Source organism: Cervus canadensis, chromosome 2 (assembly GCF_019320065.1).
Source record: "Cervus canadensis isolate Bull #8, Minnesota chromosome 2, ASM1932006v1, whole genome shotgun sequence".
Taxonomy (NCBI): Eukaryota; Metazoa; Chordata; class Mammalia; order Artiodactyla; family Cervidae; genus Cervus; species Cervus canadensis.
In genome coordinates, this window is record NC_057387.1 from 48,384,429 (window position 1) to 48,672,786 (window position 288,358).

Below are 288,358 nucleotides of genomic sequence, written 5' to 3' on the forward strand. Positions count from 1 at the left end.
AGGACATGGCTCTACTTCCTATTTTTTGAACTTCCTAATCTTTTTTTTTTTTTATATAACGAGAGTGTTTTTTTTTTTTTAATTTTTTTGAAATGCTTATTACAGTGGAACCCTTTCTGGAAATTCTGGTATTCAATTAGATAATAACCAGGGCTATCTAATTTCTAGGTTCTTTTTTGGGTGCTGATTACTATCATTTTGTCACTTCTAAATATCTAATGAAAGTAATTTATATTGCCTTTGTTGTTATTATTTTTTGCCCGTTTTTCTGGGATTTGACTAGGATTAGTAGCTGGTTTCTGTTCCTCACTTAGTACTTTCCTTCTAAGAATGTCTTCGTTGATATTGGATAACTGCCCGACTGGATATCACATATTTGTGCCCATGTTCTGTCCACTGCCGGACTCTGCATAAACCCAGCGTGTCGAGACGACTGTTGCAATCACAAGTGCCATTTACACGTTGTTTTTTCAGAGTGACCCGGTCGCCTCTTGAGGAAGCTCCGGCGGCCGCTGGAAGCTTGCGCGTCTGCATCGCGTGGCCCCAGCCTGGGACCCCTGTGTAGGGGTCCCGCAATGCCAGGCCCGCAGTCTTAAGGCTGGGGTCGCTTCGGGCCGGCAGCGGGAACGTTTGGTGCAGCTCTTACACGCAAGGGGCGGTTCTAGAGACTGGGGAAGTCAGCATTTGTGCATCCTATGGCTGGAGCTTTGAAAGAGAGGCGGAGGAACAAGCGAGAGCTCCCCGCCCCCGTCCCCCACTGTCCAATCCCTTCGGCTTCTCCTATTCTCGGCCTGCCGGCCCGACCCCTAACCTGCTCGAACCCATTCTGCGGTAGAGACGGCCGGGTCTCTTTAAGGCCCTTCCTGCGCCTGCGCCTTGAGCCTTCCTGACGCGGCCGGGCCGGACCCGGGAGGAGCCGGCGGCGGGCACGCTAGGGGTCGGGTGGTAGTTGAAACCGCGGCGGCTCGGCAAAAGTAGGGTCAGGGTCTGAGGCGGCCCGGAGCTCCTGAGTGAGCGCGGCGCTCGAGAGGAGGCACAGAGGGCGGCCCGCGAAGCCGGGAGCGAGGCCGAGGCGCTGAGACGCGGCGGCTCGGCTGCCGGCTGGATGGGAAGTTAATGTTTACGACGGAGTCCACCCAACGTTTCCAAGGTGAGGGGCGCCGCGCCAGGCCGGGAGGGCCGGGAGGCCGGGCGGGCCGCGAGCCCGAGTTCCGCGGGACGCACAGCCGGGCCGAGGAGCGGCGAGTGGGGGCCGCCACTAAACTTGGCGGCGCGAGCGGGGCGGGCGCCTCCGGCCCCACTGGGGCCTAAGTTCCCTGTGGCCACCGGGACCCTCCCCAGCGCGGTTGCTGCGGAAGAAACTCGCCAGCGGGACTCCCAGTAGTTTCCCAGGGAGGTGAAGGGGCGAGGCTGTTTCGGGGGCGCTTCCTCGTATATCCTGTGGGGCATATTGACTCTTCACCTCCGCGCTCGAGGCCAGGAGTCTGTTCCCACTGGATGACCAGATGGGGCGAGACTGTCCGCGCCTCTTGCGAAGTTGGCGTCTTTACTTGGCCTCGGGGATTCTGCGTAAGGCCATGTCTCCAGGCAGGTGATGGGCGAGCCAGGTGTGGTAAATGACGCCCAAGGATGCAGTTGGGAGCGGTTGTAGCCATCACTGAAATCACCTTATGACTAGAGGGGCAAGCCTCAAATTAACCACAGAATTTCCGGTAGGTTGGATTGTGGTGTTAGTGTTTGATTTAGAGTTGCTGTGATTTCTTTGTGTTTTTCTTTCTCTCTTTTGGGCATCATAGATCAACTCAGTTGGCATCCTTTCACCGAAGAGTTAGCCAAAACTTTTGGAATGGTTCCTTCACTTTACTCCTATCTGTTGTTGTTAGAAGTGGTTTCAAAAATCAGCATTTTCTTTCAGAGATATCTTTTCTGTGGGTTTCAGTGTAGAATAACAGAATCCTTCCATTGGTGAAAGAAATCTGGTGCTTCATGAAAATCCTGAAGTTATCTGTTCGTAGTTTTTACCTTTGTTCTGGACTGAAATGTATTAGTAGCTTTTTTGTTTTGTTTTTCAAAAATGTTATTAATAAACTTTCTGCAGTTTACCAGAAGCTCCTATTCTAAAATGCTAGCCTTAAGGTCTCTGAGAAATTTGTGTCAAATCTTAGAAAACTTATTGTAGTATAACGTATTTTTAAAAAGTGCCAGTCTTGAGTATGCAGGTAAAGACTTTTTACTAAGTGTACTATTACAGATCAAGAAATGGAACATTGCAGGATTGGGGTTTATATCCAGGAGTGGAACTGTTGATTTATGAGGTATGTGAATAATAAAATGTTAGCATTAGAATAATAAAATGTCAGCATTAGATCCAGTTGAACATTTTCCCAAAGTAGCTTTTACCAGTTAGCAGGGAATGATATTCCGTTTACCTCATGTCCTTGTTAATGCTTCTCAGTGTTAAAATTTTTTGCTGTTTTAGTGGAAGTGCAGTAATATATATATGTATGGGGTTGCACAGAGTCGGACACGACGGAAGCGACTTAGCAGCAGCAGCAGCTTTATTTTACATTTTTCTGATGATTGTGGTTAAGTACCTTTTGTTGGCCATTTATATGTTGTCTTTTGTGAAGTGCTTGTTAAATCTTATTATTTTTTTAATTGCTTTGTAATTCTTTATTCAGAATATGAGTTCTGTTTGTGTATGTGTATGTGTATACACATCTATCTCCCATGAGTCCTTTCTGGACTTAATCATTTTCCACTTTATATCTTGTCTTTTCAATCTTGATGGCCTGTTTTTTTTAATGAATGGAAATTGCTAATTTTAATAAAATATACTTAGTCCTTGTCTTTATGATTACTGTTTTTTGTAACCTATTGAAGAAGTCCTTGCTTCGCCTGAGAATGTGGAGATGATTTCTCAAGTTACCAAGTGTGTGTGCTCAGTTGTTTTAGTCGTGTCCGACTCCGAGACCCTGTGGACCTTAGCCCATCTGGTTCCTCGGTCCATGGGATTTTCCAGGCAAGAATACTGGAGTGGGTTGCCTTGCCTTCTCCACCCATGTTATCGTACAGAAGTTTTATTTTTACTTTTTACATTTAAGTTGTACAATTTACAGTAAGTTGTAGGTGGATTGTAGGGGTCAAGATTCATTTTTTACCATATGGGTGTATATTTGACCCAGCACCATTCACTGAATATATATCATCCCTGCCCCTCTGCACTGTGTGACTCATAAGTCAGGTGAACGTAGAAGTGTGAATCTGTTTCTGGACACTATTCTGTTTCACTGGTATATTTGTTACCCTTGCACCAGTATCACTGTATTAATTGATGTAACTTTATAATAAGCCTTGATATGGGTCGTTCCTATTTTGTTCTTTAAGATGGTCTGGGCAGTTCTTGGCTCTTAACGTTTCCATATAAATTTCAGAATCTTGTCCTTTCATACAGATTTTGGAGATTGGAATTGAATCTGTTTATCAATTTGGAGAGAATTCAGTTCTTAACAAAACTGAGCTTTCCAGTTTATGAACGTGGTATGTTCTTCCATTTCTTTATGTCTTTTAAAATTTCTCTAATGTTTTGTAGTTTTCTGTATTAAAGTCTTGCGTACCATTTGTTATTTATTGGTAGGTATTTGATATTTTTAATGTTATTGTAAATGATGTTTTTTGTTTTTTTTTTTTGTAAATGATATTTTAAAGCATTTGTGGCCAGTATACAGAAATACAGCTGATTTTGGGAGTGGGGGGAGTGGCTCGGAAATTATTTTAAAACTAATCCCAGACATCAGTTCATTAACAAATCCTAAATGTTTAATCTCCCTTCGATACCTACCCAGTCCAGATTACACCTTGTGTGTTCTAATTTTCCAAGGTTTTCTAATCTTTTTCTATTTGCATGTTATCTCCCGGGTCTGAGACAAATTAAAGATTTGTAGAGTGTTTAATATAAAGTGTGACTGTGTTAGGCTCTGGGGATACAAAGCTGATTAAGATGCTGCCCCTGCTTTTAAGGAGTTTAGAGTCTAGGAGGAGTTGTAGAAATTCAAGAAAAGACCTTTATCTTGCTATGATGAAAATTGGTTTGGCTGCATGCAAAAGGGACATTTAAATCAAACTGTGGGGGAGGTAATATGCCTGGCTCCCAGTGTTCTGAGAGCTGGGCAAAGGAAGTGGGCTGTGGGTGGGGGCTGCTATTCACTATACATACTTCTGCTTTATTCCTTGGCTTTCAGCCTTGAGCCTCTCTCCACTCTTCTTGAGTCTGGAGTCTTTCCAAGTCTGTGTTTCCAGAGACTAAATTTATGAGAGGATGTGAATGGGGGAGAAGGGAAACTGCAGGTCCACATACAGACTGTGTGTGTGCGCTCAGTTGTGCCCAACTCTTTGCGATCCCATGAATCGCCAGGCCTCTCTGTCCATGGGGTTCTTCAGACAAGAATACTGGAGTGGGTAGCCATTCCCTTCTCCAGGGAATCTTCCTGACTCAGGGATGGAACCTGGGTCTCCTGCATTGAAGGCAAGTTTCTGAGCCACCAGGAAAGCCTTTCAGTTCAGTTCAGTTCAGTCCAGTCCAGTCGCTCAGTTGTGTCCAACTCTTTGCGACCCCATGAATCGCAGCACGCCAGGCCTCCCTGTCCGTCACCAACTCCCGGAGTCTACCTAAACCCATGTCCATTGAGTCGGTGATGCCATCCAGCCATCTCATCCTCTGTCATCCCCTTCTCCTCCTGCCCCCAGTCCCTCCCATCATCAGGGTCTTTTCCAGTGAGTCAACTCTTCGCATGAGGTGGCCAAAGTATTGGAGTTTCAGCTTCAGCATCTGTCCTTTCAATGAATATTCAGGACTGATCTCCTTTAGGATGGACTGGTTGGATCTCCTTGCAGTCCAAGGGACTCTCAAGAGTCTTCTCCAACACCGCAGTTCAAAAGCATCAGTTTTTCAGTGCTCAGCTTTCTTCACAGTCCAACTCTCACATCCATACGTGACCACTGGAGAAACCATAGCCTTGACTAGACAGACTAGCTGACTTTAAACCACTAACCTGATTTTTTAGTCCTTTACTTCTTCCCTACTGACTGTGTACTTGGAGACTCTCAAGGGCTGAGCCTTTCTGGGGCTCTGAGTAGGCCTATCAGTGTGTCGATGTTATTCCCTTCTGCAGGCCTGGAGGTTTGACTTCTTGTCCTCTGCTTCCTGTCCTCTACCTGTTACTTGTTTTTTTTTTCATCTCTTTTCTTGTTTCATAGATGGCATATCTCTTGATCTGCCTGAGAATGTTAAAGATAGTTTCTTTAAGCTGTTCTTTTCCTTACATAGCTTATTTCCTCCAAGTTCCTTTTTTTCCTGTTTGGTATAGTCTCAGCAGCAGAGACCCTCCTCAGAGGTCTGGTAATCCTTGGTTGTTTGCTTATGATTGAGAGACCAAATACATTAGCAAATTTAGGTGTGATTGCCCACAGTGAAATATATAGAGTAAGTGTATTGTTTGATAGTTTTGCTATGTATACACCTGTGTAATTAACACACAGTACAGAGCATAGTGAAAAACCCAGACAATTCCTTCATATCCCTTTCTTCTATCTTCCCCATTCCCTGCCCAGAGGCAACCCCTGTTCTGATTTCTCTCTGCATAGATTAGCACCAGTATTTTCTAAAGTTGCCCGGGTGATTCCAATGTATGGTCAGGATTGAGGCCATTGGTTTGAGTGGGCTGTTTGAGCCTCTCTCCAGTGTCTGTCTTTCCTTTTGGCCTGATTCGATTTCCCAGAGAGTATGGAAGTTTTCTGCTTGGAGGCCAGAGGTCTAGTTGCCAGTGGTCTGGGAACTCAGGAAAAGAGAGTTGGGTAATGAGCCATAAAAGCATGTAATGTGAAGGGACACATAATTGGCTTCCATCTTTCACAATGTATGGTTTACCCTTTTTAGAGACTGAATCTCTAATCTGCTGCCTTATTGAGGTCAGATCACTCAGTGGCTTGGAAGAGGAATGCGGGTCTAGGTTTATAATTATTCAAACAGTTTTCACTGGATCTTTCCTTCTTCAGTCTCTCCCTTCGCTCTGGCAGTTCCGGAACGCTTTGAGGATTCTGTACTGTAAACTGGGTTTGTTCTTGGTGGTCAGCACTGCTGTCTTTGCAAACACTACTTGTCTTTGACCAAATCAGTTACCACTCATCCATCTCTCCACCTTTCAAGGTTTTGTTGCTGTTGTTTGTTCCATTCTCTTGATCCTTATGGTTAGTGTCCTAAAAACAACAGCAAAATTTTCTTTATCCTTGTTTTATTAGAGTTTTGTTGTTGTTGTTTAGTCACAGTACTGTCTAACTCTTCTGCAATCCCATGAGCTGTAGCCGCCAGGCTCCTCTGTTCATAGCATTTCCCAAATAAGAGTACTGGAGTGGGTTTGCCATTTCCTCCTCCAAGGGATCTTCCCAAGCCAGGGATCGAACCCATGTCTCCTGCATTGGCAGACAGATTCTTTATCACTGAGCCACCAAGGAAGCCCTATTATGATTCTGGGAGAGAGAAGAATTAGATGTGTGTGATCAATCTGCCGTCTTAACCTGGAAGTCCCTCATCTTTCATCATACAAAAATGTGTTGCCATCTGTCCATCACTGTTGTCTCCTCCCTGTGGGGTTATAGCTTTTAAAGTCTCTTTAGTGTTATCTACATAGAATGGTAGGAGGGAGAGCATCTAAATACTGGATCAAACTGTCATTTGTCTAGAAATCCCTAAATTCATTTGAGAAGTATCCTTTGTCCCAGAGTCTTATAGTCTCAGGATTGGAAGTGATTTTAAAGATAAGACAGCTTAGTGAGCTATTTGATACTTTCTGTAGTGGGGAACTCACTTAGAAGAGAAGAAGGACTGGAGAAATGGAGTGGGCTGTGGATCTCTGTACTGGGTCTGTAAATCCATATGTGCATTAAACATTTAATAGTGAATGAACAAATAATAGATCTTGCATATTTGTAACATATAAAAGTTATTAAAAAGTCATGGTGGTTTTGTTATTTTAATCAATAATTCTTAAATCTAGCTATGGTCATGGTGGGTAATACTTAGAATTTTTTGTTTTTTGCTTTTGACTGAGTTCTCTGAATATTTATCACAGCAGGTCACAGCAGTAGCAGGGGTGAGGGAGAGACAGGAGACTCCTTTACCCTTTAGGTAGGTCTTGGAGGTCTGCCAGCCTATGGGGGGTTTCCTTCAGGCCTGCCTTCTGCCAGATGTGCCTCGGGTCTCTCTTGAACTTGTCTGCTTCACTTCCAGGCTGATTTTCCACCGCAGGAATCAGGTCCTCTTGACCAACTTACAGTGCTTGAGATGATGCTGGCAGATCTTGAGCACATCTTTGCAGTGCATCTCAGACCTCCTTACCCCCTCCTGCCCAACCCCTTCCCCAACCTGGCTGGGTGGACACTCAGAGTTGGGGTGAGACACAGTCCCTGAGGCCCCCGCATCCAGTCTGGGCAGGAGGTAGCAAACGGTCAGCCAGTTCTCCAGGGGCTGATGCATATCTTCCTGGGGACCAGCATCTCCTCGAACTCCAGGTGAACCTGCCGGCCAGGAAGGGAGGCAACCCCATGTGGGCCTGTTGGTTGCATGCTGTAGTGAGGCTGGCAGTCTTGCCTGCCCAGCACCCCTGAGACAGGCCAGGGCCCACTGCAGCCTGCCCTGGGGTACACCCCTGAGCAGCTGGGAGTCAGGTGCCCCAGAACATGGTCTGTGTGTGGCGGCAGCCTCAGGTGCTCAGCAGAGCCTTCCTAAGCCTCAGCTTCACCCTGAGGCACCCACAGTGCGCTGCAGGTGGTGTGGGTGCCTTGGCTGTTGCTGGAACCCACAGGCTGTGGCCTCACGCTGACCCTCCCCAGATGTGGCCAGGAGACTAACCATTCCACCACCCAGAATTTTTTGTTTGGAAACACAGGATTCTGTACCAGAAAAAATTGACAATTTGCTAAAGTTGTTGAAATCTTGATAGTTAACTTAAACTGGTAAATTAGAGCTACCCATTAAAACCTCTCTGTTACTCCTTTAATAACTTTGTTATGCTTTGCACTCTTTTTTTCTTTAAAACTCTAAGTAGGTTTCCAAATGCTTTTTGAAATAAAAGTTTTTATCACAGAGTTCATGATATGAAAATATTATTCCCAGTATAACTTGATTTCTGTTAGGCTAAATTTATAAAACTTTATTTATTTACCTTTCAGTTGTTTCCATGTTTCTGGGTTTCAGTGTCTTTTGTTGTTGTTGTTGCTCTTGTCCATTCGCTCAGTTGTATCTGACTCTTTGCAACCCCATGGACTGTAGCACACCAGACTTCCCTGTCCTTCACTATCTCCTGGAGTTTGCTCAGACTCATATCCATTGAGTCCATGATGACATCCAACCAATCTCACCCTCTGTCGCCCCCTTCTCCTCCTGCCCTCACTCTTTCTCAGCATCAAGGTCTTTTCCAATGAATCAGCTGTTATCTTCAGGTGGCCAGAGTATTGGAGCTTCAGCATTAGTCCTTCCAGTGAATTTCCAGGGTTGATTTCCTTTAGGATTGACTGGTTTGAGCTCTTTGCTGTCCGAGGGACTCTCAAGTGTCTGTCTCTAGAGTACTGTCTCTGTGCTTCATGAGAGGGTTCCCTGCCTGTGCTTTTGTAGTTGATTAAGTGGCCAAAGACAATGTGTCTTTAGTGCTTGTTTATTGTATTTTGTACTAATCCAACCCTCATAGTTGTACTTTGAAAAATGTTCCCTAAAGCTGGTTAAACTGGCTATTAATCTGGATCTTCATTGTAGGTTTTGCTATGCAATGTCTTACGAATTTATGATTAGGGCTCTATCTTTAAGGAACTGCTGGCTCCTGTGTTCTTGAAAGGAACCTTGATAGAGATAGGAACAGAATGGTTTTCTTATGGATCATTGCCCTTTTTGTTTTTCACAAGAAAGTGTTAAGCACTGATAGGGAAGTGACCATGGGCATTTTGTCTTACCTTTGAGTTGGTGCTCAAATAATTAGTTGCTGTATTCAGCTTGGTACAGATCTTTTGCCGTGTTAAAAATGAATCTAGGGACTTCCCTGGTGGTCTAGTGGTTAAGAATCCATCTTCCAGTGCAGGAGGCATGGATTTTATGCCTGGTTGGGGAACTAAGATCCCACAGGCCACGGGGCAACTAAGCCTAGGCACCGCTTTTACTGACCCCGAGTATCACAAGTAGAGAGCCTTTGTGCTGCAACGAAAGACCCGATGTAGCCAAAAATAAATAAATATTTTTAAAAAGGAATGGAGCATTCTCATAAATTATGCTAGTAAGTTTGTTAGAACAGTGTTAACAGATATTCGATAAAACTTTCACTTTAATGAACAATTGTGTAATGTGATATTTGAATGAAATACATGAGAGAAAGAAAAATTTAATATATTCAGGTATACTAGAAATCATGATAGTTTAGAAGACTGAGCCAGAATTTGATGGTGAGAAGACAGAAGTAAATTGAGAATGAATCCTAGCTCATGAAAAGTATAGCCTTTAAATATTTAATTGAAGTGCATGTAAGAGAGCAGCACAATGCTAAAGACTCAACTGGGCTGCCTTTTTGAAAATGTGGAGAAGCTTCTTTGCCACTGCCAGATGAACAAGGTTATAAATGTTGTCAAGCATGGTATATTTACATTTAACACACAAGATCAGAAAAATGAGTCAGCAGATGATCTAAAAATTTAATGGAGTTGTAAACATTGTCAGTAAGTCATTAAGAATCAGCAAAGATAACATATATATATAGCATCCCGAATGTGTCAAGTATAAGGATGGGTGCTGGGGTAATTGTGATCAATTCTACATAGACAGAATCTTTGCTTTCACAGAATTTATAAACCAGAGGAACACACAGTGGCTACAGTCTCGTTTCTTTACTCTTTTTGTGTTTGGCCACAGTGCTCAGCTTGTGGGATCTTAGTTCCCCACCCAGTGATCGAACCTGGGCATATGGCACTGAGAGTGCCAAGTCCTAACCCCTGGACCGCCAGGTAATTTCTGGTGTAGTCTTGTTTCTGAGTGAGGTGATAAATAAAGAAGGGGGGTAATTTAGTGATTGGTTTGTTTTAAGTCTTGAGGCTTTTTAAAAAATGGAGTGTAATTGATTTTCAGTGCTGTGTTTCAGGTGTTCAGCAAAGTGATTCAGTTATACATGTATCCTTTTTCAGATTCTTTTTCTTTATAGGTTATTATAAGATATTAAATATAGGCCTCTATGCTATGCAGTAGGTCTTTATTGCTTATATAGTAGTATGTATCTGTTAATCCCAATCTCCTATTTATCCCTCCTTTCCCCCACCTTTTTGCTTTGGTAACCATAAATTTGTTTTCTATGTCTGTGAGTCTATTTCTGTTTTTTAAATAAGATCATTTGTATCTTTTTTTTTGATTCCACATATAAGTTATATCATGTGATATTTGTTTTTCTCTGTCTGATTTACTTCACTTGGTATGATAATCTCCGTAGGTCTATCTGTATTGCTGCAAATGGCATTATTTTATTCTTTTTTTATGTGGCTGAATAATATTACAGTGTGCATGTATATACACATCTTTATCCATTCATTTTTTGATGGACATTTAGGTTGTTTCCATGTCTTGGTTATTTTCAATAGCGCTGCTCTAAATATTGGAGTGCATGTATCTTTTCAAATTAGAATTTTTGTCTTGTCTGAATATATGCTCAGGAGTGGGATTGCTGGATCAGATGGTAACTCTACTTTAGTTTTTTTAAGGAACATCCATACTGTTTCCATAGTGGCTGCACCAATTTACATTCCCACCAGCAGTACAGGAGGGTTCTCTTTTTTCCACACCCTCTCCAGTATTTGTTATTTGTAGACTTTGGTGATGGCCATTCTTCCAGATGTGGCTATTCTGACAGCTGTGACGCTTTTGTATGGAAAAATGCTGAGTTGAGTAAAAGTTTTAAATCTTAACATGTGCTTTAGAAATTTTTGAGGTGAAATTTATGTGTCGTGAAATGCTCAGAACTTAACTGTGGAAGCTGGATGAGTTTTTTTAAATTGGTGTGTGATTGTCTCACAGTGTCGTGTTTCTGCTGTCCAGCAGTGTGAATCAGGTGTAAGTACACATATATCCCTCCCTCTTGGGCCCTCCTGCCATCTCAGCCTCCTACGTCATCACGGACTGTGGAGCTGAGCTCCCGGTGTTACATGCAGCAGCTTCACACTGGTTGTCTGTTTTATACATGGTGGTGTGTATATGTCAGTGTCCCTCTCTCAATTTGTCTTACTTACTCTCTCCTTCCCCTGCTGTGTCCACAAGTCCATTCTCTACGTGTGCGTCTCTGTTCTTGCCTTGCTGTAGATAGGTTTATCAGTATCATTTTTTCTAGTGAATGAGTTTCAATAAATATGTACTCTTGTGTGACTCTGCCTTCCCAATAATCCCACGTAGTTCCTTTAATCAGTTCTTGTTCTGATAGCTTTTACGACCAGTTTAGTTTTTCTAGGTCTTGAACTTCTAATAGAAAAGTAGAATAAGTGTGTATTCTTTTCAGGCTGGCTTCTTTAGTTCAACGTAATATCTTTGAAATTCATCCATTGTTGCTCTTATTAGTAGTTCTCCCCCCCCCCCCCCATTGTTCATTGGGGTATATCTGCTGTCTTCCTTTTTTTAAAAAATTTATTTTTTTAAATTGAAGGATAGTTGCTTCAATAGTTCTTTATAATTGATGTGTAGTAAAACATTATACGGGCTTCCCTGGTAGCTCTGCTGGTAAAGAATCCGCCTGAAATGCAGGAGACCCCAGTTCAGTTTCTGGGTCAGGAAGATCCCCTGGAGGAGGGCATGGCATTCCACTCCAGTATTCTTGCTAGGAGAATCCCAATGGACAGAGGTTGGGACAGAACTTGGTGGGCTACAGTCAGTGGGGTCGCAAAGAGTCAGACACGACTGAGCGACTAAGGACAGCACAGCACAATACCTTATATATCACATTTTGTTTATTCATTCTCCCTTTAGGCTATTATGAATATAACTGTTATGAACACATAACTGCTAGTCTTCTTATAGACATGCATTTTCATTTCTCTTGTATAAATAACTAATGGTGGACTTACTGGCTCATAGGGCAGCTGTATGTTTAACTTTAGAAGACATTGCCGAACGATTTTCCCAAGGGAATAGATCATTTTACATTGCAACCAGCAGCCTATGAAAGATCTACTTGAGTGACACATCAGAACTGAGTTTCAGAAAGCCTTTTCTGGCACAGTGGAGTATGAGACTTGAGGTAGGGAGCATGCACAGTGAAGCGACACGGCTGGAAATTTGTGTATTCCTGTTCTAAGGAATTGATAGGGCGGGAGAGAATCTTACGGACTCTAGAGCCTATGGTGTGTGGGGTGAACATAAAGCAGGGGTCAGGTGATCCCCACGTATCTGCCAACGTGTTAGTCGTTCAGTGGTGTCCGACCCTTTGGGACCCCATGGACTGTAGCCCGCCAGGCTCCTCTGTGCATGAAATTCTCCAGATAAGAATACTGGAGTGGGTAGCCATTCTCTTTTCTAGGGGATCTTCCCAACCCAGGTCTCCTGCATTGCAGGCAGATTCTTTACCATTTAAGCCACCAGGGAAGCGTGTATCTGCCATAGGCTGTTGGATATTGGTGCACCAGTCATTAATAAAATGGAGGAGTACATTTTAGAGGGAAGAGGGAGAAATCTGTTTGTAAGTAGTAATTGGGGTAAAAGGAAGTCGATGAGATAGTTGTGTATAGAGAGGAGAAAGCCCAGGATGGAATTGGAATTTTGGGGACCACTGACATGTAAGAAAGAAGCTGATGAAGAGAAGTCTGGAAAGGAGCAGGAGGAATTCAGTAACCACTACAGAAGGGACACGGGAAGTGAATTTAACAAACTGGAAAAAAAAAAACAAAAAACTGGAAGAGTTGAACTTTGAAGAAGGAGGGAGAGGCTTGAATGTTGTTAATGTGAGTAAAAAGTAATAATAGCCTTTTTGGAGATTAACTTAAAAATTCCTTAAAACTTAAAATATAATGTTTTTTGACCAAATAGTTGCACTTTATGGAATAACTTCTAGAGAAACAGACAAATATGTGAAGATGTGTTTAGAGATATTCTAAACCTCTACTGCTAAGTTACTTCAGTCGTGTCCGACTCTCTGCAACCCCATGGATGGAAGCCCACCAGGCTCCCCCATCCCTGGGATTCTCCAGGCAAGAACACTGGAGTGGGTTGCCATTTCCTTCTCCAATGCATGAAAGTGAAAAGTGAAAGGGAAGTCACTCAGTCGTGTCCGACTCTTAGCGACCCCATGGACTGCAGCCTACCAGGCTCCGCTGTCCGTGGGATTTTCCAGGCAAGAGTACTGGAGTAGGGTGCCGTTGCCTTCTCCTCTAAACCTCTAGGCACCTGGTAAAGTATATAGTAATGAAAAACTGAAAACAACCCAAGAATCCATTAATAAAGGATTGGCTAAATAAAATATGGTATATTCATATGATAAAATGCTATGCAGCTGATGGAATATGTTATACACACATACCATATTCCATCAGCTACATAGCATTTTATAGTATATGTACACATACACACACACGGTATTAGTTTTCTATTGCTGCTGAAACAAATTAGTACCAACTTGGTGGCTTAAAACAGAAATGTACAGTTATGGAGGCCAGAAGTCTCAAATGTGTTACTGGGCTAAAGTCAAGGTATTGACTGCTGGTTCCTGGGGTAGAATCCATTTCCTTGCCTTCTCCAACTGTTAGAGTTGCATTCTTTGTATTCCTTGCATTGCATTCCTTGACTTCTTCCTGCATCTTCAGTCAGCTGCATTGCATCTTCAGGTGGGCCCAACTCTGACAATTCAGGATAATCTCTTCATCACAAAACCTTTCCCTTAATTACCTCTGCAATTTAAGATAACATGCCCAGGTTTTATGATGAGCTCTTTTGTTCTTGTTTAGTTGCTAAATTGTGCCTTGACACTTTTGCAACCCCGTGAACTGTAGCTTGCCAGGCTCCTCGGTCCATGAAATTTTCCAGGCAAGAATACTAGAGTGGGTTGACATTTCCTTTTTCAGGGGATCTTCCTGACTTAGGGATTGAACCTGCATCTCTTGCACTGGCAGGTGAATTCTTTACCACTGAGCCTCCAGGCAAGAATACTGGAGTGGGTTGCCATGCCCTTCTGCTGGGGATCTTCCTGACTAAGGGATCGAATCCAGATCTCCTGTATTGCAGGTGGATTCTTTACCATCTGAGCCACCAGGGAAACCCTGAGTTCTTTAGGAGGCCATTAATTATGCTGTCACATAATACTAACACAGAAAATCAGGCACATTATATAAAAATTCTCAAAAATATATAGTATGATTTTTTTTTTTTTTTTGACTGGGCTGAGCAGCATATGGGATCTTAGTTCCCAGACCAGGGATTGAACCCATGCTCCCTACAGTAACAGTTTGGAGTCTTAACCACTGGTCCACCAGGAAAGTCCTCAGGTATGAACTAATTTTTGTTAACTTGATACACATACCCATATAGTAGCATATGTATAGCAATCTTAATGAATATATACTGTACTGTTAACAGTGACTTTTTGAGAGTGGGATTTCAGAGTATTCAAACTTTTCCATTTTTTTCTATGATAATTTCAATTCTTAATGAACATGTATTTACTGATCAGAAAAATAAAAAACAAAAGGAAAGTATTGTGTGGGTCATATGTTACAGAGAGGTCTGCAAGTAAGATGAATATTGTAGATCATGTACTGAATTTAGCACAAAGAGGCTGTTGGTGAGTGACTTTAATCAGTGTGGTTTTAGTAAAATGGTATGGTGGAAACCACACTGCAGTGAAAAAGTGGGAGATGAGGTAGGGAAGAATGAAAGTTAAACATGTGTCCAGTTGCTTAGCTGTGGGGAGGTATTTCAGGGACAGGGGTATTTCAGTTCAGTTTAGTTCAGTGGCTCAGTCATGTCCGACTCTTTGCGACCACATGAACTGCAGCATGCCAGGCCTCCCTGTCCACCAACTCCCGGAGTCCACCCAAGCCCATGTCCATTGAGTTGGTGATGCCATCCAACCGTCTCATCCTCTGTCGTCCCCATCTCCTCCTGCCCTCAATCGTTCCCAGCATCAGGGTCTTTTCCAGTGAGTCAGCTCTTCGCGTGAGGTGGCCAAAGTATTGGAGTTTCAGCTTCAACATCAGTCCTTCCAATGAACACTCAGGACTGATATCCTTTAGGATGGACTGGTTGGATCTCCTTGCAGTCCAAGGAACTCTCAAGAGTCTACTCCAACACCACAGTTCAAAAGCATCAATTTTTCTGTGCTCAGCTTTCTTCACAGTCCAACTCTCACATCCATACATGGCCACTGGAAAAATCATAGCCTTGACTTGACTAGATGGACCTTTGTTGGCAAAGTAATGTCTCTGCTTATTTAATATGCTGTCTATAGAGGGGTGTAAGATCCAGTGAGAGTTCTCAATATGGCAGAGCAGCCTGTGTAAAAGTTGAGAGCAGAAACTGGGAAGAAGAGACAGACTGCCTCTTGAGTTCCAGGACAGAGAACAGGAGGCCTGTCTTCTGACTTTAGATAGAAACCCTACTTACTGGTGGCTTGTGAGACTAGAGAGGTATGGATATGGGTAGTAGTTAAGTTTATAACATTTTTGTTTTCTTTAACATTATCAAATTAAAAAAAAAAATCTCTTGTAGTCCTAAATGTTCCTCTGGCATTTTGTTAAAATCTACAGTTATTGTGTACCTGGGTTAATTTACTCAAGAGTACTCGCTAATGTACTCTTACTTTGTTGGTTTGTCCCAGAACTTCTGATTGTTTCTGTAGCCTCATAGTATATATGAGGTTCAGGGAATGAGACCTTAGTTTTCTAGGGCAGTGTTTTGGGGATTCCCCCTACTCCCTCACCCCTTATTATTGAAACTAATCATACATAAAAATCTGCTCCTATGAGTTGATCAGTTTTCTTTTGGCTCTACAATGTCTGAACAGAAAGGCATTGGAGATACCATTCACTCCAACCTTTTTTTTTTTTTAAAGTTCTGACAAGGAAATAACGTTTAAAAACACTTTAACTTGTGAAGGCCCTGTGGTTTTTGGTTGCTTGCATGCGCAGAAGGCCCTATGCACTTTGTCAATAGAATGTGGTGCTTTTACCTTGCTGAAATGCTGAGGACCTTTCAAAAAATCATTTCATTGGTCCTATATTTCTGACAGGATTTCTTGAGTTTTCATGTATTCTTCTATCCAATTTCAATTAACATACATTTTCCACTTCTTATTTTAATCAGTTTTTTAAAACCAGTATCAATGTAATTAAATTAATTTAAATGTCAATTTAAAATAGCTTTTAGGCCTTGCCATGATCTGTGCATTATTTGCCTGTTTTGGAGAATTATGTTAAAGACTCTTATTAACATTTTAGGATTTTTCAAAACAGTGGCAATTCATTTTTATTTCACCCTTGGTATGGAGTGATAGTGCTTAACATGCTTACCCCAACCCCACACACTTCTTGATATACTGTGTACATTAAATAAAAGATTCATGTAAGATGTGATATATTTTAAGAGGTGCTTGTTCTGAATTTGTGCTTTTTTTGTGCTGGACTGAGGCATAAGAAAACAAGTATTTTAGCACTGTTGCTGCTGCCAAGAAAAAATTGTTTGTGTGGATATGCTTTTTTTTTTTTTTTTGGATATGCTTTTTTTAAAAACAATTTTGTGTTTGTAACAATGGAACGTTGAGGTTGGGGACAGGCTTATTAGCTCTTTACTCATGAACTTGAACATCTTGGTTATAGAAATTTTAGGTTCAGCTCACAATGGCCAAATTTTAGTTACCTAGTATTCTTATCAGTGTATTTTACATAGCATTCTCTTCCAGTTTTAATGCAAAAGTATTGATGGAGACATTATATCAGTAGTTTGGTAATACAGTAAAATATTTCACATAATAGCAATTGCCTTTTCTTTGTAGGAAAGCAGCAGTAGTTTTTATTGAAGCAAGTAAAGTTCTGTTTCGGGAAGAATTTCATTATGATATGAATTGATGGCCAGAGAGGAACAAAGTGGCATAATGTAGAGAGTGTGTGTGAGTCGCTCAGTCATGTCTGACTCTTTGCAACTCCATGGTCTGTCCATGGAATTCTCCAGGCAAGAATATTGGAGTGGTTTGCCATTCCCTTCTCTAGGGCCGCTTCCCAACCCAGGGATTGAACCTGGGTCTTCTGCATTGCAGGCAGATTATTTACCATCTGAGTAGAAAGAGCAAGCATTTTACTTTGTCATTTTCCTTCTCCTTTTAACCTCTCTGGGTCTGTTTCTTTATCAGAAGAATGTGTTTTCATATTATCATGCAGTGTAGTTCATGAGGAATGGAAATACTAAATGTAAAGTATCTGGAACAGTGCTTGGCCTGTGTTTTGTGCTCAGTATAAATAGCCGTTATGATTTTGTGATTATCAGTTTCTTAAAGGAAGTTTAAGAGAATGCAGAAAGCATGAATGGAATTGACTGTAAAATATAAGGAAGACCCTTCTGATAGCAGGATTGGTTTGAGTTTTGTGTTCAGTTTTCAATTACCAGAATGTCTCAAGTGGATTGCCAGAACTACCTGTGAGATAGTTTTCTTCTGTCAGTCTGAGGAATTATGCTGTGTACCTTATGAAGTTGTTTGATGCATTGTATATATTTAAAAATACTGATTATCTTATTCTTTGGATGGTTTGGCCTGTAACAGGCAAGATTCTAGGTTTATATACTTTTAAAAATAGATTGTGTCTGCTGAAGTGTATAGCATTAAATAAGTCATTTTTAAGCATGAACAAAATTTTATTCCAATCCATAGCTCATGGTAATTTTTGTTTTATGATCAAGGTGATTTAAAAGGTCACTATTTTTTCTTTAAAAACCTAGCAATGACTATCCTGAATGTATGAAAACTCTTTTGATACTAGGTAGTAGGTGAACTGTCCAGTGAAAAGATTTCATTAAATTTTTGAATAAAATTGAACTTGAATAGCTCTTAGGTTTCAAAGACTTAAACAAATGCTAATTCCTTAAGATAACTAGGTGCTATATCGAGTACAGTTTTGTATGTTTAAAACATTTAAAATGCTAAAACTTAGGACCTTATTCACATGTAATGCTTTAATTAGATAGTCTCTAAATATCAGCAGTACTCAGGTGTTTTGAATGGTTGGAAAAGTGTGTGAACTTTGTATGTAGTTTAAGGTATTTCTGAGCTGTGGCAGTCCATAGAGATAAAGGCATTTGGTTAGCTAGAGAACAGTGCGTGTAGTTCTGTAAAGCTGAGTATAGACACAGATTTGCAGTTATTAAACCACAAGCTTATACTTTTGGAGCATCCAACAAAACTGACATTTTCTGTTTTAGAAGATTTTTTTTTTTCCCATTTATTAGTTGGAGGCTAATTACTTTACAATATTGTAGTGGTTTTTGTCATACATTGACATGAATCAGCCATGGATTTACATGTATTCCCCATCCCGATCCCCCCTCCCACCTCCCTCTCCACCCGATTCCTCTGGGTCTTCCCAGTGCACCAGGCCCGAGCACTTGTCTCATGCATCCAGCCTGGGCTGGTGATCTGTTTTACCCTAGATAATATACATGTTTCGATAATATACATGTTTCAAAACATCCCACCCTCGCCTTCTCCCATAGAGTCCAAAATTCTGTTCTGTTTAGAAGATTTTTAGAAAACTTATTATGTATAAACAAGTTAGATTCGTTGCAGTTGAATGTTTGTGTTATCCTTGGTAGATTTTCTTTTCTCTCTCTCACAGGCATGTAATTGTGATGTGGTTGCTGATGCTTGCTTTTCCCTGTTCATTTTCTTTTCTTTCTTTCCTTCTTTAGAAATTATTGCTGTAGCTTACAAAGTGGGATGATTTTCTTCTGTGCAAAATGTTAAAGTCAGGAGAATGTCAAACATTTCTGCAGTTATGCAGATCTGTTTACACTTACTATAAAAATTATAAAAGAGGTTTTTGTTGATATTCTTGAGACTTTTTTAACACTAGTATTATACATTGATACAAAAGATAAAATACAGTCAATAATACACTATTGTCAAAGGAGGTAGGAGTTTTCTTGTGATACGTTGACAGTTCATTTTCAAATATAATTTCCATCTCAATATTTTAGTTAATTGAATCTCTTAAGTAGGTAATCAGATTGGTTTGGGGCAGGTCCTATCTGTCTGTCAAAATCCTTAGAGTCATGACATGTTCTCATATGCTGTGTTTTTACTTTTGTGCTCTTCTGTTAGTTTAGCTCACCTTCCTTTCCATGATTTACACTCGTGAGGACATTTTGGTTTTAGGGCTGAATGTTTAGTATCCTGGCTCCATCACTTATTAGCTAATGGCTTCTTGGGCCAGTTGTTTAACCTCTTATCAGTCAGTTCAGTTCAGTCGCTCAGTCATGTCCAACTCTGCGACACCATGGACTGCTGCACGCCAGGCCTCCCTGTCCATCACCAGCTCCTGGAGTTTACTCAGACTCACGTCCATTGAGTTGGTGATGCCATCCAACCATCTCATCCTCTGTCGTCCCCTTCTCCTCTTGCCTTCAATCTTTCCCAGCATCAGGGTCTTTTCCAATGAGTCAGTTCTTCGCATCAGGTGGCCAAAGTATTGGAGTTTCAGCTTTAACATCAGTCCTTCCAATGACTATTCAGGACTGATTTCCTTTAGGATGGACTGGTTGGATCTCCTTGCAGTCCAAGGGACTCTCCAGAATCTTCTCCAACACTGCAGTTCAAAAGCATCAATTCTTTGGTGTGCAGCTTTCTTTATGGTCCAACTCTCACATCCATACATGACTACTGGAAAAACCATAGACTTGACTAGATGGACCTTTGTTGAAAAAGGTATGTCTCTGCTTTTTAATATGCTGTCTAAGTTGATCATAACTTTCCTTCCAGGGAGCAAGCATCTTTTAATTTCATGGCTGCAGTCACCATCTGCAGTGATTTTGGAGCCCCCAAAAATAAAGTTTAACTTTTGTAAACTTCAGTAAAATCTGTACCTGGATTATCATGAGGGTTAAATAAGGTAATGAATGTAAGTCTTGTCATAGTGCCTGGTATGTAGTAAAATATACAGCAGTGATAAGATATCACTGTGTGCAAATTTTCCTTTTCTTTTTTTCAAATTATAGTTGATTTACAATGTGATGTTAGTTGCAAGTTTTCTTTTCTGAAACTTTGCCCTGGAGGTAGGAAGGATCAGAGAGAGATATGAATATATGCTGTATGCATATAGAAAATAAATTAACTCAGAGAAATTTGTCATAAAGACATCTAAAGGAAGAAGACTTGTCAGCAGTGTTACCCTTTTTTGTATTTTTTTCCCCTTTCAGTGTAACTCCTCTTTGCTGTTTTTTCTTTTCTTTTTTTTTTTTGCTGTTTTTTCTATTCCTATTGAAGTCAGTTTTTGTATCTTTCTCTTCTTTCATCTGACAACTGTTAAATAAGTGAAAGATAATTTGAAATTCTTCTTTGAAGATATTTATAGATTGTGTTTTAAGATCTCTATTCCATATTTATTCATAATACTCAAAACATGCAAAACATTGCTGTTTATAATAATGTTGTTTATTCCCACATTTACAGAGCTGGAATAATACTTCCTTCAGTTCAGTTCAGTCGCTCAGTTGTGTCCAACTCTTTGCGACCCCATGAATCTTAGCATGCCAGGCCTCCCTGTCCATCTCCAACCCCCGGAGTTTATTCAAACTCATGTCCATTGAGTCGGTGATGCCATCCAGCTATCTCATCCTCTGTCGTCCCCTTCTCCTCCTGCCCTCAATCCCTCCCAGCATCAGGGTCTTTTCCAATGAGTCAGCTCTTCGCATCAGGTGGCCTAAGTATTGGAGTTTCAGCTTCAGCATCAGTCCTTCTAATGAACACCCAGGACTGATTTCCTTTAGGATGGAGTGGTTGGATCTCCTTGCAGTCCAAGGGACTCTCAAGTCTTCTCCAACACCACAGTTCAAAAGCATCAATTTTTTGGCACTCAGCTTTCTTCACCGTCCAACTCGCACATCCCATACATGACCACTGGAAAAACCATAGCCTTGACTAGATGGAGCTTTGTTGGCAAAGTAATGTCTCTGCTTTTAAATATGCTGTCTAGGTTGGTCATAACTTTCCTTACAAGGAGTAAGCATCTTTTAATTTCATGACTGCAGTCACCATCTGCAGTGATTTTGGAGCCCCCCCCCCCCAAAAATAAAGTCTGACACTGTTTCCACTGTCTCCCCATCTATTTCCCATGAAGTGATGGGACCAGATGCCATGATCTTAGTTTTCTGAATGTTGAGCTTTAAGCCAACTTTTTCACTCTCCTCTTTCACTTTCAACAAGAGGCTTTTTAGTTCCTCTTCACTTTCTGCCATAAGGGTGGTGTCTTCTGCATATCTGAGGTTATTGATATTTCTCCCCGCAACCTTGATTCCAGCTTGTGCTTCCTCCAGCCCAGTGTTTCTCATGATGTACTCTGCATATAAGTTAAATAAGCAGCCAATATACAGCCTTGACATACTCCTTTCCCTATTTGGAACCAGTCTGTTATTCCATGTCCAGTTCTAACTGTTGCTTCCTGACCTGCATACAGGTTTCTTAAGAGACAGGTCAGGTGGTCTGGTATTCCCATCTCTTTCAGAATTTCCACAGTTTATTGTGATCCACACAGTCAAAGGCTTTGGCATACTCAATGAAGCAGAAATAGATGTTTTTCTGGAACTCTCTTGCTTTTTTGATGATCCCGAGGATGTTGGCAATTTGATCTCTGGTTCCTCTGCCTTTTCTAAAACCAGCTTGAACATCTGGAAGTTCACTGTTCAGGTACTGCTGAAGCCTGGCTTGGAGAATTTTGAGCATTACTTTACTAGCGTGTGAGATGAGTGCAATCATGCAGTAGTTTGAACATTCTTTGACATTGCCTTTCTTTGAGATTGGAATGAAAACTGACCTTTTCCAGTCCTGTGGCCACTGCTGAGTTTTCCAAATTTGCTGGCATATTGAGTGCAGCACTTTCACAGCATCATCTTTCAGGATTTGAAATAGCTCAACTGGAATTCCGTCACCTCCACTAGCTTTGTTTGTAGTGATACTTCCTAAGGCCCACTGACTTCACATTCCAGGATGTCTGGCTCTGGGTGAGGGATCACACCATCATGATTATCTGGGTGCTGAAGATCTTTTTTGTACAGTTCTTCTGTGTATTCTTGCCACCTCTTCTTAATGTCTTCTTCTTCTGTTAGGTCCCTACCATGTCTGTCCTTTATTGAGCCCATCTTTGCATGAAATGTTCCCTTGGTATCTCTAATTTTCTTGCAGAGATCTCTAGTCTTTCCCATTCTGTTATTTTCCTCTATTTCTTTGCATTGATCACTGAGGAAGGCTTTCTTATCTCTCCTTGCTATTCTTTGGAACTCTGCATTCAAATGGGAATATCTTTCCTTTTTTTCCTTTGCTTTTCGCTTCTCTTCTTTTCACAGCTATTTGTAAGGCCTCCTCAGACAAGCATTTTGCCTTTTTGCATTTCTTTTCCATGGGGATGGTCTTGATCCCTGTCTCCTGTACAGTGTCACCGGACCTGCTTAAAAACTGAAGATAGATATTATATTTGTGCCAGCCTAAATCCTATTGGAATAATATTGAGTATAAATATATATATTTTTTGCTTTCTACATGTTTTTCAGTTGTATATCAAGTTCTTTTATGGGTTCAGAATTTCTAGTACCTTGAAGAATAAGTAACGATGTGTACAGATCACAAATTAATTATTTTTTATATTTACATTGGCATAGACCATTTTGAAATTTGAGCATGTATTTTAGGTGTATTTCTAAGTTTGATACATTGGTGTTTATTTTGGAAGCAAAGATGAAAAGACCTCTCTAGACCCATTTGGCATTACACACAGGCAAATACCCACTTAAATAGTATGATGCTATAAGTTGGTGAACTCTGAGTTTGTAATCTTGTTAAGCAGAGCTGTTTAAATACTGGTCCTAGAGGTACGATTGCCTGTCATTCATGTTCTGGCCAATTTCTCCACAAGTTCATATCAAACTTGCTGTGAAACTTGAGATGCTTCTAATAGTCTATTTCAGACTAAGAGTATAAATACTTTTAAAAATGTGATGTAGTTGGAAGAGCTCAGATATCTAGAGAATTCGTCATCTATTTTTTTAACCAATTTTTGTTGTTGAGTTTCTGGTATATACCAGGCACTGTGCTAGGCATTACAGAGGGCAAGTAATACTTTGGTCAGAACAAAAAGGAGATGCCTTTTCAATAGTGGTCCTAACCTGCAATCCTGACCTCAGTAATGATTTCTTAATATGTTATTTTAGTATTGTTGCTTCCTCCCTTTTGTTTCCTTCTTGCAAATATATTTTTCAGATTAGAATGTATATAGTCTGTCATGATGGAGGATTCTAAAAAATGATTTCCCCTCAATAATGCAAATAATACATATTTGTTTAGGAAAGTTTGGAAAAATTAGAAGTATAAATAATTTTAAAACCATAAAGTTAAAAAAAAAAACAAAAACATAAAGTTGGGGCTTCCCTAGTGGTCCAGTGGTTAAGACTCTGCACTTCCACTGCAGAGGGGACAGGTTCTATCCCTGGTCAGGGAACCAAGATCCTGCATGCTATGTGGTGCAGCTGAAAAAAAAATCCATAAAGTTAATGTCTTATATTCTGTTCAATTCTGTTGTGGTAATTGCTGTTGGCAGCTTCTGTTGCTGTTTTTCTTTAGCCAGAGCAGACTATTAAAGGTCTATTTGGCATTTGTATGCCACGCTCATAGCAACATTATTCACAATACACAAACTGGGCAACAACCCAAATGTCCATCAACAGAAGAAGGGATAAACATTAGATGAGTAGAGTTCGTTCTGTCTTTCCTTCCTCCATCCCTCCCTTCTCTCTCCTCCTACCTCCCCCCAACCTTTCCTCCCTCCATACCTTTTCTTTCTCCCTCCAGTTTTTCATAGCCTGAGTTTCTATTCTAGCACCATGAAAAATGAGAGAAGTATATATAATGGAATATTGTTCAGTCATAAAAGGAAATGAAGTTCTGATATGTACTACAGTGTGGATGAACCTTGAAAACTTTATGCTGAATGAAATAAGCCAAGACACAAAAGGACAAATATTATATGTATTGTTTGCTGTTGTTTAGTCACTAAGTCGTGTCCTACTCTTTGTGATCTTATGGACTGTAGCCCACCAGGCTCCTCTGTCCATGGGATTTTCCAGGCAAGAACACTGGAGTGCGTTGCCATTTCCTCCTCCAGATTGTATATATTAATATGATTCTATTTATATATCTAGAATAGTTAAATTCACAAAGTCAGAAAGTAGATTAGAAGTTACCTGAGGCTATGGAGAAAGAGGAATGGATGCATAGTTTCTGTTTGGTACAGAAAGTGTTTTGGAAATAGTGGTGATAGTTGTACATCATTGTGAATATAATTAATTCCAATGAATTGCACACTTAAAAATTGTTACAGTGGTGGGTTTTTATGTCCTGTATATTTTACCCCAGTTATGAAACAGTCTGTTTGGAACCTGTGAGAGCCTTGTGGCTAGTTTGCAGTTTTACTTCTTAGTAAGGCTAAGGTCTCACTCATTCATGCTTCCTCATGGTTCCCTTGTTCATGCTCCATCGTTTTTGAAAAAAAAAAAAAAAAGACTGAGTGGTGATTTTTATGGGTAATTTTTCTTCATGATTTTTTTTTTTTTTGTGAATATAGATCACATAATGAAAATATTCATAAATGAGACTTATTTTAAAAACAAATCAGAAAATATTTATCTTCTTTGGCTTATTATATAGTATTCTTTCTTTTAACCTTTATTTCTTCTTTATGATCTTTCACTTTTTTTGAATGTATGTATCATTCTGTAATTTTATAGTTTTTAGTATAACTAAATTGGAGATAATTGGGAAAAGAAAGGATTCTTCACATCCCAACAATTCACTACTATATCATTGAGTTTCTTGGTTTTAATTTTAATATGTTTTCTTCTATTCTCTTCTTTGCTTATGTCTTTGTCCTTATGAAAATTTTTATACAATTTGAGTTCCTTTTTCACTTTTTGCTACATTAGCATTCTGCATGTGGTCTGCCTTGTCTTCGTAACCATCTTTTTGTCCCCTAACCATTTTTTAAAATAAAGTTACAACTTCCAGTTTCTGCAGTCAAATGCTCTACCCCTGAGCTATACCCCCCTAACTTCCGGTTTCTGGTTCAGCATAGAAGTTGCCACTTCCCCTTAACAACAGGTAAAAACTAAACAAACTGAAAAATTAATGATTCTTATATTTGCAAGAAGTGAGGCCACAAGACAGAGCACTGCCCCCTAAGTTGGAGAAACACAGAGGTAGATACGGAGAATTACAACTTACTGGAGAGAAACCTGTGAGTTTGAAACCTCTGTGGGAACTGGTGGTAGGGAAGGGAAGCCTGAACTAAAACTGATGAATTGCTGCAGGCTCAGTGTGAACAGGTCTGAGAGAGAAAAACTCCAAGGGGACCCAGTCTTTGGTGCCCCAACACTTTTGTGAATTTTGCCTCCAGGAGCTTGGCCAGGTTTTCATAGTGAGTATGAGAGAAAAGTCCCCTCTTGCTTCCAACTGGAGGAAAGGAAAAGGAAATGTTTAAAAATACAGTGGAATACTCTCTTCTTAACAACATCTGCCCTCAGGAGGAAGTGTTGAACCAGAGCCTCATCTCCTGGAGTTTGATCAGGGCCTATCTGACCTGGGGGAAATAAACAGCTCTGGTCTTGTCTGGCCATTTTGTCTCACGTAAGGGGAATGAAATGATGGGAGAGGAAGATGACTGGGTGGCACATGTAAAGTTCAAAGTTCAGAGGTGCAGGCTCACTGAAAGACTAAGATCTAGTCATAGGACTATAAAATGCTTCCCGTCCCTCCACACTGTACTACCACATTATTAATAAAGGCCTGTTTACAGTAGTTCCTTTTACCCAGTACATCATATCTATAAAGCAATTATAATACACACTGAAGACGAAAAACAATTTGAAGAGATAGTGCAAGCATTAGAACCAGACTTAGATATGGTAAGGATGTTGGAATTATCAGACAAAAGAAGACTTTAAAGCCATTGTGATCAAGATGCTAAGCCCTCTAATGGATAAAGTAAATAGCTGACACAACAGATGGGCAATATTAGGAGAGGGTGGAAATTATAAGAAAGAAACCAAAAGCCCAGGACCGGACGGTTTCACAGCTGAATTCTACCAAAAAATTTAGAGAAGAGCTAACCCCTGTCCTACTCAAACTCTTCCAGAAAATTGCAGAAGAAGGTAAACTTCCAAACTCATTCTATGAGGCCACCATTGCCCTAATACCAAAACCAGACAGAGATGCCACAAAAAAAGAAAACTGCAGGCCAGTATCACTGATGAACATAAAGATAGAGATAAAGATTTAAAAGATAAAGATTGTTAGATTAAAAAAAAACAAGATTCAACTATATTGTCTATAGGAAATCCCTTTTAAATATAAAGACACAGACGGGATTAAGAGGTACAGACTACTATGTATAAGCTACAGGGATAGATAGTACAGGGAATGAATATAGCCAATATTTTATAATAACCAAAAGTGGAATATAACCTTTAAAAATTGTGAATCACTGTTATACACCTGAAACTTATATAAAATTGTAAGTCAACTATACCTCAAAAAAAAAAAAAACCCGAAAAACAAACCATATAGATTAAAAGTAAATGAATGGAGAAACATATAAAAGATACACAATTGCTAACATTAATTAAGACAGAACAGCTGTATTAATTTCAGACAGCAGACTTCAGACCAAGGAAAGTTTTCAGGGACAAGCAAAGAAGGGGATATATAATAAGGGGATCAGTTCATCAAGAAGACATAACAGTTCTTGATATGTATACACCTAAACCAGGGCACCAAACTGAGGCGAAAACTGAAGAATTGCAAGGAGAAATAATGAATCCATTTTCACAGCTGGAGACTTTAATACCCCTCTAAGAAATGGACACATTCAGCAGACAGTGAGGACACAATTGAGTTCAATAGCACCATCAGTCAACTAAATATGACAAATGTCTGTTAATACAGACTGCTTCATCCAACAACAGCAGAAAGTACAGACTACTAAAGCTCACGTGGGACATTCATCAAGACGGATGACATTCTACCAATTTCTTGAGAGACACGATCTGCCCCAGCTCACACAAGAATAGACAGGTTTTTTAATTAGAAAGTAATAAAATTTTTTTGGCCACACCATGCAGCATGTGGGATCTTAGCTTAGTTCCCTGACCAAAGATCGAACCCCTCCCCCTTGTAGTGGAAGAATGGAGTCTTAATCAATGATCTGCCAGGGAAGTCCCAAGAATTGACAATTTCTATTAAAGTAATTGAATCAATTTTAATAACCTTCCAGAACAGGAAGCACTAGACCCCTGTGGATTCACTGGTGAATTCTACTGAACAGTTAAGGATAAAATTATACCAATTCTCTACAGTCTCTTTAAGAAGATAGAAGCAGGGGGGTACTTCCTAACTCCATTCTGTGAGGCCAGCATTACCCTAATACCAAAACTGGACAAAGACATTAAAATATAGCATGCAGACCCAAATATCTCATGAACATAGATGCAAAAATTCTCAACAAAATGTTAGCAAATTGAATCCAACAATGTATAAAAAGAAAAACATATTGTGATGAAATGGGATTCATCTCAGTTATGAAGGACGGGTTTAAGTTTTGAAAATCAGTTAATATAATCCACCACATCAACAGGCTAAAGTAGAAAAATTATATCAATAGATGCAGAAAAGCATTTGACAAAATTCATCACCCACTTATGATGGCCAACTCTCAGCAAACTCTCTTTGAACTTTATCGATAAAGAATGTATACAAAATTATACAGCTGATGTACTTAATAGTGAGAAACCTATAGCTTTCCCACTAAGATCAGGAACAAAGCAAGGATGTTCCCTATCCTACTGCATTTCAACACCATACTGGAAGTTCTAGTTAATGCAGTAAGATTCTTTTTTTTAAAAAAGGGAAGTTAAAGGTATACAGACTGGGAACAACAACAATGAAAACTGTTCACAGATGATATGCTATAGAAACTCTGAAAGGTTTCAACTACAGAAACTTCATGGAACTAATAAGCGATTATAGGAGGGTTACAGGAAAAAAAAAATCAATCGATTTACTATATATCAGCAATGAACAAGTGGAATTTGAATTGAAAAACACAGTGCCATTTACAGTAACACCTTGAAAAATGATTTCAGTTCAGTTCAGTCACTCAGTTGTGTCTGACTCTTTGCGACCCCATGAATCTCAGCACGCCAGGCCTCCCTGTCCATCTCCAACTCCCGGAGTTTATTCAGACTCATGTCCATTGAGTCGGTGATGCCATCCAGCCATCTCATCCTCTGTCGTCCCCTTCTCCTCCTGCCCCCAATCCCTCCCAGCATCAGGGTCTTTTCCAATGAGTCAGCTCTTCGCATGAGGTGGCCAAAGTATTGGAGTTTCAGCTTCAGCATCAGTCCTTCCAATGAACACCCAGGACTGATCTCCTTTAGGATGGACTGGTTGGATCTCCTTGCAGTCCAAGGGACTCTCAAGAGTCTTCTCCAACACCATAGTTCAAAATGAATTACTTAGATATAAATCTAACAGTATGTGCAGGGTCTATTTGAGGAAAACTATAAAACTCTGAATGAAAAAAGCTACTAAATAAACAGGTATTCATAGATTGGAACACTCAGTTTGTAAGAAGGTCAGTTCTTCCCAATTTAAATCTGTAGATTCAATGCAATCCCTGTTAAACCCCCAGAAAATTATCTTGTTGATTTTGGCAGACTGACTCTGAAGTTTATAAGGAGAAGCAAAAGATCCGGAATAGCCAACATTGTTGAAGGTGAAGAAGAAAGCTAGAATTCTGACACAATTCAACTTCAAGATATACTATAAAGCTACAGTAATCAAGACAGGGTGGTGGAGAGGAAGGGATAAATTGGGAGATTGGGATTGGCATGTACACACTATTATGTATAAATAGATAACTGATAAGTACCTACTATATAGCACAGGGAACTCTACTCAGTACTCTGTAATGACCTATATGGGTAAAGAATCTAAAGAGTGGATATATGTATAACTGACTCACTTTTCTGTACAGCAGAAGCTAACATACATTGTAAATCAACTATACTTTAATAAAAATTAAAATTTTTTCTAAAGGGAGGAGAAAGGAATGAGGTGATGGTGACAGACAGATGGACAAACTCCAAATCTGATTGGGGGGGGAAAAAAAGGCAGTATGGTGGATAAATAACAAGGTCCTATTGTATAGCATGGGGAACGATACTCAATATCCTGTGATAAACAATAATGGGAAAAGAATATGAAAAATTATATATATATGTATATATAATTGAATCTCTTTGCTGTACACTAGAAATTAACACTGTAAATCAACTGTACTTCCATTAAAAAGTATAGTATTGATGAAAGAATATACCGAACAATGGAGTGAAATAGCCTAGAAGTAGTCACACATAAATATAGTCAATTGATTTTTGACAAAGGGACAAAGGCAATGCAATGGAGAGAAGATGTGTGTGGGTTAGTCACTCAATCGTGTACGACTCTTACTCTTTGCAACCCCACGAACTGTAGCCCATCAGGCTCTTCTATCCATGGGATTCTCCAGGCAAGAATACTGGAGTGGATTGCCATTCCCTTCTCCAGAGGATCTTCCTGACCCAGGGATCAATCCCACATCTCCTGCATTGCAGGCAGATTCTTCACCATCTGAGCTACAGGGAAGATCTCAGAGAGAAGATAGTCATTTCAACGAAAGATAACTGGAGTAACTAGGTATCTACATTTAAAAAAAAAAAAAAAGATTCTAGGTACAGACTGTACATCCTTCACAAAAATTAATTCAAAATGGATCACAAACCTAAATGTGAAAGGCAAAACTGTAAAATCCCTAGAGGATAACATAGTAGAAAATCTAGGTGACCTTGGGTTTGGCAATGACTTTTTAGACACAACACCAAAGGCACAATCCATGAAAAAAAGAATTCATGCCTGTGTGTAAGACACTGTAATGAGGATGAAAAGGCAAGCCAAAAAATGAGAGAGAGTATTTTCTAAAGACATATCTGATAGTGAAACCACACTCCTATTCACATAGGGTTTGAACTCAGCCAAAACTAAGGTTGAAGCCATGGGCTAGGACTTGAACCCACTGTCTTTTAATTTAAATCCGATACTGAAGCTCAGTAAGGTTTTTTTTTCTCTGATAAGGAAAATTTGGCCTGAGGCAAAGCAATTGGTAAAAAGTGAGTTTATTAGCATAGGACACTTTTGTAGGCAAGAGAGCACAGCCCTGAGAACAAAGAGGGCTACATTTTTATAGTCAAAGAAAAAGTAGGGAGGGGATAAGACCACCTTCTTCCTCATTCTTGGATAGATGTCAATCAAGGCTTTCATCATTAGTTCCTCTTTTGACCCTTTATGATCTGAGACCGTCATGGTGCTATTTAAATCACATGTATATTAGCATAAGGGTAGTAACATATATTAAAATATGATAATTCATCTCAGCTTTCATTATAAGGTACCCTTTCACTTACATTCCCGTCTTGGCTATATGCAGAGATGCTGCTTTTCAAGGACCATTAGCTCCCTGACTTCAGATAACATGAATCAGACCCCATGTCTGTTATCTTGTGTTTTAGTTATCACAATTTATAGCTTGAGTGTGCCTGGTCTTCCTTCAAGGTGTAGATTGTTGCTGGGTTCCTGGATTCTTTCCTTGAATGGTCACTGACTTACATCAGTCTCCCAAAACTCTCTTAAAATTCTGTCTCTGTCTTTAATCCCCTAGTGGAATTTTTAAACTAACCTTTTAATTATCCTACTTTATCTGGTATCCCTACTGATATCCTATCAGTAATGGACTTTATCTGATATCCCGATCAGTAATGGACTGTTAGCCAAAAATAGAGAATTCTTAAAACTCAACAGTAAGTTGGTGGGAATGCAAACTAGTACAGCCGCTATGGAAAACAGTGTGGAGATTTCTTAAAAAACTGGAAATAGAACTGCCATATGACCCAGCAATCCCACTTCTGGGCATACACACTGAGGAAACCAGATCTGAAAGAGACACGTGCACCCCAATGTTCATCGCAGCACTGTTTATAATAGCCAGGACATGGAAGCAACCTAGATGCCCATCAGCAGATGAATGGATAAGGAAGCTGTGGTACATATACACCATGGAATATTACTCAGCCATTAAAAAGAATTCATTTGAACCAGTCCTAATGAGATGGATGAAGCTGGAGCCCATTATACAGAGTGAAGTAAGCCAGAAAGATAAAGAACATTACAGCATACTAACACATATATATGGAATTTAGAAAGGTGATAACGATAACCCTATATGCAAAACAGAAAAAGAGACACAGAAATACAGAACAGACTTTTGAACTTTGTGGGAGAATGTGAGGGTGGGATATTTCAAAAGAACAGCATGTATACTATCTATGGTGAAAACAGATCACCAGCCCAGGTGGGGATGCATGAGACAAGTGCTCGGGCCTGGTGCACTGGGAAGACCCAGAGGAATCGGGTGGAGAGGGAGGTGGGAGGGGGGATGGGGATTGGGAATACATGTAAATCCATGGCTGATTCATATCAATATATGACAAAACCCACTGGAAAAAAAAAATAATAATAAAAAAAAAAAAACTCAACAGTAAGAGCTCAACACAATTAAAAAATGGACCAAAGACCTTATCAGACACCTCACCAAAGATATACAGAAGGCAAAAAGCATATGAAAAGAAAAAAACAAACAGGAAGATGGTCCACAACATATGTCATCCAGGAAATGCAAATTAAGATAACTGTAAAATACTACCATATTCTTATTGGAATAGCCACAATCTAGAACACTGACAACAACAAATGCTGACAAGGATATGGAGCAACAGGAGCTATCATTCATTACTTGTTGCAATGCAAAATGGTACAGTCACTTTGGAATAGTTTGTCCAGTTTTTACAAAAGTGAACACACTTTTACCACACAGTCCAGAAGTTATACTTCTTGGTGTTTACTGAAAGGATTTGAAAAATTACATCAATACAAAAACCTGCTTATAGATGTTTATAGCATCTTTACTTATAATTGCTAAAACTTGGAAACAACCAAGATATCCTTCAGCAGGTGAATGGGTAAGAAAACTGTGTTACATCCAGACAGTGGAATATTATTTAGCACCAAAAAGAAATGCTCTATCAAGCCCTGCCAAGACATCCAGGAAACTTAAATGCTTGTTACTAAGTAAAAGAAGCCAGTCTGAAAAGGCTGTACATGGTAAGAGTCCAACTCTGTGATATCCTGGAAAAGGCAAAACCATGGAGACAATAAATGGGTAAGTTGTTGCCAGGCATTGGGAGGAAAGATGAGATGAAGAGGCAGAGCACAGAGGATTTTTTGGGCAGTGCAGCCACTATGTATAATGCAATTGGACTTCCTTATTCTTGGATTTCTCATTCATGTATTCAACCAACTACAGATAAAAATATTTTAAGAAATTACAGGGACTTCTTTGGCGCTCCAGTGGTTAAGAATCTGGGTGCCAGTGCAGGGGTCATGGGTTTGATCCCTGGTCCAAGAAGATTCTACATGCCGTGGAGCAACTTAAACCCATGTGCCACAACTACTGAGCCCACATGCTCTAGAGCCCATGCTCCACAAGAGAAGCCACCGCAACGAGAAGCCCACGCACCACAATGAAAACCCAGTGCAGCCAAAAACAGATATTTTTTAAAAATTTCAGAAAGTTCCAAAAAGCACAACTCGAATTTGCCACACTTCAGCAACTAGTATTATAAGTAATCTAAAGATGGTAATGTATAGGAGGATATGCGCAGGTCATATCCAAATACTACGCCATTTTATATAAGGGACTTGAACATCCACAGATTTTAGTGTCCACAGGGGTTCCTGGAATCAATCCCCTGTGGATACTGAAGGGTGACTGCACTGTAATGATGAATACATACCTTTACGCATTTGTCTAAACCCACAGAATGTACTGTAATTTAAATAATGGAATGACAGAATGGGAATAATGAAGTGGGAGGAATACAAATCAGCTAGGATCTTTTGTCAGTGTGACCAAAGCCATTCAATAATACCTTTGAACCCTTTACTTCTCCCCAAAGATGCAGAATTATTTGTTTATTTCTGTATATAGTTCTTCAGCTTTTGTTATATTCTGTGTTAATTGTTTCTATGTTTGTCTGCTCACACTCCCATCAGTGGTGCTACTTGAGGACAGGGCAAGACAGGGACCAAATATATTCTTCTTCCCACTCAATGCTGTGCTTAACAGTAAATATCTGTAGAGTGAAATTATAGGGTTTTTGTGGAAGTAAATAAGTTAGAAGAAATATTAAATTCCTGAAACTGAGATAGGCAGGTTTTTGAGTCATTGTTAACTTGTGTAGACCACCCTGTTTCTTCTGAAGAGTGGTAACAGTAAGCTTCTGAACTACTAATGCCGCTTTGGCTGTAGGAGTTTGGCACTGATTTTGAAGTCTTGGCATTTGGCTTCTATTTTGTTATTGTTCTCTGGGGCTTGGTTTAGGAGAAAATGTCTTCTGTAAAAGATTTTAATTGCAAACTCCTTCTGGGCATATTAACTGAAGGTAAATGTTTTTTCTTTTCATTTTTCAAAATATGAAAGTGTAATAAAAGACCTAAAGGCCTTTCAGTTGAGGATTTTGCTGATGGTGTCCTCAGGAGGCAGTGCTTAGCTTCAGCTACAACCTAATGGATTATTTTTATTTATAGATTTTGGAGAGAGAGTGTATTACTGCAGAGAGTAATATACCTAATTTTAGAATATCCAGGTTTGAGTCTCACTTTTAGTTTTAAGTGTGAGCCTCTCAGAACCTGTTTTCTCATTTGGAAAAGATTTCATGTTCATGAACTGTAGCACTCCTTGCCAAATAACAAAATGCCAGTTTCTCTGGTTTCAGTAAATGGCGCCATCAGTTGCTCAAGTCAGAATAGATTGTACTCTTGATTTGTCTTTTGCCCTCATTATCTACATCTGTTTCATCAGAAAGTCATTTTGTTTCCACCTCCACAGTATTATTTTGGAGGTAAATATTACATCTATTTTCTTAGTCTCTGCTGCCCCATAATAGCTTAAATCTTGTTTCTTACCCAGATTTCTGTAACAGTTTCCCACCGAGTCTCCCTACTTCGTCTCTTACTCCCCTATAATTTGTTTATAAAGGAGGGTACTTTTTTTTTTATAAAATAGAAAAGACCATATTATTCTTCTCCACATGGTTAAAATCTTAAATGACTCTCATATTCCAAATAGTTTCCAAATTCCTTTCTTATAAGATTCTTACTGACTGAGCCCTGGTTGACTTTTTTAGTTTCATCTTTCTGCACATCCCCTTAAGCTACTATGCTTTAGCCGAAATGCTCTCCTCTTAGTTCTAACCTCTGCTGTTCAGTATGGAGGCCACTAGCCACGTATAACTGTTGAGCACTTGAACTGTGACTAGTCTGAATTGAAATGTGCTCTAAGTATAAAATGAGCTTCCTGGGTGGCTCAGTAATAATCTGCCTGCCAATGCAGAAGATGCAGGATACATGGGCTTGATCCCTGGGTCAGGAAGATCCTCTGGAGTGGGAAATGGCAACCTGCTCCAGTGTTCTTGCCTGGAAAATTCCATGGACAGAGGAACCTGGTGGACTATAGTTCATGGGGTCTCAAAGAGTCAGACACGACTGAGCACACATTCACATACATACGTATAAAATACACACTGGATTTCAGACTTAGTATTAAGGACAGAATGTAAAATATTTCATTAAATGTTCATTTTCTGTTGAAATAATGTTTTTGGTATATTTGGGTTAAATAAAAGAATTTCATTTGCTTTTACTTTTTAAAGTTTAGCTACTAAAAATTTTAAAATAACTATTGTGGCTTGCATTGGGGGCTCATCTTATATTTCTTTTGGGCAGCTCTTTTCTAACACATTGTTTGTTAATTCCTCAGGGCTTTTGTACGTGTTGTTACTTTCTTTGCCTAGCTCTGTATAGCTGGCTTCTTCTTGCTCATTTGGAAGATCTTAACTTGAATAATGCCTCCTCAGAAAGGCAGTCCTTAACTGCCCTAACAAATTGAGTTCTTGTTTGTTGTCCTCATGCCATTTAACCTTCCATGCCTTTGTTCACAATTTGTCTGATTGAACTAGTTCCTTGAATGTAAAGAACACGTCTCTTTTCGTTATGACTACACATTCATGTATATTTACCACCCAGTAAAGTGGTTTTTAGATTAGGTTCTAAATGTGACTTGTCAAATAATACTTGTCAATGTAGTAATACTGGACTTCTTCTCAGATCTGTTGTAAGAATTAAATATATTAAGATATTTTGTAAAGGCCAGTAGCAATGTTATTTATATGTAGAGAAGCTGGAGAAATTGGTCATGTGTCTCCTGAGAAATTAAAAATCAGTTAGATGAAGCAGTCTGAATTTAGCCTGCAATTTGGTGTGTCCTTCAACCAACCTTTGCCTCTGATAGTTTGACACAACAGTACATATATTATGTGACCTAGAACTTCTGAGGATTGTCATGTTTTAAAAATGGTTTTTTGAAAGGTTTTTTACCTCTGTTTCTTTTCTCCAGTAGTTATTTTTATAGCTTGTATTTTCTTTGTAAGGGTAGTTAGGGTATTCATTTAAAATAGTATCAGATCTCAGAATAGGTGATGAAATACTTGTAGGTGTATTGTTTTGGCTATGTCTTTTCCTTGGCCATTCCTTAAATATGCTGAAATTATGAGAATAAAACTTAGTATTCTAGTCAGTATTCAGGTATCACTCATGCTAAGTTAAGATGACATTCTTTAAGAAATTATTTCCATAGGAAGAATTCTTGTCAAAAAGAAAATTTAATTGGATTTTTTATTCAGTGACTTCACAGATACATATTTGTATTTTAGAAAATAAAGGTTAACTCAGAGTTTGTGACATACTGATTATAAACCCATCAATAGCAGCAGAGATCTGGAGAACAATGATAATTCTTACTTTGTAAACTATTAAAGATTGGGAGAGGAAACAAGCAAGGGTCCAGATACAATTAGTTTAAGCCTCTGTAAAAGCTTAGGGGCTTCCCAGGTAGCTCAGTTGTAAAGAATCTGCCTGCCAATGCAGGAGACGTGGGTTCGATTGCTGGGTCGGGAAGATCCCCTGGAGGAGGACATGGCTGTGCACTCCAGTATTCTTGCCTACGGGTTGCAGTCTATGGGGTAGCAAAGAGTCCAACACGAGTGGGTGACAGCACACACGCACAGACACAAAAACTTAGGAGGTAGGTGGGGAGAACATTATGAGGCTTTTGTTAATTAATATGCAGCAGCAGAGGCAGTCGAGGTAGCACTGATACAGCAGTAGTGGCAAAAGTTTGAATGCCTACAATGCCACGTGGCCTTCTGAGTGTCAGAAAAACATAATTTTCATGAAAATCATAGGGTATATGTTATCAACCTACTTTTTTTTTTCAGTTGGGGGTTAGAGGCATCAAGTGATGAAACAAATTGCCCAGGGTCACACAGCAACATCTGGGTACAGAGTTTGTACTTGATCCAGCACAGAGTAAAAAGAGAAGTGGCCAAAGATGGATTTGTGGGGGACATCTGGTAAAGCATAGAAAGGATGTAGCAAGAAGGAAACCTGAGAAGCAGAAGGAAAAACCAAGGGTGTGTTGTCATAAAGGCTCCGGGAAGAGAGAGAAGAAAGAGGATTAGTATGAAAATAGCTGCATTTATTGAGTGCTCTACATATGCCAAATGCTTTGATTACATTTTATCTTTTATTTTTGACCCTGTTTTATAGATAAGAACCTGAGGCTTCTTATATCAGTAGTAAGGAGAGGAGCTGGTGTTGCACCCAGGTCTTTTTTCTTTTTTAACATTTTCTTTTGTACTGGGGTATAGCCAATTAACAATGTTGTGATAGTTTCACATGAACAGTGAAGGAGACTCAGCCATACATATGCTATGTATTCATTCTCCCGAAACTTTCCTCGTCTCCAGGCTGCCACATAACATTGAGCAGAGTTCCCCGTGCCATACAGTGTTTCCTTGTTGATATCCATTTTAAATCTAGCTGTGTTTACATGTTCACCCCAAACTTCCAAACCATCCCATCCCCCCAGCAACAGTAAGTTCGTTCTCTAAGTCTGTGAGTCTGTTTCTATTTTGTAAGTAATGAACCTCGGTCTCTAATTTCAAAGAACAAGTGCTCAATCTCTAAGCTGTCCTGCTTCCTAACAATATGAGGGTTTGTGGAAAATAGTGATCAAATTGGGAGGAACAGTAAACATAGGAATCCAGCTCAAGAAGTATAGTAGCTGAATAATAAGACTTTGAAAAAAAAAAAATACCATCAAAGAAACAAATCAGGAAAACTTCCCAGGACTGAAGGACATGAATTTCTAAGTTAAAAGAGCCCATCAGAGTGCTGAGCACAATGGAGGAAAAAAACATTTGTGTCAAAGCATTTCATTGCAAACTTTTACAATTTAAGAAACCAAAGAAGAGTTGGAGAACTTCCCAGAGGTGAAGGGAAAATGGGCTAATTAATAAAATTAGAGTGGTTTCAGATTTTTCAATAAGAATAAGTGAAGTGAAGTCACTCAGTCGTGTCTGACTCTTTGTGACCCCATGGACTGTAGCCTACCGGGCTCCTCCATCCATGGGATTTTCCAGGCAAGAGTACTGGAGTGGGTTGCCATTTCCTTCTCCAATAAGAATAGTGAAAGGTAAAAGACAACTGAGGGCTATATCTACAAAATCTCAGGAAAAATTATTTCTAATCTAGTTTGTAATGCAGCCAAATTTTGAAGTGTGAGAATAGAATAAAGATATTTTCATGTATGCAGTGTCTCAAATTTACCTCTCATTCAGCCCTTCTCAGGAGGCTTTTGAAGGTGTTAACCCACCAGAATGAGAGAGTGTACCAACAAATAGAAACACACAGGATTTAGGAAATAAATTACCCAAGCCTAGTGAGGAATGGATAACAGTGAAGTGAAGTCCCTGGAGGACAGTTGTATACTAGGTGTAGAGAGCAATCAGTCCAGAATGGAGCAGGTCAGTTTTCAGAATGGACATGGTCAAAAATTGGTAACTCATGTGATAAATATGTTGTGGAGATTTATAAAATTGGATGAACTGGGAAATAATTGGGCATGAATTAATAATGCATACGTATTAAATAAAATGAAGATGTTTATTAAGGGTATGTAAAAAGTTCCTCTTCATGAACCACACCCTTGTGGTGAAGCGGCTTGCATAACTCGGTGAAGCTGAGCCATGCTGTTTAGGGCCTCCCAGGATGGATGGGTCGCACTGAAGAGTTCTGAAGGGTCTTAGTAAAGAGTTTTCTGGGTCCATTGAAGGAGGAAGTGGCAACGCATTCCAGTATTCTTGGCATGAGAACCCCATGGACAATATGAAAAGGCAAAAAGATACGACACCGGAAGATGGGCCCCTAGGTTGGAAGATATCCAATGTGCTACTGGGTAAGAGCAGAGGACTGTTACTAATAGCTCCAGAAATAATGGAGCTGCTGAGCCAAAGCGGAAACAACGCGTAGTTGTGGATGTGTCTGGTGGTGAAAATAAAGTCCAATGCTGTAAAGAACAATATTGCATAGGAACCTGAGATGTTAGGTCCGTATATCAAAGTAAATTAGACATGGTCAAACAGGAGATGGAAAGATTGAGCATTAACATCTTATGAATCAGTGAACTAAAGTAGATGGGAATGGGTGAATTTAACTCAGATGACCATTGTATCTACTACTGTGGGCAAGAATCCTTTAGAAGAAATGGAGTAGCCATCATAGCCAACAGAAGAGTATGAATGCAGTACTTGGGTGCAACCTCAAAAACGACAGAATGATCTCAGTTCATTTCCAAGGCGAACCATTCAACATCACAGTAATCCAAGTCTATGCCCCAACCACTGATGCCAGAGAAGCTGAAGTTGACTGGTTCTGTGAAGACTTAAAACACCTTTTAGAACTAATACCAAAAAAAGATACCCTTCTCATCATAGGGGATTGGAGTGCAAAAGTAAGAAGTCAGGTGATACCTGGAATAACTGGCAAGTTTGGCCTTGAAGTACAATAGGAAGCAGGGCAAAGACTAACAGAGAACATGCTGATCATAACAAACACCCTTTTCCAACAACCCAAGAGATGACTGTATACATGGACATCACCAGATGGTCAGTACCAAAATCAGATTGATTATGTTTGCAGCCAGAGGTGGAGAAGCTCTATACAGTCAGCAAAAACAAGACCTGGAGCTGACTGGCTCAGATCATGAGCTCCCTATTGCAAAATTTGGGCTTAAATGGAAGAAAGTAGAGAAAACCACTTGACCGTTCAGATATGACCTAAATCAAATTTCTTATGATTATACGGTAGAAGTGGCAAATAGATTTAAGGGATTAGATTTGGTAGACAGAATGCCTGAAGAACTATGGATGGAGGTTCATAACATTGTATAGCAAGCAGTGACCAAAACCACCCCAAAGGGGGAAAAAAAATGCAAAAAGGCAAAGTGGTTGTCTGAGGAGTCCTTACCAATAGCTGAGAAAAGGAGAGAAGGGAAAGGCAAAGGAGAAAGGGAGAGATATTCCCAATTAAATGTAGAGTTCCAGAGAATAGCAAGGAGAGATAAGAAAGCCTTCTTCAATGAGCAACGCAAAGAATTAAAGGAAGACAATAGAATGGGAAAGACTGGAGATCTCTTCAAGAAGATCAGAGATACCAAGGGAACTTTTCATGCAAAGATGGGCACAATAAAGGACAAAAATGGTATGGACCTAACAGAAGCAGAAGGTATTCAGGAGAGGTGGCAAGAATACACAGAAGAACTATACAAAAAAGATCTTCATCATCGCTTCTCGGCCTTTTGGCTAAGATCAAGTGTAGTATCTGTTCTTATCAGTTTAATATCTGATACGTCCTCTATCCGAGGACAATATATTAAATGGATTTTTGGAGCTGGGAGTTGGAATAGGAGCTTGCTCCGTCCACTCCACGCATCGACCTGGTATTGCAGTACTTCCAGGAACGGTGCACCAAAAAGAAAAAAAGAAAAAAAAAAAAAAAGAAAAGATCTTCATGACCCAGATAATATGATGATGTCATCACTCACCTCGAGGTAGGTATTCTGGAATGCGAAGTCAAGTGGGCCTTGGGAAGCATCACTATGAACAAAGCTAGTGGAGGTGATGAAATTCCAATTGAGCTATTTCAAATCCTAAAAGATGATGCTGTGAAAGTACTGCACTCAATATGCCAGCAAAATTGGAAAACTCAGCAATGGCCACAGGCTGGAAAAGGTCAGTTTTCATTCCAATCTCAAAGAAAGGCAATGCCAAAGAGTGCTCAAACTACCACACAGTTGCACTCATGTCACATGTTAGCGAAATAATGCTCAAAGTTCTCCAAGCCAGGCTTCAATAGTACGTGAACCATGAACTTCCAGATGTTCAAGCTGGTTTTAGAAAAGGCAGAGGAACCAGAGATCAAGTTGCCAACATCCGTTGGATCATCAAAAAAGCAAGAGAGTTCCAGAAAACATCTATTTCTGCTTCAATGAGTATGCCAAAACCTTTGACTGTGTGAATCACAACAGACTGTGGAAAGTTCTTCAAGAGATTGGAATACCAGACCACCTGACCTGCCTCCTGAGAAATATGTATGCAGGTCAAGAAGCAATAGTTAGAACGGAACGTGGAACAACAGACTCGTTCCAAATAGGGAAAGGAGTATGTCAAAGCTGTATGTTGTCACACTGCTTATTTAACTTATATGCAGAGTGCATCATGAGAAATGCTGGGCTAGATGAAGCACAAGCTGGAATCAAGATTGGTGGGAGAAATATCAATAACCTCAGATATGCAGATAATACCACCCTTATGGCAGAAAGTGAAGAACTAAAGAGCCTCTTGATGAAAGTGAAAGAGGAGAGTGAAAAAGTTGGCTTAAAACTCAACATTCAGAAAACTAAGATCATGGCATCCGGTCCCATCACTTCATGGCAAACAGATGAGGAAACAATGGAAACATGAGAGACTTTATTTTTTGAGGCTCCAAAATCATTGCAGATGGTGACTGCTGCCAGGAAATGAAAAGATACTTGCTCCTTGGAAGAAAAGTTATGATCAACCTAGACAGCATATTAAAAAGCAGAGACATTACTTTGCCATCAAAGGTCCATCTAGTCAAAGCTATGGTTTTTCCAGTAGTCATGCATGGATGTGACAGTTGTATTATAAAGAAAGCTGAGCACCAAAGAATTGATGCCTTTGAACTGTGGTGTTGGAAAAGACTCTGAAAGTCCCCTGGACTCCAAGGAGATCCAGCCAGTCCATCCTAAAGGAAATCAGTCCTGAATATTCATTGGAAGGACTGATGCAGAACCTGCAACTCTAGTACTTTGGCCACCTGATGTGAAGAACTGACTCCTTTGAAAAGACCCTAATGCTGGGAAAGATTGAAGGTGGGAGGAGAAGGGGATGACAAAGGATGAGATGGTTGGATGGTATCACTGACTCAGTGGACATGAGTTTGAGTAAGCTCTGGGAGTTGGTGATGGACATGGAATCCTGGCATGCTGCAGCCCATGGGGTTGCAAAGAGTTGTACACAACTGAACTAAACTGAACTGAATGACAGATTTTACTTTTTTGGGCTCCAAAATCACTGTGGACAGTGACTGCAGCCATGATATTAAAAGACTCTTGCTTCTTGGAAGGAAAGCTGTGTCAAACCTAGGCAGTGTATTAAAAACCAGAGATATCACTTTGCTGACAAAGATCGATATACTCAAATCTATGGCTTTTCAGTAGTCATGTATGGATGTGAGAATTGGATCATGGATCATAAAGAGGACTGAGTGCTGAAGAATTGATGCTTTTAAACTGTGGTATTGAAGACTCTTGAGAGTCCCTTGGGCAGCAAGGAAGGAGTTTAAACCAGTCAGTCCTAAATGAGATCAACCCTGAGTATTCATTGGAAGAACTGATGCTGAAGTGAAGCTCCAATACTTCGGCCACCTGATGTGAAGAGCTGATTCATTGGAAAAGACTCTGTTGCTGGGCAAGATGGAAGGCCAAAGAAGGGGGCTTTGGTTAAATGGTTTGACAGCATCACTGACTCAATGGACATAAATTTGAGCACACTTCCGGCGATAGTGGAAGACAGAGGACCTGAATAACAGCAACAACAATGTAAAATGTTGGGGGAAGGGAGTGAAAGTAAACACAGCCAGTTATAGAACCGCTGTGACTTAAGTTACATAGCCGTGTTAATGTATGTACTGAATCTTGATTGACCAAAAGTATGTTTTAATTAGATAGGAGTGGTGAAGTGTAAGAGATGTGTGCATGTTATGGTAGGCAAGGCATGGATGGTGCGGGTGATGGGGAAGAGAACTAAATTGTCCTGTTTCATAGTGAGAGGTCAGTAGATAAATTATTTAAAACTTTCTTTTTGGTCATAGGCCTCATATAGCTGATAAACATATTGTGAGTAAGGGGAAGTAACAGTGATGAATCAGACATTAGCTGAAGGAAAGCCTGGTTTTCTTATTCGTGTGTCTGCGTATTATGTGAACCTTCGAAAGCTATTTGCAAAATTTTGTTTATATGTTCCTGAAGTTTTCAAAGTGGCCTTAAAAAATGTCCAGACTTCTGTCTTATAGGAGAGGTGTAAGGGGTGGTATGATTATAGTGATGGTGGTTTTCAGCGTGCTTTACCTCTTGAGATTGTTTTGGTGTTGATTCTTTTTATTTATTTATTTATTTTTTTAAAAGTTTTTGGCTCCATGGCATGTAGGATTTTAGATTCCTGACCAGGGATTGAACCCTGCCCCCTGCATTGTAAGTACAGAGTCTTAACTACTGGACTGCCAGGCAAGTCCCCTGGTGTTGATTCTTGATTCGTATTTTTCTTCATGTGTTATTTAATCATTTTATATGAAAAATGACATTGGGAAACTAACTACCATTTTGTTTTTGGTCCTTTATCAAGATAAATCTCCAGAGGATTGCGTTGTATCTTTGTGCTGCTTTATGAGTTAATATCTTCAGTTCTTCTAGTTCACTGATTTCCTCTTTATGGGTGGTTATAACCTGTTTAACTGTCTCTCTCCCCCATCCTTCTCATTCCTGGTTTTTTCCTTGCTCATTTAAGATACTCTCTTTTATTGCTTTCAGCATTTTAGACGTACTTAATTTATAGTCTATATTTGGTAACTCTAGTAGTCAAAGTGCTTCTTGATCTAATTCTGTGTTTATTTAATTTGTCATTATTATTAATATTATTATTTTTGGCCACTGCGAGATCTCAGTTCCCTGTCAGGGATCTTTTCCCCAGTTGAAGTGTGAAGTCTTAACTACTGGACTGCTAGAGAAGTCTTCAGTTGTTCTTTGAGCTTTGTTTCCTGTGTGCATTGTAAATTGTGAGCTTTTTTCCATCTGTGTCTACTTTGGTGGTTTGATTGAGCATTTTTAATTAAAGAGATTTTAAGAGCGGTTATGTGAACATGAGTTAGTATGGACATTTGGAAATTTGAGGTTGTGGGGCCCAGTTTTAGCAGGATGTATATTGCATATGACAAGATGGGATCTGCATTTTAATGATCATTTGAGTACTTAGCAAACTGCTTTATTTTTTAATGCTTTCGTGTGCTCTAAATAGGGAGGGAGTTTCCCCCTAGCTGTCTTGATGTCAGCATGATTTGGCTAAGTGAATACTTATTGTATTTACTGGTTATTACTCTCCCATTTATTTTATATGTAACTTACTCTTTATTGCACAGACATTTGTTGAATATCTGCTTTATGGTAGACACAGTCTTTGGTACTAGGGATATAGAGATATTCAAGATACAGTTTCTTCTTTTGTGGAAGTCAAGTAGCAGATGAAACTGAGAAAAACCTTGTTGAGAACTTACGATTACTCAGCCTTCATAAAAGTTAAAAATGATAGGATGTGTTGGCAAATAGAAGGGATACCTTGCTCTGAAGTAAAAGAAAAAGATGTTTTGAGTTGAGTAGCGAAATAAATGAGGAATTTAATTATTTGATCACTTCTGCTTCATTAAGGTAAGGCTGTTTGATTGAGAATGTCTAAAACACCAGATGGTGAGGAAAGTTGTGGAAAGACATGAAAATAGGTTTGTTTTTTTAATATTTATTTGGCTGCACCAGGTCTTAGTTGTGGCATATGAGATCTAGTTCTCTGAGCAGGGATAGAACCTGGGCCCCCTGCATTGGGAGCACAGAGTCTTAGCCACTGGACCACTCGGGAAGTCTTTTTTTTTTTTTTTTGAAGATAGGAGATTTGATTAGAGGTGAGGAGAGTTGTCAAGCATTGTCTGCATCATAAACTGGTCTTGGTTATTTTATGGAGAAATTTGTTCTAACCTAAATTTTATGTTGTTGTTTTATATACAATATAATGCTAATTTTATTTAAAATACATAAAGTATGGAAGAAAATATATCCAATATTAATAAGTACTGACCTGGAAATTTTTTTTTTTTTTGGTGGCTGTGCTGCAAGGCTTGTGGATTCTTAACTCCTGAACCAGGGATTGAATCTGGGCCCTTGGCAGTGAGGCACTGAGTTCTAACTGCTGGACCACCTGGAATTCCCTGACCTGAACTTGAAAATTTTTAAATTTTATTCTGTTTGTTTGAGTATACTGGATCTTCATTGCTACACACTGGCTTTCTTTAGTTGTGGTGAGGGGAGGATACTCTCTAGTTGTGATGCATAGGTTTCTCATTGTAGTGGCTTCTCTTGTTGAGGATCACGGGGTCCAGAAGGTGCGAGCTTAGTAGTTGTGGCACACAGACTTAGTTACTCTATGACATGTGGAATCTTCTCGGACCAGGGATTGAACCTGTGTCCCCTGCATTGGAAAGTGGATTCTTAACCACTGGATCATCAAGGAAGTCCTGACCTGAATTTTTAAAATAACTTCTTTTTCAGACATAATTCACATCCTATACAATTCACCCATTTAAAATATATAATTTAATGGTTTTTAGTATATTCACAGGCATGTGCAACCATCATCATAGACAATTTTAGAACATTTTCACCACTGCAGAAAGAAACCTAGTGCCCTTTAGCCATCATGTCCTGTCCCTACATCCTCACCAGTCCTACATAATCATTAATCAGCTTTTTGTCTAAGGCAATGGTGACCCACTCTAGTATTTCTTGCCTGGAAAATCCCATGGACGGAGGAGCCTGGTGGGCTGCAGTCCATGGGGTTGTAAAGAGTCAGACATGACTGAATGACTTAACTTTCACTTTTCACTTTCATGCATTGGAGAAGGAAATGGCAACCCACTCCAGTGTTCTTGCCTGGAGAATCCCAGGGACGGGGGAGCAAGGTGGGCTGCTGTCTATGGGGTCGCACAGAGTTGGACACAACTGAAGAGACTTAGCAGCAGCAGCAGCAATGCCTATTCTAGACATCTCTTGTAAGTGGAATCATTATATGTGTTATTTTGTGGTGGGTTTCTTTTACTTAGAATAGTGTTTTCAAGATTAATTTATGTTGTAGACTATAGCTTTCATTCTGTTTTTAGCTGTGACCTATTTTTTTAAATGTAAATTTAATTAAAACTGCTTATACCATTGAACTAAGCTTTTTTGGATATTTTTACTGAAAGATTTCTTTCCATAAAATAGAGTAGGTTTCTATTTTAGTCACTTATCTTAGTTAAAATATGAATATTTACAACTATATCTTCAACTTAATTATATCCTGTATTATTCAAAAAAACAAGATTCCTATTTCAAGAGAATAGCCTACTTGTTAAACAAAAGGCTTCCTTGAATATCTTACTTCTTGGCATTGCTTTAACATATGATCAAAATGCTATTTTAATAGCAGTGAAAAAATAATACCATGATTTAAAAGCATTTGACTCTGAGCTGCAAGTCAAGTGATACATTTTCTAGCTTAATTAAATGCTGTTCTTTTAGGCCTTTGGAGCATTAATGTTATTTTCTGGTTCTGCTATTTACTTGGATTTTCCTAGTATACTAATTTGTTTTTTCTCAATTACATGTGTCCTCCATCCTCTCAAAAGCAAAAACAAGTGCCGTATGATGTCTCTACTAATGCAGTGTCCTGGGTTTATTTTAAGTTTTGTTAAATATTTTAATTTTATTTTGTGATTTATAGCTGTGTCTCAAACCACCATAAAACTTAGTGACTTAAAATAATCATCTTAGTATATCTGTAGATTCTTTGAATCAGAAATTTGGACAGAGCTTTATGAGGAGAGCTTGTCTCTCCTTCATAATGCTTTTGAAGCTGAGAAATGGAGACCTTTCATCTAAGGCCTTGAGTTATTTGACGGTATATCTACACTCATGTCTGGTGGTTGATGATGGGACCTCAGAGAGGCTGTTAGCCAGAATACATACCTCCACTTGGCCTTTCCAGGTCTCTGTGTGGGCTAGTTTAGGCTTCTTAACAGCATGGCGCCTGGGTTCCGAGAGTGAGCCTCAGTAACGATGTTCAGTGTACACTACTGTTGAGGTAGTCAGACAGGTCTGCTCAGGTTAAAGAGCACAAGACAGAGACTCTCCCACTCGGTGGGAAGACACGAGGGGAGCAGTGTGGCCATCTATGGATTGAGTTGTGCCTCTCCCTCCCCCGCCTCCACCCCAGTGGATATGTTGAAGCCATAAGCCCATTAACTCAGAATGCAGTCTTATTTGGAAATAGGTTTGTTGCATATATAATTAGGGGAGAATGCCTTAGAATATTGGAGGCTAAGATTGAAGTGCTTGAAGTGCTGCAACTACGAGCCAGGAAATGACAGGAATTGTTGCCAAACCACCAGAAGCTAGGAAGGGACATGGAAGGGTTCTCCCTGTAGATTTTAGAGGGAGAATAACCTTGCTGATGCCTAGATTTTGAATTTTTAGCCTTTAGAACAATGAGACAACAAATTACTGTTGCTCTAAGCCACCCGGTTTGTGGTACTTTGTTAAGGAAGCTCTAGAAAACTAATACAGGACATCTTTAAAAAATACAATCTGCTACAGTGTTGTAAGATAGCTTTTTTCTCTCCATTTGTATTTGGCAGTGGTTTTGCCCATCTACACATTTAGGTTATTATATCCAATGGAAACTTAACAGGAGGGGCTATTTTAATAGTCATCAGCCTAGTTTATCTGTTAACATTTTTTGGTGAATGAGTACAAAACATAAAAGATAGTCAGTGTATATCGCTGCAAAAAGAAGTTGGAATGGGACTTAGATTCATTGAAATGTAATGTTAATAAAAATTTATTAAGGGAATATTAATTTTGAGTGCCTACTAGTCACATAGTTTTGTTTCTTTTTTGTTTTTGAAGTGTAGTTGATTTACTATATATATATATTGTTTTACATGTACAGCATAGTGATTCAATATTTTTGCAGATTATACTCCATTATAGGTTATTACAAGATAATAGGTATAGTTACCTGTACTATACAGTATATTCTTGTTGCTTATCTATTTTATATGTAGTATTGATAGTTTGTATATTGAATGTTAATCTGGTACCCTTAATTTGTCCTCCTTTCTCCCTTTTGGTGACTACAAATTTGTTTTCTATATCTGTGAGTCTGTTTCTGTTTTGCAAATATATTCATTTGTATTATTTTTTAGATTCCACATATAAAGGATAAATATAGCATTTGTCCTTCTCTGACTGATTTCATTAAGCATAATATTCTGTATGTCCATCCACGTTGCTGCAAAAGGCAGTATTTCATTTGTTTTTAATCCTGAGTGATAGTCCATTTCCCACACCCCTTTCTGCCCCACACCCACACACATCTTCTTAATCCAGTCATCTGTTGATGGGCACTTGGGTTGCTTCCATCTGTTGTAAATGATGCTGCTGTGAACCCTGGATTGATGTATCTTTTTGAATTATGCAGTTTTGTTTTTTCAAGATACTGAGTTGGCAAAAAAATTGAGTCAGGTTTTTCCATAACATCTTATAGAAAAACCCAAATGAACTTTTTGGCCAACTCAGTATATACCCAGGAGTGGAATTGCTGGATCATATGGTAGTTCAACATTCAACAACTCAAACATTCAAAAAAATAAGACCTTGGTATCCAGTCCCATCGCTTCATGGCAAATAGATAGGGAAATAGTGGAAACAGTGACAAACTGTTTTCTTGGGCTCCAAAATCACTGCACATGTTGACTGCAGCCATGAAATTAAAAGACAGTTGCTCCTTGGAAGAAAAGCTATGACTAACCTAGACAGCATATTAAAAAGCAGAGACATTACTTTGCCAACAAAGTAATGCAGAGACATTACTATGCCAGCATAATCAAAGCTGTGGTTTTTCCAGTAGTCACGTATGGATGTGAGAGTTGGACCATAAAGAAAGCTGAGTGCTGAAGAATTGCTGCTTTTGAACTGTGGTGTTGGAGAAGACTCTTGAGAGTCCCTTGGACTGGAAGGAGATCAAACCAGTCAATCCTAAAAGAAATCAGTCCTGAATATTCATTGGAAGGACTGATGCTGAAGCTGAAGCTCCAATACTTTGACCACCTGATGTGACTCATTAGAGTCAACTCACAAGAGCCGACTCATTAGAAAAGACCCTGATGCTGGGAAAGATTGAAGGCGGGAGGAGAAGGAGATGACAGAGGATGAGATGGTTGGATGGCATCAACTCACTCAATGGACATGAGTTTGAGCAAGTCCGTGAGTTGGTGATGGACAGGGAATCCTGGAATGCTGCAGTCCCTGGGATTGCAAAGAGTCAGACGTGACTGAGCAACTGAACTGAACTGAACTGACTTGTATCACTGATCCTGTTCATTATGCCTATTGTCGTGCTGTTCACACTATTTGCACTGTTTGCTGAACCCAGGATAGGCAAGGCTTGAGCTAAGAGGCTGAAAGGAGACTGTAGGAACTGCAGACACATTTATTCTCTTCTAGCTACCACGGCAGCCATAATACAGCTCCTCTCCTGGCTGATGCAGTAGCTGTAGCAGCAGCCACAATATAACCATAGCGTAGCCCTGTCATAGCCATAACATAATCTCATATAACATAACCATGATGCCGCTCCAGTGTAACATCAGTGCAGCAGCAGCAGCCACGGCTTTCATGGTGAAGCTCACACAGATGTACTGCACAAAGTAGCTCGTGACCAAATGAGTACCTCGTGATGCACATGCGCAGTCTACAAATGATTTCAGCTGTTACATGGTCTGTTCACAAAACGTGGGGTGAGAAAGCCTGAACATGCCATCTTGGCCAATTTGCTGTCTCCCCACATTCCCACCTCTTCAGGATCTTTCACCTTACATTCTATGTGCAGTGCATCTTTAGCGATATTCCCTTGGCGTGTAGCACTGACCCTTGGATTTACGTCTTGCAACAGCAGTGGCTACAACAGCAGTTACATCCCCAGCACATAGCAAAACCCAATGCCAGGTATCACCTGGAACTTATGTTCCAGTCCTTGCCCTCATGGGGCTAGAAGAGCCACCCTCCATGTGTGGAGTGCCTTTATCTTCCATGGCCAAGTCCGGTCCACCATCTGTCCTTGTGAGATTGCAGGAGAGCTTCCACAGGGGAAGCTCCACCCCTGCCAGGTTTATTATTAACGACTCACAAAACCCCCTACAGACACCGGGGCCCACCCCTCAAGGTTGAGGCATTCCCAGGCCACCCTACATGATTCCAAATGCTCTCACACTCTTCTAAATCTTCAAGAGAATCAGTGGGTAGTAGCACATCATACGACACAGCCTTTTACAGCACAGTGTTCTAAATCTAGAACACAGCCTAAGTCTCTACAGCCTAAATCTGTATGATTTGGCCGCATCACCGTCAGTGTATGCATTAGAACCAGGAAACTACTCTGGCTTGCCATAAACAAGGCTGCATTCAGCACCAGTGTCAACCAGGGCCATTACTCTCTGCACATTAGCTAGTGACCAGTGACTTGCAAGTTCTACATGGGGCTGCCTGTCCTTGCTTGGGTTCTTCAGGAGGACACCTTGGTCTGAGCCATATTTAGAGCCGGAAAAGGGTAGCATCTAAAGGAATGTCCTAGGGTGCCGTATAATCTTTTAGCTGAGCTGCCCATTTCTTGCTGTGGGTTCTTCCCACATGTGGTAAACTGCTGCTCTGGTCTCAGCTACCTCCATAGCTCTGGGAGCAGAGCTTTGGGCTGTTTATCAGTTTTTTCTGTCAACTCCTGCTGCCAGCACATCAACCCACACTTGCATTCTCTTCACCAGAACGGGCCTTTACCAGCTCAGACCCCCTTCAGGGTATTTATATGTCTAATCCACTTTGGCCTGCTGCCACCCCTCAATTTTCTCCCAAACTAGCCACCATCAGGGTCATCTCATAGATGGGGTGCCCCACATAGGGTGCTAGGATAGCAGTCAGGGGTTCAAAAAAGGTAGATGGGGCATTGTTCAAAATGGCTTCTCGAATGCTGCCAGTAAAACGCTCGTCATTTGGGCCTCGGGTATTTGGGTTGAATATTGACTGCTTCATGCCCAGTTCTCTCACTTACTTGGGTCAACGTGGCATAGGTATGCCATTTACTCACAGTATGTGGGAGCTCTCCTGCATTTGACCACACAGTGTAGATGATGGTGTTAATCCGTTCCATGAGGGTGTGCATTTGTTTAGGCGCCCCTTGCATTAATTGCCTAGCATTCTGCTAGGCAGAATGAAACCTTTGTTTCAATGAGGGGGTGAGTGGTTATAGAGGCCCGCCATTCTATTTCGTCCCCAGAACTCAGGATACCACCCACCCCTGTGTCTCAGAGTTGCAGGAGCCAAGTTGCCATGGTTTCCCTTGCTTTTGCTGAAACTGCGTACCCAGGTCTACCAACTCCGCCTGAGTCTGTGGCTGATAACGTTGTGAACAGTCACGTTGGGGCGGTTGAAGATGCCCCCCTGAGCCACAGGCTGCTCGTGCTTCAGTTTCTGCTCTACAGCAGGCCTCGCTGCCAAGTGAGGAGCTGCAGTCTCACAGCCTTCATCATCATTGTCCTCAGTCTCACGTTCATCATCACCGTCACTTAACCGCCTCGTATTGGGGATGTAACTGCTGTTGTAGCCACTGCTGTTGCAAGACGTAAATCCAAGGGTCAGTGCTACACGCCAAGGGAATATCGCTAAAGATGCACTGCACATAGAATGTAAGGTGAAAGATCCTGAAGAGGTGGGAATGTGGGGAGACAGCAAATTGGCCAAGATGGCATGTTCAGGCTTTCTCACCCCACGTTTTGTGAACAGACCATGTAACAGCTGAAATCATTTGTAGACTGCGCATGTGCATCACGAGGTACTCATTTGGTCACGAGCTACTTTGTGCAGTACATCTGTGTGAGCTTCACCATGAAAGCCATGGCTGCTGCTGCTGCACTGATGTTACACTGGAGCGGCATCATGGTTATGTTATATGAGATTATGTTATGGCTATGACAGGGCTACGCTATGGTTATATTGTGGCTGCTGCTACAGCTACTGCATCAGCCAGGAGAGCCTGAACATGGCATCTTGGCCAATTTGCTCTCTCCCCACACTACTTTCCAAGTGGTTGTACCAATTTACATTCTGACCAACAGTGTACTAGGGTTTCCTTTTCTCTACAACCTCTCTAGCGTTTATTATTTGTGGACTTTTTAAAAAAATTAACTCAATTATATAAACAATATTAAAAAATTTTTTTTGGCCATGCTCCATGGGGAATCTTAACTGTTGGACTGCCAGGGAAGTCCCTGCTTGTAGAGTTTTTGATGATATGTCTCATTGAGGTTTTGATTACATTTCCCTAGTCATTAATGATGCTGATCATCTTATCATGTGCTTGTTAGCCATCTGTATGACTTCTTTGGAGAAATGTCTAATCAGATTTTTGGCCCATTTTTTGACTGGGTTCGATTTGTTTTTGGTGACCAGGCATGGAGTTGTATGAGTTACTTGTGTATTTTGGATATTAACCTGTTCTTGGTTGCAACAGTTGCAAATATTTTCTCCCATTTCATAGGTTGGCTTTTTTATTTTCTCAGTGACTTTTGTTTAATTTTGCTTTTATTTCTCTTGCCTTAGGAGACTGCCCCAAGAAAATATTGCTATGATTTATGTCAGAAAGTGTTCTGCATTTGTTTCTTCTAGAAATTTTATGGTTTGAAGTCTTCTATTTAAGTCTTTAAAGCATTTTGTGTTTATTTTTGTGTATGGTGTGAAGGAATGTTCTAAACTCATTGTTTGGCACATAGCTGTCCAGTTTTCCCAGGACCGCTGTTGAAGAGACTGTCTTTTCTCGGTTGTGTATACTTTGTCATGAATTAATTGATCATAGGTGTATGGGTTCATTTCTGGGCGCTCTCTTCTGTTCCATTGATCTTTGTGTCTGTTTTTCTGTCAGCACCACTTTGTTTTGATTACTGTGCATATAGCTGTGTTCTTGCTCATTAAGACAATTCATGAAAAGAGTAGTCTCGTTGACCTATTACATTCTTTTTGGTGACAATATGAAAATATATGAAATAATATTTTTATTTCTTAAGGAACCTTTAACGTCTAAATGGTTAATAATCTAACAATATAAAGATAATATGACACAGGTACCACAGGGTTGGGGGTTAAATTATGCGATACCAAGTATCTGAGTGTAAGCACTAAGCGTTTAGTAAATATTAACTGTTATTACTTGACTAATAAATGCTAAAGTATTCAATTCAGTTGTCTCTCAGTATCTGCTGGGGATTAATTCCAGGACCGTGTGAATACCAAAATTCGAGTATCAGTGACACAGTATTTGCATATAACCTACACATATCTCTGAATACTTTAAATCATATCTAGGTAACTTATAATACCTAATAAAATGTAAAGGGTGTGTACATATAGTTATCAATGAATGCAAATTCAGTTTTTTGCTTTTTGTAATTTTTTGGAATTTTTTTTTTTCCCGTCTGTATTTTCTATCCTTGGTTGGTTGAATTGGTGGAAGTGGGACCAGCATTTACAGAGGACTGATCCTAAGGATGAAAATACCATAGAAATGGAGAGAAAAGTAAGAACACAGTTACAAACACCTTAAAGAATGAATACTGTTTGGAAATAGCATTTCTCAAAATGTTTGCCTATAATGGTGGAAAAAGGGATTTATGGGCAGTTAAGATTGGAAAGTACATTCCTTTACCTTCTATCTTGACAGTAATATAGTAATATATTTCCTACCTGTACAGTAATACAGTTCAGTCTCTGAGAAGTTGAATAATAAAAAAAATTGTCACCTAATCTATAGGACTGCTTTAAGCAATACGGTTCACCACATAGCTTGGAAAATCTCTTCCTAAATAAAGCATCTAGAAATGCAAAAATCTTTTTAAATGCAAAATTGTATTTCCAAGAAGGTAAGGGAAGTACCCCAGACGAAAAACAGTCAGAAACTGGAAACCAGATGGCCTTCAAACCCACCTATATATTGTATAAATTATTTGCTTTTTTGAATAATAAAAAGCTGGAGTAGCTATGTTAATTTCAGACAAAGCAGACTTGAGAAGGAAAGTTTCCAGACATTGTGTATTGATAAAGAAGTCAAATCTCCAAAAAGGCGTAGTTCATGAGGCAAAACCTGATAGAATGTCAAGGAGAAATAGACACATTCACCATTATGGTTGGAGTCTTCAGCACCTGTTTTTCAGTAATTTAGATACAGCAGGTAGAAAGTCAGTAAGGATACAGGTGAACAATACCATCAGTCAACTATATTTAATGATGTTTATCTGATAACCACCGAGTATATGTTCTTTTCTGGCCTCCATGTATCAGTCATCAGGATGCACTATATTCTGGGTCATATGGTTCAGCACACCTGAACATGTGCTGTCAGACCACAATGGAATTAAGTTAGAAATAATAGAAAGATAGCTGGAAAATGAAAATATTTAGAGATTAAAAAACACACTTCTAAATAACACATGGATCCAAAAAAATGTCCAAAGAAAATTTTTAAATATTTTGAACTAAAGCAAAATGAAAAGTAGCAGAAGCAGTATTAGAGGTTAGTTTAGAGCATTTGAATGTATTTTGAAACAGAAGAGAGATGCAAAATGAGTATTCTAATCTTCCAGCTTAGAGAACCAGAGAAAAAAAGGGATATAAACCTTAAGCAAGTGGAAGAAAAGAAATTAAAGTTAGAGCATGAGTAAGTAATGTCTTCCTGAAAACAGGAAGACAGAGAAAAATCAACAAAACTGTTAATAAAAGTTGGTTCTTTGAAAAGATTGATAAACTTCTAGCCAGGCTAACAAAGACCAAAAGAGAGAAAGACACAAATTACTAATAAAAGGAATGAAAGTTGTAAATTTCTTCTTTTTGTTTAATTGTGATAAACTGCTGACCCTTGAACAAGATGGTAGTTAAGGACACTGACCCTCATTCAGTTGAAAATCCATGTATGACTACCGTTCTACCTCTGTATTCATGGTTCTGCATCCTTGGATTTAGACAACCACAGATCTTGCAGTACTGGGTAGTACATACTTGCTGCAAAAGACATGCGTTTAAGTGGACCCACTCCCTGGTGGCTCAGATGGTAAAGTATCTGCCTGCATGTAGGAGACTGGAGTTTAATCCCTGAGTCGGGAAGATTCCCTAGAGAAGGAAATGGCAACCCACTCCAGTATTCTTGCCTGGAGAATTTCATGGACAGAAGAACTTGGTGGGCCAGAGTCCTTGGGTTGCAGAATCGGACACGACTGAGCAAGTAACGCATAGACACACACAGTACAAACCCGCATTGTTCAGGGGCCAGCTGTACATAACAAAAGTTTACCATTTTAAGCATTTTTAAAGTGTACAGCTCAGTGGCTTTAAGTACATTCACTTTGTTATGCAACCATCATCTCTACCCACCTCTAGAGAACCCATTAAACTTCCCATTCCCCACTTCCCTGGCAGCCACCATTCTGCATTCCCCCTCTATGAATCTGACTGCTCTTAGGTACCTCTATAAGTGGAATCATAGAATATTTGTCATTTCATGACTTGCTTATTTCACTTGGTGGCTCAGACGGTAAAGTGTCTGCCCACAGTGCGGGAAACCCGGGTTCAATTCCTGGGTCAGGAGGATCCCCTAGAGAAGGAAATGGCAACCCACTCCACTATTCTTGCCTGGAAAATCCCATAGATGGAGGATCCTGGTAGGCTGCAGTCCATGGGGTTGCAAAGAGTCGGACACGACTGAGTGATACAACTATTTCACTTGAAATAATATCTTCAGGGTTCATTCATGTAGCATATGTCAGAATTTTTTTTAAGGCTGAATAATAATTCATTGCCATTTAAAAAATCCATTCCTCCATTAATGATCATTTGAGTTGCTTCTGCCATTTGAATATTGTGAATAATGCTGCTATGAACTTGGGTGTATAAAAATCTCATTTAGTTCCTGCTTTGAATCCTTTTGGGTACATTCCCAGAAGTGAAATTGCTGTATTATATAATAATTCCATGTTCACTTTTTTGAGGAATCATCATACTCGTTTCTGGGCATCCCAGGTGACTCTGTGGTAAAGAACCCGCCTGCTGATACAGGAGACACAGCAGATGCAAGTTTGATCTCTGAGTTGGGAAGATACCCTGGAGGAGAACATGGCAACCCACTCTAGTATTCTTGCCTGGAGAATTCCATGGACAGAAGAGCCTGGTGGGCTACAGTCCATGGGGTCTCAAAGAGTCAGACATGACTTAGCAACTGAGCAAACAACCAGAGTATTTTCACTGCCATGAAAGTCCTCTGTTCTCTGCCTGTTTGTCCCTTCCCTTGCCCAACTCCTGATCTTTTTATTGTCTCCACAGTTTTGTCTTTTCCAGAATGTTATATAGTTGGAATTAAACATTATGTAAAACTTTTCGGATAGACTAAGCCCTTTTAAAATTGAGATATAATTCACATACCATAGAATTCTCTCCTTTAAAGTGTTCAGTGGCATCTAGTGTATTCACAAGTCGTGTAACTGTCAGTGCAATCCAATCCCAGAGCATTTTCATCACTCTGGGAAGAACTGTACCCATTAGTAGTCATTTTCCGTACCCCCTCCTCCAATCTCTCCACGTCACTAAACTACTTTCTCTCTCTTGGTTTGCTTCCTTTATGTAAGTGGAATCATACGCTGTGTGGCCTTTTGTGCCTGATTACTAAACCTTTTTAGTGATGGCTTTAATCTTTTCAAAGTATGTTCATGTTTAAAAATAAATGCATAACACCTCTGTGAGGTAGACAGGAACTTTGTGACATAATTGCATTGTCAGATTTATTGTGTCTTCATGACACAGTTTAACATAAGATGAGGGAAAGAGGTTTGGAGGTGGCAGGGTAGAGATTTGGAAAAGTAGAGTTAAAGAAAAAGTAGGACATGATGATATATGAGAAATAACTCAGTCCTGTGGGATTTCTACAACCATGAGTATTAAGCTTTATTAAAGTGGAACTGCAATTAATACTCCAATTAGACTTAAGAATTTAAAATGCTAAAGATGGGTTGTTGAGCCTTCAGTAGTTATAGACTGAATTTCATTTCATCAAGGTTGAAAGGATATCAGGATTGTGTTCTTGGTTATTCCAAACTCTTTAAATGGAAGCCTGTTGCTACAGTATGTAGAAGGGGTATGATAAAGTTATTTTTAAAAATAAATTAAAGCAAATAATACATGTCTTTTGCCTTTGCTACAGTTAGCTGGAGTAGAGAACTTTTATATAAGGGAAGTGTAAATCTTTCTTTCTTTAAAAATTATTTCCATATGTATTTTAAAATTGAAGTATAGTTGACTTACAGTATTTCAGGTGTATATAAAAGTGATCCAGTTATATATATATTCTTTTTTAGATTCTTTTCCATAATAGGTTATTATAAGATATTGAATATAGTTCACTGTGGTGCTATACAGTAGGTCCTTGTTGTAAGTATTAATTCTTAAAAGTTGTTAATTATATTTGAAATTAATAGTAAAGGATAACATTTTCCTGTAAATTTTACATGTTAGGTTTTCTGTTTTACAATATAGTGTGCTTTGAGAATGCAAGTTAGTGCTGTCCTCACAGTTGAATTTGTATTTGTAGCTGTAGGAGAGATCAACAGGGTAACAAACCACAGGAGGCTGTCTCGCTGACTGCCGTGGCTCTTACGTTTCCTGGTACAGAGGAGGTTCTGGCTAAATTACTTGGTTCCTATATGATCTTTTACCCTAATAAACTGTGTTGCAAGTCTATTCACTGGTGAGGACTGTTTGTTTGCCTGGAAGCCTAAAGATCTGCTCCATACTTCTTTTCCTTGATTCCCCTACTTCATCATGCTTGTCTTTCTTGGGGGTTTTTGCCTCAACAATAAGAACTCCCTCATCCCATTCCAAGGGAAGTAAGTTCTCAAATAGAAAAGTTATTGGAAATGAACATTAGAGGTAGGTCATGTATCTGTTGATGAGGTGAGAAGGCAAGACTTGGGCAACCTATGAGGAGAGAGTAGTATCTGCTAAGATAGTCTGGGTGGCCTTTTTATTTGTATATATATATATATATTGATTTTTTTTTTTTTTGTATTTTCAAAATTGTAATTAGGTATTACCAAATAAAGTAATATACAACTCTTAATTTAGAGTGCAAAATGTTTTCTCCAAAAGGCAAAGAGCAGAAGACATATGTTGATGTTTTAATTTGTATGTGTATAAATTGCTATATGAAACCAAGGTTAGCTGAGAACGTCTACATAGAAAATAGTTTGTAGTGTTTTGATCATTTACCTTTTGTGTAAAATTTCAGATTTGTATGCACATCTGCTTAAGACACTGGCGTGATTTATGAAACATATATCAGTTATATAGTTATATGCAGTTATATAGTTTGTTGAATCTTGCAGATGGAAAGGATTTAGGATTTGAAAGGATTTTCTGGTCCTGCTTGCCCACCTAAAGCAGAAATTCATCTTCAGTCATCTGTTGACTTTTGACTCTTATAACTGATTCTTAGTTGTAGCCCTTGGCAGAGAATGTCTACTCTTTCTAAGCATCCTATTCTATTTCTGTCTAGTTCTGTTTGCAAATTGTACCCTGAAACTCTCTTACTCTATTAACTCAAAACATTTGCCATAATTTTGTTCTTCTAGAACTAAATCCTCTTCTAAGAAAACACTCATAATAGTTTGAAGGTTTATTATGAATCTCATTTAATCTTATTTATGCTAAGCCTAGTTTTTATTGAATTGTTGGTCATGCTATAGGATTTCCCTATCCTGATCACCTAATGGACATGTTTTGGTTCCTTGGCTTTCAACTGTTTTTGACTACAACCCAAATGAAGAATGTATTTCATATTCCAACTCAACCTATCCACATGTACATACATGAAGTATGTAGTTTTAATACATCTATGTAACTGAGGCAGAAATTTTGTGACAATGTATCTTTACACTGACATTTTTTGCTCCTTTTCATTTTTAAAAAATGCTGGTGTTACCTATAAAATTTATTTTATCACTTCCTGATGGATTTCAGCCTGTAGTTTGGAAATCACTGTTTTAATTTGTGCATGCTACAGAACTGAAATATGGAGTTTCCAAAAGCCGTATGTTAGAACAGTCATTGCTAAAGCAGGTGTTACCTTTATTAACTCAAAGAAAATATTCTGATTGCTGGTTTTTAAATAAAACTAATGAGGATTATCAAATTCTTGGTAATGCATAAAGTAAAACTGAAATATGTGTAACTTTTATTTTTATACTTAGGTGGCGACAGACAAGGTTGCAGAAAAGTTGAGTTCTACTCTCTCATGGGTGAAGAACACAGTGTCCCATACAGTCAGCCAGATGGCCAGTCAGGTGGCAAGTCCATCTGCTTCCTTACACACTACATCCTCGTCTACCACACTGTCAACGCCGGCCCTTTCACCATCTTCACCGTCACAGTTGAGTCCAGACGACTTAGAACTCCTGGCTAAACTGGAGGAACAAAATAGGTAAGTGAGGTTGCTTGGGTTGTCTTTCTTTAATTGTCGCACGCAGTTGACCATTCATATATGTATGCATGCCATAATCAAAATTTTAAATGTTTTTCCGTATTAAGAGTGTGTAGGGGAGTTCCCTGATAGCGCAGGGTTAGGATTCTGGGGTTTTACTGCCATGGCCTTGGTTCATTCCCTGATCAGGAAACTGAAATCCTGCAAGCCATGTCGAGGGGCCAAAAAAAGTTTAGTTTTTTTAAAATCAGAGTTAATTAACAGAAATTTTCAAGAATTTTTTTTGGAGGAGTTGGTCTTAAAACTAAAATTGGACTAAAATTTTCTTCAGACTTGGATAGCTGTAGACTTGTTTACTTAACATAGCAAATTGTCTAAATTCTTCCTGAATGGTTCTTTAGGGCATCAGCTACAAAAAGAGTTACTGAAAGAGAATCCTTTTATGTTCAGTCAAAATAAGGATAATTGCAGAGATAATTTCTAACAACTCTTATGATATGTAATTGACATAATAAAGTACACATACTTAAGGTATACAATTTGATAAGTTTAGACATAAGTATATACCTGTGAAATTATCACCAAAATCAGGAAAATGAACATATCTGTTATCTGCCTTTGTATCTCCAGATAGCCACTGCTCTGCTTTTGGTCATTGTAGGTTGGTTTGCATTTTCTATAGTTTTATAGAAATCAAATCATACAGTATATACTCTTTTTTAATGGCTTATTTCATTATTCTCAAAATGAATTGTTTTGAGATTCATGTGTGTTGTAATACATATGAATAATTCATTTCTTTTTATTGCTTAGTAGTAATCCACTCCAGTACTCTTGCCTGGAAAATCCCACGGACAGAGGAGCCTGGTAGGCTGCGGTCCATGGGGTCGCTAAGAGTCGGACACGACTGAGCGACTTCACTTTGACTTTTCACTTTCATACATTGGAGGAGGAAATGGCAACCCACTCCAGTGTTCTTGCCTGGTGAATCCCAGGGATGGGGGAGCCTGGTGGGCTGCCGTCTATGGGGTTGCACAGAGTCAGACAAAATTGAAGCGCCTTAGCAGCAGCAGCAGCATTCCATTGTATGGATATATCATAACTTACCTACTCACCTGTTGTGAAATGCTATAAACTTTTGTGTACAAGCCTTTGTATCAGTTTATGCTTTCATTTCTCCTGGGTAAATACCTAGGAATGGAATGGCTGGTTTATATGGCAGAAGTATATTTAATTGTCAAACTGTTTTCCAAAGGACCTATAGTTTTTCACATTCTCATCATCAGTGTATGAACATTGCTGCTCTTCTGCAGCCTTACCAACATTTGGTATAGTCAGTCTTTTTAATTTTAGCTGTTCTTATGGGTATTGTATCTTGTGGTTTTAATTGCATTTCCCTTTTGGTGTTGAGCACATTTTTTATGTGCTAATTTGCCATTGGTAAATCGTCTTTGATTAAATGTCTGTTCCAAATTTTGCCCATTAAAAAATTAGATTATTTGCTTTCTTACTGTGTTTTAAGAGTTTTTTACATAGTTTGGGTACAAGTCCTTTTTCCATAGATATGCTTTTCAAATGTTTCTGTATTTGTTGAAAAGACTGTCCTTTTTCCTCTTAATTACTTTTGCACTTCTGTCAAAAATCAGTTGTCTGTGTATGTATGTTTCTTGGCTCTTTTTCTGTTCCATTAATTAATTTTTCTACTTTAATGCTACTATGACACTATTGAATATTATAGCTTTATAAGAAGTCTTGAAATCAGATAGTGTTAACTGTCTTTGTTCTTTGACTGTTTTTGCTCCTTATCATGCCTTTGTGAATTTTATGTCAATTAATTTGTACAAAAACACTTGCTGAGATTTTGATTAGAATAGTGTTGAATTCCTACAAATGGTGGCTTCCACCCATGAACACATTTTATTTTTCTTTTACTTATTACTTGTGCATGGTATTGTTTTTGTAAATTTAATTTCTGATTGTTCATTGTCAGCATGTAGAAATACAGTCATTTTTCTTTTATCATTCATGTATTCTGTTGCCTTGGTAAATTCACTTGTTCTGGTAGATTTTTTTTTGTTTGTTTTGTTTTTTAGATTCCATTAGATTTTCTATATAGATAAGCATGTGGTCCATGAATAAAAGCACATTTGCATCTTTACAATATGGATGCCCTTTATAGCTTTTTCTTGCCTTATTGTAACTGGCTAGTACTTCCAGAACAAATTTGAATATATATAATGAACAAATAGCCTTGTCATTAACGGGAAAGTTTAAAATTAAAATTATTTTAATTAAAAATTAAAAGACGCTTGCTCCTTGGCAGAAAAGCTATGACCAACCTAGACAGCATATTAAAAAGCAGAGATATTACTTTGCCGACAAAGATCCGTCTAGTCAAAGGTATGGTTTTTCCATTAGTCATGTGTGGATGTGAGAGTTGGACTATAAAGAAAGCTGAGCACCAAAGAATTGATGCTTTTGAACTGTGATGTTAGAAGACTCTTGAGAGTCCCTTGGACAGCAAGGAGATCCAACCTATCTATCCTAAAGGAAATCAGTCTTGAATATTCATCGGAAGGGCTGATGCTGAAGCCGAAGCTCCAGTACTTTGGCCACCTGATGCAAAGAACTGACTCATTTGAAAAGACCCTGATGCTGGGCAAGATTGAGGGCAGGAAGAGAAGGGAATGACAGAGGATGAGATATTTGGATGGCATCACCGACTCAATGGATATGAACTTGAGCAAGCTCCAGGAGTTGGTGATGGACAGGGAAGCCTGGCACACTGCAGTCCATGGGGTTGCAGAGAATCGGACATGACTGAGTGACTGAACTGAACTGAACTGAAGGGGGAAGCATTAAGAATGCGTAAATTGTAGGTTTCTATAGATGACTTTTTATCAGATTGAAGAAGTTCCTGTTTCTCATTTGTTAAGAGTTTATAAGAAATAGATGTTGCATTATGTCAGATAGTTTCCCTGAATCTATCGAAATGATCAGTTGTTTCCTTCTTTTAATTTGACAGATTACTTTTTTTTTAAAAGTTAAACCCCACTTAGTCATTATCCATTGTCATTGTAGGATATTGTTGGATTTGATGAGCTAAAATTTTTTTTGGAATTTTTGCATCTGTGTTCAGGAGGAAGTTCACAGTCTGTAGTTGTTATCTAGTGTCTTTGGGTTTTGTTTGTAATGTCTTATGTCCTTGTAATATTTTTGTGATCTTTCTTCTTTTCTCATTTAAGTGTTTAATGTTATGCGTTTCTCCTGAAGCTCTGCTTTTGCAGGATCCCTTTAAGTTTTATAGTTCTGAGTATAGTCTGTTTTGATACATGTTTTATGTGCACTTGGAAAGACTGTATATTCAGCTGTTATTTGGTAGCATATTCTATAAATGTTAATTGGTTCAAATTGATTGATGGTGTTGTTCAAGTCTACTGTATCTTTTCTGGTTTTCTGTTTACTTGTTGTATCAGATATTGAGAGAAGGGTATTGAAACCTCCAACTATAATTGTGATTTATTTCTCTTTAAATTTTATCAGTCTTTGTTTCATATAATATGAAGTTATATTGTATATATAAACATTTAGAATTGGTCCATCCTGTTGTCAAAATGCCTTCATTATTCCTAGTAATAACTTTGTTTGCTTTAGAAATCTACTTTATCTCATATAGTCATTGTAACTTTTGAATAGTGTTAGTTTATATACTTTTCTGTTTTTTACTTTTATTCTGTTTTTATCTGTACAGTTTGGCAGTTAGACAATATATAGTGGCTCTTGCTTTTTAAAATAGCCTGACAGTCTTTACCTTTTAATTATGGTAGTTAGATCACTTTTAAAACAACTGTGACATAATTTTATTTCTTGCTTACATTTATGTTCATCTCAAACTTTAGGCTGAGTACATTTTTATTGCATACTTCTTAATTTCTGGACTAGTGACCAGCCTCTTTGCAGGATAAACCAGACTCATGCCAAATGGGAAATGGATATAGAGGAAATATGTCTTAAAACATCTACTAGGGAGTTATATACATAACTTCAACTTACATTTTATTGGCCAAAGAAAATAATATACTCACTTCTTATGGAGTGAAATTGAGATTAGAATCTTCTTGCAGGGCTGGGTCTAAGAAAATTGATGCTTATTGTTGTATCAGAACCCTTTGCCAATATTTTTATTGTATTGCTCTTGTGCCTTTAATTATTCACTTACCATAAAAATCCACCCTTTTAAAATATACAGTTTAGTAGTTTTTAGTATACTCACAGAGTTGTGTAAACATTAGCATTATCCAATTTCAGAATGTTTTTATGATTCCCAAAAGAAACCTTGTATCCATTAGTCTCCCCTTTTCACCCTCCTTCCTGGTAACCACTAATCTACTGTCTCCATGGATTTGCTTATTCTGGCCATTTCATTGCTAGTCTTTTGTGACTAGCTTCTTTTACTGAACACAGTGTTTTCCAGATTTTGAGTAAAAAATCATTTACATTTAATGTAATTATTGATATGTTTATGTTTGTCATCTTATTTTTACTGTTCTTTATCTTAGTATTTCTGCCTTTTGACTGAAATATTGTTTATGATTCTGTTTTATCTTTTGTTAATTTATTATTTATAACTGTTATTTTGCTGGTTGCTTTAGGATTCATAGTGTATATCCTTAACTAACTTACATACTATACCTTCAAGAGATCTCATGCCACTTCACATGTAGTATAAAAACTGAAAAAAAAAAAAAACCCAAAAAACTGAGAATAGTACATTTCCGTTTCTCTTCTCTGATCCTTTGTGCTAGTTTTGTCATGCATTTTGCTTTTGTATATTTTTTTTTTGTTAAAAATTATTTATTTTTAAATTTTTGACTGTGCTGGGTCTTCATTGTTGCATGCAAGCTTTCTCTAGTTGTGGCAAGTGGAGGGTACTCTCTTATAGTGGGTGGGCTTCTCATTGCAGTGGTTTCTCTTGTTTTGGTGAAGGAAATGATAACCCACTCCAGTATTCTTGCCTGGAGAATTCCGTGGACAGAGAAGCCTGGCAGGCTATATATAGTCCAAGGGGTTGCAAAGAGTTGGACGTGACTGAGCAGCTATCACTCACACTCACTCACTCTTGTTTTGGAGCACAGGCTCTAGGCCATGCGTGTTTAATGATTGGAGTGTGCAGGCCATAGTGTGTGGGCTCAGTAGTTGTGAGGCACAGGCTTAGTTGCCCTGAAGCATGTGGTGTCTCCCTAGACAAGGATTTGAACTGGTGTCCCCTCTGTGGCAGGGCAGATTCTTTACCACTGGACCACCAGGGAAAGCCACTTTTGTGTATGTTTTAAACCCCATGCTACATTGTTATTTTTGCTTCAGCAGTCACTTACCTTTTAAATGAGATTGATAAGGAAAAAATAAGGAAATAAGGAAAAAATTTATATTTTTCTATATAAATTTATGTTTGCCTATATAGCTTCCTTTTCTGGTGTTTTTCGGTTCTTTCATTTTAGCTCCAGATTTCAAACTGATAGAATTTTCCTTCTGCATGGAGGACTTCCTTGAATGTTTCATGTAGTATGGGCTGCTCCTATATGTCTGAGTCTTCATTTTGCCTTTGATTTTTAAAAATATTTTCTCTGAGTAAAAGACTCTAGGTTGACAGGGTTTTTTATTATTTTTGTAATAATGTGTCATTGACTTCACTTTTGCATTGTTTACATCAGGAAATAGGATGCAATCCTTATCTTTGTTTCTGTATGTATAATGTGTCTTTTTTCCTTTCTGTCTCCTTTTAAGATTTTTTCTTTATTCCTGGTTTTAAGTAGTTTGATTCTAAAGTGCCTAATTGTAGTTTTCTTCCTATTTCATACTTGTGAGTTTTATTGAATTTCTTGTAGACTTACAATTTTCCTCAAATTTGAAAACTTTTCCATCATTTCTTCAAATTTTTTTATTCTTTTCTTTCCTCCTCCTCAGTGACTAATTACACAGATATTAGGCCACTTGAAGTTGTTCCATAGCTCATTAATATTGTGTTCATTTTTTGGAAAATTTTTATTGCTTTGTATTCAGGTCTACCATGATCTGATTTGTGATCTACCATGTCTGATTTGCCATTCATCCTATCTAGTGTGAGTGGTGTTTGTATGTCTCTACTTAAGTTTTGAACATACAGAATTACAGACTTAATACCTTTTAATGGCCTTATCTGGTAGTTCTAACATTTCTATCAATATCATTTTCAGTTCAGTTCAGTCACTCAGTCGTGTCCGACTCTTTGCGACCCCATGGACTGCAGCACGCCAGGACTCCCTGTCCATCACCAACTCCTGGAGTCTACCCAAATTCATGTCCATTGAGTCGGTGATGCTATCCAATCATCTCATCCTCAGTTTGCTTTTGATTAATTGTTTTTTCTTCTCGTTAGTTACATTTTTCTGCTTCTTTGTGTGCCTGATAATATTTGATTGGATGTCTCACATTGTGAATTTTACCTTGTTTGGTTTGGCAGTTTTCCTATAAAAGATTCTTGAGCTTTGCCCAAGAATGCCGTTAAGTAACTTGGAAAGAATTTGCTCTTGAGTGACTTGCTAGGTGGTTCAGTGGTAAGAGAATTCACCTGCCATTGAAGGAGATGCTGGTTCGATCCCTGGGTTGGGAAGATCCACTGGAGAAGGAAATAACAACCCACTCCAGTATTCTTGCCTGGGAAATCCCTTGGACAGAAGAGACTGGTGAGCTACGGCCCATAGAGTTGCAAAGAATTGGACACAACTGAGTGACTGAGCACGCATGAATATGCAGAAGTACTATCCTAGGGCTATTATTCCCTCCTCCCGAAGCATGACCTTTTTGTGTACTCTACACAGTGTGTCTTGAAACAGATTCTTCAGTCTAACCCATGGGGACAGTTACTGTTCCTGGCCCTGTGTGAATGGTGGCTTTTATTGCTAGCCTTGGGTACTTTACTTACATACATATGATGATCAGTACACAGCTGAATACTTAATGGGTATCCTCTGTCAATCTCTGAAGATCTTGTTTGTATACTTAGCTTTCTGGTATTCTGTTCCTTGGACTCTCGCTACCTTGGTCTCCTCATGCCCTCAGCTCTATCCATTCAGTTGAGAACGTTCACTAGGTTCTGTTGATTTCCCCTGCCCAAGCCAGGATCTGGAAACTCTCTCAAGACAGGTAAGATGGCAATCATAGGACTTACCTCACTTAACTCCTGCCTTTCAGTAATAGCTGTTCATTGTTGCCTGTTGTCCAGAGTCTTTTAAAAAAAGAAATATTGTTCTCATATAGTTGATGTATCTTGTCCAGTATTTTTTGGTTGTTTCTTCAATTCAGTTCAGTCGCTCAGTCATGTCCGACTCTTTGCGACCCCACGAATCACAGCATGCCAGGCCTCCCTGTCCATCACAAACTCCCGGAGTTTACTCATACTCATGCCCATTGAGTCAGTGATGCCATCCAGCCATCTCATCCTCTGTCGTCCCCTTCTCCTGCCCCCAATCCTTCCCAGCATCAGGGTCTTTTCAAATGAGTCAGCTCTTCGCATGAGGTGGCCAAAGTATTGGAGTTTCAGCTTCAGCATCAGTCCTTCCAGTGAACACCCAGGACTTATCTCCTTCAGGATGGACTGGTTGGATCTCCTTGGAGTCCAAGGGACTCTCAAGAGTCTTCTCCAACACCACAGTTCAAAAGCATCAGTTTTTCGGTGCTCAGCTTTCTTCATAGTCCAACTCTCACATCCACACATGACCACTGGAAAAACCATAGCCTTGACCAGATGGACCTTTGTTTGGCAAAGTAATGTCTCTGCTTTTTAATACGCTATCTAGGTTAGGTTGGTCATAACTTTCCTTCCAAGGAGTAAGCATCTTTTAATTTCATGGCTGCAGTCACCATCTGCAGTGATTTTGGAGCCCCCCAAAATAAAGTCAGCCACTGTTTCCACTGTTTCCCCATCTATTTGCCATGAAGTGATGGGACCAGATGCCATGATCTTAGTTTTCTGAATGTTGAGCTTTAAGCCAACTTTTCCACTCTCCTCTTTCACTTTCATCAAGAGGCTTTTTAGTTCCTCTTCACTTTCTGCCATAAGGGTGGTGTCATCTTCATATCTGAGGTTATTGATATTTCTCCAGACAATCTTAATTCCAGCTTGTGCTTCTTCCAGCCCAGCGTTTCTCATGATGTACTCTGCATATAAGTAGGGAGGGAGTAGATCTCTTATCTGTTATTCTATCATGGCCATAATGAAGTAATTTTTTTTCTTTAAGAGGGTTTTATATTTTCCTTTGGCTGGAAGAAGAAGCTTGAATAAGATTAGAAAAATAGACATATTATTTGATAGTTAGATTTAGAAGTTAATACTATATGTAAATGTATTGTGAATATTAACTTTGCTCAGCTTTAAAATTATTTTATTGCTGAGATAGTTATTGATATTTTTGTTTTAAAATGACTTGTCTTTAGGTTTGGTCTCTTCCTGTTGGTATGGAGATAGAAAATAGAGGCATGAGAGCAATTTCCTGGAAAGAGAATTTATGAGGTAGAGATTTTGAACCTGGTCCATGTGAACCACAAGAAGAAGACCTAATGTTAGCTCATACAAACCTGGCAATAGAAATTGCCCTCTTCTGATGATCATTTCCTAGAAAGTGCTTTTAAAAGGGATTTCTTTGGCTGTCAGCATTTGATGGGTAAGATGGAAAGCTTGGTGTGCCACATGATGATAACTTCATGTCAGATTTATGTGTGTGTTGATTTTAACTTTGTGCCCCTTTGCTTACTATATTTGAAAGATTTAGAGCAAGTCTTTTGGTTGAGGTTTCAGGAAGAGAGAGTTTTAATATGTGGTTTGGCAGAGTTTTTTGGATAAGATGAATTTGGAAGAGGGTCATAAATGAGCAGGGCTTTTCTGGTGGCTCAGCGGTAAAGGATTCTTCTGCAGTGCTGCAGATGTGGATTTGATCTTGGGTTGGAAAGATCCCCTGGAGAAAATGGCAGACCACTCCAGTATTCTTGCTTGGATAATCCTATGGACAGAGGAGCATGGCAGGCTACATACAGTCCACAGGGTTGCAAGAGTCAGACACAGCTGAGTGACTGCACCACCACCACCACCAGTATAGAAAATACTATATTAAAAATTGTTGTTCCCTGGTCTTGCAGATTCCACATGGAGCAACTAAGCCCATGTGCCACAGCTACTGAAGCCTGAGCACTCTAGAACCTGTGCTCCTCAACAGTTCAGTTCAGTTCAGTTGCTCAGTCATGTCCGACTCTGTGACCCCATGGACTGCAGCATGCCAGGCCTCCCTGTCCATCACCAACTCTCGGAGTTTACTCAAACGCATGTCCATCGAGACGGTGATGCCATCCAACCATCTCATCCTCTGTTGTACCCTTCTCCTGCCTTCAGTCTTTCCCAGCATCAGGGTCTGTTCCAGTGAATCAGTTCTTCGCATCAGGTGGCCAAAGTATTGAAGTTTCAGCTTCAACATCAGTCCTTCCAATGAATATTCAGGACTGATTTCCTTTAGGATGGACTGGTTGGATCTCCTTGCAGTCCAAAGGACTCTCAAGAGTCTTTTCCAACACCACAGTTCAAAAACATCAATTCTCTGGTGCTCAGCTTTCTTTACAGTCCAACTCTCACATCCATACATGACTACTGGAAAAACCATACCTTTGACTAGATGGACCTCTGTCAACAAAGTAATGCCTTTGCTTTTTAATACGTTGGTCTAGGTTGGTCATAGATTTGTTGTCTAGGTTGGTAATAGATTTTCTTCCAAGGAGCAAGCATCTTTTAATTTCATGACTGCAGTCACCATCTGCAGTGATTTTGGAGCCCCCCAAAATAAAGTCTGTCACTGTTTCCATTGTTTCCCCATCTATTTGCCGTGATGTGATGGGACCAGATGCCATGATCTTAGTTTTCTGAATGTTGAGTTTTAAGCCAGCTTTTCCACTCTCCTCTTGCACTTTCATCAAGAGGCCCTTTAGTTCTTCTTCACTTTCTGCCATAAGGGTGATGTCATCTGCATATCTGAGGTTATTGATATTTCTCCCGGCAGTCTTGATTCTAGCTTGTGCTTCATCCAGTCCAGCATTTCTCATGATGTACTGTGCATATAAGTTAAATCCATTACAGTGAGAAACCCATGCACTGCAACTAGAGAGCAACACTCACTCCCAGCAACCAGAGAAAGCCCAGGTGCAGCAACGAAGACCTAACACAGTTATAAATAAAAAATTTTTTTAAAATTATTGCAGGTGATGTGTGTGTATAGATGAACTTTTCCCCAAGTAATTCACAGTTTATTCCAGAGTTCTAGATGCACTTGGCATATGTGTCAACAAGCTGTTTGAAGATGTCTAGAAAAGAGATTTTTGACAAATAAGACTTTGAAGAAATAAAGGGAGCACAAGATTTTTACCATGTGTTCTTGTGTAGAATTACTCAAATCTTTTACTTTTTTGAGTTCATGTTTTGAATCTCTTAAAAAAAAAAAAAATTGGTAAAACTCAGAATCCACGAGAAGGATTTATCTGTAGAGACTGGGTGAATGCAGCACTCTGTTGTTTGTTTTGCTTTAGGAAAACAGTCCTGGTGGAAAAACACATCTGTCTGGCTTTAATTAAAAAAATGACAAACATTAAAATCTAGCTCTCCTTCCTCTCTCCCGCTCTTCTTCCCACCAATGTATTAAGTCTAAGGAAAAATTGCAAGAATAATAGCTTAAATTCTCTATGACCACTTCTGTGGTTTGTAATATAGATATGTAAGTTATGTATTTAAAATAAAAATTAGGAGATGCAGCTAGTACTAGTAACAGGGAAGATGCTTTTATTTAGGATTTTTTCTTCTCTTCCCCACATGTCTTAGGTTGTTTAACTACTTTTGATTTAGAAAGTATAAAAAAGAGTATTTTAGAAAGTTAAAATTGAAGAAACATAAAAATATCAAGCCCTATAAAGAAGCTATTTTTCCCTCCCATGGTTTTACTGCAGTAATCACTTTTTAAAATCAGTGCATGTGGCAATCCCAGTAAGATGTGAAGAAATGGTTCAATGCAATATCAAAGATCTGTTTGATGAAAGTTAATTATTGATAGCCTTGAGGTTGAAATGGGATAGCTGTTTTTTTTCTATGTTAAATGTGTTTTTCATTTTAAAATTACAAAGACTTTTTGGCAGAGATGAATTCAAGGAGGTAAGGTTCAAGTGTAATAGCAGTGCCTTTTAATTAAGGAGGGGAATAATGCTAATTTAAATTTTGAACGGGCCGTTATTTGTGTGGTTAAAACTTTGGCATTGCAACCATGTTTGTTTCCTTTTACATCCTGTTACTTAGAATCAGATTTTACTTTTTAGCAGATTTGGGGGATAAAATATGAGGACAAGAAAATGGAAAGGGTTCTTCTAAATTAAAGTAAGTATATTTTATGTAACATCTAAGTCTGTACTGTCAAATATGGAAGCCATTAGCCGTATGTGACAGTTGAGCACCTGAAATGTGACTGGTCTAAATTGTGATGAGCTGTAAAAGTAAAACATATTCCAGATTTTGAAGATCTGATTTGGAAAAAAAAAAAAAAAAGAGATCATCAATTAAAAAATTTTTGCTTGTGTAGTAAAAATATGTAATGTTTTGACTGTATTTGATAAAGTAAATTATTAGAATTAAATTGCAACTATTGTTTTATACTTTAAACTTGGCTATTAGATCATTTAAACTTATATAAGGGGCTGGCATTATATTTCTGTTGGACAGTGCTGATCTCGGTGATCTAACTTTTACATTTGTAATTTTATCACCACAGCATTACCTCAGTTTCCTAAGGGTACTCTCTATAAACACAGCCATGCACATTTAAGGAAGTGGTAAAAAGCTTCTGAACAAAACAAGTATTTTCAAGTCTTCATGTTAAAAACATTTGTTTTTAATCATAGAGTTCTTTAGATCTTCACTTGAACCTCTTATTCTTCTTCTTTTCATAGGAGAATTGTTTTAAATTTTTAATCAGTTGTCTGGTTTCCTGAGGAATTTGATGATGGGATTAATTAAAAGAATTTATTGTATTACTCTTTCTGTTTCAACTTAGCTTCAGTCTTTAATATCTGTATAAATCAGTCATGAAACTGTCAGTTTCTGATCAGAATATTTGAGAATGGCCTGCAAGACTCATGCATTTACCTTCTCTCAGACCTTATCTTAAAGAAACAAAAGCCAAAGAAAAACCCCCTGTGCTTTCAGAAGCACAGAGATTCTTGTCATTTATGCTCCTCCCTTCTGAGTTGTCTCTGATTTGTTGCTTCCTGTACTAATTCCTTGTCTTTTTCCTTAATTCTCCCTTCTTGCTTCTGTTGTTCTGAGACATGTGTATGTTTGATGATGTACATGGGAATGGGAGTGACTCCTCTGTGAGTCAGGTTTGTGTTCTGTTGCTGTTGGTTTGCAGCAGCCTGGTTTTAGACAGCAGTTTGCTGCATTTCTCCCTGTACTTTCGTATCCTGTTTGTTTGGTGTCAGGTTGCAGGAGTATTTGAACCCTATGTTTGAAAAGTTGCTCCCTCTGCAATGAAGTGCCAGTGTATTTAGCTTTTCAAGTGTTTTTCTCATATAGCAGTATTTTTCCTTAGCTTTCTTAGCTCCTTCCTTAGCTCTTTATAATTTATCTTAACAGTTTACACATTCCCAGATAGCATGTTGACCTGTTATTTTTGTATCCTGCTCTCTTATTTCTGGTATCCATGGGAAAGCATTATACTGAGTACAACAGGATATTAAAAAAGTTTGTCAAATAATTGCCAAATTTCCATTTGTAGACTTTTCAACTGCTGTATTATTTATCTACATGGATAAGTCTCCCAAGAACTTCAAACTCCAAAAACCCAAAAGAAAACCCTTTTTTTTCCTCTTCCTTTGTATTTTTTGTAGTATTGTAGAGAATTATTTTCTTTCATGTTTATCAAATATATGCATTGTACATAAGTTACTTTCTTTTTCTCATATGTCCGTCATGAAGTGCACAATGTACCATTTTCCTCAGATAGGTGGCCCCTTGTTGAGATGAAGGTTCAGTTCTCAGCAAGAATATGGTGAAGATAATCTCTAAAATAAGACCTAAAGACCCAGTTACTCTCTCTGTTGGCATATACCCTTGTTCTCACTTTAGAGAACTGGAATTGGATATGCTTTCTCTCTGCCAAGTATCCTAAGCTTCTGCAGTCAAGGAATCTTAGACATTTTCCATCCTTCATACTATTGGAAGTCCAACTGACAATGGGCTTTAGCATCCCCAACTCAGATAATGTGGAACTGTAGCTACTTTGAATGCTACCCTTAGAGCTGGAGGTACAGAAAGTTGGAGTTGTTTAGGTGGAAGACCGTGGATTATATATTTATTCCCCAGTCAGTAGAAATCCAAGCTCTGATGCCTTAGTCTTGCAGCATTCTAGGAGGATGAATAAATTTAGGTCTCTTAATTGTATAGCAGCTGGCCACACCTACCTGTGGAGAATGCCTTTGATTATCACATACAGTGTTCCTACCAGGCCAGTATACTTTTCCTTTAATTCAATGGATTTCTTCTTGTTTTAGTTATAAGAAAATTATGATGGGATGGGAAGGTAGCTTCCTTTTTTTTTTTTTTTTTGCAGTAAATCCTTGCAAGGCAGTGAACCCATGTGCTCTGGGAAGAGGAAGGTAAATGAGTAACTTTTGAATAGACTTCTCACTAGCCCAGAGACCTATGAGTAATGCTGTATTACCAGTCTCTCAGGGGCCAGGCTACATGGTCTTTGAAAACTGCTCACATTTTCAGGCAGTGTGCCTTTACTACCATGTCAAGAGTATTTTAATTGAAACTAGGTTGCAACCTGTCTAGGAATCTTCCTGAGGTGCTTAAAAAAAAAAAAAAAAAAGAGGAATCACTGCTTTTAGCAAAAATAAATAGAAATGTATGATTCTAACTACACATTCTATAAAGTCTACATATTTTTAACGAGTATGTAAATTCTTTTCCTACATACCATGATTAAGTAGCTAGTGGAGAGAGACTTGATAGTATCAGCTCAAGTATTACTTCTGGAAAATGTTCCCATTCTCTCAGACAGAAGGACTTCATTATATCCATAGCATAGAAAAAAAAATTCTAAAGTTATTACTTGGAAAATTCTAAATTTTGATAGAATGACCAACAAATTTGAAAAAAGAAAGTAGTGTTTATACCTTCCTTTGTTTACAAAATAGATACACTTAATATATCAAAAATAGTCCCTGTTTTTGTGATCATATTATAATCATGGTTTTTTTTTTTTTTAATTTTTCTCCCACTTTATTTTCAAACTTCATAATTATTTTTATTTTTATTTTTTTTTCTCATTCAGAATATATATATATTTTTTTTTCTTTTTTTTCTTTTTTTTTTTGTGTACACATTTAGTTTTATTGTAACAAAGCAACTTGTACACTTTTAACGTTTAAAACTGAGCATCATCTTTCCTTTCCAGTGAAACAAAAAGAAAAATTTAAAAATAAACAGGAACAAAATTACAATAGAGAATGTCAATTGCAAATAAGATCCTACAGGTTCTGCTGATTCTCCCATCGAGTGGCAGGGCTCAAGTCATCATTAGGAGAGAATTTTATTTTAAAAGTGTCATCTTAAACTGCAAGGATGTCCGTTAAACATCACAATTAAACATGCCAAAGGAGAAGCCATGTTGTCAAAATGCCCACTTAACCCACCCAACATCTCAAACCCACCCTTTGCTGACCTTCTATAACCCCATTTTTTTAAGTTTTTTTTTTCTTTTTTTAAACAAGAGAAAGTAGACAGATACATGTTGGTAAATGCTAACTGTCCATATTCACATAGAGACACAGTGTAATCTCTGAGCCCAATATACAGAGAAAGGAGGAAAAAAGCTAGAATTCTATGCACTACTACACAGGGGCCTAGCATCAGCCATAGATTTACACGTATTCCCCATCCCGATCCCCCCTCCCACCTCCCTCTCCACCCGATTCCTCTGGGTCTTCCCAGTGCACCAGGCCCGAGCACTTGTCTCATGCATCCCACCTGGGCTGGTGATCTGTTTCACCATAGATAGTATACATGCTGTTCTTTTGAAATATCCCACCCTCACATTCTCCCACAGAGTTCAAAAGTCTGTTCTGTATTTCTGTGTCTCTTTTTCTGTCTTGCATATAGGGTTATCATTACCATCTTTCTAAATTCCATATATATGTGTTAGTATGCTGTAATGTTCTTTATCTTTCTGGCTTACTTCACTCTGTATAATGGGCTCCAGTTTCATCCATCTCATTAGGACTGATTCAAATGAATTCTTTTTAACGGCTGAGTAATATTCCATGGTGTATATGTACCACAGCTTCCTTATCCATTCATCTGCTGATGGGCATCTAGGTTGCTTCCATGTCCTGGCTATTATAAACAGTGCTGCGATGAACATTGGGGTGCACGTGTCTCTTTCAGATCTGGTTTCCTCAGTGTGTATGCCCAGAAGTGGGATTGCTGGGTCATATGGCAGTTCTATTTCCAGTTTTTTAAAAATCTCCACACTGTTTTCCATAGCGGCTGTACTAGTTTGCATTCCCACCAACAGTGTAAGAGGGTTCCCTTTTCTCCACACCCTCTCCAGCATTTATTGCCTGTAGACTTTTGGATAGCAGCCATCCTGACTGGCGTGTAATGGTACCTCATAGTGGTTTTGATTTGCATTTCTCTAGAACACTTTCTAACACCATACACAAAAATAAACTCAAAATGGATTAAAGATCTAAATGTAAGACCAGAAACTATAAAACTCCTAGAGGAGAACATAGGCAAAACACTCTCAGACATAAATCACAGCAGGATCCTCTATGACCCACCTCCCAGAATATTGGAAATAAAAGCAAAAATAAACAAATGGGACCTAATGAAACTTAAAAGCTTTTGCACTACAAAGGAAACTATAAGTAAGGTGAAAAGACAGCCCTCAGATTGGGAGAAAATAATAGCAAATGAAGAAACAGACAAAGGATTAATCTCAAAAATATACAAGCAACTCCTGAAGCTCAATTCCAGAAAAATAAATGACCCAATCAAAAAATGGGCCAAAGAACTAAACAGACATTTCTCCAAAGAAGACACACAGATGGCTAACAAACACATGAAAAGATGCTTAACATCACTCATTATAATCATGGTTTTAAAAAAAGTTCTGACGGGCTTTCAGTAATATAAAGCAGTAGTTTCTCACCTAATTCTTACTATCCCTAATGTCATTAGCCAGAGATAGTATTTTTAATAAATTTTTGTGAAAGTGTTAGTCGCTCAGTACTGTCTGATTCTTTGCATCCCCAAGAACTGTAGCCTGCCAGTCTCCTCTGTCCATGGAATTTTCCGGACAAGAATACTGGAGTGAGTAGCCATTCCCTTCTCCAAGGGATCTTCCCAACTCAGGGATCTAACCCAGGTCTCCTGCACTGCAGGTGGGTTCTTTACCTTCTGAGCCACCATGCAGTTCAGTTCACTCACTCAGTCGTGTCTGACTCTTTGCGACCCCATGAATTGCAGCATGCCAGGCCTCCCTGTCCATCACCAACTCCCAGAGTTTACTCAAACTCATGTCCATTGAATCAGTGACGCCATCCAACCATCTCAACCTCTCTCATCCCCTACTCCTCCCACCTTCAATCTTTCCCAGCATCAGGGTCTTTTCTAATGAGTCAGTTCTTCAAATCAGGTGGCCAAAGTACTGGAGTTTCAGCTTCAGCATCAGTCCTTCCAATGAATATTCAGGACTGATTTCCTTTAGGATAGACTGGTTGGATCTCCTTGGAGTCCAAGGGACTCTCAAGAGTCTTCTCCAACACCACAGTTCAAAAGCATCAATTCTTTGATGCTCAGCTTTCTTTATAGTCCAACTCTCACATCCATACGTGACTACTGGAAAAACCATAGCTTCAACTAGATGGACCTTTGTTGGCAAAGTAATGTCTCTGCTTTTTAATATGCTGTCTAGGTTGGTCATACTTTTCTTCCAAGGAGCAAGCATTTTAATTTCATGGCTGCAGTCAACTATCTGCAGTGATTTTGGAGCCCAAGAAGATAAAGTCTGCACTGTTTCCACTGTTTTCCCATCTATTTGCCATGAAGTGATGGGACCAGATGCCATGATCTTAGTTTTCTTAATGTTGAGTTTTAAGCCAACTTTTTGACTCTCCTCTTTCACTTTCATCAAGAGGCTCTTTAGTTCTTCGCTTTCTGCCATAAATGTGGTTTCATCTGCATATCTGAGGTTATTGATATTTCTCCTGGCAATCTTGATTCCAGCTTGTGCTTCATCCAGCTTGGCATTTCGCTTGATGTACTCTGCATATAAGTTAAATAAGCAGGGTGACAATATACAGCCTTGACATACTCCTTTCCCGATTTGGAACCAGTCTGTTGTTCCATGTCCAGTTCTAACAGTTGCTTCCTGAACTGCATAAAGATTTCTCAAGAGGCAGGTCAGGTGGTCTGGTATTCCCATCTCTTGAAGAATTTTCCACAGTTTGTTGTGGTCACACAGTCAAAAGCTTTGGCATAGTCAATAAAGCAGAAGAAGATATTTTTCTGGAACTCCCTTCCTTTTTTGATGATCCAGAGGATGTTGGCAATTTGATCTCTGGTTCCTCTGCCTTTTCTAAATCCAGCTTGAACATCTGGAAGTTCATGGTTCACGTACTGTTGAAGCCTGCCTTGGAGAATTTTCAGCATTACTTTGCTAGCTTGTGAGATGAGTGCAATTGTGTGGTAATTTGAGCATTCTTTGGCATTGCCTTTTTTGGGGATTGAAATGAAAACTGACCTTTTCCAGACCTGTGGCCATTGCTTAATTTTCCAAATTTCCAAAGTGCAGCACTTTGACAGCTTTATCTTTCAGAATTTGAAATAGCTCAACTGGAATTCCATCACCTCCACTAGCTTTGTTCGTAGTGACGCTTCCTAAGACCCACTTGACTTCGCATTCCAGAATGTCTGGCTCTAGGTTGGTTGATGTATAATTTGCAAGAGAAATGCACAGTTCTTAAGTGTATAGTTTGAGCTTTAACAGATATAAACACCTAACAGATATATACACCTGTGTATAACCCACACACCCATTAAGATGTAGACAGTTCTTTTCATCCTAGAAAATTCATTTGTGCCCTTTTTACCAACTCTACCACCAGAAACTTTTCTTCTGATTTTTATTGCCATGGATATATTTTGCTCATTCTTTTTGGTGAGGCTGTAATTCATATACTATGCAGTTCACCCATATGAAGTGTGTAACTCAGTGGTTTTTTATGTATTTACAGAGTTTTGCAGTCATCACCACAATCATTTTTAGAACATTTTCATCATCCCCCAAAGAAACTATATCCATTAGCAGCAACTGTCCATCCCTTCTTGTTCCCCTTACTCCCACTCCAGTCTTCAGCAACAACTAATCCACTTTCTTTTTTTTTTAACTTATTTATATTAGTTGGAGGCTAATTACTTTACAGTATTGTAGTTGTTTTTGCCATACATTGATAATGAATCAGCCATGGATTTACATGTGTTCCCCATCCTGAACCCCCCTCCCGCCTCCCTCCCCATCCCATCCCTCTGGGTCATCCCAGTGCACCAGCCCTGAGCACTTGTCTCATGCATCCAACCTGGGTTGGCGATCTGTTTCACAATTGATAATATACATGTTTCAATGCTGTTCTCTCATATCATCCCCCCCTCGCCTTCTCCCACAGAGTCCAAAAGTCTGTTCTGTACATCTGTGTCTCTTTTTCTGTTTTGCATATAGGGTTATCATTACCATCTTTCTAAATTCCATGTGTATGTGTTAGTATGCTGTAATGTTCTTTATCTTTCTGGCTTACTTCACTCTGTATAATGGGCTCCAGTTTCATCCACCTCATTAGAACTGATTCAAATGTATTCTTTTTCATGGATGAGTAATATTCTACTGTGTATTTGTACCACAGCTTTCTTATCCATTCGTCTGCTGGTGGGCATCTAGGTTGCTTCCATATCCTGGCTATTATAAACAGTGCCGCAATGAACATTGGGGTACGTGTCTCTTTCAGTTCTGATTTCCTCGGTGTATGCCCAAGAGTGGGATTGCTGGGTCACGTGGCAGTTCTATTTCCAGTTTTTTAAGGAATCTCCACACTGTTGTCCATAGTGGCTGTACTGGTTTGCATTCCCTCCAACAGTGCAAGAGAGGGTTCCCTTTTCTCCACACCCTCTCCAGCATTTATTGCTTGTAGACTTTTGGATAGCAGCCATTCTGACTGGCGTGAAATGGTACCTCATTGTGGTTTTGGTTTCCGTTTCTCTGATAATGAGTGATGTTGAGCATCTTTTCATGTGTTTGTTAGCCATCTGTGTGTCTTCTTTGGAGAAATGTCTGTTTAGTTCTTTGGCCCATTTTTTGATTGGGTCGTTTATTTTTCTGGAATTGAGCTGCAGGAGTTGCTTGTATATTTTTGAGATTAATTCTTTGTCTGTTGCTTCGTTTGCTATTATTTTCTCCCATTCTGAAGGCTGTCTTTTCACCTTGCTTATAGTTTCCTTTGTTGTGCAAAAGCTTTTAAGTTTCATTAGGTCCCATTTGTTTATTTTTGCTTTTATTTCCAATATTCTGGGAGGTGGGTCATAGAGGATCTTGCTGTGATTTATGTCAAAGAGTGTTTTGCCTATGTTCTTCTCTAGGAGTTTTATAGTTTCTGGTCTTACATTTAGATCTTTAATCCATTTTGAGTTTATTTTTGTGTATGGTGTTAGAAAGTGTTTTAGTTTCATTCTTTTACAAGTGGTTGACCAGTTTTCTCAGCACCACTTGTTAAAGAGGTTGTCTTTTCTCTATTGTATATTCTTGCCTCCTTTGTCAAAGATAAGGTGTCCATAGGTATGTGGATTTATCTCTGGGCTTTCTATTTTGTTCCATTGATCTGTCTTTCTGTCTTTGTGCCAGTACCATACTATCTTGATGACTGTGGCTTTGTAGTATAGTCTGAAGTCAGGCAGGTTGATTCCTCTAGTTCCATTCTTCTTTCTCAAGATTGCTTTGGCTATTCAAGGTTTTTTGTATTTCCATACAAATTGTGAAATTATTTGTTCTAGTTCTGTGAAAAATACCATTGGTAGCTTGATAAGGATTGCATTGAATCTATAGATTGCTTTGGGTAATATACTCATTTTGACAATATTGATTCCTCCAATCCATGAACACGGTATATTTCTCTATTTGTGTCCTCTTTGATTTGTTTCATCAGTGTTTTATAGTTTTCTATATATAGGTCTTTTGTTTCTTTAGGTAGATATATTCCTAAGTATTTTATTCTTTTGTAGCAATGGTGAATGATATTGTTTCCTTAATTTCTCTTTCTGTTTTCTCATTGTTAGTGTATAGAAATGCAAGGGATTTCTGTGTGTAAATTTTACTAATCCACTTTCTGAATTCTAGGTATTGAATATAAATTGAGTCATATAACATGTTTCCTTTTGTGACTCGCTTCTTTCACTTAGTGTGTTTTCAAGGTTCCATGTTCCAGCATCCATGTTGTAACCTGTATCTCTGCTTCATTTTTTTTCAAGACTGAATGATATTATACCTTATGGATATACCAGTGTTTTTATCCATCCAGTACTTGATGGATATTTGGATTGTTTACACTCTGGCTATTATGAATAATATTGGCATGAACACTTGTTATGTAGGTTTTGTGTGGATATAGATTTTCATTTCTCTTGAATATATATATACCTGGGAGTGGAATGGCTGGTTTGTATGGTAATTCTATGTTTAACCATTTAAGAAATTGCCAGACTTTTTTTCTGAAGTGATTTTACCATTTTATTTTGCCATCAGTGTGTCTGAAGGTTCCTATGTCTCCATATCTTCACCAACACTTGTTGTTATTTGTCTTTTTCATTATAGCCGTACTATAATGCCGTACTGTGAAGCAGTGTGTTGTTATGTTTTGATTGGCATTTCCCTAATCATTAGTGATGTCGAGCATCTTTCTGTGTGTTTATTGGCCAATTACATATATTTGTGGAGAATTATCTATTCTTATTCTTTGCTCATTTTTTAATTGGTTTATCTTTTTAGTATTGAGTTGTAAGGGTTATTTATATATTCTAGATAGAAATCTCATGGGTTGCAAATATTTTTTCCCATTCTGTGGGTTTTCTTTTCACTTTCTTAATGCATCCAGTGAGGTACAGAACATGTAAAATTTTGATGAGTCCAGTTTAAATATATTCTTTATTTTACTTGTGCTTTTGGTGTCATATTTAGAAAGGTTTTTCTTCTGTAGTGTGTGTGTTCTTGAACTTCTTATAAGTGGAATCAAGTAGTATGTGTTCTTTTGCATCAAGGTTCTTTCACCTGGTGGGTTCCATACAGTCCATGGGGTTGCACAGAGTTGGGAAGGACTGAGCAAGTAACACTGTACTTCACTTCTTTCACCTAATGTTTATAAGATTAATGTTATGTATCAGCAGCAGTTTGTATCTGAGTGATGTTGCAGTGAATGAATGTATCACAATTTGATCATTTATTTTTCTGGATATAGGGGTTGTTTCTGGACTTTGGCTATTATGAATAAAGCTTTTCTGAACTTTAAATTGTAAGTCTTTTTGTGGACATAGGTTTTCGTTTTTCTTGCTGTCATATAAAAATGTATTCAACTTCATAAAGAATTGCCAAATAGTCTTCATAGTGGTTGAAGTCTTACATACTACTGACATGGATATGTTAAAGTCACAATTGGTCTCATCTTTGGCAGCACATAGTATGGCCAGTCTTTAAAATTGTAGCCATGCTGATTGTGTACATAGTGTGGTTTTAACTTGGGTTTCTTTGGTGATTAAGGATGTTGAATGTTTTTCAGTTGCTTGTTAGCCACTTGACTGTTTTGTTTTGGAAGGTGGCAGTTTAAATTTCTTACTCATTTTTAAAAATGTGTTGTTTGCCTTCTTAATTATCAGTTGTAAGTGTTCTTCATGTATTCTGAACACCAGTCTTTTGTCAGATGCATATGTTGAAGATTTTTTTTTTCTTAGTTTGTGGCTTATGTTTTCATCTTCTTAAAAGTAGAGCTTTTAAAATTTGAAATGCAATTTAGTATTTTTTAATCAATTTTTTTCTTTTATGGTTAATGTTTGTGTCCCATTAACAAATTTTGCCAATTCCAAGGTTGTGAAGACTTTTTCCTGTTTTCTTCAAGATGTTTTATAGTTTTAGTTTTTATATTCAAGTCTATTGTCCATTTTGAGTCTTTTTTTTTTTTTTTTGTATTATGTGAATTAAGGCAGGGACAATATCTTTAAATAATGTAAAGTCTGTACTTGGAATATTTCATTTGTAATGTTTTTCAAAGTTTTGTATATTTGTATTACTTACTGCATTGTCCTCTGAAGATGAATTGCTTAACTCTTCTCTCTAATCCACCCATGAATTCATTTGGTTTTCCTGCTTATACTAAAAGTTGTAATGTGGAGATCTCTGAGACCTTTCTGACTGTTAAAAAACAAACAAAAAACCTTTCTTTTAAGGTACTTTTTCATCTATGCTTTCATTATATCTCAGATTTCTGTTTAGCTTGGGAAACACCAGTATTTTCTTTTTAACTGCATGTCTTTATTAATGGTAGTGGTGCAGTTTAATTATTTGGCATATAGTGAAGTGAAGTCGCTCAGTTGTTTCCGACTCTTTGGGACTCCATGGACTGTAGCCCACCAGGCTTCTCCATCCATGGAATTTTCTAGGCAAGAGTACTGAAGTGGGTGGCCATTTCCTTCTCCAGGGGATTTTCCTGACCCAGGGATCAAACCTGGGTCTCTGCATTGCAGGCAGACGCTTTACCGTCTGAGCCACCGGGGAATCCCAAAAAAGTGAAAGTCACTCAGTCGTGTCAGACTCTTTGTGACCCCATGGACTATACAGTCCATGGAATACTCCAGGCCAGAATACTGGAGTGGGTAGCCTTTCCCTTCTCCAGGGGATCTTCCTAACCCAGGGATTGAACCCACGTCTCCTGCATTGCAGGAGGATTCTTTACCAGCTGAGCCACAAGGGAAGTTAGCAAGCATTCAATGAATAATTAAGTGAAGTGAACTTAGGGTCAGGTTATTTCTGTAAAGTTTGTTTCTGTATTCCATTTATAAATCTTGAGGTTTAGAATCATACATAGAATTACTTGTATACATACACTTATTTTTTCATAAGTTTTATTGTGGACTTATTAAAATAATATCTATGGAAAAAACAGTATTTAAAGCAAAACATTATCATTAATTAGTTTTTTTCTGATGAAGACTATTTATAGCAAATAATTGACCCTGAATTTAGCTGTTTTGTAAATTTTTCTATTTCTGGCAATATTTGGGACATTTTATTTCATTTACTGTTGCCATGAAAAAAATGTATTAAATTATGCCATGAATACGGAAAGTTTTTTAGTTTATATTATTGTGTTATTGAGTTTGATCATCTCGTACTTGAAGTTTTTTTTTTATTATGGAGATTTGAGTTTTATTTCAGTTCTCTCAGTTTTCAGTATATTTTGTTTTGAGCTAAATACAAAGACAATATAAAGGGATATAAAGATGAGTAAGATATAAATGTGGCTTGCAAAGGATTTTTTATAATCTGCTAAATATAATTTGACTCATGTTTATTAGTTTTTATACATCCTAAATTAATATTGGGAGCATTTTTTTGTCTAAGCAGATGATTTTCTGAAGGAGTTACTGGAAGTAAATAGTATCCATGTTAAATAGATGTTTTAGGACCCTTATTTGCATGGCATGTAATTTACATCTTAATGATAGAGCCACATTTTCCAGCCTTTTTTTTTTTTTGATAGTCTGTGTACATGTGAAAGAAGTAATGGATTTGATGTTGTATGAGTTATGGAATGGATCTCTGAAATTATCTTAACCTGTCTTTCTACAGATAAGGCAGAGGCCTTAAACAGGGTCTTAACAGTGAAGAGGTCTCAATTTTAAAGTGCTAGTCCAGTGATAAATGACAGCTGTTAGCTGGCCTGAGTTTCTGGGAGATAGTAGGGTTTATGGAGAGTTAGTGGATTAAAGTCCTTTCTCATTTAAAGGGAGAAGCTTCTACCCTGCTATACCCTGTTATTTCTGGAGTATAGGCTAGTTTTGCCCTTTTTGTTTTTTAAGAGATCCAGAATTGTAAATACAAATGTATGTTGGAGAAGGAAATGACAATCCACTCTGATATTTTTGCCTGGAAAATCCCATGCCTAGAGAAGCCTGGTGAGCTGCAGTCCATCAGGTTGCAAAGAGTTGGACATGACTGAGCAACTAACACACACAGACACACATATGTGTATATAAACAAATGAAATCTTCTAATTTTAGTTTTAGTAATTGTTCATTTTTTTTACACAAACATTGCATGAGCTAGACAAAACACTCATTGTTTGGGCAGATCAGTTATGCCTGGGTGAAGCAAAATTGAAAGAGACAAAAGATTTGATTAATTTATCTGTCTGCCTTTTTTAGTCCTAGACACATTTTAAACATGTTAGGATTAGTTCTTCCATAAAATTAGTTAATACTGCTTCCAAGTACAGTTTCTTTTTCCTTGAAACCTTCCCAATGAATTTCTCCCCAGAAGATTTCTTCTACTTTGAATTTTTAGTGGAGATAAAGAGAAACTGTGATGGGACTAATAGCACTAAAATATTTAACATAATTTACTTTATCAAATTTTAAAATTGCTATTCTTAGTAGAAAAAAATACAGCAATTAATTTTGTAGATGCCAACCAAATATTTTAAAAATTATGTATATTTTAAAAGTATGGCTAAATTGCTGTAGTGAAGCCCTTAAGTATCATCATGTTATTGCAGGAAGGGGGACCCCTTCCAGGGCCTGAGAGTAGGCTCTTGTCTAATGCTCGGAAATGGATTGTCCAAGGAGGTACATATGCTGACAAAGCAAGATACTTTATTGGGAAGGGGCACCTGGGCAGAGAACAGGAGGGTAAGGGAACCCAGGAGGACTACTCTGCTATGTGGCTTGCTGTCAGGTTTTGCATTGATGAGATTAGTTTCTGGGTTGTTTCTGGCCAATCATTCTCAAAAAAGAGTCCTTCCTGGTGGCACACCCATTGCTTAGGCCAGATGGATGTCAGTGAGAAGGATCCTGGGAGGTGGTAGGACAGGTGGTGTCTCCTTTTGGCCTTTCCTGAACTCTTCCATTTGGTGGTGGCTTAATAGTTCCACGTTCCTTACTGAGACCTCCTGTGGTAAAATACTCATGCAAATAGTTATTATAGTGCCTGGCCTGGGTGGGTGGTTTTAGTCAGTGTGTTTCCTCTAATATTGTCATCTAGTGTCACTGTGAGATCTTGAACAATTTTTAATTATATTTTAGATTGTTAGAGACAGATAGTAAGTCTTTAAGATCTGTAAATGGATCAAGAAGGAACAGTGGCTCCTCCCTGGTATCAAGTTCATCAGCCTCTAGCAACCTCAGTCACCTTGAAGAAGACTCTTGGATTCTTTGGGGAAGAATTGTTAATGAATGGGAAGATGTGCGCAAAAAGAAGGAGAAACAAGTTAAGGTATTCATATTCTTTGCTGAAGTTTTCCTCTTATCCCATCAGGCAGAGATTGATAGAGGATTAAAAAAAAAAATTGGATTCTAGTACTTCCCAGGTGCTGTGCTGAAGAGGTCTACTTTATATGTTTTCTTCAATTGTGCCAATAGAAGTTTTGATTTGCAGCTATCAGCTATTATAAAAGTCTCCTAACTGTAGAAGTATAGATTCAGAAATGAAGTGGTGACATCCAAAATCCTTCAGTTATCATTATTTTACTTTTTTTTTAAAAAAATCATAAAACAGCCCTTTGAAAGATCATGGTTACCATGCTATCTGTCATTCACAGCTCTGCAGATTATCAGTTCCTTAATACATTGAGAGGCTATACTCTGAGTGAAATGACAGGAATTTATCCACAGCGTTGTTGTTCCTCTGATCAGAGCACAATACATCAGTATCTTAGCCAAATCTTAGCTTTGGTTAAAAAGTTCCCTAGTCTTATTTTAAAAGTAGCTTTGTGAATTAAAATTTGAGAAAGTGAAAAAAAAAATTTTTTTTTTAAGTCATCTACTCCACTCCAATCCCTGTGGCTTTCAAGGTAGGAAGCCTAAATAAGTCATTTAAACATTTTTTATTTTTATTTTTTAGGAACTTGTTCGTAAAGGGATACCCCATCATTTTAGAGCGATAGTTTGGCAACTTTTGTGCAGTGCACAAAGTATGCCAATTAAGGATCAGTATTCAGAACTCCTGAAAATGACCTCACCTTGTGAAAAATTGATCCGAAGGGACATTGCTAGAACTTATCCTGAGCACAATTTTTTTAAGGAAAAAGATAGCCTTGGACAGGAAGTTTTGTTTAATGTAATGAAGGTAAGTTCTATTTATTCATTTTTTGGGGGGAGGAGGTGAAATAAATTCTTACGTTGAAATTAAACATTTCTCATAATGAAGTACAAACTCATCCTAGTAATCAGTTGCTTTGGCAATCAATTTGATTTTAGCATAATCTTGACTTTAATTCTGATGTTTAGGTTGCTGTCTGATTTGCAGAACTCTTGGAAAATTCCTTACATTGCTTGGTATTAGTTGAAGTCAAATAACCTATAAATGACTATACATACCATAGAGAGGGACTTCCCTCGTAGCTCATTTGGTAAAGAATCTGCCTGCAATGCAGGAGACCTGGGTTTGATTCCTGGGTCGGGGAGATCCCCTGGAGAAGGAAATGGCAATCCACTCCAGTATGCTTGCCTGGAAAATCCCACGGACAGAGGAGCCTGGTGGGCTACAGTCCACAGGGTCACAAGAGTAGGACACAACTTAGCGACTAAACCACCACCACCACCACCATAGAGAAGACCCTTCATGAAAATGAGTAATTCACCTTCTATGAGTTTCACAATTTGGGAGCAAATTTTCTGTTTGCCATGGCTGGCATCGCTAAGAGCCCCTCACCCTTGAAGGTGTGTGGCATTGTAATTTTTTTCTTCAATATTGTATTTTCCCTTTGCATAATTCCTTTCCCTTTTAGTCACCCCTTTGAAATTATGATTTCTTGTTAAACCATATCAATTTTGTCAATGCTTTACCATCGTCTTACTCAAATTTTACTCTATCAGCTACATATTTTTAATGATTTTTAAGCTTTGTCACTTCCCTGAGTACAAATTCCTTTATTTTCTTGTCCTTAAGAACTGACAGTTCCTAATTCGTAAATCATCAAAAGAAAATTTTATGTAGTAAATCATATAGGGTAGGATAGCATCTACAGCAAAGCAAACAAGAGCTTCTCTAGAAAATAAATGGTCTTTAACCCACCTTCTCACTATTTTTAGGCTTTTATAGAAGGAAGGTATGCTGTATCATGATAAAGTATTTTTAACAACATTTTTTACTTTTTAGGCGTATTCTTTAGTGGATCGTGAGGTTGGTTACTGTCAAGGAAGTGCTTTTATAGTTGGATTGCTGCTTATGCAGGTAAGTTATATAAGTATTAAAGTTGGAGAATTTAAAAATCATCCTTGTTTTTAGTAAGTGGATATTGGGTATTTTTCTCCTAAGCATAATCTAAATATTTAGTTTGCACTTTAAAATATTAAACATGTTGAAAATAACACATAGTAAATATCCTGCCACTAAGTCAAATTTTGTCTTATCTACATTTGGACCATAATTTTCTACTAAATCCTGTATCTACTTTTAAATCTGTATTTAAATGTCTGTATTTAATGAGGAATAATCTTTTCCCAGCTAAGGAAGACTGATTAAAGTGTTGGTATAGAAATCTTACTTTATGGGACTTCTCTGGTGGGTTTGATCCCTGATTGAACTAAGATCCCCCATATTGTGTGGCAAGGCTACATGCACACACATATCATAGTTATGATATACAATGTCTTTGGAAGTTTATACAGTACTTTTATTTGTCACAGAACTGAGGGCTTGTTACACCTCTCTTATTATAGGCTCAAAAATAGAGGTACTCAGTCACTTCTCCTGCCTTGGGGATAAACATGTTTCCATTGGCAGTGGCCTATATTGGGTGGGGTGTTTTTGGAAGTCAAGGATAGGACAGTAAATCATAGCTTTGACAGGAAATAGCATGTGGTGTTATCTGTTTACCCTTACTGAAAATTTTTTAAAAAGTTTATCTTACTTTTGTATTAAGTCTCAAGACTGAAATATAACTTGAAAAGAAACCTTGGAGATAACTTTTGAGTCATATAGGCTTGTTTTTGCAACTCAGTTCTACACTGAGTTCTGTAGTCTTGGGCTAGATTATTTTAACATCCTTTCCTCAGCCTTAATTAGGTACTGCGTCTACTTCTAGATTCATTGTGAGGGTTATATAAGATACTGTATGTAATAGCCTAGCATAGTGTTTGACACATGGTAGACATGCAGTAAAAGTTCAGTGACTTGCCCAAGATCACATATCTTGGTAGATAAGAGCAGTGTAGGAATCAGAAACTGTGTTTCTCCACTGTTACTGTTGTTCAGTTGCTCAGTAGTGTCGAACTCTTTGTGACTACATGGTCTGCAGCACGCCAGGCTTCCCTGTCCTTCACCAACTTCCGGAGCTCACTCAAACTCATGTCTATTGAGTCAGTGATGCCATCCAACCATCTCATCCTCTGTTGTCCCCTTCTTCTCCTGCCTTCAATCTTTACCAGCATCAGGGTCTTTTCAAACGAGTCAGCTCTTTGCTACTTTGCCTCCCACATATTAGCTTAGAAATATAACTCAGAGTCTGATAAAAATTTTTTTGCAAGTTAGCTTATTTACTACATGGTGTTAAAATAGTTAAGAGTACTGGGTATATGTTTTGTGTATATCTTAGTACTGCTTTAAAATTGGGTAGATAGTGTCCCCACTAGACCTTTGCAAAAGAAATGATTCTTATTAACTCAGTGTCATAGAGAAAATGTGTATCAGAGAGAAGGGGCAGTTAGTGGCAATGAGGCATTGAGGTCCAAGGAGGGACCTGTGCATCTCTGCCCCTGCCTTCTTCCAGTGCTGAGGGAGAGAAAACACCCTCCTCAGGAGACAGCCAGATTTCGGTTTTGAAGTATCCTTAGGGGGGATTCAGGTTTCACTTAGAGAAAGACAGTGAAAGAACATTTGGTGAAGAGATTGAGGGTATAGATAGGATATTTTATTGATGGCAGGTTATTAGTTCCAGAAAGTGCTGTGTAAAAGGTTTAGGGCATATTAGAAATGGGGTAGGTTATGGGAGCACTGGAACCACATGGGATGAGTGTTCTAGGATATTGGGTTTCTTGTAGTGACTGACATAAAAATCAGTGGGGCTATCAAGCTTGATAGGATTAATGAAGATATGTGTTGGGAGGAAGGAAGGAAGTGAGTTTTGCCAAGAATAGTTCTTGGCTCCTGTTCATGGCTTTGTTGAGTCCAGGGAAAATGTATTGTTAATAAATGTAGTCTTCAGTAAGAAAAGTGCCTAGAGACCTTTTGAGGTTTCCTCTTTTGAAACACACTGGTATAATGTGAGTGAATGAACAGTAGAAAATTTTATCTTAATACACAAGGAATTCCCTGGCAGTCCAGTGGTTAGGACTGTATGCACGGGTTCCACCCCTGTTTGGAGAACTCCGATCCTCCATGACAAAAAAAAAAAGACGACACGGTTATTTGTATGTTATGTGTCTAAATTTAATATCTGTGTAACTCTATGGAGCTTTTTTTTTCCTACAGAGCTTTTCTATTCAGTATCTTAGTTGATATAATTATCTAGTGAGTTACACACAAAATGTGAAATTGAAACCTTTAAAACCCTAATTACAGATTTTTTTGGAAAACTTACTTTACTAGTTCTTTTAACACTTAAACACTATTTTTCTGCTCGGAACCCTTGAAAAGCCTCCCATCTCACTTAAGATAAAAGTTCAGGTCCTTACAGTGGCTTCTAAAATCCTATGATTTGTTTTGTTGTATTTCTCCTCCATAACCATAACTTTATTTGTAGCATCACTCCTAGTTTAGTAGTCCCCTGTTTATTGTTCCTTGAGCATGCCACTCATGATTCCATTTCAAGACATTTGTATTATTCTCTCAGCACTGTTCTTCCCTCAGTTGTTCCCTTACTTTCAGTATTCTGCTCAAATGTTACCTTATCAAGAGACTTTCTCTGACCTACCTATAAATAAATAGAATGTATCTCCCCAGGATTCCCTGTTGCTTTACTTTGTCTTATTTCCATAGCACTTTGCACCATCTGACATGTATTAATTGATTTATTCCATATATTGCCTGGAGAATCCCATAGACAGAGGAGCCTGTCAGGCTACAGGAGGGGTCATAAGAGTAGGGCACAATTTAGGGATTAACCACCATGTATTGTCTTATCTCCCCCTACTGGAAGGTTCAAACTCCCTGAAAGTAGAGGATGTTTATTTTGTTCACTGGTATATAAGAGAGAGAGAGAAGTATCTGGCTTTAAATGAATATTCGTAGATTAAATTAATGAGTTAGGCAAGTGAGGCAGCTGGTCTCAGTTGTAAGATTCACCTGATTTCTCATTGATTGTGATAGGATGGGAAATTAGAATCTTCTGATTCCTAGTCCATTGCTCTTAATATTACATCACTTGGCACTCAAAACACTGGTTATAGTTGGATGAGTACTGTATTTAGCTTATTTGTTTATCACAGAACATTAATAGATGTTGCTTTTTTTTCTCCTAATGCAGATGCCAGAAGAAGAAGCTTTCTGTGTATTTGTTAAATTAATGCAAGATTATAGACTTCGTGAACTTTTTAAACCAAGTATGGCAGAATTAGGCCTTTGTATGTACCAGTTTGAATGCATGATACAGGTAATAAAAGTGTGGCGTTAACCAAAAACATACTGCCTTTATATTTTTTGTCATCTTGGTTTGAGTGACAGCTAAGCAAATTTAATGTTAAAAGCATTAAAGCAACTGAAAAAAAAATTATTGTTTTGATTACATGATTATTTGTTGGTCTGTTAACCCACAATTTAGACTTTACTTCCCAGTTAGGTGCTGGCCCAGGTAGATCACAGTCTGGAACTTTACTACAATTTTTATGTTCAAATCTTAAACATTTGTGCCAAATATATCATAACCTGCATTCTTGAGTTTCTTTATTATGCCGTATTGATCACATTTTTTTATGTAGATTATGCTCTCCTACAGAAGCCCATGACATTTGCATGCTGATATCAATTCATTTCCTTTGAGATGGTCTCTCATCTCTTTCGATCCTCTCCCCTGCCTTTCCCACCTTTCATCTCACTTTTTCTGCTAGCCTGTAATCTTAAAAAAATTACTGTTTCTATCCTTTTATATTGTTAATTTAAGATTCATAGTCTTATTGACTGTGTGAGGGTGAAGAGAAGAGAAAGAGAGGAATCAAAACCAAGTAAAAAATACCTTTAAAGTATTTCACCTTTCTGGATTTAATTTTTATATTTGTATAAGTAGACTTGCTATTTTTCCCTGTGATGTAATGGTATAAATATTCTTCATTTACTTAAATTTCAATTATGTAAGCAAAATTTAAGAATATTGGTTAAGGATTCAGCTGGCCTAAGAGCCATTTTCCTGAGAAAAGTCTCCATTTCCCTGGCAGCTTTACCCACAGGAATTTTTAAATCCTCTACCTTTTCTATGTGTGATGAGAAGAAAGGGATATGCCAAATGTTTTTGCATTTTAAAGAGAAAGACAAAGTAGGTCTTGATGATTCTTATTTGTCTTAAATAGTAAGCTTATTTTTAATCAACCTTAAATTCCCTTGGTTTATTTTCAGTTAATGTGTCATTTATGTTTTGAATTACGAGAGTTGCTGAAGTATCTGTATTTCAGGTGAGAAGGGAGCTTAGGATAGGCAATCAGGGGCATATAGCACCTGAAAGTATTTCAACATAACATCTTTCCTTAAAAAAATTTTTTTTTGAAATATTATCATTTATAGAAAAGTAAAGAAAATTATAAAAATTTTACTTATTGTAATTTTTCATATTAAGAAATCATTAGAAAGTTCCAACTTTTAAGTTCCAACTCCACATCCTTTTCCCCTTCTTCCTTTTCCAAATAGTAACCACCATCTAGAGTGTCCATTTCTGCCTCTTATTTCTTCCATATGATTCCTGAATTTTTATGTTTATGTTTGGTAAAGGCTAATTTAGTATGTGTACAATGGTTTGGCTTAAAATACTGAGTTTTACAATGTTTTAGCTAATTAATTCCTTTCTTCTATTTAGGAGCACCTTCCAGAGCTCTTTGTGCATTTTCAGTCTCAGAGTTTTCATACCTCAATGTATGCATCATCATGGTTTCTGACTATCTTCCTTACAACTTTTCCACTACCAATTGCAACAAGGATATTTGACATCTTTATGTCTGAGGTAAGTTAGTGGGCAACTTACCAGACTGAGCAAAGGAATCATTGGGTTAATGAGAGCTAGGCAATGAGGAGAACAATAAAGGAGACTCATGTGTTCCATGCTAAACTGCTTGCATGGATAATCTCATTTAATCCTATAACATCCATATGAGTACTGTTCATCTCCTCATTTGATGGATGACAGGTGAAGAAGCTGATATTTAGAGAAAGATTAAGTAGCTTGTGTATGGACACATAACACATAAGTAGTATAGTAACCAAGATTCAAACACAGGCAGTCAAAATCAGGAACCCATACTCTTAATCAAACCTGAATCACCTCCTTTTTGATTTAGTGAGAATTATCGAGGGTTAAAATTTCCTTTACAGTTAACATTGTTGCAATGCATCTCTTACCCAAAGAGGAAGAAGTAGTGAGTATAATTTTCTTCCATCCCCTAAACATCTTACAGGTAGTCCTTTTAATTATCACTGACATGTAGTGGTGATCCTTTGTCTTCTATATTTTGACTGAGAAGGTAGGAAGGTGAGGATAGGTGATCAGTGATAGAGAGCATCTAAGAATATTATTAATTGTTATTAATTACATCTTGGGAAGATCAATTTATATAACATAGCTAAATTTGGTTAGTCTGGAGCCAGGAAACTATGATTCGTGTACTGATCTATCCTGGTTTGCCTACCAAGTCTGTCCTTTCTGTAAATAAAGTTTCTTGGAACATAGCCATGACTATTTGTTGATGTGATGTCTGTGTCTGCTTTTCAGCTGAAATTCCAGGGTTGATTATTTGTGACACTTATAGGTAGGGCTTCTAAAGCCTAAAACATTTGTTTTCCAACTCTGTACAGAAAATGTATGCTCTCCTCTAGTTTAGGTACCTAAATGTTGACCTTAGAATTCTTTTGAGTGATTAGTTGTTGTGGAAGAGTAAGATAAATTTGACTTTATAATTTGATTCTTCAGGGTTTAGAAATAGTGTTTCGGATAGGATTAGCGCTTCTTCAAATGAATCAGGCAGAACTGATGCAACTCGACATGGAAGGGATGTTACAGGTAAGCCAGGTCATGATTTCTTAAATGTCTTTAGATTTTACTATTTATTAATTAATAATAAATGGCACTAAGTAATTCTTATGTTTTTCTTCTGTTGTATCTTAGCACTTTCAGAAGGTCATTCCACATCAGTTTGATGGTGGTCCAGACAAATTAATCCAGGCAGCTTACCAAGTCAAGTATAACTCTAAAAAAATGAAAAAGTAAGTTAAGTATTCTGTATTTTGTTTTTTTAGTTATAGGGGTTTGTCAGTGCATTTTAGGAGACTAAATAGAAGCAGCAAAACATTCTAGTGGTGAGTGCAATTTTCCTCATCATTTTATAGAACTGTAAAGTTTTATTTGGGGGTATTAGTTTTAATATGACATAAATTTTAAATTGGAATTTCATAGTGCTCTGATGGCGCATGGGACTATTGTGTATTACTGTCTTTTTCTTTTTGATTGCACTTTTAAAACTCCTTTCCCATTCCACAATGACTAGAATTAGGAACCTGGTAAGTGTATATATGTGAGTGTGTGCTGTTGTTTTAGAAACCGCTTCTATGTTGTGGGTCCCTAACATTCTTTTCCTCTCAGTTGATCACAGTCTATCACTTAAGTTCAAGATTAGCATAATCAGCAAGATAGTCATGAGGTGTGCATTAAGTTAAAATTTTGTTTATTATGTATTACTTTCTAGTGAAATTTTCTTCTGTATATATTTTATTAAAGTTCAAGATAATCAGTCTTGTCTCATAAAGTTTGATTTCTGAAACATGATAAAAGTGTTAAGAACAATCTCTTATTCTAGCTTTCAGCAGTTAAATGAATCTTAACCTGAGGTCATAATTAGCATTCCTGACACTTGTTAATGTGCTGCGAGGTGCTTTAAAATGATAGCAGTAGTAGCCTCACAGTCCTTAATATCTTTGCTGCTGCACAGTGAAATTACATTAACATGTACAGTGTACTCCCATAGAGAGTCCGACTTCAAAAATATATTAGAATATGAGTATTTTGTTATTAAAATTAGTTAACTCTAATTTGTGAAAACAGATAATTTATCATGTTCAACTAGTATTGTGAATAAATTGCCTGTGAAATTACTAATAACCAATCACATCACAGCATCATTTTAGACATTTTAGACTGAAAAGCTGTTCGGTTCTATAATTGATAAAACCTTAGGAACCATCTCAGTTTCTGCCTCTTGACCTTAATTTAAAAGTACTTTATTGCTAAAAAATGCTAATCATGTGATCCTTTAGTAAGTTGTAATCTTTTACAGTAGTAACATCAAAGATCCCTGATCACAAGTCACCATAACAAATATGCTTCTTTTTTTTTTTCCTTTTTTTTTTTCTTTTGTTGGTACTTGCCTTCCTTTTCCATTGCAATATCTACTTCTTACTGCTTAGTAGCTGTTTATGCATATTCTGGAGAGTAATGTTTTATCAGTATTAAAGGATGAGTTTCATCTGTTTCTAATAAGTACCACTCTCAGAATATAATGAACTTAGACTTGGCCCTGGCTCTGAAAAAGGTTCAAACTTCCTGTACGTAGGATGATGGCAGAGCAGGGAAGTAAATAGCTATTACAATTACAGTCTCAGTTCAGTTCAGTCTCTCAGTCATGTTCGACTCTTTGTGATCCTGTGGACTGCAGCATGCCAGGCTTCCCTGTCCATCACCAACTCCCAGGGCTTGCTCAAACTGATGTCCAATCTCATGACTCTCATCCTCTGTTGTCCCTGTCTCCTCCTGCCTTCATTCTTTCCCAGCATCAGGATCTTTGTCAATATAACAGGTTATTAATTTGACATGTAAGAGATGCATAGCCTATGTGTCTTTAAACTGTATACACAGTCTAGTCTGCTGTGGCCCAGGAAAATGTTCAGAGCATGGTGACTAGATTTTCAGTTTCCAATTATATTCTTTCTTAACTTTTATCTGCATGATAATATTCCTAAGGTAGAGGTATTTTTACTGAATTCAAGCATATAAAGTCGCCACATGACAGACCAGTAAATCAAGAGTCGAGGAATAGTGAAAAGCCAGCAGACTTAAGAAGATGGAGGACTGATGTCCCAATGAACAATCTTACCCGAGTTAGGATTTAAGCCTGTTTAATGCTAACAGGGGCACCTACCGACCTGGGGAGTTCCTCTTTCAGTATCCTATCATTTTGCCTTTTCATACTGTTCATGGGGTTCTCAAGGCAAGAGTACTGAAGTGGTTTGCCATTCCCTTCTCCAGTGGGCCGCATTCTGTCAGACCTTTCCACCATGACCTATACGTCTTGGGTGGCCCCACACAGCATGGCTTAGTTTCAAAAAAGATCTTGACAACCCAGGTAATCACAATGGTGTGATCACTCACCTAGAGCCAGACATCCTGGAATGTGAAGTCAAGTGGGCCTTAGAAAGCGTCACTACGAACAAATAGAAAGTGTCACTACGAACAAAGCTAGTGGAGGTGATGGAATTCCAGTTGAGCTATTTCAAATCTTAAAAGATGATGCTGTGAAAGTGCTGCACTCAATATGCCAGCAAATTTGGAAAACTCAGCAGTGGCCACAGGACTGGAAAAGGTCAGTTTTCATTACAGTCCCTAAGAAAGGCAATCCCAAAGAATGCTCAAACTACCGCACAATTGCACTCATCTCACACGCTACTAAAGTAATGCTCAAAATTCTCCAAGCCAGGCTTCAGCAATTCGTGAACTGTGAACTTCCAGGTGTTCAAGCTGGTTTTAGAAAAGGCAGAGGAACCAGAGATCAAATTGCCAACATCCGCTGGATCATCGAAAAAGCAAGAGTTCCAGAAAAACATCTATTTCTGCTTTATTGAGTATGCCAAAGCCTTCGACTGTGTGGATCACAATAAACTGTGGAAAATTCTTCAAGAGATGGGAATACCAGACCACCTTACCTGCCTCTTGAGAAATCTGTATGCAGGTCAAGAAGCAACAGTTAGAATTGGATGTGGAACAATAGACTGGTTCCAAATAGGAAAAGGAGTACGTCAAGGCTGTATATTGTCATCCTGCTTATTTAACTTATATGCAGAGTACATCATGAGAAATGCTGGGCTGGAAGAAGCACAAGCTGGAATCAAGAATTCTGGGAGAAATATCAATAACCTCAGATATGCAGATGACACCACCCTTATGGCAGAAAGTGAAGAGGAACTAAAAAGCCTCTTGTTGAAAGTGAAAGAGGAGAGTGAAAAATTGGCTTAAAGCTCAACATTCAGAAAACTAAGATCATGGCATCCAGCCCCATCACTTCATGGCATATAGATGGGGAAACAGTGGAAACAGTGTCAGACTTTATTTTTGGGGGCTCCAAAATCACTGCAGATGGTGATTGCAGCCATGAAATTAGAAGATGCTTACTCCTTGGAAGGAAAGTTATGACCAACCTAGATAGCATATTAAAGAGCAGAGACATTACTTTGCCCACAAAGGTCCATCTAGTCAAGGCTATGGTTTTTCCAGTGTTCATGTGTGGATGTGAGAGTTGGATTGTGAAGAAAGCTGAGCGCTGAAGAATTGATGCTTTTGAACTGTGGTGTTGGAGAAGACTCTTGAGAGTCCCTTGGACTGCAAGGAGATCCAACCAGTCCATCCTAAAGGAGATCATTCCTGAATATTCATTGAAAGGACAGATGCTGAAGCTGAAACTCCAATACTTTGGCCACCTCATGCGAAGAGTTGACTCATTGGAAAAGACCCTGACGCTGGGAGGGATTGGGGGCAGTAAGAGAAGGGGATGACAGAGGATGAGATGGCTGGATGGCATCACTGACTTGATAGACATGAGTTTGGGTAAACTCTGGGAGTTGGTGATGGATAGGGAGGCCTGGCATGCTGCAATTCATGGGGTCGCAAAGAGTCAGACACGACTGAGCAACTGAACTGACTGAATGCTAACAGGGGAGTGAGGGTAGCTGGTTGTTGCAAATGTCTTGGTGCCGCAATTCTTTGTTTTTGCAGTAGCCACAAATCTGGTCACAATGTTCCTATAAACCCCCAACAAGACAAATTTTCTTCATTTTACATGTTTTTATCTCCATATGAATAGAAAAGTGCTGTCCTTTTAATGATCAAGCCTGGGGGGTGGTACCTTGAGAATGGGCTCTCATTTATATTTCAGGCTCATGTATCTAGGCAACATCTTTGTACAACAGTTCAGAGCCAGAATGACTAAGCACAGGTAATAAAGCACAAAGGTTAGAGCTAAAGGAGTAGATCCAGTGTGGAGTCAGGTCTGTTCTTTGTTACAGTGTCTTTGTGTTCCTTTCTACCTTCCCTTTTACAGTCTGCCTTCTACCACTTTATGAAAGTAAAGCAAACCTGTCATACTCCAGTTCTTACTGTGATATGTTACTTTGGGACATAAAAATATCTGGGGTACCAAGTCAGAGGGGCAATTTCAGAAAATTTTGCTCCAGGAGTGTTATCTGAGAGAACAAAACAAGAAAAATCAGATGGAGCAGCTTCTTATTTCATCCAGCTAACAGATGCTTGGCAGTACTGCCTTATCTTGCTTACAGTTAGAATTGAAAGTTAAAACGGTGATGATGGAGTCAAGTATTAACATATACTTATTTGAGTTGAAAATAATTGCTGATTGCTGTTTGTGATCAGATAGGTGCAAAGAAGTCGTTGTTACACACCTCTCTATTGATTTTGTACTTCTCCCCACTGGTGTTGCACCCTTTCCTCTGGCTGAAAAGACTTCTAAGAAATTTAAAGAGATTTAAAGGGCTAGCACCCTTTTTTCCCCTTCATTTTTGTTTTTTTCTCCCCCTTTTGGGAGCCAGACACTAAAGACATTCAAAAACAGCTCCATGTATGGAGGAAATTATAACGTGATTGCACATTCCCAAGGGAGAATTTCAGAAAAGACCTGAAAATACCTTGAGTTTACATCTCAGGTTGGTCATCAGCACAGAGATAACTTACAACAGTCCAAAACACAATAACAGTAACAAAAGAACAGCAAACCCTAGGGAGGAGGAGAATCTGATTTACAGAGTTACCAAATTACTAGGTTCACATGTCTAGTTTTCAACAACAAAAAAATCAAGTCATACAAAGAAATAGGAAAACTATGACCCATTCAAAGGAGAAAATTAAATAGAAACTGTTCCTGAATAAGACTTATGGTAGACTTGGTAGATAAAGACTTTAAAAGATGCTTAAATAAAATAAGATGTGGGAAAAGTAAAAAAAGATGTAAGAACAAAATGGGAATATCAGTAAAAAGATGGAAAACCAAAAGGAAATTCTGGATCTGTAAACTACAGTAACTGAAGTGAAAATTCACTAGAGTGATTGAAAGGCAGATTTGAGTAGGTAGAAGAATAAGTGAACTTGAAGACAGAACCCTGGAAATCACTGAGTTTGAGGAACAACAACAACAAAAAAGACCCAAGAAAAGTGAACAGAGCTTAAAGGACCTGTGAGTTATCGCCAAGTGGACCAACATACACTTTGTGGGAATCTGAGACGGTGGAGTGGGGAGAATGTTTTAAGAAATAATAACAAATTTGTTGAAAGACACAAATATAAACATTGATTAAGTTCATTGAACTCTAAGTGATGTAAAGAAGACCTCACCCCAAGACATGTTACAATCAGACTTGCAAAAGACAAAGAGCAAATATGGAAGTCAGCAAAAGAGAAGCCAGTCATTACGTACAAGGGATTCTCAGTAAGGTTATAAGCAGACTTCTTATTAGAAACTTTGGAGGTCAGTCAAGAATCCTGTATCTGGCGAAATGTCCTTAAAAAGTGAGGGGAAAATTAAGACATTTCCAAATAAACGGAAGCTGAGCTAATTATCACTAGATCTACCCTTCAGGAAATACTCATTCCTGCAGGGCGAAATGAAAGGACACTCAACAGTAATTCAAAGTCATGTCACAAAAGGAAGGTCTTAAATAAGGTAGACACATGGGCAGTTGTAAAAGTTACATTTATCATAACAGTGGATTGTAACTCCACTTTTTGTTTCTTGTACAATTTAATGTTAATGCATTAAAAAGAGCAATTATTAGTCTAAAAGCTATTAGTATTATAATTTTTGTTTGTAGCTTCCAATCTTGCTTTCTACATTATTTAGGAGCCTAGTAGATTTTAAAGAATCATTAGTTTGTGTTCTGGGGCACTCAGTGTATAAATATATATTTTTGTGACCAGTAACCAAAAGTGTTGGAAAAAATGTTATAAAAGCAGAGTTCTTGTATATTATTGAAGTTAAGCTGCTAGAGATTCAAATTAGAGTAGTATAACTTCAGATGCAATCTCCATGAAGCCACAGAGAAAATAACAATGAAATATACATGAGGATATTAGAAAGTGATACCAAAAAACCCAACTGAACACTAAAGACAATAATAATGCAGGAAGTGAGAGATTTAAAAAAAAAGCAAAGCATATTGAAAACAAATAGCAAAATGTGTTCTCCTTTATCAGTAATTACTTTTAATGTGAATGAATTAAACCCTGGAAAAGACGTGGATTGGCAGAATGGAGAAAACCACAGAATCCAGCTATATGATATCTACAGGTGACTCATTTTTGATTCAAAGATGCAAATAGGTTGAAAGTGAAAGTTTGGGAAAAGATATTCCATGGAATATAGTAAACAAAAGAGAGCAGAGATGGCTGTAGAAATATTAGACAAAAATATCAGACTTTAAGTTTTTTAAGTTTCCAATAGACAAAGGCAGTTAATACATATTAATAAAAGGTGTAGTACAGCAATAAGATATAACAATTAAAAACATTTGTACACCAAAGACAGAATATCAAAATATATGAAGCAAAAAAGCACATAATTGAAGTGAGAAATGAATAGTTCTACAGTAATATTTGGAGACTTCAGTATCCCACTCTCAGTAATGGATAAAACAACCAGAGAGAATATACATAAGAAAACAGGACTCAACACAATAAATGTACATTGAACACTCTACCTAATAACAACAACTCTGTTAAGTCTTAGTAGATTTTAAGAGAAAGATGTAGAAAACATCTTCTTCAGTTGTAAACAGTTGAGGTTAGATATCTAATAGAAGTAAAACTGGAAACAGCATTTTTTTTTTTAATTAAACAGTGTACTGTTAACCAGTGGATCAGTGAAGAAATTTAATTTTTCGAGAACATCAAAAGGAATATTTAGGAATTAACTTAACCAAGGAGGAAGAAGACTTGTATAGTGAAAATTTCAAAACATTATTGCAAGAAATTTAAGATACATAAGCAAATGGAAACACATCCAATATTCAAAGATTGGAAGACTTAATCTATTTTTCTTTTTTGGAAGACTTAATCTTACTAAGATGTCATTACAACCCAAAACATACTCAATGCAATCCTTATCAAAATACTGATGATACATTTTTTGCAGAAATAGAAAATCCCACTCTAAAATTCACATGGAATCTTAAAGGACACCATATAGCCAAAATAATCTTGAACAGGAACAAAGCTGGGGGACTCACACTTCCTGATTTCTAAACTTACTACAAAGGTATAGTAATCAAAACAGGTTGGCACTGGAATGAAGACAGAAATAAGCCCTTGCCTACTTGGTGAGGTGATTTTTGTCAAGGATGCTAAGACCATTCAGTATGGATAGAACTGTCTTTCAGCAAATGGGACTGGGAAAACTGGATATCCACATGCGAAAGAATGAAGTTGGACCTTCACCTAACACTATATGCAAAGTCAAAACGGAAAGAGCTTCATGACACTGGATTTTGCAATGATACCTTGCATATGACACCAAAGACACAGACAACGAGGGAAAAAACAGACAAACTGAAGTTCATTAAAGATTTAAAATTTGGAAATTAAAAGGTAAAAACTTTCAGTTACGAAATCAGTCCTTGGTGTGAAATGTACAGTGTGGACTATGGTCAATAGTTTAGTAATATCTTTGTATTGGATCTCTTGGAAATGTATAAAAATGTCAGGTCACTATGTTGCGTATCAGAAACTAACGTAGTGTTTTAGGTAAGTTACACTTCAGAATCAAGCTCATAGAAAAAGAGATCAGATTTGTTAATACTAGAGATGGGGATCAGGAGAGGGGAGTTGATGAAGGCAGTCAAAAGGCACAAATATCCAGGTTTTAGTGCTGGGGATGTAATGTATAATATGATGAAGATAGTTAACACTGCTGTACATTATATATGAAAGTTTTTAAGGGCAAATTCTGAGTTCTCATCACAAGGAAAAAAGTTTTTTTCTATTTTTAAAATTTTGTATCTATATGAGGTAATGCATGTTCACTAAACTTACTGTGGTAATTATTCATGATGTATATCAAATCATGCTGTACACTTAAAGTTATAGCACTTGTATCAGTTATATCTCAATAAAACTGGGGCAAAAAATTAAAGAAAAAATTTTTTCTATCCATTAGAGACTCTTAAAATACATTCAAAAAAATTTTTGTGTACTCTAAGAAAGACACTCAACAGAAAAGACAATCCACAGAATGGGAGAAAACAATTGCAAATCATATATCTGATAAAAGATTAATATCTACATAGAGAACTCTTATCTATATATTATTTACTCTTATCTGTATATTAATATATAGATATGTTAATATCTATATAGAGAACTCTTAAAACTCAACAGCCAAAACCAAACAGCTGAATTTAAAAATGGACAGTGGATTTGAATGGACATTTCTCCAAAGAGATATAAATGGTCAATAAACACATAAAAAGAGGCTCAATATATGGTATAATATGGGTAAACTACGGGGACATGATGCTGAGTGAAATAAACTAGTCACGATAGGACAAATACTGTATAATTCCATTTCTATGAGATACTTAGTGTTGTCAGACTCACATACATAGAGCATAAAACAGTTGTTGTCAAGACCTGGTGAGAGGGGACAGTGGAATGTTATTCTTTCATAGGTATAGAGTTTCATTTTTTAAGATGAAAAAACCTATGGGCATGGTGGTGGTGATAGCGTCACAACATTCTCTGTGTGCAGGTATGCGAATGCATGCACTCAGTAGTGTCTGACTCTGAGACTGCATGGACTGTAGCTTGCCAGGCTCCTCTGTACAAGGGTTTCTCCAGGCAAGAATACTGGAGTGGGTTGCCATTTCCTATTCCAGGGGATCTTTCTGACCTAGGGATTGACCCCCCCCATCTCTTGCATCTCCTGCATTAGCAGGCAGATTACCACTAGCGCCACCAGGAGAGACCACTGAATCGAACATTTAAAAATAGTGAAGATAGTAAAATTTGTTATATGTATTTTACCACAATACAAGTGAGCTAAGTGAGATTGAAAGTGAAAGTGAGTGAGAGTAAACATAGTAAATAATAGCTTCTTGTCTCTTGAGGGAGAACTTGATTTTTGAAAGCAGCTATAAGTTATGTGGAGCTTGGTTATTATTTGGAGGGTTAAACTTGTTATTAACATTTTTGATTGAGAACAAGATTTAAAAAAGAAAACTTAGTAGTAGTAATTTTTGGATGGCCAGTAATTTTTTAAGATAATTTTATGCTTTAATTGTAGAGTTGCAAACATAGTACCCTGCATTTGTTTGTCATTTCTTACTCTCTTACAGTCTGTGACAGTTCCTTAATCTTTTCTTGTGTTTTCTGACGTTGACACTTCTGATCGAGTTGGTCAAATGTAATTTATTTAGAATGTCCTTCAATTCGGGGTTTGATGATTTCTCTTGATTAGATTGAGGATATGCGTTATAGGTTACCACAGAGGTGAGGTGCCTTTCTCAGTACATCTTAACATGGAGTGTGTGATGTTCGTATGCATTACTAGTGATGTTAACCTTGATGATTTGGCTCAGATGTTGTCTGCTAAGATCCTATACTATAAATTTTCTATTTTTTTCCTTTGTAATTACTAAATATTTTGGGAGAGATACTCTGAGATTGTGTTTAAACTTCTACCCACTGATTTTAGCATCCATTTTTCTTGCCTGTGGCAGTTATTTATTGTGGAGCTCTAATGGTGATTTTTATATTTGCCTCATTCTTTCCACATTTATTAACTGGAATTTTTTTTGGTAGGAGGAGTTGTTCCTTTATTCTCCTTACAGATTTCTTAGTCAAGCTTAGTCAAGATCCGATTGAATTTTATCAATGTATTCCAATTTGAGGGGGAAGGGTAGGTGGTTCTTTTGTAAGTTAAGGGCTGAATAGAATCTATAAGCTCAGTTCTCTGTTTTGTGCTTTATAGCATTTTGCTTTTTAAAGTTTACTTTTCTGTGGTTCTTATTATTATTTTTAAATATTTATTTTATTATTTATTTGGCTGTACCAGGTCTTAGTTGTGACAGGCAGGATTGTTGATCTTTGTTGTGGCATGCAGGATCTTTAGTTGTGGCATGTGGGATTTTTGTAGTTGCAGCAATTGAACTTAGTTGTGGGACGTGGGATCTAGTTCCCTGACCAGGGATTGAGCCCCAGCCCCCTGCAGTGGGATCCTAGAATCATAGCCACTGAACCACCATGGAAGCCTCTTATTTTTTTTGTCTTTGAAGTAATTTTTTTATGTGAAAACGCATATAACTATTGAGATGATTTTTCTGATTTCAAATATTGCAAGTCATAAGTTAGGGGGAACATAGTAAAATTGTATTTTGTGTTAATATATGGTTTTAAATTTTATAATTTCTGTAACTCGATTAGAATGAAAGCATACCTTTAACTTTTTTTTCCCTCTCTTTCTTAGGCTTGAAAAGGAATATACTACAATAAAAACTAAAGAAATGGAAGAACAAGTTGAAATTAAAGTAAGCATCTTAGGACTTTTAAAAGTACTGAACATAATTTGATTGAAGTCAGTTATTTGGCAATATATGTTAGGTTATGTTGACCTATGTTGATATATTGTAGATTTAATGATGGTGTTTGTTTTATTTATTGATAAATTTACCATCCCACTAGGTTATAGTTAAAAATAGACATTTCAGAAAATAATGTGACTGAAGTGGTTTTCATTCTAATATGGAAGAAAGCAGCTTTTCCTTTTTCTGGATTTATTGGCAGGTCATCAGGAGAAAATACTTCTTTGGGGGAAAAATAATTATCATTCCTTTTAAGCATGTTTTAAAAAGTTACAGAGAAGATAATCTATAACATGCTGAGACTAAAAGCAGTATAGTTTAGGGGAGACCAAATAGAGGAGATTATTGTATTAGAAATAATTTTGGCTGCTTTAGAGAAGCAGAAAGCTTTGACTAATTCAATCTTCCAATCTCTAAGCAAAGGTTATATTTTAATTACTGTTCAGAGAAACAGGTAGATTTTCAATCTGAAGGACATGTAAATTCACATGTGTATCTTAAAATTGTTTGTATCCCTGTAGGCTAGAAATTGTTGAGGATCCTTTAGCATTGTGTAAGCTGGGTGTTAAGGAAAATTAAATTGGCTCTTATGCTGATATTTCAAGATGGGGATAATGAATGGAACTCAGTGACTGGCTGATCCAATTTCTTACCTTTTATTTTCTCCCTAATTCCTGCAAAAGAAAAAGAAAAAGAAAATTTATTGAATGACTCTACTTTAAAAAAAAAAACAACAACACAGCTGTATGTTTGAATGTGTCTGATTTTTTACTTGGACCTAGCAAGACATTTGATGAACATCTTATTTACAGTTCACTAGCCATGTGTTAATTCAACCTTGCTATAAAATAAAACTTCATTACTCACATCCTACAGGCCCTTTTTACTAAGGAATGAGTTCTGCTAAATTGCTACTCTTTCTTACCATAATCCTGCTCATAAGCTTCCTGGAACACAATCTCTTCCCTCATCAACTCTGTCTCTCTTTTATTTCCATTTCTATCACCTACTCACTATCTATTGGAAATAGATACTTCTAAATTTTTCAGAGAGAGAGAGAGGAAGAGAGACAAAGAAAAGACCCCTGTGGATTTTTTTCCTCTTTTTTTTTTAAAAAAAAAGTCTGTCATCCAACTCCTGCTCTACTATTTGCTTTTCTTTTAGGTTCCATGAGTAAGAGTAATATTAATTCATACCCTCCACTTCAACCTACCGAAAGTAAAAAGTACGTCATCCTGATGACTGGGGCGAGACCATGGGTTATTCGGAACTGCAAATCAAGAATCTGAGGATGGGGAAACCATCCTGTTCATTTCATCATGCTTTGTTGTTGCAAAAAAAAAAAAAACAAAAAACAAAAAAAAACACCTCAGTTCTATGAACAATCCTTGCTCTTGAAGAAGTTTTTTTTCTAAGATTAAGTCACATATGTAGGAATATCAAAAGGCCTTTTCAAAAAGATCTAGCAGACTTTAGCCTATATTTGCAGTTTTTTTTTTTCAAATTTTTATTTTTGGGTAAAGTAATAGTTGACATACCTCACAAAATACTTTAAAATATGTTTTAGGCAAAGCAGATGGCTTTTATAAAGTTGTTTATAGAGAAGAATCTGGGGAAAAAATGTTTAAAAAGTTAGTGGAATGCATTGGGTAAATAAATGCTGATTTCAAAGATAGTTCCTTTTATAAAATCTTGTTTCCACTTAGTTCTTTTTTATTCTTATACTATTTTCTTTCCTTTCCTCATTCCTCCTGTCCCTTAAAGGACACAGCCAAAACAATTTTTGTATAACTGTACTTTTTAAACTTTGTTTGCACATGTCTGATTTTTAAGTTGGATCTGGCAATTATTCTCAGTCATAATCAGAAGACCACCTTATTTACAGTTAATTAACCATGTATTCTTGGAGCCTTTCTTATCAATAGGTAATGCCACTTCTTTATTCACATTCCCTTCCCCTCCCACAAGGTCCCTTTTACAAGGGAATTGATTCTGTTAAACTAGTACTTTCTTGCTTTGGTTCTTAAAAGCCTTTGGGAGATAATCTTATATTGTTCTTTTCACAAATAGTATGATGATAATTATGTGATTTTTTTTTTGCATTTTATTGTAGTTTGTGGATATTGTATTTTTTTTGCTTGTTTATTTTAAATTGGAGGATAATTGTTTTACAATGTTGTGTTGATTTCTGCTGTACAGCAGCATGAATCAGTCATAAGTAAACATGTGTTTCCTCCCTGGTGAACCTCCCCCGACTCCATCCGACCCCTCGAAGTTGTCACAGAGCACTTGGTTGGCTCCCTCCTGTTACACAGCAGCTTCCCACTAGCTATCTGTCTTACATACAGTAATGTATATGTTTCAGTGCGACTCTTTCAGTTTGTCCCACCCTCTCCTTCCTCCACTGTCCACAAGTCTGTTCTCTATGTCTGTGTCACCATTGTTGCCCTGCAAATAGGTTTACAGTACCATTCTTCTAGATTCCATATATATGTGTTAATACACGATGTTTGTTTTTCTCTTTTTGACTTACTTCACTCTGTGTAAAAGGCTCTAGCTTCATCCACCTCAGTTCAACTGACTCAAATTCGTTCCTTTTTATGGCTGAGTAATATTCCATTGTATATATGTACCACAACTTTTTTTATCCATTCATCTGCCAGTGGACACATAGGTTGCTTCCATATCCTGACTATTGTAAATGTTAATCTCCAAAACACACAAGCAGCTCATTGCAGCTCAATAGTTGAAAAGCAAAAAAATCCAGTCAAAAAATGGGCTGCAGACCTAAACAGACATTTCTCCAAAGAAAACATATAAATGGCCAGCAAACGCATGAAAAGATGCTCAACATGGCTCATTATTAGAGAAATACAAATAAAAACTACAATGAGGTATCATCCCACACTGGTCTGAAGTGCCGTCATCAAAAAATTTGCAAACAGTAAATGCTGAAGCAGATGTGGAGTAAAGGAAACCCTCTTGCACCATTGATGGGAATATAAATTGATATAGCCACTATAGACAGCATAGAGTTTCCTTAAAAAACTAGGAATGAAAGTACCATATTACCCAGCAATCCCATTTCTAGGCATATACTCTGAGAAAACCATAATTCATAAACACATGTACTCCAGTGTTCATTGCAGCACTATTTACAATAGCCAGGACATGGAAGCAACTTTGATGTCTATCAGCAGATAGGTGGATAAAGAAGTTGTGATGATATTTTGATATAGAAGTAAAAGATCATTCTTTGATGTTATGACATATGTTTAAGGTTTGACCTTCAGGTCAATAACTTTTATGCTAAGAATTCTATCTGTTAGCTTCTTGATCAAGAAGGTGACTTTCAAGTATTTTCCATTGTTTCTCTGAAAGTGTTATAGGAAGATTTTGTTAATAATGATTTCATATGGTGAATTTTACATTTTACCATGTGAAATTTTTTGTTAATAGAAACACCTTTGTCAGTATCTTCTTCCAATCTCTTATGTTCTACCCGAGGGGGAGGAGGTAAGACATACTAAAATTCTAGCTTATGTGGGGATAAACCACAGATCTTTAAAAATGAAGAGCCTTTATCCCCTGCTGTATTTAAAATAGACCTATGAATTTATGTTTAAATTTGTGCTTTTGGGCATAGAGATTTAAGTCCTGTGAAGAGGAGTTAGAAATTCTGACTGGTTATTAGTCAGATTTGGATATTTTTTACTTAAAAAATTATGAGATATTCCAGATATGCTGAAAACTAGAGCATATATATATAAAATATATTTTTATACATATATAAAACATCTGTTTTCACTGCCTGACATAAATAATACAAACATGACAAGTGTTATTTAAGTCATTCAGGAATTATATTAAACAATCAATATAAAGTACTAGTATTCACACATTTATTCAACACTTAATATATGAAGGATAATTTATATACATTATCTCCTTTTAATCTTCTGTAACCTCCTGAAATGATTGTTCATCTTTCGGTGAAGAAACTAAGGTTCAGGAAGCTCAAATAATATGCTAGTGGTTATGTTGATAGAGGGCTTCTCTGGTGGCTTAGATGGTAAAGAATCCACATGCAGTGCAGGAGACCTGAGTTCGATCCCTGGGTTGGAACAATTGCCTGGAGAAGGAAATGTCAACCCTCTCCAGTGTTCTTGCCTGGAGAAACCCATGAACAGAGGAGCCTGGAGGGCTACAGTCCATGGGGTCTCAAAGAGTTGGACATGACTAAGAGACTAAGCACGCAAGGACATATTGATAGAAGATTGTCAAGGGTTAGAACTCTGATTTGGGTTAGTGTGAGATTCATACATGTTCTTAAGTGTATACATTGTGCTACTTGCCAAGAGAGACTTTAATGTATTATTATCTAAAAAGGATTTGTATGCCAATTTTTCTGTGGATAAAGCTTTTCATTAAAAAATGAATAGCTACTTAATAAAATCCAGTGGGGAAACCAGTGGGGAAACAAGAGCATAATTTATTGAAGAAATCATTCATTTAACAGATATCTACAGTGCCTACTGCATGCCTAAACACTGTTCTAGGCATTTGAGATGTATTTATGAAACAGACCAATTCCTGCCCTCGTGATGCTTATATTCTAGTGTTGAAAATATACGATAGGTAAAATGTACAGTATTTTAGATGGTGATAAGTGTTAAACAAAGGGGAAAAAATCTTAGGGAAGGGCAAATAAATGGATGGTGTTTGGATTAAAAATTTAGAGTAATTGACCAGGTTTCCTTTGAATAAAAACCTGAAGGAAGTGAGGGAGCTAGATATAAAAGGAGAGCTGAGTCTGGTCAGGAGAGTGCTGATAAGGAGTAGTGATGGGACAGCATGAAAATGAAGGAAGTAATAAGACATAAGATGTTGCATGTTACAAATAATATAGGGAGTTGCTGAACATATGAAGACTTTAGCTTTTCCTCTGGTGAGCCATTGGAGTTTTCAATAGAGAAGGACAAGGTATGACTTTTAAGTTTTCAGTAGTCTTCTGGATGTTGTGTTGAGAGCATATTGCAGAGGGTAGGCACAGAATCAAGGGAAATAAGTAGAAAGCTGTTGAAGTAATGCAGGCTAGAGGAGGTGGTGGCTTGGACTGAGGTGTTAATGATTGGGTGGTGATATGGAGGTGTCAGAGGGACAGGAATCTAGGACTTTGTCCTGAGCAATTAGGAGAATGCAGTTCCCAGTGCCTGCAATGGGAAGGTATGGAGAAGGAATATCAAGAGCTCCAGTTTTGGCTATATTAAGTATGAGATGCCTAGGAGCTGTTCAGGTAGCTCCTCAAAATATTTGAAGTTGGCGTTAAGAGAGCACAGGCTGGAAATACAAATCTGACAGTATTGACACAATCATATTAGTATTAAAAGCCATGAGAGTGGATGAGATTAACTGGGGAATGGATGTAGATAAAACCGAAGAGTTCAAGAATTAAGCCTGACAACATGGCAACATTTAAAAGCTAGGAAGACCAAGAACTAATCAGCAAAGCTTAACAACAGGGAAATGTAACACCTAGAAGTGAAGAGACCAAAAAAAAAAAAAAAAGTGAAAAAGTGTTTCACGGAGAAAGTGTTTTATTTACTGTGTCAAATGCTAAAGAAAGATTTTGTTTAATGAGAAAGACAAAATAATAATTGAGTTCATCAATGTGGAAATAGATTAGTAAAAGTGCTGGAAACTAGAGCTTGACTAGAATGAACTAGGAAAAATTGGAGTTAGAAAGTATAGGTATTTTTCAGGGAATTTGCTATAAGAGAGAAAGAAGTGGAACAGTATGCTTAGGGTAGTGATTTTGAAGAGATTTTAAATTTGTTTTTCCTTCCTTTTTCATTAAGATGGAATAATTAAATGGGAAACGCTCATGATGTATGATTGTCAGGACAATTGCTGGAATGAGCAGAATTATGAGGTTTAGCGCAAAGGTGGAAGACTCACCCTGGTCTGCTATGTAGATCAGTTCAGTTCAGTTCAGTCACTCAGTCGTGTCTGACTCTCCGCAACCCCATGGACTGCAGCACGCCAGGCTTCCCTGTCCATCACCAACTCCTGGAGCCTACTCAGACTAATGTCCATTGAGTCGGTGATGCCATCCAACCATCTCATCCTCTGTCGTCCGCTTCTCCTCCTGCCTTCAATCTTTCCCAGCATCAGGGTCTTTTCAAATGAGTCCGTTCTTTGCAACAGGTGGCCAAAGTATTGGAGTTTCAGCTTCAGCATCAGGCCTTCCACTGAATACTCAGGAGTGATCTCCTTTAGGATGGAGTGGTTGGATCTCCTTGCAGTCCAAGGGACTCTCAAGAGTCTTCTCCAACACCACAGTTCAAAAGCATCAATTCTTTGGCGCTCAGCTTTCTTTATAGTCCAACTCTCACATCCATACATGACTACTGGAAAAACCATAGCTTTGACTAGACAGATCTTTGTTGGCAAAGTAATGTCTCTGCTTTTTAACATGCTGTCTAGGTTGGTCATATTTTTTCTTCCAAGGAGCAAACGTCTTTTAATTTCATGGCTGCAGTCACCATCTGCAGTGATTTTGGAGCCCCAAAAATAGTCACCATTAACATTGTTTCCTCATCTCTTTGCTGTGAAGTGATGGGACCAGATACCATGATCTTAGTTTTCTGAATGTTGAGTTTTAAGCCAACTTTTTCATTCTCCTCTTTCACTTTCATCAAGAGGCTCCTTAGTTCTTCACTTTCTGCCATAAGGGTGGTGTCATCTGCATATCTGAGGTTATTGATATTTCTCCCAGCAGTCTTGATTCCAGCTTGTGCTTCATCTAGCCTGGCATTTTGCATGATGTACTCTGCATATAAGTTAAATAAGCAGGGTAACAATATACAGCCTTGACATACTCCTTTCCCAATTTGGAACCAGTCTGTTGTTTCATGTCTGGTTCTAACTGTTGCTTCTTGACCTGCATACAGGCTTCTCAGGAGGCAGGTCAGGTGGTCTGGTATTCCAATCTCTTGAAGAATTTTCCACAGTTCGTTGTGATCTGTGCAGTGGATAGTCAATAAAGCAGAAGTAGATGTTTTTCTAGAAGTCTCTTGCTTTTTCAGGGATCCAGTGGATATTGGCAATTTGATCTCTGCTCCCTCTGCCTTTTCTAAATCCAGCTTGAACATCTGAAGTTCACAGTTCACATACTATTGAAGCCTGGCGTGGAGAATTTTGAGCATTACTTTGTTAGTGTGTGAGATGAGTGCAATTGTGTGGTAGTTTGAGTATTCTTTGGCATTGCCTTTCTTAGGGATTGGAATGAAAACCGACCTCTTCCAGTCCTGTGGCCACTGCTGAGTTTTCCAAATGTGCTGGCATATTGAGTGCAGCACTTTCACAGCATCATCAGAATTGTTAGTATGTTGATCCAGAGTGGTGGTTTCCCAGGCAAGTACGCTGACTACTAAGGGAGAGAAGGGATAGGGGAAATAAGAGCAGGGGAGAGTCTGCAGTGATTGGAAATTGAACTTTGGGAAGAAAGGATATTAGGGAATGAGAGACAGTGAAAACTTGGTAGGATCAATGGATTATCCCAACTAAAAAGATACTATTGAATTTGGGTTATTTCATAAAATGGATAAGCTAGAAAGAATAGAGTGAGTTGTTTGAAGCTAATATTCCACGATTTTGTGATATTTAGGTTGTTTTCATCATTAAAAAATAATGCTTATAGTTACCATCTTTGTATATAAAGTTTTGTGATACCTTGTATTTCCATTGTTGTTGTTACTTAGTGGTTAAATCGTGTTTGACTCTTTTGCGACCCCATGGATTGTAGCCCACCAGACTTCTCTGTCCATGGGGTTCTCCAGGCAAGAATACTGAAGTGGATTGCCATTTCCTTCTGCATCATCTTCCTGACCCAGGGATTGAACCCATGTCTCCTGCTTTAGCAGTCAGATTCTTTACCACTGTGCCACCGGGGAAACCTTGAAAAGCTGTAATTGCTAAAATACTGTCAAGGTAACCCTGAAACAGTCTTTAATAACTCATAAAGGCTATTATATATTTTCCATCTCCTCAGGAAGTGGATATCACACAAATGAGGAATTGTTGATTTATTGATGATAAAAGTGATATTTAGATATTTGTGTAGGTACTATAGGGGAACATATTTGTGCAGGGGAAAATGAATTTAGGATTTATTTATAGCAAAATTTCAGAAAATTTAAATGGTATGGGAAGGGAAATCCAAGTGAGTGTTTTTAGTTTTAAATTTTATTATTTTATCATCATTTCGAGTGTAATATTAACTTTATTCTCTCAATTGTCTGGTTGAACTTTACTTCCTAAGTCTTTTAGAGTAAACAAAATGCTACTTTTTTTTCAAGAAACATGTTGAGAAGATACTGAGAATCATGTTTATTTCTTTAGCTTTCCAGACTTTAGCAGCATTTAATAGTTGTTTATTTGTGTAGACCATTATACTATATGTAATGTAAGTAGCCAAGAAGTACTTTATTCTCCTCAAACTATTTTGTAGTCTGAGATCACATATAAGGTAATATCTATTCATATCACCTAAATATATTCTAGTGAATAGAGTAAGAAAATTTAATTTGCAAACTATCTTTGTAATAACTCTAACATATGTTCCAATTTATGGTTTACCTAATAAGAGAACAATAATTTATAGTCTTATTTTCTTTGTTATGAGATTTTATATGTTATGTGCTCAGTTGCTCAGTCTTGTCCTACTCTTTGTGGCCCCATGGACTATAGCCTGCCCATGGGGTTTCCCAGGCAAGAATACTAGAGTGGGGTGCCATTTTAGTCCTTACTGACAAAATAATAGGTCGAATCATAGAAAAATTTCTGAGGAAGACATTTTTAGCAGAAATTTAGAGAAAAGTAAGGTTGAAAGAAGGTTGGATTGTGCTCTAGAGCAAATTGGTGCAGAAAGGTAAGAGGAAGTTTGAAAGTACAGTGACGGCAAAATGGAGGGATGACTTATATTGGTAGACTAAACAAGAAGGAGGTGATTTTTTTAATGTAGAGTGATTTACAGTGTTGTGTTAATTTTTGCTGTATAGCAAAGTGATTCAGTTTCACACACATATATATTCTTTTTCATATTATTTTCCATTATGTTGTCACAGGATATTAACTACAATCCTCTCTGCTATACAGTAGGACCTTGTTGTTTATCCATCCTGTATATAGTAATTTGCATCTGCTAGTTCCAGACTCCCAGTCCATCCCTTCCCATCCCCAGTCTCCCCCTTAGCAACCACAAGTCTGCTCTCTATGTCTGTGTGTCTGTTTCATGGATATGTTCATTAGTGTTGTATTTTAGATTCCACGTATAAGTGATATTATATGGTATTTGTCTTTCTCATTCTGACTTACTTCACATAGTGTGACCATCTTTGTTGTTGCAGATGGCATTGTGTCATTCTTTTTTATGGCTACTGAGTAATGTTCCATTGTGTATGTGTATCACATCTTCTTTATCCATTCATCTACTGATGAACGTCTAGGTTGTCTCCATGTGTTGGCTATTGTAAATACTGCTGCTGTGAACATAGTGGTGCATATATCTTTTTGAATTACAGTTTTCTCTTGATATATTTGGGGATTCCCAGGTGGTGTAGTGGTAAAGAATCCACCTGCCAGTGCAGGAGATGCAAGAGGTGTGGGTTTGATCCTTGTGTTGGGAAAATCCTCTGGAGTAGCAAATGATAACCTACTCCAGTATTCTTGCCTGGAAAATTCCATGGACAAAGGAGTGTGGCGGTCTACAGACCATGGGGTCACAAAGAATTGGATATGATTGAGTAATTAAGCACACACGCTTGATATGTGTGCCCAGAAGTGGGATTGCAGGATCAAATGGCAACTCAATTTTTAATTTTTGGAGAACCTCCATGTTGTTTTCCATAGTGATTGCACTAATTTATAGGATATTAGTTTAATACTTAATAGCAGTAATTGGATAGTGTTTTGAGAGTTGGGCATTGAATAATTAGGTGCAGAGTTTTTTTTTTTAATCAGGTTTTACTTTTAACTATAGGAAAATGGTAGTAATTAAGTTTGAAACAAGTCATGATAAATAATTCATTTGATGAAAATAGCTCATTATATTTTCAGAGTGGAAATTTGCAACTTTGCATGTACAGCACATTATAAATGGAGGCTGATCTAGTTTTAAACTGACAATTTGATATTTATCCTATACATTTTTCAGGTTTCTTATTTGATAATAGACAATTGACTATTATTTATGTTGTCTTTGTAGGAGATAAATGAGTTAGAATCTTTTCTATCTAATGGGGATGTTAAGACATGTAAGAAAATACTGGGAATTCCCTGGCAGTCCAGTGGTTAGGACTCTGTGCTTTCAATGCTGAGGACCTGGGTTCAGTCCCTGGTCGAGGAACTAAGATCCTGTAAGCTGCAAGGTGAGGCCAAAAAAAAAGAAAAAATAAATACTGATTATGAGTCCTTTTGCTAGGTACAGAAAAGAAAGAGATTATTTCTGAACATACTCTAGCTTATATTTAAAATTCAAACATAGGCAGAATGATAAATATGGTCATTTCCTTTTCCATGCATTTCTTACTCTGAGCCTTTAAGAATTCCACAGATGATAATGTAGCCATTTCTTAGACTCTTTTCCTGTTTATTAAAGGTGGTACATTTTATGGACTATGATTCAGGTGTCATTTTTTCTTCTCAGGAATGTTTGCAAACAAAGCTTTGTTTTTTTCTGCAGAGGTTACGAACAGAAAATAGACTTTTAAAACAGCGCATTGAAACGTTAGAAAAAGTAAGTAAATTGCTACTTCTGTAAATGTCTGTTGAATTCACAATAACTTTGCTACTTTAAATAAAGGCTCAAAAATCTAGCACGTCTCCAGAATTGTGGTACTGACTGCTTAGCTTGCATCGCTTCCTACTAAACTAAATAACTTGTCAGTAAAACTGATCACTACTAGTCCTTGAACTCTCAGGTCGAAGTTTCAAGCTAAGGTTATTAATAGAATAACATAGTAATATTACTTGTTTTCATTATATAATCTCTCAAAAGTGTGTTCTTCAGGGGTAACCTAATTGAGAATCCATTCTGTGTAGTATTTTAAAAATGGCTTTCAAATGTTGCTGTGACTGTCCAGACATATATTAAATGTGGCAGTGATTTCTTTAAGACCTAGGCTTGCTTTAAAGTTTAGTCAAAATGACTAATTCCATACATAAAAATTCATCATGAAGTTTGTTGATTTTTCAGTTCAGGAATTGTGCCTAACCTTTTGGTTCTTAGAATTATTTTGATAACACTTGTTTCCTTTTCCTCTCTATTTCATATAAAATAACTGGGTAGATGTTGCAATTCTATGTTATTTTTCTTATTATGCTTTTGAAATAACGTCTTTTGTAGTCTTCTTCCTGGTGCTGTAAGAATATATTGAGTAATAAAAGCATAGTCTAAGACATTTGTTTTATTAAAGATGTCCCAATTCACAAACCCTTGGTGTGTTTTTTGTTTTGCTTTTTTTTATTTTTACCAAAGATAAGAATTAGTTGTTTAAAAAATACTCCTCATGATATTGCCAAATATCTTAAAATCTTCCCTGAAAATTGATTGGTCAATATTTAGGAACAAAATGAATGAAGATACAGATTATTTGCATTTTTTCTTTTGTTTGGAATATTGATGGTTTCATGTTAAATAGCATAGCACAAGGACAGGATTTTATTACATACGTATTTTTGTTGTATAATAATTGCAGGTACATTATATTAAGGATATAATGCCTTCATCTTATTAGAGTTGCTTTGAAGATAATTCTGCTTTTTTGGTAACTGCAAAAGGTTGTGCTCTTAATTGTCTTTAAGTCATTTTAATTTTATATACATATATATATTTTTTAAACTAAATATTCAGTTTATAGTAAACTATACCTCTTTCTAGGTGGTCTTTTATCTTTGGAGTAAGACATTTTCACAGAGAAAGTGTTTTTATTTCCTCGAAGCTTGAGAATAATAAAGGTGCTGTTGGAAAATGTTAAGTTTGGATTTTGCTTCTAGAAAATTAAATACTTTTTTGCTGGCTTATTTGGCCTGGGTGTGTTCTTTAGCACTTAGAATCCTGTAAATACTTATAGATACCAATTAAAGTCCATAACCACAATGTTTACTTACTCTGTTATTGCTAGAGTTTATTACAACTGAGCTCATTAATATCATTTGTCATGTTTTCCTTGCTTTGTTTCTTTGGAAGTTGCTGTTGCACAAATTGCTGTCACACTTTATAAGTGGAATTGCTTACTCAAATTCCTTCTCCCTTTCATATAAATGATTTGACAATATGGATAATGTTAAAAATACTTTAAAAGTATGCTTTAAAAAGAAGATATTGGTTTGTCCCAAATTATGAAAAAAAACCCTCTTGGAATTTGTGTTTGGTTTCTCCTAGAAGTACATGATGTTCTCCCGTTTATCTTTATTTTGATATATTTTTCTTTAAGAATAGAAATACATACAATAAAAAACCATTTTAAAATCTAAATGTTCATTTTAACTGCAATGAAAAGTAGGTGGAATTTGGGTATGTGTTGTTTCTTCTTATTCCTAATTTTATCACCTTTGTTTTATTTCTGTCTCTTATATTCCTATCTGAATTTTTCCTTTTGTAGGAAAGTGCTTCCTTGGCAGATAGATTGATACAGGTATAGTTTTTTTTTTTTTTAAAGCATTTTCTCTAACATCTAAGGGAAGTCGTAAACCTAGAAATTCATATTTTAATGCATGCAATTTTACATGCATTTTTCTGGAAATAATTTTCGGGGTGGTATCTATGGGTGTAAACTTAATTTTTGATAACAATGTGTTACTTTTATTAAAATAAACCCATCTTTTGCACGTTTTAGAGCTAACCTTATTTTAAAGTATTTATTCCAAAATGGCAATCAGTGAATTTTGCAAAATTAACCACTATTCATTGAAAACATTAGTCCTGCATGTACAGTAATATTGCATGAATTGAATTTTTATTGACTGAAAGAGGAATTGTTCTTAAGATTATCAGATGAATTTTTCATTGAGTCTCCCAAAATTTGCTGGAGCAATAATAAGCTGCTGGCTAATGATTACTTAGGTTGTTCTGTTTTCTGAGATGATTTTTTTTTTAACATGTCAAAGTAAGTAATTAAACCTCACAAAGGCAGTCTTTCTTGAATCTATCCTAAATTGCTTTACACACACAAAAATTATGTCCTAAGGGACAAGTGACAAGAGCCCAGGAGGCTGAGGAAAACTACCTCATAAAACGGGAGCTGGCCACCATCAAACAGCAGAGTGATGAGGCCAGTGCTAAACTGGAGCAAGCTGAAAATACCATCAGGAAGCTCCAGCACCAACAGCAATGGGTAAGGAGTCTGGTAGTGTTTTTTCTCACCTTCCTCATCCCCTTCCTTTAAACTTTTTTTTTTTAAGCACAACTTCTGTGCTCTAGTTTTTTAACAATTTTGTTTTCTTCTGTAATTGAATTCTTAATCAATTTTAAGTTTTATAATACTTAGGGGTCTTATTGTGGCCTAAAGACTCCTCGTTCTAACATTTTTTTTTTTCTGTTTACACAGTTTTGTTAGAAATGGGTATTATTTTGTTTCCTTACATTATGTTTTAAGTCACAGAAAATAAGTGGTGTTCATCAGAACTGCTTTTTAGGTTTTAGATATCTGTTTTAATAAAAAGTATTTTTTCATTTTACAAATTAAAAGATTAATTCATAAATCTTTTGCCAGTTTTTGTTAATTGTGTACATAAGATACTACCTAGCATATAGAAAATATGTAATATCTCATTTAGATCTTTGATAATATGGTGATTTATGTCTTAGAAATACTGTAGTCCTCATACATCGGGACATTAAATTATGGGTTCAGTTGTATGCTTAAGTTTTTTCCAGAAGAGAGAAATTGTCAAAATGAAAAAAAAAAAGGATTTTAAAAATATTATGTTAACTAACTTACAGTAGTAAACTGCTACTGCTCATAGAACTATCCTTAGGTATCTTTTGTAACTTAGATACTATTTTCCATTGGCAAATTCAGACCAGTGTGATCTTAATCAAAAATTTGGAAGTTAAAAAAAACCCGACTATATGAGAGTTAAAAAGAAAAGCCAGCTGTTTATCTTTGAGAATATATTATTTCTTATTTCAGCTTTCTGTTTTCAAGTAAGAGTTGGATTGTAACAGGAATAGGAAGAAAAAGTGTTAAACCTAGAACGCTATATGTAAACCAAAGAGAATGACTTCAAAGTTGGATGTTATTTTTATTCAGAAAAATTAAGAAATGGTATTATCTTCTGAGCATGAAAATCAGAAAACTAAAAACAAAAAAAGAAATTGGTAATTGAAAAAAACATACAATTTTTCTTATTATGTTAGTTGAATATGGTTACCAAAAACTGAATAAAAGAGTGGTCAAAGAATACATTCATTGCTTATTATCTGTGGAAGACTGGTTCCAGGACACCTGAGGATACCCAATTATTGTGTGCTCAAGTCCCTTTTGTAAAAGGCATCGTATTTGCATTTAATCTGCATGCATCCTCTCATATACTTTAAATCATCTCGAGGTTACTTATAATACGTAGTACAATCTATTACGTTGGCCAAAAGTTCATTCAGGTATGTCTGTACCATCTTACAAACCTGAACGAGCTCTTTGGCCAACCCAATAAATGCTATGTAAATGGTTGCCTTTGTATGACAAATTTAAATTTTGCTTTTTGGAACTTTCTGGAATTTTTTTTCCTGAATATTTTCAACCCACAGTTGGTTGAATCTGCAAGTGCAGAACCTGTGGCTGTGGAAGGCTGACTGTACTAAAAAGATGGGAACTCAGTTTTATTTTGTCTTTGAATGAAATATCAGTAATATCAAAGCATAAAAACAGGAAAAAGAGAATTGAGAGGTCATGCTGAAAAATAAGCTGAACTGAGTTATCAGTGTAATCTGATTTTGTCATGAGGAAAGATAAATATTATGTTTACATTTAGTATAAGCTACAGTCTTAATAAAATACATTAGAATCATGAATTATTAGTTTTTTACATAGTTTTTCAAATAATAAGACCTGTGGATAGATGTGTATCAAAGATAAAAAAATACTGGTTTATAATGAAAGAGCTAAGTGGGCAGACAAAAACAGCCAGAATGAACTGAAGCTTTTGAAAATAGTCAAGTGTAACAAAAAGAATCTTTGTACTCTAATTCAGGGACAAGATAGACCCATACTGAGGGCCTATGATACAGCAAGTAGAAAGCAAATCTCTCCTTCAATTTTGTTACCGTCTAGGCAAGCATTCTCTTAAACTGAAATAAACTGTAAAGCAGGCGTATAAAACAGCAATGCACAAAAATAGGTGAAAATATCAGAGCCTTGGTTGAAATTTCAATTTCAAAGTAAAGTGTATATCCCTGGGTAATCAGTAACTTCCAGGATGATCACAGGAATATTACTTTTTAAAAAGGATCTTACAAAATAACAGATACTAAAGGCATGAGACAAGTGCTCAGGGCTGGTGCACTGGGAAGACCCAGAGGGATGGGATGGAGAGGGAGGCGGGAGGGGGGATCAGGATGGGGAACACATGTAAATCCATGGCTGATTCATGTCAATGTATGGCAAAAACCACTACAATATTGTAAAGTAATTAGCCTCCAACTAATAAAAATAAATGGAAAAACAAAACAAACAAACAAAAAATAAAGGCTTTGAGGTTGGCAACTACAGCTAAGTAATAATGGCTGGATATCTCAAAAGATCAGTGACCTTGATAATGCTTCATTAAAAATTTCTGAAGCATCTGGTTTGTGAATAAATAGAAAAATAACTTCTATTAACTGAAAGCTAATTTACTCTGTATAAGTCATAACAAACTAACTTTATTTCTGTAATAAACAAAAATTCTTACAAGTTATTGGTAGTCGGGTCATAACAAACTAACTTTATTTCTGTAGTAAACAAAAATTCTTACAAGTTACTGGTAGTCTCTCTCATGATACCATTCTTGACAAAGTAGAAAAATACAGATGGAAATAGTAAACAAGTGGTTTTACAAGTGACTGTGTCAAAACGGCTATTCATATTGAAGAGATATCAGAGGTCTTTCTCTCCTAAACCTGTGCTTCAAATATATATTATTTAAATCTTCATATACAAGGTATGTTTAAGGTTTGTATGTGAAATATTTTAGGAATGTAGGTAATATGCTAATGGTGAGTCAAGATTTTAAAATATTTAAACAGTCTGTTCAGAATAAGAAACTAAAAGATTATCTCTTAGGAAGAAATCTATAGTTTTTGTCTTGAAGTTTAAATCTTAAAGATATATCTTAGTGATGCTTTATGTAACAAAACATAATTGAAATTGATTGAGAATCAGGAATTACCAGTAATATAATGAGACTCCCCACATCTCTAATCCCAAGTATTGTCTTCTAGAAATATAGTAATCCAATTCTAAGTAGCTTGTAGAAAATTAGTGGTGTTGTATCTAGTTTGAATACCAAAACTCATATGAAATGTTTACAGACTGTATTATAGCAAGTTTAGGAAGATGTGGAGTCCCTGGATATTTTTAGATTCCACTAAAGAAGGTTTTAAAGATCATCATAGGTATAGTCATTTTTAAGTATTTGGAGGTGAGCTTATGGAAAAGTAGTTAGTCTCTTTTGATATTGCTTCAGAGGCAGAATGTATTTAAGATCCAAAGATACAAAATCTTATTGGAATTTTGACAAATGGAGTAATTTCTTTGCAAAGTACTGAGAATACTATTCCTTGAAACTGACCAACTGACACTGCTAAATGTCTTGATTACAGCCTTCCAATATAACATCATGAAGTCTTCAAAATTCTCTAAGGTTTTCAAGTTTATTCCAGCAGGAGATATTGAATTACCAATATAATCAACCACCACCCCCACCCTCTACTGCCAGTAGTGTCATTTTATATGATATAAATAGCTTTGGATTTCATATAGGGAACTGAAATCTAATCCTGTTTTGCTAGCTTTGTGACTTTGGATACTCAAGGATTGGGTTTCTTTTCTTTTCTAAAATGATTGTATAAGGCTAAACCATGTCAAGTCTTTCTCATTAATTTTTTAAATGAACTTTATTGAGGAATAAATTACATGCAATGGAATTCATCAAATTAAAATTAAAATACATGGTTTGATGTGTTTTGACATTAGTTGTATAACCTTCACAGTCAAAATATAGAGCATTTCCATCACCCCCACAATTTCCTTCATGTCCCTTTTCATTTCACCTTTTTACTCCCGGGAGCCTTTCTGCTTTCTGTCACTGTAGTTTTGCCTTTTTTAGAATTTCATATAAATGGAATTGTAAGGTATGAGGCTTTTGTGTCTGGCTTCTTTGACTTAACATATTCACTCACTTTTTTTCTTCTTGACAATTTTTTTTCTTCATTGTGGTAAAATAGACACAGCATAAAATGTACCATTTAAGTGCTCAGCTCAGTGGCACTGGATACACTTACTGTTGTATGACAATAACTACTGTATTTCTAGAGCTTCGTCATCATCTCAGACAGAAACTTCATACCCATTAAAAAATAACTCTCCTTTCAACCTCCACCTCTTCACCCTTGGTAACCTCCATTGTATAATATAAATAGATCATATAATATTCATCCTTTTGTATCTGGCATATTTCATTTAGCATAATGCTCTCAAGGCTCATCCTTGTTGTAGCATTGCATTAATATCAGAATTTCTGAAGTTTTTACTGTGGCTGTGTAATATTCCTTTGTATATGTATATGTTTTGTTTACCCACTCATCTGTTTACGGTCTTTTTGGTTGTTTCTACTTTTTGGTTGTCATGAATAATACTGCTGTGATCATTGATCATTAACATACAAATATCTGTTTGTGTCCCTGCTTTTAATTCTTTTGAGTATGTACCTAGAAGCAGAGTTGCTGCCTCAAATGGTAATTCCCTGTTTAACTTTTTGTAGATTCAGCAGACTATTTTCCACAGCTGCTGCATCATTTCACATTCCCACCAGCAATGTACAAGGGTTCCAATTAATTTCTCTACATCTTCAACAGCTCCTGTTCTTTGCTTTGCTTTTTTTCTTTACTGTTTTTTATTTAAAGAAAAAATAGCCATCCTTGTGGTAGATGTTAAGTGATAATTCATTATGGTACATAGGAGTAAATTTAACTAGGAAGATGAAAGACTATGCACTGAAGACTGTGAATCATTGTTTATCCATTCATCTGTTGATGAAAGAAATTAAGGCATAAATAAATGGAAAGACCCCATGTTCATGTATTGGAAGTTTCATATTATTAGGATGTCAGTGCTACCTAATATAGAGAAGGCAATGGCAACCCACTCCAGTACTCTTGCCTGGAAAATCCCATGGACAGAGGAGCCTGGTAGGCTGCAGTCCATGGGGTCAAACAGAGTCAGACACGACTGAACGACTTCACTTTCACTTTTCACTTTCATGCATTGGAGAAGGAAATAGCAACCCACTCCAGTGTTCTTGCCTGGAGAATCCCAGGGACGGGTGAGCCTGGTGGGCTGCCGTCTATGGGGTCGCACAGAGTCGGACACAACTGAAGCGACTTAGCAGCAGCAGCTACCTAATATAATGTATAGATTTAATTCTATTAACCCTATCAGTCTTTTACAGAAATGAGAACACATCCTGAAGTTCACATGGAATTACAAAGAGCTCTAAATAGGGAAAGCAATCTTGAAAAAGAACAGAGTTGGCAGACTCACATTTCCCAATTTGAAAACCTACTACAAAGCTAGAATAATCAAAACAATATGGTACTGGCAAGAAGATAGACATATAGATCACTGAAGTAGAAATTGAGAGTTCAGAAATAAGCCCATACATCTATGGCCAACTGATTTTCAAAAAAGGATACCAAGACCAATTGATAAGGAAGAATAGGTTCTTCAACAAATGGTTCTTGGAAACACAGGATATCCCCATGCAAAAAAATAAACTTTGACTCCTGTCATACACCACATTAAAAAATTATTCAAAATGGCTATCAGCCATCTTTGTGCTTTTAAAGTACATAAGGATAAATCTTCATGAGCTCAGATATGGCAGTGGATTCTTAGATATGAATTCTTTGGCACCAAAAGGATAAGCAACAACAACAGAGCTCAGATATGGCAGTGGATTCTTAGATATGAATTCTTTGGCACCAAAAGGATAAGCAACAACAACAACCAAAAAACAGGTAAACTGAACTTCAAAAGTAAACTCTTTGAGTATCAAAGAACATTATCCAGAAAATGAAAAGACAGCCAACAAAATGGTAGAGGATATTTGCAAATCACATATTTAATTGTTTAGCATCTAGAATATATAGAGAACTCTGAACAGAAAGACTACTCAGTTTTAGAATGAACAGAGAATTATACAGCATCAACCAAGACATGGAAACCACGTATGTGTCCACCAATGGATGAATGGATAAAATGATGCACATAAACACACATGATACACCCCTGCATGCTAGAATATTATTCAGCCACGAAAACAATGAAATCTTGCTATTTGCAACAACATAGATGGACGCTGAAGGCATTATGCTAAGTGAAATGTCAGATAGTGAAGGCACATATCACATGACTCACTTATATGTGAACCCCAAAAAAGTCCACCAGGCTCATAGAGACAATAGATTGGTGGTTTCAGGGATGGGAGGATGAGTGAAGTGTGGTTAAGGGAATCAAAAGATAGAAATTTCCAGTTATAAATAAATCATGGGAATGTAATATACAGCATGGTGATTATAGTTGACCATGCTATATTGCATATTTGAAAGTTGCTGAGAATAGGTTTTGAAAGTGCAAAAAAGTTGTAACTGCGTATGGTGACGAATGTTAGACATTGTGGTGATCCTTTCACAATTTACATAAATACCGAATCATGATTTTATACACCTATAGTTAATATAATGTTATATGTCAATTGTATTTCAATAAGACATTTTTTTAAGTAGGCAGAAGACTTGAATAGACCTTTTTCCAAAGAAATATACAAAAGGCAACAAACACTTGAAAAGATCCTCAACATCATTAAGCTTTAAAATCACCTCTCAATTACTTAAAAATGACTACCTAAAGCATTGGCTAGTGAAAAATTTATAGCATTGAATGCTTATATTAGGAAATGAAATTCAAGTCTCAAACCAACAATCTATTCTTCTACTTTAAGAAACCAGATTTGTCCGAGAAAACTGAACCTAAAGCAAGTAGAAGGAACAAGTATAAAGAGAGTAGAAATTAATGAAATTGAAAACAGTATAAAACAAAAATAGAGAAAATCTGTGAAACGAAATGCTGGTTCTTTTAAATCATCAATGAAGTTGATAAAACTGTCTAGACTGACTAAAGACAGAAAAAACAATAGCCCATTTAGGGATAACGTTGGCTTTTTACATATGTAACTAATTTTGTCTTGTCTTATACCCTGGATTTGTCTGATTCCTTCTTCGTGGTGTCATATTTTCTATAAACTAGATTCAGTTAAATATCTTTAACATTTAGATTATAGGTGATGTTGTGAACTTTGCTTTAAATCAGGAATCCCATAATGTAAGTTCCCATTATTTAGTGAAGCTGAGTTTGTTTGTCATGCTAAGTTTGGTTACCGCACACCCTCTCCCTTGTAAAGGTATGGTTTCTTCTTTGCAATAATTAATATACTGGGAAATACTTTTGTACCAAATAAATATCTTGTCCTCTGTTCACCTATTACCTAGTGGTTTTAGCATCCTCTGATTAGGTTTCCAAGATGGTGATTTCCATATTTTCTCATTTTTTCCTACTCTGTTAGCTAATATTTCTCTGTAAAAGAGATTTTTTTTTCCCCTTTCAATCTCTCTCTGTTACTTACTTTGAATACTTTTGTATCATTCCAGACTCATGTGCTTTTATTTGTTTTGATGTTTCATATAATTTTTAATGATTTTAATGCAGTTGATACAATGATATATATTAAACGTTTGAGTGGCAGTTTTTAGTATAATTTTAATAGATTTTGAGTATATCCTTAAAAAACATTTGTGCAGTACACAACTATTGAGTAAATGTCTTTTAACAGGTCACTGGTTCCATTTCATGCTGGCTTTTTGAATCTGGTATTGTTGGTTTTCAAAAATGATGTTATTTTATTATAATTTTTTAATTGAAATATGCAGTTGATTTACAATATTAGTTTCAGGTATACAACATATTTACTCCATTTAAAGTTATCACAAAGTAATGGCTATATTTTCTTGTGCTGTACAATGATCTGTGTTAATTTATTACTTAGTATTTACTAAATAAAATTTACTTTCATTTAGTAATTTTAAATGATAAACATTAAACTAAGCATTAGATAAAACCAAGCATTTAGATTAAACTATTCCTTGACGTATTTGTTATACAGTGTTACACATCAGTTTTCTTAGGAAGCCCGTAGAGTTAGAAATGATCCAGTAATATTTTGTCCCTTTTGAGTGTGATGAGGCACAGATGTGTTTATGTTGGATGATTTTTCCTGAGAGATCTACTGTCTGAGTCTTGCTTGATCTATTAATATTTAAAAACTTCTTATTCTACACACGACTGCTTATCATTCAGGTGTCCTGAGTAAGTAATCTTTGTCCATCAGTTTATTGGCTAGGATCACTGTATACAAGAAGGATTGTAACAGTTAACGTTGTTGACTGCTGAAGTGACTGCCTTTCAGATGGTTGGGACCGTTGTACCAGGAGGTTCTAAACAGGAGGCTAGGCAAGATTTCTTTTGATCTTCCTTCCTCTTCCTATAATTCTAGAAGAAAATATGAAATAATTATGTGATAATTTTAATAATCAAGGATTTGGTGTGAGGAATAAAAACTAATTATACTTAGAATAAACATATGAATAAACATTAATAAACAAAAAACTGTTAGTGCAAGTTGTGAAATTTTTTAGATAATTTATTTTAGAAAATGTGTTTGTTGAGCAGCATTTAGAATTGTGCAACACCTGATTTTACCTAGTGGATTTGTTTTTCTTTATGAATATGGAAGTTAATATCTAACATCTTTTCCTGCACAATAAAAACTTAAACTGTATTTTGGTGACATTTCAAGAAAAAGCCATTTAATTTCTAAAAGCCATGTAATTATTGGTAAATTTCTTTAAATTTCCTAAAAATCCAAAATAGACTGTGTTCTGTTCAGTTCAGTGCAGTCGCTCAGTCGTGTCCAACTCTTTGCAACCCCATGAATTGCAGCACACCAGGCCTCCCTGTCCATTACCAACTCCCAGAGTTCACCCAAACCCATGTCCATCGAGTCAGTGATGCCATCCAACCATCTCATCCTCTGTTGTCCCCTTCTCCTCCTGCCCTCAATCTTTCCCAGCATCAGGGTCTTTTCAAATGAGTCAGCTCTTCGCATCAGGTGGCCAAAGTATTGGAGTTTTAGCTTCAACATCAGTCCTACCAATGAATACCCAGGACTGATCTCCCTCAGGATGGACTGGTTGGATCTCCTTGCAGTCCAAGGGGGACCCTCAAGAGTCTTCTCCAACACCACAGTTCAAAAGCATCAATTCTTCTGCGCTCAGCTTTCTTTATAGTCCACATCCATAGTCCAACTCTCACATCCATACATGACCACTGGAAAAACCATAGCCTTGACAAGATGGACCCTTGTTGACAAAGTAATGTCTCTGCTTTTTAATATGCTGTCTAGGTTGATCGTAGCTTTCCTTCTAAGGAGTAAGCGTCTTTTAATTTCATGGCTGCAGTCACCATCTGCAGTGATTTTTGAGCCCCCAAAAATAAAGTCAGCCACTGTTTACATTGTTCCCCATCTATTTGCCATGAAGTGATGGGAACGGATGCCATGATCTTAGTTTTCTGAATGTTGAGCTTTAAGCCAACTTTTTAAGCTTGGTGAATTCTTACAGTGTTGGTCAGTATGCCTAGAAATCTGAACAGAAGTTTTCTTCCAAAATAATTTTGGTGTTAGTCTAAGATTAAATGTTTTACATTCATATGTATTCTTTTCTTTTCAGCCTAAATAATAAACGAATGCTCACTTTAATGGAAATAGTTGTTTTCTTAGCATTTTTTTCATCAGAGTATCTTGCGTTTGAGTATAAAAATAATCAGAGATGATCTTCCATCTTAAAGGATGTATGTAATTTTTCAGATGTTGGAAATAAATCATTTAAAAAATGATATACCATTTTTTCAAAAAAGTTTAGTGTGGCAAATCTTTAAATAGGGCATCCATATTGCTTGGATTTTTTTTAAAACAAAGACTACATGGAGCATGTGGTAGGGAGGATTACAAACATCTTTTGGGATCGTATGCTGGGTGGGAGAGCAAGATACAACTTTTTATTTAAATTTTTTTAATCTTCTGATATCGCTTTGCATAGCGTCATATTCTGGACTGTGTGCCTGTGTGGCAGTAGTTTTCTGAGGTGCTTTAGCCGCAGCATTAGAATGTACCATGTGCTGTGCTGTGCTGTGCTTAGTCACTCAGTCGTGTCCAACTCTTTGCGGCCCCATGGACTGTAACCTGCCAGGCACCTCTGTCTGTGGGAATTCTCCAGAAAAGAATACTCCAGTGGGTTGACATGCGCTTCTCCTGGGGTTCTTATTTACTCAGGAATTGAACCTGACTCTCTGGCATCTCCTGCATTGGTAGGCAGAGTCTTTACCGCAGAGCCACCTAGGAAGCTCTAATTCTTAGAACAGTACATATTAAAATTCTTCCCTGGTGGCTCAGATGGTAAAGAATCTCCCTGCAATACAGGAGACCAGTGTTCAATCCATGGATCAGGAAGATACCCTGGAGAAGGGCATGGCTACTCACTCCAGTACTCTTGCCTGGAGAACTCCATGGACAGAGGAGCCTCGTGGACTACAGTCCGTGGGGTTGCAAAGAGTCAGACGTGATTGAGGGACTAATACTTTCACATATTAAAACAATATGTTAAGCTCTAAAAAGTATTATTTTATCCTTTATATGGCTTGCAAGTTAAGAATATGGACTCTGTAATCCATATTCCCAATTGACAGAATTGCCAATTTCTTTTTCCCTTGCTGGGTCTTTTTAGGTTACTTAGGTTAAGTGAGAATATAAAGCACTTAGCATATGCCTGACATACAATGAGCACTCAGTAGATGTTAGCTGCTATCATCATTGTTGTTATCATAAACTTTAAAATCTGTTTTATAGTGAGTGTAACAGGAACATCTTAAAATGAAACAACTGCATCAGAAATGATCAGGGCTTGGGCTCAATATGATAGTTATTAAACCTCGCTTTGAGCTTCTCTTGGCTTTGATGATTTTTAAAAATAATTTTATTTATTTATTTTGGCTGTGCTGGGTCTTCGTTGCTGCACGGTGTTTTCTCTAGTTGAGGTGAGCAGGGGCTACTCTCGAGTTGCAGTGTGTGGGCTTCTCATTGCAGCAACTTCTCTTGTTGCGGAGGGGCTTAGTTGCTCTGTGGCATGTGAGATCTTCCTGGATCAGGGATAGAACCCATGTCTCCTGTGTTGGCAGGCAAATTCTTTACCAGTGAGCCACCAGGGAATCCCCTTGATTTCATTCTTCTCTCGAAAGTTTATCATTCTTTTCCTGACCTCAAGTCAACCTCGTATATAAAAGCCCAATTTTTGTTGATTTGTTTTAAAATTTTCAATTCTGTGTTGTTGGTTTCCAGATTTTCATTGTTTTTTAATTATTTTTTTTTTCTATTTGGTTTGGGAAAACTATAAAGTGAGGTGGACTGTCCGTGCTAAAAAGTTTCCTACTCAGAATTTTTGTTCCCCAGTGTTCACTTGTTTCATAGCCACTGTCTTCATGGCACATTCTCCTGATAAGCAGCTGGAAATGCCCACATGTACTACAGTTGTTTTTCAGACTGTGTGGCACCCATAGCCTTTCTTGACATCTCTTATTCCACTAGGGGTAGTTAAGTTAAAAGGCTTAATAAAAACAAGAGAAACAAAACTCCTTGTTTTATAAATGACGTTCCCCCCCGCACCCTGTGGGGGGCGGAAATTGAAACAGGTATTTTACAGTGCACAGCAATGTCTTTTAACAGTGACATTTTTATCCCAATTCTGTCACTCACTATTTGTCTGTCCTTTTAAAAATTACCTAACTTCTGTATAGAATACAAATTTTTTTATCCTATATATAATAAAAGATTATTGAGATTTAAGTGAGTTGGTCCTCTGGAATAATGCTTAGCATAGAATGAGTGCTCAATAAGTGGTAGTTATTATTAAGATTAACATTATTTCATTATTCTACCAACTTTTCCACTCTCCTCTTTCACTTTCAACAAGAGGCTTTTTAGTTCCTCTTCACTTTCTGCCATAAGGGTGGTGTCATCTGCATATCTGAGGTTATTGATATTTTCCTGGCAATCTTGATTCCAGCTTGTGCTTCTTCCAGCCCAGCATTTCTCATGATGTACTCTGCATATAAGTTAAATAAGCAGGGTGACAATATACAGCCTTGACGTACTCCTTTTCCTATTTGGAACCAGTCTGTTGTTCCATGTCCAGTTCTAACTGTTGCTTCCTGACCTGCATATAGGTTTCTCAAGAGGCAGGTCAGGTGGTCTGGTATTCCCCACTCTTTCAGAATTTTCCACAGTTTATTGTGATCCACACAGTCGAAGGCTTTGGCGTAGTTAATAAAGCAGAAATAGATGTTTTGCTGGAACTCTGTTGCTTTTTTGATGATCCAGCAGATGTTGGCAATTTGATCTCTGGTTCCTCTGCCGGTTCATGTATTGCTAAAGCCTGGCTTGGAGAATTTTGAGCGTTACTTTACTAGCGTGTGAGATGAGTGCAATTGTGCGGTGGTTTGAGCATTCTTTGGGATTGCCTTTCTTAGGGATTGGAATGAAAACTGACCTTTTCCAGTCCTATGTCCACTGCTGAGTTTTCCAAATTTGCTGACATATTGCGTGTAGCACTTTCACAGCATCATCTTTCAGGATGTGAAATAACTCAACTGGAATTCCATCACAGCCACTAGCTTTGTTTGTAGTGATGCTTTCTAAGGCCCACTTGACTTCACATTCCAGGATGTCTGGCTCTAGGTGAGTGATCACACCATTGTGATTATCTGGGTTGTGAAGATCTTGTCTTGTACAGTTCTTCTGTGTATTCTTGCCATCTCTTCTTAATATCTTCTGCTTCTGTTAGGTCCATACCATTTCTGTCCTTAATTGAACCCATCTTTACATGAAATGTTCCCTTGGTATCTCTAATTTTCTTGAAGAGATCTCTAGTCTTTCCCATTCTGTTGTTTTCCTCTATTTGTTTGCACTGATAGCTGAGGAATGCTTTCTTATCTCTCCTTGCTATTCTTTGGAACTCTGCATTCAAATGGAATACTAAAAAGCCTCTTGATGAAAGTGAAAGAGGAGAGTGAAAAAGTTGGCTTAACGCTCAACATTCAGAAAACTAAGATCATGGCATCTGGTCCCATCACTTCATGGGAAATAAATGGAGAGACAGTGGAAACAGTGTCAGACTTTATTTTTTTGGGCTCCAGAATCACTGCAGATGGTGATTGCAGCTATGAAATTAAAAGACGCTTACTCCTTGGAAGGAAAGTTACGACGAACCTAGATCGCATATTAAAAAGCAGAGACATAAAAAAAAAAAAAAAAAGCAGAGACATTACTTTGCCAACAAAGGTCCGTCTAGTCAAGGCAATGGTTTTTCCAGTGGTCATGTATGGATGTGAGAGTTGGACTATTAAGAAAGCTGAGCGCCGAAAAATTGATGCTTTTGAACTGTGGTGTTGGAGAAGACTCTTGAGAGTCCCTTGGACTGCAAGGAGATCCAACCAGTCCATCCTAAAGGAGATCAGTCCTGGGTGTTCATTGGAAGGACTGATGCTGAAGCTGAAACTCCAGTACTTTGGCCACCTGATGCGAAGAGCTGACTCATTTGAAAAGACCCTGATGCTGGTAGGGATTGGGGGCAGGAGGAGAAGGGGACGACAGAGGATGAGATGGCTGGATGGCATCACCAACTTGATGGGCATGAGTTTGAGTAAAGTCCCCGAGTTGTTGATGGATAAGGAGGCCTGGCGTGCTGCGATTCATGGGGTCGCAAAGAGTCGGACACGACTGAGCGACTGAACTGACTGACTGACCAGCATTTTTGGTCAATGGCATAAATGGCTAACAATAATAACCAAAACTTAAAAGACTAAAACTGAAAGGTGAAGTTTTTTATCAGAAGTATATCATTTTCCTGATCAAATTTAGATCTGCACAGTTTTGAACAGCAGAATTCAAAATGTAGAAATAAATAGCAAATAAGAGAATTCAATTGCAGAAGCTCTGAGCCAGATGAAAGGGACCAAAACCAAGCAAGAATAGTAAAACCTCTATAATGAATAAATTTAATCTTACTTATAAAATTTACCTTGTGTTAGAATTCTGCAGAGTAATGAAGGTAATTCCAGTCCAAGGGTAGGAGAGGACTAACGTCCTAGCTCAAGCAGTGGGCAGGAACAGAATGAATCCTTCCTTTTTCTATTACATGTTCTATTAAGGCCCTGAACAGAATGGCTGGTCCCCACTTACGTTGGGAGGGCAGTCTACTAAATCATCTGAAAACACCTTCACAGAAACACCCAGAAGTAATGTCTAATCTGGCCATCCCATGTCCTAGCCAAGTTGATGAAAATTAACCATCACAAGTCCAGCCTTAGTCAATTTGGCACCCATGTGTTTCTCATTAATCTATACTTAATCCAGGTAAAGAAAACAATAAGGTCATAATTCTGCATAACTTCATACAGTTATATCCTGAGCATATCCAGAAATGTACTAATGCCTTCCCCAGAAGAGGTGGTAAAGTTCTTGAGTAATGTTTTCTCTTCTTGATATCTTGTAATTTAATTACAGGGTATACAGTAAAATTAACAATACTTAAATGCTATAATATAAAGTCAGTGCATCTTATATCACATGATAAGAGAACAAGAGAGGAAAGAAAACACACATATTCAAACAAATTCAAACATATTCAAAACAAAACATTCATAGCAAAATTAGGAGGAAATACTCATGGCAGTTACAGTCCTCATTTATGTAACTGATCATGTGGTAGCATTTGTAACTACCTTCTTCCACTACCCACTCTATTCCTTTACCTTCAACAAGCACCCCAGCTGTTCATGGTTCTTTGCTTGGTGGGTTGACCCAAACCTTGAATCCTGAAGGATCTGGGCCATAAGCAATCCTTCCTGAATTGAATTATTGTAATTTTTTTTACCTTAATTAAAAGGCCTGATAATATTAAGAGACACTTGAAAGGATCTCCTATGTTTCACATATATTCTTCCAAATCTCCATTGTAGTGTAGTGGACTACTCGGTAGTGATCAGTCAGTGAAACCAACACCGTAATTCTCTTTTTTTACTTACTAATTCAGATGCATGAGGACTCAAAGTGGTTTGCCTTAACTTCCAGTTTACTGTCTCTCCATGGAAGCATTCCTCCCTCAGGAACTAAGAAATCTAGACCAGCAGAACATAATGTTGCAAAGCAAACATTTTGTTGGTGAGTCTGTAGCAGTAATAGTGTCACTCCTACTTACACCTCTTGATTCCTATATCTGTGAATTATGGGAGAAAAATGACACTGTATATTGCACAGTGATGCACAGCATATTCATTCTTCTGGAGAACGTTGTCCCAGTCTTGTATTGCCACCTAACTGGCACTGGAAATGAGTTTTCAAGTGGTCATTCCACCATTCTGTCAGTCCAGCTGCTTGATATTAGGGAATTTGATAAGACTGATGAGTTCCATTAGCATGGGCCCATTGCTGTTCTTATTTTGCTATGATGTGCACTCCTTGATGAGAAACAGTGCTATGTAGAATACCATCACGGTGGAGAAGGCATTCTGTAATTCCACAGATGATAGTTTTGACAGAAGCATTGCATGCTGGGAAAGCAAGTTCATATCCAGAGTAAGTGTGTATTCCAGTAAGAGCAAAACGTCCCTTCCATTTTGGAAGTGGTCCAATATGATTAACCTGCTGCCAGGTAGTAAGCTGATTACCCCAGGGAATGGTGTCGTATCAGGGGTGTAGTATTGATCTCTGTTGCTGGCAGATTGGACACTTAGCAGTGGCAGTAGCCAGATCACCGTGGTGAGTAGAAATCCATTTTGCTGAGCCCATGTATAATCTCTGTTCCAGCCATTGGTCATCAGCTTATTGGGCTTTCTGAGGATAGAGGCTGACTGGTATCCACAGAATGGGTCATCCCATTCAATTGAGGTTTTTTTTAATGACTTGAAATCTTTTATTCCTCTAACTGGAGAGCACAATTTCCCACTTTCTCTATCAAGCAATGAAAAATATTTGACTCCAAAAGTGAAAAACAAGAAACAAAAAATAAAACAGAACTTTTTAGTGCTCAATAGCAAATAGTATTACAGTTTTCAGAGATGAGCTGGAACTGACCTCATAGTGCAGAGAGCATAGTGTAAGAAGCAGATATTATTATATTTCTTTCATCTAAATAGGGCAACACTGCGGCTTTTGTGATTTGTCCAGCCTAGAAGGGAAGAATGAGAATGCTCTTGCCACAAGAAATTTTGGACCACACTTACCTTAGAGCCTAAATCAGAATCTTATCCATTCAACTGATTTTTTAAAACTCTCTGCTGGAAAAAAAAAAAATTCTCTGCTGAGGTCACCCTTTGGCGAGCATTCACGTGGGAAGCAGCATCTTCACAGTTTTAGCATATTCAGAAAGGTATGTCTCCATACATCTTCCCCAATTTCTTTGTCACCAGTTTTCCCTTTCTTTACATTGAACCAAGGCATGTCCAACATTTCCAGTTCATTCACCATGGACCACCCTTTGGTCCATATTTCAACCAAACAAATGTTAGTTTTTTTTCCTAACCCCCCAAGTCATAGCACTAATGCAGAATCTCCAGTGAGTCCATATCAGTACTAAGAACTGATCCTAATAAAAGCATTTTTGTTCAATAATGCATATGAATGTAATTGAATAGAGCTAGTTGCTATATACAAAAATTGATAATGAGATGAAATTGGCTTAGTGAAGTTAGATTTATTCTGAATACTCTGTTTAAGTGTATCACTGCTTGTATAATTTTCATTAACATGTTTGTACTAATAAACATGGAATTAAAACTCCTTTAGTCTCAGTACAAAAGGGAAAGAAAACACCTACCTGGGCCGGGTGGCAAAATTGTAAATGCTTCTACTACAATTTAGTGTGAGCTGTAACATAAAATACAGGTGAACCTCAGATTGTGGGTTCAGTTCCAGGCCACTGCAATAAAGCAAATATCACAAAAAGTGAGTCACACAAATTATTTGGTTTCCCAGTGCATATAAAAGTTATGTTTACACTGTACTATAGCCTATAAAGTATGCAGTAGCAGTATGTCTAAGAAAAACAATGTATGCACATTAATTAAAAGATGTTTATTGCCAAAAATGCTAACCATCATCTAAGGCTTCAGTGAGTTGTAATCTTTTCGTTGGTGAAAGGTCTTGCCTCAATGTTGATGGCTACTGACTTACCAGGGTGGTGGTTGCTGAAGATTGACAATTTATATTTTTAAAAAGGCAAAGTGAAGTTTGTTACAGCGATTTTGATTCCTTTCATGAAAAATTTCTCTGTAGCATGCAATGCTGTTTGATAACATTTTGCCCACAGTAGAACTTCTTTCACAGTTGGGGTCAATACTCTCAAACCCTGCCAGTGCTTTATTAAGTAAGCATGTGTAATATTCTCAGTCCTTTGTTGTCATTTCAGTAATCCTCATGCATAGTCATCAGAAGTAGATTCCATCTCAAGAAAGCATTTTGTTTGCTTACCCATGAAAAGGAACTCCTCGTGCAAGTTTTACCATGAGTTTGCAGCAAGTCAGTCACATCTTCAGGCTCCACTTGTAGCTCTAGTTCTCTTGCTCTTTTTGTTACATCTGTGCTTACTTCTGCCACTGGTCTTGAACACCTCCAAATCATCCATGAAGGTTAGAATCAGCTTCTTCAGTTAATGTTGATATTTTGACTTCTCCCCATGAATCATGAATTTTCTTAATAGCACCTAGAATGGTGAATCTTTTCCAGAAGGTTTTCAGTTTACTTTTCAAAGATCCATCTGAGGAATGGCTCTTTTTTGACAGCTATAGCCTTAGAAAATGTATTTCTTAAATAATAAGACTTGAAAGTCAGGATTATTCCTTGAACCCTGGGCTGCAGAATGGATGTTGTGTTAGGAGGCATGAAGACATTAATCTCATTTTACATTTCCATCAGAGTTTTTGGGTGACCAGGTGCACTGTCAGTGAACAGTAATATTTTGAAAGGAATCTTTTTCTGAGCATTAGGCTTCAACAGTGGGGCTTATAGTAGTAAGCCATGTCATAAACAAGTGTGCTATCATCAAGGCTATGTCATTAATTTTTAGAGAGCACAGACAGTAGATTTAGCTTAATTCTGAAGGGTCCTAAGATTTTCAGAATGGTAAATGAGCACTGGCTTCGACTTCAAGCCTCTAGCTGCATTAGCCCCTAACAAGAAAATCAGCCTGTTCTTTGAAACTTTGAAGCCAAGCATTGACTTCTCTTCTAGCTATGAAAGCTTTAGGTGGCACCTTCTTCTGATAGGAGGCTGTTTGATCTACATAAAAAATCTATTGTTTAACGTAATCACCTTCATTAATGATCTTACCAAAATCTTCTGGATAAGTTGCTGCAGTTTCTACATTAGATCTTGCTGCTTCACATTGCACATTTATTTTATGGAGATAGCTTCTTTCTTTAAACCTCATAAATCAGTCTCTTTTTAACTTCAAACTTTTCTTCTGCAGCTTCTTCATCTCTTTCTGCCTTCATAGAATTGAAGAAAGTTAGGTCCTTGCTCTGGGTAAGACTTTGGCTTTAAGGAGTGTTGTGGCTGGTTTGATTCTCTGTCCAGGCCACTAAAACTTTTTCCATTATCAGCAGTAAGGCTGTTGCACATTCTTACCATTTATGTGTTCAGTAGAGTAGCACTTTTAATTTCCTTGAAGAACTTTTTCTTTGCATTCACAACTTGGATGTTTGGGACAATAGCCCTAGTTTTTGGCTTATCTTGGCTTTTGACATGCCTTCCTCACTAAGCTTGATCATTCCTAGCTTTCTGTTTAAAATGAGAGAGATGCAATTCTTCCTTTCTCTTGAACACTTAGAGGCCATTGTGGGTTATCAAATGGCCTGATTTCAACAGTGTTGTATCTCAGGGAATAAGGAAACGCAAGGAAAAGGAGAGAAATGCGGGGGATGGCTGGCTGGTCAGTGGAGCCGTCAGAATACACACAGCATTTATCAGTTAAGTTCACCATCTTAAATGGTGTGTGGTTCATGGCACTTGAAAACAATTGCAATAGAAACAGAGCTCACTGATCACAAGCCAAAAATAATAATAATGAAAAAGTTTGAAATATTGTGAGAACAACCAAAATATGACACAGTGACTTGAAGTGAGCAAATGTTGTTGTAAAAACAGCGCCAATAAACTTGGTTTGAAGTAGGGTTGCCACAGACCTTCAACTTATTTAAAAACCAACAAACAAACAGTGTCTTCAAAGTGCAATAAAGTGAAGAGCAATAAAATGAGGTGTGCCTATATTAAATAATACCCACTAAGCACTGTAATTAATAGTTAGATGGTCATGTATGTAAGACTATTGCAGTAGTTCAAAGAAAGATGAGAGCACAAATAAAAACAATGACTGTGAAAATGGAAAGGAGCAGACAAATTCAAGAGGTAGCTGGAAGAAAAACTAAGATTTGGTGATTGATTTGGTGTGGGTTGATATAATAATAGGGGAAGTTTTTACTTGGATGGTTATTAGATGATGGGATCCTTAGCATATAAGAAGGAAAAAATAAGGAGCCCAGTTTTGAAAGGTTGAATGTGAGGTGAGTGTGAGGCTAAACAGACAAAGAAAACCAGTAGGAAGTTGTGAATATGAATCTGTAGTTTATTAGAAAGATCAGGGTGAGAATATGGACTTGAGAGTCGTCACTCTTTATATATCTGTATATCTGTCGATTTCTATCTATATTTATTGTCCTTAGAGTTCCATTATTGTATGTTCCTCTTCCTCTCCCCCCACTTTGTTTGGTTTTTTTTTTTTTAACTATTTTGCAGATTCTTCCTTGGTGATCTCATCCATTGTCTATATAAAATTATATAGAGTAAAAATATGATATACATTGTATCTGATAATGTCTTTGTATGGGCTGTATTAGACAATAGATGAAATCACATAGGAGGAATCTACAAAATAAGAAAATTAACAGAAAGATTGAGAGAAAATACAGAATATAGAAACCCTGAGGCCTGCTGATTGACACACACACATATACACACATACACACACAGACATGTTTATAATGAAGTAGTGGAACTGACGGAGCAGACAGAGAAGATAGGAAGTAAAACCATGAAAGGGTAACACCTCAGAATCTAGGGGAGGAGAAATTTTTAGTGAGTGGTCAGTTGTTTTAAATTCCGTAGACTATCTGGTGAAGCTAAGAGCTGAACAAAAGGGCTTTCCATTGAGCTTTTATATTGTTATTGGATATTAATACTGTTAGTGATTAGAGCAGTTTCATCAAGAGTTGAAGGCTAAAATTAGTTTGTAGTGGATTGAGGAACAAACTGGAGAGAAGAGAAATAACATGTACACTGTAGAGTGAATCCCTTGAACAATAGAGGATGATTAGAAGTTTTGTAAATTTTATTGCTAAAAATTTGTTCCCAATATTAGTAGTTTTTTTTTTTTTTTAACACTTGGTTGGATGGGTTGGTTTACACCAAATCAATGATTCCATTCTCATATTGGCCATTTGGGTTTGATGTGTTCCTTGGGCCCTCCTAATAGAGTCTTAACAAGTAAGCCTGAATTACTGTTGTCAGAGCTTTAAATTAAAGGCAAAAGATTCTAGTATTACTCATAAAATAACTGTGATCTAATTAAAACAAAAATCATGACACCTGCATTTTGGATGCAGCCATTCTAAAACTGTGTCATTTTTCTGTTTGGTAAGGTAAGTATTTGCTAAGGTGATATACCTATTGCAGATCTATTTCTTATATTGAAATATTATTTTAATAGTATCAGAAAGTAACTTGGAGATTTAAAACTGAGTTTAAAAGTTCTCATTTGCCCAGTAGGTGAACTGTGCATTTTTAAAACATGTAACTTTTTGAGTTGGGCAAAGGAGTACTGTATATTTTAATTAAGTATTTAATAGTTTTTAAATAGTTTTAATTTGATATCTCTTTTGTTCCTAAGATATTAAAGAGTAAAAAGACCCATTATTTACTTATGTTAGTTCAGTAGGAGATTATTCTCTGTGACTCTTATTTTGGAATTTTGAGTTGTCACTATTTTTTAATCATGTAGTAATTACTACCTGAATTAAATGTGAAGTGATAGTTTATTTTAGGAAGTCTTTTATAGTGATGAATAAACACCTTTTTGAACATCTTTGTGTACAAACAAGTTCGAAAGGGGATTTCTTAAATAGCTACATTGGTGTAAAGTAGGAAAGGAGATGGAAGAGTTTCATCCTTTCATGGTTAATTTCTTTATGCAGCATCGTTGCTTCTAGCAGTCATTTTCATGAGTATATTTAAAGAGATCAGTACATTTCTAACAGCAAATACATTTTTGTTCTTTTGGGATTTAGGATGGTTTACGTTATTATAGATGCCTTATTTTTATTCCTATTAGGTTAAAATAAAATTTTCAGTAAATTTGTACTTGTCTTCTGTAGTCTATATCAGTGCTGTCTAATATCAATATAATGTGAGCCACATGTGCCTTTTAAAGTGCCATAAAAAAAAGGAGTAACTAACAATGAAATTAATAAATAACAAAGTTTTGTTTGATTAAATAAGTATTTTAACTCAGTACATTTGAAATATTGTGGAATTAATAAGTAATAGTTTTATTTGATTAAATCAGTATTTTAACTCAGTATGTTTGAAATATTATTTCAACATACAATAAGTATTAAAATTAATGAGATATTTTGCCTTTTTATTTCACATTAAGCATTCAAAATCCAGTTTGTATTTTACACTGACAACCTTTCTTAATTTGACTAGCCACATTTCAAGTGCTCAGTAACCATATGTGACTGGTGGTATGGTGTTATTCAGTTCAGGTCTATAGAGCTGGAACAAATTCTTAGTATCTGGATGAATGGACAGATAAAAGAAGATATTTATCTTCTGTGAATTGGATTCGATTATAAACATCTGATAATGTGATCATCATTATAGATATCAAACCTGGAATTTTTTATTTTCTGGAAAGGAGATAAGCTGGAAGTACTAGGTAGATGGAACTTTTACAATCTGGTTACCCTCAATAGCTGTATTGTGTAATTGCACTTATTATATATACGTGTTCAAAATTCTGAAAAATTTCAGTGTATGTCTATAACTTGTAGCATAAATGCAGTTCCAACTACAATGAAGATTTTGTGCTACAGCTAGAGAAGGAATTGGTCCAAGCCCGTCTGAGTGAAGCTGAGTCTCAGTGTGCGCTGAAGGAAATGCAGGATAAAGTTCTGGATATAGAAAAGGTAAGAACAACATAAAGGCTGTCATTCCCAAACTAGAGGGGACATATGATAGATATTTAAGTGCTTATTGAGTGGTGAAATTTGGCATGGTTTTTTGCACATTAAAAATCTTACATGTTAGTTATAAGAGAGGAAAGGAAAAAATACATGATTCCTATTTAATTTTTATTGTTACCATACTACTCAAAGCCCCATATTTTGGGTAAAAATAGAGATTAAAGTCCTTTTAGAGGGAAACAACCAGGATAATTTTTATATGAATGGCATTTAAATATTGGAGAAAAGAGACTTAAGGAATAGAGATTAACTGTTGTCAAGATAAACAGCCTTTAGAGTCACCCAACTATAGCTGACACAGTATCTCTCAGACTGCTGCTGCTGCTGCTGCTAAGTCGCTTCAGTCGTGTCCGACTCTGTGCGACCACATAGACGGCAGCCCACCAGGCTCCTCTGTCCCTGGGATTCTCCAGACAAGAACACTGGAGTGGGTTACCATTTCCTTCTCCAGCGCGTGCATGCAGGCTAAGGCGCTTCAGTCATGTTTGACTCTGTGTGACCCCATGGACAGCAGCCCACCAGGCTCCTCTGTCCACAGGATTCTCTAGGCAAGAGTACTGCAGTGGGTTGCCATTTCCTTAAAATCCTGGGGCAAATGGGATGATGTGAACTATAACAATCTACAACGTAGTAATATTACATCTTGGCCATTGACCGAATACTAACCCTTTTTGTTTTTAGTATATAAAATATGCTGAAAACATTCCTCTTAAGCACATTTCAGTTAATGTAATTAAACAGAAGGCAGCAATTTCCTTCTAGAAGAATTAGATTTAGCTATGAAAAATTTGCCATGTATTTGTTAAATTAATTTATGGAATACTTTTGGGTCAGTGTAGACCACAGTGTATTTTTTAATTTAAAGCCTGTGCTAAACATGAGTAAAATGTGCTTAAACCATAACCATATTCGTAGTTCTTTAAAAAAGGAATATTACCATTTTTATCCCAACAGTATATAAATATATCACTTGCTTTTCTCCCAGTTAAAGGTAAATTTTAAAAATCCACTGTGAAATATGCATCCTGACTAAGCACAAGATGCACAAATATTCATTTTAATCAAATTTCAGCTGAGAAGTGAACATTTTTACTTTGAAATATGAAGATCTGATATATAGAAGTGAATTTTTTGATTGAAACACATTGCAGATGTGTCTTGTTTTTCTTGTAAATTTGTTTAAAGAAAGAAATTAACCATTGTTTTCAAATATTATAATAGTTTTATCTGCAACAAGTGTAGAAATAGACTAGTTAAATACATAAGCATTTCAGGAAAATTTTCATCTGAGTATAACTGTTACAGCTTTCCAAGCTACAGAAAACCATCACAGTTTTTATATAGGAAGATTTTAGCTGGAGATGTACTTACAGAAATTAACTTACCTCTTTTGAAGGTTATTAAAGAACAGATGAGTAGTGGAAATAGAAACACTTTTAGGTTTCTTATAACCTCAGACTGCAGAGTCTGTGTTCCAAATCACAAATTCTGAATCTCTCTTTTCTCATTTATAAAATCATAGATAATTTGGGTTCTGTGTTGAGTTTTTTTCTTTTACACTTAGGTAGTATCTAGCCATTTATTCAGAATCTCATAAACAATGGACATGAAAGAGCCTCAAATTCTTAACTGTTTCTTAATGAAATAGAACAGGGTATAACTACAGTGGAATAATTGTGCCAGAAATCTATTTTCTATTTTTATATTATCTTTGGAAAACTTTTTCTCCTATTTGTTGAGGAAAAAGCCAGCAAAAAATAAAAAATGCCTAATGGGGAGTATTCTGGGCTCCATGATTTAGTTAAGAGTCTGGATCTTTCTGTTTTGAATATTTGGAAGAAGGAAATGTTCTTGGGTCCAATTTAAAAATGGATTTTTAAAGTAGCTTTGTTGGTATTCATGCATCCTATGGTTACTGTCTTCATGCAAGGTAGTTTTTCTTAAAATACATATACAGTAAATTTCTAGTTTTCAGTTGAGAAAATATTTAAAATCCATCACAAAGTATGTGTAGTTGACATGAATAACTTTATTCAGCCATTTCTGTGGGCTAAAATGTTAATGAAATATTTCAGAGATAGAAAACTTTGTAGACTTGGAACTTAGTTTACTTAATGAACTTTTATTAGAGCCTAATTTAGAATTCTTTGGTCATTCCTGAGAGCAGTTCAATATGGCAACCCTATATTCTAAGATGGGTCTTTCAGGACCCATCTTGTACCCTTGAAGGAAATACTTAGATTACCTTAGAATTAATTTCTTGAGTATTGATGAGTCACAATAGTGACTAATGTACAGATATCTTATACTCCTTTTCCAAAGTGGTGTGTTGAAAAAATAAAACAAATTTTGAACTGCTCTCTTCCATAAATCTTTAAAATATAAGTGATGTTCATGCTTTGTTTGAAGTCCTAATCAGAGGTTAGTATGTTTATTGCCATGTTGAAAAACATTTTTAATCTTGTTGCTCCATAATTCTGATTAGTATTTTATTAAAACAGAATTAGACTCTGTGTCCTTAAAATTAAAGACAGTTCCTTCCTGGTGGGAATGTAAAACATGCAACTGCTTTGGAAAGGTTTGCCAGTTTCTTAAGAATTAAATGTAGAATTACCATCTGATCTAGCATTTGTGCTCTTTCATATATACTCAAGAGAGTTAAAAACATACATCTACACAAAAACTTTTACATAAATGTCCATAGCAGTGTTACTCATAGTAACCTCAAAGTGGAAACAACTCACGTTTCCATCAACTGATAAATGTATAAATAAAATGTGGTATATCTGTGCAATGAAATTATTATTTGGCAATTTAAAAAATGAAATTTGAAAACATGCTGAGTGAAAGGAGCTAGTCATAAAAGGCCATAAATAATATGATTGCATTTGTATGAAATATTCAAAATAGGCAAGTTCATAGAGACATAGATTAGTGATTATCAGGGCCTGGGGGTGTAGAAAACATAGAGTAACTGCTAATGGGTATAGGGTTTCTTGGGGGTGATTAAAATGTACTGAAATTAGTTTGTGATGATGGTTGCATAACCCTGTGAATACTCTTAAAAACCTCTGACTAGTGTTCATTAAAAGGATAAGTTTTATAGTTTGTGGATTATATCTCAAGAAGATTGTATCAAATTAAGCAAATTTATATATGAGATGAAATAGCTCTTGTTATTTGCTGTATTGTTGTATATGCTGTATTTTATTTTTTAAATTAAAAATCCCCAATTAAATTCTCTCTTGCTTTAGAGAAACAACTCCTTTCCTGATGAGAATAACATTGCAAGACTTCAGGAAGAACTCATTGCTGTGAAGCTGAGAGAAGCAGAAGCTGTTATGGGTTTGAAAGAGCTTAGACAGCAAGTCAGGGATCTGGAGGAACACTGGCAGGTATAGGAGTATATTTTGTGTGCTTTTTTAAAAAAACGTAAAACCTGAATATCCTTTTTGTGTAAATTTGAAGTAGTTAACGACCAACACTAGGGTTTGAGTTTAAAGTGAGAAAGACTGTTAGGTACAAAACTGAGAGCTTTTTTTCTCTTTGATTTTTAGAATTAAATAAAATGTGAAATAGAGGCCAAGTCATATTTTTGTTCTCTTATTATACCATTGTGATTTGTGTTAACTTTTTCTAAAGAACTAAGAGAAAATATTTTTTTATATTGTACTTATTTCTTCTGTTGTTAAATTCATTGGTCATTATGAAACATCAGAAGGGTGCATGGCATCAACATAAATTTATGAATTTGTAACTTCTTTTGAAAATGGTTTTATCACAAAATAAAATAGACATTTAGTTGGTTATATGACACAAATTTATTCACATATGAGGGAAACTACTGCTAAATAGCAAAAAAAAGAAAAATAGAATCTATAAGACAGAAGGGAGAAAGGAAAAAAAGTACATATTGTTTCAGAAAGTGATCTTGGTATGAATTCGGGTGGGGAATATATCTAGCAAAGTTCTTTACATTGCCATGGCTTTTTTTTTTTTTTAAAGAAATATCAGACAGCAATAAACTGGAAATTAATTAAAAACAAATGAAAGAATTTTTTGAGAACACTGTTCTTAATTTCTGCTGTTGTTTCCCTAATTCATGAATGCTTCCGTTTTCCCCTTTTCTTGGGATTTCATTAAAAAATAATGTAAAAATCTCTCAGGGAAAAATGAGGATAAAGATTATATTTTTTACAATAATTAATCTACAGAATAAAAAAATATTTGAACCATGTCTGAGTTTATATCCCAAATCTGCCACTTACTGGCTGGGGGACGTTTCTGGAGTTAATCACAATTTCCATTTTCTTTTCTGTACAGTGAAAATAAGAGCATTTAACTTTTAAGATTTTCTGGGATTAAATAAAATGACACATATAAAGTGGGTTATACAGTACTCGGCCTGAAATAAGTGCTCAGTTAATTTGGCTTTTATTTTAGTACTGGGAATATTTGTTGCAATATAATTTTTTTTTAAATTTTAGCGCCACTTAGCTCGTACTACTGGGAGATGGAAAGACCCACCTAAAAAAAATGCCATGATTGAGTTACAAGATGAACTGATGACCATCCGACTTAGAGAAGCTGAAACACAAGCAGAAATAAAAGAAATAAAACAGAGGATGATGGAAATGGAAACACAGGTATGATGAAAAAACCTAATAACTTTAAAAACTATTGTTAACCCATCAAAAGTTTATGCACAAATTGTATCATCCTTACAATAGAGCTAAAAAGTGGACATATGAAACTCTCTCATCTACAATTTTCTATCCCAAATGAAAAGGACTTAAACGTAATACTATACATATATATTTTTTGGCCATGCCATGTGGCATGCAGGATCTTAGTTCCCCAACCAGGGTTTGAACCTGTGCCCCCTGCACTGGAAGTGCAGGGGCAGTTTTGACCAGTGAACCACTAGGAAAGTCCCAAAACCCATATTCCTTGATGGCAGAGATTTAGTGTCTTCTTTAACTCTTTCAGCATAGTTGAAGCAAGTCATAAAACTCTATATGACTTTGTTTCCTTATTGCACAACCTGAAAGGGAATATTCATGTTGAGCAAAATTTCTTAACTAACATTTGGGGCCAGATAATTTTTTATTGTGAGACTGGCCTGTGCATTGTAGTACGTTTAGCAGCATCTCTGGCCTCTTTAACTACTACCACATCCCTCTACCCTCTATTCAGAAGCACCACACTCCCACCTCCCTATGATGGCCAAAAGCACCTCCACACAGATGTCAAATGTCCCCAGGGAGGCAAAATTGCCCCTGCTTGAGAACCACTGATACAGAATGTAATGTGAAGGATGCTTCCTAAAATTGTGTAATGTAGTGACTCTGAGCAGTCAGTTTCAAAGTTATACTTCTTTCTTCTCAAGTCCCCTGTTTCTCTAATAAATATTCTCTCAAATATTCTTGACTTAAAACCTACTAAATCCTTTTTATGAAACCCATTTGCATTATAAAAGTACATTTGGGATATTTGGTTTTTATGTGGTACATCTATTCTTTGTATCATTTGGTTTTCAAAGTACTTTTCAGTCAGTAGGGGGCATAGTTAACTCATGTATCATTCTATATACTTAAATATAAAATCATCATCCCAGCTTGAATGTGATAACATAGATATGTAAATCCTTTAGAATAAATATATCTTATTTTACATTGTTCACAGAGTTATTTTTTTGTGTTTTTCATTGTATTTAAAAATAACAGTAAGATTACGAAAAGTAGAAATCCAGCTTTATGATGAGAGGTTTTAGTTTTATGATCAGATTTTATCTCAGTATCTCAATACAGATATTAAATATGCAACCACAACTTTCTGCCAGTGTTCAGGACTTATTTCAGCGTGATTATAGGTAAATGAATCAAACTCAACAAATGTAGTTTTGGGAACTTAGGAATACAAAGCAGTGTGTAGCCATCAAAGATCTTATACTTGAGAAATCAGTCATGTGCAAACTATATTTAAATTCACTATATAAGATTAATGTTAACTAAATTTACTGTGGTAATCATTTCACAATATATGTAAATCAAGTTATGCGTACACCTTAGACTTATACAATGCTATATATTAATTATATCAATAAAACTGGAAGCACTGTATAATTCAGAAATTTGTAGTTAGAGAATTAAATACAAATTGCTATGGAGAATAGGACAGTACAATTAATTCCAACTAGGTGGTTGGAAAACCTAGAAGAAATTTGGAAAGGAGAAAACCTTCCTAAGGAATTTATATTTTGCACTACACTTGACTAATGGATATGGTTCCTAAATGTCAGTGCATGTACTGGTGATGATCCATGATGCTTTCTCATTGCAAAGTGAGAAAAATAAATAAAAATAGTGTGGTGTGTTGGTTATCTAAAGAGTATTGCATTAAACACCCATGTATCCAGCATCCAAATTAAGAAATAGGTCCTTGCTGATACATGTAGCTCTAGTTCCTTCATTTTAATGACGTTTAGAAAAGTGCGCCTGGTAAGTATAAGTTTATGGAGCCACTTTCCTCTTTGTACTGACATTTGCTATTACAGACAGTGCTGCCCTGAACATTCTTGCACGTTTCCTTGTGTATATCTCCAATAGGAGTTTCTTTAGTACAGGGGTTCTTATCTGTTTTGTGTGCCGTGCACCCCTTTGGGAACCTGAAACCTATGAACCTCTTTCCAAAATAATATTTTTTAATACATAAACTAAAATATATAGGGTTGCAAAGAAAACCAGTTGTATCGAGGTACAGTTATCAAAATACAAGTTTGTGATATAGAGTGCAGACACAGAAACATACACAACATATTCCCATTGCGGGAATCAGGTTTTTCATAATTCAGATTTTTTTGTACCTGAATTAGATTGTACTATAGTTTTCTTTTGCGGGGAGACTTTTATCTCCAAGGTTATAGTAAGCTTGATGAATGAGTTGGGTTGTATTTAACTTTTTCTATTCTCAGAAGTTTTTTGTAAGATTGGAATTACCTGTTACTTTCCTTTTCTTTTAACTTTTTTTTTTTGGCCATGGGGCAGTTGGGATCTCGGTTCCCCTACCAGGGAATGGAACCCCTGCCCCCTGCAGTGTAAGCAAAGACCACTGAACCACCAAAGAACCACCAAAGAAGTCCCTGGAATTCATCCCTTTAAACAGCCTTGTCTTTTTGTTTTGTGGGCATGTTTAAGCGATACATTTGAAATTCGAGTGTTTAGATGAAGTGGACAATTTCCTAGGGAAATACAGTTTGACTTGATGTGACTTTTGCTTGTTTTTTCCTTGAGCTTCTGGGACCTGTGAATTTGTGACTGCCATGAAATTTGGAAATTTCTTGGTCATTATTTCATCACATACTTATTCTCCCACGCTCTCTTCTTCAGGGATTCCAGTCATACTTACATTAAATTGTTGATGTTGTCCAGAAACTCTTGGTTATTCTTTGCCTTCCCATTATTTTTCCTCTTTGTATTTCAGTTTCTGTTGACTGACCTATTTCTCTGGATTTATCACTAACTTCATTGATTCTTTCCTCCACTTTGTGAGTTGTCTGATGAGCCGTTGAAAGCATTCTTTACGTCTGTTACTATGCTTTTTACTTCTAGTATTTCCTTTTAATTCTTACAGTTTTCATTTCTTTGCTGATATTACCTATCTGATGTTGCATATCTTTCACCTTTCACGTAGAGCCCTTAATTTATTCCCTGTCAGAAAACTTCAATATCTGTGTCATATAAGAGGCTGGTTCTGTTGATTGCTTTATCTCTTGGAAGTGTTTTGTTTTTTACCTTTTCCTATGCTTTGTAATTTTTTTTTTTTAAACTAGATGTGCATCTTGTGTAGGAGAGTAGACTAAAGTAAATGGTTTGTATGCCTGGAAATGGGTACATCTTTCCTTCTACTAGGCCTTTAATGTGGGGGGTTTGAGTTAATACAGTCAGGAGTTGGGCAGGTTTGAGGTTTGTTGTTTCTGTGGTTACCCTCATTGCACCACAGGCTTCAAATTCCACTAGCAATGTCTTATTTTTAGGTTAAGGGCTGGTTTGCCAGAGGGTTTTCTCACTATCTTTAGGTCTTCCCTTTGCACAGCACTTGAGGAGTTGTCAGTCCCCAGCAGTGTCCCACTGTTACTTTTGTTCCACAAGAAACTGGAAGAGCAGAGAACACTTCTGCCGTGTTGTTCTGAGAAAGCCAGAGTCTTTGGCTGCATTAGTGTGTTCCTGGATCTGGGGCATTTGGCCTCATTAGTGCTCCTGTCCTGTGTGTGTTAGGCTCTCAGTCATGTCTGACTCTTTGCGACCCCATGGACTGTAGCCTACCAGGCTCCTCTGTCCATGGAATTCTTTAGGCAAGAATACTGGAGTGGGTTGTCATGCCCTTCTCCAGGGGATCGTCCCAATCCAGGGATTGAACCCAGGTCTCCTACATTGCAGGCGGATTCTTTACCATCTGGACCATCGGAGACCCTATTCCCAAGCTATAGTCCAGCTCCTTCCCCAGATGCACTTGTTTTCCCAGTGCCCAAGGGACAGCAGTGTTTGTTGTCCTGCTCCAAGCAAATTAAACCTTTGGTTCCCTAGAGGAGATAAGCAAGGATTAGTGCCCTTTTCCCCTCCTTGAGGCCTGTACCATGGAGATCTCTTTCTCAAGACTCTCATCCGTCTTTTTGGTCTGTTCCTGTTGAAGAAAAATGTACAAGAGTTTGTGAACTCTTTTGTCCCCACAGGCTCCATGCTTTCTATCCAGCCCATATTTATGCTCCACCAATTTGATGTTTATTCTAGCTGAATTATTCTTAACAACTTCTAGCAGCATCTGCTGTGTCCCTTCTAAGATTTGGGGCTGGTTAGTTGTCCTGTGACCTCTTGGTTTGTTCAACAGTAGTCATGAACTTAGAGTTTGACCGCCCTTTTTTTTTTTTTTTAATTGAAAACCAGTGTTCTTTCTGACTCTCTACATCCTCAATCAGAAATCAAAAGTCTTTATTATGTATTTGAAATTATTTTATTTTATACTCTATCTCTCCCTTTTTTCTGTTTTTTCCTCCTTTCTTGCTTTTTATTGGATTTGTTTTTCTTTTTCCTTCTGTTCAGTTCAGTCACTCAGTCATGTCCAACTCTTTGCGGCCCTGTAGATTGCAGAATGCCCAGGCTTCCCTGTCCATCACCAACTCCCAGAGCTTACTCAAACTTATGTCCGTCGAATTGATGATGCAGTCCAACCACCTTATCCTCTGTCGTCCCCTTCTCTTCTTGCCTTCAGTCTTTCCCATCATCAGGGTCTTTTCCAGTGAGACAGTTCTTTGCATCAGGTGGCCGAAGTATTGGAGTTTCAGCTTTAACGTCAGTCCTTCCAATGAATATTCAGGACTGATTTCCTTTAGGATTGACTGGTTGGATTTCCTTGCAGTCCAAGGAACTCTCAAGAGTTCTCCAACACCACAATTCAAAAGCATCAGTTCTTCAGTGTTCAGCTTTCTTAATGGTTCAACTCTCACATCCATACATGACTACTGGAAAAACCATAGACGGACCTTTGTTAGCAAAGTGTCTCTCTTTTTAATATGCTGTCTAGGTTTGTCATGGCTTTTCTTCCAAAGAGCAAGCGTCTTTTAATTTCGTGACTTCAGTCACCATCTGCAGTGATTTTGGAACCCCCAAAAATAAAGTCTCTTACTGTTTCCATTGTTTCCACATCTATTTGCCATGCGTGATGGGACCGGATGCCATGATCTTCGTTTTCTGAATGTTGAATTTTAAGCCAGTGTTTTCACTCTCCTCTTTCACTTTCATCAAGAGGCTCTTGAGTTCCTCTTCGCTTTCTGCCATAAGGGTGGTGTCATCTGCGTATTGGTTATTGATATTTCTCCTGGCAGTCTTGATTCCAGCTTGTGCTTCACCCAGCCCAGCATTTCACATGAGATACTCTACATGTAAGTTAAATAATCAGGGTGACAATATACAGCCTTGACGTACTCCTTTCCCGATTTGGAACCAATCTGTTGTTCAGTGTCCAGTTCTAACTGTTGTTTCTTGACCTGCATACAGATTTCTCAGGAGGCAGGTAAAATGGTCTGGTATTCCCATATTAATTTGACTTTTATAATTCCTTTTCTTTTCTACTGTTGTTACCTGAAAAAAAAAAGAAAAATGCTTCCCTGATGGAACAAAGTATAACGTTAGTAATTATCTCTGTTTTTTTCCAAACTCTGTTAGGTCCTTAGAAGAACTCCCATGTGCTCTTTCATCTTCTAGTCTTACATCTTACTATTTTTGTACCTCCAAATTCCTGTTATTTTTTTACCTCCAAATTCCTGGACATTATTGTCTTATGGAGTCAGTATTCCTGTGGTTTTGTCTGAAAAGTGAAAGTGAAAGTCGCCCAGTCGTGTCCGACTTTTTGTGACCCCGTGGACCGTATAGTCCTTGGGTTCTACAGGCCAGAATACCGGAGTGGGTAGCCTTTCCCTTCTCCAGGGGATCTTCCCTACCTGGGGATCGAAACTAGGTCTCCTGCATTGCAGGCAGATTTTTTTTACCAGCTGAGCCACAAGGGAAGCCCGTGGTTTTGTCTACCTGCATGCTATATTTTTTGCTCTGTATTCTTTCTTTTATTTAACAGCTTCCTCCCAGTTTCAATCATGAGTTGTAAACTCTCTCACTTTCTTAAAATAAATGTACTTTTCTCTCCTCTGTGATAGTTAGCTGAGTATACTTTTATAGGATGAATTTTTTTTTTTAAGCACTACCAATTTTTCCAGTTGAGATGTCTGCTGGATATTTCACTTTCCACCTTCACAGATACTGTTTTTCCCTTGATTTGCCTCTGTTTTACTTTAGCATTCTATAAGTTTTGATATAATGTATTTTGATAAGGATTTATTTATATTTATCCCAAATAGTATTTGGGACTGATTGTGCTTCCAACAGTGTAGATGTGTATGTGATTTTTGTTGTAAAGATTCTCAACTATTATTACCTTCTTAAGCCATCATAGCTCACTTTTTTTGAGGGGGGTGGGTAACACCTGTAAAGTGTTTTATACCTCTTTATTCTCTTTTCTGTCTCTTGACATCTTCTGGGACACTAATTTTTTCTTCATTGTGTCTAGTTCTTAGTTGCTTAGTTTTATCTGACTTTTTCTGACCCCATGGACTGTAGCCTGCCAGGCTTCTCTGCCCACGGGGATACTCCAGGCAAGAATACTGGAGAGGGTTACCATGCCCTCTTCCAGGGGATCTTCCCAACCTAGGGATTGAACTCAGGTCTCCCACATTGCAGGCAAATTCTTTACTGTCTGAAACACCAGGGAAGCTCAAGAATACTGGAGTGGGTAGCCTATCCCTTCCCCAGGGGATCTTCATGACCCAGGAGTCAAACCAGGGTCTCCTGCATTGCAGGTGGATTCTTTACCAGCTGAGCTACCAGGGAAGTCCAACTCATTGCGACCCCAGGGGCTGCAGCCTACCAGGCTTCTCAGTCCACAGAATTCTCCAGGCAAGAATACTGGAGTGGGTTCCCATGCTCTTCTCCAGGGGATCGTCCCCACCTGGGGATTGAACCCGAGTCTCCTGCATTGCAGACAGCTTCTTTACTGACGTAGCCACCAGAGAAGCCCTCATTGTGTTTAATCTCCTGTTTAACCCTTTAATTGAATTTATTATCAGTATCTGTTAATTTTGGAAATTATGTTTGGTTATCTTTCAAATTTGCTGATATTTTGACAGTGACTAATTCTTTGTTTATGCTTCTTTTTATGTTTAATATGTAAATATGTAAACTATTTTGTATAAAATCCTTATGTGATTATTATCTAGAGTTCTTAAGGATCTAGTGTATTTTTTGTCTGCCATTTCTCAACTCATAGTCAATTCTTGGGTTTTAATTATTTGTGTTAGTGTTTCGTAATTTTGGAGCATGGAATGGTATTAGGGGTGCAGGGAGAAGTTTTGGAGTGTATGTTAAAGGTGTGTCCCTCTGAAGTATAGTTGTTTGTTTTAATGGTAAGAGATAAGGCACTAAAAAGAGGTTGTGGAACATTTTGAATATGGTTAACAAGTTCACTCTTAACTTTGTAGAAAGTGTTCATTGATTGAAAGTGAGAAAGAAGAGAGTAGAAGATGGTCATAGGAAGGAGGCATTTCTTCTGTTGGTCGGGAAGATGAATAGTGAAAATGAAGAAACCTGGGAGTGGTAGAAAGTATATGAGCTTAAATCTATCAGGTGATACAGATTTTAAAATGAAAACTGGAGGCAGGGTCATTTTCATAAAATGAGATAGAATAGGTTTAGTAATAATAATAACTGAGTATTTGTTAAATGTCTTCTATTTCAGGCATTAGGAGAGAACTACTTTCATAAACTTTTCTCGTGTAATTCTCACAACACAGCCTTAAAAGTCAAGCAGTAATATCTACACTCCTATCAGTGTACTAAAACTTGATGGAATTAGATAACTTCACCAAGGTTAAAGAACTGTTAAATGAGGAGCCAGATTTTGCCTGTGTTTGGTTATGAAAATGCTTACTGTTTCTTTCAGGCCCCTAATGGAATAATCTAGGATTGAGAGAATTCAAGCTGAGTCAAGCCTGAATATGAAAACTACCTCATGTCAGTGAATTTACAATCTATAATGTTAAGGCCCTAATGTATAGCAAAGGGAACTATATTCAATATCCTATAATAAACCGTAATGGAGAAGTATTTAAAACAGGGGGGGAAATATATATATATAAACTGAATCACTTTACTGTATCCCAGAAACTAAAAGGGCTTCCCTAGTGGCTCAGACAGTAAAGAATCTGCCTGTAATCCAGGAGACCTGGGTTCAGTTCCTGTGTCAGGAAGATCTCCTGGAGAAGGGAACGGCAACCCACTCCAGTATTCTTACCTGGAGAATCTCAGGAACAGAGGAGCCTAGGGGGCTACAGTTCATGAAGTACAAAGAGTAAGACCAGACCGAGCAACTAACACTTTCACTTTAAGAAACTAAAACAACATTGTAAATCAGCTATACTTCAATAAAAATAGATAAATAAAAGATCTGTGTTTTATAGCTTGTGCTATAGTTATAATACACTAAGAGGCTAGCATATATTGAGTTCTTACTATATATTAAACTCTGTTACATGTGTTATCTCATTTAATTGTAAAGACAGTTAAATGAGAAATAGGTAGTATTTTACATATGGTTTTCTTTAAAAAAAAAAAAAAAAGTGTTTTTGCTGTGTGGTCACTAAGTCTTGTCCAGCTGTCTTGCCACCCCATGGACTGTAGCCTGTCTGGCTTCTCTGCCCATTGGATTTCCCAGACAAGAATACTGGAGTGAGTTGCCATTTTCTTCTCCAGAGGATCTTCCCAACTTAAGGATCCATCCCAAGTCTCCTACATTGCAGGAGATTCTTTACCACTGAGTCACCTGGGAAGCCCTGTGTACATTTTTCAAATGAGGAAATAGAAATTAGATATTAATTAGTTTGTTTAATCACCAAATGGGAAGCCAGAATTCAAAGCTAGTCCATAAGCCATAAAAACAGACTGCTATACATTGTAGGAATGTAGTTAACATAACACAGTTTGTGACATCAGAAAGTTTGCAGTTCAGTAAGTGGTGGTGGTATCTTTTCGGCGGTCTGTGCTTTCTTTTGTGAACTGGAAAGGGGAGTTAAATACATCATATCTCTATCTGCTTATATCATATTGCCTATTTCAGAAGTTAATACCTACAAGTTCTGTATAAGCATCCTTATAGTTTATAGGTATTTATTGTATGAACGGTAAGTGGATCTTTAATGAAAGTTTCTAATGTGAACCTTATGCATTCTTTTGATTTTTAAAGCAGTTTTATAATCTTTTTAAGTGTTTAACTATTTGTTGAATAAAATAGACCTGTAAATAACAATAACATTAAAAATATTGCTGAGACATAATATACACATGTAGAAATTTATAAGTTTTGTGATAGTCACTCAGTCGTGTCCGACTCTTTGCCATCCTATGGACTGTAGCCCACCAGGCTCCTCTGTCCCTGGGATTCTCCAGGCAACAATACTGGAGTGGGTTCCCGTTCCCATCTCCAAGGGATCGTCCCAACCCAGGGATTGAACCCTGGTCTCCTGCATTGCAGGCAGATTCTTTACCGTCTGAGCCACCAGTTTTTTCAGGCCTTTTATCTGTATTCTGCTATTTATATTTTTATCTGTATTCTGTATTTATATTTTTAATTGTTAGAACCAGATCAATAGTAATCATCTTCGAAGAGCAGAGCAAGAGGTGGTCAATCTCCAGGAGAAGGTGCAGTATCTTTCCGCACAGAACAAAGGACTGCTCACCCAACTGAGTGAAGCAAAGCGCAGACAAGCAGAGATTGAATGCAAGGTAAACATATCAACTAGCAAGTTTATGTTTTAGTCAATATAATAATGTTTTTTTTGTTTTTGTTTTTATCTCATCACTGAGTACACTATCATAAAACTAAAAGAAGCTAGTCTTATTTCCTACTTTTCCTGAACTTAGTTTGACAGTTGCTTTCAGGCCAGGTTACCCCATCATGCTCTGGGTAAATTTCAGGCTGGAAACTTCGTTTTCAACCACTTGGTTAGGAAATTAAGTTAACCAAGTGGTTGAAGGTTGGTATCTCTGTTGACCTGTAACCCTTTAAAACTGAAGCTTTTAATGTCTCAACCAAAAAGATAGGTAATTTAGAGAAGTTGGGTCTACTCTGCTTTGATTGGCACCTTATTAATGGGCTGTCACTGTTGATATATGTTTTCTGGATAGAGAATAAAAGAGCTGTGTGTGTACCCAAAGGTTGGCAAAATTGTGTGCATTTCATGTTATTATTTTAATCAATTTTTAAATTTTTTATGGAGTGTTTGGATTCATAAAGCATGGGAAAGTTTTTGAATGCAAGTATGTTAAATTTATAATACAGCAATGGTGAGAGAGAAGGCAAAGTTGGGAAATGGGGTGGAAGGAGAGGGGTTTTGTGTGTGTGTGTGTGTGTGCGAAATAACTAAAGACATGACTGTGGTGAACATTAGAATGAATTACTGAGGGCAAGTTTATTTTTTGGCAAGTTTGGTTTTGTTTATGAGATTTTTTAAAAAACTAGACATTCATCTTTCCATGGTGAGAGAGTAGGAATAATGCCCTTTAAAGATTCCAGCCTTATTATTCTATGATAAGAAATAAGACTTTCAATGGCAGATATAAAGCTGTAATTCCATCAACTTGTTCTAGTGTCATTAAAAACCAAAAGTGAAGCTTGAGTGGTTTATCAGTGTCACTGAAATCCAGAGATGAAATTACATCCTAATAAATATGCATGACTGTTACAGTTTACTCTGACAGAAATCTGTAGGCAGTACTGAAATTTGTACTAATGTAAGAGTAGTCCCTCCTGAAGTATGTGACTACGTGTGCTTTTTTTTTTTTTTTGTCTTGTGGGATCTTAATTCTTGGAAGTTGGATTGAACCCAAGCCATGGCAGGGAAAGCACTGAGTCCTAACCATTGGACTGCCAGGAAATTCCCTAGACTAGTTTAAAAATAAGATAATGTAACATGAGATTACATCAGTTTGATTTATTATACTAATATCTTTTTCAGTTTTTATTTTTCAGTGTCTGTCCTGACTTATTTTTAATAAAGAACTAAATTTAGTATTTTATTATTGATATGTTTTTCTTTAAACATGTTGATAACATTGTTACTGGATTTAATACTGTACCCCAAATACCTTAGCACGTTTTAATCAAAGTAAAGTGTTATTTGGAAATAAATATTTGGGGAGTCTGCCGATGAAAATAATTGTTTCCTTTGAATTTGTGTAAGTAATGGGCCCACATTCAGAATTTTGAGAACTGATATGAGATCTTATTTAACTTTAACTTTTCATTAATACCTCTGTAAAGTATATACAGATGCTGATTCTGAGATCTCCCCTGTGTTTAAGGTGTATATTGATTTATTCAAAGTTTTTAAATGCCTTTTGCAGATTTCCATCATGACCAATGTTGTCACCCTGGCATCTGGCACATTCTGATTAAGTGTTAAATATTTTACTTTATCATATTGAAATAATTCAGCAATAAACCTAACTTTTTCAAGAGAGCTAGTCTTTCAGTTATATAAATCTGATAGTTTTCATTTCATTTTATGTGATTATAGCTTGTAATTTGTTGATAAGTAATTATTAAAGCTCATGCTATTTTTCATTGATGTAAAGCAGGGTACTGTTTTTGTTTGTTTTTAATTTCTTTTGTTTTTTGGCTGCGCTGGGTCTTTGTTGCTGCATGTGGGCTTTCTCCAGTTGCGGCAAGCAGGGGCTACTCTTCATTGCAGTGTGCGGGCTTCTCATTGTGGTGGCTTCTGTTATTGGGGAGCACAGTCTCTTGATACTCACGCTTCAGTAGGTGTGGTACATAGTCTTAGTTGCTACGGCATGTGGAATCTTTCAGAACCAGGGACTGAACCCATGTTCCCTGCATTGGCAGACGGATTCTCATCCACCATACCACTGGGGAAGTCCGGGATACTGTTTTTAATATTAGCATTATTTTCCCTCTGTAACTGAATTTGAATGTTCCCACTTAAAACAGTGTAAGTCTAAGATCCCCAATATGAAAATCCAAAACACTTTGAAACCTAAATCTTTTCATAAATTTCACACAAATTCATTTGGAAGCAGAACCTGATTTGAACTAATACATAGCGATTTATCGGAGAAGGCCATGGCACCCCACTCCAGTACTCTTGCCTGAGAAATCCCATGGACGGAGGAGCCTGGAAGGCTGCAGTCCATGGGGTTGCTAAGAGTTGGACACGACTGAGCGACTTCACTTTCATTTTTCGCTTTCACGCATTGGGGAAGGAAATGGCAACCCACTCCAGTGTTCTTGCCTGGAGAATCCCAGGGATGGGGGAGCCTGGTGGGCTGCCGTCTATGGGGTCACACAGAGTCAGACACGACTGGAGTGACTTAGCAGCAGCAGCAGCAGCAGCAACATAGCCATTTATAATTGTTATTTATCCCACTTGGTTTGAGTACTTACCCATCACTGCTTCATTTTTGTTGAGTATTGAACGTACAGTTTCATTTTGGACGCTGCCTTAGAACCCATTGGATCATATTAGTGTTCCGTTTATGCACCTTATTACTCTTCTAAAGTCTGAAAAATCTGAAATTCCATAACATACCTGGCCCCCAGAATTTCAGTGATAAGATTGTTGGATTTCCTGTGTAAATCTAAATTTGAAAATTATAGAAAGATTTTATACTCTAGTAACAGATACATAATTACGTATCTCCAGGAGAAAAGGTATTATTGTATATTCATACACAAACTTGTAAAATTGTGTAATAAATAATGTTAAGTGAGGAAAGCTGAGCAAAGTATTTTATGATTATAATATTGTGCGTATATGAAATAATGATAGGAAGAAAACAAGAAATTAAACCTGTTGCTTGTATTCCATGTAATTTTTAGTAGCTTAATACTTGTGCATTTTTTCATAATGCTTTGATGTTTTTAAAGCTAAATATAAAGGAAAACATTCGAACTCCTTTTATCTTACTCTCTTCCTGACCCTACCATGTACACCCCTTTATTTTTTCCCCAGATAATGGCTTTTATTATTTTCTGATAACTTCCTTTAGAGTTTCTTTTAGGCAGATACTAGTAATTAAAAGTATATACTTTTTCTTCTCACAGTCTTATGTGAAAGTTAGCAGACAATATATTCTACCTTTTGCTTTTTATGTTAATATGTTTTGTACAGCTTTCAGTTATCAGTGCTTAGAGTCTCCTTGTTAGTCTCTAAGATACATTGTTTTCCATTGCAAGTATATACCACAGTATCCTTAACTAGGTCCATATTAATGGATACATGGTTTGTTCCCAGTGTTTTACTACTACAAGCAGTGTATAGTGAATAACTTTGTACATACATAATTTCAGATGTATAGAGGTATATCTACACATTTCTATAGAATAAATTACTATAAATATGATTGTTTGGTCAGAGAGTAAATACCTTGGTACTTTTCATAGTTTTTGTCAAATTACTCTCCTTAGGGTTGTGCTTTGACCTGCAGAGCATTTTTTGTGTGTGTGTGCTTTGACCTGCTTTTTTGTGTGTGCTTTGACCTGCAGGGCATAATGGTACCTGTTTCTTTATCATGTTACTTATAAATTGTATAACAAAATCTTTTCATTTTAATTAGATGGAATTTATATGTTCTAGGACAGTGATTTTCAAATGAGGAATTGGAGGAGGTGAGATTATGAGACTTCAAAGAATGATAACATCAGTGTACATATTTGTCAAATATTTGCGTGTCTTCTTGTAGGTTATTGTTGTAAGCATTGGGGATACAGTAATGGAGAAAGTAGACCTAATGTTTAGTGAGACAATAAATAAAAAATAGAAAAGATCATTAGTAATAATGTTCTGTAGAGTGAGAAGTTAGAGGAAGTGGTAATTAAAATCAAGTGCCAGGAGACGGTATCTGAGCTGAAGAATAAGAAAGAACCAGCCTTATGAAGAGCAGGGGGGAGATCCTTACATGAAAAAGGTCAGAGATCAAGACCCAAAAAGCAGGAAAGAACTTGGTTGCTGAGTCTCATATATAATGCAGAGCTGAATGAGATAAAGCCAGGGAGGTAAGCTAGGACTTAGCTTCTAACGATGTAGATATTTATAGGTCATGGTAACAAGTTTGAGTTTTACTCTTAAATTCTTGGGAGGCCACTGAGAGGTAGGATAAAAATCATGATACATTTTTTTATTTGCTCTGTTTGCTTCAGTTTTTTTTTTTTCAGTTTTTATTTAAATTTTATTCATTATTTTATTTTTGTTTGTGCTGGGTCTTTGCTTTACAAAGGCTTTTTCTCTGGTTGTGGCAGGTGGGGGCTTCTCTCTAGTTGTGGTGTGGGGGCTTCTATCTAGTTGTGGTGCATGGGTTTCTCTTTGCAGTAGCTTCTCTTGTTGCGGAGCACGGGCTTTTGAGCTTGCAGGCTTCAGTAGCGCTTGGGCTCAGGAGCTGTGACACATGGCATGGTTGCCCTGCAGCATGTGGGATCTTCCTGGACTAGGGATCAAACCCCGGTCCCATGCATTGGCAGGCCAATTCTTACATTGGACCACCAGGGGAGTCCTTTGCTTCAGTTTTTTACTTTTACTTTTGACATAATTTTATGTTTACAGTAAAGTGGCAAAGATAGTACAGGGAGTTCCCATATACCCTTTAATTAGCCCCTCCTAATTTTAACCTGTTACATAAACATGACACAGTTATTAGTGCTAAGAAATGAACATTAGTGATAATGTTATTACTGAATTACAGCCTTCATTCAGATTTCCCCATCATGTCTCATTCTTCTTTGATCTGAGGTATGTTGTAGAAATCCCTCAATTTAGGATTGTCTGATGTTTTCTTATGCTCAGACCAAGGTTATGTGTCTTGGGCCCTTTCTCAGTATATTATATCAGGGGCATGTGTGTGTGCAGTTGCTAGGTCGTGTCCAGCTCTTTTGCAGCCCCATGTATGTAGTCCCGCCAGGCTCCTCTGTCCATGGGATTTCCCAGGCAAGAATGCTGGAGTGGGTGGCCACATCTTCCTCCAGGAGACCTTGACCCAGGGATCAAACCTGCGTCTCCAGCACTGGCAGCAGATTCTTTACCACTGAGCCATCTGGGAAGCCCATCACAGGGCATTCTGTATTGATACACCTTACCTCTGGTGCTGTTAACTTTGGTCATTTGCTTAAGTTGGTATCTGCTCACTTTCTCCACTACAGAAGTCCCCCCACCCTCATACTCTGTTCCTTACAGGCAAGTTACTGAGGCTAGACAATGGTTCAAGTGGAGGAAAGGGCATTAAGTTACAACTTCTGAAGGAAAGAGTATCAAAGAATTTGTTACAACCACCACAATAGGACAATAATTAATACGTATTTGGAGGAACTATTTTGAGTTTATGCAAATATGCTTAAGGTTTCAGCAGTTAATTTTAGCTTTATTAGGAGATAATGCATGTAAAAGTTAATATAATTATTTTTTAAGAGAACACACATGCCACTCTGTGTGGATATGGATTTGAGGTGGCTTTGGAGAGAGGTGATGTGAGATCATCAGGTACTAGAACAAGACAGAGGTGCTCGCTTTGGCTCAGTTGTTGGCAGTGGAACTAAAGTAGAGTAGATCAATCCAGTATTTTTATAGAGACTCAGTGATTGGGTTGGAGAGGGAGGAAAAGTAGGAGAAAGTTGGTGCCCAAATATGTGGTGTTTTACTTGATGGATGTAATATTTTTATACAACGTTAATATTAGTAGAGTAAATATGCATTAGTTATCTATTGCTATTTAACAGATAACCTCTAAAATTTAGCAACTTAAAATAATAGTAACGACTAAATACCCCAGAGTTTCTGTGGATCAGAAATTCAGAAGCAGCTTAATGTAGTGATTCTGATTTAGAGCCTCACGACGCTACAGTCATCTCAGGCTTAGCTAAAGCTAAAGGATGAGGCTTTTTAAGTGGTGCACTCAGTGGTTACAAGGTGGTGCTGGCTGTTGGAGAGAAATCTTTGTCCTCAAGGGGCTCTGTTTTAGCAAAGGATACAGACAAACACACCATTACAATGCAGTATGAGTAGTGCTGTGATTGAGGTGGTACATTGGATCCTGTAATGTGAGTTTAGTTTATGGTTCAAGCAAAGCTCACTAAGGAATGATTAAGCTAAGACCTTAAGGATATGTAGGAGTTAGTTGAGGAAAGACAACAGAGAGTTCACTAGGCGAAGGGAATAGCACATGTGAAGAGCAAAACAGACAAGGTTGTTTGCTTGAACTAAAAGTTCATTCGAGTTGGAGGGGAGTGTGTGATAAGGAATACTGGTAATATATGAAGCTAGAGCAGTAGATAGGGAAGCCAAATCATGGAGAGTCCTGGACACTAGTAAAAGAACCTGTTATCTCAATATCTGTGGAATACTAGTAAAGTGTTTAAAATAAGGGAGTGACAGAGATTTGAGTTTTATTAAACATAGACACAGTGGTGTGCTGGAAATAGCTGGTAAAGGCTTGCAAGAACCAATTGTTAAATTTTCAGGAATTTTGTGACACAATTGTTAAACAGTCATATTAAAAATTAAATTATTTAACATAATTAACAAATTATGATAAAATAATGATAGTAAATACTCAAACTTTATGATTTCCTAATTTTTACATTTTACTATTATGTGTGCACTTCAGGTTATTACACTTATTATGTCTGTATTGTAGAAATACCATGGTGTGCCACTAATGTTATCTTCACTGCTGTTCACTAATGTTATGTCAAGTTGAAAGGAGCCATGATGGGAGTAGTTATACCACATTAATTGGCAAACTACAAATCAAAGCTTGACTTACTGTTTTGTTAATTATCTAGACCAGAAGTTGGCAAATTGTAGCCCATGTTCCAAATCTATCAGGCTGCCTGTTTTTGTAAATAAAGTTTTATTGGAATACATTCATTTGTATATTGAAATATATTCATTTATTTCCTATTCATTTGTATATCGTCTGTGACCACTTTCACACTCCAGTGGCGGATAGAGTAGTTGTAATAGCCTGTATGACCCATAAGTCTGAAATTATTTACTATCTGGCCCTTTAAAGAAAGTTTTTGTCTCCTTCGCTAGACTGTTAAAGCTTAAAAATGTGTTGTGTCTTCAGTCTTTACATTATGAATAGCACAATAATATTGAGGAAGTTTTCTTCCAGTATTTGATCACTGTTATCAGAGTGATAATAACTCTATTATCAGAATAAATAACACAAACAAAAATTAGCCAGAGTTTACATCAACACTTTACTTTTCCCTCATTTTCAGCGGTAGGTGACTTATGGACACAAGATTTGGCAAAAATTAGGGAAAGCTTTCTATGAGAGTATATTGGCTAAATAGAATTTATAATAATGAGTATTATGTATCTTAACTGTTATATACTGTACATCTTCTATTTCAGTCTAGATTAAAATATATTGTAAATGTACATACAAACATATTTATACACACACACACACACACTTGCTTGAGAGCTGGTTATTAATTGTGTGTAGAAACTATACTTAGTGGCCATGTACAACTTGGCAAAATATTTAAAGCAATATTTGCTTGAAATGAAGTACCAGGATCATATCAAAAAAGATAAAAGAATAAATATATTTTTATTTAAAAGTTTAATTATATTTTTACTAAGTGTGAAATTTTTTAAAATTTTGATATTACTCTCAGGTGCTAAATTTCTCCTATGGTCACCATGCTGCACATTTTTGATACTGATTGCTAAATTTCAACTGAAGTTAATATTTCCTCAATATTATATATTTTTGTATATTCCATCTTTCTCTTCTATTATCGCCTTTGTAGTATAAAATTAATATTCATTAGCATTCATTGCCTCAAAAAATGTAATTTTAAAAATATTATCTAGCTAACATACAGTGTTTATATTCCCTATCAATCTATTGTCCTAGTTACATATTTGAAAGTTCTCAATAATTGTTCCTGGATAAAAAATTAAGTTTTCACAATCAACAGTAATTTTAATAGTTTTAATTAACTTTTAATTTAAAAGTTTGAGCAATATTTATATACAAGTGCTCTTAAAGATGGAATGCTGTTATATATATTTATTCTTCATTTTATACCAAGTTCAAGTTATAATGGCATTTAAAAAGATTTTTTTTATTGAAATATAGTTGATTTACAGTGTCGTGTTAGTTATAATGGCTTTTTTTTTTCTCTCTGATTTAATCAGGGGTCTATTTGTTACTTTCTAAATTTGAGGCAAGTTACAATGTTTGTTTTATTGATGGTTTGGTTTATTGTGTGGTTTGTTTTTGGTTTGCTTTGTTTACCACCCTAGAACAAGGAAGAAGTGATGGCTGTGAGGCTCCGGGAAGCAGATCGCATAGCAGCTGTTGCGGAACTACAGCAGCACATTGCTGAGCTTGAGATCCAGGTACCGCGTGAAAACAGTAAAGTAAATGTAATAATAATGCAGTTATTTCCCTCTCCTCTGCACACGGATAGTGACTTACGTCTTCATCCTAACAACTGTGTTTCTGTTTTCAACACTCCTTTCCAAGTCCAGTTTTTTAAATTGCAATAAAAATATACTTATTGTGGTAAAATTTACAATTTTAATGTATACAGCCTGTTTCATTAAGTACATTCTCATTGTTGTGCAACCAATTTCCAAAACTCTTCACCTTGTAAAACTGAAACTCTGTGCCTGTTCAACAACTCCCCATTCCCGTCTTCCCTCAACCCCTGGAAACCACCCTTGTACTTTCTGTCTCTGAATTTGACTCCTCTAGTTAATCTCAGGTAAGTGAAATCATAGAGTATTTATTTTCCTGTGACTGGCTTACTTTACTAAGAGTAATGTCCTCAAGGTTCATTGATGTTGTAATGTTGTATCAGAATTTTCTTCCTTTTTTATGGCTGAATAATACTCCATTGTGTGTGCATACAACTTTTTGTTTATCTGTTTATTCATTGATGAACATTTAGATTGCTTCTGCCTTTTGGCTGTTGTGAGTAATGCTGCTATGAATATGAGTGTACAAATGACTATTTGAGCCCGTGTTTTCATTTGTGGGTGGTATATACCCAGAAGTGAAATTGCTGAATCATGTGGTAATTCTGTATTTAATTTTTTGAGGAATTGCTATACCGTTTTCCGCAGCAGCTGAACCATTTTACATTCTTTCCAACAATGTTGGACTAGTTTTTCCACATCGTCACTAATACTTGTTAATTCTCTGTGTTGTCTTTTGTTTTTTTAAATAGTCATCCTAATGAGTGTGAAGTGGTATCTCATTATGCTTTTGATTTGCTTTTCCCTTGTGATTAGTAAAGGTCTTCCCTCGTAGCTTAATTGGTAAAGAGTCTGCCTGCAATGCAGGAGACCCAGGTTCAATTCCTGGGTCTGGAAGATCCCCTGGAGAAGGAGATGGCAACCCACTCCAGTATTCTTGCCTGGAAAATCCCATGGACAGAATAGCCTGATGGGCTACAGTCTGTGGGGTCGCAAGAGTGGGACACAACCTAGCAACTAAACCACCACCAGTGATTAATAATGTTGACCATCTTTTCATGTGCTTGTTTGCCATTATGTCTTCTTTAAGGAAATGGTAGGTTCAGTCCTTTGCCTGATTTTTAAATGGATTGTTGTTGAGTTATGGAAGTTTCTTATATATTCTCAAGGTCAATCCATATCAGATATATGCAAATATTTTTGAAGGTATTTCCTCTCATTCTGTGGGCTGTCTTTTTGTTTTGTTGTTAATGTCCTCTGATACACAAAAGTTTTTATTTTTGAAGTCCAACTTACCTATTTTTCCTTTTGTTACCTGTGTCATATTTCCTTATTGTCAAAGCTGTTTTTGAGAGATAATTCAAAACTTTGAAAATAAGTGTTTTGTCATTTATTATGAACTATTTATTTTATAATATAAATACATTTGTTTTATTTTATAAGTATATTTGCAATATGGGCAAAGTATTATGTTTAAAAATCTTATTTTTAAAAATGTTTTATTAGATTCTCTTCCAACCCATAATACAGTTTTGGCTGCAACACCTAGAATTTTCTTCCCACCTGAAATGCCTTTTTGTCTGTAAATTTCAATTTAAGGTCTGGGTCAAAAGTAATCACAACACATTATGATTTGCAAAAGTTTATAAAACAGTATCCATTTTATGTTCTATTGCTAGTATTCCTCAGAAATTATTGCATATCCACAAAAACTTCAGGGCCTCTCTGATAGCTCAGTTGGTAAAGAATTCACCTGCAATGCAGGAGACCCCGGTTCGATTCCTGGGTCGGGAAGATCCTCTGGAGAAAGGATAGGCTACCCACTCTAGTATTCTTGGGCTTCCCCTGTGGCTCAGCTGGTAAAGAATCCACCTGCAATGAGGGAGACCTGGGTTCAATCCCTGGGTTGGGAAGATCCCCCAGAGAAGGGAAAGTCTACCCACTCCAGTATTCTCTGGAGAATTTGATGGGGTCACAAAGAATCGGCTGAGTGACTTTCCCTTTCACTTTCAAAGAAAAACTTCAGACAAGAACCAACTGCATAAGATATCTGTAATCAGCTATTTAAGTCATGCTATCATATGCAATTCTAATTTTAGTCATTACTTTTATATCATGAAAATTATAAAATTTTGCCACGTTTCTGTACATCTTAGTCACAAAATAGCAAGATTTGAATTACTTTTTGTTGATTCTTTTTTTGTTGTTGTTGTTGATTCTTAAATGCTAATTAAAATGAAGACGCTGCTATGCTGCACGCTTTGTTTAAAATGAAACATAACATGTATTTCACCAGTTTTCAAAAACAAAAGGAGTGCATAAAATTTTACTGTTAAAAATTTTTTTTTTACTGTTAATAGGAGTATGTTAGCCTCAAATGTCTCATAAGTGAATCCTAATTGCTGGTTCATTGGTATTTTTTCAATATTCAACTGGCTGGAACTTATTTCATTTGTCATTATTGACCCCTTTGTCCTCTTAGCTTTTCTCCTCTCTTGGCTTTCCTAGCACCATCCACTTTTGACTCTTTGCTTGTTGAAGTTGTTTTCAGTTCTGTGTGTTTGTATTCCTTTGAGAATCCAAGATTTTTAGGTTTTTAAAAACTATTCAGTATACAGTGAAGGACCTCACTTATATAGTTTCAAGAGCCATCTTTACAACAATAAATTCTAATCTAGCTCCATCCTAGCATGTTTTCTCGTAACTAACAATCTTATACCCTATTAAAAAATTATTTATTTATTTGACTGTGCCAGGTCTTAGTTGTGGCAAGTAGGATTTTTAGTTGTGGCGTGCGAACTCTTAGTTGCAGCACATTGAATCTCTTCCCTGACCAGAGATTGATCCCAGGCCCCCTGCATTGGGAGCATGGAGTCTTAGCAGGGAAGTCCCATAATCTTACATCTTTAAAAAAAATTATGAACATAGTATACAGAAAAGTTCATAAAACACACTACATTATATGTAAAAACAGTATCCATATAACTACTACTTGGGTCAAGATAGAATATTGTCTGTATTCCAGAAGTCTGCGTGATCACACCCTGCTCCCTTATCCTGAATTTTATAGTAGTGACTCCTCTGCTTTACCTTATAGTAGTGTCATCTTTGTATTCATCTCTCATCCATACAGTTTAGTTTTCTGTTTCTGAATTTCGTGTAGAGTCATGTTGAATATTTGTGTCTCTTCTTTCTTTGTTCACCGTTACTTTAGTGAGTCATCATTTTTCTCACTGCAACATTTCCATTTTGTAAATATATGGCAATGTGTATGTCCATTTGTAAATTTCCAGATTGGGACTGTTACAAACAATGCTGTGATTATAAGCAATCTTATACACTATACTGGCCACAAGTGCACAAGAGTTTCTTTAGCATGTATGGCAGGGTGTGGAATGGCTGGGTCATAAGCATGCAGATCATCAGTTTTATTTTCCAGAGTGTCTGTGCCAGTTTTAACTTCCATCCACAGCATATGAAAGTTCTGTTGTTCCACAGCCCTTGGTGGTGTCAGATGTTTTAATTTATGCCAGTCTGGGGGGTATGCAGTAATATTTCATCATGATTTTAATTTCCATTTGCTGTTTTACTAATGAGGTTGGAAACTTGGATTTCATCTTTTATAGAGTGCCTATTACAATCTTCTGTATTTTTTCATGTGGGTTGTTTATCTTTTTCTTAAGTATATATAGTTCTTTTAAGTTTTATTTTATTTTTAATTGGAGGATAATTACTTTACAATATTGTGACGGTTTCTGTCATATGTTATGTATTGCAGATATCTACTTCCACTTTCTAACTTGTCTTTTGTTGTCGTTTTTAACATATTGTGTCTTTTGATCAGTAGACCAATGTTTTTAATGGACAGTAGAGAGTTCCTCCTGAAAGTTGTACAGGAACTCCAAATTCAAGATGTTTAAAATCAAATGTGTTTCTATTCCATCCAAAATGTTTTTATACTTTTGTATCTCAAGTCTTGTTTGATGGTATCATCTCTTACCGAATTACTCAACTTAGTAGGAACTTCACTTACGCCTTTCTTATTGTTCTGCCGTATTTATCAAGGCCGAGTATGTAAACTTCCAACTTTATTTGAGAATATGAAGTTATTTTCACAAAGAGCTTGTGCTAGTTAACATTCCTACTAGCATTTCAGCTGCTCGCCTACTCATGTAAATTTGCCTTCAGTGCAGTCAGTTCAGTTCAGATCAGTCACTCAGTTGTGTCCGACTCTTTGCGTCCACACACCAGGCTTCCCTGTTCGTCACCAACTCCCAGAGCTTGCTCAGACTCATGTCCATCGAGTCAGTGATGCCATCCAACCATCTCATCCTCTGTCACCCCTTCTCCTGCTGCCTTCAGTCTTTCCCAGCATCAGGGTCTTTTCCGGTGACTCTGTTCTTCACCTCAGGTGGCCAAAGAATTGGAGCTTCAGCTTCACCATCAGTCCTTCGAATGAATAGTCAGGACTGATTTCCTTTAGGATTGACTGGTTTCAGATATTTCTTAATAATTCATACAGATTAAACATGTCCAGCTCTTCAGTTTCTTCAAAACATAAAAGGCATGGGTAAATATAAAACTAAATCAGAGGTAATTTTACTCATTTCAGAAACTTAAAAAAAAAATCTTTCATGGCCTTTCTGTTCCTCCCTGCTACTCCCTAATGTATCTGCATTCGTCCCTACCTGAACATCACAGCTTCCTGTTCAACTTCTTTTTCTCTGGCCTGAGCTCTCCCACGGAGCCACCAGAATTATCTTTCTAAGGCATAAAAACTTTATTGACTGCCTTTTACCTACCAAATCACATCAAAACTCCTCAGCACAAAAGCTAGCCTTTTCATTTATTGTTCAAACTTTCACCTCCAGCCTCTTCTTTGACCATTACCACCCTGTCCTCTCTCCCTAGCACCTACACACAAACACACACACTCTCACTCTTTCAAAGTGTTTATATTCTTTTAAAATTTTGTACCATTTACAAGCTATCATGTCTTCAGAAAATTGCTGTTTTCCTGTATCCTCTAGTCCTCTGCTTTTTACATGTTTTCTGTTTATTGAGTTTTCCTTGACCAGTTTGCTATTAATACATGTGATAGATATGTTTTCAATAAACATCTTAATGATTCAACCTTCATTCATTTATTTATTATATACAAGTTAAGATCTATAAATAGATCTTTTGTTAAAATCCTAAACTCCTTTTTCAATTACAAAAACAATACATTTTAGGTTATGTTTAATCATGGAAATATTTTAGATCATTTTCAAGTTCCACTAGGGGGAGAACTCAACTTAGTCAAATATTTTTATACTTCAAATCTCTTCAGACTAATTCTTCCAGTTACCATTGCTCTCTTGTAAATAAAAATTTTACCCACAAACCAAATTCTTTCAAACTCTTCATTTCATAAATTACATGACTATGTAATTAGTTGTTGATAAAAATAAAGACTACTTTTTAAAAAAGTAGTTAAGAAAATTGTACTTTTGTGAATGTCTCATTTAGATGAGGAAATACTCATTTATGTACATACTGTAGCATTCTATAGAAGATATACTTATGAGGTTGAAGTTGATTGTATTTATTTTCAAAGAGTCTACAGTCAACTTGAAACTTTCAGGTCTGATTCATAATCACTACCCTGCCATGTTATTCTGAGTGAACTACATTTGTAATATGCTTAATGTTCTTTATAATAATGCCTTTTCCACAGTCTTTGGAGGAGCTAATTTACATTAGTGCCTCATAGTGAATTTAATTTTTTTTTTTAATGTGGCATCTTTCAAATTTTAGCCATTTTCCTGAGCTATTTGTAAAAGTTATTGCTGAGGTTTCCTCCTCCTCAAGCAGAATGACATTTATTAATGGATTTTAGTCACTTGTTTGAAGCAGATCATACATACCCCTATAGAATTAAGGGGTTGAACTCTACAGTGACATTAAATATAAAAAATATGATATCATGTATATCATTTTAATATTTTTCAGAGTAATCATTATGAACTTTAAATACTATATAATCTCACTTCATTCAGGTCTCTATAGTTTTCTTAGATAAAGCTCCTGTTGCCAAATTTCTATCTAAAATAATATTCATATCCTAATCACTGTGCTCTTATGCTGCTTTATGTTTCTTCAAAACAATTGTTTCTTGCCATAAATTATGCATGTTTGTTGTTGTCCACATTCTCCGCTAGAGTGGAAGCTCCATGAGAGAGAAATGTTTGCCTGTTTTATTCAGTCACTGTCTTTCTAAGTGCTGGTATATAATGCTTAGCATATAACCATCATTCACATATTTGTATTTGAAGAAGTTAAATTAACAGTAATTTGCTCACCTGTTGTTTCTTCAGTAAGTGGTTTTTATTTTATATAATTTGAGTATTAGATTTTTTTAAATTCAGCAGTTACCACTGTATTCACACTTGTATGAATATGTATTTTTTGATCATTAGGTCACTACTGGCTAGGAAAGATAAAATGAATGCAGATTCTGCCTAAGTGCATTTGTCATTAGACAGAAGGAGTGATTGAGCCTGGGTCCCTTCTTTGCAGTATCACTGAGTAGAATTAAAGCTCTGAAAATGTATGTACATTATTGGTGTTAGTAATAAACTAACATTTATTAGTTAATAAGTGTTTTTGTTAATAATAAATATTTTAATTAATAATAAATGTTTATTAACTAATAATATTAGTAATAACTAACTAATGTTATTGGTGTTACTAATAACACCAATAATAATAAAAGAGTTGGACATGACTGAGAAACAGAAAAACAATTGTTAATGGCTTTAATTACATGTGAGATGATGCCATTGTTATCTTTTAAAGGAGAATTTTATTTTTTTCTTGCTATCTGCACATATACTTTACAAACTAATTGAATGGCTCAGGTTAATGGAATTTCTATAAGTAGCCTGCAAAAATAAATATGATATACCTTGATCAGAATTAAAAGGGTCAATAAACTTAGTTTTTATTGGAAATGAGAATTTTAGAATACTAAGTAACTCTGTGGTCACAGTTTTTGTCTTTCTGTTTTCTTGTAATTGCTAGAGATTTTTTTGGTTGGTTGACAGTATAGATTTTGAAGACAAACAACTTCTTAACTATCTTGTCTGCCAAGTTATTTAACTTGATTTTGAATTTACTCATTCAAACCTAAAGTTATCTGCTTTAGAGTTGGTATTAAGTGAGAAAGCATGTATCAAGTTATCAAGTGTTCTTTCTTCCCTAACTAGTTTCCAGAAAATCAGCTTATCAATGACCTTTTGTAAAAGATCACGCTCAGCATTGTAAGGGCTTCCAAAAATTACAACCAAAATGCAGAAAGTCTTCTGAGTTCCCTTTAAGATAATTTTTATCCACTCCAGATAACGAATTTATCCCTTTCCAAGAATTAGATGTAGCTTCAAATTAAGAGTTGCTTTGACTTTTTTTTGGGGGGGGTGAACTTATTTCTGTCCACTCTCAGTCTTCATTTTTGTGTATTTAAAGTATTAATAGCTGGCATCATTGAATATTTAAAACTTGCCAAGCATTATTATTAGCAATATATTTGTATTTGCTTATTTAATCCTTGTAGCAGTCTTATGATACTGTTGTTAATATTCCCATCTAATAGTGGAGGAAACTGAAGCATAAAGATTTTTTTTTAATTAACTAATTTATTTATTTTACTTTACAATATTGTATTGGTTTTGCCATACATTGACTTGAATTCGCCATGGGTGTACATGTGTTCCCCATCCTGAACCCCCCTCCCACCTCCCTCCCCATCCCATCCCTCTGGGTCATCCCAGTGTACCAGCCCCGAGCACCCTGTATCATGCATCGAACCTGGACTGGCGATTCGTTTCGCATATGATAATTTACATGTTTCAGTGCCATTCTCCCATATCATCCTGCCTTCACCCTCTCCCACAGAGTCCAAAAGAGTAATATTCCATTGTGTATATGTACCACGGCTTTCTTATCCATTCATCTGCTGATGGACATCTAGGTTGCTTCCATGTCCTGGCTATTATAAACAGTGCTGCGATGAACATTGGGGTACACGTGCCTTTTCAATTCTGGTTTCCTCGGTGTGTATGCCCAGCAGTGGGATTGCTGGGTCATATGGCAGTTCTATTTCCAGTTTTTTAAGGAATTCTCCACACTGTTCTCCATAGTGGCTGTACTAGTTTGCATTCCCACCAACAGTGTATGAGGGTTCCCTTTTCTCCACACCCTCTCCAGCATTTATTGAAGCATAAAGATTTTTAAATGAGATTTTATTGTAAGTTTAAGAACCCACTCTGTAACTTAAATTCCTTCCAGAACTAAAATGAAATTTTTTTTTCTTTAGTTTTACAAGTACTGTCATGTTAATTATATGGAGTTTCTTGATAGACTCCCCCCTACAGCTTTGTTACTACTAGTTCCCTGTTCTTCACCTGCATCTTTTGATAGCTCCCATGGCTTTCAGGATGAAGTTCAAATTCTGGCTGTTCTCACAAGACAATTCCTGCTCTGATTCTTACCACCCTTTCTGGCTTCATTTCCTGCTTTTCCCAGCATATACCTGTGCTTGAGCCACCATAAACTATTTAAGAACTCTTTGAATCTGTCATTGAGAATCACTCTGTTTTTCTTCTCTCCTCCTTTGATCTTATCATTTCAAAGGGCTGATTAAGCTTGACATATTGTGATCAGCCTTCCCTGATGATGCCAGTCCAGCCAATTTTGTTGTGTCTCTGCTCTCATAACCCCCTCTGTTATAGAGCTCTGTTATTTCATCTCATATTATATTAATCATTCTCATTTAAAAGCCCAGATTGTGGAGAACAGATTAAATTATTTAAATGAAGTGTTAGTTTCAATTCAGCAAATATTTATGGAATACCTACTATGTACTAGTCACTACTCCAAACACTTATAAGAATTAGTGAACAAAACGCATAAAAAAGATTCCTTTCCTCATCAATCAAGCTTACTGGGAGAGGAAGAAATAGGATGAACAAAACAAATGAATCTTAAAGTGTGTAATTCAGAAGATGATGAATACAATAGAGAGGAAAATGTAGGAAAAGGAGAGTGTTGGGGTGTTGAGGTAGGCTACCATTGCTATTTTAGGTAATGTGATCAGGAAAGGCTCATTAGAAGGGGTTTTTTTAAACAAAGATTTGCAATGCAGATTTGTGATAGGAATGCCCTGCTAAGGGAATCTTAAGAACAAAGGGCCTAATGCCAGGGGCACGTCGTCTCAGTCCCTGAGTGGAGTAAGAGGGGATGTTAGAGGAAGTCTGAGAGGTAAATAGGGCCAAATATGTATGGCAAAGGAACTTCGGCCCTTCTCTGAGTAAGGCAGAAAATCATGGGAGGGTTCTGAGCATAGGAGTCATCAGTTAGATGACATTTAACCTTTTAAAAAGATTAATTTGAACTTCATTCAGAAAAAAATATGCTTGTAGGAATTCATAGTATTTAGATGGGAGGAAATGGTGGTTAAAAATTGTTTCCTTCTCTTCGTGGAATTTTCCACCTTTATTTTGTTGATCCAAATGTTACTTACTAGTTGAGGACTATATTTTTGCATTAGTACTCTCTGCACTTTCCAAGTGGTAGAACAAAACACAGAAAAGTTTTTGCTCAGTTTGTTGAGGAAAACAGATGAGAATTGAATCCAAGCCTTCTGATACTTAAGTGGAATTGAGTTTGTGTTTTGATTTTTATAAAAATAAATGTATTAATTTGTCATAACCATATTAAAAGCTTCTGTGAGCTAAGCACATCTATAAAATTAATGCTCCTTTGTTATAAATAATGAAAAGTTTTAAATTTAAAACAGTTCTATTCAAATCCAAATTTGCGTTCCTTTCCTGGTACCCAGTAACATTTACCCACTTTTGTTAGTTTGCCCAACATATCACCTCTAGGGATGCCTCATATGGGCAATACCCCAACCACTCTTGGCTTAAAAACACCCACTCAGAATTCTGTTCTGACATAAAATGAGGGAGTTAGATTTAAATCAGTGTGCCCAGATCAGTAGGCAGTTTTGACAGAGATAGAGAGGAAGTGATAAAAATCTTTACCATTTAACTTAAGAAAGTGTATCTTAATAATGTAAAATTACAATGACATAACTAAATGATAGAGTTTATCATGAAGCTTTGTGATTAGTTTGTATTTCCTAGTTTTCTGAGCTAATTTAACTTGTTAATAGTTTCACAGCAGGTGGTAGCTTATATGCCAACTCTTGACTAACAGACTTCTTTTTGGAGAATTTTTTCCCTTTTAAGTACAATGGTTTCTGTTTCAAGCAAGTTATTTAAATATTAAAATATTTTTCATTTTTCTTTCATGATCTTGCTTGAATTTTTAAGCATTTTAAAGTTAGGAAAATAGCTATTTTGTAATCTTATCTGGTCTTAATACTAGTTCTCAACAAAGAGAGTTAATGTATACAGAGTATTTAATTCAGTTTGCTATCTGGTCATTAGATATTGTAAATTATGTCAAAATTCTTTTTTTAACTAAAGTGCTCAGAGTTGGTTCTCTGATCTCTAGCTTTAGTATGCAATTAAATATAAAGGAATTAAGTATCCAGAGGTTTTTAAGATATTGCTGTATCTAGGAATTAAGGATGTCATTCACTTACCTGAGACCAGCTCTTAATAGCATCTAAAGAATTAATGAAAGAATTAAGAATTAGATCCTCACTATCAGTGATCATCTTGGTGTTATTAAAAATTAGGTTAGGGAATTCCATGGTGGTCCAGTGATTAGGACTTGGTGCTTTCATGCCATGACCAGGGTTCAGTCCCTGTGTATGTATACTCGATTGTGTCTGACTCTTTGCCACCCCGTGAACTGTAGCCTGCCAGGTTCCTCTGGCTATGGGATTTCCCAAGCAAGTATACCGGAGTGGGTTGCCGTTTCCTTTTCCAGGGGCTCTTCCTGACCCAGGGATCAAATCCATATTTCTTGCCATCTAGTGCATTGGGAGGAAGATTCTTTACCATTGCGCCAGCTGGGAAGCCCTTCTAGGAGAACTAAGATGCCGTAAGTGGTGTATTGTGGCCAAAAAATTTTAAAAATAAAAATTAGTTTATGTTCACTTAGCACATAGATTTTGATTTCTAATACCATTCTCCAATAAAAGAAACCAAGGCTCCTCAGAGAAACAGCTGATTCCAGGCCTGGAACAGGAAATATACAAGATGAGCCTGGATATCTTACAATGTCAGAAAGTAAGGAGGTGCTCCAAAACAAAAGAAAATAAAACCCTACATTAATGGAATAGAGAGGGGCCAACTGAAAAAGCTCCCAATGGCCAAAGGTAGAACAATATTTAAAATAGGGAAAAATTATTAACATAATAGTAGATTATAGATCAAGGTGCAGTGAGTTAATAAATTAATAAATGAGGAAGAAGAGATAAATCTCTATGCAGAAGAATTCCAAATAATTTTTGTAGATACTCTGCCTTTAAAAGGGAATCATAAATTTCTACTCTTTAAATGTAGGCTGTGCACAGTGACTTCCTTCCATGAAGTCCAGAATGGAAAGGGTAAGGAAAAAAGACTTTTTTTTAAAAAAAATTTTATTTATTTGGTTGAATTGGGTCTTAGTTGTGGCGCTCTGGCTCAGTAGCTCTGCAGCACCTGGGATCTTAGTTCCCTGACCAGGAATTGAACCTGCATCCTCGACACTGGAAGGCAGATTCTTAACCACTGGACTACCAGGGGAGTCCCCAAGACTCACTTTTTAAAAGAAACCTGACAAAACACTGCCTAACCCAGATAATCAAATCAGCATCAACAGTTGTAAATCACACTGATAGTATATAGTCTTAATAGGATGTGATGAAATGGCACTTTACCTCTGTGGTCTTCCAGTAACCCATAATCACATTCTTACTATGAGAAAAATATCAGACAAATTTCAGTAGTGGGGCATCTGACAAAACATCTGACCAGCATGCCTCAAAGCTGTCAAGGTCATCAAAAACATGGAAAATCTGAGAGACTCACAGCCAAGAGGAACCTAAGGAGACACAGCAACCAAATGTAATGTGATATCCTGCATAGATCCTAGAACAGAGAAAGGACCTTGGGTTTAAAACAAAAAACAAAAACATCTAAGAAAAACTGAATAAACTTTAAATGTTAGTTACTAACAGTGTATCAGTGTTGGTTCATTAATTGTAACAACACAGAAGATATTAATGATAGGGGAAACAGTGCCAAGGAGTATATGGTACTCTTCTCAGTTTTTTGTAAATTTAAAACTGTTTGAGAATCAAAGTCTGTTATAAAAAAATAATGTATGGGAATTCCCTGGAGGTCCAGTGGTCAGGACTCGGTGCTCTCTCTGCAGGGGCCTGGGTTCAATCCCTGATCAGGGAACTAAGATCCCACAAGCCATGCAATGGCGGGGGCGGGGGGGGGGGGATTTTTTTTTTTTCAATTTTTTAAAAATTAAAAGTACTTTATAAAAATTCTATAGTTTTAGAAACCCCTGAAATTTGATAGAATTTTAAGTATTAGTCACAAAATTGATCTAATTAAATGGATTTATAAGAATTATTTTCTAGCTTTTGGACCTTGTGCAAATGCTTATTTTTTTCATGTGTATATTTAACTGATCTAGTAAGAAACATCACTTTAAAAGTGTGTTTGTGTCAGTAGGGGAAGAAGACAGTGGAATGAATTGAGGGAATAGCATAGAAATATATATATTACCATATGTAAAACAGATAGCAAGTGAGAATTTGCTATGTGACAGAGGGCACACAACCCAGTGTTCTGTGACAACCTAGAGGGATGGGATGGGGTGGGAGAAGGGAAGGGAGTTCAGGAGGGACGGGGCATATGTGAATACCTGCGACTGATTGATGTTGATGTATGGCAGAGGCCAACACAATATTGTAAAGCAATTATCCTCCAATTAAAAAAGGAAAATGCAATTAAATCAATCTTAGTAGTGAGAAAAAATTTTATTTTCTCCTTTCCATACTTTTCAGCTTACTTTATTATTTCTTAAAAATATTTATATGTACTTTTTTTTTCTAGTTACTAAAACATAAAAGAGTATTCAAACCTTTTTGTCTGTGACTTGAAATTACAGGAAATTATTTTAGAAACTTACCAATAGTACATGATATGAGTATGATTTGTTTTTAGATGTTTCAAATGAGTCACCTTGAAGTCATGGAGAGGCTACCATTTACCACATTTACTATTCTGAATAATTGTTCCTGAGGCAAAGTACAAATCAGTAAAAACCTACTAAAGCTTAGTGGTTGCTATTGATGTTTCAGTAAGGTTATGTTGATTAATCACAGTGATTGCTTATCAACTGTCACGGATTTACTCAAATCATTGTATTTTCTGCTACTATCATAATTTCATATGTAGTTATAATTTGCTTAATATATTTTGCTTTAACTGAAAAATATCACATTAGGACTTAGAAATTGTTCCGCTGCTTGCTGCAAGTTAATATGGTTGCCTCTGTGACCGTTGAACATAGTTTCATAATATAGCCTTAAAAAAAAGTATTATTTAACCTTTAAAACAATCAAGATAGTGCCTTTTAAGGGTCTCTAAAGTGGTTTAATTTTTACTGGATAGAAAAAGAGCTCGTATATATCTTTATGTAGCATAATCTCTCTTTTTGTTACATTTTTTATCTTTGGGTATAATTTAAAATATTTTTTAATGTAAGCTTTACACTTGCATTTGAGACTAAGCAACCTGCATTGTGTCATGACCCTTCTAATACCACAAACCTTCTGTAATACTACTCCGAGCAAAAAACCCACATCCTATGTATAACCTTAGATTTATTTTGAAATCTCTATGAAGAGAGCATAGAGAGATTACTAATTGTTTCTGTTATTTCCTTTAAGGGTGTGATGTCTATTTGTAAACCATGTTTTAAGTTTTACTTTGTCAGGCTTAAAATGTTAAAGTATATCAAGTACTGATTTCCTATTCAAGAGTTCCTGTATAAAAGTTTAAAAACTAAGAATTGGGTAGTATGTTAGATATCTGTACGGCATTCAAGAAAGGAGAAAGCAGTGGAACTGACAGTAGCCAATATTTCTAATATCACTGGCCAGCACAATACTAACAAACAATTGCAATTTAAACAATAAGCTACGCCCCCCAACTCCGTTTTATTCCCGCTCTTCTATTGCTTCCTATTTTGGTTTGTATTCTTTGTGTAACTTCTTAAGATGGATGCATAAATCTAGCATTTTTAGTATTTAAAAGCATGGTTAACTACTCATCATAAGGAGAATGGTTAAACCATAGTAGATGCATATTTATAAAAGTCTGTATCTTTAAGAAAGAATAAGGAAAGTTCTGCAACACATAATGAGAAAAATTATAGACAGTGTGTGTGATAATTCCATTTGTGTATGTTAAAAAGTATCCACGTGTGTGTGTGTAAGTACACTGGGATGTATGCTGTGATATCTATCAAAGCCTGTCTGTGGAGAGTAAAGGGCTTGGTGCAGAAGAGTAAAGAGCACTCCAGTTTTTATACCATATGAAATTATTTGATTACCACTATAATTTTTTAATGTACTTACATTTAAATAACTTTTGAGGTAACCATTGCTAGAATGGAAATAAGAATTAGAGCCTCCAAATAATTATAGGAAAATAGCAATGAAGAATACTTGGTCATCCTAGCAAAAATGTCACTTTTCTTCTCTGGCTTTAAAGTCTTTGAGTGGTCTGGGTCCTGCCTACTTCTGTGACTGAATCATAAACCGCATTCCCCTTCGTGTCATGCTCTAGCAGCACCAACTTTCTTTTTGTTTCTTGAACCAAGCTTTTTCACTCTTACAGGTTTTTGCTCTTGCTCTTTCCTATATTTGGAATGCTATGCTCCCTGATCTTCCCATGGCTGATTCCTTCTCATCATTTATATCTAAATTTAAAAGTCACCAACTCATAGAGGTTTTTCCTGACCACCTTTGTCAAGTAAATCCCTAATGCTGTTACTCTCTATTTCATCATCGTGTTTTATATTATTTGTAGCTCTTATTAATGTCTGAAATTACCTTCACTTTAAAAATTAACTCACACACACATGTAATATATTAGAACCTTGTTTGTCTTATTAACTGCTGTACACTGTGTACCTGGCATATAACGGGTGATCAAAAATTAATTGTTGAATGAATCTTAGGGAGCAGGAAGCAGCCATGTGTATGAAAACTTAATATTCCTATGCCACAAGATTCAGTGCAGTTCAGTTTAGTCGCTCAGTCGTGTTCGACTCTTTGCGACCCCATGAATCACAGCACGCTAGGCCTCCCTGTCCATCACCAACTCCCAGAGTTCACTCAAACTCATGTCCATCAAGTCGGTAATGCCATCCAGCCATCTCATCCTCTGTCGTCCCCTTCTCCTCCTGCCCCCAATCCCTCCCAGCATCAGGGTCTTTTCCAATGAGTCAGCTCTTCGCAAGAGGTGGCCAAAGTACTGGAGTTTCAGCTTCAGCACCAGTCCTTCCAATGAACACCCAGGACTGATCTCCTTTAGGATGGACTGGTTGGATCTCCTTGCAGTCCAAGGAACTCTCAAGAGTCTTCTCCAACACCACATTTCAAAAGCATCAATTCTGTGGCGCTCAGCTTTCTTCACAGTCCAACTCTCACATCCATACATGACCACTGGAAAAACCATAGCCTTGACTAGACGGACCTTTGTTGGCAAAGTAATGTCTCTGCTTTTTAATAAGCTATCCAGGTTGGTCATAACTTTCCTTTCAAGGAGTAAGTGTCTTTTAATTTCATGGCTGCAATCACCATCTGCAGTGATTTTGGAACCACAAGATTAGGTAGGTTCAAAGTACTGTTTTTTTTGAGATATAATTGATGTACAGTATTATATAAGTTTCAGGTGTTTAAATACTGAACAAAATTCATTGGTTTAAATACTGTATTTAGGTGGACTAAAACTGCTTTTATAATTTCCTACCCCAACCGTCTAACAAAATAATAATTTTTTTTAAGGCATATGCTTTCCCACTAAACGGATCTTAGTCTTTCAAATAAACTTTTAAAGCAAAAGCTAAGGAAAGAAAGAAAACTGTTTTACAGCACTGCTGCTGCTGCTGCTGCTAAGTTGCTTCAGTCGTGTCCGACTCTGTACGACCCCATGGACGGCAGCCCACCAGGCTCCTCCGTCCATGGGCTTTTCCAGGCTAGAGTACTGGAGTGGGGTGCCATTGCCTTCTCCGGTTTTAGAGCACAGAGGCCTACTAGAGCTCAGCTTCTGACCTGAACTATCTTCCCCTCTCCTTTGTCACCATGCTGTATAAGTAAGTCAGCAAAACCCTCAGAGCATTCAGTCATATCCCAAATGTGGCCAGAAGGAAAATGAGTATGTCTGACTGAAATGTTGTAGAAACTTTTAGGAGTAACAACCCAGTGAAAGAGATTAGAAAGTGAACATCTGAGTCTTAATTAAAGTGAAGGCCTTGGAACAACACACTCTATTTGGGAAATTATCTGAATCCTGAAGCCCAGGTTTTGGCCTGTATCCCCCCAGTTATGTAATACGAAATATCCAAGAAAATCTCAGAAGAATAAACAGAGCCCTTGTTTAGGTAGGTTCTTCCTTTCCCCATGCTATCCCTCAGAGCATGGAGAAATGAAAACAAACTTGAGCATGGAGGGCACATGGTAGGCTCCGGCAGTTGGTGACGGACAGGGAGGCCTGGCGTGCTGTGGTTCATGGGGTCGCAAAGAGTCGGACACAACTGAGCGACTGGACTGACTGACTGAGAATAACTGAGCAGTCACCTGGCCTTGAGTGTGATGAGAAGAAGTGGCACAGCAGCTTGGTATATATTATTACAGCAGAGAAGAGAGAAATACCATTCAGAAAGATCTCCAACCAAGAAGAAAGATAATTCAAGAGAGGCGCTGCAGTTACTTCACACTGTAAAACAACTAAATGTGAATTTAATAAAATTAAGAAATCAAAAAATAATTTACAAGTACAGTGAGGTAAGAAGGAAGATTGTAGCACTAAGGAAATAAATTAAAGCCCAATGATGCTTCTGAATTGTGGTGTTGGAGAAGACTCTTGAGAGTCCCTTGGACTGCAAGGAGATCCAACCCATCCATCCTAAAGGAGATCAGTCCTGGGTGTTCATTCACTCTTAATACTTTGGCCACCTGATGCGAAGAGCTGACTCATTTGAAAAGACCCTGATGCTGGGAAAGATTGAGGGCAGGAGGAGAAGGGGACAACAGAGGATGAGATGGTTGGATGGCATCAACAACTCAATGGACATGAGTTTGGGTAGACTCCAGCAGTTAGTGATGGACAGGGAGGCCTGGCGTGCTGCAGTTCATGGGGTTGCAAAGAGTCAGACACAACTGAGTGACCGAACTGAACTGAACTGAACACCATTGCAGAAATCACAAAAGAATCACCTAATTCAATGGACCACGCTGAAAATTGGACTATTGGCATAGAAGAAAAGCTTGAGAAAATATTCACAGTCAATGTAGAGGTTAAGAATGTAAAGCATATTAGTTAATGGTTATAGATGACAGACAGATACTCTTTAACACTGAGGATAATTGGTATCCCACTGCAAATGGAAAGAAGATATATGTAAAAATAAGCAAGAAGAGGGCCTTGAAATTAATGAAGATACAAATATACAAATTAAAAGAATACCCCGTGTTCTAGGAAAATTTGACACAATGCTCCATAAACACTTAAAGCAAATTATCTACAAAGTTGTATGGGAAGATTAAAGACTTGTCCTCCAGATTGCTCACAGCATATTCAGTGCCAGAAATCGACAGAGCAATGGCTGTGCTGCAGTCTTCAGTACGATAGCCACTAGCCAGTCTCTTGTGGTCGTAACCTCGTGTTGCACAGTAGCTGCTAGCTACCATATTAGATAGTGCAGATAGAGAACATTTCTATCACTGCAGAAAGTTATCTTAGTGCTAGTCTACAACATTTTGAGTTTGGCTGACCCAGAAATATTATAGCTAAACAATGTGTAAAGCAGACAAACAGGTTGACATTTTCCAGTGTAAAAGGTTGGTAGTTTACTACTCTCATAATCTTGAAAAAAATTACTAGATAGTGAAATCCAACTTAAAACAAGTTAAAATAAATAATGATGAAATACAGGCACTATTTGGGAAAATGGAAAAATACTGAATCTGTTTAAATATAGAACCAACACCAAAAAAAATATGGGAATAATGGTTACAAGTGAGAGAGTTGTTTTTATTTTTTTTAATAAACTTTGACAATGTAAAAATAACATAGCTAATAAAAATCTAAAAGTGGAGGAGAAGGAGACTTGAAAGCAGGTATGAATGCAACTCATATCCAAGCAAGATAGTCGATCAACACCACATACATTAAAAACGTTAATAAAAAAGTAGACTCTAACATCTTAATGATTTTTGTAATCTCTTTTATTTTGAGGTTTTCTAAAAAAGGAAATTATCTCATACTGAAGACATGCTTTGCATTCACTGTATTTTGTTTTCTTGTTAATTTCAGCTGTTTAATTTTCATTTTTGTATTTTTAGCTTTTTTTTAATTGCTTAAAGAGAACATGTAAATTTTACAGAAACAAATATTTTTCTTAAAGTCTGGCTGCACATATTACATATTCCAAGATTAACATTGATCAATTCTGAGGAGTATGAATAGAAATAATTGTTACTCTCTTTGTTTTTTTAATTAAAATTCTTTTCCTGCATTTTCCTCCTCAAGTATTTAAGTTCCACTGTACAAAAGGTGAACTCCAATCCTAAGCTAAAGGTGATTAATATTTGATGGAGGAATATATGCAGAGGAAAAATGACTCTGGAAGAATGTAACTGCATTATTCACAGCCAAGCCAAACCACCTCACTGAAATTGTTGAGAAAGGAAATGAATTTTATAGTTCAGTTCACTCGCTGAGTTGTGTCCGATTCTTTGCAACCCCATGGACTGCAGCACGCCAGGCCTCCCTGTCCATCACCAACTCCCGGACCTTACTCAAACTCGTGTCCATTGAGTCAGTGATGCCGTCCAACCATCTCATCCTCTGTCGTCCCCTTCTCCTCTCATTTTCAGTCTTTCCCAGCATCAGGGTCTTTTCAAATGAGTCAGTTCGTCACATCAGGTGGCCAAAGTATTGAAGTTTCAGCTTCAGCATTAGTCCTTCCAGTGAATATTCAAGACTGCTTTCCTTTAGGATGGACTGGTTGGATCTCCTTGGAGTCCTCGGGACTCTCAAGAGTCTTCTCCAACACCACAGTATGAGTTACTAACTTGAAATTTATAAACTATTATTGACATTATGTGACTGTCTTTGGTTTATCTTTATTTTCTTGTACCTTGGTCTCCCTTGACTTCACAAGGGATGGGATTACTGAATTTTTAAGTAATATTTTAATTTTTTCACACTGGCCCTCTATACTTAAAGTGTCTGGCTCCCTGTCAAGTTCTGTCAGGGGTGGGGAGGAGGCGCTGTACCACGTGGTTTGCAGGCTCTTAGTTCCCCAACCAGGGATTGAACCCATGCTGCCCACAGTGGAAGTGCAGAGTCCTAGCCACCGGACTGCCAGGGAAGTCCCCCTGTCAAGATCTAATAGGTTGATAAAGATGCTTCTTAGCAAAATCATCTGTATGTGTATGCTTTAAACAGGCCACAGAAAGGCATGTCTTATCCTTGAGATGAATATATAATATAGGAGTCATATATATGGTCATCTGATGCTAAGGAAGTAACATGAGAAAATTTGACGGCTAAGGACTGAGCTCCCCAACTTTTGGCTTACTAACACTCTTTACAGAGGGTCCAGAAAAAGATAAATGAGTAACATAAGCAATATTGTTTTTGGAAAAAAACAATTCTAGCACATTTCCTGTTGTGATTTATCTTAGAATTAAGGTACTAGTAGTGAAATCTGATTTCTATTCTTGGCTAGCCATGTGATCCTTGATAAGTTAGCCATGAGTCTATTTAATCTTCTAGTGCTGTTACCAGGCTGTGCTTAGATCAAGTCATCTATGAGGACAATACTCTAGTAAAGCACCTTACCAAAAAAGAACACTTATTATGAGTCTATCAGTCTGGAGAAAATCTGGTCAAGAGAAAGAAGTGCTGATATAAGAATCCAGAGGATGAAAATAATTGGTCTAGATCATAATTATCATCAAGCTGGGAAAGCACAATCTAGAGAAATAAAAGTGATGGATAGCAAACTGACAGAGTGTTGAAATGATGTTTGCATAGATCTGGGAAGGCTTTTTGTAACTAATTCTTCAGAAATCTTGGTTTCTTAGACGGTACTCCCCAAAGGATTTGTCCGGTATTAACTCAGCCTAGCATAACAGTGTTTATCTGTAGTAAATGGATACATCATCATATATCCTTTCCTCATAGGGGAAAAGTGAAACAAAAGCTGCTCTACCATGCATAAGAGTACCTATTTGGAGTTAAGTTTGTGGTATCAAAAACAAAAAGCCAAGAAACAAAACAGAGATAAATCTTTCACTGAGATGATAACCCCCATGACATGAAATTTAAAGGAAATTAAAATATGACAATTTCAACTATCCAGAAGATGAATCACGTTTTCTTCAGTTACAGTTTTCTAGCAATGAGCACTCTCTCAGTAAGCAAGATAAAGCTTAATGAGTGGTTGTTTTATGGTTTTGTTTTTTTTTTAAAAGGTTAGGTAGGACAGTTACTAATTCCTGGAGGGTGCATGCTGGAATATATAGTAGTAAAATGTCGTACTAGCAGTTAACATTCAGATGGTTCAAACAATACATATAAATAGAACAAAAGCAAATGTGGCAAAACAGTAATTGGTGAATTTAAGGAATATATGGATATTGTACTGTAATCAGCTCTTCTGTAGATTTAAAACTTGTAAAAACTAAAAAGCTAGAGAAAATTTTTGTAAGAAGTTAATGATAGACTACATGGTTTTATATTTGATCTAGGGTGCTTTCTACTACCTTATCTACACATCTAGTATATTAAGTAGGTGTTAACTGGTTAAATTCTTTAAAAAAACAAAACCTTCTAAGCAGATTATCTGGTTGTAAAGAGTATGAAAAAACCTATGACTTGAAACACAGCTTTTAAAATCTGCTATCTTCCTGTCTAAGGAAGTGTCCTTCCTGTGGCAATATAGGGTAAGTTATAACCAGCATTAAAAACATAGATAAAGAAACAAACAGGAATGGACTCTTAGGCTTGGCTATTACAATTTCTCTTTAAAAATGAGACTAATTCATGAATTTAAACAAACCTGGACCCCTGCCTCTTTTCTTACTGCCACAACACTTTTTAATGTTGTACACTGCTAAACCACACTTTTCTCCCAAACACTTGTTCAAAGCAACTTAACAACATATTTATCTCAGTTTGGTTGCAGCATAACATGCAAAATCATGCTCCTTAGAGCTATAGAGCATACACTTCACATTTTCTCTTCCATCTTTTACCTTGATATGCATCACCATACTTAATTGTTAAACCTTTTAAATAGTATGTTGGAGTATAGTAGATATAGGTGAAGATATTTGTCATTAAAATGTCTACTTTCTGCTGTGGCTTGCACAAATACATAATTCATTTTTTCCCTGCTGACCACAGCATCTATGATTTTTCAATCAATAGGTTGAAAATATTCCAGTGACAGAATATTGTCACATCCTGAGCACAGTCCAACTCTAGCTCGTTCTTTCTATGATAAAAGCTGCCAAAAGTTGCAGTACCAAAACAGGTAAAGACATATGCCTACGGTTGTTAATCAGCAGTCTAGGTGGCTGAATACCAGAATCACTACTCTAAGTAAAAGATTTCTCTGTACACATTTATGGGTTATATTAAAGAACATAACTCTGGGGCTATAACAATCTGTTACCTGATTAAAAATTTACAGAATTGGACTCCATTTTCTCTTTATTTTTTGCTGTATCTCCTCATAAATATTAGGGTTTTTTTAAGTTTTAAAAGAATTGTTTTCTTGGTCCCCAGATCTTTGGGTTTTTTCTTCATTCTTTAGAACAATTAGTTTTCAGTCTTACGGGTCATATGTGTAGAATTTTCTCAGATCCTAAACATTTTATTTAGTTCCTCATCATACATTACCAAACTTTAAAATTATATTTTCTGTTTGAGAGCTAGGTTAACCAAGAAAGGGATTTGAGTTCAAAATTGAACCAACCTCTGTAGACAAGGAACTGACCAGCTGAAACTATCACAGAAATAACGTGAAGTGAAACTGATAGCAGAATTGAAAGAAATTAAAGAACCCTTGACAGCATTCTTCTGTTTTTGCTTTTAAGTATATTTGTTCTGGAAACATAGAGACTATTTGTAAATGAGTTTATGAGTCTTGGTCATTTACCTGAACATTCACTGTTGTTGTAGTTTAAAAAATATCTCCTTTTTTTTTCAATATATAAAATTAAACTATATAAATTCTGTAATGAGTATCAACTCATAAAATATTGAGACTTTTTAAGAAATAAACACTTTATACTTGGCATATAAATTTTAGATTTGTGTTTTTTAAAAAATAGTTAATTTTCAAAGGTAGTTCAAACCAGTGCGTTTCAGTGTAGTTTTGTCACACTGATTGTCAGAATCACCCCTTGTTTAACTCTCAGAGTATACTGATTTCAAGCTCCATTCCCAGACATTTAGAATTCAGTAGATCAGAGATAAATTCTCTTAATCTGTAAGTTTACAAAACTCCCAAAGTAATGTTTTTTTCATGATCATCTTTGGGAATCATTGTTTTAAGCATTTCATAGGTTGTGTTGTTTACATTATATGGTGTTTGTTTCCTTGGGCTTCCCAGGTGGTGCTAGTGATAAAGAACCTGCCTGCCAATGAGACATAAGAGACACGTGTTCAATCCCTGGGTCGGGAAGATCCCTGGAAGAGGATACAGCAACCCACTCCAGTATTCTTGCCTGGAGAATCCCATGGACGGAGGAGCCTGGCAGGCTATAATCCATAGGGTCTCAAAGAGTCGAACTTGACTAAAGTAACACATGTGCATTTACTTAGACATATTTTTAAAAATATTTATTAGATAGGATGTTTTATTGCAGGTAACAGAAAATCCAATTCTGGTTTTGTTTATGGCATAAATAATGTGGCTTAAATACTAAATGGTATTTATTGGCTTATGTGCCTGAAAAGTCCAGAAGTAAGTTGTGCTTCAGGAAAAGTTGAGTTTGAGCTCCATCTTATATTTAACCATGATTCTTAAGGCTCTACCCTCCTGATCATTTTTATCTTCTAGAGGTTTTCCTTATTGTGTTAAAATGGCTAACAAGTGAGCTTTATACCCATGTGTCATAATATCCAGAATAAGAAACTATACCCCATACTTTCTGGCAAAAGTTTTGAGTGTCGCACTTTGAGAAACTCCTGAACCAATCACTATGCAAAATAGATGTGTTTATCTTGTTTGGGTTAAACTCCACCAATCAGGGCCTACCTTTGGAGTTGAGGATCCAATAGGATAATTCTAGTCCTATTACCACTAATAATGAAGGAGAGAGAATGGATCTTGAGGTAACAACCATAAAATCTACTGTATGTTATTATAGAGATGAACTATAACTTAGCCTGCTCCAAAATTATATTCTATTTAATGAAGTACTAATTGTATGATTTAATCATATTCCTTTTTCATTTCTTGAGTTTTCAGTAAAATGTGAAGAAAGCAGTGTCCATTCTAGAGCAAAACGTAGATTTCTGTTTTGCTTGTTTTACTTTTTGTCCCCACTGCTTGGCATGTGGAATCTTAGGTACCGGGGGTGGAACCCACGTTCCCTGAAGTAGAAACATGGGGTCTTAACCACTGGACTGCCAGGAAAGTCCCAAAACATGGAATTTTAAGTGAAGAATCATGAACTTTGGGAGATGAGTACAGTTTGGACCAAGTGCTTACATTTTAGCAGACTGGGAAGGGAGAGGAAATTAGTTGTTTTTTATTGATGACTTCTTCCAGTACTTTATTATGAAAAATTTCAAAAATACAGAAGTTGAAAGAATTGTATAGTGAACACCATAAATTCACCACCTCCATTCTAAATTAATATTTTGATATATTTGTTTTATCTCTTGCTTCATCAGATACTTACCTATCCACCATTCTAGCGAATTTATTTTTTCAGTGCATGTCAGCGTAAGTTAAAGTTTTCATACTTTACCCCAGTCACTTAAGCTTGCATATTATTAACTAGAATTATTAATGACCTTTTGACTAAGAGGTTCATATATAAAGCTCAGTTACTTGAGGCCTTAATATGAATTAACATTATTTCAGACATCATAATGATAATTCCTAAAATTATTTTTCAAAAGTAGATCCAAGTGTGAAATGTACATTTAAAGCTTTTATAAATGTTACTGTATGCTCTCTTGATGTAAAGTTTCTTTTGCTGTGTGACAAAAAGTATTTAAGGTCTGTTCATTGAAATTACTGAATGCCAAAATTGTTGACACGTTGGATCTGTCTTCCTTTAAGTTTGTTACTTACTTATTAGTTTTGCTTAGGAAACCAGTTAACTGGCAATCTGTTGTTATCAGCTGGACCAAAACAAAACCTCAAGAAAATTCAGGTTCCTGGTAAGTTTACCACTGTAGCTGACATTTTCCCACCATCTTATCAGAAAGAACCATGTGGACATTTCTCGAAAATAAAAAGGTGTAAAAATACTTTTAAAAAAACCCCTTAAACATTAGATAATTGAATGAACTGCCACAGAAGTGAAATTAAATTGATACCTACTTATTAGACTATAATAGTTAATTATATATATATTTTTTGGTGGTGTAAGCATACAGTTATTCAGTTTTTATATTTAAAAAGAATCTTTGAAAGACTTTATATTAACATATTTAAATGAGACCCTATTTGTAGAATATAAAATCATAGACTTACAGATAAAACGTCATTTTTATACATTTCAGTTCATTATATAGCATTCAGGACATCTCTTACATAACTCTGTTATTGAAATATCAGCTATGTTCCCTTAAAGCAGGCTATTGAATCAAATACCCCAAGTGGAGCTTTCCACTTGTATCTGTCGCCCTGGTGTGCCCCTGATGTGTGACGGTGTGCCTGGATGGTAATTGTCTTCTCCTGGGGTCACTGCTAAAGCCTGGAGCTGCTTAATCACCCCTCCTCTTTCTTCAGTTTAGCCAGTGCCTTACAGGTTGTTTACTGGGGTCTCTGTCCACAGAAACAGTGATTTAATAGGCATCAGAATGTTTTTATTTGTAAAAGTTTTTTTTTTTAAACTAATTTAATCTTTAAAAAGAGCAACTATATGCAGTTAGATTTCATCAAATATATAGTGTTTCTCTTTGAAATTCTCCCTTTTTTCCTACAATTAATAGACATTGAAAGAACACCTATTTTTTAACTATAAAATGTAAAAGGGCTTCTTTGATTTTCACAAGTATCTTTCAGGAGTCTTCTTTTTTTAAGTTGAAAGCTTTCCATTTTTTATTGTAAAATTTCTTAACTGCTCTGTTTTTTCATTAAATACTACCTTTCCTCCAAAGAAATCAAAGTGCTATAACAAACTTTTTAGCCAAACCCTACAATGACCCACCTTTGGAAGAAACAAATCTTTGGAGTCATTTGATCGTTTTTTATAAAACGGACGTAATGATTTCTGTCTTGCCAAACCTTTTTTTCAGTGGTCTTAATTATTATTACTGGTCATTCTACAGCCATTCAGATCTAAAGCACTCCTGCATTCTTACAGTTTTAGCACTTACCTTGGGCTTTGTCATTTTTTGTTGTTGTTTAGTTGCTAAGTCGTGTCCAACTCTTAGTGACCCCATGGTCTATAGCCTACCAGGCTCCTCTCCCCATGGGATTTTCCAGGCAAGAACACTGGAGTAGTTTTGCCATTTTATTTACCCTGAAAATTTTACATGATCCCACATGATAACATTGCTCTGTGATGACCAAAATCCTCAAGACTTTTACCTTTATTGAGGACCTAATTAAAAATCACCTTTATCCAAGTATGATTCCAGACCATAAACATTTAGTTTATTTAATTCAGAAGGATATCTTCCAAGTAGTAGATTGCGCTTACCATTTAATCACCTATTTCAAGAGAATTAATATGACATAGTTGTAAAATTAGGCTAAAATAAAAAGCCAGCTGAACACATGTATTAAAATGGATAATTCTTATCAGATATCCTGACTTTGGAAATACAGTTACTTACTAAAAATATGCTCCCCTTTCTCATGTCACATACAGGATTTAGAAAGTACATTCTGTAAGAATAATGGCTTTATTTGATTTATATTAATATTCTCCCTCCAAAATTTTTTTTTCTACATTCTTTCTTGTCTTCCTTCTTCTTTCAGTTACTCACTACTTAATCCTTTCTACCTGACATCATCTTTTCCATCTTTGAGATATACAGGACTAAAGGTGGAGTAAGTCTAAAGCCAAGGAAAATCTTAGAATGAGATGTAGTCATGCCACAGACTGAATTTAGGTGGTGGGTTCATTAGTCTTTATTTTATTACACTGTTGTTCTTATTCTTCCTTTGAAATGTTTCATTTAAAAAGTGGATGATTAAAAATAAGATGCAGGCATAAGAACATGTAAGTCGTATTGGACAACTGTAAATTGATAATATGGATCATATTAGCTTAGGGCCATAGATGCAAGTAGCTATAGCATTTTAAATTCTTTCGGTGTTGCAATTCCTGTTTAAATCGGCGGAAAAAGTGCAAGTGTTAGCCATTTAGTCATGTTCTACTCTTTGCGACCCCATGGACTGTAGCCCACCAGGCTCCTCTGTCCATGGGATTTCCTAGGTAAGAATACTAGAGTGGGTTGCCATTTCCTCCTTCCCAACCCAGGTATTGAACCTAGGTCTCCTGCATTGCAGGCAGATTTTTTTACCATCTGAGCCACCAGGGAAGCCCTTAAATCAGCAGAGGCTAAAATAAGTATTTTTGTAACAAATCCAAGGAAGCTAATTTGTGAATCCTTTTCATAAATCTCCATACATTCTGTTTCATTATTTCTCATGTTCAAAGTGCTGTAATTTAAGGTAGAAAATGTGTCATCTATTGTTGTGACTCTTGAGCATCCAGTTCACTCAGTCTTTCATTTAAGTGTCCTTATCTAGGAAATAGGAATAAAAATGGCATCACCGACTCAATGGACATGAGTTTGAGCAAGCTCCAGGAGATTATGAAGGACCGGGAAGCCTGGAGTGCCTCAGTCCTTGGGGTCGCAAAGAATTGTACACGACTGAGGGACTGAACAACAACAGTTATACACGGTTGTTGTGATAATTACATGTAAAGGGCTTAGAACAATTCCTAGCTCATTGTAAGCCTGTCTTTCTCTACTACCACTCCTCCAATAGAGAAGCTCTACAGAAAATTGAGTAGCTATTTTCTCAATTGTTCTAAGGATGATACAAAGCTAGTACCATTTTAGATGCATAGGAGGTAAGTTAGATCATTACATACAAGGATACTTTAGGCATTAGGGCTTAATTCCTGTGATAGGTAATATGAGTTTGTATGCTCAGTCATGTCCAACTCTGCAGCGCCGTGGACTGTATGTAGGCCCACAGACTCTTCTGTCTATGGAATTTTCCAGGCAAGAATACTGGAGTGGGTTTGCCATTTCCTTCTCAAGGGCATCTTCCTGACCCAGGGATTGAACCTGTGTCTCCTCCATTGCAGGCAGATTCTTCACCCACTGAGTCACTGTGGAAGCCTGTGGGGGAACCTCAATTGTGAAGGCCTAATAAGTGCTCCAGATATGTTAGCTTTTATTTTTTTGGTTGCAAGTGACAAATCCACATTCAAACTGGTTTAAATAATCAAGAGATTTTATTGGTTTATATAAATTAGAAAATCAGTAAGGAAGGCTTCAGAGATGGTTTGATTAGGATTCTGTTTTGGTATCCTTGCTGTTCTATTGGTTCTGCTATCATTTCTCTGGGCATCGTATTAATATTTCTAACTTAAGTTTTCAAAAGAATTTTTATCTTAAATGTGGGAATATGGCTAAAAACCATAAGGTGTCTTTTGTATGTATTTTGAAGGCCTTGCATGTTTGAAATACAGTCATTGTTAAATTAATTCTTTTTTTAGATGATTATATGTGATATCCATGTGTTTAAATGTATAAGAAAAGTTTTAAAGCCTGTGGAGTAGGGAATGGCAATCCACTCCCGTAGTCTTGCCTGGAGAATTCTGTGAACAGAGGAGCCTGGTGGGCTACAGTCCATGGGATCACAAAGAGCAGACACGACCAAGCGTTAACACTGACTAGACAGAAACAGTAGTTGTTCTTTTGTTGTTGTTTAGTCACTAAGTCATTTCCAACTCTTTTGTGACCCTATGGACTGTAGCCTGCCAGGCTCCTCTTGCCAGGAAATTTCCATGGAATTTCTCAGGCAAGAATCCTGGAGTGGGTTGCCATTTTCTTCTCCAGGGTATCTCCCCGACCCAGGGATCAAACCCGCATCTCCTGCATTGCAGGTGGCTTCTTACCACTGAGCCACCAGGGAAGCTCAATTGTTTTTTTACCTCTGTACAAAAACTAGTTACATCAAACTGCTTCAGCAGGCCACATTCCAATAAAAGGTTTTTAAGTCAAATTGCCGTAAGAAAAAAAGGGAAGGATCGTATAGGAATAACTTGATGAAAGGCTTGCAGAACAGAGTAGAGGGTACATAAGGATGAAATGAAGGTGGCAGGAATAGAGTAACACAGAAGAGCAGTCTTTTTTTTTTTTTTTTTAAGTTTAGAAGAGCAATCTTGTTGGGGTGGTTGCCATTACTCTGCAGAGGAGCTGCCCATCCTGTTGCCGAGGCAGTTCTGGCTAGTTCTTCTTTTTGCCAAGGATGTTAGGGGAGGGCATGTGGAAGCAAAGTAGAGGCTGCGTGTGGTTACAGTCAGAGTTCCAAACCAGATTATGTCCAAGGTCCCTTCTTCTTGTGAGTGGAAAGACATTTTCCACATTGGAAAATGCTCTTCACTATAACCGATCATACTCAAGGTAATTGTATAGAACCTAAGGCACCTTTTAAAACTTACTTTTAAGTAACTGATAAATGTTTAGATACCACTAAGATAACTTCTGCAGGAACTCCAGAATTCTCTCAAATCACAATGTATTATCCTGCTGCTGCATGCTGATATTGAATGATCTTCAAGTACTATTCTTGAGATAATAGCAAGTATAGAACAGCTTGTATGGTGTCTATCGTATGAGTAAAAATATGTGTGTATACATGTGAGTTTATAAATGTGTGTATACATGTGAGTTTACGCATGTCTGTACAAAATACCATGGGAAGACTACATGAAAAAAACTGTTAACAGTGGTTGTGTCCATGAAAAGAAACTGAGTGGTGACTATTGAAGGTAAATTGGTACTTTTCTGGCATCAGGAGTTGCTCAGTAGTTTTCAGTAGATGTCTCCGGATCAGAGCTTCTTAACATTTTAAACATCAAACATGGCCTCCTAAACAAATAATCTGAAGACACCAAAAACAATCCTGTTTTTTTTTCCTTTACCTTAAAAGTTCACATTTGTTTTCAGGTAGTGTAAGAAAAAGGCAGTTCCTCCTCTTTCCAGTCTGTCTCCCTGGAAAATGATTCCAGCATGATTCTGTAACTAGTTCTCAGGATTGGAGCACCTTTTAATCTCATTCCTGAGCTAATTAAACAGAAGCTATTCAGAGCCATCTTCCCCTTGTAAGAGAGTTTTGAAGAACCTTTTCTCTTTTTTTTTTTTTCCTTTCTGTTCCCCAGCAAAAGCAACTTCCTACTGTAATTGTAGGAGGCTTACCACCTTCCCAATTAAGCATTGAATCTCTTATGGAATGGATAGAAAAGTATTTACCCTCAAAATGACTAAATGCTTTCAAATTCTAGGGTAATTTTTTTCACTAGTAGACCCTTTCAATTATTGATTTCTAAGAGCCTCTCAAAAGATACAGTTTATAAATTGTGTTAATTATATTAATACAGTTAGTTAAAGTTAAGTCGCTCAGTTGTGTCCGACGCTTTGCGACCCTGTAGACTGTAGCCCACCAGGCTCCTCCATCCATGGGATTCTCCAGGCAAGAATTCTGGAGTGGGTTGCCATTTCCTTCTCCAGGGGATCTTCCCGACCCAGGGATAGAGCCCAGTCTCCCGCATTGCAGGCAGACGCTTTAACCTCTGAGCCACCAGGAAAGCCTGTTAATACAGTTAATCAGCATTATTTAGAAATAGTATAGTTTACTATTAACTTTACAGAAATAGCTTGAGAATATATTTGTTCACAATTTAGCCAGTTAAAGGATATGCCTTTATGCTGTCCTGTATCTTCAAATACTTAAGTACATGCTGTGAAAATTGTCTCTTGATTTTGCTTTGTTATATTGTCACAAAACAGAAAGAAGAAGGAAAGCTTCAAGGACAGCTTAACAAGTCTGATTCTAACCAGTACATTAGGGAACTGAAAGATCAGATAGCAGAGCTGAATCATGAGGTAAGTGATAAATTTTGATCTTCACATATTTCTTTCTTCCTTCCTCTGTATTGTGACAACACTTTATTATTGCTTATGATTGACTCTTTCATGGTAAATATTTTTTGTGAATCTTTGATTATTATTAATAATAATATTTTAGAAGATTATCTTCTGTTTAACACATTTTTCTGTTCTAGTATTGAGGATTTGATTTCCTTAAACCTCTTTAATTATATCTGAAATGATCAATTAATGTTTGTATGGCAAATATTTTATTTTTTTATTGAGATCTGAAAACACTTTATAGTTTGCCTGGGTTTCCAAGTTACTTCAATTAAACTAAAATTTTCTTTTTATCTTTATAGTAGATTTGTGGTATTACCGTTGTGACTAAAGGGAAGTCTTTTTTACTCTTGTCTTCTTTCTCACTTCATAGCAGTATTACTGAGATTGCAAAAAAGGATACTTGCCTAATATCAGTTAACAGATTTCTTAGTATCTGAATACTTTTTAAACTGGCACTAACTTGAATCTGTGAGAGTCAACTCATGAAATTTTCAGGTAGTTTTTACTAGATAGTTTTATTATACTAGGTAATTTAAATTATTTAAAATAATGTATTTTGACTAGAGAGACACTTTTTAATTAATGTGATTCTAGGTCAGTTTCCTTGGGTTTTTTCTAATGATAACTATCTGACTAAACATAAATGGAAAAGTATGCTTCTTATATTGAACTATTTGTACAATAATGTTTATTCACAGTCATTTGAAGGGGTAACATAAACCTCGCTTCTTAAGAAAGAAACTCATTTTCTTCACTAAATTAATTTAACCTCAAAGGAAAAAGTTTGGACATTACCCTTTCCTGGTATTACACTCTTCAGTTAAAGTCTGTGTTTTGGGTAATACCTCCTGGAGGCAATCTAAGTAAATTCTGAATGAAAAGAAAAGCTAACAAAAATGATAAATCTTAGATGTGGTTTAATTTAATTTGCCTTGAAGTTTTGTAGGTCTCTCCTATAAATACCGATTTTTCAGCTGTGGTAGCATTTGAGGGATCCAAGATCATGTTTATCTTATTTATGTTAATTTTTTATAATCTGATATGATAGTAATACATGAAAGAACAAGTTACAAATAAGCATGTTCTAGAGATTCTTATTGAGAACCCTAGGGGATTATTCCTTAGGTTCAAAAGATTTTCTCAAAGGAAATTATGGCTGAAATAAGTCAATCTCCCATTTATAATTTTGACATCTAGTGATAAGGGAACGTATCTTAACTAAAAATAATGATACTCTCGCCTCATCAGGAATGGCAGAAAATAGTTAACTTGAGGTTTAACTTTAATGTCAGATTTTTAGGTGTGGCTTGTGAAAACAATCTTTAATTTTAGAACAGTTTGTAATAAGATGCTAATTGGGTGATTGAGACTAGGCCGGAGTCCTGGGCTTAAACAAGTCCCAGTTAGAAAACAGTAGAGAGGAGAATGACTGTAGTTGGGGACCACACTCCCAACCCACTCCAGTATTCTTGCCTGGGAAATCCCATGGACAGAGGAGGCTGGCCGGCTATGGTCCATGGGTCGCAAAGAGTGGGACACAGCTTAGCACCTGAGCAGCAGCAGGAGACCACAGAGGCAGACAGAGGTGAGAATGAGTATAGGGTTGGGAGTTTAGAGGAGGCCAGGTTTGATTAAGTAATGTGACCGAATTGTGGAAATAAAGTTAGATTGAATAGAATCAGTTTATGGTGAATCTTCAAAGCTAGAAGAGATTAAGTTTGCTAGATATTGTGAAACCACTATAGGTCTTTAGTTGGAGACTTATTTTCATTATGTTTTTATTCACCTGTTCAAAGTTTTATAACTAAAGAAAGGATAAGGGAAAACAGGTGAAAGTTTAAGATACTGGCTCAAAAATTACTATTTGTTGGCCAGCTTCTTGAGAGATTTAAACAAGTTTCACCTTTTTATTCTAGTGATTTTGGTTTTTTTTTCTTCATTCTTGTGTATAGCACTTCACAGTGGGGGGAAAAAACAGATAAACTAAATTCAATCTAATTGCTCCAACTTAACTTTTGTTTGTGTTCTAGAATTTGCTAGAATCTTTGACTTTCAACATAAGAATTGACTTTTAAGTATTAATGTTGTATTTGAGCATGTGACTGTTTATAATAGTTACTGTGTTAGCTGATTTTTGTACTTCTCTAAATGTTGAAGGAAATATTGAAACAGCTTTGCAGATTCATCTTCCTGAATACAGCAATGTTTGCATGTTATAACAGCTATGACCACTTAGCATAGTTAACTGTATGAAATGGTAAAGAGGATTAAACAAGTTATTTTTCATGAATGGCTGAATATATTGTTAATCTATAAAGTAGCAATAATATATACTGTTTATTGGTCTGTCACTCAAGCATGGTGTCGGACACTTCATATTTATTATTACCAATCTTCATAATAATCCCATATGATGGTAGTATCCTCAGTTGAATAGATGTGGAAACAGACTCAGAATGATTAAGTAACTTTTCCCAAGATGATACAAATAGTAAACGATTGAGTCAGGATTTAATCCAGAATGGCTTATCTTTTCTGTGCTACTTACAGAGCGTTTAGATTAGAAAACAATGTTTAAAATCTTAAGAATATCAATTAATGACCATATTTTAACTGTGTTGTCCTCCTTGACACATGAATTCGCATATATCCTGTAAGTAAATTCTGCAGTTGACTTAGTCACAAGAGCTCCCTATCTCTCTCTGTCACTATTGCAAATAGAGATCTATATTCACGTTCTGCAGTTTACTATCATCCATCCACACACCTTCTCTGACTTCCAACCCCTGTGATTCTTACCCTTACCACCTAATTAATTTTGCTCCTAATATTACCTACCTACCATAGAAATCTTTTAATTTGAAGCCTCTTACCCTGCCAAGAGCTTCACAGAAGCCACTGTGGAAGCTCTTGCTGCCCCAGACCTGGTAGGGGCTGTGATTAAATCCTCTCCTAACCCTACGTTCTGTCCTTATGGCAGACATAGAAAAGACCCGAGGTCCCAATTTAAGTGCTTTCCTTTCCCTATCTTCCCGCCTACTGCCCTTTCACCCATCTATCATCACAGCACCTACTCTGTACTAGGCACTGGGCTTAGAATTGAATATAAAGGAGATTGAAATACAATTCATAGCCTCAAGGGACTCACAGTCTAACAAAGCAGATTGTTGTTGTTCAGTTGTTCAATCCTGTCTGACTCTTTGCAACCCGGTGGACTGTGTAGCATGCCAGGCTTCTCTGTCCTTTACGGTCTCCTTCATTGTTTGCTCAGACTCATGTCCTTTGAGTTGGTGATGCCATTTAACCATCTCATCCTCTGTCACCTCCTTCTCCTCCTGCTCTCAATCTTTCCCAGCATCAGGGTCTTTTCCAGTGAGTCAGTTCTTTGCATCAGATGTCTAAGGTCTTGGAGCTGTAGCATCAGTCCGTTCAATGAATATTTAGGACTGATTTTCTCTAGGATTGACTGGTTTGATCTCCTTGCAGTCCAAGAGACTCTCAGGAGTCTTCCCCAGCATCATAGTTTGAAAGCATCAATTCTGCTGCGATCAGCCTTCTTTATGGTCCAACTCTGACATCCATACATGACTACTGGTAAAACCACAGCTTTGACTAGACAGACCTTTGTTGGCAACGTGATGTCTCTGCTTTTTAATATGCTGTCTGGGTTTGACATAGCTTTTTTCCAAGGAGCAAGGGTCTTTTAATTTCATGGCTGCAGTCACTGTCCACAGTGATTTTGGAGCCCAAGAAAATAAAGTCTGTCACTGTTTCCATTTTTTCCCCATCTATTTTCCATGGAGTGGTGATGAGACCAGATGCCACTATCTTAGTCTTTTGAATTCTTTAGCCTTCATCATGAGACTCTTTAGTTCCTCTTCACTTTCTGCCATTAGGGTGGTGTTATCTGCATATCTGAGGTTATTGATATTTTTCCCATCAGCTTGTGCTTCATCCAGCCCAGCATTTCTCATGATGTACTCTGCATATAAGTTAAATAAGCAGGGTGACAATATACAGCCTTGACGTACTCCTTTTCCAATTTGGAACCAGTCCGTTGTTCCATGTCAGGTTCTAACTGTTGCTTCTTGACCTACGTACAGGTTTCTCAGGAGGCAGATAAGGTGGTCTGGTACTCCCATCTCTTGAAGAATTTTCCACAGTTTGTTGTGATCCACACAGTCAAAGGCTTTAGCATAGTCAAGGAAGCTGAAGTAGATGCTTTCCTGAAATTCTCTTGCTTTTTCTGTGATCCAACAGATGTTGGCAATTTGGTCTCTGGTTCCTCTGCTTTTTCTAAATCCAGCTTATACATCTGTAAGTTCTTGGTTCAAGTACTGTTGAAGCCTAACTTGAAGGGTTTTAAGCATTACCTTGTTAGCATGTGAAATGAACACAATTGTGCAGTACTTAGAACATTTTTTGGCATTGCCTTTCTTTGGGATTGGAATGAAAACTGACCTTATTCAGTCCTGTGACCACTGCTGAGTTTTCCAAATTTGCTCACATGTTGAGTGCAGCACTTTAACAGCACCATTTTTTAGGATTTTAAATAGCTCAGCTAGAATTCGATCACCTCCACTAGCTTTATTGGTTGTAATGCTTCCTAAGGCCCACTTGAGTTTATACTCCAGGATGTCTGACTCTTAGGTGAGGGATCACACCATCATGGTTATCTGGGTCATTAAGACCTTTTTTGTACAGTTCTTCTATATATTCTAACCACCTCTTCTTAACCTCTTTTGCTTCTGTTTGGTCCTTCCCGTTTCTGTCCTTTATTGTGCCCATCTTTGCATGAAATGTTCCTTTGGTACTTCCAATTTTCTTGAGATCTAGTCTTTCCCATTCTGTTGTTTTCCTCTATTTCTTTGCATTGTTCTCCTAAGAAGGCTTTCTTATCTCTCCTTGCTATTCTGTGGAACTCTTCATTCAAATGGGAATATCTTTCCTGTTCTCCTTTGCCTTTCACTTCTCTTTTCTCAGCTATTTGTAAGAAATAGGCATACAAATAAACAAATTATAATACATAATGAAAAGTATACATTATAGTAGATACCATTTGTTCAATAGTCATTCTGTGTCAGACACTATACTAAGTATTAAACTTCCTTTATTTCTTTTAGCCTTCACAGCAAACTTCTGAAGTAGGTAGCATCATTATTATTCATGCTTTACATGTCATAAGGACTTCCCTGGTGGCTCAGATGGTGAAGTGTCTGCCTACAATGCAAGAGACCCAGGTTCCATCCCTGGTCGGGAAGATCCTCTGGAGAAGGAAATGGCAACCCACTCCAGTACTCTTGCCTGGAAAATCCCATGGATGGAGGAGCATGGTAGGCTACAGTCCATGGGATCACAAAGAGTCAGACATGACTGGGTGACTTCACTTTCTACATGTCATAAAACTGAGGTTCTTGGGTATTAAATAACTCCCCATGGTTATACACTAGTCAGTGATAGAGGTAGGAGGTTAAACTATATAACTTTAAGCCCACCTATCCACTAAATTCCCATATGCTATATAGCCTCCTTTGAAACATAGTGGGATAAGATGGCAACAGCATCTGGGCTGGGTTTTGAAAAATTAAAACTTTTTCAGGCAGTTTGGACATCAGGAACATTTAAGTCAGAAGACATAAAGCTGTAAGTTCCAGAAGTGAATGAGCTGTCTGCTTCAGCATTTGATCCATCTTCTTACAGCTGCCAACCATTAAAGACAAAGAATATCTTCTAACTGCTTGGAAAGGGAGATAGAAGGAAGTAGAAAGTTAATCTCATTTAGAAGCCAAAAGAAATGTACTCAGAAGTCATTTAGGTATTGACATATTGAGAAGTATAATCATACAGTTCAGCCACAGTATCAATTGATGAAGCTTCTCTGGGTTCCTTTAAGCCTTGCTGTCATTTACAGTATTTTTTCATGTGAAAATGCTCACCAAACAGCTGATCTGGAAATGTTTTTGGAATACAAATTTTATGTTTTACCTTGTTCTTGGTGCTGGTGTGTTCTGGTAGATTTAGGAATAGGTAGATTTATTCCAGACTGAAGACAGTCCACTTATACTAAAAATTAAATATTTCCCCATTATAGAGCTTTGCTGAATTTTTATGATGTATTAATAAAATAGTTTTAATGAACTTTATATCCTTAAAATCCCACAAAAGTAATTCTAGTCTAATCACTTAGTAGCTTTTCTTTTTGATTTTTTTTAGTAGCTTTTCTATATAAAGCAGATATCCCCTGTTTTTATTAAACTTTCTGTGTGGTAGTTGCTAAACTAGATATAGATCTTTTGGATAAGTATTTTAATCTTTACAGTTATCTTGTGGAAATTGTTAATATTTCCACTTTATAGGCTCGGTGAGGCTAAATAATTCATCTAAAGTTACATAACCAGTAAGTGGCAGAAGCTGGAATTCAGGGTCAGGACTTCTAGTCAGATTACAGTGCATTAAACAAGAATGAAGTAAAACCAAACATATTGAAGTAAAACCAAACCATATATTTTTTAAGAGAAAGAAAAAAATTAGAGCATTTTTTATTCACTAATACCATGCCTTGTTCCAGATAGGATAAAGGAAGTTTGCAAATGATTTAAAAAAAAAAAAGCAAAGTGTAATTTTGTGAGAAAAAGTAAAGAACACTAGGAATGTAACATGGAACCTTGAATAAGACCAGTACAAAATAGCATACCACAAAAGTATCTTATACATTTTTATTCATGGGCCTCAAGCTTGGCTCTAAAGTTTTCAGCGGAAAGGGGAAAGCTGGTCACTTTAAACTTTTCATAGTGTCTTTGTGATAAAACAGACCAGTTGGTTAGAAGAGCCACACCTGTTCCCAATACTAAGACCAAGCAAAAGTTTCTTCATTGCTCTTTCATATGGAGACCTTCTAGAATGAGTCTACCAGCTATTATCCTTAACATTCTGCAGTCGTATGGGTTCATAGTCATAAAAATTGAACAATCTAAAGAACACAAACTTCTAAAACTTTTCTGTAGAAGTATTACTTACAGAAAAGTGCCCAGGTGACAAGTTTATAGTTCAGTAAGTTATCACAGAGATCACATCCATGTAACCACCACCCAGGTCAAAGAGATAGGCTGCAAAGCTCCATTCATACTCTCTCCCAACCTCTCTTCAGTCATACCCTCCTCCCCAGAAATAACTATGATCTCAACTTCTAATACACTGGTTTAAGTTTTCAAATTTTATATAAATGTCTTCTTATGGTATATCTTCTTTTGTGCCATGCTTCTTTTGCTCAAAGTTGCTAGTGAAATTTGACCATGTTATTCTTAAATGTAGCCCTAGGTTATTCATTCTCATTGCTGTGTAACTTTTCTTTATATAAATATACCACAATTTATTTATCTTTTCTGTTGGTGAATATTTGAATTACTTCTGTTTTGGCCTTTTAAGAACATCGCTGTTATTTATTGGCTTCCCACATGGCCTCAGTGGTAAAGAATCCACCTGCTAATGTAGGAGACATGGGTTTAATCCCTGAGTCAGGAGGATCCCCTGGAAAAGGAAATGGCAACCCACTCTAGCATCCTTGCCTGGGAAATCTCATGGACAGAGAAGCCTGGTAAGCTACAGAGTCAGACACCACTTAGTGACTAAATGACAACAACAAAGTATACTCCCATGAGCCATAAAGACAGTTTTCATTGTTCTACATTCTCATCAGCATGTGGGATTGTCCGTCTTTATCTAATTTTAGTGACTCTTTGACTGTGAAGAGGATTCTCATTACAGTTTTAATGAGTATTTCCTTAATTACTAATAAGACTGAGGACCTTTCCCCTAGCATCCACAATAGTGTTGGCATGTGGTCGGTACTCCATGAAAATGTTTTTAGTGAAGAAATGTTTGTGGAAGGCTTTGCTGATAAGGTAACACATAAGTTGTGATAGGAATGCTAAGGAGCTTCTGATGTGCAAAAAACAGTGAAAAGATCATTCCTGGCAGAAGAAACAACTTGCACAAAGACCCTGGAAAAAATGAAGTGGACTTTTGAGAAACCATACTAATGTGGCTCGAGTGTAGTAGAGAATGGGAAAAAATACAGTATGAGGTAAGACTAAAGAAAGAGAGTCAAAGCCTATATAGTGTTCTATAAGCCAGGATAAATCATTTGGACTTTATTTTTGGCCAAGCAAGAATGATGTGATCTGATTTGCCCTGCCTGCTATGTGGGAATTGATTGTAGGAATTAAGAATGGAAATAGGGAGGTTCATTAGGAGGCCATTAAAATAGTCCAGGTAAAAGCAGAAGTGGAAATCTTAGCATGGTGGATGTTTTAGATGTAGAGAACTTGCTGGTGGATTGTGTGAGGGACATGAGAGAGAGAGTAGTCAGTGACTCCAGAGATGTTTGGCTTGATAGTTGAGTGAATGGTTGGTGCGACTTACTGAGGTTATGGAAGGTAGAAGATCCAAAGCTTTGTTCTCTTTATGTTAAGATTGAGATTCCTATTAAACATTGAAATGAAAATAGCAGGCAGACAATGGATGTGAATATGAGGCTCTAAAAAGAGATCAGGGGCTAAAAATAGGTTTATTGGTCATTGGCATATAAACAGCATTCATCAATAAAGAGAAGGGGGTCTAGGAGGAAGTTTGTGGTGCTCCTCACCTTTAAGGTCAAGAGAGCCAGCAGAGGAGACCAAAACCACCAGTGGGCTAGGAGGAGATCTAGGCAAGGGTGAAGTATTCAGGAGGCTCCCAAAAGGAGACCTTCAAGAAGGAAGCATTTCAACATAGTTGTTTCCTAATCCATCTGAAGAATGAATTTATTTAAAGTGATTTTGTCATCCTTTCCCACCATTTATCAGAAAAATTATTTATGAAAGAACTTGAGAAGGAGCTGTAATTTGTCAGTTGACAGCTTCTTGAAGAAATTGGAGAAATGTTAGCTATTTCAGGACAAGATTGGCCAGAAAATAAGAAAAAGGAAAGAATTATTACAGGGTGCTCCAAACAACTTACAATCTGGGTAAACGGAACCAACTTTCTTTCTAAGGATAGACATTGTGCTGTCTTCCAGAAAGTCTTCTGTCTTCCTGTCTTCTCTGTTGGGGAGGCAGGTTTTTAAGTTAAGTCATCGTATGTCACTAGAATCTTCTTTTATATCTTCTAGCCAAGTAGGAAATTAAGAGTTTCTGTAAATAAAAAGAAATCTAAACAAAGCCCTTACTAAAGTTTGGCTTTAAAAATGTTTATACATATACTCTTTAAGTTTTTAAATTCTGATAACTGTTTATGTACACCTGAGCTATGGGTTTATTACTTAAATATCTATCAAAATGTATTTTTGTTTTATTTTTATTCATTTTTAAAGTTTATTTGTTATTTTTGGCTGCTCTTCATCTTTGTTGCTGTTGCAGGATTTCTCTAGTTGCAGTGAGTGGGGGGCTACTCTCTAGTTGCTGGGTGCAGTCTTCTCATTGTGGTGGCTTCTCTTGTTGCAGAGCACCGGCTGTAGGGCTTCAATAGTTGTGGCTTCTAGGCTCAGCACTTGTGGCACACTGGCTTAGTTGCTCTGAGCCATGTGGGAGCTTCCTGGACTAAGGATAAAAACCCATGTCTCCTACATTGGTGGATGAATTCTTAACCATTGGACCACTAGGGAAGTCCCTAAAATGTATTTTTACTGTTCTAAGCATTCTTAATATGTTTAGTATGTATACTCACTTTGTTATCCAACTAGAATTTTTAAAATAAGAATCTTTGAGAGTCAAATGACAGATGACCCTTTGGTACTGTTTGAGTCTTTTTATTTCCCCCTATATTCTTCAGTTTAAGAATAGGTAATAAAAATCACTTGAATTTTATTTTAAAAGATGCAGCAACAACAGCTTTTTAAAAGACTCCTTGACTTTCATCTAAAATCAGAATAAAGGTAGAAAGACCTTGAAGCTGGGAAAGATTGAGGGGAGAGGGAGAAGAGGGTAACAGAGGATGAGATGGTTGGATGGCATCACCGACTCAATGGACATAAGTTTGAACAAACTCTGAGAGATAGTGGAGGACAGGGAAGCCTGGAGTGCTGCAGTCCATGGGGTCACAAAGAGTTGAATGAACATGGCTTAGCAACTGAACAATAAAAGTAGAAAAAACTTAGTCATTTGGCTCTGTAGGTATGGGCAGCTTTTTTTTTCCCCTCTCTCTCTCTCCTTTTGATCTAACCAAATGCCTTTGTTTTTTGTTTTCTTCACTGGATGCTCATTCCATATGACTGTTTTTACCAGTCTTTATTTCCTTTTAAATCTTGCAAAACTCTAGGTATATTAGCTAGTTTACAGAGTGGTAACCTAGAATAGAATTTACATTCTTCCAAACTGCTTTGATAACAACAATCTGTATCTGGAGGCAGAAATAAGAATCAAAAATAGTGTTTTCTCTTTGTACTGATGGCCATTGATAATTTTAATTTTAGAATTATTGTTTAAGAACTTTTTCAAAATGTGAAATTATAAACCTTCATGAATCTTTTTGTAGAAGGGCATGGTAACCCACTCCAGTATTCTTGCCTGGAGAATCCCTTATACAGAGGAGCCTGGTGGGCTGCAGTCTATGGGGTCGCAGAGTTGGATACGACTGAAATAACTTAGCACGCATGCATGCATCTTTTTACAGTGAAAAGTGCTAGTTTTCTCAGTGTAGGAACTTCTTAATAAAATAAACTATTTGCTTCAACTTGTTCTTTCTTTAGTTAAAGGAATGTGAAGTACCATGGTGGAGCTCACATAAGCCTCAATGCAAGTAAATTCATTTTCTCTGCTGCGCCCCCCCCGCCGCCAAAAAGGTCCTGTGTAAATAATGATAGAGCATAATTGTACTCCTATGAAAATTACTTTAAGGCCCTTGAATGAAATGTGTAGCACTGGTTTTTAATATTACCTCCATTTATCAATAAAAAAATTGATTCTTAATGACTTCTTTAAATGACTGTTATTACTCTTAATATGTTCCATTTTCTCAGGTAAACAGTTCATCTTATTTGAAGTTATAAGATTAAAAATGTATTTATTGAGCAGTGTCCAGTATTTTATGTCTGGAATAAATAGCACTATGTAAAAGACTTGAAAGTAAGATTTCAGATTTATATATATATTTTTAACCAGACTTGTTCTTAAAGTTTATCTAGTTTTTCACTTAATAAATGAGGAACCTGAGGACCGAAGAGTTGAAGGGACTTACCCAAAGTTGTGCAGCTATTTAGTGGCAGGGACGGAACTACTGCCTGGGCACCGTAGCTTCTGATCTACTCCAATCCACTGCCCTACCAATCCTGTCGACCAGTTCAGCTGTCTCATGGTAGACAAAGTAAGAGTTTCATAGGAGTTTAACTGAATTAAAATTAATTATCTCTCTCAGATGAGAGTCAATGTTTAGGTAGTAGAAATCTATCCTTATTTAGTATTCTTTACTTTTCTTTCTTCCTCAGGTTTTAGACTTCTATATGATCTGAGACTGGGGAAGTGGTCTGACTTGACCCTTCAATTCCGCTTTAGTTTCCAGTGGTTGCCACTAAAATCTTAGCTTTTAAATATTAGCTGATTTTCTGGAAACAGAGGCAACTGAGATTTTTTTAGCCAAATCTGACATCTCTAGAAACCTAGAATTAAGTAAAAATTGTCAACCCATTTCCATATATACATATTATTTAAGAAATACAAGCTTATTCAACTATGTAAATTAGCTCAGCTATTCAATACATTCTGTTTCAAGAATCTAAAAGTCAAATATCATATAATATCACTTGTATGTGGAATTTTTAAAATTATACAAATGAACTTCTTTAAAAACCAAAATAGACTCACAGACATAGAAAACAAGTCTTTGGTTACCAAAGAAGGGAGAGGGGAGTGAAATTAGCAGTTTGGAATTAACATCTGCACACTATTGGTACGTATGAAGGGAAGGGAAGTCGCTCAGTCGTCTCCGACTCTTTGCGACGCCATGGACTACAGCTTACAAGGCTCCTCTGTCCATGGAATTTTCCAGGCAAGAGTACTGGAGTGGGTTGCCATTTCCTTCTCCAGGGGATCTTCCTGACCCAGGGATCGAACCTGGGTCTCCCGCATTGCAGGCAGACGCTTTACCATCTGACCCACCAGGGAAGCATCCATTGTATGTATCATAGGTAGCAACAGGGACATACTCTAGAGCACAGGGAACTCTCTCAATGTCTTATAATGACCTATAATGGAAAAGTAATCTGACCAGTGGCCAAACTTCCAGCAGTTGTTTCCAGATTATTTTTTAAATCTCCAGGGATATAGTTACATTCATTCTTTGCCTCGTAAAAGAATAATATACCACATTCATATAAAGAAAACAATAATAATCCAACACAGGACTTTTAGACAATCTCCTAGTTTTATGTTACATTCATAAAAAGAGGATGTTCTACTCAACTACATACATCTGTGTATCCTGGTTGCTGTAGGTAAAAAGAAAAAGTTTGATTTGTTAGTGAATAATATGTTTATAATAATGGTAGTTTCATTAAGAAATTGGAGTTGAATTGTGAGAATACGAAAAAAAAAAGTTTCTGGTAGGAGAGGGTAAATTGAAATAATTAAATCACTTAGAAAAGAAAAATTAAAAATATAAAACAATTAGCTGTATACCTGAAACTAACACAACATTGCAAATCAACTATACTCCAATATCAACTTTTCAAAAACTAGAAAACAAGGCGAGAGAAGGATTTAGAACCCAGAAAAGATGAGATACCAAGGAAAGAAGCCTTTTAGAAGTATTGACTAAAGTAGGACATGCCTCTAGAAGGGTTTCTTTACAACATTTCTAGGACAAAATCTGGGTGAACTGCCAATTTACAGAATAAAGAATCAGTCTGGAACTAGGAATTCAGACCTGGTACTCTGAATTAAAGGACAAAGTAAATGTCCTCAAGAAATAATTTGACATTGGCCAAGGAACAGAATCAGTTAGAAGTGTAAAGTCAGGCTTGAATATTAAGCTGAGTCACATGGAATTTTTTCTGATATTGTGCAAGACATTGTAGGAAGCATACTTTTCTAGGCAAGAATACTGGAGCAGGTTGCCATTTCTTTCTCCAGGGGATCTTCCGAACCCAGGTATCGAACTCGCATCTCCTGCGTTGGCAGGCAGATTCTTTACCACTGAGCCACCAGGGAATCCCTGTATTTAGAGATTACTTAAATTATACAGAAGGATGTGCACAGGTTATATGCTAATACTACTCCATCGTATATGACAGACTTGATCATCTGTGGATTTTGGTATCCACAGGGTCCTGATCCAGTCTCCCTTGGATACTGAGGGACAACTGTACTGATCTGTAAACTGTTAAATAAATGGTCCCAACAATTACTCTGTGGCTGTTAGATTGGAAACATACCTCACAAGAAACCACTTCAAAGGAAGCTGTGTATACCCAAGTGGTCAAATGCCACTTGGGTTACAAGAAATAAAGGCAGAAAGCATTTTTAAAGGAAATAGAACTAACTATAAAGCCTAGAGTGACAGTTTTTTATAGTTACCTATTAGTACTCCTTGGGAGAAAAGTTATGACCAACCTAGACAGCATATTAAAAAGCGGAGATGTTACTTTGCCAACAAAGGTCCATCTAGTCAGGGCTATAATTTTTCCAGTAGTCATGTATGAATGTGAGAGTTGGACTCTAAGAAAGTTGAGCACTGGAGAATTGATGCTTTTGAACTATGGTGTTAGAGAAGACTCTTGAGAGTCCCTTGGACTGCAAGGAGATCCAACCAGTCCATCCTAAAGGAAATCAGTCCTGAGTATTCATTGGAAGGGCTGATGTTGAAGCTGAAACTGCAATACTTTGGTCACCTGATGCGAAGAGCTGACTCATTTGAAAAGACCCTGATGCTGGGAAAGATTGAAGGTGGGAGAAGAAGGGGTCGACCGAGGATGAGATGGTTGGATGGCATCACTGACTCAATGGACATGAGTTTGAGTAAACTCCAGGAGTTGGTGATGGACAGAGAGACCTGGTGTGCTGCAGTCCATGGGGTCGCAAAGAGTCGGATATAACTGAGTGACTGAACTGAACTGAAATGGATTTATTTCAGTAAGGGTGGAAGAGACTTCCTTTTAGCCTTTCATGAAGAGGTCATCTAATAGTATACTCTTAGATCTAAGACATGAGGAAAATAAGATATAAATGCCTAAAGACATTTCAGTCATATGTATGATACCAATAAGGTTTTAGCATGACTACAGTATTGTTTGTTGACATTTGGAATGACACTGGTAAGATGTGCTTGAAGATTTCATTCAACCTGATATGGGGCAACCAAAATGAGCTATGACTTTAAAATTCAGTGAATTTATTTGTGTACTCAGGGTTCAAGACTTTAGTGTTCATTTTTTAAATTTATTTCATTTATTTGAAAGCTGATTATCCCCACTCTTCATCTAACTCTGACTTTCTCCTTCACTGTCATGCCACTACTGCTAAACACATTCATAAAATAAAGAAGAGGGGGAAATAGGTTCTTAATAGCATTCTGGATTTTGTTGTTCTTTGGGTGTTTTCTTTTGATAAGTTTGGCTTTGTTTCTAAATTTTGTGTCTTTGCTCTCCATCTTACTGCAGGTGGTTGAGAAATGGTCATCCTGGATTGTAGGGCTAGTTCTGCCACTGATTAACTGTGTGGCCTTAGGATGCCTATTCATACTATTCATTCAGTCAGTGAATATTTGAACATCTTTTAACTCTCAGGCATACTTCAGGCCTTGCCTCTATTTCTGCATCCCAAAACAGTTATTTAAATGGTTATTATAAAGTCCTTTCCATCCCAGTCCTGTGCTAGGTGTATAAAAGTCACAATCCCAATTGTGAAGGGATTCAGACTGGTAGGGAAAGCCAGTCAGTATGAGCAGTGCTGTGGTAGAACCATATGGTGCCACAGCCTAGAAACTGAAAAGGTTTCTGGGCATGGGGCTGCCTAAACTCTTTATTGAAGGATGGATAGAAGCCAGGAAAAGGAGAGTAGAAAGCTATTTCAGGCAGAGAAACCATCATATGCAAAGGTTCAGAGGTGTGTAAAGAGCTCAAGAAGAAATAACTAGAAACCAGTAAAGAGGGGCACCTCTAAAACCAGAGTGCCTTCTGATTAGTCCGTTTTAGTGTGTGGTAGTGAAGAAAAGCACTTACAGAGATTGAGCTGATGGCTGAGGGTAAAGCTTTCTTGAACAAGAGGAAGTGCATTAAATATAATCTTCCTTAATTATGTTTTAAGTTATATTCCTATTAAGGCCTTGGTTTAGATGATGCATTTCAGAGCCAATTTGGATTTTTTTCAGTCTAATTTAGATATTCTTGTGCTATTTTTTTACCAGGCTACCCAGTACTTCACATTTGTTTGTTAATGCTATCTATTCTTAAATATTAATCCAGTTTCTTCAACTACACTAAGATTTGGAAATATAATCAGTTACTTTAAAAACCTTGGAGGTTTTTGGGTTTTTTTTGCATCTTGTAATTCAATTTTAAAGAAACAATAGTATAGTATTGATAGTGTTTCAAACTAGGAACATTTGAAAATGTGCTCCACGAATTTACTGTCGATTAAGGAAAACTGATACAAGATGAATAATAGCTAGCTCTCTCAGATTTACAAAAACTAAAACCTTTACATTGTGGTTGGAAGTTTTAGTGCAGTAAGTCATGTGCTTTTCATGGGCCATATCTCACAGATGCAGTTGGACATGAGATAATCAGATTTTCACTCCCCACAAGCTGGACAGCTGAAAATGGCATACCAATAATACGTGTCAAAGACTCAGTGCTACTTTCCTGACTGTCTGATTTAAGTTGTTGTGGTCAGTGTGAGGAACCTGTGATATGATAAGATAGCATTCATGAGGTCATGTGGTTTGCAAGTACCCAATCTTAACTAAGCAGGCTGTGAGCACCTCCAAATGAGGAAGAGAGGATACTAACCTTGTCTGTTTGAAAGCTTATTTTGTGTTCAGTGATAAAATAGCATGGGTTTGTGGCTATGTATGTGTATTGTATATTTTTTAAATTATTTTTCCATCAGAAGTTTTAGTTTCTGAAAAAAAGTATATACTATAAATGAATTCATCTCCTTTAACTTAAGTCTAAAGAAGTAAACATTTTATTTTGAATATTTTCTGCCTGTTTAAAATGAAGCTGTAGAAGATAGCCATCATTTCTTTTTATGTTGAGGAAAAAACTGAATGTTGAAGGTTAACATTGTTGGTGAATTTTTTTTAATCAATTAAGTTTTCTTCATTTCCTAAATAGAAAATTATTTCTTTTCAGTCTGGCAATATCTCTGTTGAAAATATATCCACAGAATGGCTATCTGACATAAATGTAAATAGATATAAATATTTTGCGTGTGTGTGTGTATATATATATATATATATATATAAAACAGCTTTATTGAGCTTTAATTCACATCTAATACACTTTACCCACCTAAAGTATACAATTCAATGGTTTATAGTATATTCACAGAGTTGTGCAACCATCATCGCAATGAATTGTAGGCCATTTTTATCATTCAAAAGTTAGTCACATTCCCATTAGCAGTCACTCCTCATTTCCCCTCAAGGTTCCCTTCCACTAGTTCTAGGCAAACACTGATCTATTGATACTTTCTGTCTCTTGATTTCTCTGTTCTGGATATTTCACTTAAATGGAATGATACAATATGTGGTCATCTGTGGTTGGTTTCTTGTACTTAGTATAGTCTTGTCAGAGTTCACCCTTGTAGTAGCATGTATCAGTACTTCTTCATTCATAATGCCTAATAATATTCCTTCATACGGATATACCACAATTTATATATCCGTGCATCAGATGATGCATTTGGATCCATGCATCAGTTGATGACATTTGGGATGTTTTCACTTTGGGGCTACTTTAAATAATGCTGTTGCAAGCATCTATATACAGGTTTCTTTGTGAACATTTTCATTTGTCTTGAATGTGTACTTAAGTATTAATGATATTGCTGAGTTATATGATAACTCTACCTTTAACCATTTGAGGAACTGCTGTACTGTTTTCCAAAGAAGCTGTACCATTGTGTATTCCCACCAGCTATTTATGAAGGTTCTAATTTCTTCACATCCTTGCCAGTACTTGTTATTCTCTATTTTTTGGGCGGGGGGGTGGGGGGAATCAATAGCTATCCTAGTAAGTGTAAATGTTATCTCATTTTGTTTTTTTGATTTGTATTCTCTCTATAGTTAATGATAATTGAGCATCTTTCCCTTTGCTTATTAGCCATTTGTATCTTCTTTAGAGACATATCTACCTAGACCTTTTGCCCATTTCAAATTGGGTTATCTTTTTATAATTTAATTGTAAGAATTCTTTATATAGTCTAGACACAAATCCCTTATCAAATAAATGATTTAAAATTTGGTTGATTGAATGGACTGATAAAACCTATGATTTAGCTTTAGAGAAGAATAATTCCTCCTAGGAATTCAATCCAGATAGAAAAAAAAAACCTTGTTTTTATGAGGATGTTTTGCTGAAGATTTGAATTTTTTTTTCAGTGCTCCAGCTAAAGGTTAAATCATATGAAATGTACATGGTACTTTGATGTAGCTTTAAAAGTTCAGAGTGAAACAAGTGTGAAGTGATTTATTTCCTGTAATTGGTCATAAATTTACATAGAACCTCATATATTCCTAACCTCATCACCATTGACATTAGAATACCTTCTAAATAATGTTAATGGTTTCAATTTTATCAAGATGTGTCAGCTGCCAGGAAGAGAGCAATGGCAGTTTCATTTTGTTTGCCTCAGTGTACTGAATAAATCTAAGTATGCACTAGAGAAAAACTAACAGTTCTTTGTAAATGGCTTTTATTTCTTCCCCCTCTGTCCTTCTCTCGTAACAAGTGCACAGTATAGCTTTCTTCAGTTCCAAACTTTACTTTCCTTCTTTTTCATTTATTAATGTATATACATATTTTTTCTTTGCTTCTAACCATATGAGTTTTAACTGTTGCATTTTATACATTTAACATAGACTCTCTATATATTTTTAATTTTAAGTGTTTCATCTGGCTTTAAGGAGATTTAAATAGATTAATGCCAAAAACATTGTCAGCATTGTCTATTTTATATTATTTCAATAAAATTCTTGAATTTTTCAACTTAATCTGAATTTTAATTACTGTAAGTCTGAATTTTGGCTCTTGTCTATGTAATGCAATGATCAGAAGGTCATGACCTCCAATTGATCACTTTTATTGGTTTCCGGTTCTGATTCACTGGAAATCTTTTGGTTTGTGTGCTTGTCACTAGTTTTAATCTTTGTCATATGTGTAATTCAGTTTTTAAAGCTGATAATTGAGAATAAATATACTGTCTCATTTCTCATTTACATGTATTTAAAATTTTGAAAATTATTTTGTAAGGAATCCAACAAAATCACTGGTTAAACTTTGGGGGAAAAAAAAGAGTAAAGCGTTTATAACTTAGAAATACAAATCTGTTAATTTGACTTTACATCTGCTCATATAAGATAATGTATAGTTATTTTTATATATTATAGATCACTTATAGAAGTGTTACATTTAGCTTTAAAAGCTATAGCCCTGTGTTTTACAAAGATTGATTGTAGAGACCTAAATGTACAAATAGGAGCTTTTATAATCTGATATGACTCAGTCTTGGAAACTTACTGCAACTGTTTTGCAGTTCACTTGGTATCACATGACTCACTTCAATGGTTTAAACCCTGTCTAGTAGTGATCAAAGTTCATTTGGTTAGGGGTTTTTTTGGTGTGTGGATGACTTTTTTCCACTTTGTTGTGGATTGATTGTCTTTCAAAATACTCAGTGCAGTCCTTCTTACTCTTTTGAATCTCAGAAAGTAGTAGTTGCCTGTACAATTCAACCTCCAAGCAGACACATGGGGAAAAAATTTTAACTTGAAATAATATACACAGAAGCACTTTTAACTGTAAAGCATTATATCAGTATAAGTGTTCATTATTAATTCTGTTACCTCTACATGTTGAAAATGGCAGAAGATTAACCTGTTGTGTTGCTTTAAAATCAACTGTAAAGTTAACCCTAATGTTTTTCAAGGCACCACTGTTCTGTAATGTGCAGAAAGAAAGCAGACACATAGAGAACATGTTGTGTCCTCTGTCTACATGGCCAGCAGCCCAAATGAGCAAGTTTTCTTAGAACAGATTTCCGTGTTACTTATTAAGAAGTTATATTAAAAGCTGTATATCTCTAAAACTATCACATTTTTCTGTTTTACGAAAGAAATTTCTGTCTTAATAACCTTTAGTCATTTAGTGAATGAAGTAGACCAAGGAAAAAATTACAAAAAATACTTCTATATCCTTCATAATCATGAAGTCCTTTGAGGCTTCAGAATATTCACCCCTGCAGATTCTCCCTGCTTTAAAAATTTAATGTAATTTTTATGTGAAATAATTGTAATAGTTTTTAATACTCTTTTTTCAGTCTGAATTTTTACTGTCTTGCAGTTAGAAACGCTGCTGTTTCCTGTCAAAACCTATGTTCATCAGACTGAACATGACAGTTTCCTGTTTTCTTATTAACTATACTGAGTTTTGTTTTATTCTTTATAAGTTGTGTCTTATCACTTTCCTTTTCAAATTACTAAATGCCTTCTTTGGTAAGCATTGCTTAATATGTGCAGAGAAATCCTTAAGTCCAATCTCTTTGTTGATAGTGAGAGTTTAAGATTTTGTTAACTTTTTTTAAGTTGTAATGTGTATATCATAATGTCTTAAGTATTCTTTAAATAAATTCTATATGTTTTTACTTTTTTTACTCTGTCTCTTAATGCATAACATGATGAAGCAGTCCACATCAGGTAAGAAATAGTACATTATTTGGGTCTTGTATATTAGTACTCCCATCTGTATGCTTACTAGTTTTCTCTTTCAGCATTTAAAAGGACCGGATGGATAATCAATGCCTGAGAATTTTTTCAAGAATCCTGCTGTCTTTTTAGTGTAGTTTATCAGCATTCTTATGTGCCTACCCTGGTCAAGCCAGAAAGCTCAGTTCTAGGATACACAAATGATTAAGAAATAATCCTCATCATTAGGGACTGACAGAAGAGGTAAAGTGTATGTACAGCAACCAGTCATTCCATATTTTCCCAGATGGTACTGATTTTAAATATTTGATTCCAGTGTTAAATCATATAATTTGAAAAAAAAAATCTATAAAAAATTCAGGGACTTCCCTGGCTGTCCAGTGGTAAAGACTCTATCCTTCCTCTGCAAGGGACACATGTTCAATCCCTGGTCAGGAAGCTAAGATCCCTGATGTCGTGCAGCATGGCCAATAATAATAAAAGCTCAAATATGCATATATATATGTGTGAATCACTATAGTATTAAAGTATTTATGCTTGTTGATTTATTTAAAATGCTATGAAAGTTATAAAAATGGTTTATAAAATGCTAATATTTTAAACTTAATATCAAAATAATACTAGAAAACAAAAGAAAATTTTTTTTTAATGAAGCAATTTTTATTTTTTTGTCTTTATTATTATTGGATTATTTGGGAATTTTGTTCTGGTGAATGTAAATACTTTATTATCAAATTGGTCAAGTTACAGATAAATTTGGAAGCATATTTGAGAGGTTTTATTGATCACCTAGTCTTGGGATACAACTAAACAAATATTTGAAACTGAGAAACTTAATATGCATGATGGGAAATGTTTGTTTTTAGATTTATACTCCTCTTTGTTCCCTAAAGATTTTGAGGCAGTTTGCATGAATGTATATAATGCAAAAATAACCAAAAATTAGGTTAATTAAATATAATTATTTATAAATATGTAAATCGACACAGCTATGTCTGACTCTTTGCGACTCTTTGCGACTGAATACTGGGGTGGGTAGCCTTTCCCCTCTCCAGGGGATCTTTCCAACCCAGGGATCAAACCCATGTCTCCTGCCTGCATTGCAGCAGATTCTTTACCAGCTGAGCTACAAGGGAAGCCCAGGAATACTGGAGTGGGTAGCCTATCCCTTCTCCAGAGGATCTTCCTGACCCAGGAATGAACTGGGGTCTCCTGCGTTGCAGGCAGTTTCTTCACCAACTGAGCTATCAGAGAAGCCCAGTTAAACCAAAGGAAATTGCTAACACTTAACTTTCACTTACAAATATGGTGGTATCATATGGGTCAGTCTAATAGTTAAAATAATTCTAATCTAATAGAATCAGAGTTATTATTAGCATGCAGAAATGCCTACAGTATCAAAGTGGGCTGCATAAGTGGCCAGCGTAAAGCATGGAACATAATGTATTAAAAATTCATGTTGTCTAGTAAGACAAAACGAAACCAGTTATTCCTTTTCCTGCTTCTTAACTTTTATTTCTTTTATGGGTTCACATATGGTACTAGAAAATACACTGAAAAAAAAAAAAGAAAATACACTGAACAGAAAAGTGTTAGGCTAAGTAAGTGCACTGTTATAATGGACTAAAATAGTGGAGTCCAGATGTATAACTAGTGATTGTCTAGTTAGAGCCAAAGGTAGAGTTTAGAAATACTAGCAGAAGAAAGAAAAAAAAAAAGAAGAATGAATGGCAATTGCATGTCTTTCCAGCAATCTTCCATAGATATTATTTCTTGGACTTTTATTTAATAATAGACATTTTATTCTTAAAGTATCAGTTATATACAGAAAAATTCATGAATCCTAAGTGGTCCAGCTTGATACATTATTGCAAAAATAAATATGCTTATTTAACTTTCCACCAAGGTCAAGAACTAGAACCTTGCCAGCATTTCAAAGGTTTCTTTGTCACTGTCCCACTTACTGCCTAGTTTTTAACCTTATACTAATGGAATCATACGAATGAATTATTTCAGGCTTCACATATTTTGCTCATACTGTGAGATTTATCCATATTGTTCCATGTAGCAGTAAAAGTTCATTTTCATTACTGTATTATATCAATTATATGAATATACCATAACTTATTTACTCATTCTACTATTATTTCTACTTGGGGTTATTATGAATAAAATTGCTATGAAACCCCATTGTAAATGTTTTTTTAGTATATTATACTTAATTTTATTGTTCATATACTTAGGAATGGAAATGCTGAGTGACTTACTATTTATGGTTCAAACCAGGGCACTTTTGAGAATGAAAATAGTTTGTCCCAAGCAAACTGTAGTCTATGGTTATTTTAGGTGTAAGGTGTATAGGTGTTCAACTTTAGTAAATACTACCAAACCATGTTCAAAAATACTTTTACTGATTTACACTTATGCCATCAGTTTACAAGAATTACCACATTACCATGTGATTACAAGAATTACATGTCTCTGCTAATGTGATTGAACAGCTGAAAATTCAATGTTGTATTTTCTAATAAGAGCCTAGAATGAATTTAATCAGGGTGACCAGTTAAGGGAACATTAATTTGCTTTGACAATCAATCTGGCAGAAGGTAAGGCCAAAGTTTTCTTTCAAAATTTAAAGAGCTTATGTTATAATACTTTGGGAAATGATTTGGCAGCTTATTAGAGCTTAATAATACAGTGATCCAACTTAATAATACAGTGACCCAGCAGTTATACTCCTGGGTGTATTCAAGAGAAGTGAGTGCTTATACTCACTAAAAAACATATTTAAGAATGTTCCTAGCAGCTTTGTATGCAGTAGGCTGGAGACAGCTCCAAAGCCATTAACAGTAGAATGGATATTTAAATTACGACATAGTTAAATTCACATAGTGGAATACTACATGGCACTGAAAAAGAGTGAACAACTGCTATACATGCGAACATGGATGAATCTCACAAACATAATGTTGAGTAACAGGAGCCAGACACAAATGAGTACATGCCATATGTTTCTTTGTTTAAGTCTGAGAACAGGCAAAATATTCTGTGGGGTTAGATGTCAGAGTAGTGGCTACCTTGAAGGAAATGTAGGGTAATCACCCAGATAAGAGAGGACACAAGGGGGCCTCTCAGGGTGCTGGAAGCATTCTATATCTTGATCCAGATGGTAGTTACATGGACGTGTACATGAGTAAAGATTTATTTGTCTGTACACTTAAAATCTGTGTACTTTTACTGTGTTTTATTTTATTTTTTAAAGAACATGAGCCTAAACATTGTCTTAAAACAGACATACTCTCAAAATTTGCTCAAGCAATTCTGACGTTATAGACAAATATGGTCATAGACAGATATCACAGAACATCTCATTTTTAAAAAAATTGATAGACTTTATTTTGGGAAACAGGTTTGCAGAAAAATTGAGCAGAAAGTACGGAGAGAAACCCCCTCAGCACCTTCCCACAATTACCCCCAGGAACGTCTCATGTTAGTGTCATACATAAGCTAATATTGACAGATTAACTAAAGTCTGTTTTTACATTAGGATCCGCTCTTTGTGTTGTACATTCTGTGGGTTTTTATAAATGTACAAGTTATGATGATTTGTAACTGCCATTACTGTGTCATACAAAATAATTCACTGCCTAACAGTCCCCTGTGCCCTACCTATTCATTCTTCTCTCTCTCCCTTTTAACCTCTGATAACCACTGGTCTACTTACTGTCTCTACAATTTTGCCTTTTCCAAAATGTTGTATAGTTGGAATTATACAGTATTTAGTTTCTTCAGATGGACTGCTTTGACTTAGCAGTAGGCACTTAAGATATTTCCATGTTACTCCTCCAACCCCAGCACCCCTAACAGCCTAATATTAAACTGCTTAGCAGTTCTTAAGACCTCTCTTTGGCCTGCATACTTTTATACATGCTTCATCTCTTTAATGGAGCCTTTCAAATGTGTGACACCATGAAATACTGTTTAACCAGAAAGAATTATTGGTACAGATTCAATCATTTGGGAAGAAACCTGGATCCTACTTAAAGATTTGGAAAGGATCCACTCTTTCAAAAGGTATATCGTGTGTGTGTGTGTTAAAGCTCCTGAGTTTCCTTGGAGGCCTCTCCTCCAGAGTGGAAACCAAAGGCCTGGAAAATCTTATTTTTAACAAGTTTCCAAGGTAGTTTTATCAGGGAAGTTTGGAAAATAATGCTTTGGGGAGGATTTGTTTGCTTTTCTGGCTCTAGTTATTAATATTTTAAGCAGATTTATTGAGGCATAACTTACAAATCATAAAGTTCTTCCATTTTAAGTGTAAAATTCAATAGCTTTTAGTGTATTTACAGAGTTGTGTGACAATAACCACAATCTAATTTTAGAATATTTCTGTCACCCCAAAAAGAAACCTCATGTCCACTTTCAACCATTGTCTTTCTCCTCCCCTCTTCCCTAGTCATAGGCAGTCACTAATCTACTTTGTCTCTGTGGACTTGTCTATTCTGGACTCTTTGTATAAGTGGAATCATGTAATATGTTGTCTTTTGTATTGGCTTTGACTCAGGTTAATGTTTTTGAGGTTCATTCATGTATCATTACTTCATTCCTTTTTACTGCCTTTCAGTTGTACAGAACAGTGTCTTGTGATTATTTTACCTGCATACATTTATTCAAATGATTGTCTTAGTTTTTTTCATTTTATTGGTGCGTTCTCTTATGTTTAACTCTCCTCTTGTTGTTCAGTCGCTAAGTCATGTCTGACTCTTTGCTACCCCATGAACTGCAGCATGCCAAGCTTCCCTGTCCTCCACTATCTCCCAGAGTTTGCTCAAGTTCATGTACATTGAGTCAGTGATGCTATCTAACTATCTCATTCTCTCCTGCCCTCTTCTCCTTTTGCCTTCAATCTTTTCCAGCATCAAGGTCTTTTACAATGAGTTGGCTCTTCGCATCAGATGGCCAAAGTATTGGAGCTTCAGCTTTAGCATCATTCCTTCCAGTGAATATTCAGGGTTGATTTCCTTTAGGATTCGTTAGTTTGATCTCCTTGCTGTCCAGGGGATCTCAGACAGTGCAAACTCTCCTCTAATACAGTGCAAAGCTCCTGTTATCTGTTAGTCTCTTCTTTCAGTTTAGGTGTACTGTTAATTTTACCTTTGTTTTAAAAATTCATCTTTGTCTTTGCATGGTTTGACAGCTTATTCCTTTTATTTATTTACTTATTAATTTATTTATTTGGCCGCACTGTGTCTTAGTTGTGGCACATGGGATCTTTGTTGTGGGTGCGGGATCTTTAGTTGCAGCATGCAGACTCTTAGTTGTGGCCTTAGTTCCCTGACCAGGGATCAAACCCAGGCCCCCTGCATTGGGAGTGTGGAGTCTTAGCCACTAGACCACCCAGAAAGTCCCTGATTTCACCTTCTTGAAGAAATCTTTCCTCTGGCCTGCTGGTCTACTTCAAAGGATGTCATCATGTATAGGTGGAGGCCTCCTGCATAGCTGTCATCATGGGAACTTTCTTTGTTATCCTAGGGATTCCTTTTGCCTCACTTCTGCAGTAGACTTCCTTTTTCCTGGATCAAAAATAAAAGCATGTCTTTCTTGGGGTACTTCATTTTGGCGGACATATCACTTACCTTTCTGGGGGAAAAAAGATGGGAGATAAACTATAAAAAAGATTTATCTGATTTTGGTTCTCATGATTGACCCCAGATGTTAAGTCCTTGAAGCTTTTAGCTCATACTTTAGCCTCACATTTAATTGATAGTTTGTATGGGTATAAAAATTTTGTTAAGATAATTACAATTTTTTAAAATAACAGAAATTTTTTTCTCAGAATTTTGACGGCACTAATCTATTGTCTAATACCATTCTGATTCTTAATCTTTAATGTAAAATTTGTTGGTTTGGGCTGGATACTTTTTCTTTTCTTTGTTCCCAGTGTCCTGAGATTTCATTGTGATATACTGTGATATAGGTTTACTTTTAAACCATTGTCTTGGACACTTGACAGGCTTTCTCAATATCAAAGCTCATATCTTTCAGGTCAGAGAAATTTAAGTCTTAAAACCCCTTTTTAGAATATCACTTTTTCTTTTTACATGGATGCAGTGTCTTCAGAAGCAATGAGTAATGCTTTTTTTTTTTTAGTTTTTTTCTCCCCAAATAGTCTGCCTTTTTTATGGTTTCTCTTAAATGCTTTCCTTAAATGTCTGATAATATTTGACTCTCTATTCAGACTTAAGACTAGAGAACTTTAAAACCTGACAGGAAGGTCTGAATGCCTGGGTAGGATGCATTGACTAAAACCACCATTTTATCATGATCCTGCTGAGATCCTTCTTTGAGGAATTCAAAGATTTCTCAGAAAGAATCACTTTACATACAATTCCAGAGAGTCCTGGTGCCTTTCTTTCCTTGTGAAATCTCAGAAGTACTTTGAGGCACATTCATTGCCTTTAGAACCTATGTCTAATTTCACCTGGAAAAATAATACTTTCTCTTTTCCATGATATGAGTGCATTGTTGGCATTTCACAATTTAAAGTTTTTGTCTTTGCTTTTAGTATTGTGAAGATATTCCTATAGTTTTTATAAAATTAGAAGACGGTGGGCCTCAAAAAGGTACATTCAAGAATATATGTGTACTTTTCAAGACAAGAGTCAGTAGCTTTTATCAATAGGTTCTGTATCCTGTGAATGACCCCCCAAAAAATGTCAAACAAAACCAAACAAAAGAAAAAAGTGATGTTGTGTAAAGGGTGGTCCTTACCCTTGAATGTACATCAAAATTATTCAGCTTTTTGAGCATCTACATTTCTAGACTCTACTCTTATACCAGGAAAAAGTTTCAGGAAAAGATACTTCAATAGACTACTCCTTGTTTCAACCACCAGATGGTAGAATCGGCCCAAAACGGCTTGGTTGTACTACTGAAAGACGGTGTCCATTTGTATATACCAGATACACACACAGGCAGGTAGATGTTCATAGTTCAGCAGCGCTTTTGTCCTGAATAAATGATAGTTCCATTTTGGGTAACTCAGCTCCTTTCTGAGTCAGCCTCATTTGGTTTGAACAGAGGATCTGCCACAGTGATCCTCTAACTGAGCATGTCAATATCTCCTGAAGTGCTTTTAAAATATATAAGTTCTGGATTTTCACACTGTGGATTTAGGTTCATTAAATCTGGGGAGTGATTCTACATTTTTCGTAGGCATCCTCGGTTATTCTGATGCTGATGATCAGTGGGCCATATTTTAAGATATGCTAATCTAAATTTGCGACCAATATTATCCCTGTAAGTTTTTGTAGCAGGGTTGGGTTGAGAAGGTTAGTTGTCTGCTTTCTGTTGTTTTTTAAATATAATTAGTTCCTAGAAGTCTAATAAAAAGGGTGAGCAGTACAGTTCTTAGACACAGACAGCAAAAGCAGTACTTTAGAAGGCCCAGCTCTGGGCTTCTCCCGGGCAGACTCCTTTTCAGAGGATGTGGAGTCCCAGAGGACATCCCTGAAAGTGGAAGTGTTAGTCGCTCAGTTATGTCCAGCTCTTTGGGACCCCATGGACTGTAGCCCGCCAGGCTCCCTTGTCCATGGAATTCTCCAGGCAAGAATACTGGAGTAGGTTGCCATCCCCTTCTTCAGGAAATCTTCCTGACCCAGGGATCAAACCCAGGTCTCCTGCATTTCAGGCAGATTCTTTACCATCTGAGCCACCTTGAAGTCTAACCCATTTGAGACCACACTTTGGTCTCAAATACCTCAGATACCTGAGGTACCTCTCAGTACCCTGGAATTCCTTGCCCAGATGTTTACTTTCAGGGCCTGCATAGGCCTCTACCCTCTCAGAGCCAATATGCACACTCCTAGGTCCAGGGGATAACTAGATAGCTTCAGTTTTATCAAATAGTCCCTTACCTTCAGATTTTTCATCTCTCCACCAAAAACTTTCTCTATGCCTTTGCTATTCTATATTCAGTTCAGTCACTCAGTCATGTCTGACTCTTTGCGACCCCATGAACTGCAGCACGCCAGGCCTCCCTGTCCATCAACAACTCCCGGAGTCTACTCAAACTCACGTCCATCGAGTCGGTGATGCCATCCAGCCATCTCATCCTCTGTCGTCCCCTTCTCCTCCTGCCCCCAATCCCTCCCAGCTTCAGGGTCTTGTCCAGTGAGTCAACTCTTTGCATGAGGTGGCCAAAGTATTGGAGTTTCAGCTTCAGCATCAGTCCTTCCAATGAACACCCAGGACTGATTTCCTTTAGGATGGACTGGTTGGATCTCCTTGCAGTCCAAGGGACTCTCAAGAGTCTTCTCCAACACCATAGTTCAAAAAGCATCAATTTTTCGGCGCTCAGCTTTCCTCACAGTCCAACTCTCACATCCATTCATGACCACTGGAAAAACCATAGCCTTGACCAGATGGACCTTTGTTGGCAAAGTAATGTCTCTGCTTTTTAATATGCTATCTAGGTTGGCAATTATCAAATAAGAAAGCATTTTTTAAATTGTATCTCTGATGTTGAAGAAATGACCCTTCTATCTATAGTTTTATTTCATATAATATTGAGGTCAATGATTACATTTGATATGAGGCTGCGGTGTTTTAATTGCAGAAAATTTTGTTAGAACAAAGAAAAGCTACAGCTTTCCCAACAATTGGGAAGTTTTAGTTCCTCTGCCACAATCCTCCTTTATAGCCAGGAAGAAGGAGGACACGCGCTCTATATTATTTCTTCAAAAGGGTCTGGGGACAAGAGAAAGGAAGAGATTAACTGACTTAACTTTATATTTGGAGCTATAAATCATGTTGCAATTCGGTGATAGGATGTTGCATCAGAGCATGGCAGTTGTAGTAATGCAGTGGGTATCACAACCACGGGGAGGTCTTTGTGGTGCTCTATGCCCTTTCCCTGGAGATTCAACTCGAAGTTTATCTCCTTTGTGCTATGCCAAAGAGGAGGGTTTTACTTCAGTTACATAGTAACTCACAGTGATGTTCTCTTAGCCTAGGGCACAGGAATTTCTTAATGTCTGAGCTTTCCCTGAGGCAGACATTGCTGTGTTGAGCCCCAGCATCCTTCTTGTTTCCCATTATCACATACCAACAGAGATTTACTAGGGTTTCTTCACTTCTTCCGGGATGTCTATCAGGAAAGCTAGGAGGTGTTATGGCAAAGCTGTAATGTCTTGACTCTCAGAACCGTTAGTTTTGAAAGTGTATGTAATATTTCCTGACTATTTCACATTGCCTTTATCTCAAGATTTGAAAGATAGTTAGTGACCAGGAATTTGTCCCTAAAGAACAGATATTGCAGGTTGATAATACTGATAAGGGCAAGAGATATGAATTGTATTTTTAGCAAATTCTTGATAGTCAAAGTAGATTTGGGTAGTTATTTGTTCAAGTGATAATATCAAGATTGAATTTTATATTTTTGAAACAAATTCTTGAAAAGAATTTGATGTCTTAATTATATGGTAGTGGACATGATAGTATCTTTTGAGGAGGGGTTGGGAATTTGAAGAAACAGGCAAAGAAGGGGCAGATGAAAAGAAAATCACTCTCAATACTGATAAAACTGGTTTGGGAGAATGTGGTTTTTGATGTATGACAACAGTGGGTTTTTCAGTATTGAACTTTAGAGTTTGTCTGACTTGCCCACCCAGTAATAGGTAGCATTTGATCTCCATAGCCCTTCCCACACAAGAGTATGGCCCTGTGAGACTCCAGGGATGGAGATGGAACGGGATGGTTCCCAGCAATGGAAGGAGAGGGAGAAGAGCTGAGCAGCACTTGCCTTCCCTCTCCCCTACCCCTTAGTGAGAGAAGTCACTCTTTCTCCCTGGGAAGAATAGGGGAGAGAAGACAAAAATATTATACGTTCCCTCTACACAGAAGAACATATCGTGGTGGGAAGAAAGCATCTCTGTTCTCACTGAGTGATAATGGTATGGTGGTCTTTAGGCTGTTTTAACAGGATGGAGACTCAGCAAATGTTTTTGATTTGTAAACCATTATCATCATCATCATTCACAAAATTATGGAGACATGCTCTAAGACAGGGTGTGTGATAGTTCAGAGTATTGTCTTTATTAAGTTCATTTCTTCTACAGACGTGCACTGAAATATTTACAGATGAACTGATAGGATGAGATTTACCTCAAAATAATCAGGAACATGAGAAGTACATTGTAACAAGATTGTCCATGATGTGTTAGATGTTGAAATTAATGATGGGTACATGAGGTTTATGTTATTCCTAATATAGCAGAGGTTCATTTTGAATCTAAACTTGACTGTTAGTTGTGTGTCCTCAGGAAGCTATACCACCTGAGTCTCTTATTTCCTAATCTCTAAAATGAAGACAGTAAAATCAACCACATAGGATTGTTGTAATGATTTCACTAAAAATAAATTATGTGCCCATTGCATGACATTTAAGAGTCACTAAAAAATGTGATAGTTACTATTTATATCCATAAATTGAAAAAAGACCAAGATATCTTCTTGTTTAAATATGAAATGTTTGCTTTCTTGGAGTGTGTGTATTTCCCCAAGTTGAGTATATTAACTTGGATTTTGTTTTGACAGCTCAGGTGCCTAAAAGGCCAGAGAGGCTTCTCCAGCCAACCCCCTTTTGATGGAATCCACATCGTCAACCATTTAATAGGAGATGATGAATCATTCCATTCCTCTGATGAAGAGTTTTTAGATAATTCCTTACAGGAAAGTGGCATTGGTTTCCCTTTGCACAGAAAATCTGGTCCAATGTCTTTGGACCCCACAATGGCAGATGGTAGTGAAAGCGAAGCAGAAGACAGTGCGCTGGGGACCAGAGAGGGCAGTCAAGTGGCTCAAAAGGAGCAGCCCCTGAGAAGAGCGTCGTACTCAACCACTGTCTGACCATCACTGTGACCTAGACTGTGGATTTTTTTTAAGGGATCAGTTATCATGACTAAGGATTTTTGGAACATATCTGTTTCATATGTATATGTGTGTGTGTATATATATAAATATATATTTTACAGTCTTATCTGCCTTTTTATCTTTGCCAAATCTTCACCACTGACTTACCATTGCCATAAAGTAGAATGGAATATGGTTAATGGGAAAAACGAGGTTCTAACAGTATTACTAAATATTAACATTTCTTGTTTAGAAAATGCAATTATATCTATATGTGGGGAACCATTTTGAAGTTCAGAACTATGGAAAATTGAATTTTCTTCAGACAAAGCTGTTCTCGTGCAATATTTTATGCTCAGTGAACAAATTGTATATTTATATTTATCAATTTGTTTTCAGAGCAGCTGTCTACACACATTTAACCAAGGCACATCTGAGTTATCTTGGTATTTTGTGTTTGGAAACTTCTTTTTTTTTTTTTTTTTCAACTAAAATTACTGCTCTATTAGTGGGCCATTGAAAATTCCCAAATACAAAGCCTTTTTTCGCATAATTTTATAAACACAAGTTAATGGTTGTCTTAAGAATTTTAAGTTTTGTTTTAATTTCAAATTTTTATGTGCATATGATGCTTCCATATGTTGCCTATCAGAGTACTAGTTAGCTACAAATATATTGGGTTTTTGTACATATTTATAAATCTGTACCACCCAACACTGAACATTTTATATGGAGAATGTACTTGTTGAAAAATGACTGCCTTCAGCATTATAACTGGACCTCTGTAAATAATAGGTTAAAGAAAATTGAAAATAAAACCAAACACTAATATTGCAATAGCTTTAGTATTTTGCTTATTAGCATTCAACACTAGCAGATTCATAACTGATGCTTATTCAAAGACACTACTGGTGAAATCTTTTACTTCATGTGTATGTAACTACTAAATTTTTCTTGATTAGAGAGGTTATAGCAGGCATCACTTAGTGCTAATATTCTACTTAATATAATTTAAGCAATGGACTGAGGTCCACGATGCACAACAATTATATCTGCAAATAATCTGTGAATATTATCTTCAGATTCTCTAGTTACTGATCTATAGATGAAGCAAGCCGTATGAATCCGTTCCTACCAGTTCTTTATCATCTAGATTTTTTTTTTACCCTAGAAAACTGATGCCTGTCATTGATAAATTAGAGGAAACACCCAAACTACATTTCCACTATGGAAAGACTCCAGAAATGTGTTGGCTGGATGCTTTCTACTCTTAATTTTCCTCAGCAGCTTATGAAAAGAAAATAATCCTCAAGACTTTAAGAGGAAGGCAGAATTCAGTAAATACAGAGGTAAATTTTGTACAATGTGTTGCATGCAGGAAAAAAAATACATGATAAAATAGAGTAGAAGAGACAAAAATAGTTTTCTAAAACAAGGAGGTAAGCCTTATGGTACATTGTAAGCAAGGCTTTCTCAGCAAGCCCTTTGTAAGCAAGCTCTTGAGAGACAAGATTGAAAAGATGCCTCCTGTGTCCATAGCTCCAGGCTAAATTCTAGTGGTTAAGTAATTTACCTGTGGCCACAAGTTAGTAAATATCAGCTTAAGTTTTAATCCAGATTGCTCATCAGAGTGTTTGAAAGATGCTCCAAAGCATTTGAAAAGGCTCAGCTAAATGATTTTATCAATTCCCTGCTTTTCTGGCAATTAATGTGATTTAAATAAATTTGATTTAAACTGTTTCCTGGATATATTACAGAGATATATATATCTATATGTATAGATATGTGAGTATCAACATTCATAAGCTGCATAAAGCTTTTGAATGTAGGTACTACTAGAATTGTCTGACTGGTACCTTTGGGATTCTCTTTTTGGGTTCATTGCTGTCATTCTTGAGGTTGTTGATGCCCAAGTGAAGTGAAATGATTTATGGCCACATGATAGCTTTGTCCCCCACATCAAGAAATCCGAATGGTCCAGCCCATAAGCTAGTTCCAGCCAACAGCCTATTTTTACATGACCCACAAGCTAAGAATGATTTTTATATTTTTAAAGAGTTGAGGGGAAAAAAAATCACATGAAAATCATATGACCTTCAAATTTCAGTGTCAATAAAGTTTTATTAGAGCATACCCACGCTGCTGCATTTGCATATTGCCTGTTACTGCTTTTGAGCTACAGTAGCAGAGCAGAGTAGCTTAAAATATCTGTCTGTCACTTTAGAGAAAGTTTGCGGATTTTAATTTAGATACTGTAGGTTTACCTCTTCAGTTTGTCTCAAGTAGAAGATTTGCTTTTCTATTGAGCTAATGGTTTGGACCTAAAATTTCCTGGTGGATCCTATACTTAAAACTATTCAAAATGGAGAGGGTGCCAGCTATTTTAGATTATGAAGTGTTTGAAGACATAGAAAATTCGGAAGGATATCTATGCCTTTGGAAATGGAGGGAAAAAGGAAAGAATTCCAGAATCTTGGCACCATTCTGTAAAGCATGCATCATTGACCTTTAGGGTGTGCTTCATTGAGTCAGTGTTATAATTTGACTTTAAAAGTATGAACATCCTTTTAGAATCATGTTTCAATTCTAAACTTTGAAAGATATCTTTAGAGAATTTCCTAAGTACTGTTTCTGGTTAGGAATTAGTTGTTAAGTAAACCTTAATCTGTTGGGACTCTTGTAATTTGAATAATGAAAAACTAAAAACAACAATCTTTTCTTTCAAGATCTTTGATTCAGATACTTCTTAGAAGGGTTTAAAATCTTCCTGGCCTTTAGGATGTAATAGGATAACTTGCTCCCTTGGAATAGATTATTTCTGGTGTCATTGTTATCCTGGGTTGAAATGCTGAGAAGAGGTTACAAGTCACTTGAATAAAGTGAAAATTACATTGAGGTGATTAAGCAGAGACCTTACAGACCAAGAAAAGATTTCAATAGGCTATTAAAAAATAAGTGGAAAAAATTTTTGTTCCTGGAAAAATATGTTGAAGATATAACTACATGATTTCTACCCTTTTTGTTGATAGGGTTAAGCATTCAGTCTTTGATGACTAACTGAGACATCAAGTCCCAACCAACTGGCTGGATATATGGGGAAGGAAAAAAAAAAACTTTTTCTTAGCTCTGAATGCAGCTTGTTACTCTCCAGATAGTGCCTTTGATTGAAAACAAGGTCTAGACATTTTTAAGTATTTTATTTCTGACGTCATTAGAAATGACATGGTTCCTCATGCTTCTTTTTCTTTACATAATGCACTATAATGTTCAGATTTAAAGTAAAATGAGTATATGAATTGTGTTTTAATAAAGCCCTTTCACGGCCAGCTTGATTTTTGTGTAAGTACTAGGCATCAACAGCTAACGTTTCATTAAATCAGTGATTTACTTTGTTACAACAATGAACTTTAGCCTGAAAGTTATTGCTGCTCTGTCATTAATGAAACAATAAGTTTTTTAGTTAATTTAATTCATTCTACTGAAATTAAATTTTCTGATTAAAAATGGAGTGAATGCTATTTATAATCCAAGTTTTTACATTACATCCATTGATCTGCCTATACCTTCTTTTCATTCCAAAGAAGAGAAGATAGAATAATACATTAAATATACTATAGAGATGCAAGATTACTATAATGTATTTCATTTTACTGTTGGAATTTCTTATTGTAACATTATATGATAACCTGAAATGTTTACTTGTGCCTTTGCTTTAAACAATTAAAGTTTTCCATTTTATAAGAATTTCTGTTTCCTTAAACTATTCAACGTAAAAGGGAGTAGACATCAAAGGTCTGTCTAAAAATTTATAGCCTAACATCAGGTATTCATGAGTGAGGCCTGTGTTCTCTGGGTATAGGGACCATATCCACCTGGTCCACCCATGTGTAACTAGTGCTAAACAGAGAGCCTGGTATATATTTTTCAATAATGAAAGCCTAAAATACCCGGATTTGTTATTTCCTTCAGAAACATTGTTATTTTTTGAAGATTGTAATGGCAGTATTTTTATCTCACATTGTGTTTTAGGTTATTTGATTAGTAACTGATTCAATAAATATATTTAAATATATAATTTGAGTATATATACAGAGGTAATTATAAAAAGAAATTTATGCCTTCTGCATCATTACAATGTTCAGTTCAGTTCAGTCGCTCAGTCGTGTCCGACTCTTTGTGACCCCATGAATCGCAGCACGCCAGGCCTCCCTGTCCATCAACAACTCCTGGAGTTTACTCAAACTCATGTCCATCGAGTCGGTGATGCCATCCAGCCATCTCATCCTCTGTCGTCCCCTTCTCTTCCTGCCTCCAATCTCTCCCAGCATCAGGGTCTTTTCCAATGAGTCAATTCCTCGCATGAGGTGGCCAAAGTATTAGAGTTTCAGCTTCAGCATCAGTCCTTCCAATGAACACCCAGGGCCGATCTCCTTTAGGATGGACTGATTGGATCTCCTTGCAGTCCAAGGGACTCTCAAGAGTCTTCTCCAACACCACAGTTCAAAAGCATCAATTTTTCAGCGCTCAGCTTTCTTCACAGTCTAACTCTCACATCCATTCATGACCACTGGAAAAACCAGAGCCTTGACCAGACGGACCTTTGTTGGCAAAGTAATGTCTCTGCTTTTTAATACGCTATCTAGGTTGGTCATAACTTTCCTTCTAAGGAGTAAGCGTCTTTTAATTTCATGGCTACAGTCACCATCTGCAGTGATTTTGTATCATTTAACTCAGAAGCAGTAGTTCATTGTGTATGCTGCTTTATTCCCAAAAGGATTTAAGGCACTTCACAAGGGTACCTGAACTATGACAGGATAATTATAATCCAGGATTTCTTACCTTGGCACTGTTGACAGTTGGGGCCAAGTTGTTGCAAGTGGCTGTCCAGTACCTCCTCAGGTATTTGTCAGCACCCCTAAGCTCTATGCACTAAGTGTCATAGCTCCCCCTCCTTCAGTCATGATGACCTAAAATGTCTCCAGTTGCCAAAAGCTGGGAGGACTGAGAATGAAAATCACCCCTGGTTGAAAATCTCTGGTATATATTTAGAAGTGAGTCAGAAAACAAAAAGCCACTAGGACCAAAACTAAAAATATTTGCACCTATTGAAGATGGATAACAAATTTGACTGTTTCTAGTAGCCAATGAGAAAAGTAAAACCTGAACCACAGTGAGATGTCTCTTCACACTTACAATGGCTATGAAGACACACACTAACAAGTGTTGGTTAGGGTATGGGAAAATTGGAACGCTTGTCCATTGCTGCTGGAAATGTAAAATGGTGCAACCGTTGTGGGAAGGTTTTGTCAGTTCCTCAGAAAAGCTAAACACAGACTTACCATATGATCCAGCAATTCCACTTCTAGATAAATACCCAAAATAAGGTCTCAAACATACTTGTACAATGGTGTTTATAACATCATTTTCACAATAGCAAGAAGGTAGAAGTGACAAATGACAACAGATGAGTGGGTAAATAAAATGTATACACACATGTAATGGAATATTATTCAACTATAATAAGGAATGAATTTTTTTTTTAATGCCATATCTTGTGACTTGCTGGATCTTAGTTCCCCACCTAGGAATTGAACCTGGGCCCCAGCAGTGAAAGCACCCAACCACTGGACCACCAGGGAAAATCCTAGGAATGGAATTCTGATACATGGTACAATATGGATGAACCTTGAAAAATGCTAAGTGAAATAAACCAGACACATAGTGTATTTCCACTAATCCAAAGTACCTAGAGTAGCAGATTTATAGACATATATACAAGTATTTCTGTACTTGGCCAACATGTCTAATGTGTAGACATCAACCATGGGATGGGGGAAAGGGGAGTCATTGTTTAATGGATACAGATCTTCTGTTTGGGATGATGAGAAAGTGCTGGAAATGAATAGTAGTGATAGTTGCACAACACTGCATGTATTTAATGCTACTAAATTGTACACTTAAAAATGGGTGATGTAGGGACTTCCCTGGTGGCGCAGTGGATAAGAATCCCCCTGCCAGTGCAGGGGACACCAGTTTGATCCCTGGTCTGGGAAGATTCCACATGCCACAGAACAACGAAGCCTGTGTGCCACCGCTGCTATACTTCAAAGCCCGTGAGCCGCAAGTAATAAGCCTGTGTGCCAGAAGTACTGAAGCCTGTATGTGGAGAGCCTGTGCTCCTCAACAGGAGAAGCCACTGCAATGAGAAGCTTGCACACCGCAATGAAGAGTAGCCCCAGTTCTCCGGAACTAGAGAGAGCCCACACAAAGCAAGGAGAAGATCCAGCACATCCAAAAATAAATAATTTTTTTAATGGTTGAAATAGTTTTTTAAAAATAGGCATGCTGAGGACTTACAGTTGGCTTATAAGTTAAATATGTTCAAGTGAGGATATATAGGAGGGAAGAAACCTAAAACCTAAGAGTCGTAAGATTTGCAATGCCCATGAAGTAAATAGTTTTTTAGGTGTAGAGTTCTGACACTAGACTGTGACTCAAGCTTTGTGTTGATGAAACCTGGACAAGTCACAGAACTTGGCGGCTTCCTTGCTGCTCCCGGGTCACCAGACTCCCGGGTCCTTTCCCTTCCTGCAATGGCCGTTGGCCACATCCCACAGTCCTCACTCCCTATCTCCATTTGAACTCTGTTCACGTATCAGCTGCGTAGGAGGCCTCTTCTGACCCTTCCTTTCTAAAAGCCCCTTCCCAGCTTTATTTTTCTCCATTGCATTGATAATTATCTATGTATTTTATATTCATTTGTTTTTATTCATCTGCCCACACTAGAATGCAAGCTTTATGATTTTTGTCCCTATCCCCAGTATTCAGGACGACATCTTAGCTCACAATACATGGTTATTGAGTGAGTGAATGAACAGTTGAATAAATCACTGTACCTCTGTTTGTTCACTGTTGAAATGGGATAACATCTGCAAAATACGAGTGTCAGTGGAAAACCCAGAATCTCCCAGTGCCAGTGCACCACCCAGCTGACTTCAGAGTCCTCTAATTACTCAATAACTGCTTCAGCAAAAGACATCCACCAGCACTGTTGAGGAGGCAGAACCAGACCACCTCTGGTCCTCACACATGGTAGGAGAGATAGAAAAGTACAGATACAGTGCTGTTGGAGTCCGGAGATTACGTCCGACTTGCGGGAAAGGGCCTGCTTCATACCCCTTCCTCACTCTCTGCCATCTGAAATCCCCACCCAGCACCAGGGCCGGGCCTGTGATCACTGCAACTACTGCGAGTCCCATCGGCTCCCGTCCAATGACTTACTCTCCCCCAAGCACTAAGGTCTCCTGATCGGGGACTTTGGCTTCATCTCTTCTGCACTCTAGACTTTACCAAGGATGTCTAGAAATGAAGAATCGTAAGCCAGAGTGGGGGATTTCAGGCCCAGAGTATTTTTTTATATCCTGAGTTGACTCTTACAAACTAGCGACTGCTGCAAGGGATCTTCTTCTCAGGCTGTCCTCAGAAAAAGGAAGAGCAGGGCCAGGTGGAAGGAGCCTGGTTGACTTTCAAGATGTTTCTCTGATTTTTTTTTTTAAAGGAAATGCATACTGAACACATGAGAGACTCCAAGGCTGAGAGATGCCGTGGCAGTTGAGATGCACCTGGGAGCGCCTAACTGCTCCTGCCTCTGCCGCAGCGGGTGGGCCAGGCAGCCCCTGCCCACAACCCTCCTCAGCAGACGGACCAGAGCCGCCCAGCAAGTCTCAGCTCCCTGTCTCCTCTCCTGCCAAGGACTCTTCTTTCTCTCCAGGCGAAGGCTGTCCTGGTCTCTGGTGTCTCCTCTGTCATGCCCACCCAGGTCTGGTCTAGGCGACCCTCCTTGGTGTTCACTGTACTTCTATCTTCAAGGCACAGTTGTATGTGGACCTGCCTAACCCCAGCCAGGCCGATGCTTCTCCGTGGGTAGAAGAGCCAACAGCTGTTCCCCAGAGCCTTGCACTGTCTCTCTGTTTTGTACGTCTAGAAGTCCAGCTTCCTCTATCCTTGGGCCTGGCGCTCAGGACTGGGCCAACTACACTCCATTTACAAAGAGAGTTTTAAAACTTTTGGTGCATGAATAAACATTTGTCTCCGCAGCCTTCTCACAACAGATAAACTTCTGGTCAGGCTTAGTCTGTCAGTTTAAAGCCATCTCTGAGCCACTTACCTCCCCCTGCCTCATCACCCCACTGAGCAACTGCCAGAACTGCAGAAGCCAGCTCCCAATAGAGGAGGTGGAAACCCCAATGGCGAAGAGTCGTGATGGTCAGCATAAATTTATAAAGAAAAGTGTCAGGCATTTCCCCCCCAATTAAAGCCCAGTCAATTCAAAGGCGAAGGCCAGGTCCAGCTCTGCCCTGTTCCAGCAAACTGCCTTCCAGCTGTGCTCTGAGGAGGGTTGTCCCAGTCAGGCAGCGCCCCGGGCCAGTGCTGGGATTTGAGTAATCACAGGCCCAAGTCGGGTGTGTGGGAAGGTGTATTGTTTGGCCTGGCTCACAGCCCTTAACACTGCAGCTATTTTAAACGGATCCCACAACCTTTTATTTGCTTCACTAATTTCTCTAAAATAGAATTGTTTATTTGTGGGTCAAAATTGGAGAAGCTTCTTATTCATCACCAAACTGCTCTTTGATGAGACTGGAGACTACCTAAGCCCCAGAGCCCAGAAGGACTTGGCCCTGAGTCAGTAGTCAATCAACATTAGCTAACAGCAAGATCGTGTGTGGTGTCTCCGAATCCCCAGAACCAGAACAGGCCACTCAGTTAGTAGTCATGGATTTGCAGGTTCCTTCATCTGCCCTGACCTTCCCTGGTGGCTCAGATGGTAAAGAATCTGTTTACAATGTGGGAGACCTGGGTTCGATCCGTGGGTCAGGAAGATCCCCTGGATAAGGGAATGGCTACCCACTCCAGAATTCTTGCCTGGAGAATTCCATGAACAGAGAAACCTGGCAGGCTAATCGCAAAAAAGTCAGACACACTTTCTCCTGCCCTAACTTCTCATCTGTAGTCCAGTTCTCTATTTTCACTGTCTAAATGGTATTTCCACATAAATACGTTTGAGGTGATGGGCCAACACTATTTCCTAATTTCTGCCAGTGTTGGTAATTATACTAGTTTTTGTTGTTGTTATTAATACATGGCCTAGAATCTCATGGCTTACAATGTCAGATCTCATTCATGCGACATGTCCATCGCAAGTTGGCTGCAGCTCTGCTCTACATTGGTTTTTGTTTGGTTTTTATTTATGCTTTCTCTAGCTGCAGTGAGTGGGGGCTACTCTCTAGTTGTGGTGCTGTGGCTTCTCTTGTTGCGGAGCACAGGCTCTAGAGCATGGGCTTGAGGAGTTGTGGCTCATGGGCTTAGTTGCCCTGAGGCATGTGGAATCTTCCCAGACCATGGATCGAATCTGTGTCCCCTGTATTGGCATGCGGATTCTTAACCACTGGACCACCAGGGAAGCCCTCTGCATTGTTTTTACTCTAGGAACCAGGCTGGTGAAGCCACTTCTATTTTGAATGTTGCTGACTGCTACAGCAGAGGGGAAAGTGATATGGTGGCTCCCAAAGCTTCCAGAAAGTGATATACATCATTTTCAGTCACATTTCATTGACTAAGGTAAGTCACACAACTAAAACTTCTCCAAGGAGAAGCAGTAAATGTTCGGAAACATAGTACTTACTTTATGCCAGCAACTATTCTAAATACATCTTTAAAATAACAGTTTTATTGTGATATAATTCACACATCATAAAATTTAGCCTTTTAAAGTATATGATTACATAATTTTTAGTATATACACAGTTTTTCAGTCACCACCACTAGTAATAATGGTTCACACCAATTTCAGAATATTCACATCAATTTCAGATTATTTTCATCACTCAAAAAAAGAAACCTCATGCCTATTAGTGGCCTCTCGCTATTCTCTCCTCCCCAGCCCCTACTGTTAGTAGGCAACTCTTTTTGTCCGAATAACATTCCAGCATGTGAGTATACTGTATTTTGTTTATCCAGTCATCAGTTGATAATGTGGGTTGTTACTAGCTCTTTGCTATTGTGATTGATGCTGCTGTGAACATTTGTGTCCACATTGGTTTGTGAACATAGGTTTCTAGTTCTCTTGGGTATATACTTAAGAGTGGAATTTCTTTCTCATGTGGTAATTCTGTTTAACATTTTGGGGAACTTCCATTCCGTTTTAAGTGTCTACAATATTTTACCATGGTCCCAATTTCTCCACATTCTCAACTCTTATTATTGTCTGTCCTTTTTATTTTAGGCAACCTAGTGAGTGTGAAGTGGTGTCTAATTGAGGTTTTGATTTGCATTTCCCTAATGACTAGTAATGTTGAGCATGTTTTCAGGTGCTCATTGACCTTTTGTGTATTTTCTTTGAAAGTGTCTATTTAAATCTCTTGTCCATTTTTTAACTGGGTTGTTTGTTTTTTTATTGTTGAATTAGTAACAACATTTTGTATATTCTGCATACCAGTCCCTTATCAGATATATGATTTGCAAACTTTTTCTATCCCATTAGCTATTTTTTCACTTTCTTAATGATATCCTTTAAAGCATAAAAGTGTTTAATTTTGATGAAGTCAATTTTGTCTATTTTTCCTTTTGTTGCTTGTGTTTTTGGTATTATATCTAAGAAACCATTGCCTAATTCAAGGTAACTATGTTACAGTTTTATGTAAAGGAATTTTATAATTTTAGCTCTTACATTTAGGTTGATGATGTATTTTGGTATGAAGTAGGAGTCAATACTTTTTTTTTAATTAATCTTTTATTTTGAAATAATTTTAGATTTGCAGTACAGTTGCACAGATAGTACAGTTCCCATATACCTTTCACCCAGCTTCCCCTAATGTCTAATATAACTATAGTACATTTGTCAAAATAAGAAACTTTAAATGATATGATAGTTTTAACAAAATATAAACTTTATTTGGATCCCATCATTTTTTCCACTTCTATACTTTTTTTAATTCCAAGATCTAATCCAGGATAAAATACTGCATTTAGCTAAATACATTTTTATATATTAAGTAATTTAATCCTCACAACAATATAATTATCTTCCCATTACAGAGGAATTGAGAGTGGCTCAGACAGTAACAAATCTGCCTACAATGCAGGAGAGCCAGGTTCAATCCCTGGGTCAGGAAGATCCCCTGCAGAAAGGAATAGCAACCCACTCCAGTATTCTTGCCTGGAGAATCCCATGGACAGAGGAGCCTGGCAGGCTACAGTCCATGGGGTTACAAAGAGTCAGACATGACTGAGCGATCCAACACTTTCACTTTCACAGAGGAAATGAAGGCATAAAGAGCTTAAAGTAATTTACCCAAGGTTATATTGCTAGTAAGTGATGGAATTTTTCTCATCTTCATTGTCAGTCCAAAATTCTAGGTAAATTACACTGCTTCCTTCAGTCACCTCTCAAAGAAGGTGCAAGGGAGTTGAATGTTGTGAGATGTTGTCAGTCTGAAAATTTTTTATTGTTTTTATTCTATTTGACTGGCAGTTTGGGCAATGTGATAGACTGTCTGATGTACTCCAATATCTCAGGGTTCTGAAATTTCACCCTGGTATCTCCTGATATAGGGACTTTTTTATTCATTGTGTTGAGCCCTCCCTGAGTTTCAATAGGGAGACTGATATCCTTTAGATTTGGAAATATTGTTCTTATTTCTGTGATAATTTACTTTCTATTCTGTTAGTGGGATGGTGGGACCCCACCATCTAGGGGACCCCACCATCTAGGGGACTCTACCATCTAGGGGACCCCACCATCTAGGGGACCGCACCATCTAGGGGACCCCACCATCTAGGGGACTCTAATTTCCCTGTCTTTTTCTCTCCTGTTTTCCTTTTTTGTGTTTTTATTTAGTTATTTTTTAAACTTGGGAATATATATACATATTGTCATGTGTCCTGATTTTTAAACTTACTTTTTTATACATATTTTAATGGCTGTACATCATATGAACATTCTTTATTTGACCAGTGTTCTTTTATTGGGCATGTGTTCCCTATTAGTGCCATGTACCTGGTTAAAATAAGTTGTAACAAAATTTTGCTTCCTTATGAAATATTACTAAAAGTGGAATTCCTAGATCAGAGAGTATGTATATTTTAAATACATTTTTCTGGTACATGTTAGCAATTTACCCTCCACAAATTAACATTCTCATTAATAATACATAAGGATATTTAATCATTTTCCTTATAAAGCATACTTTTGGGAACAGATAAGCTAATTTAAACTGGAGACATATATTCTTTGTAAATAGAAACTTGTAATATTGAATACATTCGAGGGAAATTTTCCTCTCTAATCTGAGAGGTTACTTTATATGTGTAGTTTTAACATATATTATCACTATTATGCTGCTAACCATCCTTAGAACGAATACTCTAGTTTCCGTATAGAGTTATCTCTTCTCTGGCTTAACTAAGAGCATCCTCATCATACAGCCGTAATACCTAAGAATTAGATCAGGGTGGCCAGGGCACTGAGAAGAGCAAGACGGCTAACAGCTTTGAAAACCTGGCAATTTGTCATTAGGTGAATTTTACATAAGCCACTTTGGATGCAGAAAACTCATAGCCAGTTTTCCTGAAAATGAAGGTTTTACCTAAGAAGGTAGTACATGATTTGGTAAGGACCATTGGTTAGCCAAGAAAACCTTCATAGGGTTAATGATGAAAAAGCAAAGATCTTCTATAGTTTTTCTTTGCTTCAAAAGCTATTGCTAAGAAGAATCCTTATTTTTATAGAGACATTGAAATGTTTATAGAAGAAATGATATGATATTTGGGGTTTATTTCAAAATAGATGGAGCAAGGGAGCAGTGGGTGGGAAGATAAAAGATAAAATGCAAAAAGTTTGGCCGTAGATTTACTGTTGAAACTGGGTGACCGGTACTTGGGGTACATTTTACCATTCTATCTGTATATGTTTGATATTTTCCATGAAAACAAAACAAAAACAAGGAAACCTCCTTCACTGTGGTCTTTTGGGAGAAACTGAGGCAAGCTATTAGATTTGGCAATTTGAACCTGATCCCAAGGCAAGATGATGGAGTAACACCCCAGATATGAGCTGGCTCAGGTAGGCTCACTTGACCTAACTCTACAATCCATGGCCAGGTGCCTGGATTTTTGTAGCTCCCAAGGAAATCTTAACCAGAGCTCAGTCACATCCCCCCACTTTAAGCAACTGGTTAAAAAATAGAAATTCAATATAACACCCAAAGTGCTGAAAATAATCTAGGTCTTGACTTGGGTATGTAAAAATTAACCAAGCTATATACTCTGAAGACGTGTGTATATATGTGTTATGTATATATATATACATATATAATATTATATAATATGTTTATAAATATAAATTATATAAAAATAAAAATTTATAAAAGAGAATAAAGTATCCAAGACTTTATTTCTAGAGCTATTTAAGAATTATTGTGAATCACAAGCTCTGATCCTTATAAACAAGAGGTATTTCTGACATGTTCCCTTTGCAAACATGATCATACCTGGCAGAAAAGCAGCATTTATTCTGTCTTTGAAAAAGTCAGCCTAATTTAAGGATCATCTAGTCTGCTTATTAGAGGGGGCAGCAAAAACAGAGTTTAAAAGTCTAGGCTTTAATATCAAATTCACTTAGGTTTGAACCCTACTAAGTAGTGGTATTATTTTGGGCAACATTACCTTTCAACTTCAGTTTCCTCACCCTTAAAATAGCAATAATAACAATAATACTGCCTACCTCACAGAGCTGTTGCAGTCAGTGAGATAAAATGTGAAAAGAACTCATAGTCAACAACCAAAAAAAATGAGTTATTATAGCTCTATTGACAAATTTTGAGCCTGGGTTTTTCTAGCTAGTTGTACGTAAGGAATAGGCAGACTTTAGATATAGCTTATATAGTATATGCAACATTATATTCCTTTGAAATTTTTCTCAGACTTTAGAGCTGTTGGCAGGAATTGGGTATGGCACCATCTGCACAGGTTCAACACAGATACACTCTATCCTGCTGCCCACCTACTAACACTTACGTTAAATCTTAAAGAATCTGAGCAATAAAACAGTTTTTATAGATGAGCTTGAAAACTCCTTTCTGTTGTAAAAAACAGAAAAGTAAGCACTTTTCTATATGCAGATAAAATGAGTCATTTCAAACTCAGAGCTCATGATAAAACCCTCTTGGTAATCACTGCTGGAGAAGTTAAATATTTGCAAAATAAATTTACACTTGGTATGTGTTTGGTGGGTATGTCTCATCTTCTAACTGGTTCATAATGTTAAACCAATGTTATGTAAGTTTCTTTGTTTATCTTCATATATATCATAAATCCTCGACATATATCAGAAATATGTAATACAAATACCCAGAGGGTAGATATGGCAGAAAGTATCCTTACTAAAAGTTTTGACTTCTGGGAATGCTTAATTAAGATTTTCTTGGGCTTCCCTAGTAGTCCAGTGGTTAAGAATCCCCCTGCCAATGCAGGGGACATGGGTTCAATCCCTGATCCAGGAAAATTCCACATTTGGAGTGACTAAGTCCCTGTGGCACAGCCACTGAAGCCCACACGCCTAGAGGCTTGCTCCGCAACAAGAGAAGCCACCACAATGAAAAGCCCACACACCGCAACAAAGAGTAGCCCCCACTCATCGCAACTAGAGAAAGCCCCCACACAGTAATGAAAAGAAAACCCTGTACAGCTAGTAAAATTTTTTAATTAAAAAAAGATTTTCTTTTGATGTTAACATTTTCATTTAATTCTTTTGTTAAGGTTATGTTGGAGTTGAATCTAATTAGAATTATTTGGATGTTCATTGTACTATTCAAAGTTTTCTGTATTGAAAGTATACATTTGGAAAAATATCATTTTGGCCATGTTCTATGGATGTGACCTTTTAGAGTCTAATTTGTGTGCTACAAAGACCTAAAACAATCTCCTCAGGAAAAGTCTACACCTGACTGTTTTTTTCTTGTAGGTGAGAAAAGCCTTTTACTTAGGTACCTCAGCTTTCACAATAGGTCAAACTCTACCCTTGAATTGTCTGTTAAGGCATGTATGTCTGAATTTAGACAACTCAGGATTTACATTCCAGGATTAGGTTGGTAATATAATCTCGTCACCCAATATTTATTAAAAACTCAGTAGGGAGAAGCAATTTTCAGGAAGTGCACGGTGCATGCATGCTCAGTCGTGTCTGACTCTTTGCTACCTCGTGGACTGTAGGCTCCTCTGTCCATGAAATTTTCCAAGCAAGAATACTAGAGTGGGTTGCCACTTCCTTCTCCAGGGGATCTTTCTGACCCAGGGATCGAACCCACATCTCTTGTGTCTCCTGAATTGACAGGCGGATTCTTTACCACTGCACCACCTGGAAAGGATTATACTTTTTCAGACAATCTAGTCTAAGACATATCCATGGATTAAACCAGATAATTAGACAGCTGGTACCTTGCTGGACAGTGCCATAGCTTCTCAAAGTATAATTCTTTGTATATACCAATTTGTACTTTTGTATGATATCAACATTGTATAATAAGTGTTACATATATTATAAGGAAGTATGAGAATATTGTTCATTTCTATCATACAGTTAACCACTTTTTAGGATTCCAGAGATAAATATAGTTGGTCTTATAATATATAGCTGGTCTTATAATACAGCTTAAATATAATATATATATATATATATAATTTGTATATATATATAAAATTTATATATATATAGCTCATCTTATATATATATATATATATAAGCTCATCTTATAACTACCAAAAATAGTTAATAGTAATAGTCTCAACTTTGCATTAGAAAGAATGAGAGAGAGAGAGAAGAAAAAGAAGTAAAACATTTTCATCTTCCCTTTCTGACTCCTTCCCAGAGAATCCAAGCAAAAACATGGAGAAGTTTGGTTAGATAAGCATCATGGAATATGTCAAAATCAAATAAGTGATTTTCTACAATCCAAACTATAATATTCTTCCCAAACCAGAAGCAAAAAGGTGTGTGCAAAGCGTAGATCACACTCTTGGGTTTCCCTGGTGGCCCAGCGGTAAAGGATCCACCTGCCAATGCAGGGACACGGGTTCGATCCCTGATCTAGGAAGACCCCACATGCCTTGGAGCTACTAAGCCCATGTGCCACAACTACTGAAGCCTGTGCGCCTAGAGCCGGTGCACCACAACAAGAGAAGCACCGGAATGAGGAGCAGCCCCCGCTTGCCACAACTAGAGTAAAGCCCACACAGCAATGAAGACCCAGTATAGCCAAAAATAAACAAATAAAATTATTAAAAAAAAAAAAAAATTCGAACCCCAGCTTCATGTATTATGTGAGTCTCAGATCTGTAGTAGAAACTCTGCAATGGTGCTGACTGGCAGCACTTATCAGGGTTCTCCAGAGAAACAGGACCAGTAGGAAATATCTAGATATATATGAGAAAATTTATTATAGGAATTGGCTTACCCTGTTATGGAGGCCAGGAAGTGCCATGATCAGCAAGCTGGAGAACCAGGAGACCAATGGTATAATTCAGGCTGTGTCTAAATGTTTGAGAACCAGGACAACTGATGGTGTAACTCCAGTCTGAGGCTGAAGGCCTGAGAACCAGAAATTCCAACATTCAAGCCTAAGAGCAGATGGGGTGGAGGGTGGAATTCACCCTTCGTCTCCACCTTTTTGTTCTCTTAGGGCCCTCTATAGATTGAATGATACCAGTCCACATTGTTAAGGGCAATATTCTTTACTTTATTTACCTATTCGAAGGCTGATCTCTTTGGGAAACACCCTCACAGATACATCCAGAAATAGCATTTTGCCAGCTATTTGGGTATCCCTTTTTGTGTCAAGATGACACAAAAAGTTAATCATCACACTGGTCAAAAGAAAAGTCCCTGGGGAATTCCCTGGAGTCCTAGTGGTTAAGACTCTGCCTTTCACTGCCATGGACAGGGGTTCAATCTCTGGTCAGGGAATTAAGATCCCACAGGCAGCATGGTCATCTCAGAGGCCTGGAGTAGGACAGAAATATTCTTCATTCATTAATTTTATCTTTTATTTACCTTCCATGCTATAGTCACTTCTTGGTTGGTAAAAGAGAGCAGAGACTCCCATATCCATCTCTATACCCAACATGGGGCACAATATGTGAAATTCATCCAGTATTCACTAAATATATGTTGAATTAAACTGAATCATGCTATTGGGACTTCCCTGGCAATCCAGCGACTAAGATACTAAGCTCGCAATGCAGGAGACCCAGCTTTGATCCCTGGTCTAGGAAGATTCCACATGCCTCACCGCAACTAAGCCTGTGAGCCACAACAAGAGAAGCCACCACAATGACAAGCCCGCATGATCGCCACAACTAGAGAAAGCCCATGCAAAACAATGAGGACCCAGCGCAGCACCTCCCCCCCCGCCAAAATTAATAAAAATAAAACGCTTCCTGGCAAGTCCTGGGCATTGTCTGGAGTATGAAAGCTACCCTGCTCCCACACTGTGGGTCCTACCTCCCTCCAAGAGCCCTCCTGCAGGGTCTGTGGCCAGGCTGGCCTGGATTTGAATCTTGGCCCTGTCCTCTGGCCATGTGATCTAGGAAAGACAAACCTCTTCAAGTCTATTTCCACAGCATGTTTATTGGGATGGTTAAGGACAGGGTATGAAAGGGCCTCAATAGTGCTCTGGTATATAGAAACAATAACTAACAGTAAATGCCAACTTGATGCCTCACATCTATTAACTTGTTAAGTCTATGCAGTGCAACAAACTATGAGGTAGGTGCTATTCCTATAAGCATGTTCACAGATAAAGAAACTGGGGGGCTGAGAAGTTGAGGAACTTGCCTAAGGCTAATAAATGAAAGAGTCAGAATTTCTAGATTTTAGAAACCTGGCTCAGAGTTCATGTCTTTAATGACTACATTCTGCTCTTCCTTGGCTACTATGGTCTTTATAATTTTTCTTGGCAGAGGTGTAACTATTGTATTCATTTGGGAAAATAATTTGTCAATATATGTTCATAAACTTGAAAAAATTCTTATTCTTTGATGCAATAATTCCATTTCTGGCAATCAATCCTAAAGAAAGAATTATACATACATAAAAACCCAAATGCACTTTAAAAAAATCACAGGGACTTCCTTGTTGGTCCAATGGCTAAAAGACTCTGTGCTCCCAATGCAGGTGGCCCAAGTCAGATCCCTGGTCAGGGAACTAGATCCCATATGCCACAACTAAAGATCACACATGCCACAAATGAAGACCCAGTGCAGCCAAATAACTAAATATAAATATTTTTTTAAAAAGAAAAAAAATCACAGAATCATTCATAGTAGGGAAAAATAAATAAAATCATAACACATCATTTAAATGGAAAATTATGCAATACGATCACAGTATACAAAATATACATTATACTTTAAGACTGAGAAAAACATTCCAAAATATTGCTAGTGGTAAAACTTAGGTAATGGCATATGGAAGTATGCTTTAATATGTTCTTTTATCAACTTTACAAGTGTTCTGTCATACAGCTATTCTGATTTTAGTAAGTTACTCACTTAATGCTGTTTTCTAGGCTTGGAGCAGGAGGTGAGGAAATGTGTCCCCTTTCCTCTACAAAAATTATCAGCTTCATCTCCCCCATCCTTATCACTTCCTAAGGCTCTAACAGGCACACGGCTTTTGGCTCAAGGCTTTTCCTCCCCGTGCTGGATGTGGAATGATTAGCAGGGTTTGGTAGAAAGAGACAAGAATGGAACAGATTTGGTTGAGTTTACAAAAGCTGCTAGTTATCAGAACCTAGGCTTCTTAAACCACTGGTGTCCTTTTGGGCAGGAAATAGAAACAGCTCTAATGTCTGCCTCTGAGAAGTACCAGCCTTTTTCTCTTTTCCACGAGGCCAGTAAGCAGGAGAACTAGAACACCCCAGCGGGTTGCATCTGCCTAAATACGAGTCATACTGTCCTTCTACCAGGGACCTGTCTCTGAGCTTCTATGCGGGCTGATCTTCTGAGCTTCACAGACTGCCTAAGTTTTCCAGGGGTCTCAACTCCCACCTTACTTCTAGGTCAGACATTCTGTCTGGCAGAGCTATGCTTTATGAGTAATTTTTTAAAGTTACAATATATAGGCTTTACTGTTTGAAAGTGAAATGTTTCATCTAGGGTAAACACAGGGTAAAATGATCACCAAACATCCTGGAGGAAATGATGAAAAACTCAAAAGAAAAATAATATTATATTTTCTCTCTCGCTACATTTTCCATTCACCAACTAAAATCTACTTTTTTTTCCATAAAAGTTCACGCTGGGTTTGTTTCTATGAAGAGTCATTTCATGCAGCCCACACATAAGATGACACTTTATTCAGTCAATCTGTTCTTAGGAACAATGTAAAAATATACGTGGTGAGGTTAACAATTTTCTTATTTGAACTCTGAACACCTAAGCTGACAGCTGCCTCCCTCTTTAGATGTTTGAAATCCTTTATGTAAATGTTTAAATTTTTATAGCTAAGAGAATATATTTTATAATGTGACAAGATTTAAATATATTAGTCCCAAAATGTTTATTAAAGGAAAATAGTGTTCTTCTTTATGGTTGCAAAGGTTCTATATATTAATACAAGATTGGGTCTTACTCATAGGATGTCTTATATTAATTTGTTTATCTCTAAATTTCTTCTACCCATTTCCCAACTTTTGCATACGTTGGTAAAAAAGCATTACCCACTTTCCATAAATGATGATACCATCAAATCTTATTCTGACTTACTGTATCATTTGAATGTTATTTTGATAGCTTGATGCTTATAAGGGTGGAAGTGAGACAAATATATTACTTCACAGAATTATCATTCTGCATTTATATCCCTTTAATTCATACAATTTAGAAAAATACATATTTCCATCTAGCTTCACCAACTAAAACAGCTAGTCCAAAGACAAAAATTAGATAGTTTTTTAATACCATGAGAACAAAATCATAGCAGCATGACAGGGTGCGGCCACGGTCTAACAAATACTTTTTGTGCATAAAATAAAAACTAGTTCTATGTCTAGTCTTTTATCATGGTCTAACTTTTCCATAGTCGAATTTTAAATCTTTTAACTGTTTGCTACTTATTATGATTTTTTTTTTTTTTGGCTTGTGCATTACACAAACTTTCTATCCCAAATACTTTTTCTGGTATGTAACAAGAGCTATAAAAAATATTCCTTGTTGGATCCAGAAATTCCACCCCTAGAAAGATATTCTGAAGAAACAATTTAAAATATGGGTAAATCTATAGTCATAAAACTTGTCACTGCATTATTTAAAATAGTAAAAAATGAAAATAAGCTAAATACTAAGACAGGCATGATTAAGTAAATTATAGTAACCTAGTTGATAGATTTTTTATGTCAATTATCAATTATCAAAAAAATAATATAAAAGCAATGAATATGATTGTCATGATTTCTATTTAAATAGTTTTACTATAAAATAGTTTTGTTCAAGTAAAGAATTTCTGAAAAAATAAAGAGAATAGAAGAAATATTATCCACTGCAAAAAAACAGAATACATATTTGTATTTGTGATATGATTCCAATCACTTTTTTTTAAAGAAGTAAAGCAAAAATATCAAAATGTTGTCTTGCTGTGGTTTCTTCTTCTGTGTCTTTATCAAATTTTATCTAATATAATTTATAATGAAAAATATATTTAAAAAATAAAGCATCACCTTTTTTGTAGACAAAATCTCTTGTCTGATTTACAGAGGAGCCCCATGCCTAATTCCATCCTGTGATTTTTTTTTTTCTTTTTACTCTGTGTATTAAACATTGATTTTACTCTCAGTATCTCTCCCACATCTACTCCTCAGTCAAAAGTTCATGGTATTTGATACATATGAGGCATTTCTTGCTTTAAATATGGGAAAACTAAGTTCTGAAATAAGTTAATTATTCATTTAACATCACCCAAGTAAATCCATAGGCTATCTAGAAAGGAAAATAGATACTTGATTCATTTTTTTCCCTGACCTTTGCTTTTTAAAAAATCCAAATCTCTGCAACATGCTGTCACAAAGTTCACTTACTTGAAGTTGAGCAAACTGAATCAGAACAAGGAGGTTAAACCTAAGACACCTTCACAGGGAGCATTCTTTCATTCTTGGTACTCAGAGGAACCTGTGAAGAGTGGAAATCAGAGGACTGCTCCACGGTCTTGCAAGGTTGGTAGGTACTTGGACTTTGCAGATGAGAAACAGGCTGGGAGAATTGAGCTAAATTGTTCAAGGTAACAGGGCTAGTAACTAGCACAACAGAGATTGATACCACAAATGGCCATCTACAAAAAGCCCAGACTCTTTCCCCTCCTGATAGCATCGCTGTGATGATAAAATGATGCAAATGTCACAGAAATGTGTGCTGGAAATGGAGGCATTACCTCTCCTCTGAGGCTTCAGGATCACCTATTTTCCTATGCCTCTCACAAACAGAACAGAGATGGTAACTGTAAAGTTTTGTGAAAAAAAAAAAAAACTAAACAAGAAACTGGTAATATCCTGTTACAATCTTCTTTCTAAAAATGTCTCAAATCTTTTGTTGAAGGGAAATTCTGATCTATGAGATGGTGCTTGAAATAAATGGGTCACTGGCCAGAGCTCGGAAATGTTTGCCATATGAAGAAGGTCATTTGGCATCTGTAGATATATTATTATTGTTATTTAATAATAATTAGTAAATTACTGACAAAATTAGTATATTTAACATCTTTTTTTGAGAAAACAAGCGTTTATACAAAATTACGCCCCACATTCTGCTTACTATTTTATCCAGTTCCAAAAGAATGTTTGGGGAGACACATTCTTCCTAGATCTAAAAAAGTGTACCTTTCAAGGGTAGGGGTTACCTTACTTGCTTCACTCTCCATTTAGTAGTGAATGAGAGGGAATTTGGAAGAGTGGGAATCAGGTTCATTCTATCATCATTTCTGGCCCTGGCTCTATGCTGCTCCTTGGCAAGTTTCTTATCCTTTCTGGGTGCCCCTCTTCTTACCTTTCTCCTCTGTCCCCCTCTAAGTGTGAGAATCATATTCTAACACTATACACCTGAGAGATGCCTGATCTAGATGGTTGAATATTTTTAATGTGTATTTATTTATTTGAATTAGTAATACATCCACATGGCTCACAACATAAAATATGTAAAGGGGGATTCAGTGCCAACTCCCTCCACCTGGTCCTTTCTGGGGGCCCCTGTCCCAGTCCCAGTTTTATTTTGCAAACTTAGAGGTTATGAAAGGCAAAAAAGAAAAAGGCAAGATGACTAGATTTCCTCTGAATGAAAGGGATTTATTCCCTTCATAGTCTCGGCCATGCTTTCTGAAACTTTAAACAGCATCACTCAACCAAATTACTAACTAATCACAGTGCCTTTTCAAGAAATTTTGACTTTGAACTTACTAATGTGCAAAGGAAATGGTTCAGCCATTTCTCTAGAACTTGGTTGATAATAAGTTTTCTTTGGTCCCATTTATCATTAAAATTTGTCTTTTTTTTTGCTGTTGCATAAAATAGAAGGAAAAAAAGAAAGATGTGTTTTGACTGCTTTAAGATTTTTTTATCTTAGGCAAGGACAAAGTACACTAATAAAAACTTCAAAATGACCGTGATTTTCCCTTCAGCTAATTCAATATTTGTAGTCCTTCTGATTAAGATTGCTCGCTTCTGCATGTATTTATAAAGGAAGTGTGTTAAGCAAATGAACAGTAGTGTAAGGAGGACAGCTAGTCACACAATTAAGATGTGTGTATGGTCCCACACCTGTTACATAGTAGGTGTGCAGCCACTGGTGTATAAAATGTCTAAATTATTAAAGCATGCTTGAAGCATGGCAATAGTAACCAAATACTTTCCACAAACCTTTAGATTTACAACGCAAATTAGAAATCACTTTAAAAACTTCTCTAAGGACTTTTTTTCCATGACAACTTTGGATTAATCTAAAAAATAGTAAGTTTATGTGCAATAACTGAGGAACACCAATCTCTTCTCTGGAGATTTATTGTGCAGAAAGTAGTGATCAAAATTAACTCAATTCATTTAGGAAATCAAGGTAATTATAACGGCTATCAATCCCCCTTAGGAAGGTTTAGGCTTTAAGTACACACCACAGGCCACACTCTTTGGATCATCATATACAGTCTAGCACTGGAGGTTGTATTTATTTATGGGTGAGGTTTTAATTCTTTCCTTTTCTACAATTAATTAGTTAATTAATACCATTCATTCAGTCAGTCCACAGACATTCCCGCCAGGATGTAATGCTGTAGATCCACTGCCTGCCCTCGTGGAACACACAATCGCAGCGAAGACTGACTTTTCAACAATCAGCAGGGTGGTGCTTTTATGGCGCCCTGCGGCTCCCCTCCAGTCCAGGTGCCTGGGTTGACCTTAAGCGTCGACGGAGCCCGCGCCTGGGGTACGGCTCTCCCTGGCTTGTCCCGGCAGGGCGGGGTCAGCCGAGCAGCCGCCGTCGCTGCCCCCGCGCGCTCCCTCCCGCGCGGCCTTTAATTTTGCAGCTCCGACCACCGGAAATTAGCCGCCGGCAGAGCGGACCCTGCCCAGCTCAGAGGAGCGCGGCGTGGGGAGGGCGCGCCCGCCAGCCCAGTCGGGCGCCCGCGGGACGCGCCGCCTGCACCCTTTAGGCCGGGGGCTCGGCGCTCGCCCACCTCTTCCAAATTTAACCATTACCTAAATCCGAAGGGAAATGAGCAAACCTCTGGGATTGGGTGTCAAGGTATTTTCAGCCTTGTTGGGCGTATTTATCCCGAAGTGTTTCCACAACAAGCTATTTCGGGTCTGCGGGGCAGGTTTCGCTCTGCCGACGCCGCGGCCACTCGCCGGGCTCCAGGCCGGCGGCACCGCGGGCGGGTGATTCACGGCCCCGACCCGGGGGCGGCGTAGCCCAAGCAGGCGGCGGTGTTGGGTGTGTGTGTGTGTGTGTGTGTGGTGGTTGGTCGGGGTGGGGGGGAGTGTCCCGGACCAGATGGGTGGGGAAGCCTCCTCGGAGCTGGGCGCTACCACCCCCGGCGCTCCAATCAATCTGTGTCCTGAATCTGTGACTTCTTCTCGCTGCGGAAGTCTCCCAGGAGCCAAGAATAGTTCTTTTTCTTTCGAGTCATTTCTAGTGCCCGGGTGTTTGGGCCCTCTGGGTCTCCCCATCTCCTGCCGTCCCACAGAGAAAAAAAAAACAAAAAACGGAGAGGGCCGCGGGGGAGGGCAGTAGGAAGGCCGGGCCCCGTGTCCACCTCCTATACACCCTTGCGCAAAGGAGGAGCGCGCCCTGCCGCCCGACTGGGGCTTGGGGGTGGCGGGGGAGGCAGGTCTGACTGGGCTAAGCGAGCTGCTCCTTAACGCTCAGGAAGTGAAGCTTGTGGTTTGGGGGCTGAGCTCGGAAGGAGATTTTAAAAAAGAGAGAAAGAGAGACAGCGCGGTCTCTCCCGAAAGCAACTCAGTTTGAAAACTCTCGGAGCGCTGTGCCCGCGCCCTGACCCCTCAGGTAGGTCCGCTGCGCCTCCCTCCCTGGCGGGGGCGTTCGCGGGAACTGGCACGGCGCTGGCGCTGCGGGGAAGCCCGGAGGGCGCTACCGGGTTCCCACACGAGGCCGGCAGCAGCTTGGGAACCAAAAGGGCTGTATCCTCTTGGTCCCCGCGCGACCCATACGGAGGGGCTGGGGATCTGGTTTAGAGGACGCACGCCAGGCAGTTTGATGGTGGTTCTGCGAGGGAGCGGGATCCACAGGGAAGGAAACATTTGGTTGGGAGACGGCGGCAGCTGAGCTCAACAGCTCCCGCCATCCCAGGCCCTGGCTGCGAAGAGTCTCGGTCGGCCCGCGTGCGCCGAGGGGACCGCCCCGCCCCTCGGCCGCCAGCTGCTGCGAGAGGTCGCCTTCCCACGCGATCAGCCCTTGGTCCTACGACCGCTCTACCCACTCCACCCTCCCGGGAACGGACGGAGCCTGACAGGCTGAGAGGCGCGCGGCTGTGGCCCGAGTCGGGAGGTTGCTTGCGTGCCTGCCTGATCCCGCGCTGTTCCAGCCAGTCCAGACTCGGTGGCGGTGGGGACAGTTCACCCCCTTCATCCCCGCCCCACCCCCGTCCCGCTCCGCCCCGAGCCGCAGCAGGGCCCCTCGGGACATTTTCACCCTCTTTTTCCTTTTCCTCCGAGTTTCATAGCTGTTTAAGGAATTGATTTTTGGTTTTGTGGTATCTAAGTAGACAACCGACGGAGCGGCTCACGCCGGGGCTCAGAGAAAACTGAACTGACAGTCGTTCGCCCTAGGGCAGCCGAGCACCCCGAAGCCTCCTGAAGCCCCGATCCTATGGGCTGGCCGGGACAACGGGCGGGCGGCACCCTCACCCCTAGGGGCCTTCTGGCGTTTAGGACACGGGAAACATCCCTTGGGACTCAGCTACACTTCCTAGCGGTCTTTTTCTCTCAAGCCTATCCTATTCCTCATCCGGGGAAGGGGACATGGTGGGGGCGTGGAGCGAGAACCCGTCTTGATTCCGGAGCGCCCTCCGGCTGACTTTAGACCCTGTCCCTTGTCTTGCCCCGGGAGCCGCATGACTCCTAGGCTGGCAGAATAAACCGGGCAAAGCCCAAAGACGAGCCCTGTCCCAGCCCGGGATCCCCAGCGCCCTTGTGTCTGAACTAACCAAGGCCACCGAGAGCTGCCGTGCCCGAAGAGCCTACGGCTCGCACTTGAACCCGGCCCCCATCGCCTTCACCCAGAGAGAAAGGCACGTTCGTTTTCCCCGGACCTCCTAGCCCTCCTAGCCCCGCCCCCGGAGCGAGCCCCGGGCAAGAACGGTAGGCGCTGCCCCGCCTCCCCGTCGGGCTCAGGTTTCGACCCCGGGATTAGGTGAACTGATTGTGGGGGTTAATGAGAGCGGAGTAGCGGGCACGAACTCCCTCCCAGGCCCGCGAGCCCGGACCCCGGCTCTCCTGCTGCTGCCAGAGCAGCCTGCGCTCTCCCCGCCTGCTCTAAAAGGTGGGTTCTCCGCGGACTCCCGGACACCGTGCGTTTCCCAGCCGTCGCGCACGAATCCGGCTGGACTTTCCCTAGGGCGAGGTTTCTGGTGAGCAGAATGGAAAGTGCTTCCCCGAGACTTTGTTAGGTCTCCATGCTCCAGTGTGTCTTGCCCGGATACCTGATTCTTCTCTGCGCACCCGCGTCGCCACTTTTTCCCTGCGTGGGGGCACAAGTCAGGGACGTTCAAGATCACCGGGAAGCGAGTTTTTCCCGGGACCTTGCTTGGTCCTCTGCCACCTGCTTCCCTACCTTCCTGCCTTCTTTCTCCGGCCTTTGCTTCTCAACCTAGTCCTTCTGTTGCAGTTCCCCCGACCTCGCCTCTCAGCCAGCCAGAGCCCTCTAGCCCCAGACCCCTTTTCACTAGTCTGTGAGCCTGCTCTTGGAGGCTTGGCTCTTTGACCCAACCGGGTTCGCGACCGTCTACACATTCCCCTCCCCGCCTCCCTAAATTGATTGGCGCGTCTACGCCTTTCTCCCCAGACAGAAAGCAGATCCATATAGGCAGTGTGTGATCCAGTTGGGGTAACTGGCCCGCTGGGGACTTCAGCTCTCCGAGAGGGTGATACCACAATGAGTTTTGCTAGGGAAGGGGAGGGGCCGAGGGGCGTGGGCAGGGCAGAAGGAAGAGGCCTGAGTCGGAGCCCGGAGACGGGTTGAGCTACGGCGGCAGCAGCGGCGGGCTCGAGCCACCTGTCCAAGTGCCACCTGGTGAGCGCGGCGCAGCGAGGCCAAGCCCCTCCTCCCGGGGGCCTTCCTCTCTCCTCCCTCCCTCCGTCCTCCCTCCTCCCTGCCCGAACGCTCTCGGCTCCGCTGCCCAGTCCCGGGGCCCCGGAGCGTGCTGACCCGCGCGTTTCCACCCTGTTCTCCTCTCGCAGGTCTCCGCCTGGCTGGGGCTGACGAACTCGGGTGAAGGTGGGCTGACGGCGGCTCCAGCGACCCTTGGAGAGGAGCGGGGAGCGCGCCCGACCACCATGCCTCGTTCGTTCCTGGTTAAGAGCAAAAAAGCTCACAGTTACCACCAGCCGCGCTCCCCGGGACCTGACTATTCCCTCCGCCTGGAGAATGTACTGGCGCCAGGCGGAGCAGGTGCGGGGCGGGCGCGGGCCGGGAGGGGCTGCTCCCGGGGCCGTAGATTCTGCGTCCTGCCACGCCATCCCCCAGGAACCGGGGGAAGGGTTCTGAAGCCCCTTTGCTGCCTTTTCTTGTTACCAACCGTTTGGGTTCCTTTCGGGCTCGTCGCCTAGATTGCCAAGGCCTCCCTGCTCTCGCCCTTGGATCCGGGAGGGTTCAGGCCAGGTCTGGGGAGAGCCGAGAGAGCCCAGGTGCCACCGTCTGGGGGGACGCACTTCAGAACCATCGGAACCAACCTGAGCCCCTATCCGGCCTCCTTTCCGCAGACGGCACCTCGAGCACAGGCGGGGCGAAGGCGGAGCTCCGGGGCCGTGTGTCCCCCGAGTCTCAGCTGACCGAAGCCCCCGAGAGAGCCTCCGCGTCCCCTGGCAGCTGTGAGGGCAGCGTGTGCGATCGGAGCTCGGAGTTTGAAGACTTTTGGAGGCCTCCGTCGCCTTCTGTGTCTCCAGGTAGGGACTTGGGGGCTCCGGGGCCCGGGGAGGGAGGCGGGGGCAGGGACCCCGCGCTGAGGAATGAACCCGCTCGGCTTTGGGCACAGACGTGCCAAATTGGTTGCGGAGAATCTTTTCGAGAGGGGGGATTTGTTCTTGGTTCCCGAGGCGAGGCATTGGCTTCTCTAGGACAGCGTCAGCCTGCTCGCGGGGGTCGGTTGCTTGGATCCTAGTCGGCGGAACCTGGGCTGTTCATCCCTAACATTCATTGGCACGGGGCCAATGAGCGAAAGAAAATAAATGAGTAGTTTCTTTGGGCAGCAATGTTGACATTTCGTTTTCTGACCAGAGGTGATTGTTTACAAAGAGCCAGGATTCCAGAATACAGACCCCTCCCCGGGTCTCAAGCAGAGACCTGGGCAGTCAGTGAATAAAGAAGTGTCGTTGCCTTTAAAAATTAAGCTCGTTTCCGCGGCGTTGGGCCTGGCAGATATGGGGCCCCAAGCCGGACAAAAATCTCGGTCCCTCGCTAGGTCTTCGCAGGCGCAGATTGGGGGCCTATTTTATTTTTCGTTCTGCCGGGTTGGCCCGGCGTTGGGGACCAGTGCTTGTTGGTTTCATTTCCAGACAGCAATCGAGTTTCGCGCAAACTGAGTGACTTGCACGTTGGGTGGGGGTGAGTCTCCTGTTCCGGCGGAGGGGCATGGAGAGCGCAGGACCGGGATACTGCTAAGGACCGGTTATTTCCAGATTTCATTTACCAGTTTTAAAAGATACCCCCAACCCCATCCCACACTCGGTGTGTGGACCTGGCTAAGTGAGGGCGTCTGGGAACAGGCCACCGGAGGGTCCTTCTTGGCTGTGCTGGACACCACCCCTCAAGGACTGGGCGCCGCCGGAATCTCCGACGGAAATGAAGTGAGAAGCCACTTCTCACTGAAGTGGCTAGCCTGAGCTGGATCTGTTCACAGAACTGCAGTGTCTGTGAACAGATCTGTAAATCCGTGTGCACTTGGGGGAAAGTGTATGTTAGTAGCTGGTTTTAGCAAAATTCTCAGGGGTGGGGGTGCAGAAGGCCTCTAATTCGACAAGTTGTTCGCCTTGCAGGTGGTGGCTAAACCTTCAATTCTAAATTATTCTCTAAGAAATTCGTGTTTTGTTTTCTTTTTTGTCCCCTGTCAAACTATGATATGAATGGGAACGGGGAGTATTTTGGCAAACAGATCAAGCCCCAAACCCACTTCCCGCTGCCTCTTCGCTACCTGCTAATACTGTATATTTAATAACGTTGAGAAGTGCTAACACCTTCCCGTTGTTTTTTTTTTCCCCCAGACACAAATGTCTCGGATAGGTCGGGCCATATTTTATTGGTCCTCGTCTCCCTCCCTCCTTATAGATCCCAGAAAAGAAAAAAGACGCAGTGGGAACACGTAGGGGCCGGGAGAGCGCCGGCGCTGGGCCCTCTGCCCGCAGGCTCGTCCAGGTCCGGAACAGTGGCCGCTTTCTCCTCCGGCACAGCTCGGCTCTGCTCCGAACGTTTGTAAAGCGTGGCGCGCCCTTCTCTACGGGGCCGCCAGATGTGCCGGTCCAGTCTAAAAAGACCCTGTTAACGTCATGCGCTTCGGCTGTCCTGGCACAGAAAATCCTCGCCCGATGTCATTTTAAGTTTCTATGTGCTGCCTTGCCGCCTCCAGTGGTTCTCGGAGGCCCCAGGGACCCGGCCAGGGTTTGAGCCTGGAGGCGTCCCTGGCACCCAGCGCAAGGCCCGGCGCCCCGAGTGCTGCCCCAGGGATGGGTGCCTGGCAGTTCCATAGACACACCGACTGGTTGACCTGACCCGACGCCCTCTTGTGCCTCCACAGCCTCGGAGAAGTCGGCGTGCCCGTCGCTGGACGAAGCTCAGCCCTTCCCTCTGCCCTTCAAGCCGTACTCGTGGAGCGGCCTGGCGAGTTCCGATCTGCGGCACCTGGTGCAGAGCTACCGGCCGTGCGCGGCCCTGGAGCGTGGCGCCGGCCTGGGCCTCTTCTGCGAGCGCGCCCCGGAGCCAGGCCATCCCGCGGCGCTGTACGGCCCGGAGCGAGCTGCGGGCGGCGCGGGGGCCGGGGCGCCCGGGGGAGGCAGCGCAGGAGGCGGAACTGCCGGCGGCGCGGGCCTGGGGCTCTTCGGCGACTTCGGGCCCGCGGCGGCAGGACTGTACGAGCGGCCGGCCACCGGCGGACTGTACCCGGAGCGCGGCCACGGGCTGCACGGTGACAAAGGCACAGGCGTCAAGGTGGAGTCGGAGCTGCTATGCACCCGCCTGCTGCTGGGCGGCGGCTCCTACAAGTGCATCAAGTGCAGCAAGGTGAGGCTCCCGCGCGCCTGGCTTGACCGGCCCCGCGCCCGCGCCCCCCGGCCCGCGCCCAGCCGGCGTCCGCGCCCCTCGGCCCCTCTCAGCGGCCCTCTCCCCGGCCCCACCCGCCTCAGGTGTTCTCCACACCGCACGGGCTCGAAGTGCACGTGCGCAGGTCCCACAGCGGCACGAGACCCTTTGCGTGCGAGATTTGCGGCAAGACCTTCGGGCACGCGGTGAGCCTGGAGCAGCACAAAGCCGTGCACTCGCAGGTAAGCGCGGGGCGAGCGGCCGCGCGCCGCCCTGCTCAGGTTTTCGCGTTCGGGGACCTCCTGCTTCTCTGCGCGACACCGGATGCTCTCCGCCTGGCAGCTTTCGCCTTGGACTTACCCCGGCTGCCCCCAGTCCTCTCTGCCACGTCCCCTGGCTCAGACGTAGGCGAGGCGAGAGACGTCGGGGGTTGCCGGCCTCGAGGCAGCCCTGGAGTTCGGTGTCACATTGTTTGTGAGACTCCAGAAAGTGATCTTGATCATTACTTTGGGTCTGAGGAAGGCTTGTATGCACTCTTGCGGCTGATATGTCAAATTTGTTAGCTCTGTTTCTTGGCCTCTTTCTTTTCACCATATGGCTGATACTTAACCTGTCTTGACCTCTCCGGATTGAAAAGGAGGAATCTCAGCTCATTTAGAGCATCCAGTATTTGTCCCGCTATTCTTTCATTTATTCATTTGTAAATATTTGTTGCTCAACTTCCAGATACTAGGTCCTTGAGAATCCAGTAGCACACCAGCTTCCTGACAGGATACCCTCACAGAGATTACGCTTTAGCTGAGAGAGGGTAGATACCCAAATAAGTACACAAGTAACGATGACAGCAGAATGCTTATTTACAGACTCATTTGCTCAAAAGTATTCTTCTGTCTCCTTCAACACCCACACTGGGTGGGGATGGGGTGGGGGAGGAGCATCTCAAGAGATTGAGGTCTAAGCCTCCTGTTGAGGAGGGTGGAGAAGTGTTTGTAAATGGGTGTCAAAAAAGCAGGGTGTGGATACGGTTTTGCCAAGGGGTGTGGAAGGTTGTGGCTGAAAAGTGTTTGGGTCGAAAAAATGTTAAAGGGGTAAAAGATAAGAGTGGGAAGGGTGGAGGCTGGAAATAAACTGGGAGGAGAGAGGATAATGGAGCACCCTATGTGGATGGAGAGTCTGAAGGAGGGGACAGTCCTGGTTTGGGGGATTTCAGGGTCAGTTGGTGATGAGGAGAATGGCAGCCTAGACGATTGCAATAGGAGTGCCACGTCTTTCTCCCTGCAGGAACGGAGCTTTGACTGTAAGATCTGTGGCAAGAGCTTCAAGAGGTCATCTACGCTGTCCACACATCTGCTCATCCACTCAGACACCCGGCCCTACCCCTGTCAGTACTGTGGCAAGAGGTTCCATCAGAAGTCAGACATGAAGAAACACACCTTCATCCACACTGGTGAGCGAAGGCCCTTGCTTGTAGGAAACACCTGGTGAGGGGTGGGAAATGGGGGGAGGGCGGTGGGGGTCCAAGTGTTTCTCCCTGAGGCCAAGATAATTCACCTCCTCTGTGATATTCTTGCAGAGAATGGTGGTAGGTGGGACCTCCCAGATGGAGTTAATCGGTGCAGTGTGTTAAAGAAAACTGAGAAGGCAGATTCTCTCAGGTTCATTTACATACATGGTTCCCCACAGAGTCTTTGATTTGGGGTTCTATCTAAAGAACCACTCAGCAGGTCAGCTGCAAGCTTTCTATCCTTGCAAAGAATATTTTCCTCTAGGTTAGCAGCTGCTCCAACTTCTTTCTGCTCTAGGTGAAATATGAAGCTCCAGGTCCTTTCAGAGCGTTGCTCTAAATGTTTACCTGGAGATGGAGATTTTCTCTAGGGCTACCACCTTTTCAGGGGGAAGGGTCTTATGTGTGACCTCTTGGCTGCATTTTTAGGAGTCTGACAGCTTATTCTGACTGAGCAAGGGGAAAAAATGGTAAATATTACTAGGCTTTTTCAGCTAAGCACTTTTAAAATGCAGTATCTCATTTTATGCTCACAACAACTCAGGGAGGTGAAGACTATTCCTTATCCCCATTTCAGAGAAGAACAAACATAAAGTCAGGCACAGAAGGGTTAGGTATTTTCTCAGAGTCATATTGGTAGCAAGTGGTAGATCCAGGACTTAAATTCAGGTCTGTCTGCTCTCAAGTGTCTATGCTGTCTAACACTGTTTATTATATTCTGTTTTCAAAGTCAAAAGGATTGGTGGATATAGAACTCCTCTATTCACTTATTGCCCTTTTTAAAATATAAGCCAAGTTTGTCATAATAATGATGATTCTTTACTTATTATAATGCTTCATAATGTACCAAATGCTTTTGAATCTGTCTCCTCATTTGATTCTTACTGCTGTCCCATAAAGTAGAAGGAGCTGCTCTTACCGTCATGAAACTCAGAGAGATGGAATGATTTGCCGAAGTTCAGACTGGAAGTAAATCATCAGGCTGTGGAATGCTTCTGGCTTCCAGTCCTGGATTCTAACATTTTGGTTATGTATAGGTGGCAGTTTTAATGCCAGGAGCACTCTCTTTAATAATCAACAAGACATTTACATGAGAGCCAGAATTTTATTTCAGAATATGAATACTGACTTAATTTGCAGTGTGTTCCAAACAGTCACCATTGCTGTTTTTAAATATGCTTGGATAGTGTAGATGCCCCCATCAGAAAACCCAGAAAAAATATCCTACTTTAGTCATGTTCTCTTGCCTCAAATTTCCATGCAACTCACTCCTTTTGCGTAAAGGTATTCAAGACACTTACCAAAATGCAACTAGGATCTTGACTGAGTGAAACATTAAGCCTTTATCAGACATTTACATTATAGCTAGAATTTGTTTCTCAGATTTGTTTGACCCTAAAGGGATAGGATAAGTTTTGATGAGTGGTTCCTTATCAAGGAAATCTGAAGCACAAAGATAGAAAGGGGTATAGCAAGAGAAACAGAGAGTTCCTCAAAAACAAACTTCATCTATTTTGCATGTTTTCCAAGGCCAAACCTGACAATAATGCCATGCTGAGGCAATTTGAAAACATCATACTGCTTTTCCAAATGTTAAACAGCACATGGATTAGGGGGGGAAACGAACACTTTTCTATCTGTTATTTATTAATCTATGGTGAAGGAGCTGTTGATATATAAAGAATCCTGTGATTAGCCTCATTTAAAAAAAACGTAAAATCAAGATAGAAAAGGATCAGCTGCCTTAAGAAATACTTTGTGACCCAGATGTGGATTTTTTTAAAAATAAGACTTTGAGAAATACCCATCCTTCAGATACATTCTGTTGTCCTCCAAGGGCAAGAAAGAAGGCAGCCTCACTGGTCCACACAGACCAACACAGACTTGGAAATTCAGATTTGAAAACTTCCTCTCCATTAGAACAGAGTCACATGGTTTGAAAGACTGCACCCCACCCCACCCCCCCACCGCCCTTGTGCTGAACATCTGCTGTGGGGAGCTTTCTACTTCTGAAGTCGGGGGTGTTCTCCCAGGGTGGATTCAGCTGCAATTCTGGGGAGGGCACGTGGCCTGTGCTGTTTCCGTTTAGCAGGAAACGGTTTGAGGCCTCTGGCTGGGAACCCCCATGCAGAAAGTCTGCCTTCCACCTGGTGCACCTATGGCCTCCCCGGCCTTGCATTGCCACACACCTCACCTTCCAAACTGCTCAAAGGCCTTAGACTGTGGTGTAGCCAGCTGCTGCCAAGATCCCGTGGGTCACTGTGAGTCCCCGCTAGCTTTATCATGGACTCCTGTTTCCCCTTCTCCCTTCCATCCCTGTAGGCGAGAAGCCCCACAAGTGCCAGGTGTGTGGCAAGGCATTCAGCCAGAGCTCCAACCTCATCACCCACAGCCGCAAGCACACAGGCTTCAAGCCCTTTGGCTGCGACCTGTGTGGAAAAGGCTTCCAGAGGAAGGTGGACCTCAGGCGGCACCGGGAGACGCAGCATGGGCTCAAGTGAGCACCGCGCCTCATTGGCGTGTGCAGTTACACAACACTACGGAGGGCAGCCTCCCCACTTGCCACCAGCCACTTCCGCAGATCTCTCTGGGGTGAGACCTTTTCCCTTTCCTCGCTGGAACTGCCAGAGGGGATGTTACCTTTTCAAAGTCCAGCCTGGAGGGGTACCCGAATGACTCCCTGGGCAGAGGACTCGCCAGATAGGCTTCTCTACACCTGAAGACTCCAGGTGGAAAAGAAATCAGCTGAAATCTTCGGCCTGATAGTCCTTCCCATACCCAGACCTGTTCCACAGATAGAAAGTTCCTTGGGTTTCTTCCCTTCTCTTCTTGTCTGACCCCAGATACTTGTGTGGAAGAGGAGGAATCATCTCTCACAAGATAGACACATATTAATGTTTTTATCTGGAATGGAGAATGAGTGTTCTTTTTTTCCTTCTGGGGAGTTTTTTGACCCCTTTTTGTTGGGTGCTGCCTATAAAGCTTGGAGGAATTGTTTCTTGCATTTGAAAATTGGTTCAGAAACTGATTTGGGAAGGGAATTTCATACTTTTGAAATTACAAAATGGCACTGTAGAGCCTACCCAAAAAGAAGCAGAAGGAAAGTGGGCTTGGTGAGAAGAGATTCAAGGTTCTCCCTCCAGGAGACTTGCGAAGGCTTCTTCAGAAGAATGGACAAGACTGTCACCACTCAGCAAATGTCTTTTGACCACCAGTTACCATGGTATCAGGCACTATGCTAGATACTGGTGAGCCAGAGAGTAAAGTCTCAGCCTCTGTCCCTGACCTGCATCTCCAAGTAGCTGGGTCTGTTCTTCCCCACAAAGGAATTCTGAGAAGATAAAACAGGATCTTGAAACTTTCCTTCAGATCATTCAGATTTTATCAAACATACACCAAAAATAGCTGAATAGATACTTCAAAGATTCGCATCTAAATTAAGTTTTTTTTTATTGTTAAGCTGGTATTTTTAAGATGTCTAAGCTAGCAGGCATGTGGGAATGAAGGCTCTGTCTTCAACTCTTTTGAACCCTCCATGTGTACCACAGAGGGAAAAAAATGATATTTTTACTTTGATGTAAATGTTTTTAAATCTTCTGGAGTGTATTATGTTTGTTAATACATATTTATTAGAGTGATGTTTTAAGTTAATAAAGTATTACGACTCTTACATATTGCTTTTCATTTAGGCAAGGAATTTGGGAAAGACCTTTGTTTTGGTCTGCATGGGGAGTTGGCACTGCAGGACACTGGAATTAAGTACAAAGCAGATAAGACAACATCCAGAAGAGAGCAAAATCCAATAGCTCTGGTTTTCATGTGTTTCTTCTTTTTTTTCTTTCATTCTGTGCCTGAGCACCTTCTTTCTTAACAGAAAAGCTAGGGTTACAAAAGTAAGCTGCTACCTTGCCAAGTCCCTGATATCCCACATAAATGTGCTCAGTCACTCAGTCGTGTCTGCATCTTTGCAACCCCATGGATTGTAGCCCACCAGGCTCCTCTGTCCATGGGGTTTTCCTGGCAAGAATACTGGAGTGGGTTGCCATTTCCTTCTCCAGGGGATCTTCCCTACATGTTTTTGGGCTCTTTATTCTGAGAGTTTCAGGATTTTTTTTTTTTTTTTTTAAACAGGCCAGAAGGCCTCCTGATAAATAAAGACATTAGGAACCTTAGGTCTAGAGATTGAGTCAGTCACGACCCTGTCACCAGCATACCGGGTGACTTGGACAAATCATTTGACTTTCCAGATACTGATTTCCTTCACCATAATAATGAAGATATGATTCTGTCATCACAGTCCAAACCTGACTACTTCTCTGGAGACTGGAGGGAAAGAAGTATCTGAGATTGATTAGCTACCTCACCTAAAACAAGTTATAAATCTGAAGACTGATGAGAGGCAGTAAAATTGGGATCTGGGTTATTTCTGGCTCTCTCCCACCTGTGAGAATTTCTGGCATAGATCAGTCCTTGAAAAGAATGAACCCAGAATAAGCTTCTAGCCTAAATCCCAACTACCTGTACTCTTTCTAATACTTGGTCAAGATCGTGCACAGCCCCCGGTGACTGTCAGCAGATTGTCCCATTTCCGTTCAAATCAGTTTCACCAATATTGGTATGTGCCTGGCACTCTTCTAGGTGTTGGGGATTCAGCAGTGAACACAATGTCCTGTGGAGCTTTGTATATTTGGTCAGTGCCGAATCTTCAGCTCCCAGAACAGTGCCTGGTACATAGTAGGAGATCAATCAATATTTGCTGAGGTGGTTTAAGTGAATAAGCAGAGAAAATAAAGTCCTGCTTCATCCTGGCTGCTCTGCTCTCTCCAGCAGAAAGGGAAGAGAAATCGCTTGAGGGCCAGAGAAGCAAATAGAACACGTAGGACTCTCTCTGGCTTGGAGAGTAAGGGGGGTTTTGACCATGGTTTTCTCTGGTCTCTCCAAATCTCGGTGCTTGGCTATCCTTACTTGGTTTTCAAGACTCTTATCTTTTCATGTCAGTTTACTCTGATTCAGAATTGAAACATGTACACTCTATAAGACAGTTTAAGATAATTTTCGAGAACTGTTGGATGAACAGCTGCAGCATCCAGGAACCTCCTTCTAGTGTCCTGGGAAGCAAGGTTCCCAGTGAATAAAGATCACAGAATGATCTTCTCACAGGATTCACGGTGCACACTGGTTGATAATTTCTAACTTGGTTTGAAAAGTAAAGAAGCTACATTGTGGGGTAAGTAGAACTGATTGAAATCTAGTGAACTGCTCTGTCCTGCGCTCTCATTATGACTTTTAGAACTTTGGTCCATTTTTGTAATCTATATGCAATAAATGTGGAATTTTAATTTTGATGTTAATAGTATGCATTTTTTGGGGAAAAAACATATCTTAATATCCTCAGTTCAGAATCAAAACAAATTACTGTGCCTGTTACTGTGTGAAATTTGAAGATTGCAAATATCTCTCTTAATGTTATTACTTGACTCCATTAAAAATAGATTGTGAATATTCCATGTCACATTATTCATGAAGCAGGCCCTCTGCCTTTTGTCCGCGGGAGTAACAGTAGAAAGGGTAACAAGAGACACCAGAGCACACCTTTGTTTCTTTCACTAAATTTTTAATAACACCTCCAGCTAGCCAGTTGGTGAAGCTCAGCTCTTGCATAAAAGTGGAAAAGCACAGCTATCTCAGAGAAGACCAACTCTTTCAGTAGCTAATTTGAGTTTGCGTTCATCTACACCAGAGATGATTAAATTACCTATCAGGTGTGCTGAGCTATCAGGATTCAGGCCATGTAAAAGGTGAATTTCATCTGATTGATTTGAAACACAAATGGAACAATTGAGTTTTCAAAGCCCCACCTTAATTAAAGGCATAGGAAAGTATCACTCTGGGTGGGTTCTTAACTGCCATTGCCCTTGAAAACTGGGTGTTGAGAGTGATTTTTTTTTTTTCCCGGTTTAAGTGTCGATAGTGATTTGACCTGTTCATTTTGTCGTGTGCCTGTTTAACCTGATCATTTAACAGAAAGAAATGAATTCAGAGTAAGGCCAAATGACTTGATTGCTTTTTCTGTGCATTTCTAGAGCACTATTTAAATCTCTCCTGCTATATTATTTCTGAAGTAAAAATTTCTCAGTTGCATATGTAATAACTCAACATTTCATTCATTGAGTTTTTTTTTTAAAAGGAATATCATCTCAAACTCTTCTCACTTAAAAGTTTGTTAATTTTTTAGTGCTCATTTTCAGTCTACCCACATGTGTGTATATATTTATGTATTTTTTTATCCTGTGATCAGTTTATGTCTACATAGCGCTTTTATTTATTGATTGATAATATGGACACATATTTGCTTAAAATAGAAATATTTATGTTTAACAATGAGAATTTGACATTTTATGGTTAAGTTCTATTGAAATCATTTATTAGGAATTTTATCAGTCATTAAGATAAAGTCTTCTGAAGTTTTATTTCAAAGTTATTCACTTTTTAAATAAAACATTTCAATCGCGTGGGAAATTAAAAGAGTCTAATACAATAAACATCAGTGTACCCATTGTTCTGCCATATTTATTTCAGATTTTATTTTAAAATAAAATATTACAGACATGGTTCAGTAACTCTAGAATATGTTTTTCCCTAACTATAGTCCCTTTCCTGTCTCATCAGAGGCATCCACTATACCAGAATTGGTACAATATCATCACCATGAATATTTGTATACCTTTTCTTATACAAAGTCCCATGAAGAATATGTGATACTGTTAGGTATATTTTAACTTATTATAAATGGTGTCATAGAGTATATATCTTGCATCTTGCTTTTTTTCCCCTCAGTACTTTGTTTTTTGAGATTTATCCATGTTGATACATGCAGTTTTGTTCAGTTATTTTAACTGCTGCATGTAGGATTTATTGTATGAATACATGATGATTAATTAGGTATTCTCCTGCTGAGACAGTTTTGGTTATTTCCAGTTTTCCCCTATCACAAACAATTCTGATGCAAGCAGCCTTTTATATATGTCCTTGTGAAAGGGATTCTTCAGGTTATGTTCCTGGGAATGGAAATGCTGGAGATGTTGGTTCTCCCAATTTACATCCCCATCAATAGTGTGAGAGAATTCCTGTTGTGCCACATTTTGCTAACACTTGGTATTTTCAGACTTTAAAAATGTTTACCAGTTGGATGGATGTGAAATGTTAATGTAATTTGCATTTCCTGATTCCTAGTGAGATTGAGAATCTTTTCATAAGTTTTTTGGCCTCACAGGTTTCCTTTTCTGTGATATGCCTGTTAATGTACTTTGTCCATTTTTTAAAATTTGGGCTGCTTGTTTTATATCAATTAATTTTTCTGTATTCTAGGTACTCACTATTTTGTTAGTTAAATATGTCACACATGTCTCCCAGACTGTAACTTGCATTTATTTTGGTTGACGAGAGAATGTGTTTGTTTTTGTCTTTGTGTTTATGTTTTTAAATGTATTTGTCTTTTCCTTAATGGCTTATGCTTTTTATGTCTTAATTGAGAAATCCTTCCGTAATTGGTGATCATAAGCTTATCCCTTATATTTTCTTCTAAAAATTTTAAAATGCTTAATTATAATATTAGCCTTTTAACCCACTTATATGTGTATGATATGAAATAAAATCTAATTAAACACTTTTTTCCTACATGGATAACCAATTGCTCCAACATTATTTATTGCAGATTACATCCTTTTCCCTCTGATTGTAATACAATCATATGTATTGATATTTTGCCATCATATGTCAAATTTCTCTTTCTATATAGTTCTGCTCTGGCCTCCCTGATCTGTTCCACTGGTCATTTTGTCTATCTCTAAGCCAAAGCCATGGTGTCTCAATTAAACTTGTAATAAACTCTTAGTAGTTAGTAAGGAAGGTTTCCTTTGATCTATTTCATCCTCTTAGGACATATCTTGGCTACCCTTGGTCCTCTGCTCTTGCTTGTGAAAAACTCAATTGGAATTTTTATTTATACTGCAGTTACTATTGGGAAGAACTGAAACCATTTTGATGTTGATGCTTCCCATCTATAAATATAGCATATTGCCTGTTTTTAAAGTTTTCTCTTATGTCTTTCAATAACCCTTTATAATTTGGGGCATAATTTTCTGTCTTTGGTTCACTGCTTTCATATTTCTTTTTTAAAATTGTACTTTCTAACTGCTGCTGGTGTATTGAAGCAAAATTATTGTTTTTGTATGTTGATCTTGTATTCTGCAATTTTGCTAAACCTTCTTTTTTTAAATATTTATTTTGTTTATTTATTTATTTGGCTGCCCCAGGTCTTGGTTGTGGCCTATGGGATCTTCCTTGTGCATGGGAACTCTTACTTGTAGCATGAGATCATTCCCTGATCAGTATCATACCTCGGCCTCAGCCCCCTGCATTGGCAGTGTGGAGACTTAGTCACTGGACCACCAGGGAAGTCCCTAAACCTTCTTTATGGTTTGTTGCAGATTATTTTAGATTTTCAATGTAAGGTAATCATAGAATATGTAAATCATTATAGCTTTGTTTCGGTCTTTCCAATGCACTCTCCTTGACTTCACTGCAGTAACCAATACTATTAAATATATTAAATAGGGGCAGAATAGTAGGCATCCTTGTCTTATTCCTAATTGCCAGGGAAACGCTTTTAATTTTTCACATTTTAATTTTGTTTTGGGTAGGTTTGTGTTCAGTTCAGTTCAGTCACTCAGTCGTGTCCGACTCTTTGCGACCCCATGAATCGCAGCACGCCAGGCCTCTCTGTCCATCACCAACTGCTGGAGTCTACTCAAACTCATGTCCATCGAGTCGGTGATGGCAACCAGCCATCTCATCCTCTGTTGTCCCCTTCTCTTCCTGCCCCCAATCCCTCCCAGCATCAGGGTCTTTTCCAATGAGTCAACTCTTCATATGAGGTGGCCAAAGTATTGGAGTTTCAGCTTCAGTATCAGCCCTTCCAATGAACACCCAGGACTGATCTCCTTTAGGATGGACTGGTTGGATCTCCATGCAGTCCAAGGGACTCTCAAGAGTCTTCTCCAACACCACAGTTCAAAAGCATCAATTCTTCGGTGCTCAGCTTTCTTCGCAGTCCAACTCTCACATCCACACATGAACACTGGAAAAACCATAGCCTTGACTAGATGGACCTTTGTTGGCAAAGTAATGTCTTTGCTTTTTAATATGCTATCTAGGTTGGTCATAACTTTCCTTCCAAGGAGTAAGCGTCTTTTAGTTTCACGGCTGCAGTCACCATCTGCAGTGATTTTGGAGCCCCCCCAAAAATAAAGTCTGAGACTGTTTCCACTGTTTCCCTATCTATTTGACATGAGGTGATGGGACCAGATGCCATGATCTTAGTTTTCTGAATGTTGAGCTTTAAGACAACTTTTTCAGTCTCCTCTTTCACTTTCATCAAGAGGCTTTTTAGTTCCTCTTCACTTTCTGCCATAAGGGTGGTGTCATCTGCATATCTGAGGTTATTGACATTTTTCCCGGAAATCTTGATTCCAGCTTGTGCTGCTTCCAGCCCAGCGTTCCTTATGATGTACTCTGCATATAAGTTAAATAAGCAGGGTGACAATATACAGCCTTGACGTACTCCTTTTTCTATTTGGAACCAGTCTGTTGTTCCATGTCCAGTTCTAACTGTTGCTTCCTGACCTGCGTATAGGTTTCTCAAGAAGCAGGTCAGATGTAGTCCCATCTCCTTCAGAATTTTCCACAGTTTATTGTGATCCACACAGTCAAAGGCTTTGGCATAGTCAATGAAGCAGAAATAGATGTTTTTCTGGAACTCTCTTGCTTTTTCGATGAGCCAGCGGATGTTGGCAATTTGATCTCTAGATAACTTAAAATACCAGATTAAGGATTTCTATTACTATTTGATAAGAATATCTGTTTGTGTGCATCAGCATTTAATTTTAATGTATGATTTTTAGGCATCTGTTGAGAAAGGCATGTGTTATTTTGTTTCTAAATCTTATGGCAAATGAGAATTTATAAGTTTCCAATGGCAAATTATCCTTCTATTGCTGGGAAGGACAAATCCCAACGTTTTTATTTATTTCTACATCTTAGCTAAAAAGATTTCTTCCTTGACAGATATTGTTTAGAAGTGCATTTAAATTTCTAATCATGTTTTTGCAGTAATTTTTTATGAATTATAATTTAATAACATTTTGATGAGATAACATGACCTCTGTGACATTAATTTTCTGATACTATTTGTTGAGATTTATTCTGTAGCCTTATCCATGGTCAATTTTTATAAATAATATGTTCTTGAAAAGAATGTATGTTTTCTGGTTGATGTTAATATAGTTATACCACCTTCCTTTTGGTTGGTTTTTATATTTACTTCTTAAAGTCTTTCTGACATGAGTAAAATATAGTTTCCAATCAAAATTTTAATTTCTGATACTGTTTGATTTTGTGTGTGTGTGTATGTATGTTAAAGCACCTAACATTTTGATCACACCCACCCACACACACTTGAGAGGAAAAAATGCTCAATAGAGTACTCTGACCAAAAGACTATGTATTGCTTTACTCTGCCAGTTCATTTTCTGGTGTTTGAGGAAGGATACTAATTTGCAGGGTTTCTAAAGCCTGAATTTATTGTAACTGTAGAGGAAAAACAGAAGCAGGAAGTTAGACTTGCTCCTTGATGCTAGTTATACAAATTTCATTGAGAATTTTTTTATTTTTGGCAAATTAGGAAGCATAGTTTCAATTCTGTCTTTTAACATGAATTAGACAGTTTCCTAGGCTGCTTTTTTGAGAAGTAGAACTGATTGACACGCCTCTCTAAGATTTTGCTGCAGTGGCAATTCCTTATTTGTTCTTAGAGTAAGGCAGGCTGACTGGATATTTCTCATCAGCTGACTTTTAGAAGAATCGGGAACCATTCTTTCATTACCTTTCGTTAGACTTATCTGTGTTTCATTTCTTGGACATACCTTCCCAGAGATTTCACACAAACTTGACTTCCTCTTTCCTTGTACTGAAACTAGTATTCATGGGACTCTAATAAATAAGAAGGACAAGTTCTTAACTCAGCTGAGGGAGTCCCACCACAGTCTCATATTTTTGCACGCCATCTTGCTGATTTATCTTTGTGTGGTCACTGGTTACATCACATGTTTAGGCACTAAAGTGCATATAAAATAAAACATTTTGAATAAAGAATCAGATGAACTTCAAAATGTTTTAATTCAAAGGTACTCTGATTTTAAGTTCTTCCTGTTTTTCTGAGAGTTCATCTAAAATGACAACTTCAGAAGTATATTTCAGGTATGTCCAACTAAGTCCTTTCACTGAGAAAAGAGTTAACATTAGGAAGCTCTGGAAAAAAGATCCAGTTTACTTCATTTAACCAGTTGCCCAAGGATGGAAGCTTTGTGATTAGCCATTACATCTGATAGTCTCTCTCCATCAGGTAATCTGTCTCTCCACCTATAGCGCGGAGAAAGTGAAAGTCACTCAGTCGTGTCTGACTCTTTGGGACCCCATGTACCATACAGTCCTTGGAATTCAGGCCAGAATACTGGAGTGGGTAGCAGTTCTCCAACCCAGGGATCGAGCCCAGGTCTCCCACATTGCAGGTGGAGTCTTTATCAGTTGAACCACCAGGGAAGCCTGTAGCTCAGAGAAGACAGGAATAAACAATTCTAGTCAGCAGATGGCCATAAGTTTGTATTAATGGACTGTGGGTTTATGTTGGTACCATGTATAGATTATTACATTAAAAAAATAAGATTATAGTAAAGTCATATGCTATTAAAATTTTAATTTTATTTGATGATTGACAATTCAAGCCTCAGGTGATAATTAGGTATGTAGTAGCACTGATCAAGATAGAATTCTCCAACGGACAGACTCCTGGGCACGTGTGCTCTTGTTAGGTACATGAAATAACATGCAGTAGACTGGGAGACACATTGTAGTCCAAGCACTGGTACCAGAGGTTTAGCTGATCCCAGGGCACCCAGAAACTTAGACTTTGTGCATTGCTAAGGATACCCTGGTGTTCTCGTGGGGATTTATTTTTTACTCTTGGTCCAAGACTGGAAGGTTCTAAGTATGGGAAGTGGATGTAAAGTTTCCTAGGGAATCTTTCTATTTCTCAGAGAGACATATAGTTTGGTGAAAAACAGCATTGACTTCCAAAAACAGCACTGAATTGGGAGAGAGAGGACTGATACAATCTCTGTATCAGTCCGGGTTCTCCAGAGAAACATAACCCATCACACACACACATACATGCATAAATAAATAAGGAATTGGCTTCCATGATTATGGAGGCTGAAAAGTCCTGAGATTCGTAGTCAGCAAGCTGGAGACCTAGGAAGACCTCTGGTATAATTCCAGTCTGATTGCAAAGGCCTGAGAAGCAGGAGGATTGATGGTATAAGTTCCAGTCCAAGAGCAGAAGACCAATGAGCTAGCACACACCATCATGAAGACAAAATTTCCTCTGAGCCTTTTGGCTCAATTCAGTTGGTTTTGTCTTCAACTGATTGGGGAAGGCCTACATACAATAGGATGGCAAATCTGCTGTACTCCGTCCACCAGTTCAAATGTTAATCTCATCCAGAAACACCCTCACAGACAACCCAGAATAATGTCCGGGCACCCCTTGGCCCAATTACACTGACGAATAAAATTAACCATCACAGTCTCCAAATTGCCAGTGTATTTGTCAGAGTAAAGATCACTAGTTGCTGTTACAACTCCAAAGCTCAATGGATTATAAAATAGTTTATTTGTCATACATGTCACAATGGGTTTGGGTGTGTTCAGGTTCCTGCCTTCACAGGTGATTGAGAGATCTCAGCTTTTTCTATCTTGTGGTGGTTTTAGGGGGCTGTCATATTCTAGTGATTGCTTGGAGTCCTCTGCTGGATTATCTGTATTTAGCTGGTTGATGAATGAAGCTAGAAAGTGTACAGAGATCATATGCATATGAGACCTTTACAAAGACAGACTGGGCAATGAATTTTATCACTCCTGTTCACATTCCATTGACCAGAACATCAACACATGATCTCCATCTTACCTCAAAGGAAGCAAGAAAATGTGATCTTTTGTGCCAAGGAAGAGAAAATGGGACTGGTGAGCATCTATCTAGCCAGTCCTTGCCAGAGCCCTAAGTGAAACTGAAAGCGTTAGTCGCTCAGTCGTGTTCAACTGTTTGCCACCCCACGGACTGTAGCCCACCAGGCTCCTCTGTCCGTGGGATTCTCCAGGCAGGAATACTGGAGTGGGTTGCCATTCCCTTCTCCATGGGATCTTCCTGACTCAGGGGTTGAACCCAGGTCTCCAGCACTGGAGGCAGGTTCTTTACCATCTGAGCCACCAGGGAAGCCCAAATGTTAGTTGTTCAGTCATATCTGACTCTTTGTGACCCTGTAGACTGTAGCCCACCAGGTCCCTCTGTCTGTAGCTTTTCTTTTTTTTTTTTTCTTTTCAAAAATATGGAACGCTTCACGAATTTGCGTGTCATCCTTGCGCAGGGGCCATGCTAATCTTCTCTGTATCGTTCCAATTTCAGTATATGTGCTGCCGAAGCGAGCACTGTCTGTAGCTTTTAAACTTGAGCTTTTCCCTTCTCTGAGTCTGTTTCCTTCCTCATAAAGTGAGGAGGATGGAAAAATGCCCTCTAAGGGACTTTCCAACTCTGACCATCTAAGGTCTACAACACTATCAAACCCCTGACTGGGTCTTGTAAACACTCAGCTTGGACATGGTCTTTCTCAGTCCAAGAGGGAAGAACAATGCTCAGTGTTCCCCCAAAGATTTTCTGGTCTACACCTGCAGTCTCTGAGAAGTTTATTCACTTCCTAGAATTCCGAAGAATCAAGATAACCCCCTGTCTCAGGGCATAGCCTTACCCTAGGTCATGGTACCAGTCCCTGCTACCTGGTGTGTATGCAAATACTAATGTGACCATGAAACTTCCTCCTTATCTTCTCTTACAATTCTCAGGCTGTGGGAAGTGATGATGCCCTTGGGCTCCTTCCCTAAGATTCTAGAGTACCGAGAGAGAGGGGTGAAAGCTATATACACCCCAGCCCCAGACATCCTAGAAAAGGACTTCACAAAAGGATAGGCTATGTCAGAGTGATTGTGTTCATGGGTTTTCTTCTTTTGTGCATTTTCTGATGTTTTGCAATTTATTTGTCTGTTATCTGACTCCTCATTGGAGTTTTTTAATTTATTTCTTTAGTTGAGCAGAGTCTTAGTTGAGGCAAGTGGGATCTTCAGTGTGGCATGTGAACTCTTAGTTGAAGCATGTGGGATCTAGTTCCCTGACAATGGATGGAACCCGGACCCCCTGCATTGGGATCATGGAGTCTTAGCCACTGGACCACTGGGAAGTCCCCCATTGCATTTTAGACTCCACAAAGTCAGAGATCATGTCTACTTTATTACTGCATCTATAGGGGCCTATAATGATGCCTGGCATAAAGTAAATATTTTTGAGTGAAGAAATATTACTTAAAATCTTTTAGTCTAAGTTCACGGCAATAGAATTTCTTGGGGGAAATTATGTTAGTAATACATTCATATATTTGCCTACTTAGTAATGTTTTAATCTTATCAAAGTCTACTGTCAACACTAGGACTTTTAGAATAATGAGCAAGAAGCCAATAACAGAGTATCCTTCATGGTTTAACCTAAGCTTGGGGTTTCTTGGTGGCTCAGATGGTAAAGAATCTGCCTGCAATGCAGGAGACCCAAGTTCAATCCCTGGGTCAGGAAGATCCCCTGGAGAAGGGAATGGCAACCCACTCTAGTATTCTTGCCTGGAGAATTCCATGGACAGAGGAGCCCAGCGGGCTACAGTCCATGGGGTTACAAAGAGTCGGACATGACTGAGTGACTAACATTTTCACTTTTCTTTGGGGGCTCAGAAAGACTAAAACAGGATATAAGTGCTGTTTCTCCAGGCTGGGAAGCACCTTCTCTGAGCATTTGGTTGAGCGGCACTTTGTCCACATAGTAGAGTGTGTGCCAGATTGTACTTATGTTGGACAATGGTCAGTTTCAGAGTATGAGCATGTGTTTCTAAACTAGACAGTCTCTTTCTGGTTGTCTCTTTTAGTTGTACCTTAAAAAGCTGTCTCTTTTTAGTTCCATGGAGTATGGCCATGAGCTTTACTCCTTATTTGTTTATCAAATAAAATCCGCTCATCCTGCAGCTCCACTTGTCTCTGAAGAAAAGATGCGATGGATCTCTCCGCAGTTTATGCTTTCAGTTTCACTGTGATCATTGTCTCTTTATTTACCACCCCACTTTATGAATTAAACACAACTTGTAAGATAAGTCAGGCTTCCCTGATAGCTCAGTTGGTAAAGAATCTGCAAACAAAAGGAGCAAAAATATCGTATCATGTAAGTCAAGAATCTAGTGTGGAATAGAAACTCAGTAAATGGCCCTACCATTGTTAATAGTTGTATCATTATTGGTATCTTCTCATATTAGTAACTGCTACTTATTAAGACTTTACTCTGTGCTAAGTGTACTGCATGCATTTTCTCATTAAGCCCTGACAATGTTCCTATGAAGTATTATATTAGTCAAGGCTCTGCAGAGAAACAGAACTAGGCAGTCTGTCCGGCTCTCAAGGCTGACTGACCTCTGGTTATTTGCACCCTGCTTTGGGGACAGATCATGTCATTGGTTGGTTTTATTTCCCAATTAGAACATGACAAATTTTTATTCTAGAAACCCTGCTAATTTACTATTAAATCATGTACATTCAGTTAAGAGAAGTACATTTCTTTTTTCAAACAATTCACAAGAATGTTTAAGAAATTAGTCACTCATTGTGGAGGGCTGCAATTTATAGACGGCCTCTCCCAAGCCTGAGACCATTCCATTGCCTGATGTCCTTTGATACCATCACCCAAGTTGTTTCAATGTACCTGATGGAGATCAGACTTTTCTGTGACCCTTAATAAGCACAATTGTATGAGATACCTGATTCAGCAATTTATTGATGTCCAGAGATAGAGCTGGCTTCCTTGGTGGTTCAGTGGTAAAGAATCCCCCTACCAACGCAGGAGACACAGGTTTGATCCCTAGCTGTGGAAGATCTTCTGGAGAAGGAAATGGCAATGCAGTCTAGTACTTTTGCCTGGGAAATCCCGTGGACGGAGGACCCTGGAGGGCTACAATCCATGGGGTTGTAAAAGAGTCAGACACAATTTAGCAACTAAACAACAACAAGAGGTAAAGCTATACTCAATTTTTTCACTAGCTTACTGATTCTAAAATCCAAAATGCAAATATGTTCTCTGGCAGCATTTAGGAAGTGGAATTACACATAACATCTTTGATTTTGGACAGACTCTCCTTGCAGATATTGAATATTCTCTGACTCTAGCTTTTTTATTGCTGTGAAACTTTCAATTCACTTAAAATTCTTTATTATATAACATTTGTTCTATACAGAAGAATATATGTAATGAAAGTGTAAGTTGTGAGTATAATAATAAAATCAAACAAGTATGATTCCAGCTCAAACTTAAAAATGAGAATTTTATCAGTACCCATTGACTCTACCTGTATACTCCTGTCTTGTCCCATTCCTCTCAGAATCACTCTTTATTACTTCTTTTACTTGTGTACTTTTTTGGTAAGACTAGAAAGACTTGAGACATTTTGTGATTAAAAAAAAAAAATCAGAGGGGCTCAAGAGGGAGGGGGTATATGTCCCCCATGCTGATTCATGTTGATGTATGGCAAAAACCATCACCGTATTGTAATTATCCTCTAATTAAAAAGAAAGAAAAGAAAAGAAATCAGTTCTAGTTCTCTCTACAAACTGAGAAATAAAAAGCATGATTTCCATGGCAGACACATCCCCTCCCCAAACCCTTGCTTCCCGTACACTTAAATATAGGCTACAATTATTACTTCTCTATTTAGAGATTATTGTGGTTTCAGTTTTCATTGTGTCCTTGTGGGTTTTTTCTGTTTTGGTTGCCATTATAAATGTCTCTTTTATTCCCCCATGTGGTCACTTTCTTAAAAACCTTGTTTAGCACATCTTCAATGGAGTGCGGTTTGACTGCATATCTACCAGCCTCAAGGATACTCAGATACTTTTGTTCCATTCCAAGTATAGAAACCAGGCAGTGATAATTTAGGCTCTGTGAACTGTGAGGGAAGCAAACAGCACATGCATCTCTTAAGTGCCTATAATGTGTCAAGTTTTTTTTGCCAGTTTCTTCCCAATTCAGAATTCCTAATGGTCATTATGTCCTAGTTGTGTTTGTCCTTATGTCTATATTACAGATGAGAAAACTGAGAAGTAATTTCCCAGGGTCACACCAGTACTAAGTAATGAAGCCAGTTTTCGAATGCAAGTCTTTTGTGGGTATTGTGGGTGGGGGAGACAGTTCAGCCTAATGAGAATCAGGCAGTCTCTTTCCTAGATATCTGCCCCCCTCCTTTCTTGTGGAAATGGTAGTGCCGGTCCTCTTAATGCACTTCACGGGGACTTTGTGGGGCTTAGTGCAGTAATGCCTAGAATTTCAGAGGACAGATACGATAACCATCAAAGGCATTGCTTATTTTAGTTTCTGGTGGTCAGGCAGTGAGTGGACATTTAGTTCTGGATCCTCATTTACGGAGACCAGCAGAGCTGAACGCCTCTAATTCAGACATGATGCCAAGTTTCAGGTCACCCCTGTGTTCACCCATTGCCATTTACCAAATCCACTCACACAGACCGATTGTGTGTCTGGCCCTTCCCTATCCCTGCAGGTCCACTCACCAAACTAATGCAAAGGCAGGACCCTGAGCGGGGAGGTTGAGAAACAAGACCCCAAGCACATGGACTCAATAATAAGCTCACAAATATTTAAATAATGTTTTAAAATAGTATATATTTTATATCAGTAAATATAAAATAGGTTAACTCATCACAGAGCTCCAAAGTATAGCACCAGGAAAATAACTTTGAACACAGAAAACGGTCACAGCTCTGAGAGCCTTTCACAAATGAAAGAGCTTGTATATGACCAGTGGCACCCACCAATGCCATTCCTGATTCTATTTCTTTGATCAACGAATCTGACTACCTAAAAATGATGATTCTTTTCTAACTTCTCTCTGGTTCTGGTATTAGATTGGTTTTCTTCAACAACCTGCCAATTAGTCTTGGCCACGAGGAACAGTGTGTGCGTGTTAGCATTCTGAAGGTGGTTTGGAGATTTTCTCCCACCGAGTTGATAAACTTCCTCCTTCTTAACGGTTTTCTGAGAGTCCAGTCCTAATCATTGCCTTCTTTCCAAATTCTCCACATATGTTGCTCAGGAAGCACCATTAGCTGCTAACCACAGAGGTTGGCTCTCACCAAGTGCTGGATGAAACCTGTAGAAAACTGGACGAAGCGTGGCCCAGCCCCTCAGGAGCCAAGAGCAGCTCCAAAGTGAAGAAAGTGAACTCAGTCTGTATTGTGTAAATTGCACCCCCTCAAACAGTCTCAGGAAGTATCACAGCTTCCTGATTGCAAACCCAGATAAAGTTGAAGGCCACAGCTGCTAAGGACAAAAGCCACCAACCAAAAAAATGAAGAAAAACGGCATCTAAAGGCTGCAGTTGTGAGAAAGTCCCACTAGATATATCGTGGACTGAAAGAGCATTCAGATGATGGGGTCTGTGTCACATGAAAATAAAGATCACCTGGTGCTTTGGAAGAGTAGAGAAAAGGGGGGATCTGAGAGCTCTGAATATTGATATTGTGAAGTCAGTTCTGCATGACCCTTTCACTGAAGAGCATTTTGAATCTGATGAAGAAGCATGTCAGGGATATGGTTTGAGATGAGCCTATGAGCGTAGTTGTAACACTAGAAAGGAAAACCTTACCCCTTAAACTATCTTCTCTGCTCAACTTGCTTTCAATGCCTGCTGTTAAATATAAAAGTCACTGTGTACCCCCAATATTAAGAAAAAAAGACTCTGGGAATTCCCTGGTGGTCCAATGATTGGGAGATTCCACTGCAGATGGCACAGGTTTGACCTCTGGTCAGGAAACTGAGTGAAAGTGAAAGTCGCTCAGTCATGTCAGACTCTTTGCGACCCCATGGACTATGCAGTCCATGGAATTCTCCAGGACAGAATACTGGAGTGAGCAGCCTTTTCCTTCTCCAGGGGATCTTCCCAACCCAGGGATCGAACCCAGGTCTCCCGCACTGCAGGCAGATTCTTTACCAGCTGAGCCGCAAGGAAGGCCCAAGAATACTGGAGTGGGTAGCCTGTCCATTCTCCAGCTGATCTTCCCGACGCAGGAATCGAACCAGGGTCTCCTGCATTGCAGGCAGATTCTTTACCAACTAAGCTAGCAGGGAAGCCCAGTCAGGGAACTAAGATCCCACACACACAAAAAAAGAATAAAAAAACAAACCACTGCAGGTTGAAAAGAAGATCAGGATTGATTGCAAAGGGCAGAGTTCAAATTCCTTTGCTGGTTGGTTGTGTGACTTTGGACAATTTAATCCTAGTTGCCTTATTTGTTAAATGCAAAGAGTATTATCTACTTGTAAGGTTATTGTGGGAATTGGGGATTATACGTGTAAAAATACCCAAACAGGGGCAGGCATTCAACATGTAATAACTTATGTTACTATTGTTAACCAGTGTCTCTGAAATTTATCATGCAGCACCCGATTTGAAACAGGACAGGGCTGGAAACTTCCACTTCTGGTAGTATTATGGGCTAGACACCTGAAACAACCCTCCAGAAGGAGGTAACTAAATTTCTCGATAAAGTACTTTTAAAGACTTGTAAATACACTCAAAGTAAAGAATTTGTTGGTGCTTCCCAGGTGGCACAGCAGTGAGGAATCCGCCTGCCAATGCAGGAGACGCAGGTTCGATCCCTGGGTGGGGAAGCTCCCCTGGAGGACGAAATGGTAGCCCAGTGCAGTATTCTTGCCTGGAAAAATCCATGGACAGAAGAGCCTGGTTCTACTACAGCCCATGGGGTCACAAAAAGTTGGACACAACTGAGCACACACACACAGTGAAAGTAGGAAATCTGGTCAGGAAACAGGTGCCAAGCTGGCTATCACCTTAAAGCATTTTTTCAGACTTCAGAGAATCCTTCCTTCATGATGCCTGCATGAAGCAGAGCATGGAGTTGGGAGTTAAAGCCTGGGATGACCACGGTGGAGACGAACAGAAAATCTGCCTTATTACACCCTCAGTGTAAGGGATGAATAACAAATCACACTGCACAGGAGGTAATGAAGAAATGTCTATTTTCACCTTAGTGTTGGCAGAAATCATCTTTGAGGATTCATAAATCATGTTGGTCCTCATATGTGTTCTCTGTTAGGATTCTTTCCTTTAAATGCTAATTGTTAGGTTAAAATTTTAATCCAACTATAGTCCCAGATTGGTAGCCCTCCAGGCAACTGATAGAAACAAATGGAAATTTCTCTGTAGGAACTTAACTTTAATTCAGATCTCAAAGAATCCCTGCCAGTTTAGTTCTAAGGAAAATGGTCATCTAACAATTTTTTATTTATTTATTGACTTACAATTAACATACAATATTATATTAATTTCAGGCATATAGTATAGTGATTTGATGTATTTTTAAAATTTTTATTTATTAATTTTTATTTTTTGGCTGCACTGGGTCTTCGTTGCTGTGCATGGGCTTTCTCTAGTTGCAGTGAGTGGGGGGCTACTGTCTAGTTGTGGTATGTGGGCTTGTCATTGCAGTGGCTTCCCTTGTTGCAGAGCACAGGTTCCAGAGCACAGGTTCAGTAGTTGTGGCTCATGGGCTTAGTTGCTCCTTGGCTTGTGGAATCTTCCCAAACCAGAGATTGAACCCATGTCCCCTGCATTGGCAGGAGGATGCTTAACCACTAGTCCACCAGGGAAATCCTGATTTGATATTTTTAAAGATTATGAAATGTTCACCACAATAAGTCTAGTAATCATCTGTTACCATACAAAGTTATTATAATAGTATTGACTGTAATCCCTATACTGTGTATTACATCCCTGTGACTTACTTATTTTATAGCTGGAATTTCTTTTAAAATTGAAGTATAGTTGACTTATCATGTTCTCTGCTGTACAGAAAAGTGACTCAGTCATATATGTATATATACATTGTTTTTTATATTCTTTTGCATTATGGTTTATCCCAGGAGATCGGATATAGTTCCCTGTGCTATACAGTAGGACCTTGTTTATCCATTCTAAATGTAACAGTTTGCATTTACCAAACCCAAACTCCCAGACCATCCCTCTTTTTCTCCCTATTCCCTTGGCAACCACAAATCAGGTCTCTATGTTTGTGAGTCTGTTTTGTAGATAGGTTCATTTATGCCATATTTTAGATTCCATGTATAAGTGATATCATATCGAATTTGTCTTTCTATTTCTGACTTACTTCAGTTAGTATGATGGTCTCTGGTTGCATCCATGTTGCTGCAGATGGTGTTATTTCATTCTTTTTTTTATGGCTGAATAGTATTCCATTGTATACATGTCCATATCCTTTTTAACCATTCCTCTGTTGATAGATATTTAGGTTGTTTCCATGTTTTGACTATTGTGAATAGTGCTGTTATGAACATAGGGATGCATGTATCTTTTATATATATGTAATTTTGTGTATTTTGTTATTTTTGGCTGTGCTGGGTCTTTGTTGCTTCCTGGGCTTTTCTCTAGTTGCAGCAAGTAGGGGCTGCTCTCTAGTTGCAGCATGCAGTCTTCTCATTGCAGTGGCTTCTCTTGTTGTGGAACATGGGCTCTAGGACACTCAAGCTTCAGTAGTTGCAGCTCCAGAGCACAGGCTCAATAGTTGTGGCACATGGGCATAGTTGCCCTGTGGCATATGGGATCTTCCCAGACCAGGGATTGAATGTGTATCTCCTACATTGGCAGGCAGATTCCTTACTGAGCTACCAGGGAAGCCCTGCACATATCTTTTTGAATTATAGTTTTGTCCAGGTATATGCCCAGGAGTGGGATTGCTGGATCATGTGGTAATTCTATTTTTAATCTTCTGAGGAACCTCTATACTGTTTTCCAAAGTTGCATCATCAACTTACATTCCCACCAACAGTGTAGGAGAGTTCCCTTTTCTCCACACCTTCTCTTGCGTTTGTTATTTGTAGACTTTTTAACAATGGCCATTCTGAAAGTCCCAGATTTGCCAAAGCAATCCTGAGGGATAAAAACAAAGCAAGAGGCATCACTCTCCCAGACTTCAGACAATACCACAAAGCTACAGGAATCAAAACAGTGTAGTATTGGTACAAAAATAGACATGTGGATCAATGGAGCAGAATAGAGTGCCCCAAAATAAACCCACACACCTATAGTCAATTAATCTCCAACAAAGGAGGCAAGAATATAAAATGAAAAAAAGACAGTCTCTTCAGCAAGTGGTGTCGAAAGTTGGACAGCTGCATGTAAATCAATGAAATTAGAAGACACCCTCAGACTATGCACAAAAATAAACTCAAAATGGCTGACAGACTTAAATGTAATACATGACACCATAAAACTCCTAGAAGAGGGCATAAGCAAAACATTCTCTGACATAAATTGTACCAATGTTTTCTTAGCTCAGTCTCCCAAGGCAATAGAAATAAAAGCAAAAATAAACAAATGGACCTAATTAAACTTAAAAGCTTTTGCACAGCAAAGGAAACCACAAAAAAGAAGAAGAAAGAAAGGCGACCTTCAGAATGGGAGAAAATATTTACAAATGATGTGACCAACAAGGGCTTAATCTCCAAAACACACAGATAGCTCATACAACTCAACAACGACAACAAAAACTAAACAACCCTATCAAAAAACATGCAGAAGACCTTAACAAACATTTTTTCCAAAGAAGACATACAGATGTCTAGTAGGCACATGAAAAGACACTCAACATCACTAATTATTAGAGAAATGCAAATAAAAACTACATTTAGGTACTGCAATTTTTAAAAAAAATCATAAGACAAACACTGAAAACAAGACACCATGAATGAGAACCGCTGGAAACAAATTTCAGCAAATAGACCCACAGATGTATCAGATATTGGAATTATTGACACTAAAAAAGGAAATATGTGTTTTTTAACTTGTCATTTGAATTGTTAGGACAAGAAGTAACTACTTTCATTATTTTTAACATTTGGATATTCAGCAGTAACAGAATTAAGTACCTAGAGTATTCTTAGAAATTTAATAGAATTTTTTTTACAGCTTTGACCTTTCGCTGTCACATTAGGAGTGGTTGGTGATTCTTTCTATCCCCACAGGTTACTGAGGCAATAAAAAGAGAAAGGAACTAAATACTTAGCAAATTAGATGCATTATATGAAAAGCCCAAAGAGGAAGTCTATGGCTTCATAATTCATGGAATGTATAAGCTATCAAGGGCTTCCCTGATAGCTCAGCTGGTAAAGAATCCACCTTCAATGCAGTAGACCCAGGTTCGATTCCTGGGTTGGAAAGATACCCTGGAGAAGGGATAGGCTACCCACTCCAGTATTCTTGGGCTTCCCTGGTGGCTCAGCTGGCAATGCGGGAGACCTGGGTTCAATCCCTGGATTGGGAAGATCCTCTGGAGGAGGGCATGGCAACGCACTTCAGTATTCTTGCCTGGAGAATCGCCATAGACAGAGGAGCCTGGCAGGCTGCAGTTCATGGCGTCGCAGAGTCAGACATGACTGAACGACTAAGCACAGCACATAAGGTATCAAACCATCTGGATGACAAGGTGTGTAGTAAGTGGGAAGGTAGGGGGGTGCTCTTTTAAATTTTAATTTAATTTATTTATTTTTGGCTGTGCTGGGTCTTCATTGCTGCTCAGGCTTCCTCTAGTTGTAGCAAGCAGGGGCTACTCTCTAGTTGCAGTGCACGGGCTTCTCATTGTGGTGGCTTTTCTTGTTGCAGAGCACAGACTCTAGGGCACATAGGCTTCCATAGTTGCATCTCCTGGGCTGTAGAACACAGGTTCAATAGTGTTGAGTAGTTGTGGTGCATGGGCTTAGTTGCTCCACGGCATGTGGGACCTTCCTGGACCAGGGATCAAACCTGTGACTCCTGCATCGACAGGCATATTCTTTACCACTGAGCCACCAGGGAAGACCATGGGGGATGTTTTCAATCCTCGCTAATAACAGATTTGTTAAACTCTTAGAATTCAACTTCAAAATAATGTTTTACATTCCAGTAATCTAGGATCAGAAACAAAGATGTTTCAGGGGATTGCTGAAAGCACTCCTTTCCCTTCCGATGCCAAGGAGACAGCTCTGATGAATGCTGCCCTGTAAAGACTGTTCAGTGCCGGGGACTGAAACTACCTTGAGGAGACTAAAGCGGGAGGGACTGTATTAGGGCATATATTAACTCTGATTCATTCTAATTAAAGACAGTATTTTTCTTCCTGCTTTCCCATATAGAAGAACAAAACAAAACAAAAAATACTATATTAATTATCTGCCTGCCCCTCCCATCAACATCTCTGGCTCACTCTATATCAGAGTATTTTATACCATGTATAAAATACATACCAGAGTAAAATACCCTGATGTATTTAAAAATTTTTGCTTATATGGAAGTGTTTAGCTAACTTCTTAAATTTTTTGTTTATTTAGCTAACTTCTAAGTAGCTGACTCGACTTTAATATATTCATGTTGCTAAGGATTTGAGTCATATTTGCAAAAAAAGTTTACATAACAGGGTAAAACAAAATAGAAGAAATATCAAAGTGATATTTAGGTGATAATATTGATAAATCTTTTATGGGTAACAAAATGTGTACATTCTTTGTATGTTGAGAATAACAGGAAACTACTAACCAAATAGTTCAAAACAGACATTCTCTCTTAAATCAGATAAGGAAATATCTATATTTAATATTCTAAAGAAATTAAATGAATGTTTGACATTATGAACAGAGAATAATGACAATAAAGAATGACTACACAGATTTGAAAGAAAATAGAACTTGTAGAAGTAAAAAGGGAACAAAGAACAGATGGGATAAATAGAAAACAGTTATTAATAGCAAGATGTTAGACGCAAACCCAGCCATATCAGTATTCTCATTATATAGAAAGGTAAACTATTTAAACCAGTGCTGTCCAATACAGAAGCTACTAGCCACATGTGGCTATTGAGCATTTTAAATGCAGTTAGTGTGACTGAGGAACTGATTTTTAAATTTTAATAATTTAAGTAGGCATAAGTCCAAATTCACTGCAGATGGTGACTGCAGCCATGAAATTAAAAGATGCTTACTCCTTGGAAGGAAAGTTATGACCAACCTAGACAGCATATTAAAAAGCAGAGACATTACTTTGCCAAAAAATGTCCGTCTAATCAAGGCTATGGTTTTTCCAGTAGTCATGTGTGGATGTGAGAGTTGGACTATAAAGAAAGCTGAGCACCGAAGAATTGATGCTTTTGAACTGCGGTGTTGGAGAAGACTCTTGAGAGTCCCTTGGACTGCAAGGAGATCCAACCAGTCCATCCTAAAGGATATCAGTCCTGAATATTCATTGGAAGGACTGATGTTAAAGCTGAAACTCCAATACTTTGGCTACCTAATGTGAAGAGCTGACTCATTTGAAAAGACCCTGATGCTGGGAAAGACTGAAGGCAGGAGAAAGGGACGACAGAGGATGAGACGGTTGGATGGCATCACCGACTCAATGGACACGAGTTTGGGTAAACTCCGGGAGTTGGAGGCTCTAGGACAGGGAAACCTAGCATGCTGCAGTTCATGGGGTCACAAAGAGTCTGACATGACTGAGCAACTGAACTGAACTGAAGTGGCTGGTGGCTACTGTATTGGACAGCACAGTTCCAAACATTCCTATTAAAAGGCAGAGATTATCTGAGTAGATGACAAAGCAAGATCTAATTATATGCTACCTACTACAAAGATCTATCTTAAATATAGACAAAAATAGGTTAAAAGTAAGAGAATAGTAGCTATATATCATGGAGATATATCATGATAAAACTAATTAAAAGAAGGCTGATCTACCTGTATTAATGTCAGACCAAACTGATTACAGAGCAAAAAATCACCAGAGATAAAGAGAATGATTCATAGGGACAGAAGGAACAAGAACTCAAGAAAATGTCATAATCTTAAATATTATGCAACTAAAAGCAGGGCTTAAAAATATATGTGGCAAAAACTAATAAAACTGAAAGGAAAAATATATAACAATTATAGTCAGATTTTTCAACTCTATTCTCTAATAGACCTCCGTGGTGGCTTTGATGGTAAAGAATCTGCCTGCAATGTGGGAAACCCGGGTTTGATCCCTGGGTTGGGACGATCCCCTGAAGTAGGAAATGTTAACCCATACCAATATTCTTGCCTGGAGAATTCCATGGACAGATGAGCCTGGCAGGCTACAGTCCATGGGGTCGCAATGAGTTGGACACAACTGAACAACTAACACACACATATTCTCTAAATAATTGGTAGAACAAATAGACATAAGTAACAGTATTCAATAAACTTAGTCAACTGACATATATACAGAACATTCTATCCAACAGGAGCAGAATACATATTATTTTAAAGTACACATAAAACACATATTCTTAAAAAAAAAAAAAGATTATTTACCAACATAGACCATATTCTGAGCCACAGAAGAAATACCAATATATTTTAAGTGATTCAAATATACAAATTTTATTTCTGATCATAATGGAATTAGATTACAAATCAATAACAAAGATATCTTGAAACATCCTAATATTTAGAAGTGAAATATCATGCTTCTAAATATTACATGAGTCAAGGAAGAAATCAAAAGGGAATTTAGAAAGTATTTTGAATTGATAAAAATACACATCAACATCTGTGGGTTTCAGCAAAGAGTGCTTAGAGGGAAATTTATATAATTGAATACCTATATTAGAATCTTTATATCCCCAGAAACTAGAAAAGGAAGAATAAACTACACTGAAAGTAAGCAGGAGGAAGGCAATAAAAAGATAAAACCAGGACTTCCTTGGTGGTCCAGTGGTTAAGAATCTGCCTGCCGATGAAGGGGACATGGCTTCGACCCCTGGTCCAGGAAGATTCCACATGCCATGGGGCAGCTAAGCCCGTGCACCATAACTTTTGAGCCCATGTGCCCTAGAGCTGGTGCTCTGCAGCAAAAGAAGCCGCTGCAATGAAAAGCTTGTGCAGTGCAACTAGAGAGTAGCCCCCACTTGCTGCAACTAGAGAAAGCCCACATACAGCAACGAAAACCTAGGGAAGCCAAAAAATAAAATTTAAATAAAATTTAAAAAACCACAGTGTAATACAACTACATATCAACTAGAATAGCTACAAGCAAAAAGCCTCACAAAGATGTGGAGAACTGGAAACTCTCATTCACTGCTGATGGAAATGTAAAATGGTACAGTCACTTTGGAAAACCTTTGGCAGTGTCTTTAAAAGAAGTTAAAAGTATGTGTACAATATAATTCAGCTATCCTATTCCTAAATATTTATCTAAGAAATGAAAGCATATGTCCTTAACAAGATGTGCATGAAATGTTCATAACAACTTAATTTGTAAGAGCCAAGAACTGGAAATACCCAACAAGTGACAAGATAAACAATGTTATATCTGTATAGTGAAGTGCTACTCAGCAATAAAAACAGCAACAACTGATAGACCTAACAACATTGACAAATTCTCAGAATAATTTTGTTGAGTGAAAGAAATCACACTTAAAAAAAAAGAAATCATGCTGTATAATTCCATATGTATAAAATTCTAGAAAATGCAAATTATAACGATAGAAGCAAATCAATGACTGTTTGAAAAGAGGTAGCAGTAGGGAAAAACTGGAGAAAAGAATTACAAAGTGGCGAAAGGAAAGTTTTAGGGATAAGCGATTTACTTATTATTTTGGTTGCCGTGATGATTTCATGAGTATATCTGTATGTCAAAATCCATCAAAGTGTACACCCTGAATATGTACAGTTTATTTTGTTGATTATGCCTCAATAAAGCTGTACCACAACCCCTCAATGCATTAAAAAGAAGTTAGTCATAGATGAAGAAAATCAGAGAACTGAATATCTGAAGATATTTCCACATGTATTAGACTGAGATAAAAAGAGAATCATATTATAAAGAGGCTAGTTCAGTTGAGTTCAGTTCAGTCGCTCAGTCGTGTCTGACTCTGTGCGACCCCATGGACTGCAGCATGCCAGGCTTCCCTGTCCATCACCAACTCCTGGAGCTTGCTCAGACTCATGTCCATTGAGTCGGTGATGCCATCCAACCATCTCAATCCTCTGTCATCCCCTTCTCCTCCTGCCTTCAATCTTTCCCAGAATCAGGGTCTTTTCAAATGAGTCAGTTCTTCTCATTAGGTGGCCAAAGTATTGGAGTTTCAGCTTCAACATGAGTCCTTCCAATGAATACTCAGGACTGATTTCCTTTAGGATGGATTGGTTGGATCTCCTTGCAGTCCAAGGGACTCTCAAGAGTCTTCTCCAACACCGTAGTTCAAAAGCATCAATTCTTCGGTGCTCAGCTTTCCTTATAATCCAACTCTCACATTCATACATGGCTACTGGAAAAACCATAGCCTTGACTAGACAGACATTTGTTGGCAAAGTAATGTCTCTGCATTTTAATATGCTGTCTAGGTTGGACATAACTTTCCTGCCAAGGAGTAAGCGTCTTTTAATTTCATGGCTGCAGTACCATCTGCAGTGATTTTGGAGCCCCCCAAAATAAAGTCTGACACTGTTTCCACTGTTTCCCCATCTATTTGGCATGAAGTGATGGGACCAGATGCCATGATCTTAGTTTTCTGAATGTTGAGTTTTAAGCCAGCTTTTTTGCTCTCCTCTTTCACTTTCATCAAGGCTCTTTAGTTCCTCTTCTCTTTCTGCAATAAGGGTGGTATCATCTGCGTATCTGATGTTACTGATATTTCAATAACCTAAGATGCTAATGTATCTTAGGCTAATGTAAAGGTCCAATAAGCAGAGTCCTAGGAAAATATAGTAAGAATGCAAAAGAGCCAGTATTTCTTAGATCCAGGAAACAGTGAATTTCAAGCAGCATATATTAATATATATTCTCCCCTAGATATATAATAGTGAAATCATAGCGAAACAGTAGAATACAAACAAATTGAAAGAGAGCAAGAGATTGAGAGTGAGATCTTAAAGTACCCAGAGAGAAGAGAAAAATCACCTATAAAAATGAGCAATTAGACTCATAATTCACTTTGTAAGAACAAATCTCGAAGAAAACACATTGTACGAATTTCTTCAATGTGCTGAGAAAAGATAGCTATCAATCTAGAACTCCATGTCCCATAAAGCTTTATTTCATGGAAAGGTATTACACAAGAAAATATTTCTAGGAAATCAAAACAGAGAAAAGCAATAAAAACATCCTGTCCTGCTCCCAGTAACCTGAGAGAGGATATCATAATAAGACCCTCATTAAAGGGGATCCTAATGGATGTACTTTAGATACAAAGTGAAAAACTTGAGGTACAAAAAGGAATGTTAAGTAAACATATTGGTAAATATGAAGTCATATCTCAAATATAGACCATGGTAAAACATACTATAACAAAGTCTAATTTTTGGAGGGAAAATAGACTAGGGTGAAAATACTGGGCTTATAGTAGAATTAAAATTGTCCAAGGTCCTTGGTTATTTAGGAGTAAAGTAAGGAGAATTACTTTATTTATTTATTTATTTTTGTGGAAAGGCAAGCTTTATTTCAAAGCAACATGAAAAGAGCAGTCAGAACAGTGTGGAGATTCCTTAAAAAACTGGAAATAGAACTGCCATATGATCCAGCAATCCCACTTCTGGCCATACACATCGAGGAAACCAGATCTGAAAGAGACACGTGTACCCCAATGTTCATCGCAGCACTGTTTATAATAGCCAGGACATGGAAGCAACCTAGATGCCCATCAGCAGAGGAATGGATAAGGAAGCTGTGGTACATATACACCATGGAATATTACTCAGCTGTTAAAAAGAATTCATTTGAATCAGTTCTAATGAGATGGATGAAACTGGAGCCCATTATACAGAGTGAAATAAGCCAGAAAGATAAAGATCATTACAGCATACTAACACATATATATGGAATTTAGAAAGATGGTAATGATAACCCTATATGCAAAACAGAAAAAGAGACACAGATGTACAGAACAGACTTTGGGACTCAGTGGGAGAAGGCGAGGGTGGGATGTTTCAAGAGAATAGCATGTATATTATCTATGGTGAAACAGATCACCAGCCCAGGTGGGATGCATGAGACAAGTGCTCGGGCCTGGTACACTGGGAAGACCCAGAGGAATCGGGTGGAGAGGGAGGAGGGAGGGGGGATCGGGATGGGGAATACATGTAACTCCATGGCTGATTCATGTCAATGTATGACAAAACTGCAATGTTGTGAAGTAATTAGCCTCCAACTAAAAAAAAAAAAAAAAGCAGTCAGGGGTCCACAACCACAAACTGGTAGGAAGGAGAAACAGTCACACATCCATTTGGCAGTGTCTTAATGGAAAGTCTCACCAATTCCTGCTGATCGCCCAATACCTGCTCAGTTTCCTCTTCAGGCTGAAACTAAAAAGGTTGACTTGAAGATGCCCATTATATCTCTGTTATCCAAACACACTTATTTCAGGATGGAGGATACTTGGACTCAATTTAATTGAGGGAATCCACTTAATTATTAAATATTTTTACTGAGAATATGGTTAAGTTAGTAGCTTTCTTCACATTTTCACATTTTTAAAAGAGCCACAGAGGTTCCATTCACATTTTAAGCAGTTGAGTTGGCAAAAATCCATTTCATAGGACATAGATCACATTCAATTACTCCTCACAACAGCCAACTGGAAGACTATTCCATAGCTTATGAAGCACTGGTTGGGTTGGCATCTGCGATGGTAGCCAAATAAATGAGATTTCTGTGTAACACATGCTGGTACTGGACGTACTCATTTGCCCGGCTTTTGTTCTGATATTTTGCAATACAGTGGATCAGCTGGTCATTCTCCTCCAGGAGCCGCTGAGTGGTCTCCTGATTGACTTCTGCCTTCCCTCTCAGCCAGTCCAGTACGAAAGCCACCAACATCCCAGCAAGCCAGGGTGGAACTTGGCCTCAGGCCCGGCAGATCCCCTCTCATCTAGACCAGAGTGGACCTGCAGCTCCAGACGCACTACGGCCGCAGCGGGGACCAAGATAGGTCAGGAGAATTACTTTAGACTTTAAGTCAGCATGCTCAACCAGCTAGTGGAATCCCTGAAATAATAAACAGTGGCTATATTATTATTCAAACAATTAGAGGGAAATGGAAGTAGAAAAAAAAAAATCAATTCAAGAGGAGGCAAAGCAAAGGAGTTCCAGGGTGATCCAGTGGTTAAGACTGTGCTTCCAGTGCAAGGGCCACAGGGTCAATCCCTGGTCAAGGAACTAAGATTCCCACATGCCAAGTGGCATGGCCAAATTTAGTAAGAGGAAGCAAAGCAAGAAAGAGGGGGAAAAAGTAACAGATAGTAATAGGATCTAGTGCATTTAGAATGATGCCTTACATATTATCATTTTAATAATAATTATTCTTTTACTAACAAATAATGATATACAACAAATAACAGTTATTGTTATAACTGTTATTTCTGTGTTGGTAAATCTCTCTGTGGCATTCAAGACAAGGACCTTTTTAACAAGCATGTTCTACTAATTCTCATGGTTCCTTGATATTAACAAGTCAGTAATACTAATTAAAAGACAGACTAATTAAAATCTGTAGGAATTTAAAAGCTCTATTGTTCTCAAGGTGTATAACCTTAGGCTAGGCATTCACACTTGGGGCCTTAGTTTGCTCATCTGTAAAATGAGGGAGCTGGAGGGAGTTGGAAGACAAGTTCAAATTGGGTGGTTCTGTATTTTTAAATCCTCATTAACCAAAATAACGAGAAAATCTTCTTACTCAAACCAAAAACAAACAAAAAATGGGGTGTGTGTGTCAGAAATAGTTTGGGTGAGTGGTCTTTTCACAGCAGTCACAACAGACACTCACAAGAAGTTCAGTCCCCATGGAGTAGGTAGCAGTCAAGTCTTTTTTGCTCTATACCAGAACTTGACAAGCTTGGAGGCCACTGACTAGGGACAAAGGAAAGCCCCCATTTAGAGAAGACTTGTCAAAGGCACCGGGCCCAGCTAGGATGGCAGGGATTCTGGAGACTCTCAGAGAAGCCAGCAGGCTCACATTTCTGCACCAAAGCCCTGGGGTTTGGCTGCCAGACAGCCTGAAGCTATCAATCAAACCCACTTTCTTTCCCCCTAATTACAAAAGACTTTCAAATGCACCCCTGTCAGATTTTTTGAGTCCCCCTCCCTGACATTCTCCTAATTCACAAATGTGTGCCCTTTATGCATTTTACACACACATGATGGTGTTCTCCAGATTTAGGCATTGCCAAGGAAACTCAGGTATCAAAGATAGCTGGCTCAACTTCCAGAGATAAACCTGGTCTGTGTGATGGCTGCTGAGAGAGGAAGGCAGAGAGCCTCTTGCAAAGTTCCCTTGAATTTACGTGTGGCATGATTCCTTCTGTTCCTAAGAAGGGTTTTATCTAATCTGCCTAGAAAGTGCTCCATTGACTGACTGCGTTATCACTATAAAAGAATCTATTGAA

The 288,358-nt window shown here is 38.0% G+C and overlaps 3 protein-coding genes, 1 long non-coding RNA gene, 2 other non-coding genes and 1 pseudogene across 18 annotated transcripts; 4 read left to right on the top strand and 3 right to left on the bottom strand.

Annotated features, from left to right (window-relative positions):
- Nucleotides 1-820: 820 nt before the first annotated feature.
- EVI5 (ecotropic viral integration site 5) lies at nucleotides 821-227,822 on the top strand. 8 transcript variants are annotated; one of them, XM_043460636.1, is made up of 20 exons: nucleotides 821-1,150; nucleotides 59,115-59,344; nucleotides 84,804-84,993; nucleotides 85,621-85,845; nucleotides 86,878-86,952; nucleotides 90,185-90,310; nucleotides 91,721-91,864; nucleotides 92,828-92,917; nucleotides 93,023-93,120; nucleotides 103,647-103,707; nucleotides 114,506-114,559; nucleotides 116,427-116,459; nucleotides 117,012-117,158; nucleotides 139,353-139,487; nucleotides 142,799-142,939; nucleotides 144,032-144,190; nucleotides 153,779-153,925; nucleotides 162,472-162,567; nucleotides 193,134-193,229; nucleotides 223,764-227,822. In XM_043460636.1, the coding sequence occupies exons 2-20, from the start codon at nucleotides 59,196-59,198 to the stop codon at nucleotides 224,073-224,075; spliced, it is 2,478 nt and encodes an 825-aa protein (XP_043316571.1). In that variant the 5' UTR covers nucleotides 821-1,150; nucleotides 59,115-59,195; the 3' UTR covers nucleotides 224,076-227,822. The 8 variants fall into 8 exon arrangements, with proteins under 8 accessions (XP_043316571.1, XP_043316570.1, XP_043316567.1 ...); XM_043460635.1 differs by lacking the exon at nucleotides 821-1,150 and adding an exon at nucleotides 1,224-1,712 and having other exon boundaries at nucleotides 139,395-139,487; XM_043460632.1 differs by lacking the exon at nucleotides 821-1,150 and adding an exon at nucleotides 1,225-1,712.
- Nucleotides 7,049-11,260, bottom strand: LOC122437358 (annotated as a pseudogene).
- Nucleotides 19,345-40,336, top strand: LOC122436688. The gene is made up of 3 exons (XR_006268080.1): nucleotides 19,345-19,356; nucleotides 37,152-37,157; nucleotides 40,213-40,336. It is a non-coding gene; the product is annotated as an uncharacterized LOC122436688 (long non-coding RNA).
- On the top strand, nucleotides 40,188-40,378 carry LOC122437571. The gene has a single exon (XR_006268378.1). It is a non-coding gene; the product is annotated as a U2 spliceosomal RNA (small nuclear RNA).
- Nucleotides 227,823-247,707: 19,885 nt separating the features above from the next.
- On the top strand, nucleotides 247,708-259,303 carry GFI1 (growth factor independent 1 transcriptional repressor). 5 transcript variants are annotated; one of them, XM_043460641.1, is made up of 7 exons: nucleotides 247,708-247,907; nucleotides 251,081-251,291; nucleotides 251,603-251,785; nucleotides 253,630-254,111; nucleotides 254,234-254,371; nucleotides 255,411-255,576; nucleotides 257,956-259,303. In XM_043460641.1, the coding sequence occupies exons 1-7, from the start codon at nucleotides 247,878-247,880 to the stop codon at nucleotides 258,132-258,134; spliced, it is 1,389 nt and encodes a 462-aa protein (XP_043316576.1). In that variant the 5' UTR covers nucleotides 247,708-247,877; the 3' UTR covers nucleotides 258,135-259,303. The 5 variants fall into 5 exon arrangements, with proteins under 5 accessions (XP_043316576.1, XP_043316580.1, XP_043316578.1 ...); XM_043460643.1 differs by lacking the exon at nucleotides 247,708-247,907 and adding an exon at nucleotides 248,345-248,669; XM_043460644.1 differs by lacking the exon at nucleotides 247,708-247,907 and adding an exon at nucleotides 250,066-250,163.
- Nucleotides 259,304-269,126: 9,823 nt separating this feature from the next.
- On the bottom strand, nucleotides 269,127-269,233 carry LOC122437419. Its single transcript, XR_006268248.1, has one exon. It is a non-coding gene; the product is annotated as a U6 spliceosomal RNA (small nuclear RNA).
- A 2,298-nt stretch (nucleotides 269,234-271,531) lies between these two features.
- On the bottom strand, nucleotides 271,532-286,885 carry LOC122427640 (SS18-like protein 2). Of its 2 annotated transcripts, none has more exons than XM_043447266.1 (2): nucleotides 286,476-286,885; nucleotides 271,532-271,546 (listed from the first exon to the last, which is right to left on the bottom strand). In XM_043447266.1, the coding sequence occupies exon 1, from the start codon at nucleotides 286,791-286,793 to the stop codon at nucleotides 286,572-286,574; it is 222 nt and encodes a 73-aa protein (XP_043303201.1). In that variant the 5' UTR covers nucleotides 286,794-286,885; the 3' UTR covers nucleotides 271,532-271,546; nucleotides 286,476-286,571. The 2 variants fall into 2 exon arrangements, with proteins under 2 accessions (XP_043303201.1, XP_043303192.1); XM_043447257.1 differs by lacking the exon at nucleotides 271,532-271,546 and adding an exon at nucleotides 279,952-279,964 and having other exon boundaries at nucleotides 286,403-286,885.
- Nucleotides 286,886-288,358: the final 1,473 nt, after the last annotated feature.

Coding starts and splice junctions, on each gene's coding strand:
- GFI1 (XM_043460641.1), top strand. CDS start 247,878: ATGAGCAAACCTCTGGGATTGGGTGTCAAG. Junction 254,112..254,233: donor AGTGCATCAAGTGCAGCAAG/GTGAGGCTCCCG, acceptor CACCCGCCTCAG/GTGTTCTCCACACCGCACGG. Junction 254,372..255,410: donor ACAAAGCCGTGCACTCGCAG/GTAAGCGCGGGG, acceptor TTCTCCCTGCAG/GAACGGAGCTTTGACTGTAA.
- EVI5 (XM_043460632.1), top strand. CDS start 1,671: ATGACTAGAGGGGCAAGCCTCAAATTAACCACAGAATTTCCG. Junction 114,560..116,426: donor GCATTGAAACGTTAGAAAAA/GTAAGTAAATTG, acceptor TTCCTTTTGTAG/GAAAGTGCTTCCTTGGCAGA. Junction 193,230..223,763: donor TAGCAGAGCTGAATCATGAG/GTAAGTGATAAA, acceptor TTGTTTTGACAG/CTCAGGTGCCTAAAAGGCCA.
- LOC122427640 (XM_043447266.1), bottom strand. CDS start 286,793: ATGTTGGTGGCTTTCGTACTGGACTGGCTGAGAGGGAAGGCAGAAGTC.